Source organism: Blennius ocellaris (genome assembly GCF_963422515.1).
Source record: "Blennius ocellaris genome assembly, chromosome: 8".
Taxonomy (NCBI): domain Eukaryota; kingdom Metazoa; phylum Chordata; class Actinopteri; order Blenniiformes; family Blenniidae; genus Blennius; species Blennius ocellaris.
Window position 1 is genome coordinate 25,055,710 of NC_137657.1, and position 226,990 is coordinate 25,282,699.

A 226,990-nucleotide genomic window follows, 5' to 3' on the forward strand; every position below is an offset into this window, starting at 1 on the left:
TAGTTTCACCAGTTCATTAAACATGCCTGTAATGCACATTGTAGAAGCAGTCACATGCACTGGTTATTTAGACTTTCTTTCAAAGTGCACGATCAAAGAAAAGATCTCAACATTGAATTTAGACTTTATTCTCAACATGCACAATGATATTTATTTTTCTTCATGAAAAAAAAATTCTCAACATTGAATTGCAGTGCATTTAATGTTTTAACCTCTGATTTTCAGCGGTCCTAACAATACATTAAGAAGCACTCAACTGCTTTACGTTGTAGGAGTTATTCTAACTGAGTTGTAAATAAGAAAATGTTCTGAGCAACAGAACAAATTAGCACTCGTTAACACGTTTAGTCACATTTCATGTGGTGCTTCTGGAGGCCCTGCGAAATTACGTAAGTAAGCAAACCATTTCATATCCAGCAGATTGTTGTCAAACAATGGTCCAAGGAACACAAGTCTTCATTTGAATACTCACTTTTGCACTGGAAGTAATGTTGTTGGTTGACCAATATATTTCTCAGTGAAATGCACTCTCCCTGCTTGCAGTTATTGTACGTGATAACAGCCGGCGTATAACTCTTTGTTAATGGAGTTCCAGTGCGATCATGTGACCCATACAGAATAAATCAGGACCATTCACACCTCTTCTGCTGAATAAACTTGGTTTGCATTGACTGGTTCAAAGACTTTACTGCTCACATGAAACAGAGTAGGCGCTTTACACAAGACCAAGTGGTATTGATTCTGTCATATAGTAGTAGGTTATATATGTACCTGTACCATGGTATGCAAGAGGAAAGGCTCATCTACATTCCTGCTATGCGAATGAGAAATGACTGCCATTAATAACACTCATGGGGAAAAAAATATATAATTGTTCAACACTTAAAAATATGAACATCATGCAGCTATTGACTGAAAATCTCTACGGTACATACAGTAGAGCTTTCATGCCTTTGTGGATTTGGGGAGGAGGATGAGTGAGGTGTGCGTGTGTTTACTGGCGAGACTGAGGGTGAAAGAGTGTGTGGGTGTGTGCGCTGCTCTACATGCATGCGTGCCTTTGGTGCATCAGTCGATTGGGGAATTAATCGCTTGGCTGGATAAAGACTGAAGCACTAGAATAAAGAGGATGAAAGTCACCTGTGTGCACATTTTGGTGCACACTGTATCCGTTATATTCCAGTGTATTTTTTTCAATTCCTAATTCCATTGGCTGTATTCCATACAATTCACAAACTTGAAAATGTGACTGGTTGTGTGAGTGGACGTGTTCACATGCAGCCACATTGCTTGGCAGTCGGTGTACGGCACTTCTGAAGCAAATATTGTGACTTTTCCCAAATGGGGCATGATAGAATTTCACCATAGGGGTCCTTCCTTTGCTTCTCCATGCCAACAGAATAGCAAAGACCCTACTTTATCTTCTCGTTGCTGTTTGCCTCCAGCCTCTTTGTTTATCGGTTTAGGTTGCGATGGCTGGAAGCGAGTTGAAAAGTAATCTGAGATGTTTTACAGTAATTAGTCGTCTTTGTTGCTGCTCTGCAAACTGCTGCACTGGCTCTGAATGGGGAGTTGGGGACTGCAAGGGGGTTGGGGGTGAATGTGTGAGTGGGTGGATGTGCAGGGTGGGTGTGGGTCCCTTCTTTTGTAGCCTCCACTTCTCTCCCTCGCGGTAGAAAGAGGGAATGGGTTGAGGCAGCTGTCACTTAACATGTGAATGTTTCGAGGTCGGCCCAGGGGTCTTTAGAAAACTCTTCTTTTTAGACCCCCCCCCCCCCCACACACACACACACACACACACACACACACACACACACACACACCATTTTTCAAGCAGAAGCGGCATGGAGTTTCTGAGCCTCAGTCAGACCCAGAGGAGGGGCTTTGTTGAATGAGATGGGTGAGAGGCTGAGAGAAAAAAAAACAAAAAATCCAGTGGAAGGTAAAGGGGCCACGTTGCATCCTCGCCGCCTGGTGTAGGAGCGATCTGAGCAGCACCGTTGAGAATGGCACCAGCCCGTCGTTGGATGGAGCTGGCACAGTCTGACCTCCACGTGAAAACTGCTGTTGGCTGGGGACTGTGGGAGTTCATCTGAGCCGTTGGAATACATTGTCTCCATCCGGGCGCGCTATCCCATCGGCGGCGTTAACAAGGAAGGAATTCCTCTATCGCAGCTCCCACAACAAAGAAGAAAGGGGAGAGGAGCAGGGCTGGTGGGAGGAGAAGTGAAGTGAGGGGAGGGGAGGGGAGAGGAAGGGTGCACTGTGAGGGGAGAGAAGGACATTGTTTGCCTGTGACTGTGGGCAACGGAAAAGCATGAGTTATCAGGGCATGCGTGAGTTTGTTTAGAAAGTGTGTTTGTATGCAAGCATGTGTGAATGACTGGCTGTGATTGAGTGTGTGTTGGAGGGAGCATGCATGTGCATGTGGGTGAGGTGCCTTCAGTTTGGGGTGTTGGAGCTGGGAGGCCGTTCAAAGGATGCTCAAACAAAGCTTTGGGGTATTTTTTTTTTCCTTTCCCTCTCTCTCCTTTTTTGAATGGTGACTGAGGACTTGCTGGATTCCTTTGCTCATGCTGTTGGGCTGAACTCTGCTTCAGGGTAAGTGTAATTCACGTCAGCTTCAAACCGCCACAACTGCCACAAACTCACGATTGCCCCAGGGAGAGTTTACTTTTGGACTCAGGTGGTCAGCAAATGAATGGGACAGCCATGTGACGGCGAATGAGGCGTTTTCTTCATTTATTGGTGAATGAGGCATTTTCTTCATTTATTGGTGAATGAGGCGTTTTCTTCATTTATTGGAGGATGTGAAAAATGGAAGATTGTGACATGGCGCTGCTAAGGTAAATAACATTAATGTGAAAAAGATCTTTCATATGTGAGTAAATTGTATTGTTTTGTTGGGTCAATATATATATATATATACCCAACATATATTCAATACATAATGTGATCTCAACATTTTTTTGCTGGTATTTTGGTTGCGTTGAGTAATTAAACACTGATTTTTGAGATGATCCTGTGACCTTGTCCACTAGCCACCCTAATGTGTTATGAGTCTCCAGGGGGAATGCACAGCTGCCATCCTAGATTAGGGACCACTATAAAGATTACTACTTTAGGACCTCGGTGAGACAACATTATGCGGGTCCACTGTTGTGATTGATGATTATTGTTCTGCTACTAATTAGAAATTCACCCATAAAGAGCTGCTTGAATCACATGAAAGGATAAATGAGACGAACACAAGAGCTTTTATGTCGTATGTTGTTTGAGATTTTGATGAAGGCACGTGCTTTTTGACACATTATTGTGCTTTTTCCCAGACAGTCAAATGAGGATTCATATTTTCATCCATATGTCATTTGAGGTACTGTATTGCAGCCGATATGCTACAGAGGTAATCATACTCATCAGGAAATGGACTTGTGTAGTCATGTATCATAAATCACAGTTGAGAGCAGAGAAAGGGCTTGTCGGAATTGAGGGCCATTTGAAAATAGGTTAAGTGATGGGATGGTTAGGTCATCCGCAATATGAAGTGGCTCTCTGGGTCCTTAGCTCATTTTCTGCTTCCATTATACTAAAAAGTGAGAGGTGTGTATTGGATATGGGCTTGAGGAATGCTGAGAGGGTTTGCTTTCATTGTAGAATAAAAGTGGGTCAATGTATTGTTAGATTCATTCATGCAAAGGCAAAATAAAATAAATGATTTCACTCCACAAAGTGGCCCTTTACGGTAAAAAAAACCACATCAGTGTGAGAATTGTATATAATATAAAACTGTTAATGGAACATGATGCTAGCACATCCTCAGACCCTCAGCTGTGAGATCACTGTAAAAGCATCTGTGCAATTTAGCAAACGGCCACACATGCAGTGCAGTAACCAGACACGGCACGCCCTCTCTTTTGAATTGTTAAGCCATGTGGACACAGCCACAGACACTCTCTGCCCTCCTCGAGAGACCGCTGGACAGTGATCTGAGCTAACTGGGTAATCATTGATCTTGGGGCAGGGGCTTTGTCTGGGCACCACTCTCTGATCAGACTATGCTCTCCCCTGTGAACCCCTCCACTGCATCATCTGCTCAACAGAATGCATGAAGGATGTAGCTAATTACTTGCCTAATGGAAACAGGGTCATCATATCAATGTAGGTCATATTTAGATTTTACATTTCATCAAATCACAAAACATATTGTGAAGGAAACTAAAAAGTCGTATTAGCCCATTTGGTTGTGTCTATCTGTGAAGATTCTCTTTGTTTAACCTCTGGTGAGAAAGCCGCAGATTCAGCATATTTCTGTGTGCCAACAGCCTGCGTGCAGCATGTACAGTAGCTGTCTCCAGTCTGCACTGTATATCAGTGTCATCGGAATTTTTTTTTCTTTATTTTTTTCAAGCCAGAATGAAAACATCTCTCTCAGTGTTTTGAGGAGCCACCATCCCAATTTCCCCTTTGCTGACCCGTGCAAGCCCCCCTACAGATCTTTAGTCACCAGACATGACCTGAGATGACCTGTGTAACTCTGAATGGACCGCCTCAGAGGCAGGACCAGGCAGAGACAGGGACCCTGTCTGTCATCTCCTGATGGGCTCACCTCAGCTTCTCCAGGCCTGGATAATTATATTCACCTTTAACCCGCCTGTCATAACAATAAGGTCACTGGGTTGAGAAGGAAGCTGACAAGCAGACACGGTTTACACTTCACTGTTATCTTCAATAATACATAAAGTTTGGTAAAAATAAATAAATAATATTAACGCTAGGTTGTTGCTGGATTCAACAGTAATTCACCTCTTAGGAACGTCACTATATTCCAATAGTTATGTTTGTCTGTTTTTCTTTTAACGCGTCCATTTTCACTCAGTAATTTTTGCGGTCTTTCTGTTGACACTTTAGGTGATGTGTACGTTTTTATGGCTGTCATATTTGATCAGTTCGTTTAGCGGGTTTCCCAGGAATTATCCAGGCTGGACTTACAGAAAGCATTGGCTGGTTGCCACTGGTTTGTTTTGTGCCAGGCGCAACAGTGGGATCCCCGACAAGCCTGTCACATTGATTTCTAAGCCCAGAATATTTTAGTTGGTGATGCTGAGAGGGAGGGAACTGTGAGTGTGTTTGTGGTTGGAGCAAAGACAAAGGGACGGGAAATATCGCGGCCAAGTATCTCTGCTGTTAGTGTTCTCTGGACCTTCTGTGCCAAGAGAAGGGAAATGTTTACACAGAAATTTAGCAAATAAAGAAGGTGAGGGACTGCCTTCATTTAGTCTTCTCTATATCTGGGTTAGGGAACAGAACAGTGAATAATGCAGGGAAAGTTCTTGTTATTAGCATATTTACTGATTACCAAAATGACCAAGTGTTGACTGAATGATGATCCAAAGCCCCGTGTCTTATTTTAGGTAGCTGAAGGATCTTCTGCATGCATGGCCAAGGGGCCTTACCTCACCAATCACTTCACTTGCCTCTGGGCTGAAGTATTATGGGAAACCTCATCAGTCGGCCCAGCTGCTTGGGCCAAAAGTCCAAGCATGTGAGGTCTGAAGAGACGTTTCTGAAGGATCGTTACCAGCGGCCAAGAGAGTGGCAGCCCTCGGAGCAACATGGGGAGGCCAAAAGAGAAGACGCTTTCAAAGACACAACCAAGGAGGATTCAAACAAGGAGAGAGAGGTGGAGAGAGAGAAGGAGGCCCAAGAAACCGAACCTCGAAGAGAGCAGGGAACTTATACTCCTATTTCGGATAAACCTGTCAGCAGCTCCCCAGCCTCAACGATCAGGAGCTCGAGTACTCTGGAAAATGCCTGGCACAGCAGTCCTTCTCCGATAAAAACATCCCGTAATGGGACACTGACAAGGAGGTCTGTGCCTCCGGAGTTTGCCAGATCCCCCCTGGCTCACCCAGACAAGAGTGCAGCAGAGAGGAGGGCCAGCTTCCAGAGAAGAGACTCTCGGGAGGGAAGCCCCTGGTCTTGGAAGACTGTTGCATCACGTGAGGTCACGGAAGTGACGGAGGTGACGGAGACGACGGTAACTGAAATTGTCGAAGTCACCGAGTATCCAACCGGAGACAAAGGAGGAAACCCCATAGTCACCAGAACCGTTAGAGTCCTGAATGGTGTCGCAGAGGAGCTTGCTCAGGTTGATAAAAGCTTTCTAAAACATCCATTCTCATCTGTTTTCCTATTTCATTTTCTTAAATCCTGCTATGCTCTCTTGTCTTATCTATAAAAACAACCTTTTGTCTTTGTCATATAGTGGAGCACCATTTTAATGTGATTTTATCAGTGCGAATGAACTGTTTTTGCAGCTCCAAAGTGATGGGCATTCGAGTTCAGATCAAGATTCCATGGATAGATGGAAGGTATGTTCATTGCTTTTCCTTCTCTTTTTACACTTAGAGTGTTTTTCTCAAGACCAATTTACCTAGATATAATTCTATTGGTGATACTTAGCAACATTTTGTGTTGTTTTTTAACAAGGGAACAACATCTGCCTTGGCTTTGAAGGACGTATCAACAGACTCTGAAACGTTTCTCAAAAACCTGGAAGCACTGCTCACGTGGGTCAGTGAGATCGAGGAGCTCACAGCCAATCAGAAACCCCCATCCTCAGAGGTCAAAGTGGTGAAAGCACAGCTCCAAGAACAAAAGGTTTGTTATACACAACATCACATTACCTCATCCCTTGCTCCCAAAAGCATCATTGAGGTTCAATAACCAGAATACACCTGAAAGGTTTGCTCATTGGAAGTTGTGTTGGGGTCATGGAACATGCTCAACTGCTCCCTTTATAAGATATATCGTGGTCTATTTGGTAGTGAATAGGTGGTTTTCATAGCTACAAAGAGCTTCTGTACGTCTTTGTGAACATGTCCTGAGGGTATAACAAAAAAACAGGCAAGTCTCTCACCTTTCAGTCATTGTGAGTTCTTTGGACCAAGTGAAACCTGCCCAGTTCTTTACAATATAAGCCCGACACATGAGACAGGTCTTCCTCCATACTGACATGAAGGTGTGTCAAAATCCTGGAAAGGGGCCTTCATCAATCGTACCGCTTGCAGCTGTTCTTGGAATTTAAATCTCAATTTTGTCCTTGACTATCTGTAGTGTCTTGGATTCCATCAAGTATGACTTTACCTTATTGTTGTTTTACAGCTATTGCTCCGCCTCCTGACAGACCGAAGGCGAAGCATGGACTCCATGATGTTTGAGGGCCCTCGGTTGGTGGAGGCCCACCCAGGAGAGGAGGGGGAGCAGGCAAAGGTCAAGCTCTCGGCTCTCCAGCAGAAGTGGGAGGCCTTACAACTGGAGGCTCAACAAAGGTCAGCCACTTTTACTGGCAATGTCAGACTTTTTGTTCGGCGAAGTGTTGATGTGGGAAACAAATTCTTTCTCACCAATTATGTAAACATCGGTAGGAGGGCAAGTCTGGAGCTCATCCTACCCCGGGCCCAGCTCTTCCAAGAAGGAGTGGACGGCTTGCAGCAGTGGCTCATGTCTGTAGAGCAGACCCTCGCTGAGCTACGAAACGCAGAGAGAGTCATGCTGCATCTCTCAGAGGCAACCGAACGAGCCAAGGTTGGCAAAGTGCAATTTCAAACTAATCCACAATCGCTGAATTAGTGAAACACAACTCTGACACATCCTGTTTTTTAGGCTATTGTTGAAGAGATTCATGTCAAAACAGCAGATCTCGGGAAAATACAGAAGACGGGTCACGATCTAATGGAAGCCGTGTCGGGTAATGTTTACTAAAAAGTGTCAATGAGCACACTGATTCTTGAGTTTCACAATTTTTAAGGTCAAATTATTTTTGATAAGTTTCACTATCAGCTTCGAATATCAACATATTTGGTTTCTTTTTTTACTTTACTTTCAGAGAGCGAAACCCAAGCAGTACAGGAAACGATGGATGCTCTGCGTATCCGCTGTTCCGTGTTGAGTCTGAGCAGTCTAGACGTGCTGCAGAGGCTGGAGCAGGCCCTGGAAGCATCCAGTCGTTGCACCTCCAGCCAGGAAGACCTCCACTTGTGGCTGGGCCGCATTGAGAGGGAACTTTTGGGGGCAGCAGGAGTGCAGACGCATACTGGAGATGCAGCGCTGTGTGCAGCTGAAAGACAGAGGGTAATCTTCTCAAACAACACTGAACTGTTCAGGTTTTGTGGTAGTGGCTTCAGTGGTGGCAACAGGCTAGATTTGTGCAGTTCCACAACAAATGGGTTTATATCGTATGTTACTTGTTACTAATAATTAAAAAAACATGTCATGAAAATAAACTTTGGTTAAATTAACTGACTGATTTCAAATTCAGATGCTTTAATCATCTGAATAACTGAATACATATTTTCTTCAACTAAAAGCAATTTTAAATTAAATGTATGAAATAGCCTCTGGCAGATTTCTTTACAATGAAACAATGGTTTAGCTAAAGTATACTCATGCTGGTGCTAATGTACTTGATCCAGGAGTTTTCATACGAACAAGTGCCCAAACTTTAGTTCTTTGCATACAATACATTATAAAGCTAGTAACGGTGAAGGGAGCAGTTTTATGTTAACTCCTTCTCAGCCCTATTTGCTTGACTTTTTCAAGTGAAAATGGAGAAAAATTCATTGCATTTTAGGTGTCCCTTTTAACAAAAATGGTGCTCTGAACTACTAAAAACACACCTTTTACTTAAATAGGTGGGCATATTTGCCAGAGAAGGCCCAGTCAAAGGACTTCCATGTAATACTTGACCTTTTTTAAAAAAATGTCATTGGACACAAAAACCTCCCGACCATGAAAAATAAATGTTTTCTTTTGAAGGATGTTAGGTTTTTGACAATGTTCATATGATTTTCTATTTTGCTGTTATATGGTCACAAATATAACAGTGACACTCTTACTTGCACTGTACATTGGTTCAATTTGGTTTCTGTTGATATGCTAACTAACTATCTACTGTTATTGTCAGCTGGAGCAGGCGATATTGAAAGAGATGGCCTGGTTCAAAGACACTGCGCTCAATCTTGAAAAGCTGAAAACTATTAACCTGGATCCAACGTTCATAGCAGAACAACTCTATGAGCAGAAGGTTGGGACATTAAGAGAACTGATTCTGTAGTATTTTATTATTTGTGTGAAATACAATTGCTAAACTATGTTTTGTATGTAATGTTAACTTTGAGTCACTATGACCTGAACAGATTTTAGCGGTGGAGATTCTTCAGCATCGGTTCAATATTGAGAAGATGGTAAAGATCACGGAAATCTTGATGACATACAATGATGAAGGAGAAACCACTGACTTTCGGGTGAGCTATCTTTGTGACCCACGTTTATAAAATCAAGCAAGCAATTGCACCGACAAGACGCTTACATTTTGTCTTAATCTTGCTTCTCCATGCAGACTCCTATGGAGGCCTTACAGGAACAATGCAACACCACGTCTGCCACTAATGCCCATGTGGTCCTGCAGCTTGAGCATGCTCAGTCGCTTCTTCTCCAGTTCTCCGAGGGGCTGGCTGAGGTTTCACCTTGGCTGGAAGAAACTCAAACTCTCATCGGTGGGCTGTCTCTCTCTACAATTAGCTATGAGGCATTTCGGGAACAACAGGACCTCTTACAGGTAGAAGGGACCTGCTTGGCCACATTAGAGTGCCAGTTTTTCTCTTTTTTCTGTCTGTTTTTGTTGAGGCCAACAAAGAAGTTCTTTCATACCTCACAGTCTGCCACTATTCTAACCCCCTGGGTAAATAAGCTGATCTGTTCCAGCACAGTTCATTAATGTAATCTACTTTATGAAAGGGTAACTCTTCCACCAGTGCACTATAATGACATTCCTGTTTTGTTTGTCGTGCCACTAAAAGTAAGACAATGTTATTTTCATTCTTTACCGCTGTCCATTTTATGGATTAAACTTGGATTATGATACCTCTGGGGAAATAAAAGAAATCTGCTCTCCAAATTGTTATGAAAGGGTTTTGTTCTCCTCTTTTGCCAAGGGTTTGAGGGAGTCCATAGCAGAACACAGGCCTTTGATCGCACGCTTATGCTCCCTGGCAAAGCGCCTGTCAGAACTAAACCCTATTCAAGGGGATCAGTTCTGTCGCAAGGCAGCAGAAGCCGAGGAGCACCACAGAGCCATCAGAGACCATGTGAGAGAGACCGCCAACCTACTCGAGGAGTCTTTGCCTCGGTTCACGCAGGTAATGATACTTCTTTATCCCAATGAATATACCACTCTAGAAATTCACACGTATACACAACTTCCCGACTTGTTCTTGATCCGGCAGCTCAATGAGAGGATGACTCTCATACGGGAAAGTCTCGACCGCCTACGCAGTCGCATACAAGCACCAGCTTCACTTCAAGGTCTCACCCCACGGATCCAAGAGCAGCTACAGGACAACAAGCAATCCCTGGCTGAGTTATCAAAGCTGGAGCTGGGCCTCAGCAGCGTGAAAACGCAGGCCGACGAACTGTTGGCGAACACTCAGGCAGCTGGGGATGGTTCCATTGGCACAGGTGGTCATACCACCCGACGCAGTCCCTGTGCAATAGCCAAAGAAGCTGTTTACATGTCTTGGATCCTAACAGTGATGTGCTTGCTATGTTTTTCTTGTCCAAGCAATTCAAGAGAGGGCGTCCAGTCTGTCCCTGCTGTGGGAGGAGACGCACAGTCAGGCCCAGGAAAGGGAAACCTGGCTCCTGAAGCTGTTGGACCTCGCCATGAAGTTCTGGAGTGATGTCGGTGACATCACCGCAACTCTCGGTGACGCTCAGCAGGCGCTCGTGGATCTCAACGGCAGTCGGAGGGATTCTGAAACGATCCGTCAGAGTCTGGAGACCATGCAGGTGTGTCAGGAAACGTGCAATGAGAAAACCATGCAAAAGTACATGTATGAAGCATTGAGTCTCTTCTGAAAGAGTGAATAAAGGCCACACTTTTAAACTACTGACACATGAGTTAGCCAATTTGAATCTATTTTCATATTCAAGAAAATATAGGAAATTCACAAGGGAAAAAAAACAAGGACTCGCTTTTAGTTAGAGTCAGTGGTTTAAAGTCGGTGCACATGATGAGACCCTTGTAAGTAGAGGAACCCATCTTATTTACATCTCCAATTATTGGAATGTACTGTTTTCTTTATGGCAGGGGTGTTTACTCCTGATTTAAATGAGGGACTCCTTATTGGGCTTTCTCAGGAGCTTGGAAAAGACATGAGCATTCAGCTGAGTTTCTTAAAGGAGAGAGACGACCATACATGACAGACCATACATGACTCCGCTTGGAGTTTGCATGTTCCCACAGCACAGGCATATTTCTTCTTTGGGTACAGTCGTTTACTCCCAAAGTCCAAAAACATGCATTTGCAGTTATTTGCTTGTATGTGTGAATGTCTGTGAGTGTTTGTGGGTTTATCCATATGCTTGCTTGCACTGGCAACACGGACATTGCATTTACTCAACATCAACAGCGATAAGTTGGATAGTGATGTGGGAGATGGATCATCTTTTTAGTATTAAAATATTGGTTATCATCAAATGATTTTTTAACAGCTTTAAAATCTTTTTTGGGAATGTTGGTCATTTTGGCTGCTTTCATATTCACTCCTGTTTCTTTCAAACCAAAAATGAAAACCTCATAATAATTATAGAAGACCAGAAAATATGGTTTTGTATCACATTGGATGGGTGCTTTTTGTGTATCATTTAGAGAATGTGTGAATGTTGTCAAAGTGATGCTTCGAATGTCTCATAAATTCATTAATATGTATAATTGGCAAAACACAAGAGTTTTTCTTTTTCAGCCCAGATATTTGATCACCCATAAAACAAGTGACAATAGACAATTGGGGCGGACAGCCTTTGTTACAAACAATACATTGCGCAGCAGGACAGTAGCACTGAATAAGATTACATAACTCCATAAAGAAATGCATGAAGGAATATACATCCAACTTTTTAAGCTATAAATCATTTAATATGTGTAATTTTGTTCAGTTTCATGCTTAGTTTGTAGCAGTTTCTTCTTTCTGTAGGAATGACTGGATCAACTTATACACCAGAAAACAGTTCATTTATTATCACAGCCGTGATGAAGATTAGAAGATCTGCAAGTTTTTTTTACTTTATTTATTTTAACTTGCAGACTCTCAGGGAAGATATAGATGGCTTGCAGGGCGATCTGGACATCCTTGGCATTCTGGGAATGGATCTGATGTCGGCATGCGGCGACACTGACAAGCCAGACGTCACAAAGAGCTTAGATGAGGTACGAAGTGTGTGTAAAGAAAAATATATTTCCTAAATATACCAAACTAAAATAACACAGTACATTGTATTTGTTCGGTCTTGAAGCTTTACAGCACATGGAACCACTTGAGCAAGCTTTGGAATGAGAGTTACAAGAAACTGGAGGAGTCCTTACAGATGGCGCTGCACTATCAAGACACCATGCAGGTGTGTGATCAATCCAGTACATTATCCAATACCAGCTTTTTATAAGCAATGCTAAAAGTCCATCATCATTAGCATACTCATGTTATGTGTTACACAAAGTGCACGTGTGATTTCCTGGCAAAGACACAGCTTGCCTTTGTTTCTATTCGCTCATGAAAGTCAACTTCCCTGAAGTTTTGCTTATTGTGCAAATGAATGAGAAGCTGTGTAGTCCTCTTATGAATGCAAATAAGTTGTATGGTGTACAATGCATGATGAGGTGGCGTCATATGATTAATAACCCGTTTCTTCTTTACAAACAGGGTCTGTTTGAGTGGCTGAAGTCAGCTGAGTTGAGGTCCACAGAGGAGTTCATGGTGGGGAATGACCTGGAATCAGTCAAAGAGCAGCTATGTGATCTTAAGGTGAGTGTCGAGGTATTTAAATAATACACAGAGATGCCTCATAATACTCTCAATCACTGAAGAAATCAATTCAGATGCATTCTCAGAGGTTACTCAACATGCTTTATCAGGCCTCTTCCACAATCAATGGTAAAGTGAAGTCTCTTTAATCTTTTTTTTATCTATGGGTCTATCTCTGTTGTGCTGTTTCACTGTTTGAAATGTGAACTGCTGCATTTACAATGCGCCTGTTTTCTGTTGTCCATCACCTTTTTTTTAAATACAGACAGCTCTGTGTGCCGGTTTTGCACACGGTACACATTTGTCACCAATCTGGAGAAAAAAATTGGAAGTTTTTGTTTGAATTCCTGACTGCTGCTTTGACATCTGCTCCCTTAGTTTGTGAGCGTAGAGGAGATCGACGCTTGGGTATTACATCATGCAGTAACATACTTTGTGCAGAGCACCGATCCATTTACATACATCCTATTTAAAACAATGAAAATTGGACGTTGTTCTGAATTTATAAACCCTAGAAGTCTTGAAATACACCTCATCCCAACACATATTCACTCTTCGTTACAGGAATTCAAGCGTGAACTTTACCAGAAGAAGATCGAGATAGAGAGCCAGAATCACCGCTTTGTGTGTCGGCTGTCTGCCGGCTCCGAGCGTCCGGGCTCAGTGTCCCCGCTGTGTGACTTCAGGCAGCGCTGGGACAGCCTGGAGTCAGAGACCGTCGGCAGACAGGTGAGAACATGGAAGCAAGTCCACACTATTCACTGCATGTATTTTAGAATATTATTACCATCTTCTTATGATATGTTTCCGGACCATCATTTTTTTTCTCTCTCCATCTGCTCTGCTTGCAGCATCAGCTGGAGTGTGCTCTGCTGGGTCTGGGTCAGTTCCAAAACACCCTGGATGAGCTGTGCACATGGCTCTCCCGTACTGCCGAACAACTGCAGGGCGGCCAGCCAATCAGCATCGACCTTCAGGCCTGTGAAATAGAGCTGGCTAAACATAAGGTTGGTGGTTTCATTACTCTCATATTCTTTTGCGATACTGTTACTAATTTTAATGCATTATCATTTTTGCTTCAAGGTGTTGCGTAACGATGTCATGTCCCATGTTCGCACCATGGAGTCCCTCAACCAAGCGGGCAGGGGCCTGCTGGAGGTCGGGTCGGGGGACCACCCGCACGGCCTTCAGTCTCGGTTGGAGCATCTGAACGAAAGCTGGGAATTCGTTCGCTGTGAAACTGAACGCAGGCAGCTGGAGTTAGAGAGCAGACTGAGTCAGGTACTGTCGCTTAATTAAAAGTGGAGATAAAGTCATATATATGAAATTTATCTGTATGTGTAACTGGTGTTGGGCGCAGATCGCTGAGATTGAAATCAGGTTGGGGTTTTTTTGGTATGTCTGCTGCTGCCCTCTTGTGATGACTCTGTGAAGAGCAACAACTGATGTGACTTTTTAAATGTGTTTGAATGAGTTTTTTTTTAATCAAATAACCAGAAACATAGACATACCGGTGTATGAACTGAGTAAAATAGGAACTATGGGGAAAGATTACAGTTTATGTGACATAGATGAAACATTATGTTGTTACAGGTGCAAGATGTTACAATGGAGATTCAAGATCTTCTGCAGTGGCTGGAGAACACAGACCTGAGACTCTCCTCCTCCAAAACCATGTGGGGCATGCCAGACTCTGCCAATGAAAGGCTTAGCATCCACTTGGTTAGGCTTATTTCAACACTAAGCATTAAAAACAACAATGAAAATAAATCAAAATAAAAAATGTTTTAACCTTGCCCTCTAAACTCGCTGCAGGAGTTGTGCAATGAGATGGAGTCAAAGCTCCACTCCTACACAGATGTGAAGAACGCCATTCACCGGATGCTTGAGAGCAGCGATGTTGTCCGGGGATCCAGCACCGAGCACAGTTTGTCCATCCTGGACCAGAAATGGGCATCAGTTTACTGCAAAGTCCAAGAGCGAAAGGTAGTTTAATGTTACACACTCTACACATTTCTACCCTGAAGAGAAAATGCATGACTGTAATGTTAATTTGTGCTGGATGTTTCTCCCAGGGCAAGCTCATGGAGGGTCTGAGTCTGGCTAAAGAGTTTCACAGCAGCGTTCAGGAACTTCTCACCAAGATGAACAAGTGCGAGGAGTCCATTGGACTTCTTCCTGCTCCTAGTTTTGTTCTGGACACAGTTTGTACTCAGCTGCAAGAGCACAGAGTAGGTTTCAGTGTTTTATCGAATATTGTTCAGATATAGCCAACCGGCGATAACATTATGACCACCTATTGAGGAGTGTACTGTATAAGTTCATCTTTTGCATTCTGACACATTTCTATCAGAACATCTGCAACCATTTGAATTACAGTTTGTTGCAACATGTATTTCAGCCTTGACTCCCCACATGCTCCCCACTTGTTTGACTTCCTTGGGCCAGTTTTAATAGATACTACATGCTGCAAACAGAGAACACCCAACAAGGGCTGCAGTTTTGAGAATGTTTTAACGCAGTTGATCAAAATCACACAATCTGATCCTTTGCTGGTGCATTTTGTCCCTTTCTAGTGCATCTAATTCGAGGACTCATCCGTCAGTGGTCATAATGTCATGGCTGAGCGATGTGTATCTTGTTCTGCCGTTCTATATAACCTTGTTTTCAACCTGAAATACTTTCAACTGCACAGACACTGCTGAATGAGGTGAACTCTTACGGAGAGAAGAAGATGTTGGTGGAAAACACAGGCTGCAGACTGACAGAGCTGAGCAGAAAGGAAGACTGCGATGTGATCCATAACCTGGTCATGGCTGTCCAAGATCGGCACAAGAAGCTACAGCAGCGAGCATCAGACAGAGGCCGGCTGCTGGAAGAAGTCAGAAAGAATGCAAAACAGGTATTTGAATACCGACGTCATCTTTCACAAGATGTACTTGCAGGATCAATGTGTAGGAACTGGTGGTGAGGCTACATTTTTTTATCTGTTATATTTTCAATAGTTGTTGAGATTGGAAAACCATGCTTACTGTATGTAGTTAGTCGAGTTCAAGGGCGTCAAACATAAGGCCCGTGGGCCTGCTGAAGAAACCCGCCCGCCAAACCACCAAGACAATTGTCAAAATTTCAAAGAAAACTGATTTTGAAACACATTGTCTAAGAGATAGTAGACACAAACACAACACTGAGGCCAGAGCTGAGATATCTGGGATGCTGCCATGAACGCTCGTGACCTCATTGCTATCAAATTAACCACAAAGCCATGCTGTCAGGGTGAGTTTGTAAAAACGTGCATAGCAAAAAATCGTTTTCTTTCAAATTAGCTTAATGTTGAGATTGTAGCAATATTTTTGGTAGCAATTGTTTGGATTTGTGAAAATATAAACATTTTCAGCATGTATACTCTGGATCACAACAAAGAAAAAATAGGTTTTTACCAGTCCAGCCCACCCAAGATGAACTTGAGCTGTTTGTGGCCCCTGAACAAAATTAATTATTTCACACCCCTGCTTTAGTTGCTGATTGTTAAGCAATGCTCCATGCAAGAGTAAAAAGTTTGTTTTATTCCACTTTGGTGAATATATTCCACCCAGTCCTACATGTTTTACTGTCAAGACAAGTGCCACTTCAAAGAGCTTCATACAACGTCTCTATTATGCAAATTTCAGTTTAACGAATCCTGGCGCCTCCTGCTGGACTGGATGACCGAGGTAGAACAGACATTGGACACTCATAAAGAGATTGCAGTGTCCCATGAGGAGATCAAACAGCAGCTGACTGAACAGAAGGTATAGTAGTTATTTCACTACATGCAGTAAAGCCACATGCTTTGTTGTTTGCTTATTTGCCGATGACTCTTGTGGTAAGGAGTTCCAGAAACTGCTGAGATCCAAGCGGCCTATGTACGAGGCCACCCTGAAGAGGGGCCGCAGCCTCCACGAAAGAGCTCAGAACGGCCACGACAGGCAGCATCTGGAAAACCTGCTGGCTGAGCTCAAAGATGCCTGGGACACCATCAGCGGAAAGTCTATGGAGAGGTGTTAGACCGCTGGACACAAACACAAACTACAAATTTTCCCACAATAATGATGGAGAAATATCACTCAATGTTGCGTTTGTGTGTGAATTTGTTAGGCAACACAAGCTGGAGGAAGCGCTGCTGTTCTCAGGAAGGTTCACCGATGCTCTGCAGGCGCTGAACGACTGGCTCTACAGGGCCGAGCCGCAACTGGCCGAGGACGTGCCTGTCGGCGGAGACAAAGATATGGTCAACAACCTCATTGACAAACACAAGGTACTGCGTACCCGTGGGTCAATGTGAACCAGTGGTATTAATGACATGCAGCTTTTCAACTGAAATGAGACGAAAACTGACCACCAAGCCAAAATAAGGTTCTAATTAGACATGTAATGATGTTATCAAGTAATACAGTCGTGACATCACTTGAGATAAGTAAACAAACACTTAAGCAAATCATTTTAATGTCTTTGTGTTTTTGGAATTTAGACTTAAATAACATTGGTGTTTCTCTTTTTGGAGCCAATTCCAACCAGATGCAACTGCAACAAGTTTTTTTTATTTTTTTTATCACATGTATGTCTGCATGTTGACCCTATTACTCTACAGATCACTCATCTGTTACTTAATATCTGTTGACCAAAGGAATAACATCTCATCAGGCCTGTTTGTGATGCGTTAGCAGCCTCAAGTAAATGTTTCATCTGAGCTAGGTGCTGCTGTTCGTACATTGGTAATTTATCTCAGGTGGTTTCATTCGTTAAAAAAAATCAAGAAGTAATATCCAGATAACAGAGTATCTTCATACTTATGAGTAAATCAGTCATTAAACACTGATTAGTGAAAGGAACTAGTAACTGTACATAAGTACAAATCAACAAACTTAATTTTCACAAGATCTATATATTTATGTTATGTAGTTTAATGTGTTGCATATATTTGTGGAGCTACTTATTCACGTTCCTGTCTGTCTTCTTGTCAGGCCTTTCAGAAGGAGTTGGGGAAGCGAGCCGGGTGCATTCGGACCCTGAAGCGCTCTGTGAGGGATCTGACCAGGAGCAGCACCGCCGACGCCCACTGGCTGCAGGAGCAGATGGACGAGCTGGAGGGCCGCTGGGAGGCCGTGTGCAAACTGTCAGTCAGCAAGCAGGACCGGCTGGAGGCAGCGCTTCAGCAGGTACAGTTTTGGAAACTGGTACAATGAACAGAGAGGATTGATGTGGGTACAGCATGCACAACGGTTGCCTTTGTGTACATCTGTTTTAATAGTAACAAGGCATAAGTAAATGAACTGGCTAACCCTTAGTTCTATAAAATGGTTTAGAAAATGCTTGTATGCAAAATAAAACATGTCTTTACATTGACTATACATACTATCAGGTTAAAGTTCCAGGACACTGTGGTACTGACAAAGTCAAAGCCAATATGCAAAACTGGCCCGGAGCCTTATCTTCTCACTTTGTTTTCCTGCTCAACAGGCTGAGAAGTTCGATGGCCTTGTTCACTCGTTCATGGAGCAGCTCACAGAGGCAGAAAGGATCTTGAAATACGGCATCATACCAGAGGAGGAGGAGGCTTTGCTCACCTTCCGCAAACAACACCAGGTTTGTGCAAAGGGACACTTTTCCAGAGAAATGATTGCTTTCTTGTTTTATCTGCATCTGCAGTGGTCAAGGTCGGCTACAAAACTAGAATGTGCTGATAAGGACTCAATGTTTGTCTCAAGGACAGATTTTAAAAAAGCAACCATCAAGCAACCCTCTTCCCCTCACTCCCACACACCCACACACACACACACACACACACACACACACACACACACACACACACACACACACACACACACACACACACACACACACACACACACACACACACACACACACACACACACACACACACACACACACACACACACACTTTCACACAGACAAGAAAAGATAACAAGCACCTCTTAGTTTTGGATGAATAGATTTTAAGTAGTAAAAATCTGTAACATCTGGTCAATAATGTAACAAGACACTGAGACCAAAATTTAAAAACGTTTAATATATATACATGGCATTATCAATTTTATTGTCATCCAACTATCCATCCATCTGGTGTATTCTAACCACTGCTCATGACTATAAAAACCTGAAATGTTGTGATCTTGTTTCCTTGACAGGAGTCTCTGGGAGCTTTGCAGGCTCAGGTTGTAGAATTAGATAGCATCAAGAGTTTAGGTGAGATGATCCTGGCCTCCTGTCACCCGGACTCCATAATCACCCTCAAGTCTTGGATCAGTGTAACTAAGACTCGCTACGAAGAGGTAAGTACCAAAATGATACACAAATTAAATTGTTTATACAGTTTAACATTTGAGCATTCTGAATCAACACAACTATCTGTTTTTGGGCGTCAAGGTTCAGACCTGGGCTCAGCAGCAGGGCCAGAAAATCCAGGCCAGCCTGGCAGCACTGGAAGCAGAAAGAGAGGAGGTCCAGAGACTACTAGACTGGATCTCCTCAGCAGAAGAAGCCCTCAACGTCCGAGATCAGGAACCGCTGCCCGACACAACTGAACAGACCCAAGAACTCATCGAGCAACACACGGTACGATTTACAGACTTCGGACTGCACTGTAAAGCAGATTGAGGATGTTAGACTCTTTAAAGGATCATGCAATCACAACTATTTTCACATTCTGTGCAGGTATTCACGGATGAGCTGAATAAAAAGTTCCCGGAGGTTGAACATGCTACAAAATCATGCAAACTGAAGAGCATTCCTAAACAGCATGTTTCCCCCAGCAAACGACCACTCACAAGTAAGTCACCTTGACAACAATTCTTGGCGCGTGCCAAAAAAATTTAATAAACAGGCAGGTGACGGGATTAATCTTTGGAAAATTTGCAAGGTGAATCTCCATCCATATTTACATCCAAAAATAACGTGTCGTGTCATCTTCTGTGGGTCACTTTGGGGTCAGGTAACATTCCCACTGCAGTCTGAGGTCGCATAGAAATTGCAATGTGAACGGTCACGCAAAGAAATCTGATGTCAGCAAGAAATACTGAATAAGAATTGAGCGTTAAGGCCTGCAGAGTGAACGTAGCCTGAGACAGTGAGCATAAGACACTGAGTGTCTTTCACTACACTGTTGTCGGAAACAATGCCCGTCAATACTGTTTCTACTTCTGAGAATAAATATGTGTGCAGAACTGAGTGAAAGAAGTTTAGTCTATTAGGACACAATAATCTTACATCTTCAGAAACTATGCAGATAAACAAAGTATGTCCAGTCTTCATTCTACCACACATGTACAAAAGGGACTCACCGTCAGAGAGTCGTCTCATCGTTGAGATAACATGTGACTGAGTTGGTTGTTTGCTCCATCTAGAGAGGCGGAGCACTCTGAAGCTGCAGCCTGTGATCCCCGTCCCCCTGGAGCACCTCGACCCCCAGACCCCCGAGCTCAGTCAGCTGGTTGGTCAGTGGCAGAAGCTTTGGCTCCTGGCTGTGGCCAGACAGAGCCGGCTCGAGCAACACCAGCACATGCTCAAAGAGGTTATTGTTCCTTCTCAAATCTCATTGTAAACACGACAACCGATTGTGGAAATACAAAATTAAGATGAAAATGATAAACATCTATAGTTCTTGTCTTGTGTGCAGATGGAAGAATTTGCAAACTTCGACTTCAATGTCTGGCGAAAGCGTTACATACAGTGGATTAGTCACTTGAAGTCTCGGATCTTGGACGTGTTCCGCAACATTGACCGCGACCAGGACGGACGCATCAGCCAGAAAGAGTTCATCGATTATGTCCTCGCCTCGAGTAAGAAGATTCGCTGAAACCTTGAATGGATTTTCTGTTCGAGTTCATCAATTTTCAATGTAGTTGCTGCAGTCGATGGAGGGTTGGCCTTTATTTATCGAGTGCACTTCACCACTTGAGCAGCCAACCGGTGATATTCGCACTCCTTTAGTTTGTGTAGCCGGTTGTCCATGTCTCTTCAAGTCATTACAATTTAACACGTTTTCTGCCACAGAATTTCCAACCAACTCTCTGGAGATGAACGCTGTTGCGGGAATCTTCGACATGAACAGCGATGGATTCATTGACTACTATGAGTTTGTGAGCGCGCTCCATCCCAGCAGGGATCCCTACAGGAAAACACTGGACGCAGACCAGATCAATGAAGAGGTGAGGATGTTTACAGAAAAGAGAACCAGGGGTAAATGATTTTATGTATTCTAAGGACAAATTATATGCTTGTTTTACTGTGGTTTTATAGGTGAGTCGACAAGTATCACAATGCAACTGTCCAAAGAGGTTCCAGGTGGAGCAAATAAGTGCCAATAGATACAGGGTGAGTCATTTCTACTTGCAGGTTGAAGATAGAAATCATAAATCCATATGTTTTCTGAAAACACTGAATCTGATACATGTACTTTGTCTTTGCGGCAGTTTGGAGATTCCCAACAGTTGCGGATGGTCCGAATCCTGAGAAGTACATTGATGGTCAGAGTCGGAGGAGGCTGGACTGCACTGGACGAGTTCCTGGTCAAGAACGACCCCTGCAGAGGTCAGTCAGGATGAAAAGCTCATCAACACCATCCATTCTGAACATGATTAAACACCTAAATGGTAAATGGATTTCACTCGTAAAGCGCCTTTCAATTGTGTGAGCAGCCCCAAAGTGCTTTATGTTGTTCGTCACATTCACCCATTCACACACCCATTCACACACCAATGGCAAGGAATCGCATTGACGTTATTAAACCAGCAGACCGAATCAAAAATACGTTAACATCTAATCTTAGTGATTAGTCCTGTGATCTCTTATGCACTGGTTGTGACTCTTACAGTATGTGATTATTACTGAACTCATGCTCATGCTGTTTGCTTCATACCAAGTACTTCATTTCCTGGGGGTTTTTTTAAGAACAATGATCATCTAACGGCCAATGAGGGAGAGATTTGAAGGTCTTTATTAACATTTATTAACATAGAATCCATATTAAGTCCCTTATGCAATTTATTGAGCTCTTGCATTTTAGTTTGTCTGGCCTTCGTCATTTAAAAAAATATATATATCACATCGCAAAATATTATTGTATTATTAATTAGCAGATGCCACATCTGTTGTACTCAACAACAAATCATAATCACAAATGAATGTTAACAGGCATACTGGATGTAAAATGTTTTTAACTGTAATTATTCAAAATTTTACCAGTGTGCCGTGCATAATGAAACATTCATATAATTTAAAGCTGACTTTTCTGAAACAAGTAACCTTAAAAAAACATGTTTATTTGTTCTCTAATGAAATGGCTAATTTTACGAAATCAACATAATTCCAATTGTTGACCTCAACTAGAAGCATTTGATATCCATAAAATTCTTGGAACTGCCTTGTCTCATATTGTCTACCCTGCAGGATGCTGACATGTTTTCAACTTTCTGCTGATTCATGCTTATTGGCTGTGACAAAAGCAGCGGCGACTAAAGCATGAACTTGTTTTGCTATGTCACCAAACAGTGAAGGGTCGGACTAACGTGAAGATCAAGGAGAAGTACTTGTCCCCTACAGGAAGCACATCGAAGGGTTTGAGCGTGAGCAGGTCCAACTCCAGCCTCAGCCTCTACAGCAGTGCCTCCGCCCCCACCAGCCCCATGACCCGGAAGGTGAGCCTCCACCTGCACGGAATGTCAGGTTTTACTGCAGTAGATGGACATTTTGTGAAGTCCCAAAAGCAGCATCTACTGCGATCGTACTTCAGTTTAATTATTTCCTGTATTTTTTTATGCTCTACCACCCCACCATCATCATCATCATCAAAAAGCGCATCATCATATTCTTTTTGTTGTCATTTTACCAATTTGGTTGGAATTAGGAGCAATTTTTAGCATTAAACCCATTTTTCCAAAATGTTTTTGCTTTCAAATGGGCTGCTTTAAAACAATATTTCACCTGTTAATAGATTATATTTGTTCCAATTTTTTTTATGGTGTGCAGAGCATTGCATTCCTCTCTAGGATTATGTGCATGTGTAGCGGCTGCAGCAGAACGCTATTCAGGAGCATTTTGAGTTTTCTGGTAGTGACTGATGTAACGTATGTGGCTTCAGGCGTTGCTCCGCAGGAGCTTCTCTGGTGACCGCTGCCTTCGGCCCAGGAGCTCCATAGCTGCTCTGGGATCAGATCTCCAGTTTGTCACAACAGGGGAGGACAACTCGCCCTCACCGTCAGGTCAGCGGTTCAACATTACAAAACCTGCAGAGTTCCAGTGTTTGCCTTTTTCTTTTTTTTCCTTTTTTTTTTTTTTTGCTCCCCGGTTTTGTAACTCTTGTTTTCATTCTTTTGTGCCCTCCAGAAGAAGCGGAGAGATTCCCCACGTGATCACCTCTGCCCTATGAGCAGCACGAGTATACCGCAAACTAAACCCAGCACCCTGGGCCCCGACGTAGAATGACGGGCAGACAGTGAAAGTGAAGGAGACCCAGTGAGTTTCTGCTAATCAGACGTGACAGAGAGGAGACGTCCCCTGAAAGTTCTGCCGATCACTGAAGAAACACCAAGCTTTTCTTTCCCCTCCTGCATTTCATACATTTCTGATTGCGTAGAAAATAGGAAGTTTTGCATGGACACTTGCTGCATGGTAGCCAGAGGCCTGATTAAATCAGTTTATTTTTTTGTTTATTTGTTGTTGTTTTTAGGCTTGCTATGCTTTTGTGGTTCTAAAGATGAGCAGGAGCAGGCAGTGATGACCAGTTATGTGTTCACACACTTGTCAGAGGGCATATTGAGATGACATCCTGCTGAGCTTCTCAAAAAAAAAAAAAAGAAAGAAAGAAAAAGAAACATTTACCAAATCCATGATTTTATGAAGGGTGCCATATCCTGTCCTTCAGATTTGTGATTTTTGTGTTTTTATTTCTATCCATGATGATAATATTGTTGGCGGGGCCACACTGTCTTTTGTCTCTCTTTCTTTTCTGACACCGACTTTTCAAATACGTGTCTCTATTCATTACTGTTGAGATTGTCATGAACACTGGAGATTTTGTAACGAACAATGCACTGAAGTACGACAGACCATTGTTGATTTGTAGAGATTATTTTCTCAGGGCTGCTTTTTTGCCTTTGGATGTATGTATTTCTATGGAACATGACTGTGAACATGTAGAAGTTTTGTTTTCCTTAGCAAATATTTCTTTAGCACATCCTTTTCATGAATATGCACTTTTCTGTGTCCAGCCTCTGTAGATATGTTGGAAATTTGCCAGTTGTCATAAATGAGAGAATTAATGTTGAAGCATATAGCTTAAGCTTGGAATTTAAAATGTTATTTTTTATTGGTGAATGCACTGAAGGTGATACTGTATGGTTAGTAGGTCCTTCAGTAGTCCCCCCCCCCCCCCCACACTATTCCAATGTTTGTCTTTAACAGTTTATCTTGCTTTGTCAGATCTTCAAATCAATGCAAAAACAAATTACAACTCCCCACTCCCACTGATATGCACTGTCTCTGCAAAAAATAAAAAAAATTCTGCAATGTATTTTTATGATTCTCAAGCAGCTGCAGCTTCACAATCAGCCACTGCACAAGCTGCTCAGTCTTACACCGTTCCTGGATTTTACCCTGCATTTCCCTGACAGGCAGTCTTCTTGGCAACATGCTGTTTGTAAGCGTCCCTTTGTATTTGGGGGAAAAAGACGAAGGTTCCATTGCATTCGGTCTATGCAGCTATCAAAAAGGATTTTTAAAGTCGACGTTTTTTTACATCTTAAAGTAAACATTTTTCCTCTTCACCTTGCATTTGGGGAAGGTTGATATTTTCCTGTGCGGTGAAGATTCAGCTGCCAGATTTCTCTTCTATTGCTATGCACCCTGATCTTTCTGTACTGTAAATGTTTCTATACCCAGCACTCGTTCAAATGTCTGTTTTAGGGAAATTGTAGATGAATGTCACTAATAACATTTATGTTCCCTTGTATAAGGAATAAAGTTCTTTTTATACAAAAAACCCCACTGTTGACATGATTATGGATCGTGGGCTCTGTTCAAGTCAAAATGCATACTTTTCATTTCAAAATAGTTTCACATTTACATGTCAATATTTTGAAAACAATGCTGTTTTCATGTCGGGCAACTCATGGGTGCTATTTCCAGTTTGGTGCAATTCAAGACAATGTTTTAAAACTGGTTAAAGAGCAAACACATCTTTTTTTTTGTGTGTGTGTTATAGTTTAGCATTTACATGTCAATATTTTGCAAACAATGCAGTTTTTATGTTGGGCCACTCCTGGATGCTTCTATAATGAAACCAAACACACATGCTTGCAGAGAATTAAATGCCATAAACATTAACAATAGTGAGTACACAGAGCTTCATGTGGATTTGGATTGTTATTAGAGCCACTTTCCACCATAAAACTACCAAGTTCCAGGACAATTATGGACTGGGAATCATGACACTCTGGAAGCCGCCATTGTTGTTATTGTTCATCCATTCACACCTATGCAGAACATCTATTTACTATTGCCATGGTGCATATTTTCCTGGTTTCCATGGTGACAGATTCTGAGAGTCTACTGTTTCCACTGAGAAGTCGTCAGAGTATTTTTGAAAAATTGCATCTTGGGGGCTGTTTTCAAAAAATTGCATTTTGACTGTTGAGTTTGTTTCAAAGGCTCATGATTTTGCATGTTTGTCAAAGTGGGTGTACAGTTGAGTTGCCCACCGACTCTCTTCAACAATGGAGGCTTTGAACAGGGTCCACTGGGACTCCATGTCAAGAACCATCTCTAGTGCATATTAGAATGTCTCACGGACGTTGGAGTTGAAATCCTTCTCAAGCTGCGTCCACTGCTCGATCTCTCCAGAACCCAATGTGCAGCGGTCTGCCAGTCCTGGCCTGCCATCTTCCCCACCATCTGATCTAACTGACCACAAGTAATGCATAACTCTACTCCCCCCCCCCCCCCCCGGTTTGTACTACCATTGAGAACCTGAAAATATGTTTTTATTTATCTGTATAAACCACTGTATGATTTGCTGGCACCAGCATTCTGCATACAATCGCCTGATTATCAAAATAAATTAATAAAATGAGCTGGAGGCCCTTTTTTTTCCGTTCAAGTATGAATAAAGACACAAATACTAACAAAAGCAAAAACAAAAGGACATAGAACAAAAATAAATACATAAATAAATAAATAAATAAAACAAACAAACAAACACAACAACAACAAAAGCAAACAACAACTTGGTTTTGATAATTAACAGAACAATCTCATCAATGAGGAGTGGAAGTGTGTGTGTGTGTGTGTGTGTGTGTGTGTGTGTGTGTGTGTGTGTGTGTGTGTGTGTGTGTGTGTGTGTGTGTGTGTGTGTGGTTTGTCCTCTGGATGTGAATGGAACTGTTGTGGGGGGCAGCACCACCCCGGGGGCCCAAGGCCACCAGGGCCGGACGCCGCCACTCTGGCACCCAGCGACCCACCGGATCCAGGGAGGCCCCGACAAACCCCCCCGGAGAGCCACGCCCCAACCCGGAAGGCACCAGACGGAGCGCGCAGAGAGGACCCCCCCCCCCCCCCCCAGGCCAGAGGGGCCCACAGGAGAAGGATAAAGGGCGCAGAGCCCCGGGCCCCGACCGAGCCGCCAAGCCGGGACCGGCCAGTGCAGCGCCCCCAGGCCACGCGGGCAGGGAGCCCCCCCCAGCCCCGACAGCGGAGCCCGCCGCACCCCTGGGGGCCATCCCCTCACCACCCCCCCAACCCCGGCGGGACAGAGAAGGCCCCAGCCGCCGAGCCCCAGACCAGCCCCCCCCCCCCAGACCAGGAAGAGCGAAGGCCCAGCCAGGCCCGGCCGGAGGACAGCCACCCCATCACCTAATCCCAGCCCACCCACACACTCACACCCAAGCATACGCATACACACACACAGACATACATACACACCCACACAGATACACACACCAAGCATACACATACACACACAGACATACATATCTACATATATACAGACATACGTACATACATTTATTTGGTTGGGAGGGGGGTGCCCCTCACTCCCCAGGCCGCCAGCCAGGCCCCCACCAGGCCACTACGGGATCTCGTCCTCCACCAGTCCAACTGTGAATAGGAAGGGAGAACCACTACCCAGCCCCCCCGGAGGTGCCACGCCCGCTTCGCTCTGACATCTACAAGAAATCTCAGGTGTAAAACCTTAACAAAGCAGCTGTGGACAATCTGTGACAAGCCCTGACTTCCAATAACAAGTCAGATTTGTCACAATCATCGCATTTTATTTCAGGTTTTTGCCAGTTGGTGATTTTACAGCTCGGGGGGGCCTTGGAGCGACACTATAACAGGAAGCTTCACAGCTGATCAGGAGATTGGAAGCAGCTGGCCACGACTTCTGTTTAAAACCCAACATTCCTGCAGTCCATGTAAGGCTTTCTCCCCTGACACCATGATTTGTTTTTGCTTTGGTGCTGATTTCTTTTAGCGAGTGGGTACTTTTTATTGTCTGTTAAATAAGTATATTAATTAGAGCTAACTCTCCCTGTGTTCTTCTTTTTTCTTATGGCCTTGACGCCAAGCCATAACAGTGCTAAGTGTTGGCAATGCCTTTTCCCAGAGTTCACCCACTTTCTGCAATACAACCAAATACTCTGAACTGCTATATTTTTTTTAGGTTGTGCCCACCCAGGGCATGTGGATAAGCAAACCATTAGCCATTTGCCTGAAAAAAATAAAAATAATAATACATTTTATTTGCACCCAAAGATTATGATGAACTCATGATGAAATCAGCAAGTATAAGATGGAGAAAAACTTTTAGAAACACCTAAAAGAAAGATATTAGTGCTAAGTATTAAAAGCAGTTCTGAACAGCTTTGAGTTTTGATGAGAGATTTGAAGGGTGTTGGGTAGGGAGTTCCAGAGTGTGGGGGCAGATAAGGAGAAGTTCTCTGCCACGTTCGGTGTTTGGTTCTGAGTGGGAGGGACAGAAGGGTTGCGTCAGAAGAGCGGAGGCTGCGGGAGGCAGTATGGTGGTGGAGCAGGTCTCTGAGGTATGGGGGGGGGGCTTGTAGGTCAGGAGGACCTTGAACTGGATGAGCCAGTAGGAAGGAGCCAGTGGAGGTTTTGGAGGATGGTGGTGATGTGATCACAGGAGTTGAGCGGGTGACAAGGCGGGCAGTAGAAAATGGCTTGGATCCCATTGACCCTCATCCATACACCATTTTTATTGTGTTCATGTTGCATGAGGTGCTTTTGCAACTGGTGTTATAAAATATAGGCTGAGATGTAACAAAGATTCAAAACATTTTATCTGGCATCTATTTCTCAAACATGATACTTTGATTCTTTGTTATCTAAACTATAAAACAAACAGATTCTCAGCTGTCCAACACCTGAACAAGAATGTAGGTCAGATTCACCTTTTCCTTGCGTTAAGTGACTTTTTTTCCCCCTCCCTCATTCTCATTTAATGATAAGTTCTCAGTGGCAGAAACTTTACCCATGATTCTCCACATCAACCGGCCCTCCCGGAGATCTCCAACAAATGAATCTTTCACACTCGCATACACAGGCTTGTTTGTTTAAGCATGAAGCCCCGGCAGTTTCAAGAAAGAAAGCAAAGGATTATGCTTCTACACAAATACGCTCCAAAGCTCTTGATCACAGGATTGTTCAACATCTTGAGTTTTTTTTTTTTTTTTTTCAAAACAACTCTGATGTCCTGTGACTGGACATTAGTCTCATAAACCGAGAAGTGCAGAGAAGTCATGCACTCAGCAGTGTTTGAAAATTCAGATTGTTTATAATATATACCACTCATTTCAACTTAAAGGTTGTTTGGGTTAATTACAAAAAGACACCAGTTTTGAAAAATAGGTTCACTAAGCGATTCATTTGAATCAGGAGAGACGGTATAGGAATACAACTGACACAGAGTCTAAGGCCCCATAAAACCACGACTGTTCTCATAAACAAGACAGAAGTTGATAAAGAGGCACATGATCAATTATAAGGGGAGAAAATATCCACACCAGAGCAGGTCGGAACAAATGTATTTGAAGTACAATGAAAATTCATCTTTCATTGAGTAGTCCATGAGCTGTTTACACGACAATGGTGCTCGGAGCCACCTGAAATCACAACTTTTTGAAAACGGCTTCCAAGGTGGCACTTTTTGAAAATGCTTTGACTCGGTCTCCGTGGCTACTGCTGCGACACATGCACACCATAGTAAATTGATCTTCTGCACATGCGTGAGCAGATGAAATATAACAATACTGGTGGCCTTCAGATTGTCGTGTCTCCCAGAAAATATTCTCTTTCGACTTGATAGTTTTACATTTGAGATTCACTCGGAATGTCCATGTACTCATAAGTGTTAATGTTGATAGTGTGTTGTTCTCTGTGTGTTTGGTGTCAATACAGAAACAACCAATATCAACTTCAACAAATCTATCCATGGGTATGGCTAAACCTTGGACCTAAGGCTAACTCGTGGCTCAACATAATAACTACACTGTTTTCAGCATTTCTGTCAGTTTCGTCTAAACAGACATGGTTTTCAAAATGATGTGTAAAATGGAAACTTTACTGAAATTTAAATGATACGTTTCAACTTGAAACGCTGTCATGTAAATGGGTTAATGGGCATGTCATGTACCAGGGTATTTACAAAACTATGATATTTCTCTGCATTTACACATAAACGCAGCTATGATTCACCACAAACGATGATTTCTGAAATCTCCGGCCACAACAGATATTTAGGAAAACTTCATGTCTCTAAAGGGGGTTAGGCAGAGATGTACATCAAAATTTGTGACGTTGTATATTTTCCAGGATCCTGATTGGCTATCATGGCTTTATGCTTCTCGTTCGACTGCCCCCTACAAGTTTGGTGTATATGTGGCTCTGTGTTGGGTTTTTTTAATGGAGAAGGTGAAATGTCGTTTCTTTAACCCCCCCCCCCCCCCCCCCCCAAGGTTTGTGTAAATGTGGCCTTAATTTGCACTTCCTCTCTTGTCATTGCTTCTCTTATAATTCCATGTTTGTGCAATCCTCTGTGTTCCCTCTCTAATGACCTCTTCAGTGTTTCCACCTGGGTCTCATCAAGCCCTTCCACCAGGTTTCTATATAATCAGTTATTCGGTCGCTGCATCTTTACTGCCATTAGTTTTGAACCATCTCGTTTTGTCAGAAGAAAGATCTCCTTTGGTTTGAACTTGTTTGTGCGTTTGGACCCTCTGTGTGTGCTCCCTGACAAAAATGGGAGGGGAATCAAAGAGACGGTAGTGGATGATAGACAATAAAATTATTTAATGATTATCAGCGGATTATTTTGAAGGCTGAAGCTGAAGATCCTGTTGTAGAATTTCCTGTAGTGCAAAGGTTGGTGGGGGAAAAAAAAGATTTGTGATACTGACTCAAGTTTGCGGCATTTGTTTACTTCTGCAGAAAAGAAAAACAATTAAACTCTGTTGTCAAATTACAATAAAGAGAACCTGAGACAGCACAGTCTTTATGGGAGCTGGGTGAACACATAATGAAGGATAAAGTATGTTGTCAGGTTGTTCTTGTAAAAAAAAGAGGATGAATGTATGCAAGTGTGACTCAAATGGAAACAGAGAAACACTACTCTGTATGCCAGGAGATGAGGGCACTATGTGGGTAAAAACCTGATGTGGTCATCTGAGGGAAAATTAGTGATGTGTTATAGTGAAATATGGTGGGTGAGAAAGGAAAGAAGCTCAGTGTCATTATTGGAAAAATGGTAAAGGCTGTCCTGAACCAGCACTGTAAGCTTTATTAAATAGAAAAGTCTTAACGTTTTGATAAACGGTGATTAAACTGATGCAGATCCAGCAGATGTTTTCATTCCACATTAAGGATTATTTGGGTTTCTTGTAGCAAAAGGAATCTGCCTCCTGTCACACTTGTGAACCAGCAACAAGACTTTAGCTGTTAATTTGTGGGAAGGGAACACGTAGTACCAGTCAGTGGAGAGGTGGGTACAAGGGCGCAACAGGGGTCATTCATTTCAGCTGGAATTTGGGCCGAACAAAAGCCGGACTGACCCTGAGCAGACACCCACTCAGACCTGCTTCATCTTCTGGTTGGCTGGGCTATTCTCATTCACTCAGCATCACTTTCATAATTTAATCCGTTTCTCCCTTATTGATTTATCCGAACATTTCAAACCCTCTGTTCCTCCACCCCCCCCCTTCTTTCTTTCTCTCTATACTCTCACTGAACTGAACCTGTGGCTCGACCCTCAAGCCGTCACATGACACAGATTCAGAGAGTGGTAAGACACAGTGCCCTCAAATCACCGCGCCTGCATACTCTTCACACAGCAACGTCAGACGACCGCCGCACCGGTGCATATCTGAGCAATCCTCCGCTGCACTGCTGTTGTGTCACCAGAGCTGAGCTTCCCTTCCTGCCGGCAGGTAGGTGGACTGTTGTGTAATTCACAGTGAGGAAGACAAGTCATTCAGTTGTATATGTCTGTGCTGGGTTGGGTGATTTGATCTTATTTGGACTTCAGAAGCACAGTAAATCGTTTTCACCTTTTTCACCATTTTATAGATGAATTGAAGTGTTTAGAAACTTATTATCAACACACTTTGAAAACAACAAAGCTGTACAGATGTTGGGAAGGATAAAACAAATAGAATAAAGTGGGAAGTTGCTCCATAAAGCATGAAGTAACTGGAGGAGGTTTCTTACTCAATACAGTGTTTCCTCATAAAGAGGGTTTTTTTTTTGTTTCTTTATTGAAATTACAAAACCTAATATCAGGTTGAAGCTTCTGTCATGTTTGCTAAGCTGTTTGATTTTCATTAATTTGTCAAACTCATGATGGTCTCAATCATTTTTGTAAAAAAAAGAAAAAAAAAGAAACGCAAAACAGAGGGAGAAAAGATTCTTAAAGTTTTTGTATGCAGCACTTTGAAGAAGTAGTCTGCACAACCTGGTTTGTGGATTCAGCCTTGTGTAACCAGATGGGATCCCTTTTTCTTTTTTTCTTCAGGATAACATCAGATTGTTGAATTCTTGTGCTGAAAAAGATTATGAAGATGCAGGTTAACCCTTCATCTGCCACATTTATTCTGTTGCACAGGTTTCTTCTAAACTGACATAAACACGCTGTGGAAAAATTGTGTTCTTTTTAGTCGTGTTTCTTATAAAAGCACTAACCGCACAAGTTTGGACTCCTTTTAACAAATCACCTTTCATTTAAAGTTGGTTAACCTGACTCGTGTCAATCTAAATCTAATCTTTATTCTAAAAAATACTGAAAAAATACTGAAAGCTGTGCTTAAGCATTGCAGTGTTCTGAGAAGAACTCCTGTAAGTGATCGTCCTTTTTAGGGCATTTTTAGTGACTAAGATATTGGGATTTTAAAAATTATTTGGATAAAATAGCAAATTTGAAACACCAGTACTCATTCATGTACAGGCATTTTTTAAGGGGTGCTGAAGGGGACTTTTCTGAATGAGAAATGCTGAAATATAAGTGATTTTTTAAATAATAATTATTGAAATATTGATATGTCAAAAATTCTTTAGGGTATTTATTTTCACTTATTGTGTGCCATATAAAGTGTTAAATTGTGGACTATATCCGAGATGTAAACGCATGATTCGTGCAAGTTAAGTGCAGGTGTTCTATTTCAAAGGAGGTTTTATACATGTGCAGGAAATGTGCAAACTTGCAATGTCATGTTTGCTTTTGGGAAATTCGACTTGATGGACTGGTTTTCACAATTTTTTGATTGTCTTCACACCTTTTGTGATGGTGTAACTATAGATCAGAAGTACAGTTGAGCGCTTATACTTTGTACAATTCTTCCAGTACAACTATTGTAAATTACTTTGACAAATAATTTTTTTAATTATTATATTGAAATTATCTATTTATCATGTATGTATTAATGTTACAGTGTCCTTATATTATAGATATTTTTTTTATTTTCAGTCATTCACACTAGCTCAAATGGGAACACAAACTACGTCTTTTTCAATTATTTAAAATGTATAGCATTAATGGCATTATTTATATTCAGTTACCTGATTTCCTGGTGTTGTGCAACTTTATCGAACAAAAGCGGAAGTCCCTCTTTTTGCTCACTGTGCGCTGAATGGTGGGAAGAGCACATAGCTGCAGGCTGGTTGGTGAAGGAAGGGAGTAAAGAATAGGGGGGAGGCACTCTGTGAAACCGGCCCCTCCACTCCACTCCCTCCCACTGTGTGGCAGATAGAGAGAAGGAGAGCACATGGCTGGTTGTGAAACCGCCCTCTAACACGCAGAGGGAGGGAGAATGGAGGTGACATGGTTTCAGATATGTGCGCCTGCGCAGTGTCCTGTCAAATGCAGCACAGAGGCGGAAGCAGACTAATCCTGTGTGTGAGGGTACAGGCGAAGGAGGAATTCTATACACACTCATTTGGAGCAGATGGAATAGGAGGTTGGGTTACAAACAGATCACGATGGATTGAAGGTCTCTGAAAGGGGGGAGGTCAGAGGAGAGACGTCTCTTCTTGTGTTTTTGGACAGGTAAGGGGAAGAGAGGATGAACCGCGTCGTTTGGTAGCGGCTTTGAGCTGGTGTATTTCAGGGTTTACATCAGATCCCGAGATCCTGCAGTCCATCTGCGTCTCTTTCGATGTACCATGAGGAAACACACCAAGCTTGTGTTCTAAGCTGTGATCACGAGGGTTAAAGGTTAAACCTCCTAACCTGGGCTCTGTGTTCCCCTGAGATCACGGCAGAGAGGGTGAGGCTTGAATGAGGATGTTAAATTTTGGCCAAACCTCTTATATGAACCTGAAATAAGATGGCTTTATTTTGTGAAAATGCTGGGAAACTATATTATGCATTAATTTAAAAGGTTCCTGCTAAATGACCTATGAACCTGTGTTTTGCCTTCACTGTAATAATTGTGACATTTTTGAAATTCATCTTTGTTCCTGAATACAACTCAATTTGCATATGATTGACACATGATATGTGTTGTTTTCCATGATATTGACACATTTACATTAAATGCTGCAGTCATGGTAGTCATATGTACTTTTCTCTCACTAAAAGTTTTTTTTTTTTAGTCGTGATTCCATTGAAAGACATTAGAGGTCATCTGCTTGTTTCAGTAATACAATAAAAGTGTACACGCTAATGTGTTAGCGTAGCCTTCCTCTCGTTTACGGAGAACATTAGTCACATTCACTGTATAGATGTAGCTACATCACATAGATAAACAACCTCCTTTTAATGTGTGTGTGTTCATGTCGGGGTCACATGGTGCTTTTTATGGGAGCAGTGTGTCAGTGTGTGAAAGGTCATCTATTGCTGTGGAGCACATGGAGAGGGAGAATGGGAGAGCAGGCAGGGAAACACGGACGGAGGGAAGGTCGATCATAAACAATACACTCATGTCTGCTCTGTATCAAGCAAACAGGATGATCGAGATATTTGAGTCCTCGAATCCATCCTTGACGTCACAGAAAATACGCCACCCAATGTAGGGGGGACCATCATGTAATCTGGATTTATTTATTTAGTTTTCTATCTCTGTTCTGGTGCCTCCAACGGCTACATTGGTTGGGAATTTATTCGTTTGAATTCTTAGCTCTTGAACTTGGTTTGAGTGGACCAACTTATCTGAGTCAGAGCTATGAATCGGCAAACAGAGTTTCTAATGTTGAGGTTGCTCCATCTAAGACTTTAAAGGAAACCAGATTCCAAATGTACGGATGGGATATTGCAGATCGACACTCACACTGGGAGATCAAGATGCTGAGGAGGCTATTTGGGCTTATACAGGATTGAAACAATAGATTTTACTTATTTCATTACCTTTAACTGAATAAAGCTTGAACTTTTTTGAATACTGCTTCTTATGTCATATTAAATCCCTTTGTTTTAATGTATTTCTCAATTTTTGGGGGAAAGAATTGCAGACTGCCTCATGGTGGTCTATCATTATATTTGCCTTGCCTTACCATTATAACCATTTTAACTGCTTTAACCATTGTTGCCATTGTGATTATAGCAGTTTTAGCCATTTTAGCTGCTGTAAATCATTTAGGCAATTTAAAACGCTGTAGTTACACTAATATTTCAAGTATAATAGTATTTTTTTGTGTTTTGTTTCGGATTAGTTAGGCAACATTTTGAAAAAGATTATTTACACAGAAACAACAGAAATGCTGATAATGATGTAGTGAGCATGCTGGGCCACAAGTAGGCGTGGTTGTTTTTTGGGGCGAGAATGAAACCACATACACACGTGCATGCAGAGAACAATACACTGTAAACATTAACAATGCCGGGTACACGGACATTTGCATGAACAGATGACCAAGTTGGATTGCTGTTATGGTGACCCTCAAATATAAAACTATAAAGTCATGACACTGGAGGCCACCATTGATTATCTGCTTGCACATGTACTGATTACCTCTTTATTATGACTGCAGTGTACATGCACAGTGGCACTATTTTATAAATGTTGTGTTTCACCCCGCTTCCACAGAGACAAAGTTTGAGCATTTTCAAAAAGTACCACCTTCTGAGCCGTTTTTAGAAAGTCTCATTTTCAGTGGCTCTATGCACTGTTGATGATAAATAGTTGCCCAAAATGCAACTAAAAGTTGTTGCATAAACAGGGCCTTAATATTTTCACCTATTTTTGTCATTTTGGCTGGTTTATCTATTATTTATTTTAGCTGTTTAGCAGCTTTTTTCAATTTAGGTAACTTTTCAGAGCGTGTCCAATGAGTGTGTCCAAGTGATTTCAACATTTTCTTTTATGTGTTGTTGGCATTTTTTTTAATGTTTATTAGTGCTTTTAAGGAATTTTCTAATGATGAACATGTTATGATTGTTGTGTTTTCTTCAGGCTAATACATTTCTCCAATGGACCATAATTAAAGATACAATTTTGAGTCAAGGCATTTGTTTTTGTGTTAAATAATAGTTCAGATGGTCTATAGACCCGTTCAGTAAGCTTCTGGGTGGATCCACAATAGTACAGATTGAGCAGGTGATGAAATACAGTAGATGGTTACAGTTGCAGATTTCCACTTATCCAAGACAAGAAGTTTGCCTCTCATTACTCATTATAGAAGGATTATTCCAGAGCCCGTAACTAAACCTACCCGTCTTGTTATGTTTCAGACTGTGCAGATCTGCATTTCCTGCTCCACCTCATTCCTGCCACCATTATGTCGCTGCTGACTCATGTGCTGGCCTGCCTGTTTGGCATGGGCTCGTGGGTGGCCATCAATGGGATGTGGGTGGAGCTGCCCCTGATTGTGCCTGAGCTCCCAGAAGGCTGGCACCTGCCCTCCTACCTCACCGTCCTCATCCAGGTGGCAAACATCGGTCCTCTCATCATCACCCTGTTGCACCGCTTCCGCCCGGGCATGGTGGACGAGCGGCCGGTCATCTACTGCATCGTAGGGTTGGGGATCGTCGCTACATTCCTGCTGGCCTTCTTCTGGAACTCCAAAGTGACCATAGGGAGCTCATCATACAGTGTTGCACTACTGGTTCTTTGTTTGTTGCTTTCTCTGGTGGACTGCACCTCCTCTGTTACTTTCCTACCATTCATGATGAGGCTGCGCCCGCAATATCTCACTACATACTTTGCAGGCGAAGGCCTCAGTGGTCTGGTGCCTGCCCTCGTGGCACTGATTCAAGGCGTCGGAGTTGTCCACTGTGAGAACGCCACTTTGACTGGCAACAGTTCTGAAGTTGGAAGTGACAGGCTGCAGGCAGTCTACCAGCCGGCAAAGTTCTCCGCTCAAGTGTTCTTCTTGTTTCTAACTGCGATGATGATCGTGTGCATGGCTTCCTTCCTCCTGCTCAACCACCTTCCCGCCGTGGCTCGGGAGAGAAAGAACGACCGGTACTTTGGTGGTGATCTGGACCGCGAGAAGAGAGAACAAGGTGTGTCTCTTCACGCCCGGACGCCAGAGCAGAAGCCAATGATTGATCCCCTAGAAGTAATCAGGAGAGAACCCAGGAGCAGCTTCGGGACGGGGACGTACAGCACCTTGGAGGTGGCGTTCATCTTTGTCGTACTGGCTTGGGTCAACGCACTGACCAATGCAGTTCTGCCCTCAGTGCAGTCCTACTCGTGTCTGCCTTACGGAAACAAGGCCTACCACCTCGCTGCCACAATGGCAGCTGTTGCAAACCCCGTGGCCTGTTTCATCGCCATGTGTGTACCAGCGAGGTGAGAAATAGAAATTCTGGGCATAAATACCTTGTAGACTCTGTGGTTGGTTTCGTTTCATGAACTGCATTTTGCTTTCAGGTCTCTTGTATTTATGGGTTTTTTGACCATGTTTGGAACTGCATTTGGAGCCTTCATCATGGCCATGGCCGCTCTGAGTCCCTGTCCTTTGCTGGTACACAGTCCCTCTGGAACTGCAGTTATAGTAAGTCTCTCGCTTCTCTAAAGATTCATCTTATTATAGAGTGCATTAGCTTTGCTATTCTGTCTTTAAGAAAACACTCCACCTTTTGAAATAGGAATGGTAAACTTATTTGAGTCCATTTTAGGCACATACAATAAAACAAACTTTCACTCCGTTACTAGGTCGGAAGCATTGTTTTCCTGAACTCCATTTGCACTGTGTCCATGAAACTAGTGCAAGTTACAGTATTTCCAATACATGAAAAATGAAAAAAGAAAGCAGGATTTTTTTTTAGGCGAATTCAATAATCTGTCAGGAATTTGCAACCTTTTACAGAACATTTAGGGGAAAATATCTGCTCTTTTTAGAAATATTTTTAAAATGGACAGACACATTTTTGGTCAATTCTTCATCAAATGGCATATGATTTTTGTATCATGATTTTAAAAAGGTACTCAAGTTAAAATGTCCTAAAATATATGAAAGAAATTGAATGTTGTTGTCATATATGGTGACTTTCGTTTTTTAAATTTTCATCGTGTTTTAATACAAAGAGGCTTCAATGTGTCGAGCAAAATTCAACATTTATTTTTAAAAAAAATGTCAATAGCCTAAACAAGTTGATCCTTTTTAGTCCAATTTCAGTATTATTCTATCTTAACAATGCGTCATGGTACTAAATATGGAGAAATATAAAAAAAATAATGTCATCTATGAACCGCATTTGCATTAATTTCCTTGCAAGAGCTCACTCTCTCTGCAGCCGTTAGCGTGCAGTTTGTACTTGTGCACCACAGTAAAGTCATGATAGTAATGTTATTTTCCAACAACATAGCTTGCAGTGAAAACTGATCTTTGCATTTTGTTTGTCATTCTAAATATAACAATGCGCTACCCAGTGAATGCATTCAAAGTAGCAGTTACTTTTATTGGAAATTGTTAGTGTTTGTTAATTTTTACACTAAACAAGTTTGTCTTTAGAGATTCAACCGTATGATGGGCCTGTTTTGTCCCACTGGCCGTATGTTTGAACAAAGAAATCAAAAACTAAGCTAAACTAAACAAACAAAAACAACTCACATATACAACATCATTTCAGAAATATTTTACAAAGATATTCTAAGTTATATTTTGAGTCCTCATTGTTCTGCATTTGCTGACTCGAATTTGAATTGTATTGAATTTTCACATCAATATTTCAAGAGAATTTCCTCATAAAAAAAAAACCTCAGGGAGACAGAATACACAGGAATCAAACTGAGAGTGATTTGAAAAAAGTTTAAGACAATTTTATCACAATTTTCTTGCAAGAAGAGACAGTGTCTTAGTACAACCTTTACGTGATTGTCCAGGAGTTTGTCTAACAATGAAGTCAGACAGCACCTTCTTAAAGGCTGAATTGTTTTCAATCTGCATTGAAGGACACCAAAAGTAGCATAGAGGTTCCAAGAGTGCTGACACGGGTGATCCTTGAACGCAGACTGCAAAATAAACATCACTCTTTGTGAGACAAAACAAGATTTCTCTAACACAAAAGAATTGATAAATGCAAAACAAAAACAAAAAAGTCAGTAAAGTTTAAAATTATTGGATAAAGATTTGTAAAAAGATTTAAATGAACACCTGTGATGGGGAAGTGAAAAATGTCAGTAGTGCAAACAGTGGGAAGTACTGAATTGTATTTTTGGATACTTGCACTGCTGTGAATAATTTACTGCTATTAATATTACATCCTCTGTAATGTCTCTACCATCTTTCATTTCTAAACTGAGAAAATAAATGACTGCATTTGTCACAAAAACTGAAGCCTGTTTTATAGACTTTAACTGAGAAATGTGTTTTGAATGTGGGTGTGTAATATATATATATATATATATATATATATATATATATATATATATATATATATATATATATATATATATATATATATATGCAGTTGAATTGAAACAAATGCCAAGTAGCTTTTGAGGAACAAAAGTTATTTGTATCTGTACCCTTGTGCTAATTTGTGCTAGCTCACCCAGACTATACTTTTACCATTTATGCTGCACTGTTGTGCAGAGCAAAGTCGAAGTCTTCAAATTGTTTGTGTAAAACAGTCTTAACAAAAGAGCTCTTGGAAAGATTTCATCTCAAGCGCAATGAGCATAATCCTTGTGAGAGGAAATGATTCAGTTAAAATAAACAAAATTCTTCCAGTATGGTGCTACTTTTCGTTATTTAAAATGACCACACTACAGCATTTAAGATTACAGACTCGAGAGGAAAAAAAATTAAAATGTGGTGACTTTCTCTTTTGCAGGTTGTCGCCTGGATCCTGTTCGTTTTGTCCCTGTCCTATGTGAAGGTTATTATCGGGGTGATCCTGAGAGACGAGGGCCACAGCGCCCTCGTGTGGTGTGGGGCCGTGGTGCAGTTGGGCTCCATGCTAGGAGCAGTGTCCATGTTCCCACTGGTCAGCGTCTATACACTTTTCAAGTCGGGAGACGCTTGCAACACCCAGTGCCCCAGATAAACACTACCTGCAGCTCTGAACCCTCGTGAGTTTTTGTTTGCACAAAGACGACAGGTCAAAGGTCACTACTACCAGTCTTGTTTTAGTTTTTTTTATATATCATTCGAGTTATTTAAAAGAAACAGCTTTACAACGATGACCTTATTTATTGACTTGTGGACGACTCAACGCTGGTATTGTACATTGACATGCACAGTGTCTCCAACTACAAAATCTAAATAGTATTGTGCTGCTCAAACATGTAAGTTTAGAACCAGTCGATGTCAATTTTACTTGAACAGAATAAGCTTTTGTTTTTAGAACTAATGTGCCTTAATTCTAGACAATGGTACTTTTTTTTGTTTTTAGTGTGCAACATTGATGAACCGGTCAGTTCTCTTATAATGACAAATAAAACATTTGTTGTGTTACATACATTTAGCTTGTGTCTTGTATTGCTTATCATCTGACATACACCCCACCACTCCACTTTCAACTCGTTAGGTAAATTAAAAAAATTTTTTTATTTTTTTTAAACCAAAAACATTGGATATTTGTCCAAATTTGTTGCAAAAGAGTCAATGTAGGCATTTGCAGAGAGCCCCAGACCCAGAGAATTTCAAAAAGTTCCACCATTATATGCCTGTCACCAAACTTTGAGATTTTATGTGACAGACCAATATAATGTGCTGCACATAATTGTGATAAACTGTTCATTTGTTTAAAAAAAAAAAAAAAGTATAATTTTCTATCCACATCACAATTATGCAACATGTTGTGTTTGTCTATCACATAAACTCCCAATAAAATACATTTATGTTTGTGGTTGTAATATGATAAAATGTGGAAAAGTACAAAGGGTATGAATAATTTTGCCACTGTAACTTTGCACCTTTGGAAGAAGCTGAAATCTGCTCCATTAAGAAAACAACAAACAAAGAACTTATACTTGAAAGAGCTTGAATGAATCTGTGATGGAGCCATTTATTTCCACGTGGTAGTTTTACTTTGGATCCATGTTGATGTAAACATAAAAGGCACATTACTTGAAAAAGAAAAAGTGTTGTTAAATCTTTCTAGAAGGTTTTGGTTGAATAATTTCCTGAGGCTTTTTTATATTTCGCTCTATTGGCAGAAGATTGAGATCACCTGTGGGCTGATCAGCGTTGTATCTGATTGGCCAGCCAGTCCAGAGCACCAGGAACAAAAGGGCAGCGAGAAAGTGTCCAGGGAGATTTTCCTTTGCTGTCGCAAGTGCAACAGCATCACAATGGAGAAGTGTCTTCATAGAAAAGTGCAAGAGACGTTAAGAGGCAGTCAGAAGATTTTAAAGAGGGTGAACTAAGTAGATTTGTGACTAAATATTTGTTTTTCTTTTTTTTTACAAGAGAATTGAACTTGTGTATTGAAGTTAGCGAGTTTGAATTCATCACTTGTCTTTTCACAACTATTCAAGATCATCAAAACCAAACAGTTCCTAGTGTGTAGATAAGATGGTGTAATGCAGAGAAATCATATCCTGAAGGGGTATAGGCATTTTTAATAATATTCCGGTTGTACCTAAAATATTTTTTTTTTTAGTTTTCAGAAGCTCTCTTGTTGGTGAAGAATGAACCACAAATTGATACTGTGCTCAAAATCATAAGTGAATTTCAAGTTGAGTCTATTATTGGGAGGTCTCTGTCTCCATCTGCTGGTTTGTACAGGAAGAAAAATGGATGCAGTTATTCTCCCACAGACTCTTTGTAGTAAGGAGACATGATTCAGATCTCAGAATTTAGGCTTTTAGAAGAAGTTCCTGCTCTAACATGCCAGCGATCCCCACAATGACCATCCTCTCATGAATTGGGTGAATCAGCCCCCCTTAAAACATGACTTGTGAAATTTTGGGGGGGTCTCTAAAATATTGGTAAAATGCTGCATTTCCTTTTTGATTTGGTAATATGTTAAATTATGCTTATTTATATTTGTGCATGAGGTTGAATCATGCTAGATGATTCAGCACTACAGTAATGAAACTGACCTGAACTGACCAGAAGGGTTTGTAAAAGTGGAGATTTGTGCTGAGAATTTAAACCATTTTTAAAATGTGAAGAAAAAAAAAGTTTAAAAAAAATCTGTCTCATTACTCTTGTGTTTGTCTGGCATTTGCACCTGTGGTCAGTGATGCCCCTACCATCAAGGGAGGCATAAAAGACTGGAAACACATTCACTGAAGGATAGTGGAAAATGTAAGACACAGAGATAGTGCAGATGCTTACTTTCTGAATGTGAAAAGCCTGTTGACTGGCAACCAAATGTCAGTGCATGCTGAACAAGTAAACGTCGGGTGATAGAGTGCATTGTTGATGTTATTAAAGTTATCGGCAAATGTGGCCTTAGCGACGGGGGGGGTAAAGAGGAGGCAGATTACAGCCAAGAAAACATTGTTGCTAATCATGACAATGAGATGCTTTTACTTTTGACTAAATATGACATTTGCCTACAGCAGCATGTAAACACTTGCATAGAAAACGGCAAGAAGCAGTATGAAACGGGTACAAAAGGCAGAGGAGCTCTATAGTTACACTGCTGTCAAAAGTCACATTCAATAAAGTTGTGGATGTCATCAGCCAACTGATAAAGGCAATTATAGCTGAAGAAGTAAGACAAGCTGGCATGTTTTCAGTTCAAATTGGCACCACACAAGATATCAGCAAAGACCAGTGCTCCATCTTCCTAAGATATGTAACCAATGTTATTCATAAAAGACTGATTGCAATGATGGACAGTGAGTCATCTACAGGTCTAGCACATCATAGACCCATAAACCTCAGAGTTATATAGAGGTTTATGAACAGGAGTCTACTTTTAAATTTCTTTGTGCTCTGTCTTCTCCTGCATTTTTGGTGTTTGGTGAGTCACAGTGCCCCTAAAGGCCTGGCATGTGTACTACATGCCCTGAAGCCTCATGTTGAGCCAAGTTCGTAGTGAGGAGTGGACAACATTTCTTTTGAGAACCTCAGGGAGAAAAATGATTGTTTTGGCTCGTGTGGATGTGGCCTGAATTACAAGGCTTTACAGAACAGTGCTATTGTAGACTTCACAAGTAAGATTTTAATTCCATGACTGTAATGGCTCATGATCTAAAGTGGGCCGGCCTGAGGTATGAAACTCCAGGGCTGAAAACGAGTCCCACTCCGGCCCTGGTGCCATGGCTCCAGATTTGGTGTGTGCACCCTCTCCTGTTTTCCAGATGGTCATGTCAAGGTTTGTTTGCGGGAGTCGTTATCACAGGCTGTGACAATCAGCTGATTCAAATGATCTATGGCGAACGAGCAGATCCACTTGCCAACTGATGTCCCTCACCATTTAAATGGGTGCTGTGATGACCACATTTTCCCATCAAATAAAACAGCCTTCAACCGTAACAAAATTAAAAGATAAAAAAGTTTTCAACCAGATAACCTAATATAAACCAAGATGCAATATCTGCAGCAGCACAGACCAGCCTGGTTTTATAAAGCAAATCAAACTGATGAGCAAAAGCGTAACACAGAAGCAGCAAACATCAGGATCATAATAGCAGCAATGAGCAGCACTGCAGCCCAAGAAGCACACTTTACCTTTACAGAGCTCTCTTCCTTGTTTTCCTGGCTGAGAGTCTTTGATGAGGCTGGTAATGTCAATTTTCTGACATCAGTGGAATGGCCACCAGAGGTGATTCAGTGTCTTTTGGGCTTTTGGGCACAAAAATCTTTTGAAACTTCTATGTTGATGACAGAACGTTTTAATGCAAAATATTCACACAAAAGCCGTGTTTCCGCCGCACAAAAAGTGCAGGGACGGAACGGAGCGGTATGGTATAGCGTAACCGGAGCCAAATCTGGTACCCGTTTCTGCTGCAGAAAGGAGTTTAAAAAGTAGGCGGGGCTTAGAGCGCCGCAGATGTGTGACGTCACAACAGTCGTCTGAGCCTGGCGGCAGATCCGGATCTCATGAATCCTCTGTTGGTGTTGTTGTTTACATCCTCCACTTTGCACTAGTTGTTTTGCTAACTTTTACTTTTAACTTTTATCTTTTGGGAAAAGACTAATTCAATCAATTTTGGAAAAAGGCTGTAATATAACAAAATGTTGAAGAAGGGAAACACAGTGAATAGTTTCTCGTTGTGTGTGTGTGTGTGAGTGTAACCAACTTTCCACAAAAAAACTATTGACCTGAATTCTACGAACTTTTCAGGGATGATTTGGATGCTCTCATTACATTTTGAGAGCGACTGCATCAAAGGTCAAGGTCTCAGTCACGAAAACCCCAATAAAGTATTGTTTCACTTTCTTACTGTTCATTTTTCAATTTCTCACATGTTTAAATGACAAAACACATTTTCTGACTTTTGAAAGCAATTTGTATTTCACAATCATGTTATATTTGGTGGCCTAATATCAATTCCAGTTTTTCTGATTTGCTATCATTTAATTATTTTTTTCCTTTTAAGACAGAAAACCTCCCATTAAGCAAAATATTTTTGTACTTATTTTAAAAGTTGTTTTTTTTCTCCATCTTTTGACTCAACGGATGACGAGGACACAATGCCTGTTATTGACATTATTACATACATGTTGTAGACATTTATATTATAATTAATCTGGGGTTGTTGTCGTTTTATTTATTTTTTTACATTTATTATTGAGAGTGTAACTCGGTCTCACTTACAGTAAGTCCTTGTGTTCGATACAGTAGTAAAGAGGACAGAAGATGCATGCACATCTTCCATGAGGACTCTAGATGTCAGTGTGCGATTACAAGTTGATCACAGTGCGCCGACTGTGTTTCACTCAGCTGCAGGCAAATGTCCAGATTCTCCTGGTGCTACAGTAATTTGGTCTCCCACAATCCTCATTTTATCAAATGAAACAATCAAATTCTTAAATAAGACTGCTGGGTGTATTTTACATGGATATAAACATGGATCTCCATCTCTAATTTCATTTCAGAGCTGGAAAAAAAAAATCCATACATTTCTCAACATCTACTTAAAGTGGAAGAGTGGTGTGTCTCTCTGGGGTGTTTGGCCAGGTCATCAGTGTAATGTCTGCATCATATCCTCCTCACAGTAAATCACAGAGGATCTTCTCCATGTTGATCTGTGTGTTTGTGCATTGTGACCCTTCCTCCTGTCCACAGGGACTAATAGGAATGAGGAACTCATGGTCAGTCAGCGTCTGATTCAGATCCCAGTGGCTCCTCCGACATCTGGGGTCATCATCTCCCCGTGTCTCATGCTTCACCCATTCTCCTTATCACTTCCCGTATACTCTCTCTCTCTCGAACAGATGGTGTGTTGACTTTAAAAGCTACAGACTCAGAGCTTACAGTGAGATGCTATTACGTAAAATATATCAACACGGAGTTCAAAACAATCTTTACAATGGCATAATGCTTGTAATGCAATGTATTTGTGTAATGACAGCAAAAAGAAAAGCAAGACGATGATGAAGCCTTCTACATAGCACTCCTGAATAAATGTTATTGATAACACTGACTTCTATATGGTAAAGACTGAAATCGGTACAGAAATTGGTCACAGATTTGCTCTGCTTACATTATAAAGACATGTATTTGATGTTTTTTTACCCATTGTTAAAGAACTTTAAATCCATTTGAAGGCAAGATCATTATATTATCTCCCACTCTTCACCACACTGGACAAAACAGTTTTCTGTAGCGTGCAACTGTGCACAAGTTATCCAGCTCATTTAATCTTGAAATACCAGTTTGCACCACAAGGCAGTGTATTGAGTCACTACAGCAAGCAGAACGTAGAATACAATAAGAAACAATAGCTGAATTTTTATACAAGCAGTTAAAGCACCATTCATCACTACCATGATATATATTCTTGATTATTTTTATTTTTAACAACATTACAACCTGGCACCACTTGATGTCACTGTATCATGACAGAATGCTGCGACATTACCAAGAATAATGTAAAATGTGCAGCAACAAATGGAAATGGAGCAGCAGAGTAAGTTCACAGTTTCCAAGTTTGCTAAGGACGGGAGAAAAGCAGAAAAACACGTTTTTGTTATGAACCCAAAAGGCTAAACAACAAGAGAAATCCACAGAAGGTTTTGGAACAGAAGCTGTTCAGGATTATTCATGGTGCATTTTCATCTCTTAAACAGTAGTTCAACTTGTGTTCCTCTTCGTGATGTTTTTTTTTTTAAACATTTTTCTAACTTCTAATCAATTGTGACTTGTATTCTGAAAAAAAAAAAAAAACACTATCTGGATTTCAGATCACTAAACTCAGATCAAAACATCAGTGTTGGGATTCAACCTCCTATGTCATCAAATCTCTGAGAATGCAGCTGCAAACCAAAAAGAAGAGCCAAATCTGTGTAAGCTAACACAGCCACATACTGGAAATGAAGTGACTCAAGATTGCCACACAATGTACAAGAGTGTCAAGAAGTCGACTTTATTCAACGTCCCTTTAATATCACTTGGTTAATTTTAAATCCTAACAGGTCTTTCTTCCACGAAGCTTCGTCCTTCATGCTGGAACTGACTATGGTTGAAAGGTTGGTGTGTACACCATGGACATGTCTCTATTCCAGAATAATACCTGGACTGTTGGTGGCTCCAATAACTAAACAGGAAGTAGAAGAGCGTGGTCTCCCAGGTTATCTTCTCGGACTCTTTCTCTTCCTGTACTTCACTTATTGTGATATCTCCTTCTTCCCCGAGCTCCTCGTCTTCCTCGAGTCATGCCTATGGCAGACTTTGTGACCGTAATTTCAATTTAAAACACATGAGGGGGAAATCCTAGCCCGTGCTGCTCTTTAATGGGCCGTCATGGGATTGGAGTATGCGGAGAATGATTGAATTTTGTGAGAAGGCCAGGAACGATCACGTCTCGCCTGCCGTTATGCAATCGACCATTCCCTGTGCGCAACGCGACGTCTGGTGAAACCTCGAGGAGGATGGTGGGAGGCCAAGGGCCAGGAAACCTCACTGTCTGGACCAGAGGAGAGAAATATAGTTTTTTCTCCTTTTAAATGAATCAAGACTTTATAAAAGAGAAACTTGGCTATCATGTGTATTCACAAAAAAAGAGAGTAAAATGAGATGTGAGCCACCAGATCAAAAACAGAGATGTTCGAGTGGACTGCTTTTAATGGTTGTAAATGAGTCTTTTTACACCGTAATGCATGACATCCTATATTTCCTCGCAGACGGAAACATATGGCTCCTATATGAAAGCTGCCATACTGTTCTATTTATATGGTTGTGTCATGTCTGTTTTCTCCCTCTGCTCTCCACCTGCTTGGCTCAAGATGTTACAAAATGCACTCACTCCAAGGTTTTGACATTAACATATTGTCCGAATCTATTCACACCCTTTGTGCCGGATCGTAGCACTGCAACGTATCCTGCCCGTGAAGCAACAGATACTACCTTTCCCGTTAAGTCCATTATATTCAAATGGGCCCGGGCCCTTTTTCTTTTTTTTCTTTTCTTCAAACGCAACAAGACATAAAGTAATCAAAAGTTAAAAGCAAACACTCAAGGAGGCACTTAGCAAAAAAGAAAAGCTTTTATGATAAAACATTCATATACAGTGCAGGAGACAGGTAATCTTTGAGCACGATAGGGTTGTCTTGTGGTCAGTTTCTGGATAGTATTGCTCGGGGAGCCCTGTAGACGAATGCACCTTAATAACATCCCCGCCCACCCGTCGTCCACTGGACGATCCAGGCAGAAAAACGAATACCTGAGTGGATTTCTTCGGCGGCGTGAAGTACGCCTTGAAGAGCTGTTGGAGGCTGCAGTAAAATAGGCTTCATTACCTTGACAGGCTGATGACAGCTCAGACCGGCTGGGATATGAACGCTCACACATATACCAAATAACGGTGGGATCAGTGGTGCTGCTACCCGGCACCTGCAACCGAGTCAAACAAGTGCTTTCTGGAACTTCTTGTAAAGACGTATAAAAAGTTTGCTGGAGACATCCAAATCAATAGGTGATAAATACGCCCAGGGTGCAGGGAGGCAGGGGGGATTTCAAGAAGTTGAGTGAACAATTATTAACATCAATAGTTGGATGAGAGTTAGATGAATATATTGACATGGCTTCGTGCTGAATATTACAACTATTTCCAGTATTGTGCTTGCAACTTCAGCATAGACTCTCAAGAGAGTGAACTGAATATTAAAATTAAAAAAAACATGAGTTTCAACTCAAACATGGAGAGCAAAACTTAAACAATTTGTTTACATTTGGAACTAAAATGACTTGAATAATAATAATAAATGCCATTTAAAATCAACCCCAATACCCAAAACTCTTAAATCTTTATTTTATTCCCAACAGAACATGCATGTCAGGTTCTGGGGCCCAACAACAATCCAATGTCAGAATTAATTTGACCTGCACCGCCTATCCAATAATATTCAAATGGTTTTCAACATGAACATAAAACACAAAAGATGGAACATGGCAAAAACAATCATTTAACAAAAGCTGCAGAATGTGGGCTAAATAAGAAGCAATCGGGTCTTTATTCTTTGATGCGGTTTTCTTCATGTATGGATTCTTGTATTTTCAAGTTGTACCTGAGTTTGTCCAAAATGAAAATGTCTCCCAGTTCTTATAATTCACAAGAATTATGAACATGTTAACAACTTTTTTTTTTTAAACATAACATTTTCAACATTAATACCTATTTTTGAATCATATTGAAATCATGATTGTGTAGCATACCTGCCACACTATAAACTGCATTAACTTCTTTACATTAAATTGAAGAAAAAAAAGTATATACAAGACATTTGCAACAAGGAAATAAAAACCCACAGAATTTGACGTCTGTGGTACAAAAAGAAAATTAAAGAGCTAGTTTTTAGGTCTTTCTAATAATGTAGGCTCCCGGGCACATTCACATGAGAAAATCTGGCCCTCATTGACTATTTGGACACCGCTGCAAGAGAACATAAACAACATGTCACGTGTTGAAAGTGACACATTTTAGTTTCCCTGATGGTTTCTGGTTGGGAGCAGATGTTGCTCTGAATCGTCCGCGTAGTGTTGCCGGTGCTTCTCCAGATGTAGAAGCTCTCTGTAGCGTAACTCCCACAAGCCATTAGAGATTCAGACTTTCAAACAATCCTGCTGATAACAAACCGGATGATCTCTCTTGTCCAAACTTTCCAAAAATAATTTTCACATTTTGATTCCTCTGGCCACAGAACCATTTATGGGTTGTGCACACGTATGGCTTGTGCTTTGCACGAAACTTTTGTGGATCACGCCACAAACCTGAAGATTATCAACATCTAGTATTTAGATGGTCTTGTTTCTTTTCCTGACATGGTCATTGCATCTTCTTTTTTTCTATATCTAAAAGTTCCGACTTTTTTGAAATTGGGGTTGGAGTACTATCATCATTCACAGAAGACACATTTCTGTGCTTATTTCTTGTCATTGTTGTTGTTTGGTGTCTGTTCCATTAATACAATGACACTTTGTCCAACAGTTTAGAAAATTATCAATTATTAAATGACGTAAATTGCGTGACGCAGACGGCAGATTGTAAAACATGATTTTCTTGTTGCATAGTCGTTTACTTTTAATGACTTTATACTTTGTGTAAAACTGAGGTGTTAGCATTTGGAAGATAAAGATAATTTACTAAGTTGAATCATTAAGTCTTTTGAAAGTTGACTATTCCCTTCAATGTAGCGTTTTAAATGTCTTTACGATTAACACGTTATTAAATCAGGTAAATGCAAAGTCTCGCTTGAAGTCGAGCCTGAAAACGACATCGACACCCCATATATCAGCAACCCTGAATGGTTGTGACCTTTGACCCCTCAGGCAGTAATGCATTAAGAACTGCATTAAAAACCCACGTCATTGTATAACGGATGCTACACGGGCTGGTGAACACTTTGGAAAATAGTTCAACAAATGGAAGTGAATTCAATTCAACTGCATACATTCAGCTGATATTCAGTCACTCATTGGTCACGGGCAGATTCACATCCACAACTGCTGCATGAGCAGAGAGACAGGTGTTTTCTCAGATGATGTTAAAAATTAATACTTGAGGTTAATGGCTTTCTCCAAGCTGATATTTTTTTCAATGTTCACACGTTCATGAAGTCTTCCTCAAAAAGTATGTCGGCCAAGTGTTTCTTTTCTTGCTCTTTGCTTCAATCATGTTTTTTGTGTGATACTACATGTAGGTATTGAACCAGTAAATACTGCAGTACCTTTGGCCGTCACTCACATCCGTGCATCCACAGCGAAATGACTCATCTTACAGATCCTTATGGTATTTCTCAGCACAATCTGTATGCAGCCATTCTTTGCACATTTGGCACTGCACCGATTCCAGCCTTTGTAACAGTGGTGAACATATGACAATGTTATACATGTAAAAAGACAAATGTCATCCAACAATATTAATACGTGAAAGCAAATTATTTTAAAGAGATATATCTCGCCAAGGTACCCTGGACACACACTGCATTGGCATAGAGATTTTGCAGACGTCTCTGTATCACATCCTCGCTTATTCCTCTGAATCTGGGACACAGAGGGCATCCGTACTGTGTGGAGGGCTGGGTAGTGCACCCCAGACTGGACACTTTCACAGTGACAGAGGGATGTATCTGAAAAGAAGAAGAAGTCAAACAATACATAGTGATGTCTAGGAAAATGTACAGATAACTTATTAGGGAATATGGATAGATGACACACACTGTCAAATATCTGTGTTATTCAAGAATTTAATCCGGATACGATATAGATTTGTCTCTTACAAGTGACCATTGCAGTGGAAATCAACGGAATATGGAGAATCAACTGAGATTGGAAGTAACCCCTCTGAGAATGTGACTGTCGTGGCCCCTGCCCATGATCATAGGATAAAATGGGGAAGTCTTCACCTAAAAATGTTCTAACCAATATGCCGCTCTCACCCACCTAATTATTGCCGCCGTGGGGATAGCTAGTTCTGAGAACTAGTTAGTTGAAAAACTTCTTCTTTTGTATGTTACATATATAGCAAGAGGCTATCATTACTTGTCTGATTTCTTTCATTTCGGACAAAAAACACATAGAACAAAATCTGATGAGGGTCACGAGTTGGTAGAAAAGCGCCTTCTTACCTTAATTAGAGTCCTTGTTTCTTTTAGAAGTTGCAAAAATGACATAGTATATTGCAAATGGCTAACAATTTCCTGAGTTTGCAATATATAGAACATGAAGAAGACTAACTTCTGCTCAAGTAATGTAACTTCCTGTTTAGAGTTACAGGACACAATACAGACTCAGTTTTTTTTGCCAGTTTTTCATGCTGAACAACTACACGATGCATGAAGATTACACGACTTCTTGTTTAGAGATATGGCACACAAAGAAATCTTAATTTGTATATTAATGACTGTGTGTTTGTGCTCTTTGCATTTGTGATCGTGGGAGTTGGGTTTGCCCACCTTGGGAACTCCCACAGGGACGACACGGAGATGGAGCTCCCATTCAAGCCAGCACTGAAGCAACATTTCAGTAAATGTAGTGTGCATAATACATGAAAAATATAATCTAATTATGAAAACTCATTTTGCATGGGAATCTCATTGCATCATTCTTTGTTGATCACCAGCAAAACACATACAAACTTCATAAATCAGGTTCTCTATCTGTTATAAATTCTACTATCACAAAAGAAAATCTGTTCTCAACCTGACCACTTCTTTCATTCAGGTCAGATGATGTTGACTCATTAACAGTTAGTCGAGAGAATCGCAGTTTGTTCGTGAATAGTTTTCCAACAATAACCATGGATATGAATCAACAAAACAGAGGAAGCTGGAGTACAACAGTACAACATGCTGCAGCCCGTGAAGGCCAGTTAACAACATCATGATGCTATTCAGGGGCTGTGACTGTAACAATAATGTTACTTAGAGTCAAACGTCTTGTTTTGTATTGCTTTCACAAGGAATTTCAACAGTGATCATGTTGCAGGAGAGGGTGAGAATGAGTCCTTTGTTACACAGGTTTTGTAGAATACTCGTCGTTGCGAAACTATAGAAACATTTTTTTACGTTGGGTTGTTGGGCTGAGTTGGCGACAAAACCTTCGACTGTTCTCCGGCTAATTAGATGCTCCATAACAATCCTAATAAATGATGTTATATTCATGTGTATTTTAATAAACAATAAAAGCCATGCTGGGAAATGGCATCCATGCAGCTGACCCGTCCTGCACTCTCGCTGGCGTCCCATCCACTTTGACTGGTCTTGTACAAAGGTTTGCAGTGAACTGGTAAAAGTGTGTGTTGCTCTTTCGTAATAAACAGATTGTGCTAATGTTATTTGAGCAGGTTGGACATAAAGAACACATTGATTGTAGTCCATTACGGTTTTATGCAAGAAGAGCACAGCATGTTTACCCCTGGTCATATTTAAATCTGCACAAAAACAAAAGTGGGAAGACAACAAGTTAGATTCCAGTTGTGATAATGTAGCAGGAAGTCCTGTGCTTGTGTGGCCTGAAGTCCTGAGACATTTACAATATAGTTTGTACAGTTTGTTTTATGGTCAAGAATAGTGTCCAGTCTTATTGTTTCTTTAAGTTTTCAATTTTTATCACATAAGCAATTATGTCGGAAATTGCTTTATGTTTCCGATTTTCTTTTTCTGCCTCTAAACTTAGTCATCAATACACATGTGTAATTTTTTTTTATTACTTAGTGATATGATGGTAGGCATTTTCAGAAAAGTGCAACATCAAGAGGTATCTAAAGGTTCACACCACAATATATACCGTAATATTACTATTTTCACCTCGCTGTAGCTTTTGTCAATTTTAGGAGCAAAAAGGAAGAACTGTTTAATTTAATATGACAGTTTTATAACATCTTTGGCTACTTTACCCTATATTTATTCCTTTCATGCAGTTTTAAGTGTTAGAAAACAGAACAATAAAATTAATTTAAAAAAAATACAAAACTGCCTGTGCTTCAGTGTGAATATCTAAAAGGAGGTAGAAAGAAACAAAGAGAATAATGAAATGCATACTCGGGTTATCTAGTTTATTATTTAGACAAATATTTATTTGTCTAGCATTGAAACCTGCTTTGTTGAAAGTGAAAGCTAATTAGACTATTCCCTTCAAGATGTTTCTTTTTTCAATGTATTCAGTGTTGGCTTTCCGAGAATTGAAGTTGGCATTCAACATTTATCCCCTGCAGTGAAAGGTTGCAGGCCAGCAACAAATTCTAATTGACTATTCTCTCATTAAAGTCCTGTTTGCATGGCAACATTTGAGGTTAAACCACATCATGTTTGCATTTCCATTTCAGAATAGTTTCATGCTTTCACAGCAACACAGTGTCTATGAACGTGGAGCATTTTTGAAAACTTTTCCCTTGGGATCCGTTCTCAAAATGTAAATTTTTCAGTGGCTCCAAGCACCGTTGTTGTGTAAACAGACACACAAATTACAATGAAAGTTTTTTGTTTTCACTTGAAAACGCTGTGTTGCATTTGTTTCCTCAAACTGCAAGGTACATATCCCTGTGAAAGATAATCAATATGCAACAGTATTAAAATCAGATAAAAGAAAATGTGTTTTCATATAAATAAGTGAAAGCTGCAGGAAGCCACTGGAGCTGAAGAGCATGCACCCCAGAGAGAAACCACAACTTTACGCCGGGTGGTGCGTACTTGTAGGCCTCACTTATTATTGATCTCATACTTGAGGCTTACGTGAAAGAGATTTTTGCTTTTAGTCTTCGGACAACCAGCTACGAGCCTCATTTGTTAAATATGTCTCCTCATAAAGTAAGTAAGGCTGTGGGTAGCGACTTGCTGTACTTTCTTCTTCGAATCAATATTTACAGACCGTATACGATTCGTGGTCAGACATTTATGATCTTCATTGTGATCAACAAATTCTAACCAACTCGGTAAAACAGAAGAAGAAGGAATAACCAAAGACACTCCCTTGTGGTCGTTGGTTTCGGGAAGTCAGTTCGCAGGGGTTGGATCTGGGGTCAGGTTTAGGTCACACTGGGCATCCATTAGTGGCCTTATTTAGAGTCTTATTCCTTTAAGAGGAGTGATTGGCCAGAGAAGACAAAGAATCATTACCTTTGCCCGCCCCCTCCCTGCCAGCAGTCAATAATGAGGGATCATTAAAATGAATAGATGGACATTCCCCTTTTCTCCGGATCCTTATTGCAAAATCAGTGTCAGGGGAAATGAAGATTGAGCTTGGAGAAGGCGTCTAAAAGCCTCACAGTGATTGTCGTGAACTCATCTCCAGTGCCAGGCTCCTTTATCTACTGTAAGAGTCTGCACCTGCCTGAACTCTTGACTAGCAAGGGCTTTTACTGTAGCCCATTAGGAGCATCCCTAATGCTCAGTACAGCGTACTTCAACGTAAACATTCTGCATATGTACCCAAACATTTACAGCAAACAATGGATCGCTCTGGATGACTTGGAGGTCTTCTTCTCTTTTTTTTTCTTCTCACAGAGTGAACTCAGAAAGGCCAATGCCGTGACTCTCTCCGACTTTGATGTGAAGTGTAGAGAACTCACGTGTCGTGATTGTATAAACACACTCTTCAGGATAATTCTCACTTTTCACATTTCTTAAGCTCCAACATCTGTCCCCACGCTAATTTTTTTTTTCTCAATAAATCCTCGCGCAACATTTCACGCATCACAAAAGAAGAGAAAGCGAATCAAGCTGAATGATTGCAGATGGAAGAATAAAAAGATTTTCCAGGCCCCATCTGGAGGCCTTTTTTCCCAGCGTCTCTTAAAGTGTCTTTTAAAAAGGTGATTTGTCTGTGCGTCTGCAGACATGTGACCACGTCGGCGTGTCATCTGCTGATCTCGTCCTATAAAAAAAAAAGGGGGGGGGGGGGTTTGTGTACACCTGCGGAGCCCCCAAACAGATTAAAAAGACACATGTAAACACATGCTAACCCTCCTCACACGCACCTGGTTCACATCTTCTTTATCATTCTTAAAGTCAGTGATAAAAAGGTCTGCTTATTGTCTTCTCACAGATGTTCTGGACAAATATATAAAAAAAAAAAAATTGGGGGGGAAAAACTCACTTTAGGGACGAATAGAGATCAAATGCAGAAGTGGCTTTTGGGGCACGGCTATCAAAGGTCCCCTGGTATGGTCAAGCAATTATCTCTTAAAGCATCTCTTAAAGCCACCCCCATGGTTCTCTCAACATGCCCTTCATAACAGAGGTATATTGAGGATTTACTGCCTGCAGATGGCTGATGAGAGACGAGGGCAGGCACTTCAGCACTGTACCTATGCGCTCGCTTTATAAAAGCCCAAATCAAGGGCTCTTTGGGAATACAATAGAGGAGGAAGTGGGGCTATAAAGACACTATAAATCTGTACAATGAAACTTCTGAGTCGTGCCCTCTGCCAGGTGCTGTGCACTTCTCGACCTCGGAGAGGAGAAGGCACGCGCTGCAATCGTTAGGATTGCAGCGCGTATTATTCGGAAAAAAGCTCATACTCATCAAAATCAACCGAAAGACAATTCTTTGCGCAGACATCAGTCAAACAATCAGATAAAGTCATGGATAATTAAAATAGATATACATGTTGGAGATGACGCTAAACCATCAAATCATTGAAAATACCATTGAAATAGGGGGAAATGGAGGATTTCTTGATCACAGAGAAATATTGAAAAAACCAAATCAATATATAAAGCCAAGGGTCCCTGAGCAGCTTTTACTTTTCCACAGACAAATACAAGATTATTATTAAAAATCCAGTACTTCTACAGAGATTTTCCATACTCTGGCAGCTACTAATTTTGTCTGTCTTATGCAGAAGTGACAGTTGTACACTGTTTTGTACCGCACCAAAATTGGACCCAGAAGCAGAGAGAGGAGCTCAGTCAGAGAGTTTATTGACCAATCAAAGCAGGCGAAGGTATCCACCTGTTTTTAGGAGGGGAATCCAGGAGCAGGTCAGAAACTAAAGAAAGTCCAAAAATACAGGAACAACAAAACTAGAAACACATTAAGAAAAAGGGCACGTTTATATGTACCTGGGTATTTAAAAGATTGTGATATTTCTCTGCGTTTGGGCCCTCACCACAACTGATGATCCCTGAAAACTCCGGCCACAGTGGGTAATATCCATCTTTCTAAAAACCTGGGTACGTTTAAACGTGGCCTAAGGCTGGACCTCATGAGGAGGTACAAAGACAATCTGGCACAGACATATGGGGAGAGGAGGTTAATATACACAGGGAGGTAAGGAGACACAGGTAGTACGCATCAGGGTAATTGACACAAGAAGGAGAGATAATTAGATACATAAGGGGAGAGGCACATGAACAACACACACACACACACACACACACACACACACACACACACACACACACACACACACACACACACACACACACACACACACACACACACACACACACACACACACACAGAAGAGCAAGGCTACATTCACACTACAGGTCTTGATGCTCAATTCCGGTGCTTTTGCTTGAACGTTCACATTACATGTTCAACGCGACCTATCAGACTGCTGTGTGAACGTGATTGGACTCGACAGCATCTTCTGCACATGGGGCGCGAAACTGTTGACAAAATGGCACACCCATGGCGCAGGTGAGCACCAGGGTTGCCAGATGTGACTCACTGTTTTCAGCCCAAACAACATTCTGACACACTGCAATAAAACCAGCCCCAATCTCAGCCTGTGTAGAAACCAAGCTAAAACTGTAAAACTATTATATGTGTAATAATTCTTTATTGTGCCATGAACACATAAATGCATGAAATAAACAAAGGTTAAAGGTACAAGAATTTGGCTCTCCAATTGGGGGATATCCGGCATATCTGGCAACACAGGTCAGCGCATGTAGATCCATTGATAAAGGGTTGTTAAATAGAAGCCGACAAAATAATGAGGAAAAGAAGAAGGAGAACTCCAACAGGCACTCGGTAGAGCGCATACCTCCGCCAATGCCACATTTGTTTGCAGAACCAAGTTAGTATCACCAGCATGATAGCCATTAGCTCATGTCGATGCTACATCACTGTGTGAAATGTGAATAATTGTCCCTATGGAATAGGCTCAGCGACCAGGCTTTGGAGCGGCTGCAACGCTTTATCATTACTAGAAAATTTCAAAGGAAATTCAGCGTGATGAGATGAAAAGAAGTGAATGGGACAGTTTTTCACAGTTTCTTGGGAGTTATTCGGGAACTTTTGGCCATTAACGTCCCAAAATCAAATTGATTGGTCCTTGGGTGATGACAAATCATCCCTGAAAATGTTGTGCAATTTGGGTGAGTAGTTTTTGTGAAAAGTCAGTAAAATTCATACATACAAACCAACAAATAAATAAATGAATACACACAGGCAGACAAACACATAACCTTCTCGGCCAACTTTGTTGTTCGCCCAACCTTCGTTTGTGAAGGTAATGAGAACAAAAGAGAGCAGAACTTTTAATATTTTTGAGGAGCCGCTTCCTCCAGGGCTTATCCTCCAGTGCTTGTCACACATCAGTGATGGGGCAGTCACAAGTAGAAAAATATCAGAATTGGTACCACATATGATCGAGGCCGGGGTCTGGTTTGAAAAAATCGGAATTGGAGCTTTCACACAGCCACAAAACAGGTTGAATATGGTCACTTGTGAGCAAAGAATCTGGGTTGGGAACCTTTCCCTGCAATGTGAACATGCCCAAAGACACACTGGGAGTACTGGCACAATATCTAGTTCATATGTCAATCTTATAAGTTACTTAAAATAGATGAAATGTTGTTAACATACAACAAAGCAATTGTTCAATTGTTGATACTTGCCAACATGAGAAACAACCACATTTTGTAGCATTTAGTTTTCCATCTTTGCCCTCCTTGACCTCTGCAGTGGAAACCTCTGCTTCTCTCTGTGTGTCAAAGGGTATGGCGCCGTCAGAGGAAGGCAGAGGTAAGAAGGACAGGGTGCCAGGAAAAAAAGGGGCGTGTCTGCATCTGGAAATAGCAGCTCTATTTTGGGTTTAGCATGGTCGAACAGGGGAGAACCGCCTAGGCCTGCCTTCTGTCGCTATGGGGATGGGCGCTTCATAACTTCGCAGGGTGGAAAAAGTCTGGAGGACTGGCAGGTGATACACAGGAGCGTGGCCCAGCTCCCATGGCGAGGAGCTGTTTCACTCGTATAACTACCCACGGCTAACAATACTCCCCGGAAAACACACAGGCCTCTGCATGCACATGGCATATCAGCAGCTTGTTGCATTTGAGCCTGCCAAAGCAGGAAAATGTTGTTTTCTTCCGCCACCCACACTCATTTTCTTAACATGTAGAACTGTTAAAAAAAACAACAACATTCAAACATGCAGCCAGTATATTCACTTCAATATACTGGAGGTAAACTCCTTATGTGTTGAAAAGCAGTAAAAAAAACAAAACCTATCATAAAAATAATATACAAGTTGATTTGTACATAAAATGTCACTTTAGTACCTGCCACATTATGCTTTCTTTGTTTTTGTCAATTTGATTGCAGAAACTCCTTGCAAATAGACGAGCACAATCTCCCGAGATTGTCAGGGCGAGGAAAGCGGGACAATTCAGAGCGGTCTTCGAACACAGCATGAATCCCAATGACAAATAGATTCAAGAGCGTCAGAAATGCCTTATCTACTGGGAGTGCAACAATCTCTGGGGTTGCAGGAAAACGTTCCAGTAAAACAAGACAAAAAGTTAGCGGCAGCTATCGCGGGAAAGGGCTGTGCTGTGGAGAATTCAGAGAGGTGTGATGGACTGGGCTGAGCTGACTGAAGAAAACAGTGCAACGTATTTATTGCTACCTTGTCTTGATGATTCAGAATGCAGATGGTTTTATGGTACGAGGAGATATTTCTCACTTTGGCCAGAAACACTTGCACTTCAGAGCCAGAGGTTCTCCAGTCCTGGTTTGGCCTGGAGGTTTGCATGTTCTCCAGGCATGTGGATGGATTTTTCACTAGCTTCCCGTGTGTGTGTGTGTGTGTGTGTGTGTGTGTGTGTGTGTGTGTGTGTGTGTGTGTGTGTGTGTGTGTGTGTGTGTGTGTGTGTGTGTGTGTCTGCCTGCGATGGATTGGTAACTTGTTTATGGTGTATCCTGCCTTCACCTTCAGCACACTCTGAGATACGATGATGGCATATAATTACTACTACAGAGCCCAAAGTCTATCCATCGATCTTTGTACACTGCTTTAATCTACTCAAAGTCTTCCCTGAGTACAGCTGCTGAGCATCCTGGAAACCATTATCAGTAGAGAAGAGAGCTGGAATTCAAAGGTTTGACAGGTTACCACTGTGTGTCTCTTTGGAAGGACGTTGACGATCAACTGCTTCCTGGGTGCTGACGGCTGGGTGACCCACTGATCCAGAGAGAGGAGTGAAGTGGAGAGAACAATTTTTTTTTTCTGTACGTGTTGTATGTGCAATAAAGTTTTCGATAACTTACCCATGTCACGTAGTATCCATGCAGTTATCTAATTTAAGGGTCATCTTTAAGCATGAGCCAGTTAATTGTGACCAAGTCCATCCAAGGACTATCCCACCCAGGCAAAGTAGTGTCCATCCATCCAGAAATTTCAAGTCACCAATTAACCAAAGCGAGAGTAACAACCTGCCTTCAATTGACATATTTCTTACGACAGTGGGACACAGCAGTTGGAGATATAAAAAAAAAAAAAAAAACCTACTTTTGCACATAGAGAACTTCATACTAAAAACTCAATGCTCATTTCATTGAAACCAGAGTGCCAACCACTACAAACACACAAGGCCATTATGCCTATCTTGAAGTGCAAATCCCTGCAGAATGTGAAAAAAGATTGTGTCAATCATGCTAGAAATTAATCCAGAATTGAGGATTTATCCTTCCAATATATTTAGAGGTGATGCATACAGAGGGCTCCAATTAAAACATGTACAGCATTTGATTTCTTTTGGGCTTGTGGCACTCAGTAGATTGCTTTATCGTAAAGCACCCACATAGGAGTTGGTGGTCAAATGACGTGCCAGGGAATCCACAGTTGTCAGTGGGAGTTGACGTTGTGCACCTTCAAGTTTCACTTTCTTAACTTCTAGGCCAGTGGTTACCAACCTTAAATAAAATAAGTGACATCTCTAGGCTGCATGAGGCCATGATATATAAAGGACGCCACACTAAATGTTCAGGCTTTGAAAAGAAAGAACAGATTATTCCCTTGCTGTGGGAGGGAAAAGTAACAAAGAAAAGTTAATCCCTAAAAGTGTCAACTCAGAAGAGATGGAGACTCCGGCTGAAAAAGACAAAAAGCGGTAAGAGCAGGGCCAACCACTATGTGGCCGTCGCACCCTGTGCTTCCCTTCAAACTAAATAAAGAAGAAAAAGAAGACTTTAGTCTTATGATGATAAAAACAGGACTGCTAGTGACCTCCAACTCAAATTAAAAGAACTCAAACAAAAGAACTCTGCCATTGGGGCCAGAGAAAAATGAGTTATAGTTTCCTTAAAGTACAAAAAAAAAAAAAAAACAAGGATAATTTAAACCCACTGCTGCCGCGGTGTGAGTCAGGCCACGTTTACACCGACCCAGCTTTTTTACAAAAACAGATATTTCCCCCTCTGCGTTTACAAAAAAAACTTTTCCTTGACACGGACCTGCATATGCACCTTGTTCAGAGCTGCTATGAACAGCCACAACTGCAGGGGGCAGTGTAACAAGAAGCATGAAGGCATGAGAGCCAATCAGAATCCTGATAAATACACTAAGTCACAAATTGTGACATAAATCTCCACCTCGCCCCTTTAGACACAAAGAGAGACACAGAGTTTTTCTTCATCTCCACTGTGGCGGAGTTTTCAGGAATCCTTGTTTGTGGTGACTTGTAGCTGCATTTATGTGTAAACGCAAGGCTCAAATGCAGCGAAATATCACCGGTGGTTAAATCCCCGGGTACGTGTAAACATGGCTTTGGAGACCTCGCTCATTCTCCTATCTTCATCCCCCCTTCACTGATGCCGCTTCAGCTTCCAAGTTTCAAACTTTGGTTTTGGTTTTCCAGTTTTTCATTACAAAAGATGCACTCAGCTCTAATTGTGTCCACAGCTTCCACATTCTATTTTTCTCTCGAGGTACACACTTTTATCCTTTTGGCCGATCAGCTTCCCCTTTATCCGGATGTGCTTCCATTTTTTTCTCCTGCTACTGCTGTTGTGCGACGACGTTGTGAGATTATTTCTGTCTATACTGCAGACACTGTTAAATGGTTTTTCAAAGAAATATGTTTTAAATAAATGATACACTTTTATTATAAATTGCTTCAACCTAGTTGTTCTGCCATATAATTAATTAAATGCTGACTCACTTATTTTAAGACATAAAAACTTTATACCCCTTAAAATTAAGACGGCTTCTGGACCCATCCCATCCATGACTTATTGTTGTGTTTGGGCCCCCCGATTAAGATTCACAACTTCAGGTCACCATCCCCCCCCCCCCCCCTTTTTTTTTTTTAATTTATCCTCAGGTCACTTTGTCTCCTTTGCTTTACTTGACAGTAATTTTCTCACAGCTCATGTCTTTCCTTGCTTTCCATGGCCTGTAACTAACAGGACGCTGTGAAGAACCCGGCATATGCGTTTGGCTGGGCTCAGTCACGAAACGCTGAAGGGCATTTAATTTGGAAAAAAAAGGGCTTTTAATTTGAAACTGATACAGCAAGTCTCAGCACTCAATAGACCAATGGTAAAACTTCAACCATCAGTGAGTCAGTGAGAGGCAAGGCTCTCTCTCCGAGGTCGCTCCCGCCGTTGCAGTTAATCCTAAAATGTATGACTCAAGATGCAGCTCTGGGTTAAACATAGAGCTCCAGGGCGACATTACATTTTCTGTTTACACACGCAAAAACGTTGAATTGTTACCAAGTATATTGTCTAGTTTGTAATCAAAATATCTCATCACAATTATGATAAAGCAAAGCCAGAACTAATATCGTAAATTTTAAGAGAGGTGTAGGAACCCCTATTGGATACATTAGAAGGTGATCTTGCACTTACAGTTTGTTTTTGTTTTTTTACTCATTATTGAAGGGGCATCATTGTGTAGGCAAGTGAATGATTTTAAACATGATACATTATGTCACAAAGGTTAGATCTACATCTAATGTTGGCAATGACAGTTCACTGTGTTAAACTCACCTGATCTCAAGTCTGAAAAGCCTCAAGAATAGGATTTCATCACCTTATGTGTTATGCTAATACATGTATATCGGTCAAATAAAGGAATGCTTCCTTTAACCTATGCTGCAATCCAGTAAAGGAGTTCTGAAAATGAAACTTCGTCCAATACAATACTTTTGTAGGTCATCCAGGTACACCACCAGAACCATTGTCGTGAAATGACATTCTTGTAGCATAAAAGTGTACATAGAAGAAGAAAGAGGAAACAGAAATATGTTGATGTCGACTCAGGTGGAGCAGTGGCTTCAAATACCAGCTGGGTTTTTCTGTGTGGAGTTTGCATGTTCTCTCCCTGTCTGGGTGGGTTTCCTCTGGGTGCTCTGGTTTCCTCCCGTGGTACAAAATATGCATGCGAGGTCAGTTGGTGACCCTAAATTGACCATACATGTGACTATGTGTATCCCTCCCTCACCCGTTGTATGCTGGGATTGGCTCCAGTGCGCCATGACACTGAACAGGATGAAACGGTATAGAAAATGGATGGATGGATGGAGACTTGGGTTTAGCATCCATGGGAAATGGCAAACCATTATTTGAGAGTAGATCCAATGTCTTGTTGATTGTCGTGATCTTGCTGATTGGCTGTCATGGCTTCATGTTTCTCTTTACACTGCCCCCTGCCGGATTGGCTGCTCATAGCAGCTCTGGACCAAGCGTATATGCAGGTCAACAGGTGTGTATGCAGGTATATATGTCAATGAAGATTTTTCGTAAACATAGAGGGGGATATATCCGTATTTGTAAAAACCTGGGGACGTGCAAATGTGGTCCGAGACAATTTTTGACAACAAAACTGTGACAAGGAGTGCTGCTCTTTATAGGAGGGAGGATAACCACATTCAGGTGTGTGTGTATGTGTGTGTGTGTGTGTGTGTGTGTGTGTGTGTGTGTGTGTGTGTGTGTGTGTGTGTGTGTGTGTGTGTGTGTGTGTGTGTGTGTGTGTGTGTGTGTGTGTGTGTGTGTGTGTGTGTGTGTGTGTGTGTGTGTGTGTGTGGTGGAACATGCCATGTCCTGATTGATCAGGGGTTGCTCCCTTACTCTTTATGAGAGTAAAAGTGATTATCTGTTACACATGAGGGAGAAATATGTGTAAGAATGTTTGATAATCTTCAAATGATCTCTCCACACAATGCATTTCTCTGGTGTTCTGTGGTTTTGAAGGAAAATACATCCACAATTTTGTGAAGATGTTAGATCCAGAGGGAGGGAGCTTATTATTTAAAAGCCTGTGGCCTGCATGTGTCTGGTAGAGTGAGGCTAAGGGGTGACAACCCAGATATAACCTGTGAAACATTGAAGCCTTGATAAAATACGGCTGTTTATTTAGTTATGTTGTCTTTGTTTCACTGTATGTCCAACTACTTTGATGTTCTGCAGAAACCAGAAAAGTCTGGTTTTGTAGTTGACAGTCACTGTAATAATCAAACTTCGTCATCTGTCTATATGAGTGTCTGTGTAGTTGCCATTGTTAATGTTAATCATGGATTTTACTTTCCACATGTGTCTGTGTGGTATTATTTCCAAAAAAAACAAAAAAAAAACAAGCTCGCCATCCCCTGGTCTGGCATGCTAACCACATAATTTTCAATGTTTCTACAACTTTTGTGTAAACGGACATCATTTTCAATACGTTGCACCCTGGTTTAGAAACCACTGCTGAATTATCGTCCTTAGCTTTGTTTTAGCTTGAAAAAGCAAGACAACAAAAACCGACAATCTGTGACATACATCAAGAATCTTCTTCCATATGGTCATCATTATACCATTTATTAATTCATTTTTGAGAACACATTGAATGCACTTAAAACACATTTCATTTTTCATAAATATTCCATATTAAAGAGAAATATGTTTCACCTTGTGCCCACACAGAAAAAGCATTACAGAGTTGCAACAATTTTGTAGCCAACAAAGAGAGTAAGGCACAAAATAGAAACCTTATTCATAAAGTTAAGTCATGCTATTTACTATATGTCTGAAAATGTATTAGGAAGCTACTACCAGCTAAATGATCCCCAACATTAGTTACTGTGTGCATGCTCAGAAAGACGAGATAACATGGAAAAGACTGCAGCTGTGTGAAGAGTTGGCGTGGATACGTTTTCTAACACTACAGTGGAAATCAGTCGACGGTATTTGGTCTTGTGGCAGGAAATTCTGCTGTTTTCTACATTAAAGTGCATCATGTTTATTGATTTTCTTTCTTTTTTTCAATGTTCTCTATTGTGGGGAGGAACTGTTCGAGGCTAAATTCAACGGAGGGAAAAAAAGAAAGAACGTGGACAATAATTTCACCAAAGGTAAAATCCTTTGGTTTACAAAGATCAATTATTGCCAGCTGTGAGTTAACAGTCCTGCCAGCTCGACGAAGTAAAATCTGAGCTTGTGGTGCACTTCCATAGTCCCTGTGCCTATTTACATGCAAACCTGCAGTGCAAGAATTAACAGACAAATGCACATTGTCCACAAGTGTCCTCATTTCAATTCAGCAGGTAAGCATACCGTTGTTGAACGATCTCATGGCTGGGGGGAGAAGAAGAAAAACTCTGGTTACCTGCCTTTACGACCCCCTGTATGCCAGGAGCTGTTGTTGTAGGATATGTACGATATAGTTTCTCTGATTGTCTTTGCATTATTGTGTCGTGGTCTGGGCGGAGGACTGGAAGACGGGGAGGAAAAAAAAGGTGATTCAAAAATAGGCACTAAGGTGAAAAGCATACAATGTGGGGATAGCAAAAAATTATACAAAATAATATCGGGCTAACACAAATGAAGTAGAAACAGAAAGCCAAGTAACAAACTGCATGATAATAAGCATAAGGCATACATATATTCAAATACATGTTTATACAAAAGAATATCATACATAACATTCAGTATAAATGAACAAAGATAATGAGGACGCAAGAAAAATACAATTCTAATCTATTCACAAACTCCCAATGCATTTTCCAGCCTTTTCTTTCCTCCAAATATGTTTACCTGTAAACAAATCATTGAAATGATACAAAAACATCTTATAAAAACTTTCACAATTTGCATTTGTGTGTCTGCTGCCGTCAACGTCACTGCATGTAAGGCACCGATTCGGTTGTTGTTGTCGCGGACTGACGGCACAAACAAATGGACCAAAGTAATGAAGCTTGACACTTATTGTCCCCATTAGCTCGTCCATGCATTTAACCTACAGATCACACTCGAAATGACGATTGTCACTTGTTAAACACAGACGGATTCAGTCTCATTGAGCTGTTTGGTCCACTAAAGATCATCTGCTGTGAAATTAAGGCAAGTGTAGTCGTATACTTTGCCCCTGAAATCACTTCCCTTTTTTTTTTCCTCCTTGTTTTAAATCTCTTGTAAATACAACACATTTATTAAAATGGAGCTTGCCAGTGATTGTCAATATGAGTCTGCAGGGAGTCTTCCAGAGAAGAGGATGGAGATGGAGTGGGAGATCCCAGTCAAAACATCATTCTTCATAATCTGGATCTCTGGCTTTTGTTGTCCTCTTTTCCTTGGCTCCTGTGTGTGTGCGTGTGTGCGTGTGTGCGTGTGCGTGTGTGCATGCGTGTGTGTGTGTGTGTGTGTGTGTGTGTGTGTGTGTGTGTGTGTGTGTGTGTGTGTGTGTGTGTGTGTGTGTGTGTGTGTGTGTGTGTGTGTGTGTGTGTTGCTGCAGAAGACATCTGAATGTCTATGCATGGGTGTGCACCGAAATGCTGGAGAGGTCGTTCCGGATGATCTCGTTTACTGCAAAAAAGACAAAGAGAGAGTAGGTTATCACTCCGTGCATGAATTTCAGAAATCTGCTAATTCTAGGGCAATCTGGTTGAGCTTTGGAAACCAAGTACAGAGTGACGGGGGTAGGTGTGACCACCACAATCGCACCGTGCTGCAGATTAAAACAGCTAAACGAAACAGCTAAACCGAGTGTGAATAAAGTGTGATATCAATGCAATCAGAGTCCACACTGACTCCCCCGGGCGCTCAAAAGTTGAAGCTCAAAATTCTCCAGTAGGAAATGAGTGAAGAAAATATCGCAGTCTAAAGTTTCAATGTGCAGGTGAAGCAAGAATGTGCAGATATGAATAATTTAACTCCCTCTGAGCGCCGTTTACACAATGTTTTCAAGCGAAATCTGAAAACTTTCATTGCAGTTTAGGTGTCGGACTACATGCCAACGGTGCTCGCAACTTTTTTGAAATCCATCTGTGGAAACAGAGAAAACACAACTTTCCTGAATCCCTGCTACTGAGCACGAGGACCAAGTCTGTAATAAATAGATCTCCTGCTCATGCTCAGTAGATGGACAATAACAACAATGTTTGCCTCAGTAGTGTCATGACTCCCAGTCCATAGTCTCCTGGGACTTGGTAGTTTGGTAGTTGACCATCACTGTAATAGCAAACCAAATTCGTCATCTGTCCGTACAAATGTGCGCACACTCACCATTGTTTATGTTTAGAATGTATTCTTCTTGGCACATACATGTGTGGTCTCATTACAAAAACAACCAAAAGTCCCTACTCGCTACATGATTTTCAGCATTTCTGCCGTTTCCGTGAAAATGCAAACATTTTCGTCAACATGAAGGCAAAAGTAATCAATTTTCACTTGAAATGGTGTGAAAATGGGACCTGGGTGAAGCTGTTTGGCATATCGCATATCAAACATGGTGAAGAAAAAAACTCTAAACAAAACTGGAGCCAAAAGCAATTCAAAGTCTTTGTCCGATTGCTGCATAAACTATCAACGCCTTCAATCACAAAATGCAAAATAGATGAAATGTGCTTACTAAAACAACAAATCATAGTGCAGAGTCAGTGTCATTGAAACATGACTATCCAGCATGATGCAGGAAAATGTAGGTATGACTGAACGTATCAAATCAATTGTACTGCACCTGTAACGCCTGAACCACCACCGACTGGGCAAACTGTACGACTGAGATCAATAAATAATACAATAAATAATACAATAAAGTCCTCTTGCTTTACTAGTTAATCCCTTCACCATATCTCTATTTGGTTTAAAAGTCTTCATCATTTTAGCATTAGGCTTGTATGTTGTTTTGTTTAAATAAGTGGGTCTGATGTTATTAACACAGCTGATATAAGCATAGAAAAAGTTGTATAAACTGCAGAGACAGTAGGAGAAGTGTCCACAGGGGCCCAGAAGAGAATTTTTGCCCTGGGTCCAACTAATATTTTAATCCAGCCTTGATCCCTTGACATGCTGTAGCGAGATTAATTAAAAAAGTTTGTGTACTTTGAGCCTGTAGGTCTGGTAAACTGTGTTTTTCTCTCCGCACAACCCTAAAGGTGGACCACCATCGGACATGGTGAGCTGTCACTGAATACTTGGAGCAGATAAGGTCAAGCTGAGAAATAGTGGATATGAGTAGCTGCAATCCAAACATATCAATGCCGTTACCGACTCCATATCAGTTCCATACACACATCTCTGTGTTTCGGTCATCGGCCTCGTCTTTCCTGCACTTGTTCCTGTTGCTCGCGCCTTTCCCACAGTCTGGCAGACAGGGATCAGTCCCCTGCCTTTATCTGCTCTGTGTTCTTTGGCAAAACGGAGGGAAGTGACTGAGAAGATGGCGAGCTCCCCGAGACCCGAATGCTCGACACAAACAAGGAGCCCCGTGGGCGCGCGGCTCGCCGCGATAGTGCGAGGCTGATGTAGACGTAGAGGGACGGGAAGAGTCTGGTGAAAACCACCATCGGAGCCGAAACAGGAAGTCCACCCACACTGAGGTTCAAAGTGGGCCTGCAGTTTGTTATCACAAGATACTGTTTAGTGGATGGTGAGGCATCGGCACTGATTGACATGAAAACAAGAAGTCCGACTCGTTTTAATGCTCACACACTTCAGTGTGTGTAACTTCTCACTATTTAGGAAATGTAGGGATATTTCATTATACGACTAACAGTATCACAGTATAATCAGGACATTACCACAATAATACAACTCAAACAATTTCATGATAATTTATGGCATTTTTAGGAATAAATGTATCTTGCATTTATTGTTATTTAGCATTAAACACTTTTTTTTTTTTTTTTTAATATGTCTCATCGTGTGTCGCGTGTTTGTTGCTGCATTTGTTTGACTTCATTCAAAGATGTTTTTCATTCTAAAGGCATTATATATCTTCTATCACTTCATTCTGCAGCCCTTTTGGTGAAAAGCACTTTGTTTATAAATGGTGTTAAAAGTATTGTTTTGTTGTCACCATTACAAGTATTATTATTTTTGTAATTACTCAGCAATCATTGACATAAGAGTTTAGTAGTTATAGTCTTAAGACTATAAAATTACACAATAAAAAAGAACCCTCCAAAATAGCCCATAAAAAGAACTGAAAATAAGACAAGGTCTGAATTGAGCATCTATGCAAAACGTATATCCAATGGAGCATTCAATTACAAATATGGAGTTATATCTTTCAAAAAGACAAAGGAAGGTCAAATATTACAACTGTTTCTGTTCTCTGTAAAATATTATTCAAGTTATAAATTCAGTTTTTCAATATCAAAGGGCACTACATTAAAATCAAAATATATAGGATGGGTGGTTTCTCAGTGACACAAGACATGCCCATATGCTGTCGCCTAATGTGTTTGAACAATGCATAAATGAGCCTATTACTGATCTCTGATCGTGCTGGATTATACTTTCCCCAGAACTGTGTCATTAGCCATCTCACATTTCACCACACTTACATTAAAATATTCACTGTATTTAGCTTAATTCTGACGATGTGCTGACATTACTAAAACACATATAGGTTGTTTTGATATGGTTGTCTTGAATGAAGCAGATTTCGCTTAAATTGAATGGATGAAATATGGAATTTTATTATACTATAAATTCAAAATATTGTGACAAATTTCAAAGTAGTGGGCCACACACTTATTATAGCATACCCTGCTTTTTATATGTCCTATTATTGACACACACGCACGCACGCACGCACGCACGCACACGCACTCACACACACAGAGGCTCGTTGGGGCTCACCTCTCCAAACAGGAGGAACTCCCATTGGAAAAATCCAACCTGTGCCAACACTGCTGGCTGTTTTCAACCCTGTTCCACCCGGGGCTAAACAGGCATTTACATGCTGCGGTTATTTTTAGCCCTGCCATCGTGGGGGCATAAAGGAAGTGCAGGCACATGTAACAATTAAATGATCCTACTTCAATGTCACTGTTGGCCGAGATGAGAAAACAGCTCCAGGTAGTTCTCAAGAAGAGACGGGAAAACCCGACTGCTCAGTGGGGAAAAAAACCCCACATATGTACCTTTCATTAGTTTTGTTTTTCTTCTAAGTGAAAGCTGTGGCTTCCCCTCTTCTTTTTAGTCACTGTAAAACAATTGTGACCTCTCCTCCGCCCACATATTAACTGTGGCGCTATTTTTCAGCGCTCGATCAACTTATATTTTCCATTGGCATGCCCGAAGTTGTTCCATTCCAGAGAAATGAGTGATAAAGAGAAGACAAAGGTAAAACATGAACCCCTGTGTTTTTACATCTATGTCACCAGAGTGAGAATTTTAGAAACAGGATGTGGCCAACAGTTAGACACCAAGAGGCTATTTATAGCTGCCTTAATGGCTCATCTCGCTATTCATTTGCAAGAACTTGGTGGAAACAAAGAAATGTTCAGGGAACCTAAAGAACCTGAAGAAGAAGAAGAAAAAAAAAACATTTACACTGACTGGTTACTTAAATCTTCACTCCGAGCGACAAACAAACCTTGAGTTGCATTTCTGTCGTTGAAAATGTTCCTATTTTTTACATTTTCAGACAAACTGTTGGAGTCTATCTCATCTTACATAAAGTGACGAGATAACCACAAATATGCAGCAAAAGGAGGAAGGCAGTTAGACATGTTGGGGAACATTTTGTTCAGAATCTAATCTTGCAGCAAGAATTCAGCCCCTTGCATAATGCGGATGGGCACGCATATAGCGAAAAACGTCATTGGTAAATTTGGCCTCATAAAGCCAGGGCTCACGCTTATTTTTCACCTATTGGGATCTTGACATTGTGTTTAAAGCAAGATGTTGTTACCTGTGTCAGCACCAATGGAAACTTAATTTTTTACTGCACAGGCTAATAATGGAAAACTGTAACTGGGAGGATCCCCTCTCATGAATAAACAAAAACAGTGGAAAACTGAGCTCCAAATATTCCCCTGTTGATGAAGAAAAAAAAAAAAAGAAAACAGAACAGGCCAAACATATGCCCTTCTAGTTAGACAGATGACATCCTTTATTAGCTGTGCAATCAGTAAACCACAGTCCAGACCTGTCGGGACTTATTCTTAAAGCTGGGCGGGTTACTAGGGGATCTATTTCAGGCAGGTGTGAGAGTGACACTAAAATATGGACTGCGTCTTAATGTGATGCCAGCTGAGCCCAGCAGGTTCAATGGACAATTCAGCTCCTTTGTGAGAGCTGACCAGTGTTTCTTGGCAGGGGGAATTGATAGAATACTCCCCCCCGCCCCCTTACTGTCTCCACTGGGTGTGACTGCCGGCTGAATAAATGTTGACCTCGCTAAAATAACCTGTCTGTATCAACTGTGATGGGAGGTGATGTGCTTGGGCCTGCTAAGAGGGGCACGTGCAGCATGTGCAGCACACACTCATGAACAATGCAGATAATTGCAGTTATTATAAACTATGGTGTGCTGAATAAGATCCACTGTTTCAGCAAGAGGCAAAAATATTCCACAACAGCCTTGTTGCAGCAGGTATCATCAGCATAAAGTGAGATTTAAATGCTAGCATTGATTTTGTCGTTTTGGAAAGTTACCACGGCAACAACAATTTTGTCTTTGTGTCTTGATAAGTTGAATGCCGGTGTTAGAGCTTAAAGCTCAGCCAACATAGCAAGACATGTCTGCAGCACGTGTTTCCTTTAATTATTGGAAATATTCATGATTTCTTTTCATTCAGGACTTCAGACTATTTGTTTTGATATAACTGTCTGAGGAATTGCAATTAGTTGTGACATATGTATTTATGTTCAATATACCATAACTACAGAAAGCCCACTCATACAAGTCTAGCTGTGAATCCCACATTCAATGACATAACAGTTGTTAACATGCTTTAGGAACAGAGGAGTTACGGTGTCTGCACTTGGCCTCCGTGTTGTCCAGTAATCCAAGCACGGGCGTCATGACTTCATTTGGCTACTCTGAGAGTTCAGCATGAACCTGACCGGCACTGGGGATTTAGTTAGCATTGTTAGAGGAGAGCGCTGTGCATTGGGGTTCGATAACAGCCGAGCTTCCTCAGAGAACAGAGGATGCCCTGTGGTCTGGGGAGACACAGAGCCTCCAGGCCTGAGAGCCTCTTGGAGGTTCCTGCTGCCGTAACACGATCCCCCTTCAGTCAAACCGAGGCCTGACTGGCAACGGCGTGGCCGCGGGCGACTTCACCTTGCCTCGGCGTCCCTCAGTTGACTATCCAAAACACGACCTCTGAACTCCGAGGTTGTAACGGCAGCTTCCTGGCAGCGACTCTTGTTCTCACTCCGAGTCTCTTGATACTGGAGGAGTGGAGGGCACCTTCCTGAGCTCCTTCTTACTTTCACTGCGTGAATAAACTGCAGCTGTGCTGGGGTCAAGGACCCTCACACTGTAGCAGAGGGGGATGTTTCCTGAGCTTACTTGTGCCTCCTGTAGCAGCACATCAGCTTTGTGAGAAAAAAAAAAAAAGAAAAAGAAAAAGAGGTGGCTTCCTTCTATTGTGGCGCTCGGAGTCTCAGTGGCCGATGAGGAAGTTCGCCTGAGTCATAGAAGCTCTTTCATGTAAACATTGATAAACACTGGCATCAAATCTGTGCTGGAGCGAAAGGAGATGGACTAGCTGTTAAACCTCTTCTGACCTCGCGCTTTCATGTGAAATTGATTCGGCGGGGAAGCCAAACTAAAGCTCAAACTTGCTGGAGAGAGACAATTGAATTTCCTGCATATTACTTTTGTTTCCCCACTATATCAAATCTTCTCTCGCGGCCTCAGCAGAAACACTTAATGGACAATTTGCTGCCTCCCACACACACGGCTCGAAGGGCTGAGCGGAGCGGCTCGGACAGTGTCACTTATCTTCTGCTCATAACCAGCAGCGTTAAAAAAAAAAAAAAAAAATAGGGAGGGGAAGGGGGTCAAAGGTCGGAACACACACGTACCCGACAGAGACGGGCAGGAATCACGATGGATTAAGTGAAAGCGGAATGAGCGAAATAAAGGCAAGGAGATGTGGTCATTATTCCCACAGATAAACACAAATGGAAGGAGACAAAGCGTTCCACTCATGCTTCATCATGATAAAGTGCTTCATAAATTCATCCGAGCCTCGCAGGTAGACGCCTCCTAATCCATCGCAGGGATCCCTTTGGGCCTAATGATGTGATGATATGTACAGACAGTATATTTCATCCCCACAGCTAAGCTGATGTGTGAAGCCCCAGGCTTTCCCATGTGGAACCACTCAGTCTCCACAACTGACAGAGGAGCTGGAGAGACTTAAAAAAAAAAGAAGAAGAGAGAAATAGAGGTAGAGTGAGAGATAGGGCTGCGTGGCGAGTTTGTTTTAAGACACAGCTGATGTTACATTGAGAATGCAGGTTTTACATCTGCCCTGCAGTAGCTGCCTCGGACTGCGGAGGCACCGCTGTGCCGTGGTGTGCAGCCAATCCTCACTCTGCGTTGCCGAGACGACGCCATGAAACTCATGATTTAGATGGAGAGTCATGGAAAGACAATAATGTAACAGTGAGGCAGTACCGTGCCGGTAGAGGAGATGTTCTGCCTCTTCTACTTTAAAGGTTTCTGTTTGATCTACTCAATAAATCTGGCTACACAAAAAAGCTGGACTGTCCAGCTGCCAGATGCAGATGAACGATGAGGAAAGTTGCTCAACAGCTATTCGGTGAGACCATCCATCCATCCATCCATCCATCCATCCATCCATATTCACACATATATCTAATGCTATTATCAAAACAAGGGCTTGTTTTTCAGCGATAAATGAGTACTAATCACTACCCCCCTTTTATGTAGAGCAATCACATTTTAAAGAACAGATTTCGACATTGGATTCACTGGACATAATGCGCTGTATAGCAGTATATTACAAGGCAGTTCTTCAAACTTCCATATGTATGTTAAGGGATAGCGTCAATGTTTATCACCAAAGGCTTATTAAGTGCATGAAAGAGACGAAACAGCAGTGGGAATTTCTCTGCTGCTCAACCACCACCAACAAAGATCTGCTGCAGGAGGAAAGTGTTTCTGATCCATGTCACTTTGTGTTTGGGCTTGTCTTTGTTCACTCAGGCTTCTGGACTCTGGACTCAAAGTTTGGAGACCATTCTGAAAAAAACAGGTCTTGCAGGATCAGGTTGTCAGTGTGCTCTGTAAGTAGGCTGGAATAACAGTATTTTTTTTTTTTTTTTTTTACTGCAGTTTTTTTTTTTTAATCGGCGCAAACTTGACAGATGTAAGCACATCCTCGGTTCTCAAGATAAGCTCAGAGACAGTAATTTTTTTGGAAGCAATACAATTTGCTGGTCATTATAGAGTTTGCTCTTCAAGTCAAAAATGAAAAACAGAAAGAAGAATTAGTATTTTTTTTTGTGTGAATAACAATCTCAAATATACCTACTAATCTTGCAAAATTACATTATTTTCATAGGACTCCTAATGAAGGAAGAAGAGTGCAACTGATGCACAACAAGAATGCCTTGAGAGCCACAATCACTGTCTTTGTCGCATTTAGTTTACAAACCAGCTCAAGGCTTGCAACCTGACTTGGATCTCATTGGGGCACGGTAGGGATCCTGCCACACAATGCAATTTCTCTATCTGGAGTAATAAAGAGGAAAAGTATAGGGTGCAAACAGTAAGTCCTCTGATGTCGCTGCACAGATTCCTAATCAATGTGCGTGACAGTCTTCCCAGACAAGAGCTCTTGGCTCAGTCGGACAAGCGAGCTGGAGCAGCCTCAAGAAAGGGAGAAAAGAAATTGATGTCTTGTCTCTGTGCCTCATGTGGCGAGACAAAGCAGAGCTGAGCTCCACTCCTCACCTGTTCCGTCTGTGACATGCCACACTTTTCAGAATACGTGTTTTTAACGGCCTTCTGTGGTCGGACGGATCGGAGGTGCTGCCAAACCAAATGACTGACCCCAGGAGGGATGAGGTGTCTGTGGTGCCCAGATTACAATCACTTAAACATGGCCTAATTTTTACAAGCAAGGCCAAACAACGATAAATCAGCGGTGTCCCGAATTAGAACTCTAAAGCTAACGGGTCCTACTGAAAACCCCCGTTGCTTGATGTGCTTATTTTGGCCAAAGCGGCGCAGAAACTTTCGACTTTGATCATGCTTGGTCTGCGCTGCCTCGCCCCAGCTCACCTCGCTCTGTTTCTAACAGCAAGCCTGCCGCTTCGCCCATCTCCTCCTCCCCCTCTCATTTCCTCCCGGGCCCCGGAGGCCGCGGGTGTGCTCTCTCGAGGTCAGTCTTTGGGGAGGATGAGGGGGAGGTGTTTACGTCGTTGGCACTGCTCTCCAGTGCCCTCATCACTGACTTCTCTGCATTAGGTGCACAGTGCTTACAGACTGCTTGTGTTGACTTCCACTTATAAATATGTCGCTAGGATTACTGATTTTGGAATATGTTTGAACGTTTTCACGCAGGTTACAATTAAAAACTAGGTATATCTACATATACAACATAATAATGGGGGGGAAAAAAGGGTTATTACCACTGAAACCTCCCAAAACAACCAAAAAAACGATCTCATAACCACATGGTTTGATTGAAGCGATGATCGCCACACTCACAAAAATTGTGCGTCCACTCCTCTCTCCAATGCACTGCTTCTTCCCTTCAAGTGCATTTCTTAGACTGCTGTGGAAGAATGCCAAAGTGCTTATCAAAAGCAAACATAAAAGTAAAAAGCCGAAGAGCTTCTGCGTGTACGGGTGACTCAAGACTTTGAGGAATCAAGAAGCCGGCCTCGCACAGCTGGTGAAGCATGACCACAGAAAGCAAACACAGAGGCCCTAAAAATGTACCAAAGAGAGCAAAACGCACACATCTCCTGATGTGAGTGAGATATGAAAGGAGACAGATTAAAAGTCTTCGCATGGCTCATTACCAATGGGTTTATGGTAAAATAACGTAGCCATCTGATAAACTCGGTTGTGATTGATTCTGAATTAGAAACGTATGGTTGTCTGCGTACGCTAGTGCCGACAGTGCAAGATTTCACTGGTTCTAGATGTGGCATGCAGGGAAAAAAAAGAAAACAAAAAAAAAAAAAACAATATAGGAGCATATTGAAACCATCATGCTTCAGTAGGACTGCAGACGTTTGGTTGAAAAAGTTGGCTGCGCACCTTCACATGACAGGATTTACAACTGCATTTGTAGTCTGCTTCTTTAAATCACCTGCTGCCTGTCAGCAGAAATGTGGGATTTCAGAATTGTTTTCTTTTATTTTTATACAGAGAAACGATGTTCTCTGTGTCCAAAAAGACTTACCTCAGAGCGAGCTTTATTCTTGACTATCCATCATCGCAGGATGGCTGAGGGAGGCTCTTTCCTGTTGTTGTCTATGTGTGTGTGTGAGAGACATGATTCTTGTGAGGACAAAGGGATCTTTAATCCAATTTTCCTTAAGTAGACATCTATATATCAGTAGATGTTCTGTATAAGGAGAAGGTTAAACTATGATTGGAGTTAGGTTATGTCATTTGATAATATGAAGTAAGTAGTAGGAGTAGCTGAGTTTAGAGTAAGTCTATACAATGTCCTCAAAGTGTCATACTACAACTTATGTGTGTTTGTTCTTGTTGCTCTACCCTAGTGGGAGCACTGACCTGATTGCATTGACCCATGAGGATTAAAGTCACCGTGGGAACAAAAATGTAGGTCTCTAAATAAAATATTGAATAAGATGAAGGCTTAGATCTATGAGGGCCACGGGAATGTGATCTTTAGTAAAGTGTCCGAACACTCAACTAATCCATTACCAGTTGGACGGAAATTTTTGTTTAATTGATAACCTGATACTGTAATAAAAATGTGGTTAAATTGCCTTTTCTCTTCTTATAAATGCTCTAATTATGTTAGTTTTAATAGACTCGCTGGCTGTGAGAAATTGAGAGAAGGGGCTGATATTTGGCCAGTGGGCCAACAGTTTCCCATTTGTGTCAGGATTTGGTAGGATAAGAGTTCGTCTTAGTGACAACTAAGTTCAGAGTCAGTCAGCAGGAAACAGATTTACTGTATTTTCTGTACTTGCACTTGTTTTTTTGTTGGTTATTATTTTTTTTAGCTTTTTTTAGATTTTCTGTTTGATCCTACAAGATTCTGTAACAGGGGGTAGAAATACTCGGGTGCAATTTATAATCGATAAATCAACAAAGTGACCCTTGTGGCATGAAGACTGTGTGTGTCGGAGTGGGGGGGACCAAACAAATGATCTAACTCATCCCTCCTAGTCGTTGTACAGGTACTTGTATTTATTCACTCAAACTCAATGATGGACTTCAAGAGCAACTGCATGATGCAACGACAACCCCAAAAACATGAATGTGATCAAGAGCCAATGACTCCAACTGGTTTGGTGTGTATTTGGTGTTTATGTGTGTGTCAGTGTCATGGATAGCCGTCGTTTGTTCTGCTTGCTGTCACCTACTGCCAGAATAGCGTGGCGTTTGCTGCCGCTTCAACCCAACGTTTCCACTTTCTGAGTCTCGCCTGCGTTTTACATGCTTTTTTCCTTTCAAACAGCAAAGCCAAGACTCCTCTCAGTCTGTTTTGCTGCTCTGGATTGCATGTTGCGTTGAAAGAAAACTGCACACTGATCCAACACAATGGTTACCAGGACAAAGGGCTTTAGCAGGCTTCATCTGACATTTTCAGCAAAGGTGAAAGCTGGACTAAAGGTAACTAAATCTTCAAAAACTCCCGCGGTGCACGAGAACACAGCCTCCCCTCTTCCAACATCCCCACTGAGATCGAGTTCGTCCGACTCTGGTCTAAAGCCGAGCGGGAACTGATTAACGCCCTGTCTGCTGACCCCGAGTGTGGCCCCGCAACTCTAAATCCTCAACGCCTGCAGGGGTTCAAGGACGCGGAGGAGGAGGGTCTCCTCTGGGCGCATCGTGGACTCATTCACGGACACGTCTGGAAGGTGGAGAGAGACAATCTCAGCTATAATTCCACTTATCTCCTTCCCAACAGCTTCCCTTTCATTTCCATGGACAGACAGACTTGCTTCCACCTGGAGACTGTCGGGGAATCGAAGATGAACTTGGAGCTACTCTCCCAGAGACGTTTTCGGTCACTTGTAAATCATAGAGCCACATTTTCACCTGCTTCTCTTCATGCTGTTTAACATCTCGCTGATTTGCCAGGTGCTGCGGCTCAGAGTGCAAAGACATAGACAGAGATGACTCGACTCTGCAGGAAATTATTCAGATGTATATAAAATCTAGTATAAAATATAGTTTTGAAGTGAAGCTTTTCAATTCCTTCCCACTGTGGATTTCACATGGATGATTTACAAGCAGCAACAAACAGCTCAACAGGTTGGAGGGTTCGACATAAGTCAGATCACAGTTTTTAAATTTGAACACTACTACTACAGTGTACAGGCTTCTAATGCAGTAGAACTACTAAAATGTCATGTGTAAACTATATATCAACTATATCTATCCACATATCAATAGACTTAAAAAAGACAATAAAGCCACTACACTAACAATGATTGATGCTTCAACAATACTTGGTTTACTTTAAAAAAAAAATCTAATTTCAAGCCATTTTAAATTTTAGTATTTCAATGTAAATCTGACCAAATTAAGCAATTTCCATGCACTAACTGAACTTTTCTTGCTTTGCCTCCCTATCACTTTTCTAAAATAAATTACCAGATAACTATAAATAAAAATAAGCCTTTGTCACCTTCTACTCTACTCCTACTCCTTCTACTCCTACTGAACTCATATATAGATATTTGTCTTATGGTTCATAGCTAAATTTGTTCTTCAGGTCATGAAGCTGCACTTAAAAAGAATATGCAAATAAATGGCTTTAATCCAAACAATGCTATCCACATTTCAATACCAAGTATTAACTTAAGACAAATTTTAATATAACTTGATCATGTAGAGTTCACACATCTTGTATTCAACTGGAATAAAATCATTATTTTCTATTTGTGTGGCTTGTCAGGCTGGTTACACACTACATTATACCTCATAACAATCTGATGAAGGGATATTTTATATCCCGAACCCAAGAAACTACTTGTGTAGAAAACACTTCTCTTGATCAAGAGTGTAATAAGCAAGTGTATCATCATTTATTTTCTGAGTACTTCACAATTAAAAAATGGCTTACAGAGTGAAAACACCAGTTCTCTGTTTGTTAAGCGTGTTGTTTTGAGCCGAAGTGAGCTCAGCTGAGTGTAATCAGAGAGTCGGGGGACCAGTTGAGGTTTATAACTGCCATGGGTCACATGTCAACAGTAGGACACTTACAGTTCAGTGGTTATGATCATTCCCTCCCCTGAAGTAAACCCATTCACCCACTGCTCGGTAAGTCTCCGCGCTGCACGCGGCCGCTGGTGGGAGAGGAAGAAAATGTGATCTTTAACTTGGGCCGTGTTTTTCTTTCTTTGACTTTTAGTGTTTGGGTTTTAACAGCTTTAGCTGAGAAAAAAGCACGTTTCGTGTGTGTGTGTGTGTGTGTGTGTGTGTGTGTGTGTGTGTGGAGTGCAGTGGGAGAAGCTGCCAGGGCAAATCACCAAGACTCTCTTCCACCTCACTTTTTCCCCTCTTTGGCGTTGTCTGTCTGTCTCCTTTATTTCTAAGACTGACCTGCTTCTCCTTGTGCTCGCTCAACGTTTCTGGATGTGAGGATATGATATGAATTGCGTGACCGAAAAAAAATCGAAAACCCTTAAACCTGTCTTGTAACTCACAGCTGTGTCTCCAATAGTGGCTTTTGAGACCAACGTAGTGGAGTGTATGTAAATAAATCAGTCAATATAAAAAGCCAAAAAGAAAAGAAAAAAAAAACTGATTGGATAACAAGGCTTTTGGAGAAAAAAAACTAAATGATGATATAGAGATACAATAAAGGCTTGCCATGTGAAAGCTTTCCATTTCGAGGTTGCAAACTTATTTAAGTTATAATTCAAGCCAGTGGACTCCTGTCTGGGAAGACTATCACTGTGACGGTGAAGGGAGTGCAAAGAGCTGATCAATCTATTTCAAAAAACGATAGTGACTTCCAAAGTGTGGAGTTATGTGGAGTATTAGAATCGCAGTTGATCGTGAGCAACAATATATATTCATATAGTTCAGCCCCTCACAGCCTGTGCTCTGGTATTTCCGAAAATATTTAATTTTTTTAGGCAAACAAAATTCCTGGTGGCAGCATAAGCAGCATCCAGGCAAAAGATGTACTAAATGGATGAGTCTATGCTTCTGTGGTCTGTCTTGCATTAAACTCTGAAAATAGCAGAACAAATCTGCCCCGACGACGAGACGTAGGAGTTTGAAAACTTATGTCTAGCTTGTAACACAGAACCATAATCACATATCAAAAGATAGGTTTTATTAACTAAAATCATTTTCCAGAAGCTGAAAATGAGTTAAAACATCTCTGAGCGTGACTCTTGTTCAAAACCACCCCTGCTCCAGTTCAGAACAGTTTCTCACTTTTGTGATGATTTTTCCAGAAGTTCAGTTGCTCAAGCATTTTCGAATCACGTTGTTTATACTGACCACTATTTTTATTCAGTGTTTTTGTCATGTCGACTACTCCCGAGGTCTCTGCATCGAGTCCTTCCTCGGTGAAACAAGAGAGGTGGAAACAGCAGGTTGCCAACACTAACAAACAAATCGATGATCACAGCAGCCACCGAAACTCTTTTGCAACTGCTCGCCAACACCAACCTGGCCAAACATCTAAAAGCTGAACTTTCCCTTTAGGTTTCCGTCTTGATTCCTCCGTCGTATTGTCGTGACGGCAGAAGAGACGGCGGACTCTGCCAACAGTTGCACAACCAGACGGCTTTCCCCAATCCGCCGGGGCTGGACGGAGCTTCTCTGTTGACATTCGTCGCTTCAGGATACTTTTTCCCTGAGTGAACCAGTTTCAGACGGGGAGCTGTTATTACGTGGTCTGGGACCGAGACCTGCTCCTGTTTACTGATGCCACAGGTATTTATATCTTATAAACACGGCTGCGAGAAGCGGGCAGCTCAACGCGATCATGTTCAAATGGAGAAACCCTTCTTTGAAACACATGCAGATACTGATACTGACCTCTGGTCTTCTTCGAGAAGAGTGGTATCAAACTTGGGCACCGTTTATTTGACCGAATCCCAAACTAGTTTTTGCATTTTCGTTTCCAAATAGTTTCACATTTACATGGCATTTTTTTGAAAATGATGTCTGTCCTTTCATTTCCATTGAGCCCGAGAGGTAAAATGATAATAACCTAAAAAAAAAAAACCTAGACATTATATAACAACTATACATTTTTTCCCCTTTATTTTAATGCAAGGAAGCATTCATATTGAAATGTTCACAGGGGAGTGAACGTTTAAGCGTTGAGCTAACTAAACCTTATTTCTTACCACACAATTTCTGCAGCCTTCAGCATATTTTCAACTCACTTACATAGTGTGAAACAGTTTTCCAAGCAATAAGATAGCTACCTATTTTTCACTGCAGCTTAACTGCAGAAATTCTTCCATTTGTTGTTCGGCTTTTGGTTTTGGTGTTCTGTTTTTCAAAATCACACAGTGTACAGCCATTTCGAAACAGCACCATTTGGGATCATCCCGCTGGCCAGATAAGACCATGTGGCTGCTGGATTTGGCACGCAGGCCGTATGTTTGACACCCCAACATTAGAATATTTAAGAGGAAAACATCTTAAAGCTAATGAACCATACTTGTAGAGGATTTAGCATGTGCCTGGGCTGTATCAGCTTTCCATGTGCTCATGTTTTCTAATGCCAGGAGCAAATATCCAAGATTCAAGAGAGAAAAAAAAAGTATGGTTTCTGTGACTACGCAGCATTTGTGGTGTTCCCAGTGAGATCAGCTATCTCCACAGAGGAACAGTGTTTTAGGGAGAATGTAGTTGTGGTGAGTACAGGATCTAGTCAAAAACAACTGAACACACCAACTCTCATCTACCAGGACTGGACTTGAACTAGACACTTGCCCCAAATGGCCTTTTTCCCTTTTGAGCAATAAATGTCCCAAACAGCCCCTAAAATCAAATAATATGAACCATAAAATAAACAGTTAGGGGGCTTGGATGAAAATGAACTCATAGCTGCCTTCGCCAAAGCCCAGATAACGACCTCGAAACCTTTGCACGGAAGAAGACGCGGTCGGTCATCATCCTGTCAGAGCAGTCAACCACGCTGACATTTGTCATGTTATGATTCAGTAATGAGAGTGTCTGGCGTGAGGTGGCAGCTCCATGATCACAGATATACACATGAAATCCAGGCCAAGCCACAGGCCCTGTCTGAGTCCTGACCCGCTGTGATCCGTGCGGCTCGGCGGCTTTGCAACGCGTGTTTCCCAAACCTCAGAATGTGAGCCACATAAACCGAGCCTCTAAACGGCTGTGTCAGGAGAAACTATAAGCAATGCATGACGTATGACGAACTGAAGTAATACAGCTTTAATGAATAGACTCCAATGTGTTTGGAGAGGGAAGCGTCCACTGTGCCTTGTGGCTTCGCTGTGCTATATTTGATTGTATACTTGAAGTCCACTTTGCTATCAATGCCAGGTAATAGGCTTCCAGAGAAAGTTCCACATAGTGTGTCACTTTTCACCCGAGCTTGAAGTAATTGTGGAAAATAAGATGCAAATCTGCACCATGATGCACGAAACCCATTGGAAATCAGAATGAACAGCCTCTCGTCGACATGTGTTCTATGATCGTGTGTGGAGCCCAGACACAAAAGAAACCCAATTTGTTTAGATAATTTAGCTGCAGTCTTTGAGCAGACACATTCTTTCTTAGTGACTGTGGATATTATGACGGAGCGACTGAAACCAGACCAGATCCTCTGGCTTATATCTGCCAGGATTTGGGGTACACACATACACATACGCACGCACACAAATGCAAGCATAGCATGTAAATAAATGCATTGATTTCTGACCGATAATGATTGCTGCGCTTATCAAACCTAAAGTATTAAAAATGTCCAAAGCAGTGAAATGGTGACCCATTTGCTTCTATCATATGTAACCACTTAGATTCAATTATCTGCTAAACTGCAAGCAATCTTGGACAATAGTGTGTATAATTGAGGTGGTTTCATTATATGTTGGTTAAAAAAATTGTGATCACAACCAGGAATCTGATGGCTCTCATGCTCAGCCAGTGGGATGGAGATTAAAGAGTTGTAAAAGGAAACAGAAGGTAATCCAGAGGACTTCCATTAAACTGTGAGAGTTTTTTTGTGTTTTTCTGTGAGGACACCATATTATCTGGGTTTTATTAATAAAAATTGGGGAAAAAAGTGATAACCATGGCTTCATCTGTTTCATGAGAATTACTCAAGGGAACAGGGGAAAGATAGATTATTTATTGTCGGATTTAGGCTTAAGTTTGGGCCCTATTAATGTATACTGATTTTAAAATGAGGTGTATTATGGCAGGGTACAGAATCTATGGCTCCATAATTGTAGTCAAATGAATCAAGGCGTTCAAAAACAATTTGGAAATAACATTTTGCTTCAGATAGTCATATATAGCCGAGCCCCGAGCCTTTACTTAACTCTCACTCTCTTTTGTCTCAGCCACATTCATGACAATCTTTGATCATGTTTTCTTTATATGGGGTTTTAAAGTTATTTTCTTCACCACACAGGGCAGCACATTGTTGATGTGATTGACCCTGGGCTATCTACTGTGATCTGATAAAGTCCTCCTCACTCCCAAACTTTTTAATGGTAGGTAGCAGACAGCATTTGGGGGTCAAAAACAAATGATTCACCATGGAATGATAAATCACCTCTTCATGCTTTGGAGAACAACACTTTTTCAAGGATGCAGCTTGACTATTAAATGCAAACGTGTGAGCACGACTGGAAATTGTCTTGTCCAATATGAGGTAAAACTTTAAATTTGCATAGTATATGAGACTAAGACCAGAACTGTAGTATGAGATTAAAAAGTTGCTTTCAACTTACTTCAATCATATAAACCAATTGTTCAGCACAAGCAAATCTTCATGTTTACAACAGAGCACACTCATTCAAGTGCTTAGCGCAGTCTTTAGTACACGATAATGGGTAATAAGAGCCAAAGCTGCTCAATTCACACAGTAAAAGTAATGGTTTTTAATCTTAATGAGAAGAAATTGAATCAAATCTATTGCTGATCCCAAAAGTGCAGTTGTTGATCCATAGCCTAGGCAGTCAATGACTCTCAAAGGCCAATCCAAGAGTGCACCCACCTATTAATTTTTCCCATAACTATAAAACTTCTCAAGCAAGCCCAAACTTTTACTTATACCTCGCCATGTCAAGGGCTGCCAGGAAAACGGGATTCCTAATATGAGAAGGCAGCAATAACAACAATAGTAAAATATCCACATCCTCTTTGTAGTCATAAATAATAAAAAAGCCATCACGCGTTTCCTTGTACCCGTCAATAACACTACGTGTAGACAGAGACAAGGTTCTAAGCATTGCACTTAACCACAAGCCAATCTCTTGTCCGGAGCGCTATTAGCTTGAGCTTGACCTGCTCCCAAAAGGCCAGTGGGTCAGAGGTGGATTGTGGTGAAAGCACACACTGTCACTTACAGAACCTCACCACCTCGCTGAGTCCACCAAATAATAGACAAAGACATCCACTGACATGCATGCATACTGTGTAAACATACATTTCAGGAGCAGCCCTTTGCCTGAGTGAGTCCCATTAGACACTTTAATGAACAACAACCCCCCCCTACTCCAAATCTTCTCAGTCCTCTTCCCCACCCCCCCCACCCCTCCTCCAATCCGGCCTTGCGGCACACTCCAATGTTAGCGACTCAGCATGTTTTCAGCGTGGTGCGGACGCGCTCTCAATCATCATTAGGGTTTTTGCGGAGTCCTGGGGTCTGGGCAACTTGCCAGGATGTGTAAAAGTTTCCATGAGGAATGCCTCGAATTGCCTTCAGAAGGGTCGGCGGTGGACGGAGATCCTCAGAAAAGGTTAGAAGGCCTTTTTTGTTGCAGAGAGGGGGGGGGGGGGGGGGGGGGGGGGGGGGTTGGAGGGAGGAAAAGAGGAAAGAGGGAGTGACAACAACTCAACTTTCAGTTTGAGTAAACCAGCCTTGAAGAGATTTAAATGCACCAACATTGCTTGGAAGAGGAAACAATCACAAGAAAAACTACCCTGGAACACAAGGCAATCAGAGCACATATGTCAACTGTCAAAAATGGGCAGTGGCTGCAATGTGTTCTTGTGCTTTTCTTATTTTTGGGGGAATAAGGGCCCTCTGTTTCCCAAAGAGGCAGCTGGTAGAAATCTGGCTCTCTGATTAGCACTGGTTTTCTTTCACTATGCGCTGCTGCATTCAGCTGCATTTCATGATATCACCCATCACAACAGCAGCTAATGAGACAGGACACACGGCAGCAGCCTCACAGGACCAAGCGCATAGCACAGCCGGCACACTGTTTTTGCACAGCATATCCACTGCAAAATACCCATAAACACTGGGACATAAAGAATTTGCAATGCAAAATTAACTGTGCATAGAAATAAAAGCCTGTATTCAAGTGTGTCAGTGATTATTTGAGATGATAAAGAGGTATGATGTCACCACAACTGCTCCTTAAGACATATGACAGAACATGTCGTCATTTCTGGCTTTTTTTGGGGGGGGGGGTGAACAAAATGAGGTGTTTTTTTCAAAATTCTATCTTTATATACATTGATGTCATCCGACTGCCATTTTTTTTAGCAGACACATGCCTTGTAAAGTGCAGAGTTGGCCGTGAGTAAGTACGACATGTCTGAAAACAGCTTTTTATGTGAGCCCTGTCATGAGACGTTTACGACACTGAGTCAACAATGCAGCAGAGCGTAGTCTTTCATTCGTTTTTCTCGCCTCACACGAACCCTGCTGATCGGTGGCCTTACATCAGGCCGTGTTGAGTGAGAATCGAGCAGGTGAGAGCCAACGTGCCACTGAGTGAAAATGGCTGCTCCGACAGCGATCTGGCAACTGCTTGCCGACTGCAGACACCAGAATGATCGCCTCACTCCTCATACTGTAGTTAGCAGGCTTCTAGCACAGCAGAGGGAAGAGTTTAGCAGTTTACAATGGAGACTGTGTATGGCAGGTTAGGGGGGGGGGGGGCATTTACATCTCAAACTCCTTCCTTACTAACCCAGTTCCTTGCGGTACAGTAGCTCAACCTTGATAAGTTGAGTGATTTCTCAGGGGCTCTTTAAAATCCATGCCTGGCCGGGGAGACACATTTCCTCTAGCTGATGAGAGCTGGAGGCCTCAGTGTTTGAGCGTGGGAGGTGTACCACTCTTGGGGAAGATCAAGTGTGCTTCCCGCGGACTCCAAATCACCGGCCCCCCAATTGCTGGGGAGGAACGCTATTCGACACGGCTGGCCTTAAATCACTGCTGCCATGGTGAGGTCATCCGCTTGTCTTCCTTCTCTAATGGAGCGCCGAGCTAGCGAATGCACGTTTTTTTAATGTGTGCGGACAAGGAGCGCGACGCCCCGCAAGCTGCCTTTCTCTTCTTATTTGTTTTAGCTCCGGGCTCATTTGAGGGCTTTGGTACAGGGCCGGGACTGGGAGAGTCAGATGCCTTTGCAGTATGCAGTTACCACCACACACTTACCAGGACTCCACGGGCTCACCACAGATGCTAGGGCAGACATTAGGTGATGCAGGATGGCAGCACACCAGGGTTTCAAAAGGCCGCTTTTCTGTCCTCGGTCAATCAATACACATTCCAGTGCGTCGCTAATGCAGCTGTAATCACTGTCTGAATAGAATTGGCCACCGGGTTAGAGGAAGATGGAGATTGCTAACGTGACAGTGGATGAAGTAGCAGGGAAGAGAAACAAGGTTATACGATTTCACTGGCACTCGCACCACCACGTAGGTTTGGTATAACTTCAAGCTGTTGATGTAAAAGGACCCGTTGCCAACCTTATTACAAAAGGTGAAATAAAGCTTTAGTTTCACTTCATTCAATTATTGTTGAAATAAAAGCTTCTGCCGGCCATGACTATTAGAAACAGCAACAAAGAGTCTGAAATGAGCTTTGCTTATTCAAATTAGATTTCCATATGATACAGTACTGATATGAACGCAAGAAAATTAGAAGAAGAAGCGAGAGAAAATCACAAAAGGAAAAGATTTTTAAAAACGTAAGAAAGCAGTTCATGTAGCTGCGAACAGTCAGATATCCCTTCTGTCTCTGTGTTGTCTGTTTATGAGCTGAGGACTAATGGGACTCATCAAGACTGACAGATATGCTGACAGCTGCATTTCAACTCAATTACAGTTCCACAGCAAAACTCCCCTGCTCCCCTCATACCTATCACCCCTCAACTCCCAGAGCTGTTGAGTGAAGTGCGCATGATGTACACTCATATGCGTGCACCGGTGCGTAGAGACGCACACATACACGCCAATATATTTGCTTCGCTATCACCGGCAGGGCATCTTTTGCTATGAAGCATTGCCGAACGGCATAACCTACCTGAAATGTCTGAACTAAATTTATTACCTCAATATACTCTATATCCTTACCCTAATCTTAACAGCAGTCTTTTCTCAACTATAACACCAGTTAAGCCTGTAAAAGATGAGGACAGATCAAAATGTTCTCGCTTTGACAAGACGTCCTCATTCAAAAGATCTACAGATTCACAAGCAAAGCAGAGCACACACACATGCTCACATTCAGTTCATGGGATAGAATGTGCACAAAATGAGTCATGGTCTAGAGTTTAGTGTAGAGGTGTCTTACTTAGCTCTACCTCTTTTCCAGACTTTAAAATACCAAGCTGGCTGCATGCCACTGACACGCTCCATGAATGTAAATCAAAACAACAAGTTGAGAATCTGCTCACACAGATAACAGGTTACTGACCGGCGCAACCCAATGTGATATGGACACAGGAGGCAATAACCTCGACCATATGGTCCCTTGGGTGTGACTGGTTTCATTGCCAGAGGGAGACCGGTGACCCCACGGTCCCTCCTGATGACGACAGCCACACGGTGTTGAGTCCGTCGGGAAAAGAGACGGGAAAACAAAAGTCTCTGCCTCCTGTCTCCCTATATGCCTCCCAGAATGACGGGGGAGGGAACGAAGGGGGGAGTAAATGATTTGGTTCAGGAAACCCGTACCCATTGTTTTGCTTCCTTCATTAGTCGTTGTGTCAACAGTTCGGTTCGCTCCGCGTGTGCCACTGTTTTTGTTCTGTTGCTCCCCGGCTGACCTTGGTACTGTGATGTTTTGACAGATTGTTTCAAAATCCCATCAATGCAATTACTGTTTCAGAGTTGCTGGGCTGCATACGACACCAAAAGCAAATAAGTCTACTGTGTCTAAAATTAAACAAATGTGACGTAGATCTTTTGAAAGAATTTTGTCAGGAAATATTGGGAGGAGCAGGGTGCGACTATGGATTGGAGATAAGGAAGAGGCGGTAATAATGTGAGATGTGTGCGTAAATAGCCAATTTTATTGCGGGCAGGGTGCTCATTAAGAGAAACACTTCTAAGTAGAAAAAAAATACTCCTGATTATTTTTTTAAACGTTTCAGTTACTCACCATCATCTAGGTACATCTGGTCCAGCTCTTGGGGCTCCTGCTTGACTGTGATGGCCATTGAAGGTGGGCTGGCCTCCTCTAGTAGTAGACTAGGTGAGCTCCCTCCAGCCTGGACTGAACTGGCTGCTGCTTGTGCCTGAGCGGGGCTGTAGACTGGAACAAACGGGCTTTCTGCAGGCCCACCGGGAGTGGAAGGATGGGACACCGGAGAAGACGAAGGGCTGCTGTTGGCATAGATCGGATGGTAACCATGTGCTCCCGGGCTGTTGAGGTGACTGGGGCTGCCCTGGGAGTGAAACATCCCTAGGGAGGAGTTGTGGTCCGGTGATGGTGTGTGGGCAAGGTTGGGGTGGCCAGGGCTTTCCTGAATGGGGGGCACCCCAGGTCCTGGTGGCGCCGCATGATTCGGGCTGTTGGGGAGGCACTTGCTGTATGCCACTGGGGAAAGGTCGTGCAGGGTGGGGCTGGAGTTGGGTGATGATGATGGCATGGCGGCGCGATGCGGTGGACAGGGAGGATAGACGCCGACCAGGCAGGCATCGGGATCGGCCACGGGCATGATGGGAGTGAGCCTGGGCTGGTTGTAGTAGGGCTTTGAGTGCACGGACAGCCCCACAGTCCCCAGAGAATCATATTCATCATTGGGTTCTGTCTTTATTATCGGCACTGAGGGGGGAAAAAAAGTAGGAAAAAAAAGGTGGAGATGTTAAAAAACGTGTGGGGGAATCCACGTGGCACCTTGGGTGCTCAAGTGCAGCTGAGTACTGAGCAGGCACAACTGTGGCAGCGCTTCAATCCATAATCCAAACAAACAACCACCAGTGGATATGGGCTTGGTGTCAACTTGGCTAAGTCCTCTAAGGGGGAGAGAAACCTTCATACCCCTCACCCAATCCCCACCACCACCCATCCTTACCACATTGTGAAAAAAAAGCAACAAGAATAGGGAGGAAAGAAAAATGGATGAGTCATCAGTGTGGAAAGCCACAGCTGGCTCTAATAACGAATAAGACCTATTTTCTTTGGACTCTACTCCTGCACTGATATCCAATAAAAGTACTTTAAAGCACTGGACTGCTGCTGCTGTTGCTGCTGCTGCTGCCTGTGGAGCCCGGGACCCCTAGGTTTCCTCCACTCTCTAGAAGTAATTGTTTCTCTCAGGACTAGGAGATAGGGGTAGTGCAAAGAAGCAGAAGAAGGAAAAAAAAGATGATTTGATTTTGATTAGGCTGCCTGAGCTTCTTAAGAGGCTGCAGAGCTGTGCCTGCGGTTTCAGGAGCTTCAGACCTCAGCTAATGCAGGAGAGTGCAGTGACCCCACTTGATCATCCTGCCTCCTCCCGTCTGATTTGTAATCTAGCACAGGCTGTCTGCATTGTTTCCTGATTAACTGTGACTGACAGGTATCGCATGTTTCCTCTTTACTGTCAAAAAAAAAGGTTTCTTATTAATTGAAAAATTGGGAGTACCAATCTGGAGCCTCAAGAACCAGAGGTACCTATACAGACGTGGTTGAAAGCTGGAGAGGGACCACATTAACAAGCTCACTGCTGTGTTATTATATAAGTCCAAATGCACAGACTGTGCCAGCACAAAACTAATAGGCCAGTGTTAAGACACCCAGATGTATAGCAAAGGCTTCTGAGTCACAATGGATGTACTGTTTCTATATCTGCACATTGCTAAAATGTGTTAATGGGTGTGGTGAGTGTTTGATATACCAACCATTAAGAGTTTTGGCCAAACTTGCTCCAAGTGACTTTTCAAAAGCATGCAGTTATCAATATGAATGAAATGTTTGCCTGAAATGTGTTTTAAGATCTTTGAGAAACGGTAAAAGCAAAGAGTGCAACAGATGCGTCAGGGTGCCACATAAGAGGCGGGCTGTTTATCGACGTGTAGTTTTTTTTTTTTTGTTGGGTTGGATCTGAAAAGACATTAATCGCGCACGTGGCCTCGGGGGAGCGGAGCTGCGGTGCAGTGATAACGCAGCAGGGAACACATTTACGTCAGCTCTGTCTGCTCAGGGAGCCCAGGGAGCAGGCTCAGTGTCTGGGGGAGCGTCGTAAGTCGAGTCCCGTGATGCACAGGCCTTTGCCTCTACAACCTAGGGATTAACAAGTGAGTCACATGGTCGCTACTACATCCACAGTCACTTCCTTCACTCTTTTATCTGCAGACTCTGTGACTGTTTTCTTTTTTAGAGTGTGAATGCTGGTAGCAGGGAGCTAAGAAGATGATGTCGGTGCAATCACATGAAGCGGCCATCGAAATGCACTTATTTTAAAAGTTTTGCTTCACTTCAGGTTCTGAGTTGCTATCAGGGAGTTCAAATAACATTTTAAATTCGAACTATGTGTTACTAAGTCGATCCTCAAAAAAGTGAAATATTATATATTGAAAGGTCTTGTTGCGCTTGCTAATAGAGCTAAATTACTGCTTACCCAACCTCTGTGCCAGTTTAAGCCTCGTTAGTTTGCCAAATGGCTAATAGAGCGAGAGGCAGACAATGATTTCCACACATTTTTACTATTACCAAGCAACCCAAGATGTTTGTTATTGGATTGTAACCAAAGACAAGGAAACTTAAAGACCATTAAAAAAAACTGCTGTTTTAAATTTGAGATTGTTCTGTCATTTGTTAGAAGTTACAGGAGTAAATGGCAGCCAGCTATAACATCCCTCCATGTCAGTGCCCATGATCAAGTAGTTATATTATTGGTATATGCAACCAGAGGGTTGTAGATCTGAAGGGGATAAAAAATAATAATAATAATGCTGTGAGGTAAAAGAATATGAAACTGAAAAACAAGGGAAAGGGTCTGTTGGTGACGAATGTAACTGTGTCTGAATTCCCTAACTGAAGATTCAACAACATGATGTTACCGGTCATTTCCCACATGTGAATTTAAATCATGGTTATTTAAAATAGAAAATCAAACCACTATCCTTTTTTGTTAAAGCTACAAATTTTGTTTTCTTTTTTTTGCATGTCTGTCCACTGTCGTTGTAGTTACCTGTCCAGCCTCATCCAGCCGTGTGTCTCTTTTCCACTTTGTTGAGAAAACAGATTCAATAAGCAAGCCAACTTCAGCTGGCTTCCATTTCCTCCCAACCTGTGGGTTACGGCCCACAGACAGTTGATGCTCCGCACATGTTTTCTTATTTTCGTTTCTGGCAGCTTCCCCATCTGTCCACTTGTATTAAACTGATCAGGCATGATCTTGGAATTTTATTAAGCACTTGTTCCCTCTGAATGCAATGGGAATATGGACAGCGCTGTCTGTCTGCGTAAACAATTTAAGAGGCCAAATCGAAATAACTCTTTAGCACTTTTGTATTTACAGTAATATTATTTAGCGAATGTATTTTTAAAATAAAAAGTGAAATCCTGAGCTCATCTTCTTCTCGCCGCATGGATCTGTGGTGACATTTACCATGGAGCAGCTGGTGGCTCATTATCTCAAAGGTACCTGGTGCAGCGTGTCCCACTGTGTGGGCAATCTGGCCACCCAGCACACCCTGATCCTTATTGTACCGTAGGTGAGTCTGACAGAAACCAAAGCTGCCTGCAGACAAGACAGTAACAGAATGTCCTTCGCCCATTTTCTTCATGAAAAAAAAATATGACTGTGCAAATATTTACCGAAAAAAAGAACAATGTGTGGTTCATTAACTTTTCCTGCATGTGTCACAAAACATGTCTCTGGCTCTCCGGCTCTGACCACAAGCCAAGCTGACGGAGGAGGGGACTGGGCACAAGTTTGTGTTAAGAATAGAACTTGATATAACAGAGGAATCTCCAAACGGCCCGTAAAAATACAGGGGTTCCGAGAAGCCCGTCGTACTTTGGTCATTGCCAGCACGTTCTCTTTTATTTTGGGGGGGATCGGGGGCTGTTTAATGTGGTTGGTGACTACTGTTTCTTATTTGAAGAAGAACACGTCACATGGTAACACACACAAGAAAGACTGGACGGCAGCTTGGGAAGCTCTTTTGTGAGCCAGGCGACGACAGTTGCACATGTACAGCTCAAGAACTTTGGCTTCTTCATACGTTGGCACAGGAAAATTGGCTTCAGTGTTTCCTCAGAATAAAAAAAAAAAAAAAAAAACTAAATATAAAGCACAACTTTAGTTTTGGAATGTTTACCTTCAAAGTAACCAAAAAAAAATATACATGATTCTACTCTGTATTTTCAAAGTTAGAAAATCTCAAAACAAACCTGCTTTGAATTGTAACACACAAATGACTCTTTGTCTAATTGTTTCATGAGTCATTTCATTTTGAACATGTTGTAAATTGTTGTTGCTTCACACAGAGTCCACCCTGGACAGATGGTCTGTCCAACACAAACACACACATTTAGCCAAGCAAACACAAGCAAAGGGAGTCACCAAATAAACTAACAGGCATCTCTTGAGCCAAAAAAGAAATTCCATTCAATCTTAAAAAAAGGATTTTTTTTCTTTCAGATTTCCTTCAGGTAGAACAAAATCCTCCTTCAATCCACTCTGTAGTACAGTTCAGGTGAGGTGAGCAAAACTCATGATACTATTTAAGAACTAGTGATGTAGGATGTTAAAGAGGTGAAGTCTGTCATTTGATTTTACTTTTGATTTCACTATGTCTGTTCTTACACTGACAATTACATGTTGATCATTACACTCACCAGAAGAGTGAAAAATGGAAAAAAAAAAAAAAAAAAAAAGATTATTCTTTGGAACTGAAATGGTGGACAGCCATCCCATCATCCAATTGTGGGTCAAAGTGGAGTCAATCAGGACAGAGACATACAAACAACACACATGTTCACACCTATCAGGAAATGTAGGCACCATTTACAGCATGTTGTCAGGACAATAATAACGGCGGCCTCCAGAATGTCATGATTCCCAGTCCATATGCTCCTGAAACCTGGTATGTTTTATAGTTGAGTCATCGTATCTCTGTACAAATGTATGTGTACTCTCCATTGTTAATATTTATAGTATATTGCTGTCTGTGTACATGTGATTGTTTGTTTGTTTTTTTACAAAAACATACAACAGCACCCATTAACGGTCCCAAATTAAAACATAATTTTCAGGGTTTATGCTGTTGTAAGCATGAAACTTTTTTTTAAATAGAAACACACAAAAAAATGTGTTTACGCTTGAAATATTGTCGCGTAAATTGGGCCTCCGAGTACCGAATTAACCTCAAGATATGCTTTTGTCCTGCAAAAGGACTGCAGTCATGCGGAGACCCTTGTACTGGGGATTTTCCCCCTTTGATGCAAGAGTAGTAACCACTACAAAACCGTACGCTGAAGAGTGTTGACATCCTGTTTCATTTCTCTGCAACTCCACTTTGCATAAAATAGCTTTCTTACTATTAAAAGAAAATACTGCGTGCGTTTTTGGGTTATGTATAGTGGCTGGTGCTTGTGCGGTTATGGTTGCCCAGCTTCCATGCACCTTAAGTTCAACAGCTCTTTTACTTCAGTGCTACTGTAAAGCTTTCCAACCCAAAGTACTAATAGAAAAAAAAAAAAAGAATCACCACTTTACAGAGAACTGTGATGGCGATGGAGCGTTTCACTTTTGTACATTGACAGGCTGAGAGAAACTGATCATCTAAAAACTTTTTAAGACCAATATGGTCGATTGAGTTGTTTTTCTGACTTGTTTGATTCTTCAAATGCTTTCGCTGAAGTTCAACCACAAAAGGCGTCAACCACATTTTGCATCTGAGTCGAAAAAAACAAGATGGTCACGTGACCTTAATGGAAAATAAAGGTGGTTTTCACAAGCATCTGCGTCCCAGAGAGTGTTTGCTTCATCCTTCCGCTGTTTCAAACAAGTCGGGCTATTTTAAGGGTCGGTTTGCCTTTTTATAGACGAGCAGACACCAGAGTGTTAAAGAAATGTTCTCTCTAAACAACGTCAGAGACCATAACTGTGCTTGAAGTGGGCCGCTGAGCCGGAAGAGCCTTTTCATACGAGCCAGCAAAAAGACAAAATAAAAAAAAGAGTGTTGACAACCCCGCTTGTGTTATGTGTGAGTGTGTATGTGTTCCCCCGCCCACACCCCTCCCTCAGCCCACCCTCAGTACCTGGCCACAATGTTGCTTGTGACACCGACTGTTGACACACAGGCTGAAAGCCTCAAAAGCAAACAGCTTCACGAGGACTATTTTCATTCTGTGCTGCTGTATCGTGACTATGAGACTGGTGGAGCCATCAACACTACGCAGGGCATGTTTACTCTAATTACAACTTTAGTTTTTCCTTTTAAATCACAAATTTCCAGGCTTATGAATGAGATTTTTTTTTTTGTTTCTCGACAATGGTCAGGTCTACAATACTGTGCAAGTTACTCAAACATAGTCAAAAGTCCTCTATCGTTGCATTTACTTCAGTAACAAGTCACTTGCAAAAGGATCCAAAGCTTTTTTTTAATTGTGGAGTTGCTGTGACACAGATTCATTTGTGAAGTTTAGTCGAAGTTAAAATTAGTTATTAAGAATATGATGTTCTATAATCTGGAGTCTGAGGGACAAAAAGTAAGAAGAACAAGCAGCTGAGAAACTATTTGCTTATGCATACTTGCTACTTATTAATGCAAAAAATGACTGTGCATGCAGGAAAATCAAAAAGCCAGCTTGCAGTTTGGCATTTTTCATGATGCTGTCAAGCGAGATTTAGCTAATGCTGATACCTACAAAACTAATTTCATATTAGTAATCAGTCCTTTGCCAAACCTTTGTTACTGCCGAAAGTAGGGGCATTACTGGCCTGGTAGAGGCTCCAATCCTTCCTGCCAAACCATCAAGCAAATTGTAAAGATTTCAAAGAAAACTGATTTTTCAATAAATTTGCAAAAAGTTTTTTTTTCCAAGTTTCAATGCACTGTTTATAGTTCTGTTGCTGTGTCATCTCAATAGGCAGTAAAGGCGTCACATCAGTAGCTGAACCACCATTGTGACTGTAATCTTGTTGTGCATTGATTTCTAGAAACATCTTACTTTTCAAAACAGTGGCGTGTCTAAAAATAGAACTCAACAGCTTTTGAGATCTCGGCTCTCTTTGGCTGTAACACTTTTGAGTTAATTATGCCTCTCTGACAAGACGCTGGCCCTGCTTGTGTGGTCCGCACTCTGCTTGCGGTTTACTTGGCAGCAAAAGAGACACAACACAACAAGTCATCTTTTAATTAGAGCTGTGTTGATGCTAAGGGAAATGACTTAGAGGTGCACGATAGCAGCCAGGATGCTCTGTCTTTACTGAGGCACAGGATTTGAAATGGATACGCTATATAAGGTCACAGTTGGTCTGTCCCGCCACTGGTCCAGTTACCCGCCGTGCACTCTGGCTCGTCCACATAATCAGGCATCTCCAAATAGGGCCCTGCTCTACTTATTTTCATGGCCTCGTCCCAAAAAACCCTGATCACTTATCTCTCGCGGTCATAAATACATCTGCTGATAATCAAAATGTCACATCTTATTAACAGTTGTAGGCTTAAAACGCGTTGCATGTTACCCCTCGGTGCATTAGACCCATTAGGCACTGATCAATGAAAACAAGATACCTTTGTCTTGATCTAATGGATTTCACTGGTTAACACGGGGGGTGAGTGCAAAAGCATGGCTGCTGATTGGAATCCTAAAGCGGGTTGAGGGCGGGGGAGTCTTGGAGCGTCACTAAACCTGCAGGAAGTCGCTCCAGTGTCTTTGAGTATCTCAGAGGGGAAGAGTTGTTTTGCTGGAAGGAAGTATTCGTATTCAGCTTTCTGTGGAATTGATCTGACTGATAATTCACCCGTGCACCTGCAGTGTAAAGGCAACAGCTCACAATGACATTTTTTGAGCCTGAACTCTTCTCTAAACTCTCGCCGATTCATTCTTCAAATTCCAGTGTGAAAGCCATCTATAAACAGTGAGGCCAGGGGCGCACGATAAACACACTGAGAGGTATTCCGTGTTTTTCAGGTTGCTACATGAATGACAGGCCAAAGCGCTGGCTGGCTTTTTTGGATGTTTGTGTATGTGTGTACGCGCAAGTGTGATTGTCAGTTCATAGGTGAGCCGGTGGTGATGGGGTTGACGCCGCACAAGGCGAGGTGTGAACGTCAGGTCGCCGGGAAGATTGACTTCCCTGCATCAACAGCGCTCGGAGGCTCTGTCACTCAGCACGTACACGTCATGGCTGCGGAACGCGGTTTCACTACAGAGTAAACACAGCTCACGCCTGCTGCTCTCACCCGCAGCTCACAGCCGAGCGACGCCGGGCGCAATGCAAAAACACCCGCCGGAGAGAGTGGATGCAAAAGTCAGGTGGCCCTGTTGACTACTGGGGATGTCAAGACGGTGAAGACGAGCCCTCAATGACAGATGCAGTGTGTGTGTGTGTGCGTGTGTATGAGACCTTGTGCAAAGCAATGAGTGCCTCTTTGTGTCAGTGCCATTAAAGAGGTGGAGGGGTGATGATTACCGTTTGGAGGCAGGTAGGTGAAGCGCTGGTATTGGCTTCTCTTCCGCTTCCCGTTGCAGACGTAGAAGTTAACGTGCACTGGGCTGGATATTCTCTGGTTTCTGTAGGGTGGGATCTCCACAACAAGGGTACTCTGAAACACGGAGAGGAACAACACACCTGCTGATACAACCCATAATCAGAGGGAGTCTCCTGCTATGTGTTGTAAATTTGTTGCACCATAATTAACTTTAGACCGTTAGTTTTTCCAGAAAACATGGGGGGAAATGGGAAAACCCCACAAAAAGCAAAGAATGAAGTCAGACAAATGATTGTGAGAATCAAGAAGTTTCCTTGTATGGAGAGGAAAAGGCTGAAACTAAGGAATTTTATTGTGATTTTCTTTCAGGTAAGGTTTTGCGTCTTCTCGTGCTTGTCTAGAAGAACTATTTCCTGTGGCCTTGGAGAGCACGTGCAGAAGCAGCGTTTACGCCGTCAGACTGCTTTGTATTATAAAAGGACAAAATTCTGTTGTGGAAATAAGACTTTTCTCTTATGAACTGAGGTTTAGTATAGAAGCATGCTCTGTCCCCCAGATGGAAGAGCTGGACGACCCAGCCCATTGTTTTTAGTTGAAAAACCCAGCATCTGTGACGGTGTGCGGCCTCACTCATATGAACGCTCGGTTAACACTGATCAGAACTCAACTGTGTTTTGGAGTAACACATGCTGCCACTCTGACCACATCTTGTTTTTAGTGCAGGTCTTGCTTATTTCACCAAGGCGATGCCAAACCACATTCTGCACATATTACAACAGCATGGGCCTGTGATAAAGTGGTCCGGGTGCTAAACTGGCTCGACTGCACAACCCAGATCTGTATCCCACTGGAAACATTTCACACATTATGAAAAGTATGATAAAAGAGACCCTCGGCTGTTGAAGAGTAACAATTCTTTATGAAGCGGAAGTAGGGATAACACTTTTTTTTTTACATTTCATTCCAGGAGTGTTAAACACATTTTCTTTGAAAAATTTACAATTTGCTTGATGATTTGGAGCCTCTTGTGGGCCAGTTTTGGCCCACAGGCCCTACATTTGACAACCTGGTTTTTATACCTCCACTTGGAAAAATACATTCAAACCAGTTGCTTTTATCTCAAAAACTCAGTTTTATTGTTTGGTATGTAGTAGGGAAGTGGGGTCCCGGAGGTTAGACCAGCATGCTTGTGACTGGAAGGTTTAAATCCCACTGAGGATTTGATGAGGAAATGCATCCGGCATGAAGTCAAACACAACCCACTGGTGTGACCCCTAGAAGCTGCAGCCAAAAGACAATCATCACTGTTTGATGTGTAATTGCAAAGGAATATTGGGTTAATGTTAAATGCACCAGTGTTAATCAGAAGCTACTCAACCCCTGACCTTTTCTAGGATGGGGATTGAAGCTGTCTTCTCTTTATAAACGGTTACTTTTCCTGGATTCAGCCTGAGATGTTTGGTATGGCTCCTCTCAAATTTAAATGAAGCTCTATAGAGTTGAAAGATTGGCCTCGAGACTTGAGTTTATAATGACTATGTGCCTATGGGGGTTTAGAAGGTTAATCAACAGCGATGTTTATTTTGCATCTGGTCTGCATTTAGAATACTGTTTCCAAGAGGCTGGGTTGGGAACTCGTCTAAATCAGTTTGTCTGGACTGTGTGTGTGCAGCCATAGAGCCCATGAGGTTGGTCCAGTGCCCATGTTTGTCTCGGAGGAAAACCCCAGGGCTTTAGCTGCACGAGAGCACAGAGGTAGCCGGCTTATTTGTTTGCACAGCCGTGCCTTCCTATGGGGAGATTCGCTCCCCACTCCCCCCCCCCTGCCCCGGCAAGTCTGGACGGATGTGAACCGCTTTATTTCTGATGAGGGAGCATGGAGCAATTTGTCTGTTTGTGTCAGTTCCTGGGATAGCTGTCACTCTGGTGTGGGCCCAAACGGGCCGGAGGAGTGAGCGCTGACAGGAAGCAGGTTTTTGTCGGTCATCACCGCACACGCAGGGAGGGTGGGGAGGGGTCGGAGGTGAGCTCAGAACTGGTCTGCCCTCCAGATGATGACAAAGAAAACACACAGGTGGCTGGTTGAGTGCGTTAAGCGTGCGCACGGCTTTCCCTCTCCAAGCCGACCGGTGAAAGTTAGCATGCTCCGGGTGGCAATAAAAACACAGTCAAGCAGGCAGACTGGAGCACCTTGAAGTAGTCTGCTTGCAACTGACAGAAGAGGAAAAAGCCCAGCGCTTTCCCGCTGTCTTCCCTCGCTTGTTTGTGGGATCCACTAATAAACACACTGTAGCTCTTTTTTTTTTCTTCTTTTCTTTTATCAACACTGCCTACCCACAAACCACCACCCCCGGCCGAGCCTTGCACGCCCGCTAATTTTCCAGCATCTGGGACCCCAGCCATAGCACATCAGCCGGCCCCGCCGAGCAATTAGGCATCCGAGTTTACATTTACCTCGCTGATGCAACCAAGTCGTTCACCTGAGTGAAACAACCGCAACAACAAAGGAGGAAGAAAAAGAAAAAAGAAAAAAAACATCCTCGAGTCGCAGCATATAAATGCTCACAGTTTATTTTCGACTCGGGGAAGAGTGTAAATCGCCTTGGTTAGCTTACAAAGAAAGGAGGAGGAGCAGGAGGAGGAGGAGAAGGAAGAGGAGACGCTGCTGATGAAAGACACTAGCAATTGAAAACAGACCGTCATGCACCAGTGGGCAGGTTTTGACAGACCCTTCGCTGGACTCTTGCACACTAGAAAGCATCAAATCTCCATGAAATCCTAATCAACTCCAGAGCACCAGTGGCTTTCTGCGGACACGGAGAACATTTGCTTCCCTCCTCCTGTTGACGATTCCCTTTTGCTCGGCAATAAATTACCGCAATCCGAATGTGTGACTGAGCTTCGGTAAAGTGAGTGCTCTGGTTTATTTTCATAATACGGCCTTTATGAAAAGCAGCAGGTTAAGGCCGGACAGTGATCCGCTCTTGGCTGCCTGATCCCGGCACAGATGAGGTGTTTAAGCCCAATTCACTTCACTGTGAACTAAACGTCTGGCTATGCCGGGGTGTGAGTCTGGATCGTATATATCCCCATATGTGGTTATTCATACATTAGATGTAAAAACAAAAGCACAGCAAGCCTGTGTTTACTTGCACAGAGATTTTGTGAAAATTCCATTCAGGATTGCATCGGCTAATCATCATTGTGTTGCAATTTGTAACGCCTTAGCAAAGGTTACATCATGACGGGGGACAGATGAGGAGGAGACAGAGAGAGAGAGAGGGGGAAGGAGAAAGTCTCATGGGAAGGTGGAATGAAGATGGAAAATGAGATGCACTTACACATTTGACGGAGTCCTTGTCAACTTTGGCTTCTGTCTCCCACAGATGATGTCCATCTATTGACAAGGGAGAAAAGGACAATCATCAGCATCACAATGCAGACAGGCTTCAACAGAATGGCCAATGATCTGCAACTCAGATTTTGAGAAGAATTATGATTTTAAGACTGAACGTCAATGGAGGGTTCAAGCAAGAAACGCTTTATGATAAATGAATGTCTCTCTTGGTGTAGAACTGTGGTTTATTTCAGCCGAATGCATTTCTCAGTGTATACTGTTGGTTGACAGATCATGATCAATTCGGTCTCTTCACCTCCTCGAATGGCAGAGATTTTTAAGAAGGGGAAGTTGTACCAAAAATACATGTTTAATTAAACTCCTATTTCCTCACAAATAGCGCCAATGATTTTAACGCATATGCTTTTTGATGGAAAATAACTTTCATTCTATGGTTAAATGAGTTTTTCCTGAGATACTATTCCATTGTCCATATCTTTGCAATGGACAAGAGGTTCAAAACTAGTACCTTTAGTTTTACATTATGTGGAAATACAGTAGCTTAAACTAGAAACCTTTAGTTTTGAGACAAAAAGTGAAGAGGGTTTCTTTTATATTTTAGATAACTGTTTAGTGTCTTTAGTCAATAACAATTTTGCATCTGTTTAATCTCTGATCCTCGACAGGGACCGCAGACTCTCTTCATTAGCCTCTGTCTCTGTTCCCTCTGCCCTGTTTCTGTCCTCCTTGGATTTTTCAGTCAATCCTCTTATTTCTAAGTTTCCCCTTTTTTTTCAAACTTCCATCATCTTGGGCCTGATCAAAAACTCTTCATGCAAACTGCACAATGTTATAACGTTGAAGACAAAAAAGTAGCAGCTTTCATTTCATCTCTCTTTCTTGTCGTCTACGTCTTGTTGTGGTTGGGAGGTTTCCTTTGCTGCCATGCAATAAAAAGGCCGGTGAGCTACTACAGCTGTCGCAGAGCCTGCAGAAGTTCGGCTCGCATTCTTTGCGTTTTCTCTCTGATTTCATGCCACACCTTTGTGAACAGACGCTCTGGGCTCTGCTAGGGCAATCAGTACCAACCACAGTGCCATTCCCCCCCACCCACCCTGCCTTTTTTTTTTTTTTGCTGAACCGATGAGTCATTATGGCTGTCAGAAATAGACGTGACACAGAACAGCCTTTGTGTCAGTGGCACACCATGTGAGGCAGTAGCATGGGCACTGTGGCATCACTACCATGTGTCAGTGTGTGCGTGCGTGCGTGCGTGTGTGTGTGTGTGTTGCAGCCAACTTGGTGAGAGTATTGATACAAATGTGCAGCAGAAATGCTTTGCTTCAGAAACCAGGAAGCCATCAGATAAGATAATCAGAATCAGCTTCCAAATAACTGATAGCAGAAGTCCAGCAGCTCTGGGAAATGTAAAAACCCTTGTTTTCTTCCCCCCCCCCAAAGCATTATGTTTTTCACATCATGCGGCGAGTGAAAGAATAAAGGATTCCAGTCATGGTTGGCTTATTATTGGTGAGATGTGGTAGTGGGGGCGGGTGGTCAGCTTTATTATTCAGAGAGTGAACATCAGTAGATATATCTTTCCAAAATGGCCATATTAAAGCACGGGAGAGGAGAAAAACAGACGGCAGAGAGATCAGATAAGGGCTTTTCTATTTGAAACAGGGGAAATAGAACTTGCATATGGAGAAATGTGCCTTGCTGGGATGGAGATGAAGTGGGAGACCTGGGAATAGCGGCCGTGATATGCCTATAGAACGGCAGCGGGGCCACGGCAGCAAAGATCCTGCAGATGTGGCAGGTGATTGAGATGCAAAAAAAAAAAAAAAAGCGCAAAGTTGCAAGGAGTAAGGAAGGGCAATTAGGAGGGAGCACAGACGCAACGCAGGGAAGGTCAGAGAAAGAGAGAGACAGACAGAGATGAGCGTTCCTCATGTTACGTCTAGGGGAACCAAGAGGGAATCTCACCCGCCTCCGCTCTGGGAGACACTCCAAGAGGGAAACCTTAGACTACGACGTCAACCCCAGCCTCCACCAGTAAACATGTTTTTCAAACTTCACTCTCTTCCGTTTTCTTTCTCGATCGACCTTCCATCTCTAAATCACTTTCAAATACTTTCAAAGCAGACATTTTCTAACTAATGTTGTCTGAAACCTGTGTCAACGATTTGAGCTGGGGCCACCTGTGGCATACCTTTACATACAGCAGATAACCGGCAGGACTTTCCATTCACTTCTTCTTCCCTGCAACATCTGCAAAATGCTTCTGTTCCTGACACCTCTTTCACACAACCTCCACCCACACATAATGCACACACCCAACCGCAGTATCCTTTACCGACGATGCGTTCTGACCTTGAATCACATAGTAAGAAGATGGGGAAGCGTGCAATGATGCGTGCCTCTGTACAAGTTGTGTCTGGAGAGGTTTGGGTATAATCCTCACACTATTCACCCAGGACATGAATGAGCGGGCACGCAGACACACGGGAGCTTATTTTTAGGCTTTTGTGCTCGAAGGTAAAACCGACAGTGTACGTTTTGCTCCACATGACTCACATGTGTAAATGAGCCTCACAAAGACTCACACCACCTTGCCAAGACAACACACTCATTCATCAGACCGCACACAGGGCGAGGCTTCTCCGAGTCATCAGGCTCTGACAGCCTGGCAACCGTGTGGCTATTGGACCCATCCAAACAAATTCTATTATTTTGTCTGATTTTCATTGTTTAACGGGCAAAGAGACAGAGGTTGTTCCAACTGATGATCATACAAAGGCAAACTTTATAGATATAAGACAATATTAGGTTCTAGCGTTTTCTATATCACAAGTCTCTTTGATAGCTGACCTCACAGTGAACCTGAAAGTTTTTGCTTTCACTTCTTTCTGCAGACGGAGGTGTTTTTCTCTTCTAAAACACACAGTGTAGTGTACAGCAGCTTTTGCTGACCTAAAAGAGTTCGCTTTAGGATATTCTAGAATGGAAAACGTGAATCATAAGTGTAATTACTGAGGTTGTCTTGTGAAACAACCCAGGAATTTGGTTTTTTTTCAACATCTCTTTTCCATAAATGATTTGGAAGAGTGTTTTTTCTCTCTTTCCTGTTTGCATTTTGTCAGTTTTATTTTCCATTATATTACCTTCCTGAAACCAAAAAAAGCTTGAGTAATTTTACACACATTTTCAGCAATCGCCTTGTGATCTGACAGAGAGCGAAGCCAAAAGGCCAAAGGGATTCCCTCCTTAAGTGATCCCAGAGGTGCAGCTGCTTCCTCCTTTAGACACACCTGGTTTCTGCCAATCTGAGGACTGGTGGAATTGGAGAAACGCAGGTCTGCTTCGGATCCAGAGGCTTCTGCATAAATTATGTCTCGACAGTAGATTTACGGTGGGTTTATAGTACGGAAGTGAGTTATACTTGGTGTATAACAGGGAAAGTGTGAGCTGACTTGACCTGAGGGGGTGAGCAAGATGGCGGTCAAGGGAGTGAAATTTCATCCTTTTTGTCAGGGGTCCAGCTGTGTGGCATTGAGCTGGAGAATGATCTGAAGAAGAAGAATGATGGCTGGACGATCATCCCGACTTGTACATTCGTCTAATATTTGTCGGGTGCATGGCGTTCATGAGGAGGTAATCAAAGGTGGAATTCTCTCTATCTGACCCACATGGTGTTTCACAGCCAGGGGAGGTCCCGACTAACAGACCCTCAACTGAACATCTGGAGCAGAGGTGCTGGGGTCAGTCACTTCATGTGATCAAGCTGGATCGCTCTGAAGGCAGATCATTATCTTGGTATATAACTATCTCAGTAGCTTATTAGCTACCCTGCCTCTCATTGGGTGGATTCTGTGTTTGATATCAAATTTGTGTGGGGTTTGCATGTTCTTACTGTACTTGTATGCATTTTCTCTGTGTTTCTCTTTGCAATCCAAAGACATAGTAAAGGTAACATGCAAATTTCCCATAAAGATGAATGCATGTGTACTGTGATGGGCTTTATAGTGATGGACTGATGGAAGACCGTCTCATCGAATGCAAGCCATCTGATGCAAAAAAAAAAAAACCTCCAAGTACTACAGTACTTCATTCCACACCCAGCAAGTAACTATTAAATGTTACAACCAATATGAGAGAAGTGTTATGAAAAAGTATTTCACATTCAACCGAACTACAATTTGTTAGTGAACATGAGGTGACGATACACATTTAACAGGTCGGTTCACTTCCTGAAAGTGTTGATTGCTTTTGGTAGTTGTTTTTCCAGTTCTGAAAATTGTTTTCAGAACTGGCCAATTCCACTTAAATTCCACTTGTGATACGAGAAACTGTTTCAGGGAAGACCAAGAGTTGGATGATCAACAGTTTGTCGTACTTTTGAGTGTGATAACAGAGGAGCAAAAAATAGAGGGAATTGTTGATTCCTGGAAGAGATGGGTCTTACATGGGACAAGTGCAGGTCAAAGCTCCAGACAGGATGAAGTGGTGAAGTGAGTGAGTGAGTGAGTGAGTGAGTGAGTGAGTGAGTGAGTGAGTGAGTGAGTGAGTGCTGATCCAATTTGCATCTCAAAAATGTATTGTGAGCTCAAACGTTTTGTATTTTGAACTTGGGAGGCAAACTTTCACTTTCTTCACACTTTGACGGGATCATAACTTATACTTTATAGAGTGATTAAACTTGTACATCAGTTAGGTTGAAAAGTTAGAGGGCAGTCACATCTATCTGTTTAAAGATAGATTATATGACTTTTGGTTGGGTATTGACCCATTGATCTGTAAAAGGCATGACCTTAGCGATGAGGCAGATTTACTTTATCGATGTTCAAAAAGAGGAAAGAGAGGTTAAGCTCCTGCAGCAATGACAGGAAACGATTGATTTGGAAATATTGCAGAACGCTATCCTAATTAGACGATCATTTCTGAAATCGCTCGCCTAAAGCAGACTGGAGGTTGACCTCATCCTACCAAAGTGCCCAAACCGTGAGTCAAGATTGTGAAGGTTATCTTAGCCCAAAGCCAAGCGACAGTCTAGACATACCGCTAGAAGTACAATACATCGACCAGTTTGTCTGGTGTTTAGACTTGCCCAAGGTAGAAGCGTTCAACGGAGAATAAACAGTCTGAAACAGTTTAGATCATAGTCTGAAAGGCCTGCCTCACTCAAGCCACGAAGCTATGGAAATGCAGATATTTCAGCCTGTGGTTGAGGAGTTTTCATAGAAGAAGAATAATAGCCTGGGGGTATTGTAGCATACTATGCTGTCCTAATGTTACAGATTACGCTGGGCCTGCAAATTCTCTCTTCCTGCCTAAAGCAGCGACGGAGGAGAGCAGATTTCAGACCAAGGCTGTGTGGTGCTGCTGAGCTCCAGGCAATGCTCCAATCCGACCAGATGTAAAAACCATCCGGCTCACCAGGGAATTCCCTTACCTCCCCTCTGAGTCAGAGTGTAGGCTTTCCCCAGCTAACTTTCTGCATCTCTCCCTCTCCTATTTGCCTGTCTCTCCATCGCTGTCTTTCGAGTTTCCTCGCCGCGAGCGCTCATTCCTTCTTCGGAAAGCCGGGCAAGCCAGAACACACGCTGCAAAAGGTGCGCCAGGTATGTCTTCCAAGTCGTGTGCCAGAGGAGCGGTTTGGACGAACCAAAACACTGACACAAGACGGCTGCACATGGCAAAAACAACAGAGAAACCAAACCAAGCACAACAACGCAGAAGAAAGCGGAAAATTGAATATAGGTCCACGCTTGCGGTCTATGATGAGTACGGCGCGTTACTAGGAGGAAGAAAGAAAAAAAAAAGTCAAGGCCTATTAAATATTCTTGTCAATACCAATTACAGTTGAAAAGAATGCTTACATTGCAGCAAAAAAATGTGGACTTTGGGTTTCTTTAGTCTGTAATTATTTAGCTACAGTCTGATTGACTTGATCTCCTGCCGGGTGATGATCTTCAAGTAGACTGATCCAATAATGGAATAAAAGTCCATCACCAATAAACTAAACAGCTTTTTGGGACAAGCAGAAAATAGGCCAACAACATTCAACTTGTCTATTTAAAAAGTCAGCGATGATAGGATTTCATAGCACTAGATTAGAAGCAGTATTTCTATGGAAGCAAAATCTTTTCTTCTACCTGAGGGTCTCTGAGGGTCTCATCTTTTCCGCTTCACCACCCCTTGTGGGGAATCCTTATTGGATGACTCACTGAAAACACTTCCTACCGAACAACGCAAACAGGCCCGCAGGCCAGCAGCTGGTCGCATTGGGCGCACACAACAGCAACACACACACACACACACATGCGTGTGTGTGCAGCGAATGCGCAGAGTTTGCATCAGGTATCCTGTGGGTGATGAAGTGGCGCAGTAGGGACGAGCGTCGCATTTAAAACATAGAAGTAATTATTTTTCAAGCTGCATTAAGGCTTCCCGCAGTGGCAGCTATGAGCTCTGCTCATTTGATACCAGGGAATTCTCAGGGGGAGGGGGGGCAGAGAGTAAAAACAACATTGAGACGAGGGGAGGAACACTGAAGTCGACAAACGGAGCAAAATGTTACTGAACATAACCGCAGGTTAGTAGACTCAATGACTAGGAAGGGATGAGACCAGAATGTAATCTCTGTCAAGAGCAGTGACCCAAACCTGTTTTTCTTTGAGAACTCAACACTTGACACAGGTTTTTAGGCTACTGACCCACTTTCTGATCTCTGATTTGCCAAAACAGCCCAGTGAAGCCAAGCACAAGCAGATACCCCCATTATCATCAATATATATATAAAAAAAAAAAAGACAGCTTCTTAAGTTAAAGGAGGACCTGTCACAGGTGCAAATCTATTATTTACTGTCTGCTAAAAGAGACAAAGGAGACCTTGACTTGGTGTTGTATCTGTTCTACCTGTAAGATCTTCACAGGTAAATCATTTCGAATGCTATTTCAGTGAAAACATGAAACATGTGAAGGAGCAGAGTTTCAGCAGAGTTCCGTTTCCCCTGTTTACATGGAGCGTGTTTCCGGAATGTTGGGATTTCATTGGCTCTGAGTATTGTTGTTATGTAAATAGATACCCAAAACAGAAGGAACATTTTCTGTTTTCACATTTTTTGTGTACGTAAACAGGGCCAAAAGCAGACATGGTATAGTTTTGCACTTATCACCAACTTATATTTTGGATTACAAAAACTACATATAATCACTTCTATTGACTTAACCTGAAGATTTTTTTTTTTTTTGGGGGGGGGTGTAAGGGGTTAAAATAATACTGGTTAAAGGCATCCCCAAAATATTGCATGCTAAAAGAAAAAGAAAAATACACACATAATGATGTAAAGGAACTCATGTATTTAAGTGTTATTGTTGCCTTATTTGTGCGAAAAAGACCGTTCTGTGAGCGATCTTTTTCAATAATTCCAACTGAATATAATTATTCGCACAAGTTGGACGGAGACTTTAAAAGCCCGTCTGTTGCTCCTTAAGAAATGTTTTGGAAGGTGTTTATTGGAGTCAATTTTAGAAAGTGAGCAGCCACCGTGACCTTTGATGGCAGCGAGAGTAATGGCTGTCATCGAGGTGGCGAAAGCCGCGACTGGCCGCACACGGAGCTGCGTTGCACGCGTGTGCCTCACTGTGTAAGCACATGCCTACGAGACGTGATCTCTGCGGTGCAGCGTTCTGTATTTCACTGGTGCGTTTAGTCATGAACTTTTCCAGAGGAAAATAAAACCAACGTTATAGAAGAAATCCGTAATATAATTAGGATTTTTATTGGTTTCTTTTTCTAGTCTGGTCCTTCTAAATCAACAATCGGAGAAATCCTACGTCGGAGAACCTTCATGAAACAGCAGGATCCTCTGGTTAAGATGCCAGAAGCCCATTTTTTGCAGTATATTTGGGACCTAAGTACTTTTCCACGCTCATACTTGCTCATAGACAGTTGCCATTAGTGAGTGATGTGTGTGTGTGTTCTTGTGTGTGCATGTGTGTTCGGAGTGTGTCGGCTTTTCTGTAATGGGCTTTTTGACTTAGGAGACCCTGGAAGTGGTGGGTCATTAAAGTTTACATAAAAGCAGACTAAGTAGTAGACAGACAACCTCCCTTTCTCTCTCTCTTCTCCTGGACATCACCGAGACGGAAAACAAACCACTGAAATGTCAATGGCAGGCACGAGTGTGGGGATCCCACCAGTGCAGAGCTCCACTCTGACTTAATGTCTTTAGCGGGTATTGAGGATAGAGGTAAGAAAAATGCAGGATGAAGGGAGCAAGAACTAGAGGAAAAGGAGGCAGGAAACAGATTTCTTGGGTGGGTGAGTGTTTGAGAATGAGGGGAAATACAAGCTAGAGGGGAATCACGAGTCTCAAGTAGCAGCGGATAAAGAGGCGAAAGGTGTTGTGTGTGTTTGGGCTTTCCTCTCCAGGGGGATCCCCCCCTCTCAATGAGTAAGTGAAACCAGGGGGAGGGAGACCCCACATGAGTTCATCCTCCTCCTTAACCCCAACGGTCCTCATAGAGAAGGCCATTCCAAAAGGGAGAGGCGATGCACGGAGACATCCTTGTAGAAAAGAGTGATGAAGTCTTTACCTTCCACAGTACTAAGACTCATTTTTAAGGTGAAGTCAGAAACTTTCTCACCAGCTGTTACCTATGAATCATAAAGAAACCACAAAAAAGGCCCTTTGGCATTAAAAAAAAAAAAAAAATTACATTTGACTTACAAGGTACATTTAAATACGTTTTGTGGGAAACTTTGGGGGAATTCCCTCTTTTTTTCAGTTTACACTTTGATTTGATTAGATTTTCCAAAATGTTGGTGGTCACAATCATAATTTAGTTTTCAATTTATTAAAGTTAAAGGCAAAACTGATTATGGAATTTGAATTTATTCTGAATGTGCAGGAATGTAAAAATGAAACACTTTTTGAGTTTTTATCTTCCTAAACCATGAAAACTGAAATCGGCTTTATTTCATATCCATCACTTCCACTGCTCTAAATGTAAACCTCATAAAAGTCAAAAGTCAAAAGGGTTAAATACTTGAGAGTATTACTTTTGAATAATTTTACAGTTATTGTGGCCAACAGCTGTCTCACTTGAATATAATGGAATAACTGGGGAATCCTGACTTGGTGTGTGATTGCCTCAGGTCATATCAAAACCCGGGGTGAAGCAAATGTTGATAAATTGATCTTTCTGCTCATAGTTTCTATTTGAGATGTTTAGAGGACACCTGCATGCAAAGTGTTAGGAAGACTCTTGTGACATTAACATCAACATCAACATGTTTATGCCATCTTCATATTGTTCCATCTTCTCATACTTTTTATGTTGAAGTGTTAAGAGGAAGGTTGTGGTTCAGTAGGTGAGGTGGATTGTCATCCAATTCAAGGGTTGATATCCATCCCACCTTGTCCTTACCTCTGAGTGCCCTTGGGCACGACACTGGACCCCAAAACTGTTTCCAATGGGAGTCAAATTGTGAGTGTGGAGTATTTTGAGGCTGCTGGAGCAGTAAAACGCAAGATATAAGTGTGGTCCATTTACCATTTAGTGTTGAGAAGACATCTGGAGACTCTACCTTATACTTATTGTCTTGATGTGAGATGTTTAAGGGGATGCTTAATCACATAGTAGATTTTTTTTTCCATTTATGAAATCCTTGTTTGATATAATTTTGAAAATAATAAATAAAACCAAACAATAAAAATTAAAGGTTAACATGCCTGACCCCATCAATAATTATGAATACAACAATTATGTATATATTGTGATCTATACCCTTCATGATTTCATCAATTGATCCCATTAATGCCAATGCCTTTGTGCTGTTTGACCTAAATTAAAATTTTGTTTGGAAATGGATTGCCAAGCTCCAGATGAATGTTTTGCAAGTCCCTCATTGACCCTTTTTAAAATGTTCATGGTTCAAGAAACCTTTATAAATGTTAGTATCTCTATGTTGTCTGCATGTGAATGGTTTCAGGGGCATTTATGAAGCGTTGCTATGAAAACCACCAACACTGCTGACTGGTCACAATACAGCTAATAGAAACAGTGAAGTGTGACCGCAACTGACATGATTCGATTCCAAAGAGTTCATTAATCCCCAATGATGAGCAACATCTTTTATGATCACTTTTCAGCTTTATCTTCTCCTCTTATCTGTCCATGTTGCTCATCACCGGTCATCCACAGCGCATCGTGTCTTAACAGGCTCCTGAGGTACCACGGAGGTTGGCCTTTGCTTTGGTTCTTAGTGGCGCAATCAAGGAAACGATCACAGTCATTCAATTGTAAACTGAATCAGTATTGTTTTTATACTCACTGCCACCCACACAGGGAGGAAACACATGGCTGAAATTAAAAAAAATCTGAATGAAGAAGAAATTGCTTCTAAAAGGACAGACAGAGCTACTGAGAGCGAGTGAGAGGGTTAACTGTCAGAGTTGGAGGGGGGGGGGGGGGTTCAGAGACGGTGAGGGAGAGAGGGAAAGTGAGAGAAAAAGAGACGTTGCACATGCCCTGGTTGTGATTCATTCCTTAAGTTGTGGCGAGCAACAGTGAACAGGCAATGGAAACTTCAGCAAATGTAAATACGCTTTGGTTAAAAATATAGTGTCTTAATGCACAACACATGTGGCTCGCTGGCGAGACTCGCTGTATTTTGACGGGGCGGAGATACCGAGAGAACGCCACCGAGTGGGAGGCGGAGGGAGACGTCTGAGGGAGATATCGGAGAGTCGGGAGGGAAACGGAGGATTGCAGCTTACCCTGGGCCTTCTCCACGAACACCACCTTGGACTCGGGGAGAAAGTTGAGGCCGGAGAGAAGCATCATCTTCCCTCCGGTGGCGGGGTAGCTGTCCACACTCTGCTTCTCCACCAAGGGAAGTTCTTGAGCCGAGCGCTGGGCTATTCGAGGAGACACACGCATAAACATTTCAATACGACGCACGAGTCTACAATTCATCCACACCCGAGGAGCACGATCCAGCAGCACAGCAGGTCTTGGTTAGGGAAGTGGGCTTATCGACTTTATGATGATGATTTCATGACCCCGAGCTACGGGCTTTTCAGCCAGCAGCTGCTTTTAAATGACATTGAAAAAGGCGTCCAACTGATCAAAACAATATTTTCACAGTCAAATCCTTGTTCTGTTTATTTTTCCTGGCTGCCAACCACCTGTCTCTGGTCTCGCCGACATAACGCAAGTCACCTTGAATCACTGAATGGGGCGTCTTGAATCAAAGCCAGATAAAGTAAATCTTATCATCGCAAATCAGTGAATCTGAAGTTGAAGTATCTAACAGAAGCTCTCGGAAGGACCAACAAATTCAAGAATAAACTTCTGTGATGATGAAACAACTAACGATTAACATCCACTTAGTATAATAAACTGTAGTGCCAGCCGTGTCTCACAATGTTACTTTAATTGGCTTCCTTCGGGGCGAATAGCATCACACCCATGCACAGCGAAACAGAGGGTTCTTTCAATGCACTAGTACAGCTGTGCCAAAAGTGGGGGCTGGAAAATGACCTTTGTGGGACCCGCGCTAATGGGGAAGCCTTACCACAATACCTTGCGCATTCAGTCATTAAAAAAAAGAAAACTTGAGGTAGACAACACGTGTTTGGCATCGTGCACAATGCAGCTATTGCCTTGGCAAGTGTCTTTGATCGTAGGAAAGCTTATTGAGTGCAGAGGCACTGAATTTGCTCCAGCAGACAGTAAAATATTAGCCGAGTTTATTGGATTACAACAATAGATGCCACCTTTCACTTGGTTGGAAATCCCAGTGAGGGGGCACGCCAGGTTTTGTGTTCGCACTCACAGCATTCAATGGGGTTGGAGGAAGCCTGCAGGGACAACGTTCGGCCGTTGGGTTGGTTGATGTGGACCCGGAACACCAGCCTGACCCGTGTGTTTTTACGCCCGATGTCCGTTTCTCCTTTGCGGAGCTCGATGTCCGAGTTACGCAACTTCAAGATTCCTGCACAATCGATTCTAGGAGGGAAGCGGAGAAAATACAAAATATCAAAACACACAAAATAGCACAGGGGTTAAAGTTAGCTGTGTTTTGTCTTGTTTATATTTGGGGGGGGGGGGGTTTCACAGAAATTAGTGTTTTTGTCAGTAAAATATTGTCCCGGGTTGAAATAGCAGCCTAATTTTCATGATTCTGACTGGGCCATCCGATCAGACCTGCTGTGCAATAGGATCATCAGCGAAGTCCCCACTGGTATTACAGATCATGCACTGGATGCTCACTGAAGCACGGCCGTGTCGTTATTAATCCAGCATGTCATCAAAGACAAAGTTGGACATTAATGACTTTACATCACAGTTTTAAAGAGTCACAGCGGTCTAAGAATTAGCAGTTCTGTGGAGGGGGGAAAAAAAAAGAGAAAAAAAAAATCCTTGGGACTGAGAACACCATGGCTTACCAGTATCACATGAGGTCCCATCAGAACATGAAATGAGAGCGGATCAAGCCTCATACTTTCATACATTTCACTTCACCCAATTTTTTTTTTTTTTTTTTTTCTGGGGGGGGGGGCTGCTGTTAATTGCTACCACATGTGGAACTAGACCCTTATGTGAGCTGTTCTTCTTTATTTCATTTCACAATTTGGGAGGTAAAGGGGTAAGGTTTCTCCTCCGATTCTTTGTGGAAAAAAGGCAATCATTTGTAGCTGTGGCCTTTCATGAATTTTAATGAAACTAGTGTGGCTGGTTAAAAAAAAGCTGAAGGAACACAACGGGGATATGGTTTGGCATTTCAGTTATTTTACATGGTAGCTTTTTGGGCATATTTCCTGGAACACGGTAAATGTCAGATTTTATACGAATCAAAATTTCCCTTGACTTTGGTTTGCATAAGTTAAATAAAGAAAAAGTACGACATGCAGTCGGGCTGATGACCTCCTCCTTATCAGTCTTGCATCATCGCATGTCAGCGTTAGAAAGTGATGACGGACGCGCCGCTTTGTGGAGGGGGAATTGTTCTCATGCTTTTAGTTGGAAATCTCTTTGAAGTGTTCATATATAGTCTGCAACTGGCAGAACTGATTTGAACTGAAGCCTTTTTTTTTATTTGCCTCTATTGTCATCGGGAGGGTCAACCCAACATTCAGAAAACAGATTTTCTCATGCACAGTTTAAATCTAATGCACGACAAATGTTGTGATGTTGGAAGCAACATTCAGAGGCCTATAAAATATCAGCGGACGTTTAAATCTAAATCGAATTTTGTCGTCACGTAAACGTTGCCTCATGCTAATGATTCTCCACCAAAGCAATGTGTTGGGCCATGCTCACGCTATGACTTATTTACAACTCTTTCCACAGTAACTCTGGTGAACTCTTATTTTAGACATTGAAACAACTTCACTGATTATGAACTTGTTGTGATTTGCAGAGAACTTAAATTGTGCTACTTTGTGTAGATGATTTTTTAGTTTCTTTTAAGTGGAGGGCAGAAAATATTGTAGCTGTCTGAAAGTTTGACGGCTTCCCACTTGCCACAATCAAATAATTATTGCATGAGAGCAACAAGATGTAAGCAGCGCTATGAAGATGAGCGTTTAACAGCTCAGTGGAAAGAGATTTTTTATTTCTTTTAACCAGTTGGAATGACAGAAAGAGGAAAGGGGGAACTTTCACTCCTCTTCCTGCAGCTTGTGGGCTAAGGACCAATAAGAAAAGAAACTTGCCCTTGAATTTTGCAATTTTTTTTTTTTTTTTTCATAAAACCATAAGGGAAGCATTAAACCCGATCGCTGAGTGGTGCCCCTGAATATGTTATAAAAAAAAGAGATTGTGGTGAAAATGAAAATGATATGGTAAGGCAACACAAATGCTAAAATCATCAATGCCTGAAGGCCACGGTCCACTCAGGAAGCTGCTTGTTTCCCTTATATATCATCATAATCCCCAGCAGTTACATAAACTGTAAACTATGCTGACTAAAATAGATTCACTATCCATGTTTTCTATATGTTAAAAAAAAATAATGTTTGATTTCAAATCGTAAATGATAAATATGTGTTGGAAGAGGTAGTGGCCTCATGTAACCTGTACTCGGATAGAGTTCTGGGCCGCACTCCAGTAAATTCACTGCTGCCTGGTCTGAGCGGAGCTCCGGGACAGGAGCTGGTGCACAGATACACTGAGCGGAGCACTGAACGAACGGAGAAGACGACCAAAAACTTCATGCCTCAGTCAAGGAAAGTTAAAAAAATATCAACTGTTTTAAGTCAAACCGGTTTTCACTTTCAGATACAGTAATTTTATTCACAATTCAATACTCTCTTAATTTGAATATTACAAGCCAAACAGTGACGTATAAGCTGAGGTCGACCACCTTGACACCCATAAGAGACAATTTTGGCCGCTTTCCGCCAAAAATATCTTTCTGGGGGTTGAACATTAAAAGAAAACAGCTTAGAGACATATTGTTTTGCCATATTAATCAAAATGGTTGCTTTTATTGCAGTTGAAAGATCTATAATTGAAAAACTTGAACTTAAAGAATTAAAATGTATTCTGGTTTTAACCCTTTCCAGCTGGTTTTGTAATTTTTCCCCATCTTTTGAGCTGATTTAATGTTGTTTTTCGAGCAGATTCAGCAATTTTTTGTTATTTAAGGCTTTTTGTGCTCTTTTACAGCTAAATATGAGCAATTTCTGCTTATTCTATAGCTGTTTGAGCTATTCTAGCTGCTTTAGGCTTTTGAAGCCTTTTTGTTTTTTGAGGTTCTTTTTTAAGTCATTTTACCCATTTGTAGTTGTTTTAGCTATTTTAAGCAATATCTCTAATTTATTTTTCAATACATATACAGGTAAACCAGCATTGATGGCATTGAATGCAGATCTGGATTATGAGTCAAAAATTTCGATTTTTCAGCACAAAGTTCCAGAGGTTGTAAACCCCTCACATTATTATGTTATTATCATATTCTTTTAAACCCGAAAAAAGTAATTAATGACATTCGCCACATGATCGGGATGATTGAAGTTTCATGTAGAGCGAAACTAGAACTAATCAGGTATTGTTTTTTTGTTGGTATTGCAGGACAAATTTATCATTTATTTTCACAGTACTGTATAAATGATCATTTAAAAGTAATTCTATGTTAAAGTTTTGGTGCTGGGCTGACAAAATAGCATTTTATTCTACCTGGCCAAACTGGAATCAATGGCATAAATATATTTCTTCCCTCTATTTAAATTGTATTACATTCCCCCAATAAGTCAATTGTGTTCATTAGAAATGTGAAAAAAAAAAAAAAAAAAAGTTCAAGCTTTTTCATTCTTTGAGCTACTGCAGGCTACAAGCCTGTGAGTAATCATCCCTAAATCAAAATCATCCATTGGGGACCCAGTATTCTTTTCTGTAGACCTGTTTGTTCAGAAGGGAAGTTCGAGTGCATTTGTCTTAGCAGCACATGTTGGCCGGGCCTAACGTATTGGGACCACCTCATACCGGTGGGCCATGGGACAAAATAATAAATTAAAAAAATCACCCTTCAACACCTGCAAGCCTGTAATATTTAGAGTGTCAGCACACATTGGTCAGAATTAAGTCACCCATGAAACCCGCGTGTCAAGTGCTTTACTTTATTTCCTTAAAAATTACACATCGCTTGGGGTGAAATTGCAGAAAGTCTATTTAGAGTCATGGGCTGTACAGTACCTGTCATCAAGCCTTCTGTCTGAGGAGCCGAGGGGGGGGGGGGGGGGGGGGGGCGTTAAAGGGGGCGTAGACAACAGAACAGTGTATGTGTTTCTGTGCATGCTTTTGAAAGTAGGGGTTCGGGATTGACAAATGTGGAAAAGATGGATAGTGGACTTGTGGAGGTCCAGGGGTCACTCACATGGCTCTCATGTTGTTTTCAGGCAGCAGAGGGATCTCCAGGACTTTGGTGTTGGATTGCATGACTTCGTGGCTGGCGGTGGAGACGGTCTTGCCGGTGATGCGGTGGACCTGGTAGAAGGCATGTGGGCGCAGGAGGCGGTCGTCTGCGGTCCCTATGAACAGCTGCAGGGTGAGCGGCTCGCTTTCCATGTAGCCATAAAGCTGGCAGGAGAACAAAGAGACCCAGGTGAGAGGCAACGTTGGGATTTGAGACCCCCATCTCAGGCAACCCCTCATTTAGGAAATACAGATTGAATGCGCCTCGGCTACTGTTAGTTAAAGGAGCCTTTAATGATAGCTCTGACATGGTAGAGGGACTGTTAAAATAAGCCCCTTCCCATTGTTTGTTTTTGGTTGGGTGGGAGACCCGTTCTCAGTGGTCTGTGCTGTACTTTTTTATTTATTTTTGCATTCCCCCACAGCAGAGTGAATAAGAATAGGGTTTTCTTTGAAAAGAAAGGCTAAAGCTTCAAGAAAAAAAGTATCCCAAAATGAGAATCCAGGGCAATTTAACCTGTTCTTCTTGTGCAAAGTTCCAACCAGATTTGTCCAACAACTGTGCATTAAGCAATTTTTCACCATATTTATGAACAGACATTGCCATGTCAGTGATTTCACCATGAAAAGCGCAATTTACTTAGCGCAGCGTCAATGCTCCGATGTTTACAGCAGAAAGTGATTCAAAACATCCATAGCATGCAGACATGATTTGCCACCCTCCCACACACCTTTAGGCAGTTATGAACATGTATTATGATTTCCATTAAAGTTGTTAGACTGTGTCCCACTGTGATGAAAGAGACTCCTGTATCAGAACCACCACTTCAAACAATCCCCACTTCCTCTAGCGGGCCTCCATTAGCTGCTACCGCCTCACTAATAAAAAGATCAAATCATTAAAAAAAGAGAAGAAAAACTCCACGGACTCGGCACAGTTTAAGAAGTGCTGTCAACTTTGGGGTCAACTGCACTTCAAATATAAACTGTGGCTGCCAATTTGCATTCAGTGTCCCCAGATCGTTTTCTGACTGTGTCTAAAGTAACATAAATTGATGATTTAACCGAGTGTGTAATGGCTCAAACTATGAACATGCAGGCAGGATTTCAGATCTTGAAGTGTGGTGAAGGACAACAAATACTCAGCGAGTGATTTCTGACCAGAATAATTTGCCAACCAGGAGATTTGATCGTGGAACCGAGACTTAACACTGCAGACCTCCCAGGCTATACTTTCTCTCTGTGGTCATATGGTCATGAGGGCGGATGTTGGTGCGGGCTCAGAAAACTCTCCAAGCCTACTGACAGTGAGGAAGCTGCAGAATCCATCTGGAGCGCAGAGAGAAGGCGAACATCTCATTGCGTGGACCCTCCGTGGACCCACCCAGGTGGCTACTTGACCTTGACCACATGTGACATTTACTGAGAGGGATCAGTTACTCCAGACCAGGACTCTCCGAGTCATGGCCATCAGAAAAATCCCCACAAATTGGTCAATTACCCTCAGCGTACACTCGTGCATTACTATAGACCACATTGAAAGCAGTGGCAAAGTGAAGCGGAATAAAAGACCCCCGTTGTTTATCCTACAGCCTGAGTCATATAACAAAATGCAGACCACATGTAACCTATGACATAATCTGATTAATGGGTTTATAATTACCTTTGAGAGGACAAGGATGGATGAGGGTGCGAGGAAGAGAGAGGCTAGTGGGAGACTGGATCGCTATGTCATTAGAGGTCTGTGGAAAGTAGCAATATAGTGTCATGGACACCTAATGGACACAAATTTGTCTGGATACTGAATTAAAGGTCGCCTGGCTGGATGATATACGCAAAGATTAAACGCCTTGACAGAAACTTGACGACAGATCATTTGGATTTGGAACAATGGAGAGATCACTGTCTCTTTCTTCCAAGCTACACAATTTTCTGAATTAATTATCTTGAAAGAAAATAAAGCATGAGCAGTCATTGGAGAAGAGTATATTTCCATATGCTTCAATAATCTAAGCACCAGTAGTGATCTGACCAAAGTCTTTGATTCAGATATCATGAATGGGGGTAGGGGTGGGGGGGGTTGGGGGGGGGTAGAGCTGAGACTGTCACTCATCGCCACTTCTTACCATCATGATTTTCTCTTCAGTCTCTCATAGTGTCTCTAGCAGCTGTCTTGACCTGTGAGCTAGTCACACATGCTAGTCATCAGTGAGTTAGGCCGAGGTCAGGAGCTTCTTGAAGTCTTGGCATCCCAAGGGACCACTTCATCTACGCGGTGATCTCACCAGCAGACCTTGCTCCCCTTGTTATATTTTACTTATGGTGTCACCAGAAGTAATTATCCATGGCCGCACATGCTACCAGTTACTGGCGCATGGACTCGTGTGGGATGGGGGGGGGGCTTCAGTCGGCCATGAGGTACAAATCTGAAACACCGGAGAGTTAAATTGCATGACGTTGCCTTATGATTTAATATAACACAGAGCCAGTCATGCTACAAAGCTGTGTCGTCTGTCACTTTCGCCTCTGTGGAGTTCAATTGATTTGTCTGTGACCTCCAACCATTACCTCAGCCGCCACGTGGCTCTAAGGAGGCCCACAATAGAAGCAGAGAAAGGGGGGGGGGGGGGGTCCTTATCTCCTCACTCATTCTGCGGTAGCGCACAACGTCAGTGGTGTCCTCGCTCGAAATCGCAGTGACCTCACAGAGGAGAGGAAGTGATTAATGAGGTCAGGTAGTCCTCTCAGTGACGCCGCTCTTCCCAGCAGCAAGAGAAAGAGGTTTAGTCCCCCCTGGGCGACCTCCCTCAATGCATTTACCATATGTGCTCCCCTGACCACCCCCCCCCCCCCCCAACCTTGGATTCTGCTAAACTCCTGTGATGCTCACTCGACTGCACGCCACTAACAGAGCGCAGAGCGTCCTGCTTTATTTTATCCTCAAAGGGCGAATAAAATGTGTTGCAATAAAGACTGCGGAGTAAACTTTGAAAGGGGGTCGACGGCTGAATCATCACAGATGACCACACTCAAATTCTCCTCGCATATATAGACGCACATATAGTGAACCAACAGAGATACCAGTCCCATTCACAAGAGGCCCTCAAAGTGTGGGAGGATGAGCACTTCCTCGAAGCGCTTAAACCACCTTAACGCCAGTTAATCCAGCCCCTCCTGCTTGGCGTAACAGTTGAGTAATGGGTTTCCCTAATCTTTGTTACGTGAAATATTAACAGTCACAGAGATCAATAGGCAATATAAAGTCTTCTTTTGATGTATCATAATTAACAAATTTGCCTCTTTATACAGTATTTTGTGCTATCACATTAACAGTATTGTTATTTTTTCCTCCAATTATTCTTTTAACAGGATTTATTCATGAAATATTGCAAAAATATCCTCCCGATAAAAGGCAATCCCCTGAATATTTAGATTTCTTCTGCGACTGAGCCCCCCCACCACACAATCACACAAACTTCCTCACGCTAACTTTACCAGTCACAACTAACAACGTCTTAACCTGAAAATGACCTGAATAAATGTCAGCTGAGTCCCAGGAAGCAGGTCAGGCCCCAAAAGTGTACGTGATCTCAGTTATTGACCTCACAAAGATGGTAAAACAAGGTCACACACACACACACACACACACACACACACACACACACACACACACACACACACACACACACACACACACACACACACACACACACACACACAGAAATGGTCTAATCTTCTGATAAAACACTATATAAGCGCCCATACACTCACACACCTGTGACCTCAGCATTTTGTATTTGTTTCTGATGCCGCCTATGAAGTTAGACCCACAAGCTGTTAATTTCGACCAGATGAGGTCGTCCCACTGTAATTGCAGCCGATCTGGCACGTGCTCTGTATATTTACTTTGCGATAATCTAAACCCAGTTCAAAATGAAGGCTTGATTCGAAGCTGTTTCTGGCTGCCAACTTCTGCCACTGTGTCAGCGAGATCCATTTACACCGTTCCCCACCGCAAGCCTGCTGCTGCACGAACCGTTCCTGATCACTTGGGCTCAAGTAAAACACTGCGGATATGGCAGCTGATGCATTAATTGTGTAATTGTGTGCAGCTGCATTGTCTGGGTCAGTTGTGATGATACTGTGGTGTGAGCTGAAGAAACGGGGAGGAGGGCGTATCCCTTCCCGCTTTCCACCATTCATTTCTGGACCATTTGAGATACATCACCAGTACAGAAATTTTTTTTAATTTTTTTTCCGTTTTCTTATTTGCTTCACTCAATGAACATTAAATGTGATGAAATAATGACTGGGGCTGTTGGTTTTTTTTTTTAAATCCCTGCATACACAATATACATGAGCACATTTTAACCTTCAGTTTTACTAGTATGAGTGACATTCTCAATGCGCCCTGCACCTGGCCAAAGAAAGGATTCGGTAGATGTAGAGTTTAATAACAACTTGCTGGTAAATTGGAAGTGTCTGGCCCGGCTAAAGATTGAGTGTGAGCACACTCCGCAGGCCTGCAGTGGGCCGCCTTCTAACCCTCTGCAGTGATTTCATCACTGCCTGGAGAAATGTCATGACTCGAAGAAGTCCACGTGGCGCGGAGGACTTGGGGAGAAGAGAGGGAGAGGATGGCTGGGAGCAGCACAGAAGGAACGGGGGGAGGCGGCGGGGGTGAGACTGAGGCAGGGGGAGGAGAAACACAGCTTCAGATTCAGGCTCTTCCCCATTATCGCACTCCCCTCTGTCGAAGCGCCGACACACTCGCACAGCCAGCCTTTTTGCTGTACCCAATTAAATGCACACTCATCCAAGTTGTCTCCCCCGTCCAGACTTTACTCCATCACCCTCCAGTCGCGCTAATGTCTCCAGTGCCTCATATTGAATGCATAACGCGACATATGCAATCCTTTAATGTGCTAACGTTTCCACGGCTCCAAAGCCTGCTCCTTTTATAAGCAACCGAGCAGCTATATCCCTCAAAGTTTGAGTTGAATCGAGTGCTTTGGTGTTATGTCATTCGCGGCACGGTTTCAAGCGCAAGCCTATGTCTAGACCAGCGATGGTCCAAATTCCATATAAAAAGAGTGGCTTTGTTAACAGTGCAGCATGCCATAAGAAATATCCTCCAAGCCTATGGAGAATCTGAGTGAGATAATGCACGGGTGACTGCTGTGCACCCCCCAACAGCAAGGCTACACACTCGTGTCTTGCCTCATAAATCTGTGGGCTGTCTGGTTATCGCCTCAAACCAGTGAGAACGACACACACGTCTCTCAACTTTTTCCACTTGGTATTAACTGGTAATTAGTGGTAGCCCAATACCAGCGTAAGGGAAGCCCCGTAGATGGAGAACCACAATATGAAAGTGGTGTAAATACCCCTTTGGGCAACGAGTAATAGCCCTGACTAAGCTCTTAACGGCACTACTGGGTACACCGTGCCTTTTGAATATCAAACAAGAGGCGGCGGTAGATTTAATGAGCAATTAGCAGCAACGGTATAGGGTGCTATAGATTGGGGGGGAGCTCTCTTTGAGACATTACGCAGCAGGCAATCACCAGATCCCCGAGGCGAAACCACAAATTTCTGTATGGTCTGTCATGTCGGAAACACACTGTAAACGTGATGTGCATTACATACAGTTGCAGAGGAAGGGAGATGGGTATTAAGTCACGCACGTTAATGGCAAGGATGGCCACATCCTGTTGGAATTATACCATGTCTGTGGCTGCTTTGGGCTTAATGAGAGTGTGTGTGTGGGGGGAAGCCCTATAGGCCAATGATTATTCTATATGAAATAGCCATACGCAAAGCTCCACTGCATGCTGCAGCTCTAATACTCTACAGGTGTTGTTGTGTGCTGTGACTGAAGGGATTTGCGGATGTCTGAGGTTGAGTCTGGAAGCTTTCAAAACATCTTCATGCACGCTAAAGAAAATATCGCAACTATTCAACTCAGAACACCTCTGCTTTTCTCTCTCTCTCTTTGAGGAAAACCCCATCAATCAACGTCACAGCCGTCACGTGTTTTTCTAGAGCAAGACTTCAAAACTCATCCCGTCAGACGTCCGTCCAGCATAGCTGTGGTGAAAGAGGGGAGAGTTGGAGAGGAACCGGCAGAGCATCCTGGATCCCCTCTTAATGGTCCTGTGGTCTGCTGCAGTGGATAAAGTGAAAAACCAGCCATGGGGGTCACGCAGTGGACGGATGGCGAGAGAGGGAGGGTGAAAAGACCACAAATACAGTGGAGGTAAAGGATGGAGTGTGGTTCCTGAATGAATGGCTGAGACTGGGAGGCCAGTGCAAGTAGCAAAAGGGTATTATGTTGAGGTAAGTCATAATCTGGAGGTTTTCATTGGATGGAGAAGAGATCGTCTCCATGCTGCGTGCCGGACTGTGCTGATTGTGGTTTAGCTGGTCTGCAGCAGCTGAGGGTGATGTCATGCAGTTATATAGCCACGTGCACCCCAAACACATTTTACAAGCATATTTTGGCTGTAAAGCGTTTGGCTTTCTTTGAATCAATATCTATTAATGGAGGAGATGGTTTTAATACAAAAACAAAACAGAAAGACATTTAGGTATACTCCTACAATTATCACTCCATAAAATAAATCCCAGTACATTGGTCCAGAAAGTTGTGGTGTTGTGATTGCACCAATGTACACAATAACCAGAGTTAAGTTATAGTAACATTTTACTAGATAGCTAAAAAGTGTACAGTTCTCCATTATTTGTGCTGGAAAATGAAAGACAGTCATTTTCCTACTTGGCCACTAGTGGATGCTGTTAATTGTTAGAGCAATACTCTCTTTTAAACATTAAAAATGGCGAGTACCTGTTGATGCGTAGCCGTGGTATGCAAGCGCAATAGTAGCGTTTATCAAAAGTCCCTCGCTTCCATGGAAACAGAGCATTTTCAAAAAAGTTTCTTTTTCAGTAGCTGTTGTTGTGTACACAATCACCCAAAATACTGTGAAAGTATTCTGTTTTCACTTCAGAGCCTGTAACCTGCACACTTCAAAAGGATCCGTGTGCAGCTTTTTGTTTTGTCATTATCCCAGATGAAGATGACGTTCATAATGTTATTAATAGGGGTTTGGGCAAGGTGAGCAAAGTAAAAAAATGGATTAGAAACTAATCTTCTTATGTATTTTCAGATCCAATACAACAGCATGTCAATAATTATTTTATTTAAAATGACTAAAATCTGAGTTTAAGTTAATTGAAGAAAAAAACCCACTTGGGATTATTTTCAGAATATGCAAACTCCTTCATATAACGACTGATGCGTTGGCTCTTTTTTATGTAGTATTGTCTATAAATCCCATTTTCCCCTGAATTATGATGTTCATTATTCTCCCAACAAAAACAAAAAAAAACCCAGCCAAAAGCACATCTGTATTAAAAAATGGCCAAAATCTGATTTTGTTTTTTGTAAAATTCAATTTCATAAAAAGGCTGCAAGATCTTCAGATTAGATGTGACTAATTGGAGGCTGCCTGTGAGAGCCATGTGGAATCTGTCATGTGGTGGGTTGTCATGTCTTTGATTATCAATAAACATTTGAAGTAAAAGTGAAAATGGTTTTAAATCATTTATTACATTTTGAGGGGAAGAAACTACATGTAATGTATCATGATTGCAAATAAAAAGAAAGAAAATCACGGATTTGTCCATAGCCTTCCCCAAGACATCCTGTGGGCAAACCAAATCCCTGAGAACCCTCAAGGTTTTACTCAGGATCTGCACGCACCTCTTCAAACTGCCATTACAATTACTACAACTACTACAGCCTGCCGGTAAACATATTAAAGACAATCGGAGGTTTGCTGACTTGTGCAAAACAACTGTAGGTGCTAAGCGTTCCTCTGTTTGTTTGGCGCTAACGAGACAACAACAGGAAACAAGCACTCGGGCATTTTGATTTGACTACCTGTCAGTTCCTGTCTCTCCGGGATACACTGGAGGCTGCAGAAACAATGTTTCCCTTCATGTTTTTCATCAAGCTGGGTTTTTTTTCATCCGGTGTTGCTTTCCAACACACATGTCACCGCCGTTCATAACACCAGTATCTGATCATCCATGAGTTAAAGAGAGAGAGAGAGAGGGAGAGAGAGGAAAAACAATACAGCCGTGGATGACCGGGCTTTAACTGAGCGACGCCTGCCGGTGTGGGTTTTGGGGAGATGGTTGACGGATGAATGGTTCACAAGGAGCGACGTCCCCAGGCTCCCCCGGGGACAGAAGGAAGGAGGCACCGGTGCGTGGAAAGGGGAGGTGGCACCCGGCGGGCGCTGAGGGGCCCCTGACTCCTATCTGCCATCACCGCAAACATCTCTGCCATGTGCAGCCAACCTCAGGGCTACTCGGGTCCTAATCAGCAGGATACAGAGCATCTCCAGGGGCAGCCAAGCCAAGCCCCAGCTGCCTGGTGACTCCCACTGCCCCCCCCCCCCCTCTCTCTCTCTCTCCACACACACACTCCAGTCTTAAGCAGCACAAACACACATACAGACTTCCTTAGCTGCTTCCTACACCCATGCCCCTGTGTCATTATTGACTCATTCTCCTTGAATGCACCTCACTCATCCTGTGCCTGCCACTCATTACCACAGAGCACTGGGGACTGCAGCGTGCCCTATTCTCTTAGATTACAACAACACAACAAAGACGGAGAGGGTGACAAAGACTTTTAAAAGTCTGGTTTTGGAGAGGGTCCAAAATAGCTAGAGAAAAATAAACAGTCCCTGAGGACACCTGAAATTTTCTTCTATATCTTACACTCCAGTCTGTACACATGATTGCCTAATCCTTATAGATTTATCTTTTCTGCCAACTTCCATGCTGCCAGAGGTCTCCACTGTTATAATAAAACCCTCAAGACAGCCAAATTGACTGCTCATGCAATAAATATCAGAGGTATAAATCACTCCTCGACAAGCCATAAGTGTAGAATGTGAGGTATGCGAGCAGCTGTCATCTTATTTTCTCCGTGGCTACAACTTACTCATAATTGATTGTTGCACGCAGGAGGACTTGTAAATATCCTCGTAAAAAAAAATCTCTGTTAAATTGGTGCCCGCGAAGCGTGAAATAATGAAATTGCAAATGTAAACCTGGACACAGGCGGGAGGCCTCACTCGTGTGCGACTTACTCCGGCTCCCGGGGAAAGAGTCGGAACGCCGTGTCACCTAAATCAAAAGCAGCCTCACCTGCCACAGCTGTGTCAGCTGGCAGGTTGAGTCTGGCCAACCTTGTACTGTAACTGGGGGTGTGTGTGTGTGTGTGTGTGTGTGTGTATGTGTGTGTGTGTGTAAGGCTGATTTGCCCACATGTTGATGTACAAAGGTCTGAAACGAAGGGGAGGGGGTAATTACCTGTGTTTACAGAGAAAACCCGAAGGCTGTCAGGCCAGTTTGTAACGCCACGTCGGTTTGACATTGAAGAACGCCGGGCTACACTGACAACATCTATTTACAAAACAACAGCAGCGCTTCAAACTCCAGCTTCAAATTCTATATAGGTGACAGAGTGGACCACCAACTTTTACACTGGGCTGATCAAAGTGAAAATGTTTTCTACGGATGCATGAAACCTGTCTTTAATAGATTGCATTATTCCAGGGGCATCAAACATACGGGCCGTGGTCCAAAACCGGCACGCAAAAACCTACCATGGCACCTGAGTTAAAATCTGTTTGACACCCCTGCACTATTCATTCTTTGGTGTACTTTTTGATGTGCACCACATGCACGAAGGGCAAAGTCACTCTCAACATTAAGGACACGCACACACCACGAACTCCCCACCTTGGGTAAACCGAGACGTCGGCACAGAGTGAGAACAGTGTTGCAGAGAAAGGAGCTCTGTGCCATGCTGCTGCTGGTGAGACTGACGTGTGTTCTTTAAGTGTTGGCCAAGTACAATAGAGGGAGGCGATGGTCCTCCTCTATACTAATCGAGTCAGCGTGCGCTGCCGCTGGTCAGAGCAACCTTTTCACAGCAGAGGATTGACTCTCAGCTTCAGAGAGCATTTATAACACGAGCAACGACTGAAATCTTCAAAGTTTAAATTCTGCACAACTGCACAGTAATGTAGTGGATGGGAACTTTATAGACCAGAGGTGTCAAACACTTTTTAGTTCAGAGGCCACATACAGCCCAATTTTATCTAGAGTGGGCCCGACCAGTAAAATAATGCCTTAACAACATTTACATTTAAACTTTGAAGATTTTCTTTGTTGTCGTGCAGCGTATATATGATTAAAATGTCTATATTTTCACAAAATAATTACAACAAGAAAAATTACTACAATCTCAATATCGAGCCAATTTTAATGAACTCTTCTGGTCCAAACTACTGGGAAATGTATGAAAAACCTCTCCTGTAGCTGTTGCATTATGGGTGTTTTTACAAACTCACCCTGACCTTTGAGGCTAATGCTAGTTTGCAATCTTTAACAGTAGCATCGCACATATCTCAGCTCAGGTCTCAGTGTTGCGTTGTGTCCTCTAATCTTAAGAAATGTAGCTTTTTTGTTTATATTTTACTCAATTTTTTCTTTTACATTTTCACAATTTCCTTGGTGGTTTGGCCAGATTGAACCCTTTATGTTTGACACCCCAGTTATAGACAGACTGATTGGATCTGTTAGTACATTCAGTATTAAGTCGTGTGAATGAAAATCCATTTGCTGTGTGGATTTACGTATTTTCCCAGTATTTTTCCCCCTTGAACTTGTCTTCACCATCGATGCTATCTCACTGGCTAACTGGACAAAATAATGAAACTAAATTTACTTTAATCATACTCCCGTCACACACGTATAAACCACACCATGGACACCATTTTGGATGATTGCTTGACTTACTAATCTTTAACATTAGAAGATATTGTTTTCATTGGCTGCTCCAATGGTGTCATGTTCAAATGGATCAGCCAATGAAAACACATATTTGTGTGTATTTTTGCACATTTCTTAAAAAAAAAAGTTTAATTCAATTTCTTTGTTTTGATACAAGACACGTTGTTTATCTTTCTCAATTGCCTGTTTTACCATGATTTCACAAGCGACTGCTTATAACTCATTTTTCAACCATCCAATTCTGACAAAAAGACTAAAAGGACATCAAAGTTTAGGCTGATTAAAGAAACGTCATGGCTGCTCTGACGACACTGTGACTAAACGCTGTCCTAAAGTCAACATCAGCCAAACGTCAATGACAGTGGCTTGTTTTTGGCTTGAAGGCCTGCCGTTGATCAGCGTGCACTCGTTACCACTTAATGATGTAATGGCTGTAAGTCGTTGCATGGTCTGAACCACACAAAGCCAGCCTTGTCTTCAGTGGGATAAAAGTGCCCACTCTGTCGTACAGATCTGGTTTGCATGCTTGACAGCAGCGTCAGTGACGTACCTGCACAACAGGGTGTCCTCCGGACAGCGCCTTCACGGCTCCTCGACTGCCCTCGGTCTCATAATGGGCCCTGTGGTGGGACTTTGGCTGCACCTCGATCTGGAGGTTGTACGGCCCAGAGCAGGATGGAAGCTGCCAGTCGAGCGCTGGCAGAGAGGGGCTGCGGGAACATGGCACAGTGATTGCATTTATGTGAAGTAGAAATTTTAACGAAGCTATGCTTTGAGAAAAAAACCCACAAAAAAACAAAACAATAGTAAATTATTATTCATGCAGATGGGGTTTTTGGACTTTCTCTACTCGACGTTGAACGTGTGGTTAGTCCTTTCTGAAAGACATTTCCAGTTTACTTGGAATAAAACCACAAGAACACATGGATTTTTTTTCTAAATGCACTTTCTGCTTTCTCCATTATGGACTGATTTGCCCAAGGAGGACTATGGCGTTGCGTCTTTTTTCCAGGGATCTGCGGGTTCCTACACTGGGGGAAGTCTGAATCCAAATGCTTCAAGCTCGCTTTACATTAACCTCAAATTTGGGACATTTTGCTATAATCCAACTGGCTTGATCCTTTCCCATTTCATCATGGTCTATAATCTAATCAATTGAAGTCATTCCCTGATGTGCATAATTCCCTGGGCCGTGGCAATAATTAGTGGCCCTTTTTTTTTTAATGAAAAATAAATGAAAGACGAATGTGCCCTGGTTAGAGAGCAGACTGTTTTGCATTATAGTGTGACAGGTGGAAAGAGGGACAAGAGTTAAGAAAGTGACAGTGGGAAGGAAGACATATCTAGGCCACACAAACAAATCTCACACATACTGACAATCAGAAGCGCAAAACTCTGAAATGGTCACATTTTTACCAAAGACAATGGAGTTGTACAATAAGAGTAGAAGCTCAGCAGCACGTCCTAGCTCAGAGGATGATATCTCTTTCACAGAGCTACAGCTGGCCCTCCTTCAACATCATTGTTCTCCAGATGGAGAGTCAGAGCTTCCCATGTGAACACCATAGAGATATCTAAACCAAAACAAACACGTGCAAGACAATATTTCTCAGTGCCGGATGCCTGGCAAACGTGGAGCACTGACCTGGAGGGTGGCTCGACTGAAACCAATCTCTGGCATCTCTGTGGAACTAACTGGGCTGTTTGTTGACCCAAAATGAACTGATTTCCCCCCCGCAGGGCTTTATCTACCCAGTCGGTGCATGACATCACATGAGCTACACAAGGAGAGAGATGGGTTGACGGCGTGGCGGACCAGCGTTACCAGCCGGCTGATTAACTCGCAGACTGTTTCCCCTTCAGTCCGGCCTGTCACCGTTACTTCCTGCTGCTCACTATCTTAATCAAACACTTGATTTCCGACAGGAAAGGCCGCTATTGGATTGGGGAGGAAATGCCACAATGGAAACGTGACAAATGTTAAAAAAAAAACGTTACCTTGCTTCAAGGAGAGAAACCATTGATATTGTATGACTGAATGTATTTGGGAGTTTGTGCGGGGGTTGTGATAGCAACAATGGCACACACACACACACACACACACACACACACACACACACACACACACACACACACACACACACACACACACAAGTCGGGCAATTCCTGACTGTGAAATATGATTTATGAAATAGTTCTGATCTTCAAAGGGAGCGCATTTGGAAGTCAAACGCGTGCAAGTTTTGGAAATTTGCCAATTGATAAGGCCTTTGAAGATTAAAAACTAAAACAATTGTGTCCTCAAAATGAATAAATAAATTAATTAATCTAAATGTAGAAACAAAAAACAAAAACAAACAAATAATGTCTGCTTTCTCAATATAATTTTTGAGTAAATGTGTTCCGTCCAGTGATACAGTATACAAGCTAAAGATTTCATACACTACCTGAGGTAAGGCTTGGGTTTGGACCAGGAGTAGGGATGCTGGGGCACATCCAGGAACCCTCCACAGTAGTTCTCCTTCTTGAGGGCCATTCGGGATGGGTAGTCCTCATGGCACAGCTCTCCGTCTGGACGCAGCTCCTCTCCACCAGGCTCCATCTTCAGACCCATGGAGGCTGAGTGGTCCAGCATGGTCTTCCTGGTCTTGATTGGGATTCCTTCCCCCATGTCGACCACCCCGTCTGTGGTCAGGGCGTTGATGGCGGCCACAATGGCGGAGTTGGTGTACTGGTTGGTGGTAGCAAGCCAGTTCTCGTCTGTGACGCTGACCCTGGGGGAGCCATGTGGAGAGGGGGCTGGCGACTGGTTGGGCGACGTCTGACGGTAGGAAGTGCCGTTTAAACTGTACTTTCTCTTCCCCATGCTGCCACCAGCGCAACTGCCTCCCGCGTTGCCTCCGCTGCAGGACGGGGAGTTCGGCCTGGAGCCACGAGGCTGCGCTGGCCAGGCTTCCTCTGCCATGGCTCCTATCTGAGGGGAGGTGGACGGCGAGTGGCGAGGAGAGCCTGCCGGGCCACTGGCGTGTGGGCATGACAGAAGTGAGGACGACCCTCGGGGAGAAACGCAGGGCGACTGCCAGGGGGAGTTCTGCGGGGAGTTGTCGTAGTTGTAAAAGCCGGACTCGTAGGAGGAGGCTTCGGAGTTGCAGCTGCGCGAGGAGATGCTGCTCGCGGGGCTAAGGCAGCTGGGATCACGGTAGCCGTCTGCGTTGGGCAGCGTGAGCGTGACGATGGAGTTGACGCCCCGTTTGATGATGTGGTCCTCGGTGCTGCTGCTCTCTTCGACCTCGTCCTCTGGGTACTGGCTGTAAGCCGTGATCTCGATGCGCGGGCTCTCCAGAGCTGGGGCCCCGTTGGGTCTCAAACCGTGCGGGAGGTAATAACCAGATGCGGTGTGGTTGTCATTTTGGAAGCCGTAGCTTGTCTGATGGCAAGAGGAGACCGAGATGACAGGGCTTGACTGCAAGGTGTGGTACTGTGTGGCCAGACAGGGGTTGCCCATTCCAAGAGGAAGGGACAGACTCACGTTTGGTGTGTAGCCGTATGCATCTGAAAAAGAAGCATAATGTTAAAAATAAAGAATCATAAAAAGTGACGAGAATTAAAACACTGTTCTGACAAACACTTTTTATTATCACAATAATACCTTTAAACCCTGTCAGTAGGTTTTTGCTGAAAGTGACAACCTTCCCAGCTCGGTGAACATCTGGAGAAGCTTAACACTCTTCCTAAACAGTAGTTGTTGTGTACTTGCAAGTTGCACAGCCTCGCCGTTTGTTTGATCAGTTCATCCCGGGCTGTGTTCGGCACGCCCTGCTGTCATATGTACTCTACAGGAATTCCTCCAGCAGCGCTGATGGATGCTTTATTTGATTGATTGCATCACTCACTGAGTGAATTAGGCCCTCCCCTGTGGAAAACTGACAGCACTCTCACATCGCTCTGAGCTTGTGATTAAGTCAAGGAGAGTTTGCTGCAGCATTACACACAGATGCGCACGTTTGTACGCACACACACTGACGCGTGAGGGAAAACAAACAAGACGGGCAAGTGTGGCAACGTACAGACTCAAGTCGGGACGGCTTGGCAGGGTGAGCTGGCAGCAGCTGGTTGCCGCGTCAACAGTTCGGCCAACGAGGGTTGAAGTGGTAACGGAGCTTTGAGTCTGAAACCCAGCGAAGGGCAATCCCCTTGATGCAGCATGCTATATTTGTCAACCACAACGCTGAGGATCACATGAAATGACGAATCTGTCACACATCGTACAATATGTGGGTAGGCAAGGTAAAATTAGTTTATGAGTCTATATTTAGAGGTGATTATGTGGTTGTGCAGCAGATACATTTATTAAGCCAGTATGAACTTGTCACAAGTAGATGTTAAGTCACTTTTATTCTTTTAAATATTTGAGAAACAATAAAAATGGAAAAAATTCTCAACATCAATCTTTTTTTTTTTTTTTTTAAAGTACCTCACAGAGTAACACACTCATTCAGGTGATGCTCACCACTGCCCCTCAGTACGCACCTCTCTTCACTTCTTCCTGGACGCCCTGGCTGTGCTCGAACATGTAGCCAAAATCAAACTCCTGCTCTTCATGTTGGAAGCTCATGTCTGTCCCAGTCAGTTCACACTGCTGCAGAGTAAACCTCGGTCTGCCTCTACCTCAGTCCTCTCTGATGCTTTTCTCCTGTTTTGGAGCTGATGATAATCTCCTGCCCACTCCACCCGTTGTGACACACCTCCTAACTTCAGGCCTCACTGACTTTGCTCAAAGTTGCAGCAGCTGTTCTTTTTTTTTCCCCCTCCTTTTTTTTTTTTTTTTTTTTAACCCTCCTGAACGTGCGTAACAGATCAGTGCACTGTTATGCGACACATTTCTTCAAACACCCACTCAAACACACACACTTTCACTTTTGTGAAACCCAAGATTCACAAACTGGTTTTTTTTTCAGGGTCATACGCTTCAAATCTTCCTGAGATAACACAATTTATACCAGATGAGAATTTGCCCCATGAAGTGAATAAAAAGAAAAAAAAAAAAAAAAAGCTAAACCAAAGTGAGTCACTCTCCCAATTGTTTGCAGAGTGTTCAAAGTGCGACGTAAGCAGTTAATTTGAAAACACTGGCTATCACAAAGATTACAGTGTGCTCTTTCTGTCCTCCCCACCAATTTCGCTCAATTATGCTATCATGATCAAAAAACATTTGCTCCCCACAAGCAAACCAGCGTGACTAAAGGACGGCTGGGGTTGATCCACAGGGATTGTGGTCTAGGCAGGGCGCAGACTGACGGGACCTCAGAGGGAGATAGGTGGTCGCCCACAGAAGTCATCTGCAGCCTCTGGAACTAAGAACCCCGGGGCCACTTATCACACATGGCTGACTATGGGTGATGGCAAAACACCAATAGAAGTGTGTGTGTGTGTGTGTGTGTGTGTGTGTGTGTGTGTGTGTGTGTGTGTGTGTGTGTGTGTGTGTGTGTGTGTGTGTGTGTGTGTGTGTGTGTGTGTGTGTGTGTGTGTGTGTGTGTGTGTGTGGCAGTAAAAGCAGCTTTTGGCATACTGCTGAATCTGTGTGTGGTTGAGCACGTCTCCTTGTCAAGCAAGCTACCCGGGATCCCTGGACGCACAGATCACAGCCCTCCCTGTGTCCCTCACACACACACACACACACACACACACACACACACACACACACACACACACACACACACACACACACACACACACACACACACACACACACACACACACACACACACACACACAGTCTGTTACCAATTTAAGGCTTAGTACTGACGGGCTGAAATGAATAATATCACCGCCTGCACCCGTCCCTCTCAAACCTCAAAGACAAAATGTAATTCTCAAAAGCCCCCCCCCCCTCCACCCCACCCCCACCCACACAAAAATTAAAAGAAAGTGACATCAGCACTGGGAGTTAAGACAAGATGCGCAAATGCTGACTTCTGGGGAACTAAATTAAATTTTCCCAACATAAACACTGAATAACTGGAGAAAGAAGGATTTTCTTGTGAATAATTTCCCTGCAAAATGAATCTCGCTACAGTGCATCCCTGAAACACTGCTCCCCAGTTGATCTCTGACCTCTCCATTGCGTTGGGAGCCAAAACACTCTTATTTTAAGAGTTTAAAGTGACATGATCGATTAGCAGGTATAGTGTGCAGACAGCTGCAGCAGGGAAACTTCACCAGCTTTCGTCACTGTGTGACGAGAAGCACCTGCATAGAAATCTGGGGACACCTAATGGTGCAGATGCAAATGGGTCACAAAAAGTCAATTTTCACTGTATTAGCGGATTCATTTATTGCACATATTGGGGGGAAAGTTGCTCATATTATTTACGATTAATAAACATGCAATTCCCACCATCTCGCATGGATACGAGAAATAAAAACACAAAAAGACAATTTAAAAAAAAGCCTAACATTTAATGTTGTGATTTTAAATAAATGTTTAAAATGTTAATCCCAGACTACGGCTGGAGGTTATATTACTGTGCACTTAACCTGGCGGCTCTTTTTAACTGAAAACGTCACGCGTTCTGTTGACCCTGACTTTGACAGTTGGTGCACGAGCTCCCAATCAATTTGCAGCAGCGGTGCCATCAGGTGTCAGCTCATCTCAAACCAGCAGCAATTCAGAAAAAACAAAACAAACAAACAAAACAAAACAAATACTGTTATAGCTTACCTTCTTCTGCAGACTTCATATCGGCGTTGAGAGAGTCGAGAAGCTGGAGTGTCCGCTCCTTGGCTGCAGCTCCAAAGCTGAACTTGGAATGAGCGCACCGGCTGTAGAAATCCTGCATTCAACAAGCGAAGGCGCAACTTTCTCCGGCTCACGGATTAAAGTGTCACGCCACCCGAAAAAGAAAAAAAAAAAGAAAAGCTGACTGACTTCATGCAACGTTAAACAGAAGCATCATTCGCCGGCACTTTTGGAGAGGAGCGGGATTTTCGAGGCGTATTATAGCGCGCGGTGGCCCGTGCGCACCGGTGGAGACAGGAGGAAGCGGTACGAGAGAGTGGCGCAGGTATACGGCTGCTGAGAAGGTGGAAGAAGATGAGGAGGAGGAGGAGGAGGAGGAGAAGGAGGAGGAGGAGGAGGTGGGGGAACCGTGACTGAGGTGAGCTCGGCTCTCTCTTCCAACCAGGAGGTTTTTTTTTTTGTTTTTTTTAAAGAGAGCCTCCCCAGGTCGGTGACGCGGAGCGGTTTTGTCTGAGGGGCCGGCTCTGGCGCTTTTAAACCTGGAAAACACCCTCCGTCCTGTCCTCCCGCCGGCGCACCGCCCATCCAGGCGGATGACGCGGCTCCTTGCAAACCTCCTGGACCGCCTGATGATGTCTTTCACCCTGGGATCCCAGCGGAGGAGCTGTGCGTGTGTTAGTGTGTGTGCGTAAGGGGGGGGGGGGGGGGGCGTGGAGAATCAGCAAGAACAACAAATCACATTTTAGAGTGAAGTCAATGCTAAAAAGTAGTAAATTCTCATATTTTCTATTACAAAAAAACTCGAATGCAACTCTTTATTCTTTCATTTCGATTAGATTGTACTTTATCCATCCCACAATGGGGAAATTAATTTGTTGGAGAAGCAGAAATTAAAAACAAAAACAACAACAAAAAACGAAGCAAAATATATGCTTATACAGAAAGGAAGCAAAAATATACAACATGCTTTGTACAGAATCAAGAAGCAAAATATACAATGTACCTTATCCGGAAAAAGACTACTTTGAAACATATTGATTATGCACAGTACATCAGTGACTGAGTATGGCTGTAGAAATGTGTAAAATAGGTCATATATATGCAAAAAATATATTGAATTAGCCGATATGAAGATCACAACTACTCCACTGTCAAATACCTCCAGTGCCTTGTTTTTCTTAACAGGAAAACAAAATATTGCACATAATATCAGTGAAATGCCACTCTTTGGAATGAAATGACATTTTTGGAAAGTCAAACACACAGAGAAGAATCCTGGACTCAAACTGAAGGACCTCATTCAGCCTGTTGTGTCATCCACTGCACCGCTATTAATGATGTATAGACAGTATTCCCAACTTTAATCTCTCCTTTTTGGACCGTCAGCAAAGCCTTTTTTTAATAGATTTCCTGAGGTAAAAAGACTTGATTTCCCCATGGAAAAAAAGGTATGAGTGTTGGCTTTGGTTGGAGAGGTGTCCTACAGGAACTCCAAAAGCATCATATTGCAGTACTTTTACCGATACCCCTTTAATGACTTTCCTTGTTGACATTGGCAGTCGTGTCATTATATGCTCATCAACATTATTCAAACATTCTCCCCATCCCCATGATTAAAATCAAAACTCAAAAGCTATCAAATGTCAGATCTCAATTGGTTTTCCTTGTGTTTTTTTGGGAGGGGAAATAGGGTTTCGCAGTTTCGCCCAAAATAACCATCAGTCCCCGAACCACTGACAGCACAAACACTCAGTGATCGTCATATCTGTTTTCCATTCTTTCGCATGGAGTCGGTCCCTAATGAATCTGTGGCCGGGTCAGAGTTTATACTTTAAACACCATTCCTTGATTACACTCCAATTACCATTTATCAAAATAAAAATACATAGCGCGTGATAGACTTGTGTCGACGCACTGAGGAGCCACGCTCTCACATAAAGCAACTTCGCATTGCCAACGCTGTTGAGCATCTAAATTCCACCCATCATTTCAGTGCCAATGTCATTAATTATTAGAAACACTTTAGCAGCTACCAATATAATGGAGGGCGAAAGCGGACACTGGTGAACCAAGGCCTGAATGGTAACGATAGGTGCTTTTACAATGCTTTTCAAAGAGAGAGGGAGATTCTAATGAGTCAATCTGTTGAGTGCATGTCTTTTGGCACGTGCGGAGCACTTAAAAATAGCCTCTCCCTTAATGGCGGGCTACGAATAGTGTTGGAGTAATGATGACAAATAGAAGAAACCCCTTACAACAGAAGTGCTGCGAGCTTCACGAGCGCAATTAACAACAGCTTCGACAAGCTACGTTGTAATTTCTTTTGAATGGAGTCCAGGTTTTGCAAAAAAAAAAAGAGTCTCCTGAGAGTCTGAAACGTAGCTGGCAAGCTTGAGGATGATCGTACATAATCAGAAACAGACGGGCTTTTTTTTTTTTTTTTAAGGAGGGGGGGGGGCACAACTGCACAGGGAGAAAGTAATAGTATGCTGTGTTTTCTTTGCCTACAGTAGCTCTCTGGCGTCAGCTGCGGCTTGGCCCGGGTGCATGTGCGAGCTCAAAGATGAAAAAGCACAATCACATACTTTGGGAGATGAATTATGATACAAACCAGCGGTAGGAAAAAAAAAAAAAAAAAAAAAAGACAGAAAAGTAGCCGCACACAACTGGTTGGCACTGTCAGCGGGACGGGGCCCAGGGAGCTTTAAAACCCTGCGGTGGGGCACGCGGCTCGGTGGCAGTCCGACGGCTTATCTTGATGGATCCTGTGATAGCGAGTGCAGTAGCTTTAGCTACAGCCTGTCAGCAATTGTCAGGGAACCTCGGGCCGCCTACAGCGACAGCGTCAGGTCATTAAGCAGCCGATAAATCATTTCAAAGCAGATGTTTGATCTGAAAACCTGATGGTGTAATGATTCTGAACTCAACCTGGTTCTGATGTCGGGATCATCTCAGAGGTTTTTTGACTCTTCTTTGCATCCGGGCCATTTTAACTGCACGAGTCCAGATTCTTATGTTCAAAAAAAAAAAAAACATACTTGCTGAGACTACAGTGGCGCACGCCAAAGAAAACCCTATAGCGCCACGTCCTGCGCTTTATAGGAGAAATAACTTCAAATCCACGTTTCTCTTTGAGACCAGACGTAAAAAGACTCGCCAAGTTTTGAAATGTTGCCTCTCCATGCTACAACCGAACAAATTTGTCAAGCATGGCTTTAATTTGAGCTACACTGACGCTAATGTTTACTCTAATGCAGAGACCATAAGTAACTAAGAACCAATGCAGTCTGACTTTGATGATATCTGGACCATCTACTCCTTAAATTTTCAGATTTGGCTCCTTACGTCTTTCAGCTTTTACAGACGATGACTCGGTATTAAAGGCGTATAAACAGAGTGAGGGAAAGTCAACAACAAAGAGAAAACATTGTGGTACCAGTGAGTGCTCAGTTTGTGATAAACAGAAAAACATGACATGAGCAAACTGCATAATACTAAAAAAAAAAAAAAGACTTCATGACCCGAGAAGTGTCCAAAATGAGTAATGAGAGCAATGAGCTTTTTCCAAGAAACCTTTCAGGATGGAGCATTTCTTCAGTGTTACTGTGTGTTTTTGACAGTAGTCAGAAGCCCATGATCCAAATGCGTTACACGCTTCTGAATATTACCTGTGATTGAACTGCTGTGTCTTATTTCCACATGTCACAGATCAGTTCTCGTTACAAGACAGATCCTGGGTGAGATCAAAGGGTTAAACGCAGCTTCATAATCTCTCTGTCATAATACAATTTGTCTTCATAGCAAAAGTTTACCCTGAAACTAAAAGTGAATCTGTATTTCTTTTAATTAAAAATGATCACACCTACACTTAGAGCCTTATATTAAAGTTTATGGTGTTCACATTTTCCTCAATATGTTCACTATGTTATGTTTTGTTTAACTGTTTTACGCTCTTTGAATTGTTCTCTCGGGTCTGTTTTCACTGCTTTTAAAGCATGGGGCATAAAATGATCACTTTTTCCAACACATTAACACGTATAGTGGCATAGTATAGAGTTATATAGTGTGTATTTAATCCATATATTTAATGATAGTTGTGGGATGACGTTAGTCAGGCGCTAAAAAGGTGGAAGGATGAAAACGTTTCAACGTTTTCCTTCTCTTTCCCACACGAGAATTTTTTTTCCCCATTGTCTTCCTATCCTTAGTTTCTATACATATGCAACAGATTTTTTTCTTTTGTGTTATTTGTTTGAAAACACATTAATATAACCAAAAACATTTTACACTTTTTTTATTGTACAGTCTCATATAGGCAATCTACGAAAAAATTGTACTTCATTATGAATTAAATAAGGTTGAAAAGAGGAAGTGGTTTTGATCAGAGTTGCACAAATTGATGGAATATCACAGACTGCAGTTGGAACATTTTATGATGGCAGAAAATACTGGCATTAATAATAAAACACACAATCCAACGAGTAAAGTCATAACTAATTCAACTTTCATAGACAAGAGAGGGTTAAATGTGTGTTTGATTCATAATAGATACTGTATGGTGCGTGGTATAGGTGAATGTTTTATTAACTTCTTAGGTAATTTTGTCTAATCATTGTTCTTTTTAAAAATTTTATTTTCACGACAGTTGTGTTTTTGATCTGCTTCTGCCCTCTCCTGCACAGTCAGGTTTTATTTCTTGTAATTCTGCATTATATTCTTCTTTTGTGCAAATTAGACAATTGATTAAAAGTTTCACTGAGGTGTCAGAAGATTCCTTTGAGCCAATTAGTAGCTATAGTGTTATAACCCCCAAGCCACTTCCTTTACAGAGCTGTAACCATTTTAAAAAAAGTAAAATTTTCTCTGCTTACATGGAGTCAAGGTGTTTACAAAAAGTTGTGTTTTCCTCTATTTCCACACAGATGGAATAGGAGCATTTTCAAAAAGTCCCACCTTGAGAGCCATTTTCAATACGTTGCATTTTCAGTGACTGCATGCACCATTGTTGTGTACATGGACACCGAAAACGTAATGACTGTTTTCCATTTTCACTCAAAAACATTGTGTCCAAACAAAATCAACTAAGTTCAATCTGCATACTGTATCAGAAATATGTTTGATTAACATGACAATATTGAGTTCCTCTTTGCTAAATGGTTCATTCAAATACATGTTCGGGTTCAAAGGGACTCAATCTACTTAATTTGAATAGGCTTGACTCAATTACGTTAACTCAACAAATTATTATTTTCTGTGTAGTAGGGCCTTCATATGCACTCACTAGCAACTAATAGTCTGAAAAATAGGGTTTGTCAAACTAGTCAAAACATTGTTTTTACGTATTTATGTGGAATAAGAGGAGGGAAGATGAATGCGTCTATTACAACAGCGCAACATGTTTTTCTCCCCCGTTGGAATTGGACTCGTGGTCTTGAAAGTGGGAACGTTCGTTCTCTCTCCTGTATTGGATATCTGGAGCGGGGACTGGAGCCGTCGGTTGGAAACAGGTTGTTCTGAAGTCTCTGCTTCCACATCTTCTTGTGGAAAGAAAGAAGGAGGTTGTAATTTACGGCGTTACTACATCTGGCCCCCGTGACACGGCACGCAAGCGAACGGCCACCGCATGTCTGCGGAGAGCATTAGCGACGCGCTGCATCCCGCGAGGAGGATTTACGAGCGGCTCGAGCGCCGCGCCTCGAAAAATGATCATTTCTCATGTCCTTGTAAACAGAAACACGCTGCTTTCACATTTGCACAAATTGAGCCGTCGCCTGTTGTGTTTGCTGCTTTGTCCTTTGTAAAAAAAAAAAAAAAAAAAAATGTTTTTATTCCCCGCTCATTTTCTCGCTCCCTGTCATGAGATGGTGGGGGCAGTTGGGATACACGCTAACACCACATCATCTAGATCAGCCTCGCTCCAGTTTTCCTTGGGGTTTCTACTACTTTATGTCGTTGGTATGTTGTTTTGGTGCGGTGCATCACCTCTAAAAAAAAAAACAATGAAAAAAAAAAGGAGGTGGAAATCTTTGCCAGCACCAGTTGATGATATCATAAATGACAAGTGTGGCTTTTGTAGCATGAGTGCTGTGCTTACCGCCAGCTTCTGTAATATTTACTACCAGCGGTTTGGCTCCCAGTTGAGGCCACAGCTTGGCATGATCGGACGACATTTCTTAGAACGCTGCGTAAAAGATTTACACGTAAAAGATGGACCTGATCTTGACAGGTATAAATAATCATATCTTTGGCTTTCCAAGCTCTGGGCTTAATGCTGTCATATTTGTTTGTCTAGACATCAGGAATGCTACCATTAGGGGAGGAAGAGAGAGAGAGAGAGAGAGAGAGAGAGAGAGAGAGAGAGAGAGAGAGAGAGAGAGAGAGAGAGAGAGAGAGAGAGAGAGAGAGAGAGAGAGAGAGAGAGAGAGAGAGAGAGAGAGAGAGAGAGAGAGAGAGAGAGAGAGAGAGAGAGAGAGAGAGAGAGAGAGAGAGAGAGAGAGAGCGAGAGAGAGAGAGAGAGAGGGGGAAAAAAAAGAAAAAGCTCCCGCTTGAGGCAGATATTAATGTGGACACGAGCACTAACAGGACGTGTACGCCCAGAGAAGAAGTGCAGGGTGAATCTGTGCAAAACACACAAATAAATAAATAAATAACCAGGGCTGCAAAGCCAAGTTCTCGTTTTCAAAGCTGCACACTTAATCTGCTCTTTTTTTACAACGTATAATTCATGTTTGACATATCCGCTGGAAATGTGCACACTGGCATCTTCGGATCCCGACACTGTTATTATCTAGTTTCTACGTTTTTCTATGAGCCATGACTTGAAATCAGGCAGGGTTTTTTTTTTTTTATTAGTGGTAATCACTCATTTGTGTTGATACAAGTCTACTGCTCACAGCAGAAGTGGCAGCACCGCGGCTACAGACGTGGTTTACTGGTCACCGCTTTTGATTTTTCTTTCTTTCTTTCTTTCAGTGCAGCGTGGCGATGCTGCTAAATGAAGAAGTCTGCGGCTAATGAAGGCGAGTTGTGAATGGCTGCATCCTCTGGCACACTCACTTCCCCACTTCTCCTTTTTTTTTTTTCTTGCTTTTGTTAGTACACAGGAGGTGCATACTTGTGTGCTCACAATGGAGAACTGCTCGGAGCTATCTTAGGCATGTCTGGACGCCGCTGTATGTTTAGCTACTGGGTCTTTTTTTCTCCGAGATTCCTCTTCTGAATGGGAAGTCGCGTACGAGTCTGGCCCGCACGCCGGAGAAGTGAGCGGCTGTCATTGTCACACGGCCATTGACTAAGTTCGGTGTGTCCTTAGAAAATCAGGAAGGAGCTGTGTCATGCAGCCGCCTTGTCAGTGTTTACATGCTGCTCTTTTCTTCTTTTTCTTTTTTTATTGAGATCTTTCTGGAAGCACTCTTCCTTTGATATAAGTGAGATAAATGCACCACTTAAAGGTATTATTACCCACTTACAGCCGCGTGTTCCGCAAGTCAAACCAGGAAAAGATGAACTGTATAAACATTGCAGAAAAGCTGATTTTTCTTACACATGTTTCTGAGACACCCAAATTTGAAATGGAATTTGCGGAGAAGTTGACAAAATATGTCAAATCGCTGGCGGAGGGCTGCAGTTTCCTCACTTGTGTCACCTTGCAAAAGTGTTCCGATGTTCAAAAATGCTCTTTTTTGTTTTTAATTTTTGCAAAACAGTCTCATCGTTCTCGCAAATGTTAAACAAAAACCTTGAAAGTCTGAGAAATGAAAAAAATAAGCTGTCAGTTTATCAGTTGGGTCTTCATCCAGCAGCTTCTGCTCTCCTGTGAGCTCCATTCAGATCCACATTGCGATGAAATGGTTTTTGGCCTGGGGAGAGACCCGTTCTTAATATGATCAAGAGGAAGAAAATGTGTACTTTCTGGAAGTACACGTTTTAAGAAGCCAGTTAAATATCAAAAAATACTGGTATTTAGAATCGACACCACTCGATGTCGCTGTATTACTCGTATGTAGTTATAGAATATGGAAAAATAAATGTGACTAATACAATATACCCATTCAAATTAAATTAATTTTTTCCTCTTCAAGATGGATTTCTTTTACATGGATGCGACTCAGGCACAGTTCACATGACAATGAAAATGCATTTTTGAGTTTTTGTTTCAGAGAATGTTCACATTTAAACAGCAACCTTTTGAAATCAAGGTCCATTTCCACGGAGACTGCAGAAATGCTGAAAACTATGTAGTTAGCATGCAGGGCCATGAGTTGATGCTGTTGTTTGTTTTTGTATTAAAAGATCAGCAGGGTTACTAAATTCCAGGAAACTTCAAAGTTGGGAAGGTTTCATGGGAATAAATGTGAATTATCACAAATAAACCAGGGATTTACCAAATGGAAGTTTTAGGGTGTATATATATATATATATATATATATATATATATATATATATATATATATATATATATATATATATATATTTATGATTTATTCCTAAATCATATGCACACTGCCTCCTGCAGAGCTACTAATGTTTAACTTTCAAATAACACATATAAGTGTTCAGGGTGTGGAATTTAATGGTTTCTACGATGCAGCCGAGGACAATTCTGCATTGATAAAGCGACAAAACATAATCGACGATAATGAATATTTAAAAAATTCCCGAGCTTAACTTCTCATGGAAATTTACCGGAAATTTTCAATTTGCAACCCAAGTGCAGAGAAGAATATGCTAGAAAACAAGTACACAGACATTCATATAGATAAACGACTAAGTTGGATTGCTGTTCCGGTGACTCTCATCTATAAAAATCCCAGGACAATGTGGATTGGGAGTCATGAGTCTATGGAGGCCGCTATTGTTATTGTTTATCTGCTCGTGGATGTGCAGAACTATTTAGTACAGATATGCTATGCATGCACAGTAGCAAGTTGGAGATGGAGCATTTCTGAAAAGTTGCAGTCTGGGAGAACATTTTCAAAAGGATGTTATCAGTGGCACCAAGCACCATTGTTGTGTAAATGGAGCCCCAAAATGCATCATGCCAACGAGGCCTTACACTGCATCCTATAGTCCAGAAAATACAGTAAATTCTGCAAATATCATGGACATGCACGCAAACTTTAACTGAGTTTTAGTCTGGATTTTGTGGATTTTTATTCCAACGTTGATGCAATACTTGAAAAGTACCAATCTTGTGTGATCACAAGAGCAAATTGTCCCCAATTTGTTATTTTTCTCTCTGTTTTGAGTTTCAAACTAGTCTTTAACATGAGGGATTTTCAAATGTGGCACCGTTTAAAAGGGGAATAAACAGGCTTCTTGGTATCGTAAGATTTACTTTGTTACATTCATTACTTTTTGTGCTGAGTTTATTTTCGCAAGGAAAACAGGGGAAAGATACAATGCACAAAGGCGCACCCAGAAAGACAGCACGAACTCAGAGGGAAAGGTAAATCATAAAACTATGATAATGCTCTCCATTGTATGTTATGGTGCGGATTGAATACAGCTCCGCGGGGTTGAACCATCTGAACAGTGTTTTTCTAACTAATGATCTATTACTGCACACCGTCAGAGATGTTTTCTCTGCGAATGCTTCTGCTGACAGTGTGAGTTGTGATAAGAGCTCCACCATGGGCACTGTATCTTACCCACATGTGTAGCTAATTCAGAACCTGTGGCCAATAACACTTTCTATAGGTCAAAGGCGCACGACCTATGAGACAATTTTCCGACATCAGTTCGAACACAGATAATTATTCAGGGAAAGACGTCTAAGGAGGACCATATTGCCAGTTTTAAACAAAACACAAGGATGTACGCTCTGTTTTTCTTCTTTTTTTTTTCCACCACTAACCCAAATGTGTATTCATTCAGTTTGCAAACTCCAGTAATGGTTATGGGATTACGAGGGTGGATGGTTTCATTTTTCTAGCCTATGACTGTCACATCCACGTCCATTACAGTGATTTAAACCCAAGCATATATGCCAGGGCCATTTTTACTGCAGAGCTCTCAAGCTTGGCTGCTCTACATTAAAACACATTTATATAGTCCGCAGCAGCCAGAGTCCTGGTTATACTGGAGGGTCACTCACAAATCAGAGCTCAATCTCCACCCGCCTTGAATCATCCCGTCGACTGAATGTGCACAGATGATTTGTCACACATTGTTTCCATTGCTTGACAGGACAGGTTTACACTCTGGATCGCTCGACACACACACACACACACACACACACACACACACACACCCCCACACACACACACACACACCCCCACACACACACACACACACACACACACGCACATTTAAAATTAACCGAGAATTGCGCTTTTACTAATGTGCATTGCGCTGAAAAGCAGGTTGATAAGGTGGTATCTTTTATCTGTAACGCTGAAAATACATGTCCACAGCACATTTAATCCCATAAAAGTTCTAGAATCAAGCTTCACTTTTCAAAAAGTGTAATTGTAGAACTATATTTGCGTAGCGTTACAAGGAGACCGGCGCCACCCACCTGGACTCACACTGCCGTTACTTACATTACCCAATAGCTAGTAAATCCTTCATGTCAACATGTCCATTTTTTTTTTCCTTCTTTTTCTGAGGACATGGGCTATTTGGATTTGGGATTTTCCCAGCATGCCCTTTTTCATGTAGTTTATTTTGTTTTAATGACAAATCATAATAGAAAATGCATAGATCTGTAGCTCCGTTGCCACATATGGCTCTATTGTAGAGCTAGAGTTTTATATGTTTATTTATTTTAATTTGAATAACACACTCATTTCCCCCCCCAAAAAACTTTAATCTGGCCCATGGGCCTAATGTTTAACACAGCTGGCTTAAGAGGTTATAAACAGGTAAAACTACTCTTATTGTTTGAAAACATCAACAATTCTCATAAATGAACAACAACAAAAATATCTGAACAGTTAAAACATTTGCACATAAAATATATAAAATAAATTTCGGACTTTACAATAAATGTGCCAAACGCATTTGAATTTAAATGGAACAATGCAGAAAGCCTGTGATAAACTGTAACTATTCCCGCGTAGAGCCTCACAAGTATGGAATTTAATGAAGCAACAGAGAAAAGTGAATAGAGAAGTTCTTAGTTGAACCTGTCACATTTTCATTAAGCTTTACATATTATAGCTTTAAATCGTCCATTTGATTTTATTTCTTGGGGGGGGGGGGTATTGGTTATTGTGGTCCAAATCAGAACATAATAATATGCGTTGAATCTGCAAATAACAAATTAACCGGTCTGAGGTCTGTTTGGTTCTGTTTGTGGAGCTGGAGAACCCTGCTGCCCCACACAGAGCCACCACCTTGCAGTGGCTGCAGCACAAGAGACGATGGATGGACGGTTCTGGGCAATACTTCTCCAGATTACCTCTACAAAAGTTACATAAATTTTTGACGCAATTTCGTGTCAAAGGTTAATTTGCAAAGGCTGATTGGCACTTGGTTGTGCAAATTTCCACGGTATTCACATGGAAACTTTAAAAAGCGATTTACATTAGGTTAAACTCTTTACCTCCGGCTTGTTTCACCTCGAGTCCCACCCTCTTTATACTCTGCATCCTGCCAAACCGTTAGTAATGCTGTGATTGTCATGAAATGTTGATTGACCCTGTGACCTTTATATTACTGCCTATGTATCAAGTCAGCCTTTCAATTTCCAAATGACTCCATATCTCCTGAGCCTTCAGTAATGAAAGAGACATAATATTTGCCGTGTGCTTTCCTGGTCCCAGCAGGGGGGGACCTATTGATTTTGGTGACCTTTTTTTTTTTTTTTTTTTTTTTTGCCCGGCATTGCTAAAGTAGAAGAAAAGCAATGAGAGACGACTGCAGGTTATGCTGCAGAGTAACAGTGGAGCTGCTTATTTACTGATCCCCATGGAGACCTGACTCAGCATTATTGTCTTGTTTCGTGGCTGCGACACACACACACACACACACACACACACACACACACACACACACACACACACACACACACACACACACACACACACACACACACACACACACACACACACACACACACACACACACACACACACAAACTTTTTGGATGGTATGTATAGTATTTTTGTAGGAAATGAAACAAGCAGGGTACATATATATATATATTTTAGTCCATTGCGATGAATCAATGCCTCATTTATGTAATTTGAGATAACTTCTGCTATTTTCAGAGAACATGCACAGCATGTCTCTTCCTCATATGTTGAAGACATTGCACAAAAATCCAATAACCTGGATTCTATACGTTGCTTTTTTGAATCACTTATCACTGAATACAAGGGAATAACTCTTGGGTTACTTTTAATTCTCTCTCCCTGCACATGTTCACTGTGTCGTGTTACTGTGACACATTAGCTGAGATGTTCGCGCTGTGTGCTTAAGGGTAGTCATTCATTCCCACGTTTAGCTGAAAATACATCAGTTGCCTGGAGGAATATGATCTAAAAGAGTGACTGCAATATTGAGCAAACCTTTAAAGTGTGTGAGAAAGCTCATTAACGGTTTTCATTATTCACTTGTGTAACTGAGTTCGGAAGTCCTAAAAATCATATTGAGATACTTTTTTCGAGGAAAAAGGTTATATAAAATGACAACACAGTATTTATCTTTTAAACCAGCTTTCATGTTAAAACGGAAAACCTTTTTGGGTGTCCGTCTTGATGACAGCAATGCTTGTAGCCTTTGAAAACACAACATTTACATGTTACTGGACATCATTTTCACAACGTTGCCAATATTGTCACAGTGATGGCACTTTTCGGAAATGAAAATGCAGAAGGATGCATTTTAACTTGAAATGGTGTCGTGTATGCAGGACCTTAGACAGGTGAAATGATGAAAACATTCTCAAAGTCAAAGTTTTTCTGCACATACAGAACACTTCGGTGGAATTTAAATTTGATCTCGCTCGCCCTCCCATATTGCTTGTCCATATAATGAGCATATAGGCAAAATATATAACCAAAATTGAATAAAAATAAGAAAACAGGAAATATACACTAGAAAAACTGTGCAGCAAGATTTAGAAATAGGAATTTAAAAAATCAGAACAGAGAAATAGACCCTGAGCTCGTACAGGAAACTGTGTCAGAGCAGCATAGACAATAACACAAGTAGTGCAATGAACAATAAAGTCACACAACATACACATATTTTGAATAATTGACAGTAATTACAGTATAATACTAAAAAGGAAAAGGAAAAAAAAACATCCCAGCTGAGATGAACTGTAATAACACCATGATACTATTCAAGCTAATTTTCTACACCTAGTATAATGCACTTTAGGGCTGCTTATTGAATTATTCCTGTTCTGGAACAAATATTTTTGAGTCATCCTGGTTTTCGATTTTTTGTCCGTCACAGAAAGATTTTCTGTCCATGACTTTCTGAAGTTCTGGGAATAATAATCAGATAAAAGATTCATTTAAGCTGCCATTCCATTGCAGGCCTTGTAGACACAGGGTTTTATCAATAGTACTGAGTTCAAGATTAGCAGAACTGTTTTTTCCAAGTAAACAGTAGTTTGGTGAAATCGTAACTGGAAAAGTAATAGTTGGCCCTGGAACTGAGCAGACACATGCACGCACACACACTTTATACAGGGTCTAATTTACTAGACACAAACGATTACTGACAATAGTAAACATTACAGTAACTTCATGATGCATGTAATATTCTGTGAGAGGAAAAGTCTCATATATCCTCTTCAGTTTCGACAAGTAGGTCACTCCTGCTTTATGGATCTTTGTAGGGACACGTTGAAACAGGACCTGATCCATTAGCGTGTGGTAATGCATTCTTCACTGCTGTAATTCAAGCTTTAAGTCAACTTTATAAGCGTATCGTTCTCCAGATCTCAGCGCGTGGCAGCTGATTGACAGAGGGAAAATATCAAATAAAAAAAAAAAATCATTCTTGAACGTTGACGTAACCGGGGTTGGGGGTGGGGGTTAAGGCCTTTATTCGTTGCTGTTCAGGCTCGACGTGACACTTGCGCTTCTGTTACTGCGACTCTGTGACCCTGACCTTGGTGTTGGTATTGACATGTCATAAAACAAGTAAAAATAGCCGGATCCCGGATTACAGTCCAGCAAGTCACACTCTGTTTGGAGATCGTCCAGCGACCCCTCCGACTGAAGGAGTCCAGCAAAATGAGCCCAGCTGGATGGTCATGTAGAGCTGCACGATACCGACGGAGACGTCTTCCTCTTTTTTTTCTTTGCTCCTGTCTCGAGTCACTGCCTTTCCTTTTGTTTTTGTTTATTTTTTTAATCTCCCCTCTGGTGGGATCCCCTCTTCTGTTTCCTGTTGTTTGTGTGAGTTGCTTAGAAACCATGGCAGCTGTCCAGTTGAGTGGGGATTTTTTTTTTTTTTTTTTTTTTACTGGCATGACTCAGAGGGTCACAAGGTTACAGGGTCAGCATATGGCTTGGATGCTTTACAGTTTTAATGCTGGTGCTTTGATATATGAGCAAACGTAACGCTTTGTTCTGTTAAACAGGTTTATCTATCTCTTTAACCTCAGAATGGTGTCCAACAGACAGCGAACAACTATTACGATACACAAAGTGATTTAAGCATCTTTAAGACAGAATCTGAGAAATGTTGATGTGAATCACAGAGTGTTTGAAGTCTGCAGGACACCAATGAATCTCTTTATCTTGAAACATGGAAAATGACCATGTTTTAGACAAAAAGTGGTGGTTTTCCGCACACCGCGCTCATCGGCTTTATTGCTCGCTCAGCAATATTTGTTACGACTGTGACTCATTGGTAGATTCGTTAGGCTTTAGCATGGAAAATAAAACCGCTTCAGTTTGAAAAACGCCAGGATTTGAGCCGAATTAATTATGTAATATCATATCATAACTAAAAGGTTAAGATCTTTTGGATTGGACATTTCAAGAGGGAATCAGCCTTAAGAAAGACAGCCATAACTAAAATGGTTATGCGATTGCATTTTTGGCTGCTTACAAGTTCTCTGAAACGACACGACACGATAAGAGCAGAGGCAAGAAAGATTTAGTATTTCGTGAAGTTTCTGGACGTGATGCCATGCACAATGCAATCACACACATACAAATGCTTGAGGAGTGGACTTGAAGGCCACTGCTGTAGCGGTCACAGCTTTCCAGGTGTGCACACTTTAGAAAAGACAGTCTTATGGTTTTTATTAGCCCATATAAACTTTATGCTAACATACTTGAATTGTTTTCACATTTTTAGGGTTTTCATATTGACTTGGTCTCGGAGTAGAGGACGACAACTAAAATAACTACTAAAACGGTAAATCGTTAATAGGTTTTACCGGCCTTTTTACGCTGGACTGGAATAAGACCATAATGGTGTCGAAGTCACTTCAGCTGAGAAGCAATAAATACATGAATAAATCCTATTAATCAAACTCTGTGCACTTTTTTTTTTAATGCAAACTAAATATTCTTTGAGAAACATAGGAACTTTGCACAAACTAATTCTCACAATATGGCTTTGAGGGTAAAGCTACTTTGCTCATAAGATAGCTGCTTTTCAACCGCTTCACTGTGATCATTGCTGCCGCCTGCTGTTCAGTTCTGGGTGTCAGTGTTGTATCAAGACCTCTACTAAGATATTGTTAAACAACATAGCTATACACTTACAGCATCATCCCACTTGGCTTCGCACTTGTGGTTGTATGTTTTGCACAGTTGCAATTTTCTTTATTGTTCTCAGTCCATTTCAAACTGCTCAAGGATTATTTTTGGCTTCCTGCCAGTGAAACAATCTTAACGTGTGATCACATTAGTGTTTTTAGTAAATCGCTGGATTTGCTTTAGTGTTTTTTTTTTTTTACAAAAGAATTAATCAAAGACATCAAACAATTACAGGAGGGTTTTTTTTGTTTTTTGTTTTTTTTAACAGGTTTCTTCAATTTGTCTTTGGTATCAATTTGTTGGCTCGACCAATCAAGCTTGAAACCCCAATGAAACTGTTCAGAGTCTGATCGAGAAGAGTTGACGATATGTTGTAAGTAGCGCTGTCTTCTGAATATGCCAGTTGTATTATTTCATCAACATTTTTCCCAAATGAAATGAGTTTCTGAATGAACGCAATGTTTACAAAAAGACTGTCATTCTGATTATTTGTGTCCACGCAAACAGCGACTGAGCCAGTCGCATTTAGAAGTGAGTATTTTGGTGACGACACGCACACTGCTCTGGTTCGTTCCACTTGTGTACACGTGCCTGCCGTGGCAGCAAGCGGCGAAAACACAAAGACCCTCGTTAAAAACTGTTGTGATTCACACTGTGTTATTAGTCAGCCACCTTCCTTTGATTCAGCCCCATCTGGCTGTGGCGCGACTGGGCCGGGAATGCATCACGTGAGGAATGAACCGCAGAGCGTTCAAGAGCTGGACGACCATGCCGAGGCCGAGGTCTGACCTCCACGTGCTTCACCTGTTCGCACTGGTCAGGGTTTACACAAGGCCGTGTTCTGCTTTTTAAGGTCTTTACAAGGTTTACAAGGTTTAGCAGCTACCACACACATACGCACAGACACACACACACACACACACACAGGCCAAATTAGAATGTGTGTCCGGATGAAAAACTCATCAGGTCAGAATGACTCACGGGTGGCTGAATTCCACAAACGCACCATATTCATACACATGTCGAGTCAAGAGGAGAAATTGTTTTTCTTCCCACTCAGTCGGTTTTACACCATTAAAACACTGTTGGGATCAAACCAGACCAAATAAAGTGCCGTTCCTCAGGGAGGGAACGTGCCGCCCTGCTGAAGGATCCATTTGAAGTCCTTCCCTTCCACCACGCAGCTCCCCTCCTTTCTGGAAACCCAACCCGGTGGTATATTTTTCACCGGAGTCCTACAGCGGTGTTCCCGACCTCAGACAGTCTTCCACAATCAGGAGGAATACCCTGATGCTGCAGTTTGGACCCTCTGCACCGAAACCAAATAGCATAATTGTGTAATGAGGGATCCCTCTCCAGGAAACATACTCAAATAGGAAAACTGGCTCCTGTTCCTGCTGATAACTCGCACGGTTTATTATAAAAGCACAATTTCAGTAAGTAATAGTCTCAATTTATAAATTTGGGGACTGTTGGGGATCTGGGATTCGTTTTGGCGTTTGGTTGCTTCTGCCAACGCCACAGCGAAATTTGCTGACCACTGAACAAATCAGCATTTTCAGTTAAAACATTTTCTTTTTCGTTTTTTTTTTTTTTTGCAGGATGACTCAAAACGTAATGATTCACAAGCTCCTCTAAAGTAAACCAGTGTCTGAGGATCATGAGCCCGATGCGGGTGTGCGGATATTGTGCAATTGATAAAACATTGCGGGAGGAGCTGCGTGTGTGAGGAAGTACAATATTTCGACGCTACAAACAGGATGCCACACCAGTGTGTGTGAGCTGAACTGAACTGACACATCAGGGCTGTGTTTCCACCTGTCTGGTGTGGGCGTTTTTTCTTTTATTGACATCCAGAGGTTAACACAGGTAACTATGCATACTGCGGTGTTTTCAAACTGGGCATGGCTGCAGCTGAAGTCATACACGTGTGCACAAAGATCAGCAGGTACACAGACCAAGTTTATCCAATTTAACCCAAAGCATTAGAGGAAATGCACAGTTTAGTAAGAGGAAGCACAGTCATTCACAAAAGCTGGTACACCTCAAGGATTTTGTTATTATATGTGGTTCCTTATTCAGTTTTTCTTTTTCAGTTTTAATCGTTCATGATCTATAGATAAAATAAGATGTACGTTTCCAACCACAATTCCTAAAACATCCTTTACAATGTGTCAAATATTCACTCAAAAACAGTCGGCAATAATTGGCAAATCCCAGATAAACACAACGTTTCAAGTGAAGACGTATCGTTTTTGCATTTCCGTTTCAGAAAAGTTTAGTTTTTACTCAGCATAGTTTTGAAAATGATGTCCGATTACACAGAAACAGCAGAAACGCTGAAAACTGTGGAGTTTTCCAATTAAGTAGACACATGCGCACAAACAGTACGCTATTAACATTAACAATCGTACAAAAACATATGTATAGATGATGATCAAATTGGATTGCAATTATGGCGACTCTCAACTATAAAACTTCAGAGTCCCAGGAGAATATGAACTGGGTGTAATGACACTGAAGGCCACCATTGTTGTTATTGTCCATTTACTTGTGATGTGCAGAAGAACTGTTTACCTCGGCAGTGGTAACATAACTGTTTAATGTGCAGTAGCAACATTTCCACCATCTACATGGAGGTGGAGTCCGAGCATTTTCGAGAAGTTCCATTTTAAGTGGTTTCGAGCACCGTTGGTGTGTAAAGGGATCCCAAAAATACATTTAAAATTTCTCATTTTCACTTGAAAAGCTTTATTCTTTTTCCCCCTATTAGATAACAGTGTCCCAGTTTTATAGAAACCTTTTTTTAAGTTAATTGAATGTTAAAATCAATGAACATGTAAGTCATAGAAATGATAGAAATTCACTTTTTGTGTGTATTAATAATTTTTGGATTTAAAATTTAAAAAAGGTGCTCTAATGCAGAAAGAAAGCATCAGTGTAAGATCTTTCCAAATGAATCTAATTAATCACCAAGGGTTCAGATCAGTTACAAGTAACTAAAGCCAGGTCAGAGAGTCACAGGTAGCAGCTGTCTCGTTTAAACCACTGACATTTATGCTGTGTTGTTTTGTTGTTTGAAGCCTGTGAGCTGTCAGAAGACCTTTAGAAGAAGTGTTGAGGCCAAGTGAGGGATTCCAATAAATCTAAGTCATCTGAAATTAATTAGTTTTTTTTGTATCCAGGTCCAAGTGTTCAGGCCAACAAACCTCAAACTGTGATCATGTCAGCTGCACAAACACAAAAGAGTCTGATTGAGTCTAAAATTTGGAATGTTTTTTTTTTATTTTTACTGTAATTTGTTTTGGACGCCTATTAGAGGTATCCACATCATACATGTTCTTCCTGTGCATGTCTGGGTTTTTTTCCATACATTTTTTTATACACACACACACATATCAGATGTTTAGAGTCAGATCTTTTTCCTGACAAACACAATGTGTGGTGGCACGAAGGTGTGTTGTACCTGGAGTCTTCCTGCCTCACTTCAAAAAGCTGTGGTTCAGCTGGTGGATCTGGAGAAAATCTTTCAATCGCATAGGTGTAGGTTCAAATCCCCTTCTCTCTCTGTCCATATCAAAGCATCCTTGCGCAAGACACTGAACCCCAGACTATTCCAAATGGATGGATCGATCACTTTTGATGGCAGCCGTCACCACTGCTGAGTGTGTGATATTTGTAAAGCCATTTTGGAAAAATGGTATATAAGTAAAATCTATTTGCCAAAAGTAAAAAAAAAACGAAACCCTGTTTCGATTCAATGCCAGACTGTTTATGTGTGGTTTGCATGTTTCACCAGTGAGGGTATGCATGGCGTTTGGCTTCCTCCACAATCTGACATGTGATTATTTGGTTAATTGGTGAGTTTGCACTAACCATAATGACCCACACTGAGATAAATTTGGTACAGATGATGAATAGATGTATCTGACTGTTCTGATTATGAGGACTAGCTGTCCTCGCATGTGGAATCATATTTACTGGAACATATGGTGAAGAAAAAAAAAACAAAAAAACCTCACTGTTTAGATGCTTGTAGGGTTTCGGGATTGTGACGCATTCCCACCAGTGAAGATATGAGATTGTGAAACGCCGCATGCCTCGGTGGTGCGTTTGTTTGTCGGCCCTGGCAGCAGGAGGCGGTGTTACTCAGTGGCTCCCATGTGTCACGGCCTCACCGCCATCAATGTACGGTCCACTGCCATGGCTTCTGGGAAACCGTCTGGACCCATAATCATCCTCCAGTAAAAAGAGATCTGAGGGGGCCATGCTGCCAAGAAAGAAAGAAAAAAAAAAAAAATAGATGAACATGCCGAGAAATGCGCACATGCACAAGCGAATCTATGTAAGCAACGTACGCCACGCACCTGTGCACACATGTCAAGAAAGGTTTGTTGCCAAATATAATGGCTCTGTCTTCTCGAGCGATTGTGGCCGCGTGTGTAAATACATCTGGACAATATAATTTAACACATCATCGCCTCAGCACAACCTGCCCCCGGCTTTTTGCTCGGTAAGAAAATAAAGTGAAGGTCTTGTCAGAGGGAATCCCAGCGAGCCCGGCTGAGAATACACACTCCACACCGGCCCCCTCTGACATAATTCTCCTCCAACCACGCCGACCCGTCGTCTAGAGTGACTCAGTGCCTGGGCTTCCTGAACTTCCCAGAAAGCCATTGCCAGGCCCCGAGAGAGGAGACCTCCAGACAAATTCCCCACTTTCTTTTTTTTTTTTTTTTTTTTTTTCAAGCGCTCGGGTTCTGGATCGGTCTCCCATCGGAACACATTAGCACTACGTCTGAGCGTTCGCTTGCGGGTTTTACGGAACTCCAAAATCCTCAAGGTGGAAAATAACCCTCAAAGTATCAACATATCATCACTTGAAGCTGATCTGTGTCCCCCTGTGGCCTCACATCAGACCCAGACTGGGTTTTTTTTTTTTTTTTTTTTTAAAGAAGCATCCAGACGGTTATGAAACCTACAAAGCAGAGGTCAAGATCTGTCGTTCTGGTTTAGTGAGCAAGGTATCTCTTCCCTGGACCTCCGGTGAGCTTCTTATCGAAGGAAAAGCAACAAATGGGAGTATCCTTCACGCAGACACGCTGATCAGCCATAACATTAAAACCACCTGTCTTTTACTGGGTATAGGTCAAATTTTATCAGCCAAGACAGCCCCATCAAGCCATGGATTCCACCAGACCTCTGAAGCAGTGACGTGTGGTGATTGGAGGCAGAGCTTCACCTGGCATAATGGAAATAATAAAATATATCATAAACAAATATAAATTAATACATTAGTTATAGTGGTTTGGCATGCTGGTCTGATTGTGGCCCTCGGGGGGAAATAACTTAGGACCCCTGGTCTATATGCTGCGGCCGCAGAGGAAGAAACCACACATTACATCTATTGGTGCTTCCGAATAGTCCCTTTTTTCCATTTCTATCCATTTTCCCCTAACCGTGGGATGTCATCACCCAAAAAGGTGTTAGGAGACTTCATATAGGACTTATAGAAAGGCGATCACATTGTTGTGACAGTCGGATCGCACTTTCACTAGGCGACGTAATTATAATCAGATGACGGCACACGTTAGTAACGTCTGCCATGGTGAAAAAACAAAACAATTTCAGAAAATGGACTACAAAAAGTACATTTCTACCACTTTACCCTGTGCCTCTGACTTCTGATATAATCTCTAGTATCACAAGGTTTGAATAGAAATCAAAGGAAAAGAGGCTTCATGCTACGAGGAACTGAAGCGAAACGGCTGCCTGGTGAATAAATAAGCAATGCAAACTGAGAATAAGCGACACAAAACGTTTACCATGTTCGTTTTACAACATCCACATAACATTCACAGTTGGGATCTGTGTTTTAGAGTTGTTTAAAGCATATTACTGCATTTTTAACTTCACATGATCTGCGTTGAGCCATTGTGACTTTCCATGGGTTTCCCTGAGCGCTCGGATGAGTGGGTCACCGCAAGGAATCGTGGGGCAGCATGACCTCATCTCCTTTGGTAAAGGGTGCATCAGTGTTTCCTAGGCTAAATGAGTTTATAAAGGAAGCATTGAGCCTCCTTTCCTTAGCTTCTAGAGAATTTGAACATTCCTTTACCGCCACTTAAACACTTAAGGAAAAGTGGATAGGAAAGGAGATAGAAGGGATTATTCAGATGATGAGCCCGTTTTTACACAGAGAACGATTATATATTTACAAGATCAAACTATTTTCTAAACTGAACTTGCAGCTGAAGCAGGAGTTAACAACCAATCAGATTTTTGTCCGGAAGGATTTCAATGTATACGTTTAAGGTAAGACCACGTTTTGAACAATATATGCATCACGTGGTCTAAATATGAATACTTTATTCCTTGTGCATCTTCATATTGACTAATTTAATATTTCCTTCTTAATCATTTGATATTTTAATATTCCATTAATATCCTATTCCATTCTGAGTGGAGCAATTGTAAAGAATTTCTCTGTGGGGTTACTAAAGTAGGGCTGCATGGAGCCGTGGTTCGCGCTCTCATCTCACGGCGAGAAGGTTGTGGGTTCAACCAGGTCATTTCTGTATAAAATTTGCATGTTCTCTCTGTGTGCGTGGGTTTCTTCTGGGTACACTGGTTTCCTCCCACAGTTCGAAACCATGCATGCATTGCATAGAAGCAATGAGTGATGCAGAACGCCTATGTGGCAGAGAGATGGGGCGGCACACCCGATTCACATCGGGCACTTAATCACCTCTCTAATATAGAGAGGAGCCACCCAAAGACACAGATGTCACAGGTGGGAGGAAACATGCACAGTGGTACCGACCCTCTGTGTGTGGGAGTTTTGTGTTTATTTTCATTTATTTCCTAAAATAATGGTGATTGGAACCCCTGACTATGGCGTGCATCACTGCCACACTGGCTCCTTGTCAGGGCCCACACAGCGCGGAGGAGCGTCCCCAGGAGCAGCGGCTCCGCAGAAGACAGAAGAAAGAAGAAGTGTTGGCTGAAGTGCTGCAGGACTTCACCCAGCTGTTTATGATCAGCAGCTGACAGAGGTTGATGCAGAAGGGGAGGCAGGGACACCTCCTGGAGTTACTGCTGTCCCGGTGGGGGTGGGGGTGGTGGGCAATGGTGGGGGGCCTGTAGTGACCAGCACCGGGACGGTGAGGTGCCCGGCAGGGTCGAGCTAGAGGGCAGAGGCGACGGCAAGTCCAGGAGGATAGAGACAAGCCAGAGGGCGGAGGCCGAGGCAGAGTCCAGGAGGGCGGAGACAAGCCAGAGGGTGGAGGTATTTAAAAAGTACAATACAAATTGAATTGGTTTTCTGGCTTTGCATTTGTTTATGCTGATTTGTTAGTTGCTGCTACCATCTGCTGGCCCAGTGTAACACTGCACTATTATTTCCCTTAATGCTTCTTGTCTTTAAGTAGAAGTAAAACAAAACAAAAAAGGGATGAAAATAAAATTTGCTGAAGTTCAAAATGAGCATGAGAATGATGAAGAAAATGATTGAAATGACCTGTTATTTGACAAACTGTTGATCTGCTTTGATTCTCATGCACAACCACCCAATGTTTTTGCTCCATTTAAATATTTTATATTTACTCTGTTTTGATTGTATTGTACAAGGAATATAGATTTGACCAAATGCTTAAAGTATTAAGTAAACTACAGACTCTCATTACCACCAAAACCATGGTTACATAGTCACACACACTGAACAAAGTTTGTTTTATTTTTTATTTTTGTCTTATTTGTTTTTAGAATTTTTTGGGTGGAGAAAACCAACACATGCATGAACAGAACAGGTATCACACAAAGAGCTTTGTTGAAGTGTTGAAACTGGTGTTTGTTCCCATCTGGTCCTCTGACATCAAGTCCATGAGGTTTTCTGTGCCGCAGTCGTCGCCTGATTGGCCAGGATTGTTACTCCAGCTCTGTGGGTCAGGAACCAAGCTCCTCGTGTTGTCTTCCATTCCATAAAGGCCAACCGTAGTCTTTGTCTCCCTGGGCTGTCCTGTTCTCTGCTCTGACTTCCTCCTTCCTGAGCTGAGGAGCAAGATCTGGTCGTTGTCTTCGTTGTGCACAGTTTTTCTTTTGTCCTGCTTCTTTCTCTGTCTCCACAACTCTCTGTTTGTACTCGACTCTCTCAAATTTCTGGAGCTCTTTGCTCAGCTCCTTAATTTTGTGGCGGAGAAAGTGCTCCCGCTCTTGTTCAAGGTCGTCCTTCTGCTGGCGAATCACCTCTATCTCCATTTTGAGGTTGTGGTATTTCTGAAGATAAGGATATGCAGATTCATACAGCTCTTTCAGGTCCAGCACTTGTTGTCGCAGACAGTAGTTTAAATGCGACAATTGGTATTTTTGGTCTTTCAGGAATGAAAACTCATTTCTCATTTTTCTCTCATCTTTCAATTTGTCTTTCAACTCGTCAACCTGTCGCTTGAGGTCGAGGGTGATTCTGTTCAACGCTCGGTTTTCCTCCTGCTTATGCTTGCATTTTTCTTCCAGGTGATTTTTCGTGGAGACTTTCAGCTGGAGTTCTCGAGCCCTGCTCTGCAGAGCCTTGTTTTCTTGGCTCAGAGTTTTGCTCTCTGCCTTTGTTTCCTTGTAGACCTTTTCCAGAGCTGTGGAGTCTTCAACTCTGCTGCTCATCTCCTGGATTTGTCGTCGATGGGTTTGGATGTCCTGGATGACTTTGTCTTTGTCTTCCTGTGCAGCCCTGACTTTCTCCTTCAGAGCCACTTGAGCTCGGAGTTTATCGCTGAGGTCTTGCACTCGCGCCTTCAACAGTTTCTTCTCATTGTCGGCAGCTTTTTTCTCAGCTCTCAGCTCTTTATACTTGCGCTGCAGGTCATGGCTGTCGGTGAGCTGGTTGGAGAGCTCTTCCAGCCGGAGATATAGGATCTTGTTCTCTTGGTGGACTGCTTCTGTTTCCCTGAGAAGAGAACAGCAAGTTCTGCGGAGGCTTTTTTGCCTGTCGCCGCTACAATTCTCGATGAGTGGAACGCAATCCTCTTCACTGAGCTTCAAATATTTGGGTTTAGATTTGAACATCTTCTCTTCTGTGTGCTTGTCGCTTCGCAGGTAATCTGAATGGCAAGTTAACTTGTGAAAGGTCAGAGATGAACTGGAGCATATTCAATGTGTTTGGCATCATGCTATATTGCTTTGATCTGACACTTTGTGACATCATAGAGTTTGACATCAAAGCCCATTGATAAAAATGTTCTGTGAGACCTGTTGCCTTGACAACCACTACTGGTCTTTCTTGCTTTCAAGTTTTGGGACTAGCAGGAACCATCAGATGGTGGTAATGCAACTTTATGGATGCAAACTGCTGTTAAACTCAAAAGAAGAAGAAGTAACCTGTTGCCTGCTTTTGACCTACTACCACTAACTGTGTACATGGAGAAACACAGAAAGACATTGACAGCAGAGGTTACACTGATTGAAAACACAATGAGAAAACTCTTAGGTGTAATTATAGCACACTGGAGATCCAATTTATTAGTGGGGATAGAAGTTCTGTTAAAATCTATTCTGATTAATACATCATAATAAATCCTCAGCCACAGCAAATGTCTGAGTAAGGAGTGACAGTGGTCCCATGATCTTTACCAGGATACCTGAGAAATTAATGGATTTTCCAGTTGGTGTACTTCAATGACATTTATTTGTAAACTGTATGAATTCCATGACTCTGAATGTGCGAAAACGTTACGGAAGCTTAAATATCAAACATCCCCACAAATAAAGCCAAAGCAGATTACATCTTTGAACTATTCTTTAGTATTGAATTTTATTTTAGTTTGAAGTTTTGTTTGTAATTGTGGACTCAGTAATTTAAGCCAGTACTCTGTGCTGCATGTCTTGTGTGTGTGTGTGAATGTGTGTGTGTGTGTGTGTGTGTGTGTGTATGTGCGAATGTGTGTGCACGCACGGGTGTGTACACGTGTTTATCAGTGTATCTATAGTGATGAATTCATATTACTGTAAACACTTTTTTCTTTTTTTGTATCTGTACTTTGCGTGTGTATGGACATGTCTGGAACTAATTATTTAAAAAACAAAACCAACAACAACAAAAAAAACCTTAAAGGACAAAATGACTGAATCAGTGGTAGTCTTGCACCATCTGGTGGAGAAATACATCATAACCTGTTGCATTTAATTCAAGGGCATTAACAGTTCTCTTTTTTGTTTCCAACTCCACATACGTGAACTCGATCGTCTTGGTTGAATGTACTGAAAACGTCTCTATCAATTCACACCGAGTTTCACTTTATGAAAAGCATCTGCTTTTCTCCAGACAGTCTAACCTGGATTCCTGATCCAGGCCTCACCTCCTCACCTCCTCTGCTCCCAGGCCTAATGCTCAGTGACGGATCCCGCCTGCAGAGTGGCACATTCCTCAGACGCAGTGCCTGTGAAATGAGGGAGAAACGTGATAGTGATTGAAATTCAAATATTTTGCTCATATTTCACTTCACTGTCCTTTAATTAAAAGCAGGCGTGGTGATGTCATGCATGGAGGGAGGGAGGGAGGGAAAGAAAGAAAGAAGGAAGGAAAGAAAGAAATGAGAAAAATGTGCTTGGATTATAGATGATTCACGTCACTAAACTGAATCCTGCCTCCAAATACTTTGAAATTGTAACTAATTTTACAGTACTCTTACGCGAGCATTCTGACTCATAACTGAGTATATTTTCCATTGCGTAACAGTATCAGAGAATGTTTGTGAGCAGAGGCCCGGTGGCCCTTTTTGTGGGTCTGTGAGAAACCAATAATGTGATAAGCCCTTATTGTGTAATAACATATTTGACCTAATATAATGACATTTATCCAACAATGTAAGATATTACATAATTGAAGTAGCAATTTCCTAAAATAAAATAACTGCATTGAATAATGTAAATGTACATAAATAGAGCTGCCTTTCTTGGATTTAAGACCCCTTTTTTCAGTTTTTATGCAGATTGCTGACGACAGATATATTGGATGAAATAGTCATATTTATACTATTATACTACTTTAATACATGAATGGGTTTATTGCATTCACAATGCTCACATTTATTGCATCATTAAGAGTTATTGGTGTTATATGGGGCGATATATACATTTTAAAATATCTCATCCTGACTATTTCTCATTGATCTTCTCTGCTCATTTTTTCTTATTAGTTTCCCCAAAATTACACCTGATTCGAAAAGATGAAAAATAATAATCAAAGAAAACATGTCGTTTTTAGTCATTTTGCGTTAATATGGAACTACCATCCTCCCTCTGCCCTATGACCTTTCCTCTGGTCACATGACTCACAGGAAGTAGGAAGGAAAACGATTCCAAGACGCAGGTGAAGTTTCACTCTTGAATTAATCTTGCATTTCTGTTATCTCTGATTTAATAGCTGGGGATTCCACGGTTTGAACTGAGACCAGTGATGTCGGTAACGTCCATCATAACAAGGTGGTCTCAACCTCGAGGTCATGCTGTGTGGTGGAATCTATAAAAGCATATCTTCCTAAAAAATCAGACACGAAATGGGATAATTTTGAGAAATCACACAGTTTTCAACTTGTTTGGGTTTTGTGAAAAGATATTCCATTCAACGTGAATGTAGAAAACGTTCAAATAGTATTTATTTGTGCAACAATTAGAGTTAATTCCCCCATGTCAGGTCACACTCCTCACTTCTGCCCCAGGACGTAATGTTTGTTTTGCTTTTTCTCTCTATAAGACTTGACATATTCAAATTATTTTGCAATTACAATAATGTAAACACATTTTTATTAAAAAGTGATAAAAATAAGCAACAATAGCGATTGTTTTACAAGCTGGCATTAATAAATGGATAAAATGTGCTTAAACGCTGTCAGATGTAGAACAGAGTACCAGTTTGTTCATTTATGAATATATTTAACGGTTTCAAACAAGAATAAACAACAAACGCGCTGCATTTCCTGTTTGCAGTCTTATTATAAAATATCTGAAAAAAGATACTGCAATTTGAGAAATAATTCTACAGTTTCTGGACGAGTTGAACACAGAAGTGTTCAAGTAGTTTTATTTATTGATCTCACAATTACCTTAATAATATTTCTCTGTGGTCAGACAACTTCTGATCAATTACAAATCCTCTCATTGGTCTAATTATAGAGTATTTTCTGAGACCTTGCACTTTTATAAGCTACTTTTTATAAGACTGTTTGTTACTTCAGTAACCGAAAAAAGCAATTTTTGCTATTTTCCCACCATATGAGATTGAACTGGAGCCTCAAAACACACCTTTAAAATGAGGATGACACAAGATCAAGATTTATATAAAGTTTTGATACATGAACATAATCCATGTTTTATGTTCCATTTGTGAAGTTTCAAACACAATTTCGAATGGTAAATATTTCATTACATTTTCAGTGGTTTTTGTACCTGATTATAGAGGTTTCATCCTTATTTTTGCAGCATGTTTGAGACAGTTTTGACATTTTAGCAATTTCATCAAGTTTGGTTCCTTTTTTAAACAGTTTTGCATGTGTGTCCCCATATTTAAAAAATCTGAGTCATTGTAGTATTTTTGTTTTTTTTAAAGGTATTTTAGCAGTTTTTCCCCCCATTTTTTCAAAACATCTTTTCAGCCAGAAGTTAAAAGCCCTTTTGAAATGACTTTGCTTACGTAAATAAAAACAAGGTGAAATGTTTATTTCGGTATTTAGTGAAAGCTTCAGGGAGCCACTACAGAAGGGCTGAAGAGCCATGTGTGCCTGCTTTAGTACAAGTAACAAATCACATTAATACTTCTTTGATTGTGATACTGTCAATTTCTACTGAGATTAATATTAAAATCTGTTAATTTGCATTCTAAAAAATTCTTGCTTTATTTGTTAGAAATAACAAATATATGTATGCACACATACACACACACAGAAATGGCTACTCTAAGTAGAGAAGGGTACTTTAGACTATTATTTGAGCATCTTTTAACAACAGCACATGTAATCGAGTACAGTTTAAGAATGTAACATACAATGTAATGTATCAAGATGTGTTTTCCACCTGTTATGTCCTCTTCTCTAGATCTCGTCAGTTTATTGAATGTAAACAAGAGGTAATAATATTTTCTCTATGAATTCTCATTTTATTCGCTCAAATCGCTATTAATACTAACAATATATAAGAAAAAACTGCTTTATTGTGACATCCGGAGGTCCGCTTTCTTCACAGAAAGTTTTAATCTCTGTGAAGTTACCAAAGTGATCGAACAGTAGGAATGACTTTCCGTTCCGCTGACTCCACTCTGATTCAATCTCTTCCACTGGAAGCTCTTTTCATTCACTTAAACATCATGTGCGGCGTGTCGCGTTGGAGCCACCGTCATGGCGCCTTGTCAGGCCCGTTGGCCTCTTGAGTGACGACCCTCACAGGGCGCCGGATCGCTCTCAACTCTCCTCAAGCAACACTAACTGGTAATGAGCATCCGCGTCCATCAGCCGCCGCTCTCATACACAACTAATAAACATGCAGGGGGCCGCGCGGGGCTATTTACGGGCCCTGACAGTGGAGGCGGTGGCTGGAAGAGGGTCTTTTTCTTGTCCCCCGTGTCAGGCCGTGTCAGACACGTCGGCAGCGTTCATTAGCTCGGGTCACATCAGCGCTGTCAAACATGTGCTAGTGTACACACACACACACACACACACACACACACACACACACACACACACACACACACACACACACACACACACACACACACACACACACACACACACACACACACACAGGACATGCAGGATGTATGTGAACATGTATACTTTTCCACATGTGTGGAGCTTTGCTGCCATCATGTGGATGATCTGATGACTGTTGACAGCAGCGATCACACGTCCAACCACACGTCTCTTGTATGTGTGTATATATATATATATATTTTTTTTTTTAAACTTATTTTCATGATACAAATAAGGTGATTTTCTTATCTGCAAGGATCAGGGGGCTCCTGTGTTCAGGCGCCCTGTAACAACCACGGATGTAATAATTTTTGTAAATCTAAATGTGATAAACAAATAATGTAAATGAAACAGTGAAATATTTTTTTATGATTAAGTGATGCATCGTTTGTGTCCCATCCAATATGTGTATTTTTGATGAGTAAACTGCACAAAAAAGCTTTCTATTGTTAAGAAATGTGAACCTATTTATGTATTATTACATTATTGCTTGTATTTATTTATTTTTAGGATTGCTACTTCAATCATGCTAAATGTATTAAATTATTGTGAAAGGGCTATTCCAATACTGACTCAAAAATCCGATTACACTGTTGGTAAGTTGTTAAATTGTAGGCTTTTATACTCATGTAAGAGTACCGCAACATTAATCAAAAATGTGAGTTATAATTCAAAAGTATTTGTAGGCATTGGATTCAGTTTTGTGGCATAAATAATCTATAATCAAAGAATGTTCCTTTAACAAAACAGAACATACTTTTTTGTCCCTGTTAACTACATAGTGTGCTCTGTTAAAAAAAGTTTGTATTTTGAACTTTAAATGATTTTTATTAGAGTTTAGAAATAAGAAATCTATATTTCCCCCATTTTTCTTTATCATGAAGATATTGTCATGTCGAAAAAAAGTTGATGAAGTCTGCTTGCATGGAAATGACAAATGACAAAAAGGCAATTGTTCAGATTTAGATCCTCAGAAAATGTGTTTATCATGGAAATGTCTTGCTCAGATTTCATTGTCAGTTCAAAACTAGTAGAAACTCACAACATATATATATATAGTTTGAAAACTAAAAATCCAAAAGTTCTTCTTCTGTTTTGTGGAGATTGTCGAAGCAGAGTATATTACATGGAGAACAGTAATGGTACTTGTACGTCAAATATTACTGTGAAAAGTAGCCAATTATTCAACTTATATGTCCACCTTAGATCACCTTGTGAATATCACAAAAGAAGTCTTCCAGCTTCACTACCAGACACTTTTATCACTAAGGTAAAGGATGAATTTGACAACTCATTTAATAAGAATAACTAAGTGAACGTATGTAAATAAAATTGATCCAATCAATACAGATGCATTCAAGAAGAACTGGTTCAGATTTTAGTAAAATAACCTTTGGAAACTTTAAAGACAGCTAAAGCTGCTTAGAATTGTATAAGACACTCCGGAAGAGATGGTTTTTCTTTTCTTCCATGTCGGACTTAAGTCAAAGCTGCATATTTTGCCATGTGGGGGACTTATTTAAAGCTTGAAATTCAAATGTTTTGGTTCTTTAAATAAGCACATACCTGCACAATAGAGATGAATACCAAGTGTTTCACCTAATGTGCCTGCAATCCGGATGTGTACACACCAGAAACACAACACATTTATACAGGTTTCGCTCTTTCTCTCTTTGTCTGATTTATTTCATTCAATGGTGATTTTTCAGATGCGAGAGGCCTTGAATTTAAACTGAGCGAGACAAAACAAAAGGAGAAATTCAGTTAAAAAAAGGTCAATATTGTGCAAATATTGAGTGACTTTTGAATGAAAACTTCAAATAATGAAAGCTTCAAATATTCTAAACAGCAAGACTCTCAATTGGGACTATATAGTGTAAATCAAGCATTAGTTGCCCCTCAAAAGTAACAAGAATAAAGTACAAACTAGCTAAAATGTTAAAACTACTTGCGTGGTTGTTCTTAGTTATATTTTTCCTGTGATTATGATAGAAATCAATAAGGTCCTTTGCATAACATTAGTATTAAGAGCCCAAAGTCTAATATTGATGTTGGATGGGGTCAAAAAGTGAGAATATTGAAGTGAATTTCTCTGTGTAAATGAAGAAAGGTCAAGAAGGAATTATTCTTAGAATAGAATCAACGTGTTTAACATTTTAATTGTAAATTGTAGTCTTGAGGGTGTAACTTATCACTATTGTGTGTTTGTATTATTTCTTCATTTTACCGCAAAAACACATTTATATGTAAATTGCATCTAAATAACAATTCCTAAATTAATTATTTGGCGGCGTGGCGGGTGCGTGATTCTGTGGTGTAATCCTTCATTTAAAGCAAAAAATAGAAAATAAAGCCCAACACAAACGTGAACCTTAATCATCTATTTATTTGTTGTTTTAAGAAAAAGAGTAAAATGTCAAGTTTGCTTTGATTGCAGTAGCTCATTAAGGCTCCCAACAAAACAAAGAGCAAATCATTGAATTTTTTTTTTTCCCCACTCAGTGTGGTTTCCTGAGATATGAATTATGTGAGCTCCGGGGTGTCATTCAACCATGTTTGTATAAACAGTCTCACGCCGACGCAGATTTAAGAGTAAAAACGGTGTTTTCTGGATTCAGACAATATGTCAGCATGCTCTTTTGGTTCTTCATTTTTTTTTTTATTCACTCTGTCTTTGTACGGAAACTCAATAATGAAGGCACAGTCATTTACCGCCGTGATTAACGGCGACAGACCTCAAGCGGATACGACTTGGAACTCTTCATCATTTGCGCCGTTGTTATAATTATGACATATAGTCTGTAATGACTCCGGGGGAAAAGCAGTCCATTCAGCCCCAGGTTTAATACTGTAATTAAATCAGCCCGTATTGACTCGCTAATATGGCCGATATGACTGTTATGACCTGCTGCTCCCAGACATCCATTCATACGTGTTAGCCTGGCAATAATTGCCCCGGCTGAATTGGACCGTGTGACGCACGGTAATGATGGGAGGCCGCGGTCGAGGCTGGCGTGCGTGCGCACGCGGTCGTGTATGTGCAGTAATTAAATGGATCAGAGGCAACAGATGCATCACCTGTAAAACAAGACGGTGATTAGTGCACTTGTGCATGCTCGGCGTTTCACGTCCATCCCAAAAAGATCTCAGTGGGTATGGGTGCAGCACAGCAGTGGCAAACGCATTTTATTCAGGGGTCATGTGCAGCACAATTTCACTGTGACTGAGCCGGAACGGTAAAATAATGCCATAATAACTCTTTTTTTTTTTTTTTACTGGAGTTAAGACCTATTTTTGTTTCTTGGCTTTTAAACCAGCTTGAGACTCTGCTCCTGTTTTGTTTGTTGCCAGTTTATAGTTAGTTTTTTTTTTTTCACATTTTTTACTGAGTGTACCTCTTGCTTTTAAAGTATTTATCTCTATTTATGTACAGGACTCTGATTCAGCTGTGGTTGTTTTTAATTTGCTCTCAAAATAACTTTTTATTTATTTTTTTATTTATTTTTTATTTCCCAGGTACATTGACTGCGCCGCAGCTTTTTTGGGTTACGCATTCATGATGACAATCACACTATTTCACAAAACAAATGATTACTCCTAAAAATGACTGCAATCTCAACATAAAGCCATTTTTAATGAACCCTTCTGATACAAAGTAGTGAAATGTCCCCCGAGAAACCTTTACAAACTCTCCCTTGTACTGGAGCTTCCTTTCATGGCAGCGTCACCGACCTTGCATCAGATCTCAGTGTTGTGTTTGGCCTGCTACTCTTAAGAAATTTGCATTTTTTTTTTACGACGTGTTTGGCGGTTTGGCAGACCGGATCGGAGCCTCTTGCGGGCAAGTTTTGGCCCACGGGCCAGATGTTTGACACCCCGACTGTAGCAGCCTGTTAAATCCACACTTGCAGTAGCCTCACAGTGTCAGCAGCTGCATGGTAAAATGGAACTTTTTTCAGTGTGCTTGCCCCATTTGAAAGTGTAAAAAAAAAAAAAAAAAAAAAAACAACAACATTATGCATTATATTTAAACAATCCAGCAGCGATGCACACGGTCGTCCAGAGCGGGAACGTCAGGGAGGCGTTTTACAGTGCATGTGTGCTTTTACTGACTGGTGACGGTGCTGCGGCCGGTCATTAAGGCTGAGCAACACTGACGCTCTTATTTCTCCTGTGCACACGCACGCACACACTCAGATTTTTGCAAGACAAGACAATAGTCCTCATTTTGAGCAGCGTCTGGCTGGATGTGCAGTTGAGGGGATGATTGTGTGTGGTAGTTCAACAGCTGCTCTGCAGCTTCATGCTGCAGTCACAGATACCAGGATGGACTGAATAGATGCAACACTGGAAGAATAATCACTTTTTTGTTGCATTTATTCTAGATAGGACCACCTAGATGGATTCAAATGTGACTGAATATCAGATGTTGTAAAACTCCTTACTTTCTTAAAAGTAGTGAATGTCAACTCCTTTAAGTCCAAAATCTGTAACTTCACTAAGGCTTCTTAAACATTTTTTTTTCTGTTTTGGGTGTTGTATGCAGATACATATATAGATACACATGCATACAATACTGCAATATTTTTCAAGGTATTTCCATCGTCTTAGTGAGAGATCACCGGGTGTGGCCTTCAATGGAGCCTCACAAGAACGTAGAATAGAATAGATATTAAGATTACCATGTATGAACCACCTACCTTTGTAATATTCCTTGTGTGTGTACATGCACGTGTAAAAACAATTTGGAAAGGATGATAGTTGCATCAACTTGATTGAAAACAATCAATTCACATTCAGTTTTTTGTATTTTCTTGGTGCTTTATGCAAATTAAAAGAGTCACCAAAGAAACAACACCAAATACTTTAGCGTGAAAAACGACTGTATTGCTTCTAACAAAGATGTTCATTTAAAGAATACACAACAATATATGTTCCAAATAAGAGCAGCAAAGACACAAAAAAAGCTTTAATAGGAATCTATTACTGTAGTAACTTTAATATTAGGTGAGGTTGATTAATTCCAACTAACACAGGTAATAAAGTCCAACCAGGATTTGTCATCTTTGACTGGATGATATGATGATATAGAGTATTGGAGAAGTGATACAGTTATTGGACATTTTACGCACACGCACCCAGTGATGATGATACTTCTGAAGGAGCATGCTCTGGCTCTTGTTACACAATAGCCTCTCACAACTGTACAAGAGCCCCTCTGTGTGGCGGATGGCGCACTCCTCACCCTTGTCACTGTGTGTGTGTGTGTGTGTGTGTGTGTGTGTGTGTGTGTGTGTGTGTGTGTGTGTGTGTGTGTGTGTGTGTGTGTGTGTGTGTGTGTGTGTGTGTGTGTGTGTGTGTGTGTGTGTGTGTGTGTGTGTGTGTGTGTGTGTGTGTGAGAGTTACCGTAGCGGAATGAAACGTGCTCCATGTAAGACTGACAGACAGCAAATAGTGAGAAAACGAGCGGGTGAAGCGAGCCGAGGCAGACCCCCCCCCCACACACAGACACACACACACACACACTCACACACACACACACACACACACACACACACACACACACACACACTCATCCCCCTCCTCCCCATGAGATCACCCGCATGCAGCCCGACGTGCTCGCACAGTACAGCGCTTATTCGCGTATTGAAACCTGATCCCGCAATGATTTAATCTGTCACGTGATTAACCGTGGAGCAATTTAGAAATAATCTGTTAGCATTCAGAAATAACACCCAGGTCTTAATCATTATGGGAAGTGGAGTTAGGGAGGGTGAGGGTTGTGTTTCTGGACCCTGCTGCAATCATGATGTCATTTTTCTTTTTTCTTTTTTCTTTTTCCTCCTCTGCCCGCTGTTTGCTGGGACAGCATCGGGACCCTTAACGAAGCCCGATCTCAGAGAGGCCACCGCTGGGGTCAAATGTCACACTACAATTGATGTCGGAGTGCTCACATGGCCATGCCCGATGCATGATTAGTTAGATATGTACATTTAGATAATGTGCTTGTCCCCTAATCTATTAGGAGCCGCTCTGCTCTTCGCCCTCGGACCCTAATGCACTCCAATGTATTTATGGTCAATAATTAAAAGGGAAAAGCATGCATTAAAACCAGTCTCTACTTAACAGATCTTAACTAATGAGATTAGGATAATGAATAGGCCACTTTACCGGCTTGGCCCGGTGCAGTGGCCGTTTCGCTGACAGCTGCTGAATATGACAAGGTTAGCATCATAAGCCTTTTCTTGCAGAGGGGGTTTAGTTCATGGATTATTGCTCCAGGAACAGTGAGAAAGAGGCCAGCTTATTTGTATAAATGCATTAATCCAGTGTGGGGAGGAGAGAGGAAAAAAAAAAAAATACTGGACATTGACTCATTTGTTGTTGGATTTCATAATTCTATGAAAAATGAGTGGCATTTTGTTTTCTACACCGACTTGAACTGGAGCTGGAAGTGCAGCACTGGTGATTTGAAAAACCTGCACAATAAAGATGCATAAAACATCAGGGAAGACTTTTAAAACAGGGAAAAGTATCATTGATGAATACATAGAGTCAGAAGTGCTATCTGTTTAAGGATTTTCTTTTGGGAGACAAATAGTTTATTTGGAATATGACACATTTTCATCCATTTTATGCTGATGACACAATCCTCTTCTGTACATCCCATACTGTATACAGTGTCTTTGTAAACATTCACGCAGAATAATAGAATAGAATAGAATAAATCTCTAGATTTGATCACAAAGTATTCCCCATGTCCTATTATTTAAATCAGAATTGGGTTTTTAGTTCCAATCTGAAGCTTTCTTTTGAGGACTTTTTGCTGCCACATTGTTGTTAATGCTAAATGTTAGACTTGTTGTCAGTGTGTGTGTCTCTCCTATAGTTATACTTGTTGGACTCTGTCTACTATCGGGCTTTCTTTCATGGTGAACGCTGGAGTTCTAACTCCCCCACTGTGTTCTTTCTGCTCACTTTCTTATTAACTTGCACTTGTCCACACATGGTACAGTTTGGTCTGCCTTTCTGACGATGACACAGTCATTTACACGACTGTTCAGACCATACATGGCGCCCTCCAAAACCTTCAAACAGCTTTTAATTTAGTTGGAATTCTAGGTTTGCCCTCATATTTAACGGCTCCTGAAAAAAAATGCTAATTGGGTTTTTAATTTCAGAATTGAGGTGGTTGTGGGCGACAAGAATTGTTGAGACAAGGAAACAACTTTCTTTCCATCCTCAGATGTGTAGATGTAGTCCTTAGGACTGTGTCTACCGTGAGGCCTTTACATTGTGTTCTGTATTTCTGCATTGGCGGGACTTCATTATTTGGCAGAGTTTGGTTTAAAAATGTTAAATAAAATCTACATGAGATCTTAGGCTTTACATTTTTAAGCAACATACACTACAGGCCAGGTATTAAATTGTTTCAGATTTCACTTAATTGTAATTTTAATCCATTTCTAACCTGCTCTGTGTGCCTTTGTGTCTGTGGCCTGGCTATTGGCGGAGGCAGGGAGAAGAAGGGTTAGGGTTAGGGTAAGCACATGCAAACAGAAAAAAACCATCTCGCCATGAGGGCTTTTATTTTAAAATCTGTATATTTGTATTTTTATTATTCACTGTTACTAATACTGACAGTATTTCTATTTGTGCTGTAATAACTGCTGTTCTTGTATCCGTTGAAACTGCTTGTCTTCTATTGTGGGCTCGGCCTGTGGTTTCACGTTGATTCGAAAAAAACGATTTAACTCCTTCACCTTCTTCTATACCTCCGCCCAGTGTCACCTCAGTTTTTTTCCAGCCGCTGCCGGCACACAGACGGCATCAGCTGTGAATGATTCACTCCTTCCAAGGGTTAAATTCCAATTTGCACAGTGAGGGGTTACCATTACATTTTGACCTACAAATTGTATCTCCCCTTTAATACCCTCTCATTTCATTTTGGGGTCCCTTTGTACTTTGAACCGGGCCCGGCTATATTTGGCACTGGCCATCTGTTTATTATTTAGCCGGTGCCTGGATGTGCAGCCTGACTGCATTAGGGAGAGAGGGGAGTAGCGGGAGAGTGCGGCCCTACCTGGCCCTGGTAGGGTCTTTACCGGTCTCTCCGGACCCATTAAAATCCTGTTAACTTTGATAATCCCTGGCAAGAACTCGGCCTCAGTGGGCCACTGAACAGGAGAGGAATACTTTAAAGTGCCACTGTTTAAGAGGTCATAACGTCTTGTAAAAACGGCGCGCGGCGGCCACAGAGACTCTCCCAGGGAACATGCAGAGGGCAAGTTTTAAAACCAGCAGATATTAGCTAATGAAGCATTTCCAGCTGAGAAAGTCCTCGACCCAGCAGAAGCTGCTTCCTTCGTTTGACTGTGAAGGATTGACTTTCTGTATTTTTTTTAACCTGGCTGAGCTGAGATTGTTTTACTTTACTGACTTTTTTTTTTTAATGTAGGTAATTCCTGTGGTATCTTATGATTTTGTGATATTCTTGTGTATTTTTGTCAAGATTCTTATTGCATATTTCATTTAGAGTTAATGCCACCTCATTAGATTTCATTTCAACCTTGCTATTAAAGCTTAACTACAACACGTTCACAATTCTACTATGCTTCACTTAAAGGCCTTTTTTTGTTATTCATTTTATCAAGCTTTCTATTTTATTAAACTTTTTAAAAGTTTCTTTTGCATTTTTTTCTTTTTTAGCTAATCCTTCCTTTTGTTATGTTTAAAGTGGATATTTTACATAACAAGAGAGACACACGGTGGGTTTCTTCCGGTATTCTTGTCCTAAAAAACCATTCATTTGTGGTTAATTGGTGACATTGAATTGTGCACAGGCCTTAATGTATTTATGTGCCTGTGGTGACGGTGGTCTGTTCAGGTGTACCCTGCCTTCATCCTTCATCCTTCATCCACTTGGATCAGCTTCAAAAACATGTTTCATGGACTATAACACTGTAGAATTGAGTTATATTTCCATTACACACATTCACACATTGTCCCATTCAGCTTGGGAATAGAACTGTAAACACCAACAAAGACATGTTTCACGGCAACACTTGCCACTCATGATTCAGGCTTTCTTTACATGAAACACACAAGTACTGTGTTTTTGTTTCAGAAAAGGTTTGTGTTTACACGACATTGTTTTGAAAACAATGTTCGTTAGAGGCAAACATTGCTATTCGTGCATGTACAGAAGAGCTATTGACTATGATCGTGGTGCGCCTGTGTAGTAGCAACATTTCCACCATCTACATGGAGGCGGAGTCAGAACATTTTGGAAAAGTTCCACCTTGGAAGCCGTTTTCAAAAAGTTTTTTTTTTTTCCAGTGGCTCTGAGCACCATTGTCCTGTGAATGAAAAGTTTAGCATTTTCATTTGAAAATTTGAAAGGGACCTTAGATGCCATTATTTTAGTTGCTGCACGCAGAGTTCACACAAAGAAGACCCTGAAAACCTTTTTCGATACACAAAGAAAGAAAATGTGTCCTCTGAATATCAAAGTAGTTGAATGTAAGTAAACGACATGTCGGCAACACATAGGTACCAATACCATGTTTTTTAACCCTCAGTAAAGCTCTTAGGAGCTCAACTGCAGCAGTTTGAGAAGGACTTGTAAGCTCACCTGTCCACAACAGTGTTGACCAACCGAACCTGATAGAAATAAAACAACCAAGAGTCTTATGTGATCCTTACTAACCTTTCACTTTCATTCTCTACTTTTTCTCTCTCTATCTACATTTGCCTCGCTACTGTTTCACGCCAAGGGAGGCCAGCCGAGACGACGTGATGCAACTTATCAACAGGACAAGTGACAGCTTGCTGATGTCACAAAGCGGAGTTTGGGGAATCAGGTAAGATTGCAGCCGTGCTGCCTCATTTAAATATTTAAAATGGCATAAAGTAATTTTCTAGACAACCTGCCTCCTGTGCTTGTGCAAATAATGAAGCTATTAATTATTAACCGGTGCTGCTGTTTTCTAGTGAGAACAGTATTGTATCGTTGGCAATGTTTTCTGTTGAAATGACACCGACATGTCAGCCCGATAACCTCTTGAGGCAACATTCAACACCCTTTTCTGAGTTGGAATCAGCACAAAGCACTTTAAAAAAAGTATATTCAGCTTAATATGTGGCAGAATCGAACCAAATCCTCCATCACTCATGTTCCTGTCTTGATATTAGGGATACACCGATAACCGGTATCGGGTCGAATACCACATGGAGGACATCAGCGATGTGACATGCTAAGTTCGCGCGCTCGCTTGGTCTACAGTGCCATGCACAGGGCAGCATGTAGATAGACACTATACACTGCCCTCTGCGTGATGCAGGCTGTGAGGCTGCTGGAGCGCGGTGATGCAGAGGCTGTTGGACGGCGTCGCGACGCAGATCGGACGTCGTTTGCGTGTGGTGTAATGATATTGTTGCATCCTTCCTTGAAAATTGTCCATAAGCGTGCCACATCTTAAATTAGTCTCATACACTGTCTGAACACACTTTTGGGGAGTCTAGGTCGGATGTATGTAGCATCTAAATTTCATACTGTTTATATCTCCACTCCAGTTACCGGAAACACTGGTTTCCTCAAACGTGACAATCATCTTTTCCCCCGACTTTGTTCACTATTTTTTCGGGAATGGGTGTGATCTTTACTCTGCGTCTCTCAGCCCCTAAGCAGCAGGGATTGCTCAGTTGTCATGGGGATAGTTTTGGCAAAGCTATAATAAGAGCTTGCTCTGAGGTGAATGAACCGTCTATATGACTCACCTTGGAGAGCTATAACAATATCTTGCAAATGTAAGACCCTGCGGCAAGCAGGAAACATTTCATCAGGCAACATAACCCTTACAAGTCTTTGTTGCTTCTAAAACATATTTTCCCGCGTGTGAATATGTTTTAATGTGGAATGATTTCCAAACATAGCACAGAAACTGGGTAACTTATGTGGATATTTCTTTTTTTTTTGGCAACATTGGTTCTTGGCAATAGATCTTGTACTGTTAAAGAAAAACTAAAAACATTATTTCCCCTTTAAATGGCCACGTTGTTAAAGACATGCATGTGGAATGAGCAGAAGACTTGAGTATATTGGTTGTGCAAAAAGAAAAAAGCAAAAAAAAAACTGTTGCACTGCTGCTATTAAGCGCTCCGTACATTTTCAAGTGAAAACACAAAAACTTTGGTCGCATTTTGGGGTTTCGTCTACACAGCGGTGCTCTGAGCATTTTCAAAAAGTTCCACCTTGTGAGCAATTTTTCTCAAGGTTGTGTATTCTGAAGGGCCGTCCACACTATGAAACCGGTTAGCCTAAACGTGCTGTTTTTGGCCTATCATACACACGAGGCGGTGTTTCAGGAGGGCAAAAAACAGGTTTTTTGAACACGGGTCCTAGAATGGGGAAATTGTAAAACCCCGGCTCGTGCCAACTCGTCCAACGAGATGTGTGTGGACGGCAAAGTCAGCAAAGGCGATCATCTGTGGAAAAAAATATGACATAATGGCCCCCCCCCCCCTCTCCCCCGCGCTGCGGTCCGTGATGTCATCAAATACAAGCTCCAGTTGAGCTGCATAAAGCTACATGACGCTAGCAGCAGGTAGAGCGTGGCCATAAAGCTATAGAACTCAAAATATAGAGAGGTTTATGAGCAGTGATCCACTTCTGAATTTGTATTTGCTCGGTCTTCTTCAGCATTTTTGGTATGTTTAGTGAGTCACAGCACCTCTAAAGGCCTGGCATGTGTACTACATGCTCTCAAGCCTCGTGTTGACCTGTGTTCATAGTGACGTGTGGACAGATTTTTTTGGGAGAAGGCTGGGGAGAAAAAAAGTTTCATTTTTTTTCGTCGTGTGGATGTACCCCGAGGCTCTGAGCCCCGTTGCCGGTGCGAACATTTATTTTTCTTCCTTAAAATCCTCCAGTCATCACAGCTGAATAAGCTCTCTGGCATTTGCAGAAACAAGCTTTATTGCCAAAAAGCATTCTTACGACAAAGAAATAATCTACTCAATACATGTCTCCTCACTTTTGCTTCTGTTTTGAGCCTTCTGAGGGAGTCGTACATCAGCTTGGTTAAGCAGGGCAGCAAGATCAAACCTTGGTGTGGATGCTGAAGCTGCCCCTGACAGGTGGTGCACGAGCTCCCAACACCTGGCCTGAATCCCCCCGGCACACGGCGCGCTGCACGGCGCTATTAGTCAGGTATGTGGATCACAGATAGACGGACTAAAACTGGCCGGTGTAACTTCACAGAGAGGGAGAGAGCTATAAAAGAATGGCACTTTGTTTTTGTTTTTTTCTTTCTCCCCTTTCCTTTTCCCCTTCTGATAACACTTTATCACTTGCTCTCAAAAGTCTTTAGGGAGGGTATTTGGAAGCCGGCGAGGCACGCTGAAAAGGAATCGAGTCATTTCTTCTCTCCTTTTATAAAAGTTTGAATTCCTTCGCCACTCAATGGGAAGCAGAGGTTGCAACGAGCCAGAAACCACCAGCATGTGCGGAGAAATTCCTTACCCCCTTCTGGTGGCGATTACTAAGTCAGGGCAAAGGGGGGGGGGGCTTATAATGTGTGCCACAGTACCAGTGCCCTCTATCTACAATGAGAGAGAAGGAGGGGACGTTTGGCCTGCAGTCAAAACTATCAGTACCCTTTCATGATCATCTGCAGCGGCACCGATAATGCATGTGACGAAAACAGGGACGCTTCAAATTTGTCCACCGACAAAGAGCAGTTTAACATTCCTCTGTGAAATGGCATCTGAAAGAGAGAGAGAGAAAAAAAATCATCTTTTCCACAACGCGAGGTCCTTTGATGCCGAAAGTGAGCTTAAGCTCTGATTAGTATCAAAACATTAGAAGACATTTGACTTAAAACATAGATTTGAGTTCTTAATCTTTTCAGAGTGTAACTTCTGTATGTTATAAAAGGGGGGGGGGGCAGTTTGTCTGTATTAAATCAAATGTATGGGTTAATTAAAGAGGGCTTTAGGGTCAAGACAATAATGGCTTATGTCATTGACAACAATTCGCTCGTTTCAAATCCATTGACCAAAAGACATGATTAGTTGAACCTGACTAAGCAGTTGTCTCAAGGCTTTATTGGCAGGTCCAGGCTGCCGATTCCTCATTTCGGAACCACAGTAATGCAGGTTTTTTTTTTTTTTTTTTTTGCATTGTCACTGCTCATCCTTTATTTTGACATATGCGATTTCCACATTAAGACTCGACACTGATGTCAAAGTGCAGATTTCCCCTGCTGCAGAGGCGGACACATGGGAAAATGACAAACGGAGAAATATAGTCTATTCTTGCCTCTTTTCCCTTCGTGTCAGAGCACAAAGGAAGACCTCCCAGCCTCCAAAGTGAAAAATGATCCATTGATTAGGCTGCTCAGTCATTAAAGGGCATATCCAAGCACTGGGCAGTGATCATACGGGGGCGAAGGTCACCAGAGGGCCCTGTTCAAGCACGGAAAGTCCCTTTATGATCATTCATTACATTAAAGGTTAACCCCTGCCGTTCTTTTTCCATCAGTGGAGTAAATTGAACAGTTACAGGAGGAAAGTTTGAATGAGAAGATGTCGCCGAGATAGAGGGACGGGGCTCGATGGGAGATGAGGGGATGATGAAGAAAAGGGAGGGGATGAGAGAGCGAAGCCAATATGTGGACGAAGATTTCCTGAGTGTCACCGCGGCCCCGATTCCTCCCCACTCCTTCTCCCAGAAAATTAAATATTGATCAATCTCACAGGCCTTGTAACAATGAAGAAGATAAAGAAGAGTATTAAAGGAAATAAATAAATATACACTTGTATCACCTGTCCGGGCTGCAGCAGTAAGGTTTGGGGGGGGGGGGGTGTGGGGTGGGTGTGTGTTTAGGAAGGTGGTGGGGGTGGAGGATTTCAAGCCTGGGAAATGCAGGACCATCCATCAGACACAACACGAGTATGGGAACGGTTCCGGGGCTGGGAAGGTCTGCATGCTGGCAGACGGTCTTCTTTATCGTGTCTCATTCCCTGACAGTGAGCAAACAACCCCTCATCTCCAATGGGCTTTATCGGTAAAGCTTCTGAGGCTGCGCGGCCCTTTAAATAATTAACAAGGAGTACATTTCTATAGCTCTCCTGATGAGGGATCTGCAGGCAGAGCTGTCCTCGTCTCACAGGAAAAGGGGCTGAAACAACAGGCTTTAATAAGCGTGCGGCATCCAGTCAGGTCGTCACAGTACTTCTTTAGAGAAAATAACAGTTTACGTCTGCAGACAAAACATTGAGTTCGAAGTGTTCACTGTTAAAAATGAAAAACAACGAGAAAACAGCTTCAATCATTCATTGCCAGCAAACGCCTCATAAATGATTTTTAAGCACATACATATCTCCTCATAATGAAAAGACTTTGACGGTACAACAGTATGTTTGATTTTGTTATTACTCTGTGGTGAAAGGCCTTTGAACGAGTCACACAAGTACATAGTTCAACTTTCACGGTTCATGAGAGTCTTTAAAATTGTCTTGATTACAAAATCGCTGAGGGTATATCTGCAAAGTCCCTCCTAACTCCTTATCTTTCAACTTTCACTTAATCCCGGAAGTATTTTGTGTGGCGGCCATGATATGGACTGTCCGAATTCTCAATAAGCAATTGGGCTCGTTGCTTTCTTTAAAGTGCAGTCCGACTGCCACGCCAACGTGATCGCCTTTCATGAACTCCTTTAGGAAGCGTTCTAACACCTTTCCTTAACCACGTGACGTCATCCAGGGGTTAAGTGAAAGTCGATGGATAAGGAGTTCGGATGGACATGTCAGACATACCCCGAATTTCAAGCGTCATATGTCCTGCCACTCAGCCAAGATACTAAGGTATAGGAGACAAGATGCTATTGACAGAATATAAAGTTGTGTTTATGGTGAACCATGGCTGGATGGTCGGTGCTCCATTCAATCTGTCATAATGAATGTTAGCAACACTGGATGGAAAACAGTCATTTCATTACTCCTGCTTGCACATGGTGTCACTAATGGTGCTTTACTTAGTTGATCACGTGCAAAACAAAGCATGTAGTTTTTATAGGATCTTTGATTAGAATCAGTCTTAAAAAGAAACAATACTGTAGCTGAGTATGAAAAAGCTATTTCATAAATCAAGTAAATAAATGACTGTTGGGAAGGGAAGGCAAACGTAGGATGACCGGCAATAAAATTACTTTAAATGGCATATAAAGTGACCGAGGCGTGATTTGGCTTATATCCAAACACTGTTATCCACACCACCGTCAAAAACACACACAAGCTGTGTTACAGTTACAAACTCTGTAAAGTAGAATTCATGGTAAAGCTGTTGTACTGGATTACTTCAGCTTGTTTTTGTTAACTTTGTCTTGTAAGAAAGTAATTAAAAATACAAAAATAGCCTTTGCTAACACCTTTTCCAGTCAATACATGCTTTTTTCCCATTGAGCTGAAAAAGCAAAACAAAGGCAAAAATCAAAACTCTAAATCATCCCCGGGGATAAACCCTGACCTGAGAAACCCGATAATGCTTTTTCCACCAAAGTGCACAAGTCAAAAGTTGAAGTAAACCGAGTTTACGGGCTCCACTATCGATTGTCAGTTGCATTTAATAAGATAAACATCACCAATCATCACAAACACGGTGCTCCCAGGAAGGATTTTTAAACCCGGTTTATACGGCGGTGTCACTGGAAGCTCTTACGGCTGTGACTGATCTAAACAAAAGCCCATTTCGCCTCGCTGAATAATGAACTGTTTGCATTCGACTCACGCCCCCCCACCACCACCACCACCACCACCACCACCCTTCCCACACCCCACCCTCTGGTGCAACGTCGACAGTCCTCCAAACAGCTCCGGGACGAGGGTCCTTAAACAAATTATGACAGGGGATCTTCCTCGCCGATCGACCTTTGCTGACCTCTTATATTGCTGATATTTATTACTGTCCTTCCTCCCGATAACACAGTGCGTCGTGTGTGTGTGTGTGTGTGTGTGTGTGTGTGTGTGTGTGTGTAGTAAATTCTGGAGAGGAAGCAGTCAGGCAGCTGGTCATAAACGCCAGCACTATAGGATTTCCACATAAAGAAAAGAAGTGCAACAGCCTTTCTATCCTTTTTTTCTCCACCTCCTCTGATGCCCCCTCCTCTGCCCCTCTTCTTCATCCACTGTGAGACCTTTCCCAACCCCACCCCCACCCCCACCTCCATCCGTTCATGATCCAGAGAGATGTTATCGCTCCATTTAAGAAAGGAACAAACAAGATTATACTGTAAGTTATCCTCGATTATGGCCACAAATCTGCTGCTCCGGCAGGGCCGGCGAGGAGGCGGGGGCTGGAGGGAGAGTGAAAGATGATGAAGTAAACTCGGTTGCTTTTCTTCCACGCTCCGGTCCATCTTCTTTTATCCAGCACACTAACAGATTTATGGGATAAAGAAGACGAGGCCTTTGTGGACAGTATATCTTTCAAAAACAGTCTTCTGGGAGGAGGAGAGAGGAAAAAAAAAAAATGTGACAATGACACATGTCCCCGACAGCTTGCGCCTCTTTCGGAGCCGTATTGCGCGCGAGTGTGTGTCTCGACTATGACATAATCCCTCACTCGGAGTCAACGCCGCGGCCCTGGATTCTTAAATACAACCTGACTGGAAGAGGGAGGGGGACGGCGGGGGAATAATGAATAAAAATGTCAACCTCAAAAAGAAAAAAAGGCCCCCGATGTAAAGGCGCCGATGTACTGTCGCGGGATTTTACATCTGCGCCGCCTGGCTTCTGGCTCGTCACGGAGACGACGGAGCAGAGAAGGGAAAAAAAGAAAAGAAAGCCCGACGACACCTAGAACTCTATTCATGTCATACAGTAGGAGCGAGGGGGCTTTTTCCACGTCTCCTCTGCAGCTACAACCATCAATTTAGCTCCGTGGTGGCCAGTCAGCCCCTCTCTGTCCCAGCTGTGTTTGACACTATTTATCTGCTCTACTGAAGCAGATCATTTTTGATTATTAACCTCCCACACCCCCACCCTTCCCCAAAAAATAGGAAGGGAAATTAAAAAAAAAAAAAAAAAAAAACCTCCCTGGGAAAGGTTAAGACGCAAAATGACAACCTCACACAATCCCCGTCTGGGCAATCAAACACTTGACTGTTACAGCTGCACAGCCACTCCATCAGGTTTCAAACACACACACACACACACACACACACACACACACACACACACACGCGCACACACACACACACACAATACGAGTCCCCCTTTCCCCCCCGACCCTTAATGTGTTTTCACCAGGTCCATCACCTTTTTTTTCCCGTTTGACTCTCCATCTCCATCGCTTCCCTACCATCTTTTCATGTCTTTCAATCTCTCTCTCTCTCTCTCTCTTACTCACCCACCCTCCGCTCCACCTCCCCCTCTTCGCCACCCTCTGTCTTCATCTCTCGCTCGACTCTCTCAGTTCATGTGTGCACCCTGCCCATTAAATTACAGTCCTCTCTAATAAAAGGTTGAACTTTCTTTACCCACTCATGTGGATGAAGAATCTGCCAGTTTCCTGCTGTTCCAAATTCCTGCCTCGAGAATATTGAACACACACACGCACACACACACACACACACACACACACACACACACACACACACACACACACACACACACACACACACACACACACACACACACACACACACACACACACACACACACGCAGTCAGAAATGTAGAGAACAGTAAGAACAGTGGCGACTGCGCCTTGCCGTTAACATTTATCTTTCTCACTTAAAGTGTCACGCACGAACGTGCAACGCACAATCTGATGATGCATTTGTCTACCTCCTTTCTTTTTCTTTTTTTGCGCCACTGCTCTAAACCTGTCTTCCTGACATCTCCATTCTATACACACCGGTGCCATTACGCCTGCCCATCCAATAAATTAAACCCATTTACTCTTCTGAATTATGTTATGTTTATCGATGCTCGTATAATTTAATTTCACACAAATTCCATTAAAGATTATGCTCTCTGTCACAGAGCGGCGCTTCCAGGAGAGAGGAGGGGGAGGGGGGTGGGGGGGGGATGTCTAATCGGGTTATAATGGATCTAAGCCATGCATTACAGTTGGGACACACAAACGCAGTGGCACACTCACGCTCACAATTGTCATCTTAATAATGCAGAGTCAAGCAAACAGATCAATGGTCACTGCGATGATGCTGTCAAACCGCACTAAGTGACAGGAAGCTTTCAGAGTGCGCTATCACAAGGAAGTCATCTCTGGGGGATTATACTGTCTTCTAGCCCTCCAGGGAATAAAATATGTCACCTTGGCTGTAAAACTCTATCAATAGAGGCTCATAAACTCTAAAATACTGCATTAAAGGACCCCAAGTATGACACACTGTGTTTACCCCCGAATAAAATAGGATCAGATAAAACAAAAACTATATGAAACACTATTACTGCTGCCCAGAGGTGGTTTTCAGTCTCAATAAAACGTATGAAGAAATATTAATAATCTCTTACGAGATATTAATAATCTCGTAAGACAAAAAGGAAAAAAAAGGGCTTATCAGTCAAGAATTGAGTTACTGAAGCAAAATATGACTGTAGTTACATTACACTCGTTAACCTTTCAGTCTATTAAAATACAAATACAAAAAAACTGTGGTTCCCTAATGATTGCCTCAACTACTGACCATGTGCACAATACTCTATAAAATAATGTCATAAAAGGTGCATTATTTTTATTTGCAACCAATTTATCAAGCCGATCAAGGCCCCGTTTAGACTGCGTTGTTTTCAAGTAAAAATGGAAAACTTGTCGAGTCACTGAAAATACAACTTTTTGAAAACTGCCTTCAGGGTGGACGTTTATGAAAATGGAGGAAAATGCACATTTTCTGAAACTCTGCTCGTGCACATAGCAGCTATAGTAAATAGTGTGTGGTTTCATTACAAATGCAACCAACATCACCCGCTAGTGGTCCAACATGAAAGCTACAAAGTTTTGAACGTCATTTTCAAAACATGGCTGGGTAAACGCAAAACTTTTCTCAAAGGAAAATGATGCGTTCTCATGAAGCATTGTTGCCTAAACAGGGCCACAGTTTGTCAGTGGAGAGTTTATATACAAAATCTTAATATAATTCTAGTAAAATGGAGTGTAAATTGTTTAAATGTTCCTGCGTGATTTCTTGTACTGCAGATGAAAACTCAACCCCTTATCAAGTTAACAGAGAGGACGAGGGTGTAGAACTCCACACAGTTTAAAATTGTTTTGGGGTGTTTCATTTTTGAGACTGCTGCTGAAAAAAAAAAATCTAATCAAATGAGTTGACATAAAAATTGTATATGTATAGGACATATTATAGCAAGAAAAACCACTTATTTATTGTGTAATGAGTGATTGATTCTAAAGTAATACCAGTGACAAAAAAGAAAGTTAAAATTCAGCTGCTGATGAAGGACTGATTGACATTTTTTGCTCATACGCTCCTTGTCTATGAGAATCACTTAATGCATCTCCGATATGCAGCGCAGATGATAAATCCCAAATCCTTTGTTGGTGGAGGCCTAAAATGTGGGTTGCTCATCCCTTATTAGAGAACTAACCAGCGATCTGCATCGTGCAACAATTAAAACTGAATAATAACAGCAATTAGGCACAGTGACAATTCTGACGTCTCGGAGCTCCACATCCTCATCCTGAGTCACGACCTCAAACTATAATCTTACACACCCCACGTTGTCACCACTGAATTTGAATCATTTTTTTCTGAAATGGAAAAATCCAAAGTTAAAGGCACAATCAGAATTTATTGTTAAATTAACGTTTGGTTGAATTCAGTGATCAAACATGCATTCATCCATTCCTGTTTATAATATAGGGTAGTAGTGGCGATTTAGCACTATAATGTTGCATTAGAAAGTTTTTAAATTACCAGTTGACCCGTATAGGTTGTTATAAAGGAAGTTGCAGTAAAAAAACCAAAACAAAACTACCACCAGCATGTACAGACTCTCTTTGTGTCCCCCACTCCATTTTTCTCTTGCTTACACCTCCCCTGTAAAGTGACAGGCTTATTAAGAAGAAGTTTATCCCACACTTCCCCAATAAGTCATTTGTAAGGCTGGAGGTGAAGTTTATCAAAGGGGTCTGTAATAAGAGGCATGTAGCCTGGCTCCGCTGTGGCTTTGTCTTCATTTACCTGTCTGTACATGTGTTGTATTCAGGATTAATTTGCTGCTTTGATGTATTAAAAAGAGCCAGAGGATTTCCAGTGGCACGCTCCCCAAGGTGGAGGCTTTTAAAAGGAGCTTTTTCTTCATTCCAGCACTTAGGTTTATTACAGATCCCCAGACTGTCCAATTTTAAAGAAATATGCTTCCAAAATAGCTGGATAATTGTTTTTGCTTCTTTTTTTGCTGGGGTTTTCTGCGGGAAAGTCAAACATGGCAACCAGGGGTAGCTTTTATGAAACCTGAGCTGCTCTGTGTTGTTTCTATCAATAATTGGCTCTTGGAAGATGGGATCTGAGCTTTTGAGAGCGTCAAGGTACATGCTGCTGCCCCACATGACCCGCCGTCGACGTGGTGTGTGCGGCCGCCTCGTGAAAATGATATCTTGCAATTATTGGTTGTCATTATAACTGCAATAACAGACGCCGCGGTGACTAAACAAGCAGCAATCCAAACATTCAGTTATCTGTGTACATCTCCCACTAAAAGTGTTTACACAACTCCAAAACAAAAACAGAGACATCCATAAACTGACTGTGATGACACATCAAACCAGACAGCCAACAGAGTTGTCCTGTCACACACTTCCTGTTGTTTTATTTGTCCTCCTCCATGTTTACGAGAAGCAGACACAAAGACGGGGAGGTTTTCCGAGCACTCCGGACAATATGTGAATACATCCCAGGGTCCGTTGGTTTTCTCTGTTGACCATGCCCTCCTTGTTTCCCCCGCTACCTTTAATTGTGTAACATTCAGTGGGAAGTCTATTAACAAGAGTTTTCAGGCCACCATATATCCTCATTCCAGTCTTACAGCTTATACCTCCACCCAGTAAAGTTCGGGCGACGACGCCACTTGCTGATGCGGCTCACTAATGGTCTCCACCTTACAGCGGGCATGAAAAGTGTACTACAGACTTCATTTCTAATCGATGATGAAGGCTCCCCCTGAACACGCATGTAAATTGTGGATGTAAACTGGAGTGCCCACTATACTACTGCATCTACAATACCAATATGGCAGTGCATAGCGTTGATGGTGTGCTTTCACCCCTGGGAGTTCTGCATCGTTGTTGTATGTGCCGCAACGTGGTTCATGATCATAACACCAGGAGTGTAGAAGGATCGGTCATCAAACCACATGGAACTCTTTGGGAGTGATGCTTGCAAATTTGATGTTCAGGTTCAAAGCACTGGAACAAGATTTAAAATGTTTTGGGTTTTTTTTGCTTTGCCCCTGGGCGGTGTGTGTGGAAAACAAGCAAAGCCTTTGTGTATCGTTTGCATATGGAATGTATATTAGCGTTTAGAAAAACCACACAAGAGGAAGAACATCTCTATTCCCAGGTGTTCTTGGTGTGAAGGATTAGAAACTAGTGCATCAAAAAAAAAGTTATGAACAGTCACACCTGCGATAGAGCATGAAGGTAAACGTACTTTTGTATTAAGACAAAAAAAACAACAACTTAAACACATTATGTATTATCTATTTACTTAACCCATGATTATATAATGTTATCGATTCACAAGTTTGATAATAAACTGAAAACTGAACGGCACAATTCAGCAAAATTGGGGGAAAAAAGCAAGTATACGACAAAACACTGACCAAAAGTAGAATTATATATCCGTGTAAAGATGGAAAAACAATAATAAAATAAAATTGCATCTAAATACAGATCCGTTGTCAGATACTTGCGTGAAGACTGTCGACACATCCAGCGCTGAAAAGTGCCGTTCATCGTTTCTCCTCTTTCTGTGATGATCTGTGCGCCGTTAACTTTCATGTTCACGTGTTATAATTTACTCTGATGAAGCCACTTTTCGTCACCCTGCTGTGTTAACGTGTCGGGTTCAGCTGCAAGGTCTCACATGTGGGTGCGTGCAGCAGTAATGATGATGACAGAGGAGCAACAGGTTTGGTTTGTTCATGATTGAGTGGAGTGTGCATGCTGGCCTGCTGGAGGTGGAGGACATATTTCATGTAATTAGATTTTTTGCAGTAACTCATTGAGTGTTACAGCCAGTAGTTTTAAGCCAGTAGCTTCAAAGGAGAAGCTCCAGACAGAAACATTTACATTTATTTATCTTTTTTGTGCCGACTCTTTTGTGCTTTTAATGTAGCGGGGCATTATTTGTTTACATATTATATTTCAACAATAATTAAAAGAAGAAAGTATGAAATTATACTTGCATATTAAAGCTCGGTGCCTGCTTTTGAAAAACTGGATTTATTAATAACTCGTAATGAAGCACAGTCAATGTGAAAACAGCTGCATGGTGAATTCAGTTTGCTATCAGTGTAAGAATGAAGTTTATGGATAATACGTTATAAGCATCATTACCTTTAGGTAAAGCTGTTTGTCAATTCTTTAATAAATAGTTCATCATGTCCTGATGATCTCGCCTTGTAAACACACAAACACAACTAATCCCTAACCCCAGAATTCCACAACCGACTTGACAATCATAAAAGCCTAATGAATATCATCCAATCACAACGTGAGACCATTTGTTTCTCACCCAAATGATTCAATGTGGTCTTGTGGTAATTAATATATGAAGTAGCTATATCTATATCTATATCTATATCTATATATACATATACCCATACATACATATATATATGTATATATATATATATTTGTGTGTGTGTGTGTAGATGACAAAAAACACGTCCACATCTTTCAACAAACTCATTATTATATCATCTTCGTGACGGTGCTTTTTGTAGTGTAGTTTCAAGATTATCTTCAGGACAAATCTGTCTCTACAACACATTTTTCGTCATTATTTATGACGAAATCTGAAGTTTTCAGGATTGGTCGGTTAATTTTTGAGAGATTTCCTGTGAATTGGCTCACGTCAACGTGTTATGAAATAGCTCATCATTGTGTATGAGTCTTTAGATGTGTTATTTACGCAACCCTAACCCTACACATTAAATACTCTCATTGAGACACAGGTTCTCATCTGTTTATAACACATGAGACAAACATTTAATTGCATAAAGTGACAGACAAAATAGAAGAAACGTACAAAGATGTCTATCAGACAGTCCAGAAAAGGATTGGGACGCCTCCAGGAATAGGCAAAACTCCTCCTTTCTCTCTGTTTGATTATATAGTTACACCTTAAATCTGAACTGAAGAAGTTTTTCGCTGAGACTGAACTAATTAAAATCTATTTTAACCTTTTATTGAGTATTTCAAATGTTAACTTTATGCACATATCAATTTTTTTTCTGTTTAGCTTTTCTCTATATTGAAAAACTTAATAGTGACAGAATATATATTTTCAATGTTCACAAATAAAACACTGGTCAGGTAATGTCAATCCGTTGTGGAGATGGTTCAACTCGACAGCTGCAAACCTCTGTGCAGTCTAAATTTTACCCAGTGAAAGATCGTATAGCGTCTTTAAAGCAGGCCTGTGTCTATAGCAGGATCACATCTGCATTTAGGCGGCATTAGTTGGCGCGTCACAGCGGGTCAGTGTCAATACTCCTGGCATGCTCTCACTTAACAGATGTTGTGTGTTGCCCTACGCGCCCGCGCCTCCTCGCCTGATGCTTCACGCACTAGTGGACACGGGCGCACGTCGCTATGGTAACTTCATTCATCTGCAAATCTCACCGGAAACGTATTTAACACCCCCACCCCTCAACCACCGCCGCCACCTTCCTCTTCCACCAGCACCATCCCAATCAAACCTAATTATACCATATTGCTTTTCTTGTTCAACAATAAGGAGAGCTGCTGGGGGAGGGCGAGAGGGAGAGATTTAATGTAATTATTGAGATACTTCGTTCTCGGCTCGGCGTGGCAAGAGTGAGATGCGCGGTGATGGACGCTGCTTGTCAAAATGCCTATTGATGAAGCGCAAAAAACCCAATTTGCAGTCATAAGGCAACTACCTTCCAATTATGTTAGTGCCAGAGCATTCCTCAAGCCCAGCAACTCCAATCCTTCTCTCTTTTCTGAGTGGCTAGACCATTGCCCTTGGCAGACAGGTACCAAATGGGCTGCTCTCTGCATGCTGCCTTTAATGTTTTATTGATTTGCTTAGCATACGCCCCGATTCGACTCGCACACTCCAACACTATTGCCCTTTGTACTCGCAGCCTGACCTGCCCCACATGAAAATTACGTTATTGAAATATGTTAAATGTGTCACCCCCCCCCCCTCCCAGAGAAAATATCTCACCTATTGATGGATCTTTCAGAGGCCGGCAGATTGGTAATATTAGATCCCCCACCAGCTTAATGACTTCTATTACTACAATTCCATCAAGCCCCCTCAACCAATCAATCATATGAACTAGGTAACATATCAAAGCCATGAATAAAATCAAAAGAGGGGGGATTAAAAGATATATTTTCCATTTTTTTTTTTTTTTAAGAGCGATACCGAAAGAAGAGTGGGGACTGAAGAGCGAGCTTGAGAGCTCATCTGCTCACAGTGGAGAAAAATAAAAGAGAGAAAACTGGAGCAAACATTTGAGGAGAGGGCTGTAAAATTAACGAGCAAAGAAAATGTCACCGGCGCAACAAAGAACATGTAACCACATTGGGTCTTCAATTCTCTCGTCCCGCTTAATAAGAGAGCTCACAATCATCATTCTTTTGACTACAGGGGATCCAATTACCTCCATCTGAAGATGGTATCGGTGAGAAGAAGAGCCGCGCAAATATTTCTCTCTCGACCCCATTATAAGTGGGGACAATGATTAAATCTAACTTTTTTCTGGTGACCTGCGAGCCAAGAGGTGTACGATGAAGCTGATGCTTTGCACTCATTAAGCAGGGGGTGCTTGTGCGTGTGTGTGCATGTGTGTGCGTGTGTGTGTGTGTGTGTGTGTGTGTGTGCTCGCACATCCAGGCTCACATGTTAATGATGAATATGTGTCTGCCAATGTCCTCAGACTCCCCGAGCAGGGACGGGGACCCTCAGATAGAATACACAACAGGGACAGAGACGGCTTATTCCCAGACAATGTCAATAGCTCAAGGGTAAAATCATTTGTCACCACGGCGAAATCCCTCTAAATGTATACATTTATTATTGTCGTGCTTTAATTGATCGCAGGGCAGCGAGAGAAATACCAAGGGCCTGTAATACTCGCCTATCTCATTTACAAATCACTCTTCGCTGGGCTTCAAGGACATGTGAGGCTCCTCTAAGACAAAGAGGGAAGAAATATCTGTTTCTAACCTTAAGATAGGTTCACATTAATCTTCCTGCAATTTATTGAGCAGAAAACTGCATGATGGAGTATTTAGGCCAAATACTATTAAGTTGCCAAAATAATAATTCAAATTTCAGATTAGCATACTGGGACTAATAATTTAACAAGGTTTAATGACTGAGCAATACCAGAAGATATGAGTTATGGCGCCCTCAAGTGGTCAAGGTAGTTATGGCCAAAGCAATGTTGGGAGAAAGGAACTTTATCTGCACAGTGTATTGTATTGCTTGTTATTGCAGCCATTCAAAGTGTTGTTTAAAAGGGTACATTTTGCATCAAGCATAGAAATATGTGCAGTATGTGGTGATTAATTTTTTTTAACTAATGAGATTACAATAAATCCATGTAAAAAGCACATAAAACCTCCCTGCCTACAGCATTGCAACATATCCTGACATACCAAACCATAACTCCTGAATGAGATGCATTCACTAATGTGTCTCATATACCGTGTATAGGTATGATTGTGACAAATATAGGTCTTGACTTGCTTTTTTGGTGTCTTTCCAGCCTGCTTTGTCAGTCTTTTTTAAGTCTGTGCATAAAAAACAGCCCCAGTTGGATCAGAAAAAATTAATAGTGGTGGATGAACGTACACTGAGGTAATTGTTGTTCTGAAGTGCACATAAGGTATGCATTTATCAAGCTATAGCCAATTTTCATGAGAAAAGTGCTCCTTTAATAGCCCAATAACTAATCATTTGGCGTGCTGTCACTTTTCATCCCAGGTTCCCACAATTATCAGGAGAACTTCCTGCCCTGCATAAGGGCCCCATTGTAAGAGCCTTCCATCAATCCACCCAGCGCTGCAGGGGTTAACTGCTGCAGTTGTTTGATAATATCACTTTTTTTATTTTTTTTTTTTACTATTGCTAAATCTGTCCATGTAGGAAACTATCAATTACAAAAATCGTGACACCAGCCCCACACCCACTAAACCTCATATCATGCAGTCCACCCTCACCGGGACCACCCAGGTACAAAGAAATAATGACCTCAACGACTTGAAGTTACATCAACAATCTCGGGTCATCGATCATGCATCATTTTCATTGGGTTTTGTACGGTAAAGCTCAGTAAATGTTATGTCATTCACTCTTTCTGTGTGTCCTGATTTACAACTGGGGACTGCGTCGAGCACCAACCTGTCCACAACAATCATTTAAAGCTCCGCTTTTCTGGGGCTTCTTTTCTTCCCATCCCCATCGAATCCCAAGAAATTATTGTCATATCTAAACGTTTCTGTAATTATCTCCCCCATTTGGCTGCGCTGGTAATGTCAGCATAAAGCAATAATGTGTCTGACATGCGGGCGTGTATGCCGGCATCTGTTCACAGTCCCCCTCCTGATATGCGCTTCCTATTGTGATCATTTTCAATTGATTCTTTATGAGTCATTTCGGAGCTAATGGCTTGTGAGCGTGGCGCTGAAGAGGGGACCTTTGGGAGAAGGTACCCAGACTGACAGAGGGGATCAGAGATGAGTCGCGTACGCGGCGAGACCGAGGGGGCGAAGGCAAGAACAAAGTGATCAACAATCTGCTGAAATCTGTGCATAAAAGACCACAATCAACACAGCTCTCGTCCGTGATTATATTCCAAAGTGCCAATTATGCCGTGTCAGAAAACTACAGCGTGAGGTTGACACTCTACAATAAAGCAAATAATTTCCAGTTGGAGGAACAGGGGAAAAAAAAAAAAAAAAAAAAAAAACACAAAAAAAAACGCTAATATGAGGGGTGGAAGATGGGGTGAGGAGGATCTCGGTTAAAGGAAGTAGCTAATAAGGTTTAATGGTGCGTGTCAGGAAGCCACAGTATGCAGGGGAAACACAGCTGGCTTCATTTTGTAAACTATTTGATATACACATTTATCCCTCTCACAATTATCAGCTGCTCTCAGGCCACTGGGGACAGTTTAGGAACTCCAATCAGGGACTTTTTCTCCCAGCTACTCGGTTTCCAAGACGGGGGGGAATCGGAGGGCTGGTTGCGTTCTGCCCGGCGCTCTTCCTGGCTCAACATCCAAGAGCAATGGCAAATATGATAAAGCACATTACCTCGTGGGGGCGAGTGTGCCGGCACATTGTGTAAAACCAGCAGGTGTGATGGGAAATCCTGTGTTTCTGAACACAAAGAGCGTCGCTTTACAAGACGACCTGTTGGGCTGAGGTGTCTGACTTTTTGCCATTTCCACAACTGGAACCATGAAATCAAGACAGCTAAATGGCTGACGGCTCCTTTGGTTTGATATTGCAAAGCAAACACCGCCCAGGGTGCGCGAGATCACTGATCACTCAGCATGGTGACTGTAACGACATCAACGAAAGGAGGCGACTCATTGAAGGATGAAAACATTGTAAAACTACCAACCCGGTCTCTACTGAATGTTTTTGTGAATCATTTTTTAACTTGTACATTTTTTTTTGTAATTCAAATGGTTTCACCAATTGGGAAGGAGAGGAACCATCTGGAATAATTAATCGACAATCCAGCTGTGGACGACATTGTGAGGCTGGATGAGGGCAGCTATCATCGCTGTTTACACCACGACGTTTTTAGAAATAGATGTCCTTCGAAACGTGAGCGGCAGAAGCGCTGATAATGCAATTAGCATTCCAGGCTGTTAGTCGTTTTTTGGAATGAAACCACACACTCACACATGCACGCAGACAACAATACGCAATAAACACTAACAGTGACGAGTAAACAAATATTCGCATGGGCAGCTGATGGAGTTGGATTGTTAGCTGTTACCTATCAAGTCCCAGGAGAACATCAAGTGTCAGCATTTTGAAAAAGTTGCATTTTCCTCCTCTTCACGCAGAGTCTGAGCGTTTTCAGAAATTTGCGTTTTCAGTTAATCTGAGCACTTTTCAGAGACACCATTTGTCGTGAAAATGAAAATGTAAAACTTTTGTCGCGTTTTGGGTGTCCTTTTACATGACCCAACCTTTTGAAAATGACCCCAAGGTGGAACTTTTTTGAAAATGCCCAGACTCCCAGTCCATATTCTCCCTGGACTTGGTAGTTTTGAGATTAACCTGTAATAGCAAACCAACCTAATCGTATGTCCATACAAATGTCTGTGTACTCTCCATTTTTAATGTTTACACTGTATTGTTCTCTGCCGCCTTTGTGTGTGTGGTTTTATTACAAAAAAACAATAAACAGCGCCAAGTCGTGGCCTGGCGTGCTCACTACATCGTTTTCACCATTTCTGTCATTTCTGTTTTTCATCATTTTCAAAATATTGCCATGTCAACACGAAACCTTTTATGAAATGAAAACGCAAAAAACGAAAGGGAGCAATACCAATTTGAATTATGGTTGATAAAAATCTGAAAACTACATCCATTTTCTTTGACACTTTCCATCCTTGTGTTTACAAATCATTTCAATTTCACTTTTATTGAAGCAATCTTGTATATTTTGGTAGAAGAAGTTTGTATTTTCTAAAGAAGTTGATGAACAATCACTCGGAGTCAAGTTGGTGTCTGTCAGACAAATGGGGAAATACGCACATCCATGAAGTTTGAACAAGTGGAAGTCGTATAAAAACAGCATAGATGCTTTTTGGTTGTATAGTCTTATTATATGTGATATTACTTCATGGCATCCTGCTGAAATTGGCAATACATCTTCTGGCTTTATCTCTCAAACACATTTCAAGTGCAGCCATAAGAAACCTGCAGCCTGAGGCGCTGATCTGAGACTGTGTTCAAATGCCGACCTCAAATATGTCCAGTGCCATCCTCCACGGTAAGAAAAACTAAAGTTTGAAGTTTGGGGTATACAAAAAAAAAAGAAGAGCATGAGGGTTAAAACTTTGGAAAATCAGCCTGAAATATATACATCATATTTGCAAATTTTACTTTGCAAAATGAAAAAAAAATAAGACCAATTAGCAAAGCTTACCAGAAAATCTCGTCTCTTTGGAGACTTTCCCCAACTCCCACCGCAGAACTGCATTGTTTCCAAACTTCTTAAGCTTTGTGTGTTTTTAGCAGTTGAGTGTTCAACTTCCTCACGAGGGTTCAAATAATTGTCAGTGTCAACGGCAGATTTAGTGAGTGAAGCACCGGAGGATAAACCGCCAAAAGGGACAAAGCTATATTCTCTGGCTGGGAGGATTTACACTGTACTGCAGCGAGGATAAGCCCATCATTAAATCATTATGATTGCAACCCTTGACTCCTCAGCTTTTTTTTTTTTTTTCTTCCTTTCTTTTTTCCCCTCCTTGTTTTTTTGTTGTTTTTTTTTTTTTCTTCCCCTAACCCACACAAGCGTACAAAAATTGGACGTGGCCTTACAAGCCTCCCGCATTTGATGATGCTAATTTAAACTATTATGCACTCGTGGCTTCCTGGTCCTATTATAAATATTTGAAGGGAAGTATTTATCATTGAGATACTGTATATCAGCACAGATGGATTTCCTGTGCAAGCAAAGGTCAGTGGTTTGGACGCGTAAACATGTGAAACCCTCGACATGAGGGGAGGGAAAAACAACAAAAAAATGGCTTTGATGGCAAATCTGGTCAGATACGGTTGGAGATTTGCGCGAGGCGCATCATAGAGCCCCACCGCCTCTCTTTGGCTCCCACCAGCTCCGAGGTGGCCTAAACAAGCTTCACGGCGCTGCGGCTCGCCACTGGTAACGCCAAGTGTTTACCGCGCAACGTGCAGGTGACAGTGATTATCAGCAGATGACAGTGGCAGGCAAGTCCCCAATGTGGACCAGATGGCGACACAAGGGTCATGCATGTGTGGCCACGGAGAGGGGGTGGAGGCGGGAGGTAGAAAAGGAAAGGAAGAAGAGAAAGGTGGAAAGAGGGGAGAAAGTGCAAGAAACATTGCAGATGAAGCCCTTTGTTCACCGGGGCAAAACAAGACCCCCCCCCCGTTCCGTAGCTTTTCAGAAGAAAGATGAAACTACAGGTGATGCTCGGAGCGGCGGGGCACCGAGCTCGCTGTGAGAGAGGCTTTTTTTTTTGTTTTTTTTTGCGGTCGTATAATTGGTGGCTTCCTGTCGAGGACATGTACCCTGCACGCCACGTTAGCTCTCAAAGCGTTGTGCACACGGTGTGTAAACTTTATTCTTCTGGAGGTAAATGCTCGCATACACAAACACATATGCAAATGTCTACGTGGGGACAGTCATGGCCACTCAGGCAAAGATACGCCATCCAAACCACACAAAGTGGGCAATCTGCGAGGTCAATGGGGAGGAGGAGGGGTGGAAGTCGGCGTAAGGAACATTAACAGCTGCGTGTGCGTGCGTGCACAGTCTGTCTGTTTAGTTGCGGCTCTCCAGGGCTTCCTTCTCTAATTAGGTGAACTCAGAAATGGTATAAATATGAACTTAAGAGTTTTGTCTGTGTTTGCTTGCCTTGTGATCAACAAAGGATGTCACTGAGCACTCAGCCAGTTAAAGAAGTAGGGAAACCATATGAAGAAGTGACTGGTTGCATTATCCGGCGCTTTGAGTCAGAAAGGGAAGTGCATCACCATTTATACTAAGGCAGGGCTTCTCTAGTGAGCATCAAAACGACAAAAGAGTAATTTAAAAATAAAGTTGATTGTGTTAATGTCATCTCTGGCTGCTTCTCCGCTCAACACTCGTTGCACACACAGCATTCTTTCTTTCTATATATGTGTTTTGTGAGTCATCAGAAAGAAGAACTGTTTTCTCTTAAAATGTAGTTTGTTTATAGAACTGAACTCAATATACATTTATTGAAGTAAGACTCGAGACACAGACGCAACCAGTATGTAAAAGCTCCCTACTTCCAAAACACCATTGAGGGAAGTTCATGTTGTTATACGATTATATTAAAAAGTCTGTAATGTCTCCAAAGATTGCTCCTCGGACTAAGACAAAACATTTAACCACTAGTTGTGTGTCGGTACTGGGTAAAGCATGCTCATTATACCTTCCTGAGACAAACAGTTTACAGGTTCAGTGTCAATGTCACAGGTACAATAATTTCTCTGTTATTCAATCTACTTTGTTATTGTTCTTTACCATTAGGAATCTGATAACTGGGAGCAATCAGATAATCATAGTGATCAAACTGGGGATAATATATTCACTTCAGAAATGTGATGATAGAAAATCTCTGACATGTTTTAGTCCTTTGTGGGATTTATTTCAAAGTATGTACAAACTCAAACTTTGCGGAGAAAAAAACATCACACCTTGAACAAGCAACACCTATAATCTGTTTTGACGTTTTTTCTGTCATGGAATTTATCTCATCTTCTCTCCAGGAGTGACTCTTGGTCAACTTTGTTTTTTTTTCCCACCCACATAGTGACTGTCACTTCTGTAATAGATCATCATGAATCAGATTGATGTTTTCATGGGAGAAATCTTGGTGTGTCAATCCAATGTCTTAAAATCACATGCCTGTCATTATCACATAAAGCATATCAGATTATGCTGTTTACATAAATACTTAAATCCAGAAAGCAGATAATGAATAGAATTTCAGTGAGCATATAAACAGATTTCGCTGGTTTGACTTGAATGTTGCCTGCTGCGCTTTAAAGTGATTGATGATGGGTGTGAGGGACAGCTTTCTATATTATTAGAATGGTACCAAGGATTTATACCTGGAACTCCCCATCTGGAACTGCTGATGATTACGAAGGGAGCTTTTACACCAGGATATTCCGGGACTCTGTTCGATTGGGAAGCAGTACCAAAAAAAGATGGCAGAGAGCGAGAGACTACGGCGCCCAGCTGTGGTTTACAAACTATTTAAACAATTTAAAAACATTGTTTTTGTGGGTAGCCACAAGGACAATGATATATTTGCTTAGTGTCTGCCTCTTCGGATTTGCGCTTGTCAGCTTTGCTTGTTTACTACCCAAAGCGCACCGTGAACCGAGACCGACGTTACCAGAGTTCTATCCCTGGAACGACCTCTGGTCCGAACCAAACAGTGCTGGTGTGAAAGTTTATTAACGCCGAATGTGTCCTTTTGAACTGTACTGGGTTATGGGACAGAATAAATACATCTGTCTGGGCAGACGATGCCAGAGGACGGGAGGCCATGTGACAGAAGTTAAGCTGCCATATTAGTGGTGGAACACTTTTGATGCCTCCTCTGATATCTGTGTCTAATGTCTGGTTGCCTCTCGACGCCGAGAGGTGGCGGAGCGAGAACCGCACCTTGCCCGCCGGGTAGAACTCTGAAATTGTTTACATCTGGTTTTAAGAATCATGGTTTGATTGTTTTTTTTTTTTCAAATTTAACTTGATTCTCTAATAAATCATAGCTGAACTCTGACTTGTTATTGAGTTCTTTTCTCTTTCTCTTACTCAGCCAACACAAAAAAAACCCCACCTCAACAATGGATAAAACAGAATTTCTCCTCTCCACATAGCTAATAGGTTTCACCTCTTTGCTTTTTCTTACTTTGTGTCAAACCAGTAAAAACTGCTCAAAAGACACTAATAACCAACATGCAGTATATTCATCTCTGAGATCTGTTCCATAACACGGAAGCCTGTAAACATCACTGACTTCATAAAATAACACTGAGCAGTTGCTATTATGCCCCCACATTAAAAGTGTGTCCGTTAATGTCTAACACCTGCACGCCCGCCACCGCCGCTCATTGGAACTGTACACCGAATAAAAAATGCGATACTGTGGCCGTTCTTTCCGTGGGATTAGGTGTCTCGTTAAATGCCACTCGAAAACCCCCCCATTAGTTCATTTCCCTCTTGGTTAATTAACATCTGCTCCTGACCTTTCCAATGGATGGGGTGCAACTTTATCTTGAAAGTCAAGGTTACAAAACTATGTATCAAAGCAGGCTGATTACTGATCACTGGGCCGGAGGAGGGAGGCTTTGGCTAACCGCTTCGGCTCCAGTCACCCAGGTGAGGGTCAGCACAATCCGAGAGAATTAATGAGAGAAAAGACTTAGCAATGTTATTTAACAAAAGCTCTTAGACGTCACTAAATCCAAACACCCCTAAAAAAAGCAAAACATGTTCTGAGTCAGTGGTGCACATTTATTGTTTCTACATAAATGGCTGCATTATTTTTTGCTATTGAGGCCAGAGCATATGCAAGGCCGTAGTCATCTGTGGCCACAGCATGAGGGAAACACTGGTTGCACTCCTGGGTGCTCTTGTATCCTGCAGAATGGACTCGCACTCCCCTGTCATTATACGGCCATTATGTTGCAGAAGAGCACCCATCAGACCTAATGAACACCAGTACATTACATTACACATCCACTTCCACGCCGAAACACTTACAGGCGGACGAGAACAACTTATTGGGTTTCCCAGTTTGTTCTGGCTGGTGCACCAGAAGTGTCCAACATCGTGGCGTCTTTGTAATCCTGTTTGGTTTCTCAAAGAGGCACTCTGCTGATTTTACACACGGGGATCAGCTTACTTGTCACAAGAAGTACCAGTGTCGCGGTGGCGTGTGCCGCTCCCTCTCAAGAGCTTTATTGTTTGGCCCGAGAGTGACTGGACTCACCGTGCGTCTCTACAAACCCTGTTTTATGAATGTTGGAAGAAGAGTTTGTAAAGACAAGGAATGCTTTGTCTATCTTTGAAGAGATGAAGTGAAGAGATGAAGTGAACTTTTAAGCCCTGAAAGCAACAGGTTGTTACTTGAACAAACCTTTACTAATACTCCTGGTGTAACACTTTGCTTGATTCTATCCATCCATCCAACTTTGATGCCATTTTATCTAACTTGGAGTCGTGGGGAATTGGACCTCACTGTAGCTAACGTTTGTTAAAAGCAGGAGCCCTCGAGATGCTTCCAGTCCATCTCAGAGCGGGACTAGAAAGATAGACAGTCACAAACACGCTCATCTGCGGTCAAATCGGGCTACCAGTTAACCTCAAAGTCATGTTTTTGGACTGGAGGAGAATTCCTACACCCACAGTAAGAACATGCAAACACACAGAAAGATTCAAACACACAACACGGCCAGGGTGCGAAATACGACACAACTATGTTGCCAGGGTTTGTTTTTTTTTTCTTCACAAATGCCGTTGACACAACGCTTTCAAGTGAAAACTGAAAACGTCGGTTCTGTTTTGTGTTGGATTGCATGACGATGGCGTTTAGAGCCGCTGAAAGTGAGACATTTTGGTAACAGCTTCCAAGGTGGAACTTTTAAAAAAAATGCTCCGGCTCCTTCTCAGGGTTAATGGTAGAAAATGAAACTTTTTGAAATTGCCGATTCTGTGCATGCTCACAATGGCCGTAGTAAATAGTTATTCTTCACATGTGCAAACAAAAAAGTAGTCTAACTTTCGTCGTCTGTCTAGCTGAATGTGTGTGTGTACTCTGCATGCACGTTTGTGGGGTTTTAACAATAGTGCCAACTTGTGGATTGGCATGCTAAGTCATTTCTGCCATTTTTGTGGGAACTGACATCATGTTACAAACGACGCCCGGTAAATGGTAAACTTCTGAAACGAAAATATGAAAACGAAGCGTTTTCACTTGAAACACTGTAAATTTTCTGTGTGTCATGTAGACACATGTGAGTTTCATGTTTTTCTTTGTGGTTTCGCATCTTCAAGGCCCAATAAACCTGCTGATGGACTATGCTGGAAGAGAAGGACCGTACAGAAGGTGAACATGAGCCCATCAAATGCAGACCAGCGTCGGCACTCACAGGTGTGTAAGGAACTCTGAATACATACTGATTCAGTAAATGTGGATCATTTGAACATTTTATAAAAATCACTGTTTTTGGAGGCAAAACAAACGAGATCATTGCAGAATGAGAAAAATTAGTTTCTGAGAAACGGTCATATTGTCATGTTTCTACATTGAAACATCCGCGAGCCATCCGCCATCCACCAAAAGCTATCAGCTGTCCACATATTTTCATTCTGATTTCAAAAGTACTATTGCATTGCCATTGCATGGCTTGAAAGCTTTAGTTTGACATGCTTTTCTTAGACATGTATTGGACAGTAAAAAGGCTGATCACTAAAACACTAAAAAGCTGATCATGAGAGTGTGGAAGAAGGATCCAGTGGTCACATTTGACTTTTTGACTGGGTAAATTGGCAAAAACACTGCATTAAGGTTTTATAAAGACGATAGAAGCAATGTTTTGAACCGGATCTGGGACCCTGTGATACAATTTCTTCAGTGAGGTCACTGATGTGAATATATATATATATATATATATATATATATATATACATATATACACAAGATGCCACAGTTGGGTCCCCATGAAAGCAAAATTGCGAACTTTGTAGAAGCTAAAGTCTTGGGTTTCCTCTGTAGACGTGCCGTGAAATTACTGTGCTGTATTTGGTGATATATGAATGAAGTTGAATTTAATCAAATTGAAATAAAATACAAAATAAATTACAAAAAAAAGACGACATAAAATAAAGCAAATACATAAAATAGATAGGTAAGACACTGTACAATGGAACTAAATGCAATATAATAGTATGTCAAATTCAATGTTCAGAGGTTTGTTTCACTTTTTATTAAAATGGAACACATGGTTAGAAATTAGTCTACTATCTGATCTTTTAACCATTGAAAGCCTTTTGAAAACTAGAGTGCCATCAGCATAACAATGTTTAGATTATATATTAGCTGTTTACAGCTCCATCAAATACAGTTCAGTGTTTCATCTTGTAATACTTTTGTCACTCAGAGGGACCAAATCGGTACTCGTGTTTCTTTCCCTTTTACTTTAAAATATTTTCAAACAAAACTCCTTTTTTTTTTTTTAATCTTTTGCGCGGTTTTCAGTGAAGCTATGATTGGCTAACAAAGCTGTTCGATGTCTTCTAAGTTTGAACTGAGGGAAGCAAGTTTTCAGCTTCAGATCAGCTGATTTCCGTCACGTACCTCACAGCCTTTATCATTTTAAAACGCAATACTTTTTGATCTCGGATGAACTATATTTGTCCCGCTACAGGAGTACATCAATGAAGAAAACTGGTGTTTCTTTGGTTCTCCTCTATCGCCCTTTTCCGGCCAATAACAGCCCTCCCATCCACACCTTCTTCACGAGGGTAAACGGTGATGCATGAGGCGTCTCCATCGTCCACACAAGCCGCTGCTAAAGCAGGACTCTGATCCCTATTCATTACGTCAAAGTGTGGAAGAGACATTTCTATTACTGCGCCAGATGTCCAAATCAGCCGTGTTGTTTCAGCGCGTACTGCGCTCAGCCTGCCCGGTCCCACCATTTATTTACGTTGGGGAGCTCTGGCGGCCGCGGGGGGAGTCCCGGCTAATTGTGAGCAGCTGTAATATCACGGGGCCGTCATTAAGAGGGCAACGGCTCTTGCGCACGCATTTATAATCCACCCTGAAATGGAATAGCAGCGACGTCCGCCGACCGCTACTGAATTACCAGATTGTTAGTGTGGGCCTCATTTTTTTACGCTTTGTTTATGAAAGACTAAACCGCTCAGTGTGATTAGCACCCACAACAGTGTGATGTTTCTCCAGAGAGGCGGTGGTGGGCAGTGCTCAGGCCCCAAAACTGCACCTCCACAGGGATGCTGGTGGTGCATGTGAGTGTGGAGACACAGTGGTTATGGTTAATGTTAGAACCAGCTTTCAAACAGACAGGAAACATCCTGGGATCTGGGGGGGGGGTTAGTATGATTGCTTTGCTTTTATAGAAAAACAGATGGTTATTACTTAAAAATGAATAAAATAGCATGAAAAGATATTCATGGAATGGAATTTAGTCTGGAATTACTAGAGACAATTCAAGATGATTAAAAAAAAAAAACTGTTTAACTGTCACAGAGTATCTATAAAGACAAAACCGATATTTTAGATGAAAACTATCTGACTTTTTGATCAGTTCCTCTGTAACAAAAATATATTTAATTAAAAAAACAAAGTGTGTGTGTGTGTGTGTGTGTGTGTGTGTGTGTGTGTGTGTGTGTGTGTGTGTGTGTGTGTGTGTGTGTGTGTGTGTGTGTGTGTGTGTGTGTGTGTGTGTGTGTGTGTGTGTGTGTGTGTGTGTGTGTGTGTGTGTGTGTGTGTGTGTGTTGCTTCTAGGTTCCCTGGTTTCCTACCACAGTCCAAAAACATGCATGTGTAAATTGCCTCTAGGTGTGTGAGTGAGTTACTTCTTGGCTCTGAATACACACACACACACACACACACACACACACACACACACACACACACACACACACACACACACACACACGCACACACACACCGTGGGACACAGTTGGGTTGGGATGCTGAGCATCAGCATGTAAAATCAGGCTCAATCTCAGCCTGTGACGCCGTTTGGGGGCGGGGCTAAGAATGATTTGTTCACCTCGTGTATAACCGTAAAGAAGCAACTCTGACAGGTCAGTTCAGGAACGCTCACATACCTCATTGATCCAAATATACAACCATCCACATTATAAGATGATGTTTCGCACTTCTCATATTAAGAAAAGCTCTTCATGAGGACTTCAGGGGCCTGGAGGTTTCATATTCGACAAGTACATTTGAGAAGTTTTTAGGCCCAAGACCATTCAAAGCTTTTTAAACAAGAAGTCAGATTTTGAAATGCATCCTTTGACACACAGGCAGCCAGTGCCTGTTTGAAGCTCCGGTGTAATGTGCTCCACCCCCCCGACGTTCTGGAGGGGCTGTAAAACACCGGGATCTGAATATTACTCTCTTAATATAAGACGACCCGACTATTTCAAATATATTTCAAATACAAAAAAAAAGAAAAAAAAGATTAAATTCAGACAATTATACTATGATGACTAACGATTTCAGCTCTGGAACCTTGTTTTGCTATAAGGTAATTTTTTGTAACATTAATACCCTGGTAGTGGTAATCAACTTTAGCATTATATTTAAATCTTTACATTCCTTAAGTTGTGATTTGTAAAAAAAAATACTCACAATATAAAGAGCCCTGCTGTGTAAAAACACACTATTTGTTGTAATTATGCTAAGTTTTCTTTATATTGCACTACAATTAGTATAAAAATGCACAATACCCAACTTTTGAGTGTTTTCACTAACCATGCAAACATCACGACAAAGAACGAGTTGAATTCATCATTTAATTCCTGAGAAGATGACTTGTTTTGTAAAGTTATGATAAAGACATTTGAGGCTGTGGATGTACTTTGCAGAAACATGGAGGACAGGAAAAATAACTTGGGAGTCTTCATTCAAACAGTTTACGGGCCAAACCTGAAAACAGAGTGATGAAATGTAGACAAATAATGTCACAATGACGTTCAGTTCTTGCGCCGAAGCCGTTTACTGGGAGCATTGGCAGAGTACGCCGGGTGCCCTTCCCTGTCATATCTCCTTGTTGACGTTTGAATTTGTCAGTCCATGTCAGGACTCCCAAAATGTTTTCATAATCTGGTTTTATTATAAGCAACGCCGAGCCATGTCGGGGGGGGAAAAAAAGTGAAGTCGAAAAGACAACAACGCGGATGGCCACCGCGGCCATCCGCCGGGCCGGCCGGACCCAAGTGGACCACACACAGTGCTTCACTACAGCTTCTCATAGAGGAGATATTAGAATACAAGCAAGCTGCGAACCAAGCCCCCCCACACTGCCAAACACCCCCCCCCCCCCCCCCCCACACCTTCACCACATGCAGCATCTTTAGTGCATGTTTCCATTTCTCTAAACAACGGCGTCATTACAAACTCTTTTTTTTTTTTTTTCTTTTGGAATATGGCTTTTCGCTGCTGCATCTAGACGAAAACAAACTTTTGAGTTTGTGAAACATCAGAAGGATCACATCCTGTAGAGTGCCGTCTGTGTTTGTGTGTGCGAGAGTGAGAGAGAAAAAGAAATATTCTAAATATTTAGAGAGACCTATTTGAATATATCTTGTTAAGTGATGAATGCTGAAAAGAAAAAAAAGAAAAAAAATTGATGCAAGTGCTTGACGTTCTGTCTTCTTCTTTTATTTCCGGCTGCGTCTCGTGGCCTCTTTAGTGTGTTTTGGTACGTGGGGCCGCCTCACTCTTCAGATATCTGCCTCTCGTCTGTTTATGCCGAGGGTTTATGCGTCCAGACATGCAGGGTTACCTCAAGACGGCCCTCCTCCATTTTCATGAGAGAGCATATGCAGATTATCATCTCTATCAGCGTCCTGATCTCAAATCAGCCCTCTCATTACCGGAGCTTAGCGCAGAAGACACAGCATCAATATTAGATGACAATGATGGGAAAAGGTGGAGGGCCACTCATAAGCTCGTAGCACCCCCCCCCCCCCCCCCCCCCCCCCCCCCCCACCCCTCCACCTCCTCCTCACTGCACATTGTTCACAGCGGGGCAGACGGCAACGTGAGAAGGCATGAGTCATGACAGATGACCTGTGTGTTCATGGCGATGCGGGAACACACATGGAAAGTTTAATCACTTGCAGCAGTTTATTACACAGATGTGTCAGCGAACGCCACGATCGCCAACCCTGTAGAACCTCGGCGCTGTTTAGTGTTTGTACTGGTTAGGTAAATGGCAAAGACTCACATGTTTCTTTTCCCAACGTAAATAATCAGGGGTTAAATTGAATTTTTTTTATTTTTTATTAAAAAGACATATTAGTTGTAGGAGTGGCTCGCACTGGAATCCAGGCTTGGACGTCTTTCTGCGTTACATTTGCATGTTCTCCCCGACTCTTAGCTTTCTCAGGGTGCCTTGTTTCCTTCTCGCAGTTCAAAATCGTGCATTTAAGATTATTTGGTGACACTGAGGGCGCTTTCACGCCAGCACTGTTTGCTCCAGGCCCGGAGTTTGTTTCAAGGAAAGTGCACGTCGTTCAGGCAGGTGTGTGTAAATGGAAATCCACAACGCGACAAAAGTTTTCCCATTTCACTTCAAGACGTTGTTGTGTAACCGGGGCCCTATCCTGCTACCTATAACGATTTGTACATTGTGCTAATTAATAGAAACATTGCTGCATTTAGCTAATTTGATGTCAGTTGTCAGAGTTGTACTCAGGAAGTTGATGAAAACTGATGCATAAGTTCTTATTGGCAAGTCAACGTTAAGATGGGAAGATATGAAGTCTTCTGTGAAAGGGAAATGGCTGTAATGAAGTCAGCTCAGTAAGTCCATAACTCAGTGACATACCCTCCACAACTCATCCACACTCAGTAAATACAGATAATACAGATACAAATACAGAGAGCACTGTGGGACGTGTGTTGATATATGTTTTTTTTGTGAAAAGAAGAACTAAGCAGAGCAGTTGACCTTTTAAAAAAAGTTCACAGATTACTGAAACATGAGAAAGAAAAAGTCACTTTCTGCATTTGTTTCCAATGTTTTGACACTTTTTTTTTTAATGCAAAGCGATGCATATATAGATCCTTGTGTTTGTGCTTCTTCAATGATATTAGTATTGCTGAGGCAGCCCTGATAGCTTTACCGCCTCTCGTCGTTTTTGCAGTAAGCATAAAACTTCACTGCGTTGGGTGAATCCGAGTATCAGCTCTGGTCTGAATTTTCAAAATGTACCTACAAAGTGCTCCAGAGGCAGATCAAGGTCAGGGGTTGTGGGACAGTACTGTGTACTGTGTGTGTGTGTGTGTGTGTGTGTGCGTGTGCACGGTGGGGCTGGGGGACGTAGACGGTGAGAGGGATGCCTCAGGACCCTGACGGCTCCGGTTGCCTGAGCCACGGCCGCCGGGGTGGAGGAGGCTAGCCGCAGATCGATCGCGGCGGAGCTGGAGCCCTGCAGTAGGGGGGGCGAATTGGAGGCAGCGCGCAGGGACCGAATGACATAAGCCCAGACGTCTAAGTGTCCCATTAGCAAGACAGCCGCCCGTGTCCCCGGCGCTCTCCACCTCCCCTCCGCACCCACGCTGCCATCCTATGGAAAACAGCTCAGGTGTTTCTCTGGATCGCTGGAGGACGGCGGCAGGCGCAGAGGGCAGCTCACCCTCTGATCCTCCACATGCTACCGAAAGCCATTATATCTTTATGGCTTTCATAAATCAGCAACCCCGGAGCGCCTGTGTACATGTTTACGTACACTGTGTATCTTTCTATTTGCACTCTTTGCGTACGTTTAGATCCAAACAGAGCAGCGGGGCTCCCAGCCCGCCTGTACACTTTCTCCGCATTCAACTCACAAGATGACACGCTGCGGTCAGATTGTTGCAGACAATTCCTAAACACACAAGAGATGATGACAAAAACACGGAGGCCACACACAGAGACGCTGCTGTGACACGCCGCCTGCTCGGGCCCAAAAACACCGAGGCACAGTCGAGCTTAAACTCGCAGCCCACATGTTTTATTACACTTCCACCCGCGGGGCAAATGAGCGCGTTGGCATGTCCCGAAAATGAGCGTCGGGGCTGGGATGTCCTGCCCACACTGTCCATCAAACCCCGGCGGCAGTCACTCATTATAACCCAGTCACCAATTCTGTGGATTTGTAAGCAGTAATATAACCTGTCAAATACATGAAGAAGTGCCTCGTTTCATAAAAATAGAAGATCATAGCTGAGAGGGGCCATCAACTCGAGTCAAAGCGATCATTTCAAAGTTGGGAAAATTGAAACTGACGTCGTCGCAGGCTGCAGAGATGTCGTTGTGGATCTTTCGATGCGATTTACTGCATTCCTGGATCGCTCAGTCAGCCTTATTTAAACATAGAGGCGTTATCCCAATATGTGTTTTGAAGCAAGTTTGACACGATTGGATGGCGCTTTTCATTGTATAAACCTGCGAGAAATGCAAATTACCCCATAAGCACAACCAATGGACCAAGTATAAATTAGTCAGTACAACCTAATTACAGAAATAGTGAAGGTTAAAATACATTGAATGCTTAATGAGTAATTATTGATATATGATCTATTTAGAGAAGTGAGTATGATTTCCGCCAACCTCACAGAGAATCGGATGGCAGTCACCACATATGCTTTCCTCTCACACCAATAAATCTTTATTTGAATGATAGAAAGGATAATATCCGTCTTTCTTTCCATATTCACACAGTCAAATGTACACCTATGGGCAATTTAGAGTGACAAATGAACTTTAAATGCATCTTTTTGGACTGTGGGAGGACATGAAAAATACCCCCCAAAAAAACATGGATGCATCCACGTACAGGAAGAACATGCAAACTTCACACTGATAGGCTGAGCCCAGACTTAAAGCCGGGACACACCTTCTTGCACCTTGCAGCATTTTGTGTCTATCAACAAGTCAAAGTCTTGGCTGGCATCCAGGAACAAGCAGCTTTTACAAGCAGAACTTTTCAATATGTGCCCAAGCTGTCAGCTCGATGCATTAATAAGGAGGTTCAGTTTTCAGTAAATGTCCTGCACAGTTTGGTTCGGCCGATTCACTCGGCAAAGTGGCGGGGATTTAAAGAGATATCAGTGCTAATCTGGCAACGTGAGAATGTCAACGCAAAATAACGTGAGCCATGCAGCGGCGGCTGCGTTTGATTCCTTTTGTTAACAGAGAATGTGACTTACACAAATGATTAGAGTGGAGGATGAATCAGTACAGGAAATGCTCTCTTGCTAAGCCCTGCGTGTGGCCAAGAGAGATGGCCATAAACAAAGCTCCTCTTTGTGACTCGTCCCTTCTCCCTCTCTCTCTCTCTCTCTCTCTCTCTCTCTCTCCACTCGCACATCATCTGAAACCCAAATGTTACTCTGGTCTAAAGGTCCTAATTACAATTTACAACACGTGCAGGTGTCTCCTTAAACAAGAAAGTCCCTGAAAGTCGACCCACACAGGAGGGGACACCACGTGCCGCTTCAGAAATGTGGGACGTTTGAGAGAAAATAAATACTGTCTGTATCTAAATTATGTAAATAATAAATACGCCACGGAGCATGAACTCTAGAACCTCTGAGCAACTGCAAACACCAAAATAGTCTCAGTGAGCTCTGATCTTGGGAGCAGATGTTCAGGAAGTTGCTCGTTTTGAGGTCCACATATGACTGTAAAGGTTAAAGCACACACGCAGTTAGCCTGCATTGTGAGGGATTAGCGCTAATAGATTTTTCGACAACACATAATGCGATTTAGTGTCTGCTCTGTGTATGTTTTGCGTCTGTTTTGTAACGCGTCTGGGATTGCGGTGTGAACCATCTCAGCCTTGAGAAGAGATGCTGCTGTTATTGCGGTGTGAGGTTTTCCTCCCCACTGGATCCTCACGGCTTCTATTTGTGGACTTTATTATAAGATGTTTTCTTAGGTCCTGCAGTACTTGCCAGAGCTTTAACTTTTCAATTCAGTGTAATTACATTTTATTTATATAGAGCCAACACAGTCATCTCAAGGCTCTTTTATAGTGAGAGGGTGCAGTTTTCCCAGCAATCTAAACCTATAGCACCTCAATTAGGCAATGGCTCCATGATGACTTTATCTGGCTCTGACAGAACGCCTCATTGAATAGTTAAAGTTTTAAGCCGAACCTTGAAACTATTTTACTGATCAGCTCCTTTTTTTCTTTTAATCTTTTTTTTTTTTGCTGTAAGTCTTTGATATGTTTGATATCTTCCTCCACCAACATGTCCTGCTCCATGGATTCATTTTGTCCTTGTTATATTGTTGTAGTACTCAAGAGCGGTCTGGATCTTGACATCCCCTTTTTTAAGGTTTTGGTCTTGACTTGGTCTTGGGTCCTTCAAGACTTGGTCTTGTCTTGGGACGCTCTGGTCTTGATCTTGACACTGTCTTGGGTTCGGTGATCTTGACTGCCACACTATCTTGTCTTGGGCTTTTTTCTCCATTTAGTCACTCAAACAAACACGGAAAATATACATTTCCAGTAGGTCTTATGTCTGCAGCCTCATAGGAATACTCCTGTTTGTGTGTGATGTCTGCCCTAGTGTTAGCCTTAGCCATATCAATGTATGTGTGTGAGCATGCAATTCACCACACTTTACACAGGATCTTAATTATTCAAACCTGACATGTTACTGTGTAGTCCAGCTATCTCGATTAGTCGAAGTAGTATTGATTAATATTTTCATTCAGTTAAGTAATCACTTGATATATAGTAAAGTGATTACAAGGGCACACATGGATAAAGGATATAGTTGGTGTGATACCTGTGTTCTTCCAACTATAGGTTTAGAGAGAGGGAATGAGCAATAAGCTGAGAGACAATGAGACAACGTTGCCTCACTCCTCTTCCCACTGCACCTGCCTAATGCCTTCTCTCTCTCACTCACTGTAATTGCGCTGCAATGATGTCAGCAGGACAGGTGAGACTGAATGCGAGACAGCGTTGAATAAGCTGCCGCCCGAGTATCAAGAGCACAAAAACGTATCTGAGACACTCTATGGGGTGTCAATTTAATCATGCTTAAACCAGGTATCGCCTTTCCTCAATGATTCGACCATTGACAAAGAATCTCACATACTGCGTTGCACCAAGCGGAGAGATGGCCTCCCGACGGCTCGATACCGTATCTGTGACTTACACACACACACACGCACACGCACACACACACACACACACACACACACACACACACACACACACACACACACACACACACACACACACACACACACACACACACACACACACACACACACACACACACACACACACACACACACACACACACTTCCCGAGGAGTTGATGGATGGTGATGTGCTGGCTGCGGCTCCACACTAACTCATACCATTGTGTGCAAAAAGGATTTATGTGCAGTGGTATCCAAGTTAATGAAGATGAAAGCTTGATTACAGTTACTAGCTACTTGGTTGAAAAGTAGCTACTTAACCCAACATTCAATTGTCCCTCTCAATTCGGGTTCTGCTAATAATGTGCACACAGTTGTAAGGATTCTCTGACAGTATTTAGTTTATCTGATGGTGAAGCAGTTGATTGGAGGTAGATGCTCTAACATCAGGGTGTTTGTGTCTCTTGTAGCGGAAGTAACAACGCTTGAGATAAACTAACATGTGGATAACAGAATAAAAGTGTTACACCTTAATGCTAATGTTACTTACAGTTGTACATTCCTCAAGTTGCTTTCAGGTGATAGCTGTTTGGCACCTCCTCCAGTAAACAGGAGTTTAGTTGAATTGTTACACTAAGAACACATGGCTTATGGTATTGCTAAAGGTATACGGTTAAGAGTAGGGCACAGTTATATAGCAGCTCTGTGAAACCTGAACTACTTTCTTGTATGACAAAAGTCAAACAAACAAGCAGCTCGATCTACAAAACGTCAACAATTTAAATTTTGTTGGTTATATTAAGAGTAATACCTTGTTGAACTATATGAAAGGTTCTCTAGGTAAGATAGTCATGAGATACACAAGAAGCCTGCCTGCACACTTACGTGTTGGGATACAGACGAACAGAGCAGTAACACCAGCGTCCATGAGAGCAGTGTTTGGTTTAAAAGCAAATAACTAATGGCTGAAGTACTGATAATTGTAGCGTCGAAGTCTTATATTTGGGCCCTAAAGATTAGAGAAACAGACTTGGGGTTTGAATCCTGCAGCGGATAGATCAGCACTGTGGCTCCCTGAGCGGGACCCTCCGGTTTACTGTTAATCACAACTTTAAATCGATGGATTACTGATCAAGCAACGCAACATTACTGGTGCGTATTCATTTGACTCATTCATATACTGAAGTCATGAGTATGCCTCTCTAATATAATCCATTCTTTATGCTCCACCTGCTCCCCTCCTCACTGCCTGCACATTCAAAACGGAGTCATAGCACATAGCCTCCACCCGCCACTGCCCCCCCTCCCCCGGCCCCTGTGGACGGCTCTGCGGGCACACAAGAAATAATTCATACGGCTTCCCACACAGGAGTGGGTGTCCTGTATCGGCCTGTCCGCTCCGCTGCCTGTCTGTTATCACCTGCAATTGAAGTAATCCACGGGACTATTATAGTGCAGAGTATTGTACAGGAGAATATAGCTGCTGCACCACCTCCACCGTCACCACCTCCTCCTGCTCCTCCTCCCACCTCCCCTCCGTTCTCCTCCCCTCGCACTGAATCATACCTGTGGAAAGCCGACACCTGCCAGACCAATTCACTCTCAACACGCACTGGACATGGACTGTTGAGTGTGTATAGCCCAGTCAGATGTGTTTCTATCACCTTGTTACCTGCGGCTGAAGGATTTTTTTTATCATTAATATTCCTCTACAGACAATATGAAGTCATGCAAAGCTATCAAACTGTGGGAGTACAAACACATAGTTCTGATGTCCACCCCAAATTCTCCACCTTCACCAATAAATAGGTTCAACAAAGGCAAAAAAAATAAAAAATACATCAACGTATACAGTAAAACCTGTGATGTAGGGACACACTATAATCCAAGGGTAAGTGTCCCTTGAAGATCGGGGTCCTCTCTTCAGAGGGACGGGTCACGAGGACAAATTGTAGGAACAGTTGATATTGAATGAACCAAACATCAAATATATTATGGTTATTTAAAAGCACATAACTGAACCAATACAAGATGTATCCAATATAAATACATATATACACATGTATATAAGATGCACACAAAATAATTATTGAATACAATTTAATTTACTTCACATTTACACATTTACTTCACATACAGTCAAGTTTCATCCTGAGTGGATTAGACTGGTGAAATATTGCTAGAATAACCTCCCCCTCCCCGTCTGAACAATCACAATTTATGAGCAGATAAAGAGCCAGGCGGCTCAGAACTCCTGAAGTGAAACATAAACTACTTAGGTGGAGAACGGCGGGCAGCAGAAGTGGAGATATTTTTGGGATTGTTACTTATACTTTATAGAACGTGTACGGAAGTGAGCCAGGAGTGTAGTATGGATGCAATCGTGCATCACCCGCGTCCTGCGCACAATCTGTGGGGACATAACGCAGAAAGCAGCACAGCACTGTTCTGCGGGGAAGCGACGATTATTCAGATCTCAAAACACCCCAAACGTCTAAATATTCCAATAATTGGGGTCCAGCTCAAGTATTTTGGCCATTTTAGTGCTGCTCAGCTAGAAATTTGCCAGGAAAACCTGTCCGTTGCCCCCGTCAGGCAGGTTGTCCCCTCATCACGGTATGTTAATATATGAGCAAAAGTTGAGTAAAAACATCTTTTTACAGTGTTTGATTGAATGTTGCAACAATTATACGCGCATTGAGAATTTTTAGTTATCTTCGCACTGTGACGCTGATCCCAACCTCTTCACTTTCAAGAAATGAGCTGTCCGCAAATTCTTTTTAAAGCTTCTAAGAAGAATAAGAATAAGAAAAAAACGACTTTCTCTCTTTCTCTGCAATAAAAAAAAGCATTTGAAAGGGGTTAATAATTCAACATGCTAAGTTGCAAACTCACACAAATACCCGCGCTCCCACCGCCTCTCATGTTGCCACCAGAGCCGGGGAATGCATTGTACGGGGAATTGTCAACATTCCCATGATGAGCCTGAAGGCCCGGCGGTCCAGTGGAGGTGTCGAGATGAGGCGGTGGGGGGCCAAAATTGATTGTAAACGCTGAATTATTCAGCCGAGCCCCCGCGCCATTTGAGTGAGTTTCTTCGGTTACGTTCAGAAGCGCTTTCATAGCAAAACAGGAGAAGATTATCTTCCACAGGCCCCCGTGGAGGCCCTGAACGCCTCTCATTAACGGGACAAAGCATCTACAGCCCAGACACACGGATACAGACACACCGACACAAATTTTACAGAGCACACACACACCCACACACACACACACAAGTGCCGGTGGAGAAATTCTGATACACACACAAGGACGTGTTTGCCCAAAGTGCTGCTGACATTGATATCTCATAGCTGCACACACAAGTTGGCACCGGTCCAACGTGAACACGCCCACTGCACAGGATTACAAGAGAGAAGGGGGTAGAAAAAAAAAATAATAGTAAATGAGCGTGAAACTGCCAAATTATCCCATTTTGGAGTTGTTTTTAAGTAATACAAGTCTCTTAACGCTAATCCCTGAAAATACACAAAAAGCCCATCAAAGTGTTGCTACTTTGATATGCTCCATTCATTGGAGTGTAACTGAGAAGCCCCTCGCTCTCATCCAACTGCAGATAATTTTTCAAAAGAACAAAAAAAAAAAAAGAAAGACAGAATCAAAAAGACGTGCGATGCCAGCTAATCCCTGGCCTTAAGCTGTGAAAATATCCAGTAAGAAACCGTCTCTGTAATGTCTTTATTTCCATATTTACAACGCTCCCGGAGCGTTCCCACTGTCCCAGTTCATAAAAAGACATTAAAAAAAACCCAGATATCACGAACCCACCCCGGCAGTTCAAGGGCAACATTTGCTCGTCATATTTGGAAGTAATTCCAATCTGCCCCCAATCACAGCGTGTGCTTCATTACAAATTAAATGAACAAAGGCTCCTATAAAGATAATTAAATGTAAATGCTCCTGCTTTACAGTGTTGGAGACCTGTTAATGCAATCCAGCCCGACTCCAATTACAGAAAATCCCGGTGACCTCATGGCCCATAATAAATCCATGTGATCACCGTGAGGAGAGGCGGAGAGCGGTCGAGGCATTCGGGAGGTAATGTAAGAAAATGAGAGGGCTTGGGATGCCAGAGATATGACTGCAGAGCCGCAAGAAACTCTAGCTCGGCGTCGTGGGCCCTTTTGGCCCCGGCTATCATTAAATGACTCGCTGAAATTTTAATTCTCTGATCAGATTAAGTGCTTGTGGAAGACAACAACCTCGGCGGCACAGATCTTGGCGGTGTCATCTCTTCGTGAAGAGTGGATATAAAAGGACCTCCGGTAGGAGGACGCCTCTTCTTTTTTTTCCCAGCGGCGGTGTCTTATGAAGGCTCGGGTTACACCTTTGCATAAGATGACGGGCGTGTGTGTGACAGATCGTTTCACCGCCCGGACATCCTCACTGTCCGCCGCATCTCTCAGTGGCATGAAATCAAATGAGTGACGGGTTCGCCGCCAGCGCGCCACTGGTTTCTGTCACAGTGAATCACACACGACGACCGACACTCCCGTTTGTAAATCTCCCCTTTGGGGTCCCATTTTGTCGTGGAAGTGGTAAACTTTTGTTGCGTTTCGGGCGTCTCTCTACACGAGGGCTTTTTGAAAACGGCTCCCAAGGTGGAAATCTTTTTTTATTAAAATTTTCTTTTTGCCTTTGCCATTTGTGTCTTTTAGGGAAGGATGATATACTGTATAGATCTCTATATATGGACAGTGTGCCAGTGCAAGCCTCGGGGTGCACGTCTATTGGGAGCATGTGAGCGCAGGTTCAAACATTCTGTGAAATACGGTAATTACGTGTGCCTTTGTTGACACAGAAGCAGGTCTCCAAACCGCGCATATCCAGATTATCGGTGGCAGTCTTGAAAGTCCTTGCTAAGCATAGATATATGTCTATGGTGTTAAGAATAAAATCACCGTGAGCAAGGCTCGGTCCGACCCATGACAAAACCCCTGTAGCACTGCATTATGTAATAACGGGGCAATATGTAGTCATGTAATGCATTTTCACCTCGTTATGTAATAACACAGCATTTTGTAATAATCTGCCGTATTTTGAATAAAATTCTTGAACACATTTTCTAAAAAAAAAAACGGTGCCGGATGCTACATATTGCAAATATGCAATAGTTATTACAAAATGCAGGTTAAATGATTAAATGGACTCAGTGCAGCATACATTCTGGTTTGATTTCTTCAAGAAAAAAGAAATAGCTGGTGGAAATACTGATTGTAACTTTAAGGATCTACTGGAGCAGCTTTGTTCCATTTAGAATAAAAAAAAAAAAGACTGTTGTTTCTGCACTTTCGCACCCATTGAGCAAAATATATTTGATCAAGCAGTGAGGTTTGTTCTTTCTTCGTCCGCTCCACAGCTTCGAAAAGGGGGGGGGGGCTCTACTATTAGGCGGTGTGGTAATTACTGAGCGGATCTGTGTTTTTCACACCATCTATACTATCCTCAACATATTTGGTTAATGTCATTTTAGAGTGGACAGACAAAAAGACAAACTTCTCTAAAAGGAAAGAAAAAAAAGGAAGCAATGTCATTACAACTTCAATCACCATGACTCACAGGAAGCTAAGACGTCCTCAAGCTGATCGAACTGCATATTTTAAACAGGAAATCAAAGACAGATTCTTACTTGCACTCCAATTTGCAATACACTTTATGACTGGTCCGGGGTCATCCAGATACAACATCCGGCCTGACCTCATCAGTAATTACAGGTCAGGCATTATGGAGATGAGGTTTGTTTGTGTGTCCGCCGGGTCAATTTTCTGTCAATATTTTTGATGTTTTATCATCCGTTTCGCGGGAGCTCCTGCTGATGGAGGGAGGGACGGAGCAGTCCAAGGGGAAGGGAAGGTAAACACCTCATTGTCCCGAAGTTCTCCTGACAATAAATGGAGCTCGGCGACGACTGCCAAGTCAAACATAAACAAAGCGCAGACCTTCTTACCCTCTGGCAACCCGATGAAAGCGGGACCCTGCTAGGTCTCAAGTTTTGGATACATCATTTCTGAGGAGGGGGGGGGGTGGGGGGGTGCCTTTCTTTTTTTCATTCTTCCCCCGGCCTAATTGATACTAGTTTTATCCTGTTGCAACCCTCGGGGAAGCCAAAGGTCATGTTTTCATAGGAGGATCATGTAAATAAAGGCTACACAAGGAGAGGACCCCCGCCAGCAGAGCATCATGGGAAGGGGGCTTACAGGCAGAGCCCACACAAGATGCTGATCGCGACACCAAAAGGTTAAACATGAACATCATGCTTGTGCTGGACTTCCCTCCGACCCTCTGATTACATTTTGATTATAGAAAGGAGAGTTTATAAATGCGCCGAGGCTTTCTGTCATGTCTAAGACGCAGTAACTCTCCCAAATCACCTCTTTTATGGAAATGCATAGTGTTCAGGCTCTACCAACACACACACTTTAATTTGTTAATGTAGGAGCTTTCAGGTCTTATGTACACGAAGTGTGAGTTAGAGTTCAGTTTATTTAGTTCAATCTCAGTTCAATATAGCATGATATATAGGCAGAATGACAGACGGGATTACCGAATACACACTGCTTTAAAAAGACAAAAGACAGGAACGGAAGGTCTTCTAAAACTATGTTTTCACAATCTTGCCATGCAAATCTTTTCTGGAAAGAAAATGTAAAAACGATGCAGTGGTATATCTATAAAAATAGGCATCAAGGAAAATATTATTCTTTCTGGCATCGCCAAAAAATTATTGTATTTGTGGTGAGACATCATCTGAACTCATCTCAGCCATGACAATGAAGAGCCGCAGCATGTGTGGAGCATTTATACAGCCATATTAGCATCTGTAATCACACTAAGAAGTAGCGATGTCAACCAGCAGGAAACATGGAATGACTTTCAAAAAGATGTTCACCCAAACTAATTGCTACAATGCAAATATTGATATTTTAACATGAGAATACAAAGTAGACATAGCAATGCTTTGGTGGCACTCGTGGACTGAGATGAGGGTTAAAGGTTGACATGACTTTTGATGTAATGCATATTCAGCTACAAAATATGGAAGAAAATACTTTTTAAGTTACAGGAAATGTGAGTCATCAGGCTCTTTCGGCCGGGTACTTTTTGAGTTCAGTGGATGAAATCAAAAGAAAGCAACTAACAAACAAAACACATAAGAAGTCAGAGAAACACTTGTCCATCAGTCTGATTCATCTATTCAGCCCGAGTTCATTCTGGACACAGTTTACTTTTTAAGAAGTTTTGTAGATACTTCTCTTGTTACAGTATTTAGAGTACATTGTGGGAAAAGTAAATTTCTTCAACATGTCTCTATAAACTTGACCTCCCCTATCAGTGCATGTAGCTCTATTCCTGTATTGTTGTGTTGCTTTGAAACATTCATGGAGCTCAGGATTATGATTATGAGTCTGGGCCTGCAGATTTTTTTCCTGTTAAAGGAAGTTTTCCTTGTTCTTGCTCATACTGTAAAAGCTATGTTTTTCTCTGTAAAAGTGCCCTGAAATAGCTGCTGTATTTAGTGTTCTATAAATGAAATGGAATTGATTTGAATCTGAGCAAATCAAAATTGTTTTCTCTTACTTTATTCTATTCATTTCAGTGGGGTGTTTATGGACCCCTGGATTAATGCTTTACTTAATGATTTTTTTTTGTACACACAACTGCTCTACAGTACAGTGATATAACAAATATCATCTTCAGAGAGTAATTTGCATATATATTTTTGAAGCTACTGACAGTGGACTTGATGAGATAATTGCAAATTAAAGCAGGTTAAAGATACCAACAGACTCGATCAGTTAATGGTTTTCAAGATTCTTTTTTCTTTTTCTTTTTCTTACTTGTGTTGTTAAAATGTGAATGTCCAGGGCTTTCTCATTTGTAATTCGTCAATGCTACTCACAAACACAATCCAAAACATTCCTTCTATTATAATCTTTCCCCATTGAATCCCAGCACTCCATACTCGGTTGTAATGAAGTTGCTAACTTAGTTTATGTGCAAAGTTGCAAAACCATTTTTCCAGAGTTGAGTTTCCGTGTACCTGCAGTGGGATAGATTTACTATTTGAAAATGACTCTTTGGGTTGTTTTTGTAAAAGGTGACAGAAATCTGAAGCTAAAGCTTGCAGTGCTTTTGACCTCTCAGTGGTATTATCTGATTACACTGCTGGCAGCCGAACAATACTACACCACAGAGGAGCCAGGACAGGAGCTAGACATACTGTACACACATTCAGCGAGCTCAGCTGGTGAATGACTCTGGGCTCAGTAAGATGCTGTGGACACTGAACCCATGAAAAAAGTCTCATGTGCAGGGGATTGATATGAAAATGTGGATGTACATGTAAAGCCCTGTTTGATTCTTTTATAAAAGAATGGGGCTCTTTACTGAGTCAGCTGGGTCATATACAATAGAACGTACAGAAAAACAACAGTATTTACCTTCGACTGAATCATTTTAATCAAACGGAATTCCTTTACAGTTTTAAATAAAGTTTGTGTTTGAAGCCAAGTTCCCTTAACGCGAGGCTGAGCTCTGTGGTGATCTGCCTTTCCTCAGCTCTTTGTTTGTCTTTTACAATTTGACACTTTAAAACTTACTTTCAAAAGAATAACAAGGTCTGAGATAATGATCCAAGTGTACGTTCCTATCAGATGATGTGATTTATTTTATTGAAAGTGCTTCCTAACTCAGATTGTGAAAAGTCCTCCATGGATCTGCTTCTTCTTCTTCTTCTTCATGCATATGGAATTGCAACCTCACACAAATAGGCTGTACAGAGTTTTTAGTGCATTTCACTGGTAATGAACTCAGACCAGCACCATCACGTATAATCACATGTATTCAGATTAAGGCTTTACGTGCATTATGAGCTGTTTAGACTTGAACAATCACTGGAAACAGTATCACTTCTGTCTTCAATTGCTTACCTTCACCAATAGATGGAGTGATGACCCCCCCCCCCCCCTAAAAAAAATTTCAATTAAATCTGAAACCATGGAGTTGGACGCATTTGTGGAGAAAGTTATGGAACATATCAGAGCGTTACTGAAAAACAATATAAAATTGGCTAAAAAGAAAAATCTTAATATGGGAGAGGATCTGTCACGAGGTCAAAGCAGTGGGAAAAAGAAGAGCACCATAAAAGATAAAAAAAAAAAAAAAAGACCTGAGGGGATACAGCACAGGAAACACCTTGTGATTAAATCTGTACATAAAAGTCAAGGGGAACCAGTTGACAGAATTCTTCTCACCACAGTCACTGCAACGTCTCTGATAAATATTGAGTTGTTAAAAACAGAAGCAACAAACATAAACAAAGCAAATAGGTTCAGGCGTTTGTGTGTCATAGATCAATCTTTTAACCTAAACTCCTTGTATTTCATGTGTTTGGTGTTTTGGTGTGTATGGTGTTTCCTAACACCATATTCAGGGAAACGCTCTTGTTATTTTTTACATGTGTTAGATGCGATCTGCAGTCAAATCAGTTCCACATATATCGCCATGCAACAAAAGGTCCTCATGCACGTACACGTTTCCAATCAAAGGCCGCCAAACGCTGCGTTTTCCAACAGTTCCAGATGAAACATTGCAATGAGAGAATCGTGGCAAGTTCTCCAGTCTTCAGCTCTAAATCGTTGTTGAGATGTGGCACTGCCAGACCGTTACAAGGATGGCTGTTGCGACCAAAGACAACCTGCAAAACAGTGTGACTGGCGCTACAACCAAATAGATGTTTTGCAGCTATAATGACAAAACAGGTCAAAAAAAGTATGTTGGATGAAAATAAAGAAGACCGAGTAGTATTGCGGCCTTTTTGTGGGATTTCTCTCCGAACACATAATTGCCACAGAGGCGAGGTCTCCGTTCATGCTTTGCTAGTTTCTTCTTCGTGGATAGATGACACATGATTATGACATTCGACATTCAGGTTGATTCACCTACATCGTAGGCTGAGATTCAGCATCAGTTTTTATTGCGCAACGTGTACCCAGCAAAACTCACGTCGTGCCAAATTATTAAATTCATATCATGTAGTGCGGCACGCTGTGGGCTGCTTGTTCTTTGCTTCAGTTTCTCTCCATTGCACTATATATGATTCTAATGTCATTCCAAGGTCTTGATAAGTGGATTCATGGTATTTCCCACCAGTGAGGCCCCGCTTGCATGGTGACGTTTTGAAAACGATGGCAGAAATGCTGAAAACGACGTGGTCATCATACGAAGATGCCAGTCGATACTGTCATGCGCACAGAGAATACACTATAAACATTAAAAATGGCGAATACATAGACACTCGTATTGGACAGACAACCAAGTTTGTTTGGTATTTTTTTGTTATTTCAGGTAAAACTGAAACTTAACTGTAAAACTACTGAGTCCCAGGAGAATCTGGACCAAGACTCATGACACACTTCAGAGCACCATTGATGATATTGTCCATCTCCTCATGCATTAGCGGAATAAGTATTTACTACGGCCCTGTTGTGGATGAGCGGTAACAGCAATCCAGAAAAAGTTTAGTTTTTCCCGGTTTCTACGGAGACGAAGTTTGAAGTGTTTTAAAAACGTTTTCATAAAGTTGCAGTATCAGTGGCTCCGAGCACCACTGTCATGTAAACACACACTCAAAATGCAGAAAATATTTGGTTTTTCATTACGTATATATATATATCAGAAAAGAAACATGATATAGTGTTACGTTACATTCTTTATCCAAACAATCAAAGCTAAAAAAACAAATCAAGGAGGTATCCCACTGACCACTCTCACCCCTCCCTCCTTTGAGGAAAAAAAAGATGGCAGCTCCTTGCGTCTCTGCATCCTGAGAATGAGCTAATTGTCACTGAGCTGGCAGCTGAGTGGAGCCCGGGAGTTTAATCTGACCACAATGACATGTTTGATTGGTCAGATCGAGGCTGGGTGCAGAGGGTGGTGGTCAGGGAGGGATGGTGGGGGGGATGGGGGGGGGGGTCTCGCTTCATGTGGCAGTGGAGAACAAACATAAATCTTCTTCAACAATCTATTTTCCATCATACTTATTCACAGGGGACATCTCAAAGTGGTCTTTACCCTTTCTGTCAATGGCTGCCCTCATCCATCAATTTCATAGAGAATTATACCCCAGATCAATGTAGTTCACGACCGCTGAGCATTTGTCGAGGGGTTGGTGGGGGCGGTGGAGGAGGGGGGGGGGGGGGGGGGGGGGGGCTGCTCAGAGGGTCTCATGGCTACTTCTTCATGCCCAGCTAATTCACATCATGCAGCCAAAACAAAACAGCATTTTCCCTCATCATTAAGCCCACGTTTAATTTTTTTTGTTTTGTTTGTTGTTGTTGTTTTGGAGTTTTTGCCCTCCCCCCCCCCCCCCCCCCCCCCCCCCTCACAATGGAGGAGCCCCAAACAAACGCACAAAGACTCGCAAATAAATGGAAATGAGCCAACGAATGAGTGGAGCCATTGTCACGGAAAAAATGTTTTAATTCTGCTCTCAAGAATTTATACGCGGGAATTTATTTTTAATTAGATTAAAAACACTTTGCCTGCCATTATTCCGCTGTGTGCAAATTAAAAGTCTATGTGAAATGGATGCACACTCACCAGAGCCCGTGCACCAGCAGGCAGAGGCCACATCAAACGGGGCTTTTAGTTTGGCAAATGGGATATTTATTCTTAACATGAAACAAAAGATCAGAAAACACACATGCGAGAGCGTGGCGCTGCTCCGCGCTGCCTCTTAAACTTCAGTTATGTCCTTGTTGTCTGCTATTGTCAAAAGCCATTATTCAGGAAAAAAGTAGCTCAATTTGAGGAGAAGGACACACTAATAATGGTTGTGAGGGACAAGGCCCCGTCTAGCCATTATGGAATATTTAGCAATACCATTACACACCCTCTGACAAAGATATTCAGGCTGGATAATGGAGCTATGAAGAGCTGTGGCACAATGCATAATTGCTTCTTCTGAAACATTGATGAATTAAATTAGAGGGTGGGTGGGATCAAATTCATAAATCAAATTACAGTACCTTTTGCCTCTGCATGCTTAAACAGTCGAGGACTCCTTAGGAGGCGCTTTTTCAAATTGCCACGGAGGGCTAAAGTAAATGAAGTAGACATAATTATGTGTATCTTCTCACTCCGGCATTGTCTGGAATGAATTTTTTACAAAGACGACCATTAGCTACAAACTAATACCGGTTAAGCCTTGGCAAAACTGAATTATTAAATCTGTCAGCCAATCTCCTGTTACAGCGTACTTATGAATAGTTGATTTAATTGACGGGGCTGATCGTACAGTGAGGCCTTCCGTGGCGGCTTGGGTTTTGAGATGCGGTGATATCTATAGGCCCCCGCGGCACAAAAGGTCATCGCGCGTCGGCCTCATTTGCCGCGCTTGGTTGGATTCCTTACAGGTTGGGATCACATGACCTGTCATAACTACCTCACGTATGTGCGGCGGTGGAATATCAGGAGGCAGGAAGGTATTATCCACAAACAAAGCTACGGCTTGCTTGAAAGGCTTTTTTTTTTTTTCCCCTTTACCTTTAGGAAATGTTCACTCTTCATGAACTTCCATCAAATATGTAGCTGTTCATTACATTCCTTCCTAGTAATGTACCTCCCCAACACACACACACACACACACACACACACGGGCATATACACACACTTAAGACATTAAGTCCTCAACCTGGACCGGGCTTGTGAGGGATATTGGCATGTACACGAGATTGATGAAAATTACTTCCAGAGCATTTATTTCTACTAATACCACTGAAAGAGGAGTGTGCACTCAGGAGATATTTGATCTGAATTAGGCAAACTGATGAAGCAATTGATTAATTGGAATTTAAGCCATCAGTCACTGGAGCCATCAGCAGCATCATTTACATTCCAAACAATCAGCTGATGGCCCAATAGGACACACAGTATTAATACGCAACAGTCAGTGATACTGCCGCGTCGCCACCGGCCCCGTATTGACAAGCACAATGACACTTTTAATCCCCGGTGTCATCGAAATGCATATATTTGGGGATTTTCGCACCTATTCAATATGCCTTGTAAATTTTTAAGCCGGTGGGAGGAGCAGGGGGTTAGGCTGTACAGCTTTGTCTTAATCGTGATTTCGCACCGAAGGGACAGAGGGAGAAGCAGCGATTTGTTCATTACACAAGATCATCTGTCTTTATATCAATTGTTACAGTTTTCTTTAGACTCTGCAGCTTTCTAAAAAGGGTTGAAGTCCGGATTCATAGACAATGCTCATTGTGTTTTATTTGCATTCCTCTGCGATCAATTAGGGAAAACACCTTGAGTGACATGATGGGCAAACAGCGGGATTCAGACGAGGGTTTTGTTTGGGTTAGACCTGCTAACGTGAGAATAATCGGATGGAAATTGTATCACTTCTGTGTTTGAGTTCACCACGGAGTCATTGGATTTGATTTATGTCGAGAAAGTATTTCACACAATCACTGAAAGCATGCCTAAATTCAAAATTACAGTTGTGACTCTACTCAAAACACTTCCTTACCTCCTGGAAGCCCTTAGTTTGGTTCAGATTCTGGTATATGACACCACCAGTAAGAAATGTTCACATGTACAATAACATATATGTGGTAGAATTGTTTGAAAAACCAATACAAGTGCCTATAATTCCAAGCTCATATACAGGTACAGCCAAATTTGAGCTTGAGTGGGTTGAACAAGTAAAATATGAGCATATTAACCATTGAATATTAATTTATACGTTTCCCTATTGTTTAGTAAAGGTACAAAAAAGTGAAGAAACATTTGCATTTAATGATATTTTTTTTAAATATAACTTCCACAAGTTCAGAGTTTTAAAGAATGATAAGTGAAGTTTCAACACTGAGTCTGTATTTAAATGGATTTACTTTGTATTGCACTTTTTGTGCTTGAACAGTCCCCAGAGTGCTTTACATTGTCAATCACATTCATCCATTCACATACACACTTTCACACACCATTTTTGTGTGACTGCCGTGCAAAGCGCTCACTTCAGTGTTTTGCTCAAGGACACAAGGGCCATAGGGGATCACACCTGCAACCTACTAACCGAGCCACAATGACATGTCTTCTGTTTGTGGCACTTCACATTATGAAGTTAGCATTCACGTTTTTACAAATTCAGCGGTAAATCTATTTTGTCAGTAAGGCCTTGTTTACAAGTCTGTGTGCTTTACAATCTTGAATTTAACAACGCTTCTCTAATAAAGTGTACATTTACTAGTACTAACATCTGAATCACATGTGGAAATACATTTTATTTCTCAGAAACAGCTGATAGTGAGTGGACCAAGTGAAGACAGACAGTTTAACGGAGGTTTAATGTTTACTGCGTACTGTTCTCTGCATTCCTACATAGGTGCTTTTATTACATAAGAACAGCGCCCACCGGTGGCTCAACAAGAAAACGGCATCACGTTCAGCATTTTTGTTGTTGCTCTCTAAACGGACATCGTTTTTAAAACATTGCTGTGTAAAGATTGTGAAAAGTGAAAATGCAAAAACCATGCGTTTTAACTTGAAACGTTGACATGGAAGTGCGTCCTAGGATAGCTAGCTATAGCGCAGCTCAGATCCCGAACACTACAACCAATGTACATTATGGCATTATACAAATGGCTGTTTTGTCTTTTCGAAAAATCTTACTTGATTTGCGTTTGACGTCACAATGAAGTACAGTTATTCTAAACAAATTCATACCGAGATGAACATGAAATTGACAAAGCAGGACATTATTTGCATTAATAATGGAAACCCTAAAGGACCCCCCCACCCAAAAAAACAAAAACAAAACAAAAAAAAGCAATTCCACAAAAATGTGAGTCGGGCAGTGTGAGGCATGATTGCTCATGAAAAAAGTGTAGTGGGGGGGGGCATGCGTAACCTTTAGCTTAGTTTCTCCAGACTACAAATAGTTTTTGTTCTCATGCTCTGGCACAAATTCACAGACGCAAACATGAATTACATGCCGGGGCTATATGATTCACAGAAGGCACTGATTGTTCTTTCAGAGTGCCCATTACACAGGCCTATCATTGCGACATCAAGCCCTCCTTCCCATTGACAGTGCTGACGTTTTCCCACTTGGCCTGAGCCCCCTACTGACAGCAACGCCAGTAATTCTCCTTCCCTCCCTCCCTTAAACCCCCCCCCCACTCTGCTGCTCTCACATTGTTAGATTTTGCTGAAGAAGTTAGTCATTAGTTGAAACAGCAGAGTGTTGTAATGAAATCTGCCGGCCACATCAATAGTGTTTACTGTTGCCAGCTTGCTTTGCTGCATGCTTTTCTTTTTTTTAATTTATTCCTTCACAGGAGTACAGAATCTCCCTAATGATGTCTGCGCTCACATGAGCCGCACGTGGATCTCATCTCTGCAACATTTAATACGTCGATTATCATGGAGCCCTCGGCTTGATTATTTGTCATTGCCTCGTCGCGTCACACTGATGGATTGTTTTGAACAAGTAAAAGACAAAAACAAAACAAAACGAAACGGCAGTTTCTCAGTTTGTGAGTGACTGGGTGAAGCGCTCCTCTGACTGGGGTCATTTTCCTCAACTTAAAGCTCTAATTAAGTAGCCAGGGTGCTACGTTACAGAGCAGCAGCCAGTGGGAACCACAGCAGCAGCAGCAGCAGCAGCAGCAGGCCCACTCACTGCAGATCCTTTCCCTCCAGACGGGTGTCAAAACACCCCCAGTCTGCCTCCCGTCAAGACCCCGGCGCAGAAATAGGAAGTGAGCCTGTGAGAGGAAAGATTAAAGTTTTCTGGAAGCGCTGTTGGCAGCCGCACATGCCCTGAAGATAAACTTTATCCGGCCCGCATGTGCAAAACTTTTGCTGGAGCCATTTGTCATCTTCCAGGGCAATACGTTTCCAAGTGGCTTGGATTTTAGACAAGAACATGAGACCGGCCGCCGCGCTGTGGTCTGCTCGCCGTGCACACGCTGTGAGGCAGAGGGGGGAACAATCTAGAATTGGTCAAACGTGTACAAGGGGGCGGGAAAAAAAAAAACAATCGTGCTCCCATTTTGCCATGTGTTGCTTGATTTATTTTTTCCCAATCTGATCTGAGCTGATGGTGAGTTCACCACATGAACTTATAGTTTCAAAGACACACATTGTGTGTTCTTGTTTAATTAAGTATCGCAAATTGTTTTGATTTTTTTATAGATTTTTCGTAAATGTTCCTCTATTCATCCAATTTCTTACCTGACTTTATTGCAGGGTGTTGAGACTGATCTATGTGCAAAGTCCACATAGGAATTAGATTTGAACCACTAAATCGTTGTTGTCCAACAGGCCACATTCAAGCCCCATAATGTGGAACCAATTTCCCCCCCAAAAATGTCTAAACTAGTGGCTTCGCAGGTAATCATAGGATGAGCATCATTTTTTTTTTAGCACATTTGAACTGAACATCAATTGAAATGACCCAAATCACTGTGTGACTGACTATTTTAAGGGGAAAAGAAATCTAATACACACATTTTGGTGATACTCTTTAAATGGCAAATACTTTTTACAGAGTGTTTGAATGGCAGGTTTTCAAGATTTTAACTTGCAGAATACAGAACATTTCATCAGTGATCAATTCAAAGTACTTTACGCCTGCGAAAATCCAATTACATTATTGTTCCAGAAAAGTTTCGCTATTACATGGCAACATTTTGAACACAATCTTTGTTTACGCGAAAACAGCAGAGATGCTGAAAATGTAAGTTTTCATTTTGGGCAACTAGTAGGTGCTGTTGGTTGTTTAGTTTTTTTTTTATTAAACCACACACACATGCACAATAAAGAACAATAAACCACTTTAAAGACATTAAAAACTACTCTGACATTCATTTTGACAGACAACAAAGTCGGATCGCTATTACAAGTGACTCAACTATAAAACATGGAGGATGAGGACTGGGAGTCATGACATTCTGGAGGCCGCTATTCTCCTCGTCGTACAGAAGTAGTGTTTATTCACCGTGGTGCGCAATTGTAGTGTTTTAGAAAAGTTGCTTTATTCCCCCGGTTTCCATGGAGATGGGTCATTTTTCAAAAGTTCCCTTTCCCTTTTCAGTGTCTGCGAGAACTGTTGACGTGTAAATGAAAGTAAATGCATCCTTACAGGAATGAACATACAGCACTGTAGACGAATGGATTCTTCTTTTTTATTTCAGGAACCATAGTGGTCTGAGTGAGTTTTTACACAGTGAAGACTGTGTAGAAATAATGGTGTATTTATAAATTACTGCATATATAAAATATGTGGAGAAATTAAGGAAATTACTCAAATGTTTCATGATTTATAACTTAATATATGAAATGTTTTGGGAAGTTTATAGCAGAAGTGTCATACATACAAAAATATACTAATTACGTTCACTTGCCTTGTAAAGGGTTAAAATAAGAGACATACAATTAGTCTTTTTGAATAAATTATCAGCTATGATTCCCATAAATCTTTGTGGTAGGTGTTCTAAATTAGTCTGCGGCCCTCTGGCAGAAAAGATTAAATGTTTTCATCCCTCACTACAAATAAAAGTTGCACCATCCCTGCAATAAATCACAGTGCAGTCCAGCCGCGCAAGTTGAGCTCAAGCAATTAACTGGAAAAATGATAAAAAAAACGGAGAATAGCTGAGTTCATTCTGTCGGTGATGACGACGAGAACGCAGTGAGGAAACTGAGACTGAAACTGAAGTACCTTTGTGAACGAAAGAGGAGTTAAGTGGTTAACTGGATTATGTGGGTGTGTTGTATTACTCGTCGCCGATCCGACAAGGGGAACAGATGAGGACGACAGCCGTTGACGCGGCAACGCCGCACAACAAAAGGTGAAGACAGGTGCAACTTGAAAATGTGGAAATGAAAAAAAATAAAGCCTCATAAAGAGCATTATGAAAGAGGAGAGTTGCTGAAAGTCACCTGTAGCTCTACAGTAGAGTAAAATGAAATGATTTCTAAAGGTATAAAAAGTCATAAAGAATGACTCAAAATATCCATTTAGAGCATTTTACTTCATGAGTGTGGACTACAAGTGGTATCTATAATGTAAGTTAATGTGCAAAGTGGTACAATGTAAAAAAAACATTTTTTTTTAAATTACAACTTTTGTTAGCAGACTTTATTATCCCGTATTGTCTGTGTTGTACCTCAATGTTTTGACTTGGTGACTTGGTCGTCTCCCATATTGCATTTTTCTTTTCTTTTTTTTCCAAGGTGGGATTTCCTTGCTGGAACATATGTTTGAAAACATTCTCCTCCCACATGTCCATCTCAATGGTATCACATTTCTTTCTAGGCTTTCAGCGCTTCATCCAATGTCTCTATTGTGAATGCAGGCAAACAAACAGGGGGATGATTCCACACCCAGCAGATCACTGTGGGGGGAAACGAGGGGGAAAAAACCCCTCATTTTACAACTACTGTTGCACATAATCTATTCGTGGTAGTATGCAATTCATCACGTTTTATATGGGATATTAAATTGGGTCTGTAAAGTACTATTCCCACTTTATTGGACAAGCGTTCAAATCTGATAAGTCCTACTTTACTTCTCATTACTTTACCACTCCCAATGAAAAGTTAGTGACTAAAATACAAGATCAAATCATTGTGTTCAACATTGAGGCCTCTGCTCTTTCTAGTATGATAAAAACACTGTCGAGCTTTGGAAAACTCTGGCTTACTCTCTACCTGTTGCACGTGATTGATGCTTCTGGTTTGTCAATATCACAAAATTGCTGCAAAAGGCAAGTTGTCATATTGAGTATGCATTCTTTGTGAATAACTCATATTATCACACAGGAGTGCATAGGACATGGAAACATCATTGGAAATCCCAAAACCAGTATAAGGTTTATGTCTTTTATTAGTTTTTGTGAGCTAAGAAATTTGGAAAAATGTGTCATTTCAAACACCGTTCCCTCCTCGGATAAACTTCATCGAGCACCCTTAATAAAGAGTTGATTTATCAAACACTGCTCATACATACAGATGTCTTGTGATACTGTGTGTTATTATCGAGGGCAAAACTAACAAAGACGAAAGCACAATTATCGTAAACATGCTCGTTGGCCCTGATTATCTATATAAATACCATTCACCGTTTTTCTGTCGGATTTTGGAAGCAAAATAAATATGG

The 226,990-nt window shown here is 41.9% G+C and overlaps 3 protein-coding genes across 6 annotated transcripts; 2 read left to right on the forward strand and 1 right to left on the reverse strand.

Annotated features, from left to right (window-relative positions):
- Positions 1-5,491: 5,491 nt before the first annotated feature.
- macf1b (microtubule actin crosslinking factor 1b) lies at positions 5,492-24,845 on the forward strand (the record flags this gene model as incomplete). The annotated part of the gene is made up of 38 exons (XM_080500568.1): positions 5,492-6,148; positions 6,490-6,660; positions 7,165-7,331; positions 7,428-7,587; positions 7,666-7,750; positions 7,889-8,133; positions 8,966-9,085; positions 9,198-9,305; positions 9,401-9,619; positions 9,996-10,199; positions 10,287-10,518; positions 10,622-10,848; positions 12,146-12,268; positions 12,355-12,456; positions 12,759-12,860; positions 13,425-13,589; positions 13,712-13,867; positions 13,944-14,141; positions 14,454-14,582; positions 14,676-14,846; positions 14,936-15,091; positions 15,556-15,762; positions 16,532-16,651; positions 16,731-16,900; positions 16,998-17,157; positions 17,864-18,058; positions 18,360-18,485; positions 19,049-19,192; positions 19,287-19,475; positions 19,575-19,689; positions 20,264-20,430; positions 20,536-20,698; positions 20,913-21,067; positions 21,159-21,233; positions 21,332-21,449; positions 22,410-22,555; positions 22,999-23,119; positions 23,244-24,845. 38 exons carry the CDS (start codon positions 5,492-5,494, stop codon positions 23,267-23,269), a joined length of 6,294 nt encoding a protein of 2,097 aa, XP_080356694.1. The 3' UTR covers positions 23,270-24,845.
- Positions 24,846-33,306: 8,461 nt separating this feature from the next.
- On the forward strand, positions 33,307-40,221 carry slc52a3-2b (solute carrier family 52 member 3-2b). The gene is made up of 4 exons (XM_080501087.1): positions 33,307-33,462; positions 36,085-37,147; positions 37,229-37,352; positions 39,637-40,221. The coding sequence occupies exons 2-4, from the start codon at positions 36,132-36,134 to the stop codon at positions 39,847-39,849; spliced, it is 1,353 nt and encodes a 450-aa protein (XP_080357213.1). The 5' UTR covers positions 33,307-33,462; positions 36,085-36,131; the 3' UTR covers positions 39,850-40,221.
- A 23,663-nt stretch (positions 40,222-63,884) lies between these two features.
- On the reverse strand, positions 63,885-133,576 carry LOC308133120 (nuclear factor of activated T-cells, cytoplasmic 1-like). Of its 4 annotated transcripts, XM_080500406.1 has the most exons (11): positions 131,205-131,431; positions 130,742-130,902; positions 129,122-130,226; positions 127,225-127,384; positions 115,759-115,961; positions 111,715-111,887; positions 110,654-110,794; positions 99,871-99,926; positions 96,511-96,643; positions 88,035-88,700; positions 63,885-65,883 (listed from the first exon to the last, which is right to left on the reverse strand). In XM_080500406.1, exons 3-11 carry the CDS (start codon positions 130,177-130,179, stop codon positions 65,828-65,830), a joined length of 2,646 nt encoding a protein of 881 aa, XP_080356532.1. In that variant the 5' UTR covers positions 130,180-130,226; positions 130,742-130,902; positions 131,205-131,431; the 3' UTR covers positions 63,885-65,827. The 4 variants fall into 4 exon arrangements, with proteins under 4 accessions (XP_080356532.1, XP_080356529.1, XP_080356530.1 ...); XM_080500403.1 differs by lacking the exons at positions 130,742-130,902; positions 131,205-131,431 and adding an exon at positions 133,396-133,576; XM_080500404.1 differs by lacking the exon at positions 130,742-130,902.
- Between the last annotated feature and the right edge of the window lie 93,414 nt (positions 133,577-226,990).

Excerpts from the sequence above, each read along its gene's own strand:
- slc52a3-2b (XM_080501087.1), top strand. The coding sequence starts at position 36,132 with ATGTCGCTGCTGACTCATGTGCTGGCCTGCCTGTTTGGCATGGGCTCG. Across the intron at positions 37,148-37,228 it reads GCCATGTGTGTACCAGCGAG|GTCTCTTGTATTTATGGGTT; the intron begins GTGAGAAATAGA and ends TTTTGCTTTCAG. Across the intron at positions 37,353-39,636 it reads CCTCTGGAACTGCAGTTATA|GTTGTCGCCTGGATCCTGTT; the intron begins GTAAGTCTCTCG and ends TCTCTTTTGCAG.
- LOC308133120 (XM_080500403.1), bottom strand. The coding sequence starts at position 133,513 with ATGCAGGATTTCTACAGCCGGTGCGCTCATTCCAAGTTCAGCTTTGGA. Across the intron at positions 115,962-127,224 it reads GAGGACACCCTGTTGTGCAG|CTTTATGGCTACATGGAAAG; the intron begins GTACGTCACTGA and ends TTCTCCTGCCAG. Across the intron at positions 99,927-110,653 it reads GTTCGTGGAGAAGGCCCAGG|ATGGACATCATCTGTGGGAG; the intron begins GTAAGCTGCAAT and ends CCTTGTCAATAG.